This window comes from Microplitis mediator, chromosome 6 (genome assembly GCF_029852145.1).
Source record: "Microplitis mediator isolate UGA2020A chromosome 6, iyMicMedi2.1, whole genome shotgun sequence".
NCBI classification, from domain to species: domain Eukaryota; kingdom Metazoa; phylum Arthropoda; class Insecta; order Hymenoptera; family Braconidae; genus Microplitis; species Microplitis mediator.
Genome location: NC_079974.1, coordinates 23,117,992 through 23,406,349, shown reverse-complemented (window position 1 = coordinate 23,406,349; position 288,358 = coordinate 23,117,992). Strand labels below are relative to the sequence as shown.

Genomic DNA, 288,358 nt, shown 5'->3' with positions numbered 1-288,358 from the left:
CGTCACTTTGCTCCTGTTGGGAATAACTCATCACAATATTAACGTTTTTTGTTCATTATGATGTCCTCTAGTAGAAAACACCCAAAAAAGTCCAAAGAAAAATTTATATTTTGAGATAAGATCCATAGGAGGGTGGGTGGACATGGGTGGAGATGGGTGGAGATGGATATATGAGTCTCTATGGAGAGTGGCCCGTAACTTTGCTCCTGTTGAGAATAACTCATCACAATACTAACGTTTTTTGTTCATTATGATGTCCTCTAGTAGGAAACACCCGAAAAAGTCCAAAGAAAAATTTACTTTTTGAGATAAGATCCATAGGAGGGTGGGTGGACATGGGTGGAGATGGGTGGAGATGGATATATGAGTCTCTATGGAGAGTGGCCCGTAACTTTGCTCCTGTTGGGAATAACTCATCACAATATTAACGTTTTTTGTTCATTATGATGTCCTCTAGTAGGAAACACCCGAAAAAGTCCAAAGAAAAATTTATATTTTGAGATAAGATCCAAAGGAGGGTGGGTGGACATGGGTGGAGATGGGTGGAGATGGATATATGAGTCTCTATGGAGAGTGGCCCGTCACTTTGCTCCTGTTGGGAATAACTCATCACAATATTAACGTTTTTTGTTCATTATGATGTCCTCTAGTAGAAAACACCCAAAAAAGTCCAAAGAAAAATTTATATTTTGAGATAAGATCCATAGGAGGGTGGGTGGACATGGGTGGAGATGGGTGGAGATGGATATATGAGTCTCTATGGAGAGTGGCCCGTAACTTTGCTCCTGTTGAGAATAACTCATCACAATACTAACGTTTTTTGTTCATTATGATGTCCTCTAGTAGGAAACACCCGAAAAAGTCCAGAGAAAAATTTACTTTTTGAGATAAGATCCATAGGAGGGTGGGTGGACATGGGTGGAGATGGGTGGAGATGGATATATGAGTCTCTATGGAGAGTGGCCCGTAACTTTGCTCCTGTTGAGAATAACTCATCACAATACTAACGTTTTTTGTTCATTATGATGTCCTCTAGTAGGAAACACCCGAAAAAGTCCAGAGAAAAATTTACTTTTTGAGATAAGATCCATAGGAGGGTGGGTGGACATGGGTGGAGATGGGTGGAGATGGATATATGAGTCTCTATGGAGAGTGGCCCGTAACTTTGCTCCTGTTGAGAATGACTCATCATAATATTAACGTTATTTGTTCATTATAATGTCCTTTAGTAGGAGAAACCATAAAAAGTTCTAAGAAAAATTCATTTTTAGAGTTTAGATCCATATGATGATTGGGTGGACATAGGTGGACATGGGTGGACATGGGTGGAGATGATTATCTATGAAGAGTGGCCCGTAACTTTGCTCCTGTTGAGAATAACGCATCATAATATTAACGTTTTTTGTTCATTATGATGTCCTCTAGTAGGAAACACCCGAAAAAGTCCAGAGAAAAATTTACTTTTTGAGATAAGATCCATAGGAGGGTGGGTGGACATGGGTGGAGATGGGTGGAGATCATTATCTATGAAGAGTGGCCCGTAACTTTGCTCCTGTTGGGAATAACTCATCACAATATTAACGTTTTTTGTTCATTATGATGTCCTCTAGTAGGAAACACCCGAAAAAGTCCAAAGAAAAATTTATATTTTGAGATAAGATCCAAAGGAGGGTGGGTGGACATGGGTGGAGATGGGTGGAGATGGATATATGAGTCTCTATGGAGAGTGGCCCGTCACTTTGCTCCTGTTGGGAATAACTCATCACAATATTAACGTTTTTTGTTCATTATGATGTCCTCTAGTAGAAAACACCCAAAAAAGTCCAAAGAAAAATTTATATTTTGAGATAAGATCCATAGGAGGGTGGGTGGACATGGGTGGAGATGGGTGGAGATGGATATATGAGTCTCTATGGAGAGTGGCCCGTCACTTTGCTCCTGTTGGGAATAACTCATCACAATATTAACGTTTTTTGTTCATTATGATGTCCTCTAGTAGAAAACACCCAAAAAAGTCCAAAGAAAAATTTATATTTTGAGATAAGATCCATAGGAGGGTGGGTGGACATGGGTGGAGATGGGTGGAGATGGATATATGAGTCTCTATGGAGAGTGGCCCGTAACTTTGCTCCTGTTGAGAATAACTCATCACAATACTAACGTTTTTTGTTCATTATGATGTCCTCTAGTAGGAAACACCCGAAAAAGTCCAAAGAAAAATTTATATTTTGAGATAAGATCCAAAGGAGGGTGGGTGGACATGGGTGGAGATGGGTGGAGATGGATATATGAGTCTCTATGGAGAGTGGCCCGTCACTTTGCTCCTGTTGGGAATAACTCATCACAATATTAACGTTTTTTGTTCATTATGATGTCCTCTAGTAGGAAACACCCGAAAAAGTCCAAAGAAAAATTTACTTTTTGAGATAAGATCCATAGGAGGGTGGGTGGACATGGGTGGAGATGGGTGGAGATGGATATATGAGTCTCTATGGAGAGTGGCCCGTAACTTTGCTCCTGTTGAGAATAACTCATCACAATACTAACGTTTTTTGTTCATTATGATGTCCTCTAGTAGGAAACACCCGAAAAAGTCCAAAGAAAAATTTACTTTTTGAGATAAGATCCATAGGAGGGTGGGTGGACATGGGTGGAGATGGGTGGAGATGGATATATGAGTCTCTATGGAGAGTGGCCCGTAACTTTGCTCCTGTTGGGAATAACTCATCACAATATTAACGTTTTTTGTTCATTATGATGTCCTCTAGTAGGAAACACCCGAAAAAGTCCAAAGAAAAATTTATATTTTGAGATAAGATCCAAAGGAGGGTGGGTGGACATGGGTGGAGATGGGTGGAGATGGATATATGAGTCTCTATGGAGAGTGGCCCGTCACTTTGCTCCTGTTGGGAATAACTCATCACAATATTAACGTTTTTTGTTCATTATGATGTCCTCTAGTAGAAAACACCCAAAAAAGTCCAAAGAAAAATTTATATTTTGAGATAAGATCCATAGGAGGGTGGGTGGACATGGGTGGAGATGGGTGGAGATGGATATATGAGTCTCTATGGAGAGTGGCCCGTAACTTTGCTCCTGTTGAGAATAACTCATCACAATATTAACGTTTTTTGTTCATTATGATGTCCTCTAGTAGGAAACACCCGAAAAAGTCCAAAGAAAAATTTACTTTTTGAGATAAGATCCATAGGAGGGTGGGTGGACATGGGTGGAGATGGGTGGAGATGGATATATGAGTCTCTATGGAGAGTGGCCCGTCACTTTGCTCCTGTTGGGAATAACTCATCACAATATTAACGTTTTTTGTTCATTATGATGTCCTCTAGTAGAAAACACCCAAAAAAGTCCAAAGAAAAATTTATATTTTGAGATAAGATCCATAGGAGGGTGGGTGGACATGGGTGGAGATGGGTGGAGATGGATATATGAGTCTCTATGGAGAGTGGCCCGTAACTTTGCTCCTGTTGAGAATAACTCATCACAATACTAACGTTTTTTGTTCATTATGATGTCCTCTAGTAGGAAACACCCGAAAAAGTCCAGAGAAAAATTTACTTTTTGAGATAAGATCCATAGGAGGGTGGGTGGACATGGGTGGAGATGGGTGGAGATGGATATATGAGTCTCTATGGAGAGTGGCCCGTAACTTTGCTCCTGTTGAGAATAACTCATCACAATACTAACGTTTTTTGTTCATTATGATGTCCTCTAGTAGGAAACACCCGAAAAAGTCCAAAGAAAAATTTATATTTTGAGATAAGATCCATAGGAGGGTGGGTGGACATGGGTGGAGATGGGTGGAGATGGATATATGAGTCTCTATGGAGAGTGGCCCGTAACTTTGCTCCTGTTGAGAATAACTCATCACAATACTAACGTTTTTTGTTCATTATGATGTCCTCTAGTAGGAAACACCCGAAAAAGTCCAAAGAAAAATTTACTTTTTGAGATAAGATCCATAGGAGGGTGGGTGGACATGGGTGGAGATGGGTGGAGATGGATATATGAGTCTCTATGGAGAGTGGCCCGTAACTTTGCTCCTGTTGGGAATAACTCATCACAATATTAACGTTTTTTGTTCATTATGATGTCCTCTAGTAGGAAACACCCGAAAAAGTCCAAAGAAAAATTTATATTTTGAGATAAGATCCAAAGGAGGGTGGGTGGACATGGGTGGAGATGGGTGGAGATGGATATATGAGTCTCTATGGAGAGTGGCCCGTAACTTTGCTCCTGTTGGGAATAACTCATCACAATATTAACGTTTTTTGTTCATTATGATGTCCTCTAGTAGAAAACACCCAAAAAAGTCCAAAGAAAAATTTATATTTTGAGATAAGATCCATAGGAGGGTGGGTGGACATGGGTGGAGATGGGTGGAGATGGATATATGAGTCTCTATGGAGAGTGGCCCGTAACTTTGCTCCTGTTGAGAATAACTCATCACAATATTAACGTTTTTTGTTCATTATGATGTCCTCTAGTAGGAAACACCCGAAAAAGTCCAAAGAAAAATTTACTTTTTGAGATAAGATCCATAGGAGGGTGGGTGGACATGGGTGGAGATGGGTGGAGATGGATATATGAGTCTCTATGGAGAGTGGCCCGTAACTTTGCTCCTGTTGAGAATAACTCATCACAATACTAACGTTTTTTGTTCATTATGATGTCCTCTAGTAGGAAACACCCGAAAAAGTCCAGAGAAAAATTTACTTTTTGAGATAAGATCCATAGGAGGGTGGGTGGACATGGGTGGAGATGGGTAGAGATGGATATATGAGTCTCTATGGAGAGTGGCCCGTAACTTTGCTCCTGTTGAGAATGACTCATCATAATATTAACGTTATTTGTTCATTATAATGTCCTTTAGTAGGAGAAACCATAAAAAGTTCTAAGAAAAATTCATTTTTAGAGTTTAGATCCATATGATGATTGGGTGGACATAGGTGGACATGGGTGGACATGGGTGGAGATGATTATCTATGAAGAGTGGCCCGTAACTTTGCTCCTGTTGAGAATAACGCATCATAATATTAACGTTTTTTGTTCATTATGATGTCCTCTAGTAGGAAACACCCGAAAAAGTCCAGAGAAAAATTTACTTTTTGAGATAAGATCCATAGGAGGGTGGGTGGACATGGGTGGAGATGGGTGGAGATCATTATCTATGAAGAGTGGCCCGTAACTTTGCTCCTGTTGGGAATAACTCATCACAATATTAACGTTTTTTGTTCATTATGATGTCCTCTAGTAGGAAACACCCGAAAAAGTCCAAAGAAAAATTTATTTTTTGAGATAAGATCCATGGGAGGGTGGGTGGACATGGGTGGACATGGGTGGAGATGATTATCTATGAAGAGTAGCCCGTAACTTTGCTCCTGTTGGGAATAACATCACAATATGAACGTTTTTCGTTCATTATGATGTCCTCCAGTAGGAAAGACCCGAAAAAGTCCAAAGAAAAATTTATTTTTTGAGATAAGATCCATAGGAGGGTGGGTGGACATGGGTGGACATGGGTGGAGATGGGTGGAGATGAATCTATGAATCTCTATGTAGAGTAGCCCGTAACTTTGCTCCTGTTGGGAATAACCCATCATAATATAAATGTTTTTTGTTCATTATAATGTCCTCTAGTAGGAGAAACCATAAAAAGTCCTAAGAAAAATTTATTTTTCTTTATCCCTTAGTCGAAAGTACGCACTTCCCTCCCTAATTTTAAGGCCTAAAGTCTCATTTCCCTCTCCTGGTGGAGTTACACGCGCCCCACTTATATCGCCGGGAGCAAAAAATTTTTTCGTGCCTACGGAAACAGCCGGCTGCTGCCATCTACTGAACGTCTACCACTTTATCAATAAAATTTTTGACGATAACATCATAGATCGTTGCTTTATTTATATATATGTCAGTGTTTTTGTGTCTCGTTGTTTGTGATATTTTAAGTAAACAGTGTACTTGCAATAATAAAATGACTGAAAAAGTATCATCTGATGACTTTATGGACGAGGATGAGGTGATAAAAGATTTTGATGCAGAGGCGAGGTTAATTATTGAAAGTTTATGTATTCATTTATATATTTTTTATTGGCAGGGAAAAAAAACTTGTTCATAGGCATAAATTTATTTCTTTCGAAAAAAAATAATTTTTTTTTATTTTTTATTTTTTATAAGTATAATTATGTCTTTTTTTTTGTTTTGTTTTTGATGCCTGCCCCCGCCGACCAGACGCACTCGCTTCGCTCGTGCTTTCAAATGTCGCGGGGCAGGCATCAAAAACGCAACAAAAAAAAAAAGAGAGACGGAAAAAAATTAAAGTTTTATGTATGTCCGAAAGAGGCGCGTCAATAGGGAGCAAATAAAAAAAACATGGCCGACCTGTCAGCTGAAGGCAGAACGTGGTTGTATTGTTTATAGTATTCAAAAATGTAATTAATAAACGTACTTTCGACCAGGTATAAAGAAAAATCGTATACACCACACGGGAAGATAGTTGAAAGCCCTACCCTGTGTGTCATGATGCCCTCGGCTTCGCCTCGGGCATCTTATCACACAGGGCAGGAATTTCAACTTTCTTCCCTTGTAGTGTAATATACTATTTGGAGTCCAGATCCATATAATGATTGGGTGGAGATGGGTGGACATGGGTGGACATGATTATCTATGAAGAGTGGCCCGTAACTTTGCTCCTGTTGAGAATAACTCATCATAATATTAACGTTTTTCGTTCATTCTGATGTCCTCCAGTAGGAAAGACCCGAAAAAGTCCAAAGAAAAATTTATATTTTGAGATAAGATCCAAAGGAGGGTGGGTGGACATGGGTGGAGATGGGTGGAGATGAATCTATGAGTCTCTATGTAGAGTGGCCCGTAATTTTGCTCCTGTTGGGAATAACCCATCATAATATTAACGTTTTTTGTTCATTATAATGTCCTCTAGTAGGAGAAACCATAAAAAGTCCTAAGAAAAATTCATTTTTAGAGTTTAGATCCATATGATGATTGGGTGGACATGGGTGGACATGGGTGGAGATGATTATCTATGAAGAGTGGCCCGTAACTTTGCTCCTGTTGGGAATAACTCATCATAATATAAACGTTATTTGTTCATTATAATGTCCTCTAGTAGGAGAAACCATAAAAAGACCTAAGAAAAATTTATTTTTGGAGTCCAGATCCATATAAGGATTGGGTGGAGATGGGTGGACATGATTATCTATGAAACGGTTTAATTATATTATTTGATGAGTGTAACTCGTCAAATAAATATAATTGATATTTTGATCGAGGATAGTCGGATATTAATTCAGAGGTTCTCTGAATTAATATCTCTGAGATAGAGATTGACATTTTTGCACAAACCACTAGGTAGATTACACGTGGAATAGTTTTTACCTGTTTCGTGTACTCTAGGGGAAGGCACGACGGGTTCCTCAGGAGTAGCTTCTGGGCTGGTGTCTTTAAATTTTGCAGTAGGGCTTCTCCCCACTGATAGAGGGTCGGTGGTACCAGTTAGATACAACGTGGGGTAAGAAGGATCGAGTCTCCGCGGTCGCGACGCGAATCTCGGTTAGGAATAGTATTAAAATCTCGCGGCTTGTCACACTCAAAGGAAATATTGTAACGCTGTATCTTGGTTTATATTGTATATTTTCTTTTACAAATCTCATATGTTTATATTTCCATCATTTTTCATATCTTATTGAATAAAAAGCATTTCAAGTCGAAATAAACAAATTTAGTAATTATCTGTGTTACGAAATCCCCATCCTGACCCTGGGTTTCCGACGAGCTAAAGAGTAGGGGAAACGATAACTAAAAATATCGTGAGGACTTCAAAACCTTCCGTAACTTTACACCTTTTGTAGGAGAAACCATAATAAGTCTCAAGAAAAATTTATTTTTTGAGTTCAGACCTTTATCAGGATAAATGAAGATAAATTAGGATGGATGGGGATTACATACTGCCCATGTAATTTTTTTTTTAATTAGTGACTTTGAATTGCTTGAAAATTATTCGTTAGTTCGCGATTACACTCAATTATTGAACGTTATCCTCAAATTTTTGAGGAGTATTACATTGGAATCAAATAATGCCACAACTCACGGAACAAAAAAATTGACGAAAAATTTTAAAGTTCGAATTTATCGATTCGAATACTAGTTTTCCATTTCGTTCCAACACTATTTGCACATTTCTAGTAAAAAAGAATTAGTCAAAGCATTGATGTTGAAAAAGTAAAATGTTTTATTTTAAATTCGTGAAAAACATTTTAACACACGCATGCAAACATGAGTAAATACTGAGTTAGTTGAGAGGACTTTAATATAAAAAATATAAATGAAAAATTTAGCGATCGTATCGGGGGAGCATTGGATAAAGCTTGACAATGGAAAATACGTATTAATCTGGAATGTTACTATTGGGATTAACAATCGACGTGTATAGAAGCCAAAAAATAAAAAAACAAAAACAGTAATAGAGAGAAAAAAAATAGCACGCATTTTTTCTCGACTCCTGTACATTTCTATTCTTCGCTCGGAATTATTCCACTATCTATCCGTCTGTGTACTAAAGTGTAATCTAGAATCTAGACGTCGTTCTTGCAATAACCCCGAGGAATCGCAATTACATTGCGAATCGATATTGCGAAAGAAGTGAGGACCGGGAGCCCAGTTATCTGCGTCTAATCGAAATCATTAAGCTGTTTTACAAAAAAAGACGTTCGTTTGAGGGTAAAAAGAAAAGTAAATTAACGGAATGAAATAAAAATGTTTATTATCAAGTTAAATTGTTAAATTAAACATTATTCTTGCAAGTGGCGCTTGAGACATCGTTTAGTTTAATGCGAGACACGCAGTATAAGTGAGATCTCCGAGTTCTATAACCGTTTATACAGAAACGCCAACTTATTCGCTCGTTAAACTTTTTTATTTTTATTGTTATCACTCTATACGGAATATTCAATTATGTAAAAGCACGTTATCCGCGATCCATGAGATAGACGGTCTTTATGTATAAATGTAACGTAAAACCTTTTTTGTTATTTCTATTATTAAATATTTATAATACGGTATATGTTCCAGAGCTTCAAAGCGTTTTATTTATGGATTCTATGTTTTTATTTTCACGAAATTATGGGTTTTTATTATAAATAAAATGCCATTGGAGAGAGACATTAAATATGATCCGGTTGGGACCCAGCTTATCACCATAAGCCTCTCGAGATTAAATAATTTTGGAAAATTATTTTTTTTCGGGCAGTTAGAGGTAATCTGGGTAAAAATATTTTGCTGAAAAAGCTAACTCTGGCCGAAATCACGCTGAAAGCATACAATTTTATTCAAAGAGACATAAATTTGACCGAAAATAGGGGAGGGTGGGGCAGAGCGGCCCCCCTAAGCCAATTATTAGTTTTTGTGGCTTTCGACCTTAAGATCACTTTACTTTTGTCTTATTTCGAACAAATTTATGGACATATTTGCCAAAATTTTTAAAAAAAAAAATTTTTTGTGGGGCAGAGCGGCCCCCCTCCAAAAAATGATTAAAAAATTTTTTTTTTCGTTTTTTTTTTTTTAAATTGTTTTCATCATTAAGAATGTATTTCTTTCTCTTGACAACTATTTTTGGTTTTATATTACTCGAAAAAAATTTTTTAAGGTGTAATAAATCGTTCACTTTCGATTACCTTAATTACTAATTGTTATTTAATAAAAAAAAAAAAAAACAATTCTATAGTTTTACTTTATTTCAAAAATTTATCAACTAAAAAAAAAAAATTTTATTTTTATAAATTTTTAGTGACCAAATTCGCCTCTAACATAGAGAAACGGCCGAAAAATATGAAAAAATAATTTTTTCGGAAGTTCTGACTGGTCCATTTTGCCCCAGGTTTTATGCGTAGGGCTAGAAATGTGGAATTATAATAATTTTTTTTTAATTTGACGATAAAAATATGAAAAAATCACTTTTTCAAAATTTTGGGCTTGTTCATTTTACCCCAAATGTCATGCGTAGGGGTAAAAATGCGCAAACATATCGGATTTATAGTAATTAGTCGAAAAAAAAAAAATTTTTTTTTTTATCAAAATTTCAGGGGGGCTGCTCTGCCCGACCTCCCCTACACCAGAGGCCTAGAATTTTATTGGAAAAGGCCAAATATTGAGTCGTCAACTTTTCGGCCTAGAAAAAATTTCATTATTTATTAGGTTTGAAATTTGAATTTCGAAAAAAAAGTTTTGTACAATAGTTAGAGAATATTTTGAAGGGTAAAATTTATTTTAAATAATATTCTGATGCTAAAATTCATCTTTTGAAAGTTTCATTGTAATTTTGAGCCCCGGAAATGACCAACTCTTTTCAAAAATAATAGGGTACATATACATGTATATGTATGTGTATATGCGAAGGGATAAAAATAACAAATACGGAAACAACAAGTACATACATAAATAAAGCAGAGTGATAGTTTTGTAAAAGAAAATAAAATAGAGATAAAGAAGTCGATTTGCTCGGGTGAAGAAATAAATCGCCTTGAGAAGTTTGCACTTTTAAGAGCGTTTTCTATACAAAAATTTTGTCTCCGCTGCTGAATCCAGTAAACTACTTTTTATTCAACTCTATCAGGGTATGGAGCAGTGTAGCTGATGCAGTAGCCATCGCGATCTTTATTCTTACACTAGTATTACAAGAATACTCTCTATCCTGTCAAATAGAAGATGGGGTCGTGGACAAGAACTTGCCGTTTCCGCCCAGCAAGCTCAAACTTCCTTGACTGATTCTTTTTCCCTCTGCCATTGAGCTATTCAATTTCATCTGACTATGGTAAATTCCTTACTTCTACCATCGCTAAGAAATTATAAAGTGCACCAAGTGGAAATGCGCCCTCTCTTTTATTACTTTTTTGCCAAAGATTTTTTCAACGGTACTCGTCTCCAGGCATCTTCACTTTGTAACCAACTCGCGTCCGTTTGGAGAAAATAATTCAGTGGCTGCAACCCCAAGGGGACTTGGGGTGACCTATTTACTTAATTCCACACGAAATCCTAAATTTTATCTAAAAAATAATTCGAAAAAAACGTTATCGTGATTCCGATTAAATTTCGATTACCCTTAATTTTTTTTTTTAATAGGGGAGGGTGGGGCAGAGCGGCCCCCCTGAAATTTCGATCAAAAAAAAAATTTTTTTATTTTCGACTAATTACTATAAATCCGATATGTTTGCGCATTTTTACCCCTACGCATGACATTTGGGGCAAAATGGACAAGCCCAAAATTTTGAAAAAGTGATTTTTTCATATTTTTATCGTCAAATTAAAAAAAAATTATTATAATTCCACATTTCTAGCCCTACGCATAACACCTGGGGCAAAATGGACCAGCCGAAACTTCCGAAAAAATTATTTTTTCATATTTTTCGGCCGTTTCTCTATGTAAGAGGCAAATTTGGTCACTAAAAATTTATAAAAATTAAATTTTTTTTTTAGTTGATAAATTTTTGAAATAAAGTGAAATTATAGAATTGATTTTTTTTTTTATTAAATAACAATTAGTAATTAAGGTAATCGAGAATGAACGATTTTTTACGCTTTAAAAAATTTTTTTCGAGTAATATAAAACCAAAAATAGTTGTCAAGAGAAAGAAATACATTCTTAATGATGAAAACAATTTAAAAAAAAAAAAAAACGAAAAAAAAATTTTTTTTATCACTTTTTGAAGGGGGGCCGCTCTGCCCCACAAAAAAAAAAAAAATTTTTTCCGAATTTTGGCAAAACGTCCATAAATTTGTTCGAAATAGGACAAAAGCAAAGTGATCTTATGGTTGAAAGCCACAAAAAATAATAATTGGCTTAGGGGGGCCGCTCTGCCCCACCCTCCCCTATATATTCGAGTAAATCTACTCAAATATGAATGTAATAATTTCCTACAAGCATTTCAGCATGATAACTTTTTTTTTTTTTATATAAGTCGAAATTATTTATGACGAGGGCTGAAACGAATTAACGCGAACTAAAACAATGAAAAGGAAAAAATACGTTCAGCAGCCGACAGATTTTTCGGCTCACATTATGTACTGCGTTATAACATAAAAGAGTCTTAAGTGATTGTTTTTATATTTTATTTTACGATAACAGTAAAAAATTCGTTGGATCAACTGTAGCACGGGCTAATGGATTAACCGCGACCTAAATGTTTTCTCGTTAGCGTAATTATCAAAACGATCAAGAGTCAAAGAGTGGGAAGTAGATATAGATCGAAAAAGAGTAAGAGAGAGGGAAAAAAGGGAAAAGAGGGGGAAAAATGCCCGTTATTTAATAATCGATCATATACAACCGACAAGACAATGTGATCTGCTATCAAACCATGTCCGGAAATTTTTTGTGCCAATAATTTCCTGCTGACATGAAAACTCATTTTTCTGGCTGAATTTTATATTTTAAAAGTAAAAATGTTGATAAAAGTGAAAATGATTATAAGAGGACACTCTGTGACGGAATTCAAAGCACAGAGGCTTTGCCGCCGTTCTTTTTACAGTGGATCCTAGCTAATTACCTGAAAGCTTAATCGAAAAGGTTTTAAATGGACGTGGTCAAGAAGCTCTGTCATTCAATATTAAAAGTAGGCCTTTGAACTTTGTGCGAGGCTGGAATAATTCCACTGAAGCTATCAAATTAACTTTTACGGCGGAGAGATATTAGATTCCAACGATGTGTCTGTCACTGAAACCACTGGTCAGTGACACCAAAAACACTAAAAGATAAGTAAGCACTAGGGCTGATAGACTAGACAAAAGGGACAACAAACCGATAAAAGTGTCACATTGTTCTGACAAATAGAGATACTGAATGTTCAATCACCTCAAACAATGACTGACTTTTTATGTTAATTTCCGTTTCAAATCGTTTCCAAAAATAAAATCTCTACTATCCCGTGTAAAAAAAATTTGTTCCAAAAAGATTCCAAAAAAGTTCCGCATGTGGAACTTCTAAACATGAGACAGATTAGAACTTCGATTAGAACTTATTTGGAACGTTAGAAATTTTTTTGGTAAAACAAAAGTTTTTATGAACGAGTTTAGAATCGAAAAGGAGGTTCGTGGAAATTTTTTGGAATTTTATATGGACATTCCAAAAAAGTTACAGAATCACCTTTGACTTTTTTATGGACTGAAAAAGGCGTTCCAAAAACTTTCCAAAATAACTTCTTTTGCATCTTTTGTAGAATAAAGACGTTCTAGAAACATGCCAAAATAGTTCAAAAATCACTACTTTTGAATTTTTTATAGAACTAAAGAAAACTTCCATAAAAAATTCCAAAAAAGTTTCACGAACGTTCTTTTCGACTCTGAATTCGTTCATAAAAACTTTTGTTTTACCAAAAAAATTACTAACGTTCCAAAAAAGTTCTAATCGAAGTTCTAATCTGTCTCATGTTTAGAAGTTCCACATGCGGAACTTTTTTGGAATCTTTTTGGAACGAATTTTTTTTTACACGGGTATCTGTAATTTCCACAAACAAAATCGTTTGGACGAAACAAATAACCTGCATTGGAACAAAACAGTTTCTCACCGCAAACATGCACGCTCGTTATCCATCACGCAAAACTACCAATAGAATTGTTCAGATGATGAGCAGTGATGCGAAGCATATCATCAAAAACCCGTACATCACATTGATACTGATCGATAGAACATCATCGGCTTATTTTAACGCCACCAATCAACGCCTGACGTGAAATAATGAATCGATCTCCAGGCCATTCTTGATCCATGCAATATTGCATCCAATCAAAATTCTCCTACTAGATATACATATATATATACTAGCGTACACTCCTACTGCACTTTACTTACAACCTCTCGTAACAAACAGCATGCGACCCTCCTTCTTATAAATTTTATACAAAACAGGGAATCGGCTCACTCGACCACACTGTAAAGTATGTAGGTATTTATAAGCCCGTAACACACATCGAGCGAGTATTTGCTTGTGGGTTTGTTTACCAACTGATAACGTCCGTGAACATTACAGCCGAATGATGATGTTGCTGTTACTGATGCTCTCTATTCATCTAAAAGAGATACATACTCTTGAGTGAGAGATGTGATGTACATATATATACATACATTGTGTAAAAGCGGTTATACGACCGCAATCCAACGATCCTAGTTCAGATAAAAATGTCTACAGCTCACGATGAAAGACAAATTGACGCGTTGAGATTTAGGTCGACGATTTGGCCTTTACCCTTTTTATATTTATATAAATATACGCGTAATGAAAAAAAAATAAAAGAGAAAACATCCATAAAAAAGTTGAATCCAAACAAAAAAAATCGGTCTGTCAGTTGACCCTGCGGGCCAGCCCCAAAACTTCCCGCTGTTTTCGAGCTCGTTGAGCTCGAAAACATTATTGTGAATACATTTTCGAGCTCTTCGAGCTCACAAATACTTTTGTATGCCATTGTTTTGTAAAAAACCATTTTTTAGCATTTCCTTCTCCCACGATATCTCGCGAACGAATTAACCGATTTTGATGGTTGAGGTGGCAATCGACGCGTTTTATCAAGTTCTGAAGCTGATCAAATTTTGAAATTGATTTATTTAGCCGTTTTTGAGAAATTTCAAAAAAACCAAGGAAAAAATTTTTTTTGAATTCTTTCGTCAACGGTTTCTCTTGAACGAATGAACCGATTTTGATGGTTGAGGTGGCATTCGACGCGGCTTATAGAGTTTTAGAGCTGATTAGATTTTGGAATCAATCCATCGAGCAAATTAAAAGTTATCCAAATAAAACATTTTCGAAAAAATTTTATTTTTGAAATATCTCTGAACGCACCCTACCGATTAAGTTCAAATTTTTACGGCTTCAAGACATTAACAAGCCGCGTCGAATGACACCTCAACGATCAAAATCGGTTCATCCGTTCAAGAGTTATGAATATTTACATACATACATACGTACGTACACACATACATACACTCGGACATCATCGTGAAATTAGTCAGGATAGCTTCCTAGGACCTCGAAACGTCGACATCTGATGGAAATTCGATTTTCGTAAATCGGACCGAAACCAATAACTTCCCAAATTTTTGAAAATTTACAATTTTCTTAGCGGGAAGTTAAAAATTACATCTCCGAAAATAGAAACTTGTGCATAAAATCCGTTTTTTTTTCGTTTCATGAAAAGTAAAATAATATTTTGATGCTATTATGTTCTTCCCTCGAAAGGATCTGCATATAATTACACCGAGTGCTTAACTTGATTGTAACTTAAACAAGTTATTATGGAATCGGTTTTCAATATGACATGCTACCTATATTTTCAGCATTAATTTCGACTACGACGTACTTGGGAGTAATAGTAGCAAAATATATGCTGCCATGAAAATTACAAATTCCACGAACCATTTTGAAGGATATTCGAGGATGTACAATGAGACGAGTAATAAAATAACACTTTAACAGTGACGGCACATCAGAAATTCAATATCCTGCATCATTTCTACGCTTCATATCAAGCGCTTTGTGTCATTAACACCAATTCAGCGCAGGCTGTATCAACTTGTGAAATATGCGAAATTACCCCCTTACAGTATGGGGTAGAAAAAAAACTAAAAGGCGCAAATTATTAAAATGAGCGGGAATTATTGTTTGAAAAATGGAAATGTGTAAAAAATTTCGATTAGGAATCAGCCAACTGCAATTACAATTTTTTTTTACCCACGTAATCGGAGCTTCTCTCTCTTTATTCCAATATCAGGAAATCCAATCAGGTAATCCCTGTGGGAATCTCGACTCAAGGTTCACCGGGTACAGTAGCTAGGTTCTAAAATATAGTATAACATCTATGCGAATAAATATATATATATATATTCATATATAATCACTTGGCGCCATTACCCAAGTAAGTCTATTACGCTAAAATATGCATGTGAAATTTTGCGGATGGTGATTAAGACAAAGCGCTATGAAAGTTTAAATTAAAATTATAAAACACATTTATCGTGAATTTTCATTGGAAAATGAAAAGAAAAGAAAAAAAAAACTAGTTCACCAGGATTTTTCCGTTTGAGCTGATTTATTGAAACAAAGCAATCTGCGATAAATCGGGGCGTATTAAGAAGAAAAATGCCCGAGAAAGAAAATAAGAAATATGTTTATAGTTACGCAGCGAGACAGAAAGACTGAATTGTCTCGGGAGAACGGTAACGTAGATAAAACCGCGAGATAACTTGTTGACCATCAATTGTTGGGATTCGGGGTCTTTTTTCCGGCTAAAATCGTCAAATTTACTGAAATGAACTCAATTCTGTCTCATTCTCGTCCCTGCTTGCTAAGTCTTAAAATACTGCATTCAACTGAGCGATACACTGTTAAAAATAATTTGAAAATTACAATACAAAAAGAATTGAATTTTCATAACTAGATATTTGAATTGTATTTTCAATGAAAAAAGCTTTAAATTTAATATACGTAATTTAATAATCAAGGTGGTATTCAAAATTAAGAAAAAAAATATGAATTTTAATAAACGTACTGAAAATTTATACTTGATTTTTAAATTTTCAAAGCAAGTATTGAAAATTCTAAAACATATATTGAATTTTAAAAATTCTATTTGAAATTTCATAATACTTATTTGAAAATTCAAAAAAAAGTATTTGAAAATCCAAAGTGTTAATTTAAAAATTCAAAAACGTGTATTTTAAATTCTATATGAAATTAGTAATGAAATTTCAAGCACAAATGTATGTGTTTATTGCGTTATATACAATCTTTGAAAATTCAAACAATTTTTTTTACGGTGTAAGTTGTTTCGAAATTTTAATTAACAGCCGGTAGACTTTATTTAAAGAGTTTGATTTTGTTTGAAATTTAAAAAAAACAAACCAAAATGAGATGGAATAACGAGACGTATCCGGTCCGAGAAATCGATTCGCTGCATTATGCATTCAGTCGCGAAGTAAGAAATTTACGAGCTCTAAAGTTGGCTTGAATATTTTTTCTTCTTCTTCTTTTTCCGTATTTCGGGCGGGAAACTGAGTGGTGAATCAATTCGCCGAGTATATAAAACGTATGTTTATATATGTATGAAAGTGTTTGGGTATTGAATCAAGTACATATGAATGTGTATATAGGGATGAGTAAAGTCAGCTGGGGTGAACGGAAAAGAACGTCTCCTGGATCAACCAGCTGATACACGACTCGAATATCTGAAATCAAGCTTAAGACATGCAAAACACCGCAAGTGCATCGGATGTGCATGCAGTCTCTTGATAAATTACTACACCACTGTGTGCTTCGAAAACTCTTGTAAAATTTTTCCATTTATTTCCTTTTTATATTTTTCTGCAAGTCGTTGATAGACTATTTGTAATCGGATTTACGTGGGTTGTATAATAAAACGTACACTCTATGATTACGGTTTATATGCTCACGTTAATTTGATGTGCTTACTAATCCGCGGTTATAAATATCCGAAAGACCACCAAGCGGATTTATTTCCGAGCTATATCTTTGTGTGTACATTAAACCTCATTTATTGCGTATGGAACCAATTTCATAATTAATTACTCAACCATCAGCTAAAACCTACACAGAAAAAAAGGATTTCTTGGCGCAAAAAATTTTTTCTTGTTCTAAGAAAATTTTTACTTGACCCAAGATATTTTTTGTATTATAAAGTGAAAACAAAACTTTTCTTAGGGTAAAATAAAATTTTCTTGGAACAAGAAAAAAATTTTTTAGGCGAGAAAAAAATTCTTGAGCCAAGAAAAATTTTTGTCTTCAATTCATAATACAAAATATTTCTTGCACCAAGAAATTCTTTTTTTCTGTGTATGATAGCACACTCTCTATCTTACAGCTCATTCGGGTAAAAAAATTTCAAGAAAAAAAATAAAAAAAAATTTCTTGTCAGCCAAAAAGTGGGCGACAGAAGGCCCAGGAAAAATGACTGAGAACTTGGAATTTTTCCAATTTCTATAGTTTTATTTCAAAGAAAAAAAGACTATGGTCTAAAATAGGCCGATTCAATTTGTCGGCCAATTTTCAATCTTATCCAATAAAATTCTATGGCGTGATTTCGGTCGAATTTATGCCTCTTTCAATAGGATTCTAAGGTTACGAGGTGATTTCAACCAGATTTAGGTTTTTCGGCGTATTTTCGGCTAAATATTTCTACTTGAGCAGTAATAAATTTCAAACAATAATATATATAGGGGAAGGGGGGGCAAAACGGGACAGGCCGGCAAAATGGGATACCCTCAAAATTTCGTCAAAATTTTTTTTTCTCGAAAAACTTTGGAAAATGTTCAAAAATGACATCTAGTATCATTTTACACTATTAAAAGCTAAAAAAAAACATTTTTATATTTTTTGCGAAAAGTATAATATTGGCGCCAATTTCAAATTTTGAAAAGAAATAACAAGGAAAAACTTCTTTAAAAATATGTTGTGAGTAAATTTTATTACTTACATCAATTTAGATAGACATTATTACATCAATTTTATTCACTTAAAAAAAAAAAAAAAATTTACTTTTTTTGGGGTATCCCATTTTGCCCGCAGAAAATAAAAATTTTTTTTCTGATGGCAGTCTAAAATTCGTTATATTTATTTCAAATAGAATCAAAATGAAGCCAATTTACGATATTTATGTCCCTAAAAACTAAATTTTTCGTTAAGTATCCCGTTTTGCCCCCCCTTCCCCTATATATATATATATATATATGATGGACAAACTATGATAAATTTAGGGACATAAATTTATGGTAAATAATGACGATGAGCTATTAATGACATGGCTTTGCCTTAATTAAGAAATTTAGTAAAAGCGAGTTAATGCGTACGCTTATCAATGGATCACTTAGTTTTTTAAACTTTATAGTCCGCAGATAAACACGTAAAATTTTTTTTCCTTTCGAAATAAACATCAATATAGTGACTCACCAAAATGGGTTTATAATTATCATCAAGATAATTTTTATCTCCCTTACACAGGTAAAATTTATGACGCAAGCGGAAATTGTGGCAGGAAGGGAAAAATAATTTTCTAGTAAATAAAGGTATGAGGGGAAGTAAATTTTTGGGTTAGCTACGGTAACTTCAACGTTGACCATAGGCTGTTATTAGTTTACCGTGAGTGCTTCGAGCTACAAGTTTGCTTCGCACTCTGCTATTTACTTAGTTTTATCTAATAGTCTCATAAGTTATATATTTAAAAATATGTACGTTAAAGTATCTGCTACACTATGTACCATTATTCTCGTTATTGGTACTATTTCTGCACGAAACATCGGTACTAAGGTACGTAAGTTTTTTTTAATTTACGAAAAAAAGTTTTAATAAGTTCATTCTCCAAAATTAGATTCTTCAGTTTTTTCCGTTTGTGAAAAAAATATCAAATTTTCATGACCTTTTCATTATTAATCTGAACTTTCTGAAGTTTATGTAAAATTCAAAACACGGGTACAGAAAGTTTATCTCGAAGTTTGTTCTTAATTGTATTAAATTCAGAAGCTTACTGCGATGAAGGTTTTTGGAAAATTTTTCACGCAGTACTTTTTGTATTCTTGTGTTTTAAAATAATGAAAAAAATATTTTAACTTTACAGACAAAAGATGTCTTGTTCCGGAACCTGAACAAATCATAATAAAACGTGAAAATTGAAAACTGACAGTATTTAAGAAAATGGAATATATGCCATGTCCACAAGGACATACATGATAGTTATGGATACTACAGAATTTCTATGTCATATATAAATTAAATATGTGTATATATATTTGAACAAATTTTTTTGTCAATATTGTTATTGCTATTTAAATGAAATTTTGTGTACATTGCTAATAAAAACAAATGTTTCAATAGAACTAATCAGCAATTTTGTTATAAACAGTCAGTCGATCTCAATTTGTAGTGAAATTTCACTGAAACTTTACGTTTAAATAAAATGAAAAATTTTCAGGGAAAATTTGACTTCAAATTAACTTGACATCAATTTTTTGAATCTTTCTAACCCACATACAAAAAGTAGTGGTGACATTAGTTAATGAGGAAGACTAGAAAAAATTAATGTCAATTTATATTCCATTTCCCTGACAGCTAACTTAACGGTAAATTGACATTAATTTACTGCCACACCTTATCACCAAGTTGAATGCAATTAGTTGACGTCAACTTGCTAAGAAATTCGAAGCCATACTGAGTCTGGAATTACCATCAAATTGTTGTCAAGTCGACCAGAACTAATTGACGTCAACTTTCTAACAAAAAACTATTGCTATCAAGCTCAGATAAAAATATGTCTATTTCATTTTGACGTAAATTAGTTGCTACAGTTTGATGTCAAGTTTCTGTGCAATTTGACCTTCGAGACGAACTGGCTGCTGGATATATAGATTTCCAAAACCACCAATCGCTAAGACATTTTCCTACTTTCCCAAGTACTAGTACACATGCGCCCTTCCCTACCTCCATGCAACCACGTGGATCTCGGTTCCTAAAAATGACATCCAACTCGCACGATAGATGTCACCAGGCTGCAGACAGCCATATGATTATCTCACCCAACTCCCGTATAAAACTCAATTCATTCATACATTCACGCTCGCATTAGAATTATCTATTTATTTATTTATTTGCGTTTTATTAACATAATTCCAACAATTGAAGCAACGGGTAGGTCAGTTATCGACGTCGCGTTCAATAGACAATTTATAAAAAATAATTTAAAAAAAAATAATTTATAAATATACAATAATTTATGACTACGCCAATGCCGAGCACATACCAATAGACGTACACGAGTCCGGTTAAGACTGGTTTCCCTTGAATCGTGCGAAATATGGATGCACTAATGTATAACTATATACACATACACCCATACATGTGTACATGTACATGGTATGTTATGTATGTATCATAGGTACATATATTGTATTGGTGCGAAAAATGTATAGCACGGGAAATGTTTCTCGTTGGTCGTTGTCTCCGTCCTTGCGGAGAATCCAAGACGTCATCGAGGCCGCGCCTTCATCTTCATTAATAATATATGTATATGTAATACATTACACATTATATCGCAGATATTTATCTATATCACTAGCAGGCCACTGACTCTTAATTATCCCATCGACGTATTTTCTACTTTTTTATTCTCCCCGATAAACTCGAAATAAAAAAATTTTATATTATCTCACGCGTGACGTCATCTTATCTATTGTTAACTCCTATTCATGCCTTTTAAATTTACCTGTAAGATGTATGACACAAAGATATGTAACATGCAATTATTGCGGAATATTGTGTATAAATAGATTTGTAATTAATATTTTATCTATCTTGTTGTTGTTGTTGTTAATAATATATTATAATGACAGATAGGAAACTTGAGAGCGAAAGATGTCAAGGTCACGTTGACCCCCAGTTCATTGTTTCGAGTCGATAATTTTAATCGGATGTGCTCTAATAATAGTTTTATACTTGAATTTCATTATTTTTTATTGACTTAAGTTAAGTGAGAAAAATAATTAAATAAACAATAAGTAAAATGTCAAAGAGTTCATCGTCATAATGACCCAGTTGCGATATACGCCCGTTTTTTTACAGTTTCTAATATAAATAACACGCGATTTAAGTTAGTCTTTTCATAAGAAGTAAAATCAAGAAAAATTGAATTTTCCTTCGAGAAATTTCTCCATTCCTTTGGCAATAATAAAAAAAAACGTAATGATAAACCCGCGATGACGTACAGAGCAATAGTAGTAGTGGTAAGAGCAGTAATACAATTAACTGGCGCCAGAATATTGCAAAAGTTTATTTACATTACGCCTTACTTCCTGTCAACAAATGTCTTTATTTCATGTAATATTTTTTAAATATTTATATTTTTGTTATACATTTGTCATATGACCTCAATTGTGGTAATGCGGTTGAGTTGTTATTAAAAAAGATTAAAATGATTAAACTAAAACACACCACAACATATGTGATATAACTATCAGTTATTTTTGTAACATAAATATGGAAATATTTTTTACATATATTACGCATTTTAATATACATTTTTATTATCAATAATTCGAATAAGAAGTTAATAATAGAAAGAAAAATATACATATGCGCGGAAAAATTCTCGTTTGAAATTCAAATATGGTGTCGCAGTAAAACTGGACCATGTTGGCCATCTGACGGAATTTTAAATAAGCACTCGTCAAAATTACTATGGCCATAGTAAAATTGATGATTGCGTCACAAATTACTGTGACCTTTGTAAATTTTCCTATGGCTCCGAGTCAAAATATTAGACGTAAGTTGAACGTTCTTAACGTTTTAAACGTAAATTGAACATTCTTAACGTTTTAAACGTGAATTGAACGTTTTTAACGTAAATTGAACGTTCTTAACGTTTTAAACGTAAATTGAACATTCTTAACGTTTTAAACGTGAATTGAACGTTTTTAACGTTTTGAAAGTAAATTGAACGATTTTTTTGTATTTTGGTTCGTAAAAAATTGGTAATTTCATGAGTTATGATTTTAGTTTTTTGGAATGCTTATGTTTTCTTATTGCAAGTCTAAATAGGTTTTAGTTACGTTTTCGATTTATGATACTCCAATCGACGTTTTGAATAAGTTAAAAGCTGTCAAATTGAGTTTTTAATGTCCAAAACGTTCAATTTACGTTCAAAACGTTCAATTTACGTCTAATATTTCGACTCGGGGCTATAGTAATTTTCGCATGTGTTCATTTCAATTTCCGTTGGTGGCCAACACTGTCCGTTTTTACTATACGACACCATATCATTTCAAACAAGAATAATTTCTCCATGTATATATAGACATTATTGTCATCAAATGTATGTATAAATTAATAAAACATGATAGCTAATGAGTCATTGAAACGAAGGCATAAAAACACGCAAATCAAAATCGTACAAATGTATGATGATTATATCTGTATACATACATTTCAAGTATTAACGTCATGACGCACGTGCAAAATCTTTACAAGTAATCGTGACTCGAAACAAGTTAAATCCTCTTTAAATAAGCCAACATTTTTAGACATCAATGACATTTTTTCCTTATAACTCTTCAAAAACGTCATTCAATACGTAACAAGGAAGGCAATGCTAAAAATTATAAATACCACTTATTTCCGATAAGATAACAACAACTAACGATGTTACCGCGCGTAATAACGATATTTTGTTCGGTAAATTTATCGGAGGAATAAAAAAAAACATCGAAAGCCTTATCGGCGGTTCGATAACTCGGATGTACATTTCAATTTTTACTAATATTCTATAAATAATAAGCTGAATAATGCGCCAACGCATTTCACATCGACAATGACTGTCGTACAATCTGGGGATATGTATTGTGGGCATGAGACATTGTTGTATATTTATGATCCCTAATGGATTATTGCGAATCTAATCAATAACGTCATACTACTCATCTTGAAAACGCGTAGGAGAGTGTGGGCGTCACTTCCGTCTATACAAACTAGATTATTGTATAGCATTAACTTAGGACGTAGGTTTATGTATACATTTACATGTATATTTATATTGTATGTGGAGTTAAACTTGTTACATTTATCACCGAGCCGGAATCTAATAATTTCGCGAGAATTGTGTTTATATTTGTATTGCATATGATCTTATCTTGGCAAGTAGCCATAATATTAAAGTATGTAATTAATATAAGATTCTTCATTAGACATGGAACAAAGAAAACAGGAAAAATTACGGGTTTTGATATCAATTTTCGGATTTTATAAATTATCTTGTTTAGAAAATCTCATAGAATCCATTAAGTTCTCAAAAATTCCTATAGAAATTTTATAAGAATGAATTTCTATGAAAAATCTGCCCTGTTATGACAAAACGACGTATCTCGAGATACGCTGTTTTGTCGTAACAAAGCTAAAAAGGTTTGTTTGGTGTCACTTAATAATAGGGCATCATCAAAATTTTACTAATTTAATTAATTATGCCAATAATATTGACCAAATGTGCGTATAGTTTCGTCACGTTAAAATTTAGTTCTTCGAGTTACAGCGTTTTGTCATAACAATTTCATCTATTTCTCAAAATAAGCATTAGTTTCTTACGATACAAAAAACGTATCTCGAGATACGTCGTTTTGTCATCACAGAAATTAATTTTTCTGTTAAATTGTACTCAAATTCTGTTAAAACTTTAAACGCTACACTGAAAAAAAGAAATATTTGTCCCAAATAAATCAATTTAGTTGTGGCTTTTTTTTGAATATTTCTTAATGACAAATAAATATATATTTGGCACAACAAAATATGATAGTTGATTCAAATAATTTGATAATTGGCTCAAATAAATCTTTTTTTCAGTGTATTTTCTCGAAACTATAATTTTTGAGATACGTTTTGTCATAACAGGGCAGAAATGCTATAGCTACACACAAAAAAAAAATTCTCGACTGAAAGTAAATATTCTTGATTCAAGAAAATTTTTTTGGAGACCTAAATTTTCTCAGATAAAGTAGAAATCTTTTCCAACCAAGACGAATTCTCTTGGCTCAAGAAAATCTTGACTTCGTTCCCGAAAACATTTGTCTTCAAAAATATTTTCTTGACTCAAGATATCTGTTTTTTCTGTGTAAGTATAAGACCTTATACATACAGCTGTAAGAATCTATCGGATTTTTTAAGCAGGGTACTGAGCAAAAAATGAATTTTGAACAGCAAAATTTACTCCTGATAACTCTATTTGATAAAATTTTTATCCGAAAGTGTAATTTTGACAGAATTTCTTCTAATTTTGAATTCAAAGTTCCTCGGAATACTTGAAACTGTACTTTCTCGTTCCTAGAAGCGCGACTATAGATCTCGGGATATAGTAATAATTACTGTGTAGAAAATAAACTGAAATCAATATGAGAATACTGTAACTTTTTTTTTAACAGTAAAAATGACTATTCCATAATTAAAAATTACAAATGATTAGTACTTTTTACTGTCAAAAGTAAAAATTACTGTATTCTAGTAGATTGTAATTAATTACTTTCCGCGCAGTAATTTTGAAACTGCACGCCTTTGTTCCTAAAAACAACTTATATAATTAACTGTAAATAAAATATATTTTTTCCAAGAGTAACGCACTTGGCAACGTCAAAAAATGTTTAAGTACGAGTAGGCGTCGAGACATAAAACTATTCACCTTTAGTGCAACGCAACGTACTAAGCGCCACTGATTACGCGGCTGTGTCCAAAAATAACAACTAACGTGGACTGTCGCGACAAAGAATTAAATATATAACAAATAAAACTACTAGTACATAAGAAACTAGTAGTTGTAAACTAACTCTACAGGAACCTCACGTTCTCCCCACGTGTTAAAATTTTTAAAAAAATTTCGGCAGGTGTCCAATTACTCAGAGCCGCCAATCTCGTTATTCAGCTTAGCATCACTTATCTTTTTTAGTAATTATTCTTGATATGTTACTCAACATACCAAGAAAATATTCACACGACGTTAAATTATAAACAAAAATAAATTTCAAGGACTCGATCCTCACTTTGTATTAAAAATATATACATCTTTTTTTGAATCATTTCTAGTTCACAAATAAACAACTCAATTTTTTTTGTTGTTATTAAAAGATTGTTTTTAAAATTACAGGTAATAAATGTTTACTCATTTTTACTGACTCAAAAAAAAAAATTCTTTATCAAAGTCAGCGGCAAAAATAATAACACGCGGGCTCTATACTTTTCAATCTACTCTAGTATAATAATAATCCAAGAAATCCCAGATTTATAATACTAGTAATAACGAAATTGCCATCACATGCAGTAAGAACTAGAGTGTACTAGTTAAGTGCTTCAAGTGTATGTATTATTGTCTGTTATATATGATTAACTATTATAAACATAAATATAACATAGGAAATCCTTGATCAGTAAGGTCAAATTTCATTTAGCCTGGCTGGTAAAATAAATAAAATAAAAAATATATTGCGCCGCGGAAAAATACTCGCGATCGATGGATACATGTCACTTCTCGTTTGTGTCGTAGTCAAGTCATATTTCACACTGTCTGGGTTTTTTATTTTATTTACCAACTGACATATATATAGCCAGCACACATTTTGATGTTTATAGTATTTTCCAGTAATGGTCAGCTTTTATTACCAAAATAAAGTTTATCTCGAGTCGAAAAATAATTCCGGTTTTATAGCTCAAATACAAGATTTTGAAGTTTACCTCAATTTGCCCTTACCATTTAAAATTCATATATAAGAATTTCGCGTGCCAAATGCCAAAAGGGCGTATAAAAGTTATACGCCCTTTTGGCTTTGAAGAACTAAAAGGGCGTATAATTTTTTTGTTTTTGGTGCCAATCGTTTTGTAAACATGTTCTAAGCCTAAAAATAAAAAAAAAATTTCCAAAGCCAAAAGGGCGTATATCTTTAGATACAAAGATACAAAGATCTAAAGATATACGCCCTTTTGGCGATAGTACGTCAAAATTTTTTTTTCTGCAGATCTTTACGTTTAGAGCGATTCTAAAAAGAATGACAAAAAAAATTTTCTTATACGCCTTTTTGGCATGGAACCCTATCTAACTGCTGTAATACGCCCTTTTGGCATTTGGCACGCGATTTGGAAAAGTCTCAATTAGTGCGACTTTTGCCACTTTTAGGGCAAACGTTAAGGGCAAAATAAGACACCCTGATTAAAAACTCTGATTGAAACCAATGAATTCCGATTGAAACCCAGACAGCATTCAAGTCAGAATGACTGCTTTACGACGTATTTTTGAAGGAGTCTTCAAGAAGTCTTATGACCTTAAAGGTGTCATTTTTAAGAACTCTTAATTAAGAGTTCTTGAAGACTCCATAAATAAGACGTCAGTTTTGTGACGTCTTAATGTATTATTTTTTTAACTTTTTTGAAGTCAAAATGAAGTCAAAATTAGGAACTCCTTAAGGCGTCATGGTAAGTTCATTCTGAAGTCTTATTTGCGGAGTCAGAAAAAAGAACTCTTTTTAAAGACGTCTTACTGAGTTCGCTAGGTGGCGCATTCGACATCTTGAGAACTTCTTAAAGACTTCTTTAACATGTTTTTAAGACGTCCAAATCATAAATAGGAACTCATTCAGAACTCATCAAGACGTCATTTTGCTGTCTAGGAATCGGATTCAATCGGAATTCAGCGGTTTCAATCGGAGTTTTTAATCAGGGTACCCAATTAGTTAAACTATTGAAGCTTAATTGAGACTTATCCAACAAAAACTGCCGAATAAGACCTAAATCAGTCCAAAATCCTGATAAATCCTGATAAAAAATACGCTTAGGATTAGAAAAATTTTTTTTCTCGGCTAGTCATGCAGTAATTTTCTCAAACTTTTTGTTTGATCATAATGATGACGATAACAAGAATTATTTATTCTCATTGTACGATTTAATTGACACACTCTATTTAATTTATCTCAATCGATTAACAAATAATTTGTCCGTGACTCGAGTCTTCTGCTGACGTGGTCTTGAACTTTGCATTTAAATATTTAAAATTTAAAAAAAAATTCTAACATCTCGCGAAATGATTAACACGTTTTCGAGAAAAAATACATATCTATTTATATACTTCCAATAATAAATAATTATCGCGTTTATTTTTAAAAAATAACCGGCAAGATTAAAGATAAATAGCTTAAGATTAAAATACATGCATGCATATGCTAAGTATCAGGCGGAAAATATTTGCGGTATAAATTTAGTCATCTCCAGGATTAAATCGAGGTGTTAAAAGTGATAATACATAATTTTTAAAGTACGACGCACATGTTTATTGATTGTCTGGTGGTAGTGCCGTCCCTATTCCACACATCAGCTAGAGAATAAGTGCATCGACCTGAATTCCTGTGTCGCAAACTACTTGTACATATATGTCATATCAGTAGAGTGCACTTTGTACACAAATATTTTACCTTTACCCAAATTTTGTTATCAAATTAAATTAAAAATGTCCGCGGACTAGACGTAGTTCGAACAAACGAGTATTTGTAGTTGTAGTTGTAGCTGCGTAGTTGTAGTGAATAATGGGGTGTGTGTACGAGATTAGCAACAAAATTGCTACTGTCTAGACTATAAAAAGATAACGCTGTTATATGGGAGTACACGATTATACAGAGAGTTTATTAGAGGGAGTTATTAATTTACTTTACGAGGTCAAATTAAGTCAATAAATTATTTATTTTTTATTGAATTTATTTCACTGTAACATTCAACGGACTATTGATCCTGCGGCCTTGACATTCTTGATTCCTAATACGTAATACGGGGAACATATTCATGTTTCCTTAATTATGTTTGTGATAAGATTTTATTTCTTATCAAAAATACCTCTGATAAAAAAAAATTTGTGGATGATAACAATTAATGAGAATAGGAATTTTTTGGTAATTAAATTGTTATGATTTTTTTTTTTATGGAAAAGTTTTGGATGGAGATCCAGAACCGGTGAAATTAAAAGAAATTGAAAGGAATTTAATTTTTTTAGCAATGAGTCAAACTCTTGGGAACTTAATCTCACGGCGGGCTCTAACTCAGTAGTGGAAATTTCCATTCGTCGATCCCATTGGCGTAACTACTTATAAATATATAATTATTTTATTTTTAACGCCATCTATTGTTACTGTAAATTAAGTGGTATAGAAAATTTATTTAATTTTTTGAATATTTAAATTATTAATTGGGTGAATAATTCAAAAATGTCAGGATTCACGGATTGATATTGAATGCTGTGTAAAGACGCGGCTATTTATTCATAAAAATCTACAATCAATTGTAACATTTCACGTGTTATATATTTTTAAATTAACAATTGTCATTTTTATTTGAAATTTTTAAAAAATTGAGTCTGACTCCTATGTTACGAAATACTCGGCAAAAGTTATTTCAGTCAGGGGATGAAGACACATCGTCACAACGTAGATAAATTCATCATATACTTTCACACAGACATATACTACAGATGTATATATGTGTAAATGTAGATAGAAAAAGTACACGAATAGAATGTAATGACTTTCCTTAATAGTTTTAGACGCGACTTTTATTTAAGTAGTCAACGGTAGTTTACAATGACTGATATAAAATGTAAGCCACTCCTTTTTATAAAAATATATGTATGTATGCACTGTAAAAAATTGCGGAATGAATGAGGATTAAATGCGAAGTGAAATGAAGAGGAAAAAAAAATTTTAATCTTAAGAGATTTTCTTTAATAAAAGTAGATCGGAATGTTCCAAATTTTAGATCGATGATATCACTAGATATTTTTAGATCTACTCAAAAATATGTACACTGTAAAATTTTTTTTTTATGAATATAAATTTATTTGAATATTAAAACTCTTCTTCGTAAGCGGAGTTTTTTTTTTTACACGAGAATTCATATACCTGAAGAACGGAACGTTTTTGACGCAACGAAAATGAAAAATTTTTGTAATTTAACTGCTTAAGGGGTAGTTAGAAGTGATCTGCAATTTCCGACTGACATACTAGCGCATATGCTAGACATTTCAAAAATTTAGATCCAAGTTTTTAAAATTTTCGTTGTTTTTTATTGTCGTTTCACGAAAAACGATCCGATTTTCAGGTACATGAGAATTCAAGTGACGGAATTTAATTGGAGTAAAAATGAATTCACTTTCGATTTTTTACAGAGTACGCATATTAGAGACTGGAAAAAAAAAATTCTAATTATTTCGTGGGGACGCGCGTGAAAAATAATCTGCCGTAGGCGCGCGGGTTAAAGCTTGAGCTGCAATTCGAAGGTTCAGTGTTCGAATCCAGGACTCGGTTCCGAAATTAAAAATTTTTAAAAACTCGCGTAAGTAAATATTCGATAGTGTTTTAATTTTAATTGAATTTTAAAATATGAAATTAATGACACGAAATAATAAGTCAATTATTGATAAATTTTAATTATAAAAGATTAGTAGTGACCTTAAAAAATAATCTTAATGTTAATTATTAATTGGAATATAAGTAAAATAAAACTAAAAAGTAGGTATGTATTTTAAACTTTATTGAACATGACATAAAAATCGCGATACATTATAATTTAATAATTTATATTAATTTTATAATTTAAGCATTTAAAACAGATTTATTATGGTTTGTTTTAAAATAATATTTTCATTGCTTCAATTATTATATTTCGCCAATACAATTACAATTATTTCCCAACTATAATTTAATAATATACATATCAAATTGTTTAAATTATGAATTTATAATACGAATACACTGGAATGTGTAACTACCACCTCGCATTACCCTGAGTATGTTAAATTTAAATTAATTACAATAAATCGCACACTAATTAAATAATAAAATAACCATAACATTTAATGATACTCTGACGTTAAATAATTAAACAATAAAATCCAAGGTTGCGAGGGATGAAAAACGCTATACTATTAATAATAAATAATGATATATATTTTAAAAAAACACTGTATGAAATTACATAATAAAAATAATTGGCGCGAAGGTAAAAAAAATTTTTTTTTACATATATATAAAAAAATTTTTTCCACATCTTAAATTTATCTATTTAATAATTAACTGGGTTTTTTTGGCAGTGATGTTTAATCATGGATAAGGTAAAATATATAAACAGTAAAATTCATTTTGATAACAAAAAAAAATACGTCAGTAGAAGAATAATTTTTTGTGACGTCTAACAGCAATGAATTCAAATTTTGACGTCAGTCTCAAAAATATTAAAAATCATTTTTTAAAAGTTTAAATTATGATAAATAAATAAAACTGTTCTAATTTAATCTTATCCGTGTGTAAAAAAATCCGCTCCAAAAATCCCAAACTATTACTAATAATTACAATAATACAATATATATATGTTCATATATATATTGCGATCTCTGAATAAATTATTAATTTTTGTAACGTCGCGAACTTGTGCCGGGTAATAAATAATTAAATCAATTAAGAAAAAAAAAATTTGAAGCCAAGAAAAATAATTATAATTTGAAATAAAAAAAATGCATTATCTTATTACCAGGCTCAAGATCGCAGCAATAAATAGATCGTTATCTCACTACACCAATAATGTATAATTAACGCTTCCATATCCATGAATCAGTAATTAATATATTAAATATCTAATTCACAGTCTAATCAGTTCAGGTCATAAGGCATCCACGAATAAATAAATTAAACATCAAGTGAAAATAATAATATACTAATTACATAAAACTTAATGTTTAATCTAAACTATTTATCCGTAAAAACCAGCACCAGTAAATAACGATCTTAAATTATTGTAATCATCATCTCTCATTAAAGCAGTCTTACGTAAAGCGGCAACTCTTTACTTATTCACATTTTTTTATTACAGTATTAAATAATTATACATTGTACATGTATACTATATTATTTACCAATAAAAAATTTTATATTTTATATGTTTATTTTTATCACTCATTACATTACACACCCACGCATTCATTTACTCAGATTATTTATTTTTAAACTCGTACACCAAATGCAATTTGTATAGGCGACTTTTTGTGCACGGAAAAATTATTCATGTTTGAGATGCTGGGCCGGCCCATGTTGCCCATCTTACGGAAATTGAAATGAACGTATAGAAAAATTACTATGGCCATACACGGAAAGAAAATTATGGCAGCGGTTCCCATAATTTTGTGAAATTTTTTCCTATACCATCATAGGAATTACGACCATAAATTATGGGAGCGGTTCCTATAATTATAGGAATGTTTCCCATAATTATAGGAATAGTTCCTATAATTATGGGAATGATACCCATAACACTATAGGAATGATTCCTATAATTATAGGAATGGTTCCTATAATTTATAGGAATACTTTCTATAATATTATGGGAATCATTCCTATAATTTATGGAAATGGTTCCTATAATTTATACCTTTCCCATAAATTATAGGAACCATTCCCATAATATTATGGGAATCGTTCCTATAATAGTATGGGAACTATTTCCATAATATTATGGGAATGATTCCCATAATGCAATTGGAATGGTTCCTATACCATTATGGGAATCATTCCCATAATATTATGGGAATAGTTCCCATACTATTATAGGAACCATTCCTATAATATTATGGGAATGGTTCCCATATTATCATGAAAAAATTATTTTAAAGAAGTGTGGTAATAACTTCTACAATACACAGAAATATTATTAAACATAAAAACAAAAATTCAAACATTGAAAAAAAAATCGTATTTGGCAAAAAAACATTAAAATTTTTAACAAGAATTTTTTGTCAGCACAAAACATTCAAGAAAATTCAAATTTTGGGAAATTTCTACACTATTGTGCAAAAAAAAATTTTATGATATTATAGGGATGGTTCCCATAACATTATGGGAATAGTTCCCATAATATTATAGGAATAGTTCCTATACCAATATGGGAACCATTCCCATAATAATATGGGAATGATTCCCATATCATTATGGGAACCATTCCCATAATGGTATGGGAACTATTCTCATACTATTATGGGAATGGTTCCCATAATATATGGGAACCATCCCTATAGTAGTATAGGTACTATTCCCATACCATTATGGGAACCATTCCCATAATGCATAGCAAAACTTCCCATAATTTTCTTTCCGTGTAGTAAAATTGATGATTATGTCAGAAATTACTGTAGTCATGTGGGGAAAGTGTGCGCAAGCTCATGCATTTACTTCAAAATGAATGTACTTGCGCACACTTGCCCCATATGACTGACCTTTGTAAATTTTCCTCTGACCATAGTAATGTTCGCGTGTGTTTACTTCAATTTCCGTTGGTGGCCAACCATGTCCGTTTTTACTACGTCACTATATCATTTCAAACAAGAAAAATTTCTCCATGTGTATTTTTATTATTTACTCGCAGGCTAATATTTAATCATCTGATTACTAATGTAAGTTACAATTAATAGTCTTAGGGTTATTACGGCGTACAATAAACTCACGTTTTATTTTTCTTTCGAGACGACTTTATTATTATTAATTAGAACAATTAAGAAAACTAAATGAGAGATCGACTCTCACTATCGGGCTTGCCGATGAATAAAAAAAAATTTTTAAACTTTATTTTTATTTATTTGTTTATTTATTAAATATCAATTAATTTTACTTTCTCCCATCACTTTCATCTTTGCAAAATAAATCTATTCTTACAGCATACTGTATCACAGAGTTACATACGGTACATACAATATATATAGATCATACTTTTTAATTGTTCCCGGTCAAACCGTGATGAAAATAAATATTAAATTAACTGATTCAAATAATTTATTTTTTGTGTTTATTTACTTCAAGGCTGAGCCTGACGTTTCATTTTTACCATAAAAAATTAAAATTTAATACTATTATTGTTTAAATTATTTCATTTTTATCTGACCGGTGTAATTTTGATAAATTATTAATTTTCACTATCGATAATATTTTTGAATTTAATCAAATCGAATATTATTCGATTCAAAGTTCGAATAAAATGAAGCCGAAGTCCATTAACTCGGAACTTCCCCTCAATCTCGGCTCCCACTACGAGCTCCCACTTGATGCTATACATTTGTATGTGTCATACATTTATATTCGCATCAAACATGTAGATGTAAGAGCGCATGCGCCATAGTTAACTTTTTAAAAGAGAAAGGGGATCCGTTAACTAGGAAATTATAAGAAATCTCCATTCCTCTGTCGATTAACTGTCCGAGTTAATGAAATTCGACTGTAATTTTAATTTTTTAAAAACTCTAACTGTTTTTAAATTTTCAAATTATCCGATTCGGACCTAAGCAGTTTTTCGTGAAAAATTAATTATTTGAAACAGTTAATTTTTTAAATTAAAAAAAACTATTGGTACAATTAAATAACCATCGTTGTTAGTAATCGATAATTTACAAGCGATTAAATAATTTAGTGAAACGAAACACGGAATACCCGTTTATAATTTATTTAAAGAAAATAATTTATTTATAAACTTCAATATATCAAAATATAATTTTAATAACACGTTATTATTAATTATTATTTATATTCCGTTTTCTCTTATCGCGAAAGCCGTCTAAAAAATATTGATAATCAATATCGTATAACGATAAAATATAATACACAAAATGTATATTATTTTTTTATTTTTTTTATACTATTATATAAATCGCTCCCTTAAACCTTCCGTCATAAATTTCTTCATTACAATTAATAAATTTAATTTGTACAGATAATATAATTTTAATTTATTATATATATATAAATATATATTACCAACTAGGAAAAGACGTCATTGTAGAGTTATATAAAAAAATAAAAAAAAATTTATTAAATATATTACAGCCTGACAGTTCTATATTAAGAAACTTAAGTCGTGTATCTCTACTCAAAAATTTATTTTTTAAAATACTTTTTTATGCGTTTACATAAATTCCTTAGTATCACGTCATTGATTGTAATGATGTAAGTCATAATTTTTATTTTTACCCAAAGAAAAAAGTTGAGAGGTTGATCTATTTTTGGATAATATTTTCATTGTAAACTTTTTAAAATTTGAATAAATTTAAAAATTCATAAATTTTTGAATAGGATAACAATAAATTAATTTTGACTATAAAAACTCTTTAGTATTTAAAATAAAAATATTTCAATCCAAATTGACATTTTTTTTCTACTTCGGACTGGGGCGAGATGGAATAATTTTTTTAAACCGAGTATTGAAATTCCAAATTGGAGTTCTAGTTTTTTTTTATCAATATCAGAAGAGCGCAAAAGATATTAAAATAAAATCGGTTCTAATTTCGAATATTCGTCTAAAATTACCTCTAATTAATATTGATCCGCGTTAATTTCCTAACGAATTCACGTAATTGATACTAAATTAATTTCGGAGCTAATTTATTTAATTGCGAGCATTTCAATTAAACGCCAAAATTTTACGTTCAAGTTAATTATAATTAATTACGATGTATCGTTACTGTATTTATTGATAATCCAAATGAGATGACTAGTAAATTTCAAAATAAAATATCTACAGTTAGCAAAGTAAAGAAAATTCGGAAATTTAAATTCAAAAATGTAACTTTTAATTTTAAAAATTAAGAATAATAATTTATCTGTACTCCGTTTCACCCCAGTCTAAAAAAAAATCGATTGTCTTTTCCGCAGTGAGGAAAGTATTGGGAGCAGAAACCAATAAAGCATCAGAACTCTGTGATTGCTCGCGTGTGGAAGAAATATAAAAAAATTACAATAATAATAATAATAATAATAATAGTAATAATAATAATAATAATAATAATAATAATAATAATAATAATATCGCGACATTATTACAGATAACACTAACCTTGAATCGACTAGTCTCCACATGTTTGCGTCAATATTTTATTATAGTAACGTGAAAAACATGAGTTTTATAAATAAAAATAAAAGTAACTTCTACAACCCCGATATATATAGCCGTCATTATTGAAATAGTCGTTGCATTAAGTCGGTTGTTTTAAAAATACTACATGTACTTAATGTTACAAAAGATGTTTGTCAACAGAAAAAGGTAATTAAATTTATAATAAAGACTAAAAGTAAATGATAAACCATTGCCGATATCAAATGGTCATATAAACTTGGTAGTGGTCGTAGTCATAGTCGCCGTAGTCGTCTCGTAGCCTAGATCTGCGGCTATTTGAATTAACGATCGTGATTAACACAAAAGTACAGATAAGTAATGGCGGCGATGATCAAGGTGGCACTACTGTCGCCAATACTGTTGGCTGTACTTCCACGATCAATCTACCATCAGCATTACGATTACGTATGCGGCAGATGTTTAAACTATAGAGTGATAACATCGAGTGTACAGGAAGAGCCGGTTAGTGCTCAGATCAGACATTTTGTTGCTGTTGTGTACTAGTAGTACTAATGGTCGTGTATAATTAAATTCACCATGCCGCAGATCGATCGGGACATGACCGTACCACCTTATCGTCATCGACTACAAGGGAGTTCCTTGAAATCAGGGGTGTCGAAATGCGTCTCGTTGTTATCTCTATAGGGTTTGAGCTGCTGGCGCATAATGGCGGTCGGCCCAAAACCCCTTGGCTGTTTCACGACAAATTACGCTGGTCTTCGGAACTGTCGTCAGCTTTCTTCAGTGACCTTTTAAGCTTGTCGACCAGTCGATTGTGAAATTTGTTGAGCGAGTTTGAACTACCGGTTTTAGGCGGCGAGGACCCGGTACTTTTACATGGACTCTGCAGAGAACTCTGAGATGTTCGTGAGGATGTCCGTGAAAAATGACGCGACATTGCTACCGAACGGTGGGCTGGTGACGTCAGAAAGTCGGATCCAGGTGATGTAGAGAGCGATGGCCCTTCGGATTTTGAACATTCCGATACCTTTAGAATAACCAAAGTTCAATGATTACTATTATTATTTTTAATTCAATCATAATCTTTTATTTTCTCACTAATTTTTATAAGAATCCTCAAATTTCGCCAGAATATTCCTTTTGATAAATTAATCTCAAGTCAATGGAAAATTTCCACGCGATCATCAATTACGATATGTTTCGTAGATATGTAAATATACGTAAATTTATAATAGAAAGCCTATGAATGTTAAGGAGTTAAAAAATACTTAATCAGCGTGATATCTGTGTTCGCAGTTATTTAATCTAATCAGATTAGTTGCTTCAACATTGAATGGCTAATTTAATTGACTTTATTGAAATCTATATATATACGAATATATACGTCGTAAAGTATGATAAGTGAAAAATAAATCGAGTTAGTGTTGTTATACAAATCGCGAAAATTACTCAATTTAACTTTTAAACTTTTTCATTCATTGCTTCTATTCTCCAGCGCGATAACTGCACGCTGATTGTTTTTGAATGAAAATTACTCAAAAAATTTGATACTGTGCACTGAGAAAAAAAAATACACAGTAAAAAACGAATCGTCAAAATGTAAAAAAAACGTGTGTTAAAATTCTGAGTGTTGAATTTTTAACACTTTTGTGTGTCAATTTAACACACAGTATTTATCTTATTTGAACTGTCGCAATCGATTGATTTTTTAACACACGAAAATGTCATTTTATTCGAAAGTAACACTTTTTATATGTTACTGTCAAATCAACACACAAAATATGTTAAAAATAATGTCGATCATCACAAAAGAATTCTTGGAAAATTTTTATTTTTAACGTATACGTGTGTAACTTTTTTTAACACTCACAACATGTTAAAGTAACATATAAATAAGTGTAAAACGTTCGTTTTACACACGGTGTGTGTTGATTTTGACGAATCCTTTTTTACTGTGTACTATTTTCCAAACAAGAATTTCTTGGTCCAAGAAATCCGTTCAAAATATTTATTTTATTATTATTAATTATCAATTTCTTGAGAGAAGAGCATCAAATTTATTTTTGTTATTATATGAATTTGATATCATATTCTAAAAAAACAAAAGAATAGCTTTACTTGAATTAAATAAAAATTATTTCCTTCAATTCTACGAATTCTTGAGACAAAATTATATATTCTTGAAAATTATCAAGAATATACGTTCTTGTATCAAGTAAATGTTCTTGATAAAAGTATTTTTTTTTCTCAGTGTGAGGACATATAGTAAATATCTGAATTTTTTCCATGCACATTGCAAAATATAGTATTCGATAGCATGTATATTCCAGGTCCAAAAATTTGATGGTTTAAATCAAGGAAAAATTTCAAATTATTTTTAGTAAATTTTAGTTTTCATTTGTATTTAATTAACATGTAAAATTTAATTGAGTTTTGCGCGTACTCTTAATTATTTAGACAATTTACAGCCTTCCCATCAATAATTTTTAGACTCATTTTGATCGCCTCTAGATCAAAATCAGACTTTTTACTGCCAATTATTTTTATTAGCCTGTTTTTGATCGTCTTTAGATCAAAAACCGCTCAAATTTTCATATAAAAATTCAAAAACAGACCAATTAGTCCAAATACAATCTAGTTAGACTAAAGTCAGACCAAATTTTTCGACCCGGAAGTGCCATTTTTACAAACAGTAAAAATTTAGTCACTGACTAAATATCCTCAGTACCAAAATTTATAGGTAATTTTTACTCTAAAAAATTCTACTGTCTACTGCTCATCGCACATATATATCAAAGTTATTTTTGACCAGTACATATATTTTTTAAACATTAAAGATCAACTAGCGATTGCGTAATATCACAAAAGACACGAATTGGCGAGCGACACGCACTCCGTTAACGCGATTGTGATATCTCATTGCGTCTCAATCTTAGAAATATATACATGCAGATATATATGTATATGTTTTCGAATTTATTATCTATTTAAAGATCACCATTTTTTTTTATTATTATTAATTGATTAATTTAAGTAGTAATACTGAGCAGTAATAGTGTGATTGATTACTTAAGTGTGCGTGCACTTGGATTCAATTGACACTTGCTCGTTTGATATGACGATAAAATTTTCACACCATTATAAGACGATTTATATTTATTAATATCAATTATAAGCTTGACACTAAAAATTTATTTCAAATAAACAATATTTAATCACCAACACATCCGTTTATATTTTTCTAAGATTAAGACTGATTTTACAACCATCTGATGTAATGATTATAGCAAATAACAATTTTAAGTACGCACTGGCTTTATCATCCAGAAACTCAACAATATTTGCTCAAAGTATTTACTAATAAAGTAAGATTTGTTATTAACTTTTTTTTGTTGATGTTTTTGTTTGCGTACAACACGTGCGAGTTCAAATTCTTTTTGAAAAATAAGACTTCAAAGAATTTAAATGTCCAGGTATGAAATTTAACGGTTTATAAATAGACTATAGACTAAACCCGTACCTTTCCCTCTTTGAAAAGTTATCTATTCAAAAATAAGTTTGAATGATGAAATATCTTGAAAAATTTTATCACTTTCTTCAGTAAATTTCGTCATCTACATTAACTTGAGTTTTAACTTTTGAGTTCATTATATTAGTAGACGTCTAAGTTAAAGAAAAATGAAACGTAATAGATACTTCGTTATTGAGTAAATATATATATATATATATATATATATATATACATATACATAAATTTGGTTGAGGAATATGACTTGCGCAATAGTATACCGGCATAATTTATTTAAAAAAAATTAATACCTTTGAATAATGAATTAATAAAAGTTAAAAATAGACATAAGCGTTTTGTTTATTCAGAAGTCATAAATAAAAAAAATGAATGAATATATAATTTTAGGTGAAACGTGGCCACCCTCTTTGTCGCACTAGTGGAAATAAATGTCTCTATCTCTCTTACTTCCATGAGCAATTATTAAATATTAAATTACCGGCTTTTGAAAAATTCAAATTTCCCGCATTTTGGGTGATTGCTAATTTGAACAAATATTCAAAATGGTTAAAAAAATTAGCGCTAACGGTCTTTTGTGAAAATTTCGAATAAATTAAAACCGTTTCGCAGTAAAGGAAGATTCTAGAAAACGCTGACAATTCTTATGTTTCAAAATTTGGTCATCCACATGGGACGGAAGTAATTACCCGTTACTTTAAATATAAGTATAAGTATACAAAATGAATTTATAATTAGACTTACCTTCCGACTACGACATGCCTGAGGATTAGAACATTCAGAGGACCTTCTACTCCGGTTGGTCTTGTAAATATCCCACTCATTTTTGACAACGGGCATCATAAACGCCATCTCGATAATCCGTAATGCACTCAAGCCTTTTTTTGATACTTATTATAATTATTTGTATTCAAATTTCACAGGCACTCGGTTTTATTATTCACTAATTTTTGAATAATGTTACTGTTATTGCTATTGCTATTAAATATATAACAATAAACAATAAACAATTACCGATAAGTAAAACAGTTTATGGCAAAGAATAAATAAATAAATTAACGGGTCACAGTTGTGATAAACCGGAACGCGCACTATTTAAATTACAAAAGTATAAAATAAAAACGCGGGTTTATTTATTTGAAAAATTTTTGAATAGTGATTTTCAGGTTGATCGATCGAAGTACGTTAATATTGGTACTCTGCTTTTCCAACCCGTTTTTGATTTGTGTATTGTCGTAAATATAGTATTTTCGCGTACTTTGTGTATTCACCACGGGAGCCTGTTTCAGAATGAGTACGCTTGGCGGCAGCGGCGTACATCGATCCTAAGCCCACTACTCTCTAGGCACTCTGTTTTAATTTTAACCCAGGGTGGGGATCCCACTTGTCCTATTGGCCAAACCTAAGGCGGGACTCTTACGTCACTATATCACCATTGATTTTATTCTTACCGCGAGCCGCGAGTCGATGTCACGTTACACTCATACTATTTGCCCATCTCATGCTCATACATTATATATATATTATATTATTATTCCATATGGTTTTACATATTAGTCTTGCTTGGGTTATATAATCATAAAAAACGGCCTTCTTATTGACGAACCTCCAACTCATTTTGAAAAATTTTCTACTTACTGGAGCGACAGAAAACACGTGGCCGGAATTTACTACGCATTTATTTGTAACTGGAATTTTAATGATTTTTTACGATCTTGAAGTTAGCAGACAGTTACAAATTTTCGGACTTTTTTTTCAATAAATTAATTACAAAAAAAAAAAAAACTAAAAATATACACATGTAGAAAATTTAATAAACTACAGGTGCAATTTTTCAAAATATTTTTTTTTTATAGTTAATCGTTTTTAAAAAAAATCAAAAACTGTCGGACGTCTGCTAACTTCAGTATCATGATTTTTTTGCAGGGAATTTGCAAAATTTTGAAATTTAAAATGAGAAAAATTTTTTGGCGCATGGGTACACAGGAAATTTTTTTTTTAATTGATTACTAGGAATTGCGACTTTTTTTCGGGGTCAAGTGAAAATTTTATTCGGAAAAAAGTCGAGGTTTTTTTATTTTGAAAATTTTTTTTAATTTTCTACTTACTGGAGCGTCAGAAAACACGTGGCTGGAATTTACTACGCATTTATTTGTAACTGGAATTTTAATGACTTTTTTCACGGGAATTTGCAAAATTTTGAAATTTAAAATGAGAAAAAATTTTTTGGCGCATGGGTACACAGGGAATTTTTTTTTAATTGATTACTAGGAATTGCGACTTTTTTTCGGGGTCAAGTGAAAATTTTATTCGGTAAAAAGTCGACGTATTTTGGATTTTGAAATTTTTCGCGCGAAAAAAAAAAATATTTGGAAATTGAATTAATGGATTTTATTTGAAATTTATAAGTCAAGGTCACTTAAAATTTCTATTTATTTTATGGGTGTTTGTATGACTTCATTTCGCGGTTTTTATATATAGTAAATCTACTGCGTAGGCGTAATTGAAAAAAAAAAAAAATAATAATTAAAAATCCATTTTCTTTTAATTTACGATTTCCTGAATATTTATAAATTTTATTTAATTATTTATATTTTGTTTCAATTAAATAAAATTAATCGATGTCTATAAATAGATATTCATTATAAATGTCAACATAAATCAATGACGATAAGAACTTTGAAAAAAAAAATAAAAATTCATAATTTTGAAAAATTCAAATCGACATTTATTTTGTCGACTAACGATAAAACCGACAAAAAAAATTTCTCTCTTATCGATTTATCGATTAACGGTAAAGAAGAGTAGAAAATATTGACCGGATTTATTGCATTTAAATTCAAATTTAGGGCAGAGATAAGATCCACTAGATAATGAATTGAAATATTATCGCTATCATTTGAATAAAGAGTTGAAAAAATTTTTTTTTTTTTCTAAAGACTACGAAGGAGACTCGATCGAGGACATTCACCTTTTCCTTAAGATATCGATTTTCCTTGGAGTAACAACGCGATGTTTACGTGTTCCTAAGAAACTACGGTCACTTATTATCACATTTTTTTTTTTTTGGAGTAATCAAGCGTAGAGTGGAATCGAAGTATGTCTAATTACAATTGTTGACCAATGAGGATTCAAATTGTTTTATAAAAAAGCTTAAAAGTGAGGCGCGGTTTCCGTTGAATTTAGAGTGAGGTGGGGGTGCAGTTTTGTACACTTTGGTTCACTTTAGTACACTTTAGTAGAACGTCGGCTTGTGTACTATGTATTTTAAATGATAGTCATAGTCATAGTCAGACTTTATACGGTTCTGTTTCACTGAAGCGAGCGATAATTCATTGCCGACTCGTGTTCTACTCGCCTCGGCATTCGGCACAACGATTTTTAAAATTTATTATTTACTTTCGTCATTCAAAACTATACACAAGTACCGAAAATGTGAAACTTTGACACTAATGTTGTCATCAAAAATTTAAAAAAAAATTTCCAAATTTTCTTTACACTTTTTTTGGTAAAACTCAAAAAGTAAAAAATGGTTTTCGATCCAGTTACTAGTGAACAGAGAAAACAATTTTATAGACAAGGATATGGGGCACACGTACCTGGGTAAAATTATTTTAATTTATAATTATTTGGTAATTAAATATTTACTTTCATTATTTTTTTTTTCTTTTATAAAAAACTTAAAAAAAAAATGAAAAGTTATTTTTAAAAATTTTTTTTACTTTCCGTGTAATCTTACGACAAGTTAACGTTTGTTAATTCAATTCGTTCACTAGTTGCCGGTACTAATTCAATTAGTAACGTCATTATCGTTCACATCGAAAGTTTTGTATTCGCTCTAGAAAAAATAAACAAACCGTTTTTTTTTACTTCGTCGGTTCTTTTTTCAAACTAACTGCAGTTTAAAAGTTTTTTAAATTAATTTAATTTTTTAAAAATTTTCAGCCGCTTTTGAAAAAAATTTTGGGCCTTGTAGGAGATAACTTTACTGATGGCTCGTAAGTCTCAAAGAGTTATCTCTTGCACCCAAAATATTTTCCAAAAGTTGATGAAAATTTTTATTTCCCGTCTTCTGGCTGCTGTTTTTTTTTGGCCGCGAAATGTTTCCGATAAAGTTTAATTTTTGTATTGCATGTTTTGAAAAGTTGTATCTACGATTACCAAAGTCTAATTTACATTTTCGTACGTCGACTACGTCTAAAATACGTTTTTTCGGCTCGATGTTAATGAAAAATTTCTATTAATTTAAAAAAAATTTTTTTTTTCAAATTTGTACACGGAAAAAAATGAACTATATAAATTAAGAACGACAAGTAAAAAAATGATAAAGTGATCAGTAAATACTATTATTCTAAATAGTAATTTTTTTATTTATGATTAAAAAACGTAAATAATTACAGAATAAGTATGAAAATTTATTGTCTATGCAAGAAAAATTACTCTTTTTACTTTAAAAATCGTAACTGACACTTAGAAAATTGACGACACGTATGATAAAATTTATTATTTGGAATGTTAAAATTCCCCATATTGATACCCGGGTTCCGGGTTATAATTTCAAACACTAATTTTTAAAGTTAATTTTTTTTCGTGTAAAATAAACTCATAATTAAAAAAGAAATTTACGTTCAAATGGAATTTAAAATAAAATTGAAAGTACGATAACACAATTTTCGAAATTATTGATACTTGTACGATGCCTGGTACGAAATAACTCCATATATATATGAATATATGTATAAATAAGAGTGAACCGGCTACCACGCAAGCTCTTATCACGCACAAAACTACTACCCCAAAGAACTTTACCCTCCTCGATGCAATTTTCCTTGAATAAAAACTATTTAAAAGCTACCGCATACTATAAATGTAAATGTCGATCTTACAACCCCCAGTAATTCTTATCCGCAGCCTTTCCTCGCTCTTAATCAACACCCTATCGATTTTTATGACAGTGCTGTCATAAAAAATATTCCATCTGCAATGCAGAGCGAATCGATTGGAGGTGTTTGAAGAAAACGAGTTTATTTAATTATGAAAAAAAGGAAATTAATGAATGATAGACAAAAAAAAATAGAGAGTGTTCGAGATGATGTTTAAAAGTTATCAAGGTGAAGCGGTTCACTGGTGCGCGCTGGTTGCTGCTTATTCACGATGCATGCCATGTAAAATAATAATTTAATGGTTCATTACAATGAGCACATATATTTATATGTATAGGGGAGGGTGGGGCAGAGCGGCCCCCCTAAGCCAATTATTATTTTTTGTGGCTTTCAACTATAAGATCACTTTACTTTTGTCCTATTTCGAACAAATTTATGGAAATTTTGCCAAAATTCTGAAAATTTTTTTTTTTTTTTGTGGGGCAGAGCGGCCCCCTTTCAAAAAGTGATAAAAAAAATTTTTTTTTTCGTTTTTTTTTTTTTTAAATTGTTTTCATCATTAAGAATGTATTTCTTTCTCTTGACAACTATTTTTGGTTTTATATTACTCGAAAAAAAATTTTTAAAGCGTAAAAAATCGTTCACTCTCGATTACCTTAATTACTAATTGTTATTTAATAAAAAAAAACATCAATTGTATAATTTTACTTTATTTCAAAAATTTATCAACTAAAAAAAAAAAATTAATTTTTATAAATTTTTAGTGACCAAATTTGCCTCTTACATAAAGAAACGGCCGAAAAATATGAAAAAATAATTTTTTCGGAAGTTTCGGCTGGTCCATTTTGCCCCAGGTGTTATGCGTAGGGCTAGAAATGTGGAATTATAATAATTTTTTTTTAATTTGACGATAAAAATATGAAAAAATCACTTTTTCAAAATTTTGGGCTTGTCCATTTTGCCCCAAATGTCATGCGTAGGGGTAAAAATGCGCAAACATATCGGATTCATAGTAATTAGTCGAAAAAAAAAAAATTTTTTTTTTGGTCAAAATTTTAGGGGGGCCGCTCTGCCCCACCCTCCCCTATGTATTTATAAAGACATCTGGTCTTTATTTGTTGCTAATTAATTGCATCAATCTGATAAAACGATGTGACAAGGGCGATCGATTTTTATTTTATCAGTTGTCGAGGCTACTCTGTGACAGCAATTACTCATATTATGTCAGGTCATCAGAAATTACAATTTTTAATTTTTTTAATAAATATTTGATTGATGATTTACTTTCTTTTCAACTGATAAAATAATTCGAGGGTTTGTTGATTTTTTTAATTAATAAACGATAACATTTTCTAATTATTTAGATACACTGGACACTGTCCCACCTTGAAATTTCGAGTAGGAAAGCGATTCGGCGCTAGTACAGAGGAAATAATGAAGGTCAGTAGTCACTTTCGTTAAAAAAAAACATCCGATCAATTTACTAAAATAGATCAGTAGAAAAATAATAAAACGGGCCCGTGTTCTAAATAATTTCTATAAAATTTTGAATTGAACCCGCCCTCAATAAAAAAAATTTTAATTATTGATTGATTATTGTACATAAATTTAATTTGCAAGATGATTAAAAATAACGAGGAAGGCCGTCAAAAGAGACACGTGAGTCTTTATCGGGAGTATTTTCCTCACTAGTGCTTAGTGTTGCACTAAATCAATTGCTTATTATTTATTAATTAATTAATTAGAAGCAAGAACTTTTTTTTTTGTACAAGTACACTAAGAATAATAATTATTAATGATTAATTTGAATTAATTGACAGGAATTGTTGGATAAAAAAATTCTCAAGACTGGGCCATACAGACCCAATTCAGGCAAAGACATACTACTGCCAATAGCACGTGAACGTGACGTAAGAAGGGACTGGAAGAACAACGCGCAGATGTATAAAACACCCCCATTTATATTGGGCTACACGGGTTACATTCCAGGATTTAATAACATTTATGGTCTTCCATTCATGCAAGCTGTTGAAGAGGGTGGGAAAGATTGGCGGGAAATGCAAAATAAATTACGCGCTCGACGTGACGCAATGCGCGCTCATGTTGAGAGGACAAATCCACGTAATTTATTGTCACGAGCAAGAACTGATAATGTTGATGTTGAAATTGATCATGGGTTCGATCGTGATAAATCATATTTTGGTAATTTATTATTATTTTATGTATATATTTAAATATAGATAAATATAATAATCAATTTTTTTTTTAGACAATCAAGTGACAGCAGACAGGCCACCGATTGTCGGGTACACTGGACACATTCCCGGGGCTAAAAGTGAAATATCTTTGTCGAGAAGATACGCGCAGGCTGCGAGAAAAGGCCTGGAGTCGCTGCACGAGCAACGAAAAAATCGACTAGACTCAATCAATGACTCGGAAACTATCCAAAGAGTTTTAGACACAAACTATCTTGACGATACTGGTCACACTAGAGCATAAAAAAACTAATGATCCTGAAGTTAGCTGACAATCAATTAAAAAAAAAAAATATGCACATGTAGAAAATTAAAAAAACTACAGGTGCAATTTTTTAAAATATTTTTTTTTTATAATTTATCGTCTTAAAAAAAATCCTAAAATTATTAGATGTCGGCTGACTCCAGTATCTTAAAAACTAACACATGATATTTTTTTATCAACCAGTTTCTCAAATCCTATTTATATTTTATTTATTTAGTTAATTTTTTTACTCGAAACTCTCACTAAAAAAACCCTCCAAAGATTAGGGGGCGGGGGGCAAAATGGAATATCCCGAAAATTATAAAAAAAAATTATTTTTTAACAGGGGAAAAAAATTTTTTCAATTCACTTTGAATATCAGTACCCCCCCCCCCTACCCTATAAAAAAATTCCGTCCAAAATCTCAAAATATTTCTCCGGAAATATTTACGAGATAAAAAAAAATGAATTGCTATTTTCATTTCTTAATTAATAAAAGAAATGAAATTTAGCCCTGTAAAAATAACTGTAAATATGTAGTATGAATAAAAATTGTTATTAAAAAGTAAAAAATTAAATTTATTTGAATGATCAAAGACAAGAACAATTTTCGTAACCCTAAAGCACAATTTACACAGCTATTTCCGTTGGGAGAGACGGCCAAGTCTCTCGTTCTCGATTTCAAAGGTCTGCTTCCACCGGTCAAACGACAGAGAGTCTTCGCCGTAACTGAGAGACATCAACCTGGCGAAGACTATGAGCCCATGCAAGCTGTCGGCGTTGACCAGCTTGCTGTCAGTGCGTCTCAGAGCGACAAAGTCCTGCTGGATTACATCAGTAATGTCATCTCCCAGCTTGAACTCTTTTCCGCGCATCAGCTCTAGATACCCTCGGAAATTAGCCAGCCTCTGCTCGTCTTTGAGAAACATTTTCGCCGCTTGAACCACTTGGGGATAAGTTTTCTCGGTTTCCTCGTCAACTTTTATCGGCACTTGCATCACACAAGGAACGAAAGACTTAGCCTCCGACAGTATCAACACCGGGATGTCTGTTTCGTACTCCATGGTGTAGTATTTAAAGTCATAACTTATTTTTTGGAATTTAATTAAATCAGTTATCGCCTGGTAATTTTGTTTGCCGCTCGGCGAAATTTTACCGGCAATTAATTTCGTCTCATCGATTATCAAATGAGTGTTGTCACTCAGCTGCAAAATTCCACTGGTCAGTCTATTACAATCGTAGTCTTTGCGCGGCACTAAACTTAAACTATTCAAATTATCGAGTGTGCATTCGAACAAATGAGTTTTGCTGACGAATGAGCTCAAGATGTCGTAAAAATCCCTGGTAAAATTATTGAACTTATCGACAGAGAACCCAGTGATGTTCAGGGGAAAGTTTCCTAAGCACAGATAGTCTTTGCGGGTGTAAATTCGTGATATCAAGTGACAAATAACGTAATCAGCTGCCAGATTGTCTCCAAATAGAAGCTGATTGAGCACCAGATGCAAATCACTCCTTATGAGGCTGGCTTTTGATATTATTGATGGACCATTTGGTATTTTGGGGACTACTTTGCTTATTTTTACAGCATGGAGACGTGGAATCATTGACGCTGGTGGATTGTGGGTCTGAGCCTCAGCGACTTCTACCTCATCCATCGACTCATCGACTGTCAATGCACTTAGCATAGGATCCAAGGACACGAATCCAATTATATCCAAGACTTGATTGAGTTTGTAAGGATTATCATTGTAGAATTTGACAATACATGCTTTGCCATCGACTATCGGAACCGGAAAATTAAGCAAATGATCCTTGGAAACAATTACCTTGGGCCGGAGTTCATCAGCAGCATCACTGGTACCTGCTACTGGTCCTGAAGGCTCTGATGGCTTTTCTTTTTTCAAAACAGGCTCCGTTGTATCCATCGGCTCGTCCTCGCCTCTACCAACTCCGTCATCTAGGGCTCGTTTGTTCGTTGACGAGACGGGAGCAGCTTTAGCTGGCAAGGAACCGTCTCCAGTTGGTTCTAATTTAGGTCCCGACTTTCTCGCCCAATCGTTCAGACCAGGAATCGATATCATTACGCAGGTCTGACGTTCTGAGCTCGTATTTTTACTGGAATGCAAATCTACATCCTCGTTGGCCTGTGGAATAATTTATTTAAGAATAATTATTGATGAAATTTAATATTTTCAGAGTTTGTAAGCAGTAGCATACATGATAAAACAATTCTTTGAGCTTATCACACCTTGGACTGCTTGTAAATATTTTATTTAAGCCCCATATCGAGTCTGGATGTCATTGATCTGACATGGACTGTAATGATATTCCCTGTAAAGGCTTGAGAATTTTTTTTTTTTCAAAAGAAGCTAAGGGAGTTGTAAAAAAAAAAAAAATTTACTTACTAGGCACTTGACAGTGTCTCTGTACATCCCGGACCTCATGCTGGTGGTACCGGTGTCCAGATTTTTGACCTGGTAGCTCTCGAAATACAACTCCGGGTTATACATGTCCTGGATCATGCCGGAGAAACGCACCAGCTGACCATCTTGGAGACTGTGGACTGGTAAGTAGTTCAGAGAAGGAATTTCTCGAAGGACATCATCATTTGATTCCAGGATAGAGTCACATAACTCTTTACTCTGCACATAGTACTCTGCTGTCCAGTCTCTGATGTCTGGAAATTTAATTTATTATTTTATTTTCACAAGTGAATTACTTATAAGTTTGAGGTTAAAATAAATAAAATGTATTTCTTACTTGACATGTTGATTGATGATCTAGGATTTTTATTTTTCGAGTATCGATTTATTGCCTTGATTATAATTATTATTTTTTTACACTACTTTTTATTAAAACTGTTTTTTAGTTTGCGATACTTTTTTCCCGCTAATTTTATGTGATATATGATACAATAATAATAATAAATATGAGTGATATATTTAGTGGAGCCGAGAGAAACATTCGGGTATCGTCGGCTTCGTCTTACAGTTCTCCCAGCGAAAATTTGAAATTTCTCTCCCCCTGAAATGTCTTCGAACATCATTACAATATTCAAAAAAAGATGATCTGCGCATGCGCAACTCTAAATATTGTGGTGGTGGGGAGAAAATTGTAGTAGGAGCCAATTCCAGACTTTCGCTGGGACGATATCTCGACAGCGCCCCTGACGTTACGAAAGAAACTAATGGCGCGAAATTTAAAATTTAAAAAATTTAAAAATAACTGCTGTCAGTTGTACGTTTTCATCATCAGTTTAAATTATTTTGAGTGATTTTTTTGGTTTGAAATTTCAAAAAAAGTCAATTTCGCGCAATCACTTCAGACATTTCACGAAAAATTTTTTAGTTTGATTTTAAATTTTCGCGCCATGGAATTTCACTTGCGCAAGTTCCAGATTATTTATTTTACTGATTTAAAAATTATTGACGTAACAATGATACAAATTTGTACGTATTGATATAATATATATGAAAATATATTTACGAATTTTATTCCTGAGATTAAAAACAAAAATACCGTAAGTGTTTTCAATTATTTTCAAATACTTATTATTTGGTAATTTTTTTATTAAGCTGTCGTGTCATTATTTATTGAGGTATGGAATAAACATTACAAATGCCAGGTCCGGGAAAAAGTAAAAAAAGAAATGGCAGTAACAATGGCAGTACAACAGCTAAACCTGGGGCAGCAGCTACTACGGCAGCTAATAATAATGGAGGAAAAGGTTCGAAAAAAACTAAACGAAGTGGAGGTAAATCTAGATTTACAATGGACATTTTCAATGAAGAGGTGATGGAAAATGCGTACTATACTTGTCATAATATAATGGACGTTTTAAAATGTCGCGGATTCCCGTGGCCAGAAGCCCAAAAGAAGAAAAAGAAAAAGGGTAAAAAATAGTACCCAATTATCACTATTTATTTATTATTTTCATGATATCTAATTATCATGTACTAACTTATAATAATTACTGTGTAAAATGACTCATTAAAAAATAAAAAATGATTTAGTAAAATTTATTTATTTAAAATTTTACGATAATTTAAATTTTGCCGCCACTTATTTAAATTTACAAAAATCTTCATCAGTAATTAATTTATTAATTATTATTATTATTATATTCTCTTTTTATTCATAAGAAAAAAATTTTTTGGGAGAAAAGATAAATATGAAGGAGAGTAAGTTATGGTGCCAGGCAGCAGCAGCGGGAATAGTTCGGTGCTCGTCGTTCTAGATAAATTTATAAAAAAAACATACGGACTCCTTCGCAATATAGTTTTACAGTATCTTAATATTATAACAAAAAAACCATACAGTTTACACCGTTCTATGTCAGTTGGCATCATTATTGTGTTATCGCACCAATACTAAACTTATTTTGTTCGATTGTGCTACGTTTCAGTATGCTCGGGCAACTTTATGCGCGCGCAAATCCCAGGGGGTTTTTATCATCAGCCCCCCAATAACTAACTTTAAACAAATTCGCGTCTAGCTCATAGCAAATACAGAAAAATATCGGACATCAGTTGAATTTAACTATTATAATTATTATAATTAAAATGATGATAATAGAAATAATAATAATAATATATTTTTTTATGATCTTGAAGTTTGCAGACAATTAGTAATTTTCGAATTTTTTTTTTAGCAAATCAATTACAAAAAATCAAAAAGTAAAAATATGCACATGTAGAAAATTAAAAAAACTACAGGTGCAATTTTTTCAAATATTTTTCTTTTTATAATTTATTGTTTAAAAAAAAATCAAAAAATTATTAGATGTCGGCCAACTTCAGCATCATATTTTTTTAAATTGTTACAATCTTAACTGTATAACTTCCGTTTTCTACAGTGTTTTTTTATTTCCATAGTCTATATATTACAAGGTTACGCTTCTGTCCTTTTTTAAAATAAAAAACCAACAGGGCTTGCAGGCACACCGTCAAAAGTAAAAATTTCAGAAGTATACCAACTTCAGAAACTCACAGTTAGGAATGTAAAAAATAAAGATGGTTCATAATTCAGAATGACAAATTATCACCTTGTCAAAAACATCGAATCTCTAATCTTTATATCAACACATACTCAGAATTTACAATATTCATTCTTTCGTAATAAAGAATTAACAATATTTAGAATGACAATATTTCAGAAATCCAATACTTCCGAAATATTCAAACTACGAACGCCAATTCTTCAGAATTACATTTTATACGAATGACCATTTTAGTAAAATTTTCTAAGCTTTGCTGACAGTCGGTATTACAGACTTTCCCTATGAATTTACCATTATCATGTGAGTGCTTTGGCGGATTGATTGGGTTTAAAAAATTTGTATGACTCGTTATGTAATAATTATATATGAATTTTACGAGTTTAATTTGTATGAAACGATTATATTGAATGTACTGAATTAAGATAGAAGTGCTATTTGTGGCCAGTGTTTTATTTTTAGACCTTTAATATTTCATTTTAATTAATGGAGAAGTATAAAAAAAAAAAAAAATTCATTCTAATACAGTAAAAAAAATCGGTCTGTCAGTTGACTCTGCGGGCCAGCCCCCAAACTTCCCGCTGTTTTCGAGCTCGTTGAGCCAATTTTGTATACAATTACTATCACAATAATTATTAGTATAAATTTTATATATAATTTGTATACAATTACTATCACAATAATTATTAGTATAAATTTTATACATAATTTGTATACAATTACTATCACAATAATTATTAGTATAAATTTTATACATAATTTGTATACATTTACTATCACAATAATTATTAGTATAAATTTTATATATAATTTGTATACAATTACTATCACAATAATTATTTGTATTAATTTTATATATAATTTGTATACAATTGCTATCACAATAATTATTTGTATTAATTTTAGATATAATTTGTATACAATTACTATCAAAATTATTATTAGTATTAATTTTATATATAATTTGTATACAATTGCTATCACAATAATTACTGTCATAGAAAATCGATAGAAAATTGACAGAAAACAAAAACTTGTTGCTGTCATAGAAAATCGATAGAAAATCCATAGGAAATTGACAGAAAACAAAAACTTGTTGCTGTCAGAGAAAATCGATAGAAAATCCATAGGAAATTGACAGAAAACAAAAACTTGTTGCTGTCATAGAAAATCGATAGAAAATCCATAGAAAATTGACAGAAAACAAAAACTTGTTGCTGTCATAGAAAATCGATAGAAAATCAATAGAAAATCAGTCTGTCAGTTGACCCTGCGGGCCAGCCCCAAAACTTTCCGCTGTTTTCGAGCTCGCTGAGCTCGAAAACATTATTGTGATTACATTTTCGAGCTCTTCGAGCTCGCAAATACTTTTTTATGCCATTGTTTTGTAAAAAACCATTTTTTAGCATTTCCTTCTCCCACGATATCTCGCGAACGAATTAACCGATTTTGATGGTTGAGGTGGCAATCGACGCGTTTTATCAAGTTCTGAAGCTGATCAAATTTTGAAATTGATTTATTCAGCCGTTTTTGAGAAATTTCAATAAAACCAAGGAAAAAATTTTTTTTGAATTCTTTCGTTAACGGTTTCTCTTGAACGAATGAACCGATTTTGATGGTTGAGGTGGCATTCGACGCGGCTTATAGAGTTTCAGAGCTGATTAAATTTTGGAATCAATCTATCGATAAAATTAAAAGTTATCCAAATAAAACATTTTCGAAAAAATTTTATTTTTGAAATATCTCTGAACGCACCCTACCGATTAAGTTCAAATTTTCACGGCTTCAAGACATTAACAAGCCGCGTCGAATGACACCTCAACGATCAAAATCGGTTCATCCGTTCAAGAGTTATGAATATTTACATACATACATACGTACGTACGTACGTACGTACACACATACATACATACACTCGGACATCATCGTGAAATTAGTCAGAATAGCTTCCTAGGACCTCGAAACGTCGACATCTGATGGAAATTCAATTTTCGTAAATCGGACCGAAACCAATAACTTCCCGAATTTTTGAAAATTTACAATTTTCTTAGCGGGAAGTTAAAAATTCCCTTTAAATGAATTTAAAAAAATTCATCATATCATTACGTACTTTGCGTATTATTTTATTAAAATTTTTGAAGTAACCAAAACTGGTACTAAAGTGGCCAAAAATGGTACTTCTATCCTATATGAATTATAAAATAAAATTTAAATAAGATATTGAAAATAATACACGGATCAATGTCCAATAGATTGAATCAATTATTCTTGAATTATAATTATTATTTAAAATATTGGACCTAATAAAACATAAACATATATGTTAATTATAAATTTATAAATAAAAAATGCATCTGGATTTGATTTAGGCTGTATTTTTATTCATCACACAAGCATTAATAATAATTAAGTTACAATAATAATAATCCGAAAATTCCCATAGAATCCAATCACATGCGACAAAAACGGCATTGAAACCAATACAGTCTATAGGATTCTATGCGGTTTTTGTCGCAGTTACGTGGATTCTACAAGAATTTTTGGACAGGGTATATACTGATATACATCAAGATTAGTTTCGATTAAAATTTAGTTTAGTTAAATTGATAATATTTAAAATCTATAAACTATTTTTAAACAGATGAGATTATATTGTTTATTAGTATGTGTTAAAAAAATTATGTCACTAATTTTACGATTTTATGTTGAAGCTTAAATAATTATAACTCAACTATTCTTTCTAAACATGAATAAGTCAATATTCACTAATTCTGAGTGCCAACCGAACCACTTTTTGAAATTAGTGGTTCGGTTTGCACTTGGCATTAATAAATCTTCACTTATTTTCACTTATTCATGTTTAGAGAGTTATTAGAACTTAATTATTACTGGCCACAAATAGCACTTCTATCTTAATTCAGTACATTCAATATAATCGTTTCATACAAATTAAACTCGTAAAATTCATATATAATTATTACATAACGAGTCATACAAATTTTTTAAACCCAATCAATCCGCCAAAGCACTCACATGATAATGGTAAATTCATAGGGAAAGTCTGTAATACCGACTGTCAGCAAAGCTTAGAAAATTTTACTAAAATGGTCATTCGTATAAAATGTAATTCTGAAGAATTGGCGTTCGTAGTTTGAATATTTCGGAAGTATTGGATTTCTGAAATATTGTCATTCTAAATATTGTTAATTCTTTATTACGAAAGAATGAATATTGTAAATTCTGAGTATGTGTTGATATAAAGATTAGAGATTCGATGTTTTTGACAAGGTGATAATTTGTCATTCTGAATTATGAACCATCTTTATTTTTTACATTCCTAACTGTGAGTTTCTGAAGTTGGTATACTTCTGAAATTTTTACTTTTGACGGTGTGCCTGCAAGCCACCAACAGAAACCCGATCAGTCGCAAATAAAATTTTGGCGGTAAATTTGAATACCAACGAAAGTCTGACACGTTGATGGGAGGCATCGTGGCGCTGTGCGCGCTCGTCACGTCCGGGTTCGAGTTTGCGGGCCATGAATTTACTCATGTTGACCCCGTATATTTCCGTTATTACCATTGGGATTACATGGTGATGCGATAGCCATTTTGCATAAGCCTCGTTCATCATAATCAACTGTACTAATACGTGTCTTATAGCAATAATTACTTTGCTATTAATTATTATTGTTAAACTTTGTAACAATTTACTTTTACCGTCACTTAACAAGTATATTTTTTTTTTTTTTTGTTACTTAACTAAAAAAATTTGTTTTCGGCGTTTAAAGTTACAGAGACTGATCAATAAACAACCAGGTAAGCATTAATTATTTATTAATAATAATTTACCAAAAATAAAGATGAATAAATATATAAATAAATACCCGTGGCTAGCCAGCTAATTTTTGCTGTTAATTATCATTAAAATCATTAGCATCGAGTGAGTGTGCGTGCATTAGACATGAGACAATTTTTAAATTTTAAATAAATAAATTAATTGAAATAGTAAAATTTTAAATAATGCGCGTGCTGATTTTTAAATTATGCAAGTGCGCATTTTTCAATTTTTATTGTATTTGAATTTTATTTATTTATTCTGAAATTTAAAAAATTGCTAATTGTCATCCACACATTCATTAGCATCCATTATTTTTTTCAAGCGTCCAGTAACTTCTATCAGTTGATAATTTATTACGAAATCAAATTTCATTGATAAAGAAACAAATAAAAAAAATTTTTTGGAATCTCGTTATTAATGAAAATAGAAATTCAAAATTTTTTACTCGGTAATAATTATTATTTTATTAATTATTTCTCATCTTGTTTTTGTGGTAAATAATTTATGATCCTCGTCAGCAGACAGTTAAAAATTTTCGAATTTTTTTTTTTCAACTTGATTTAAAAAAAAAATAAAAATACAAAAATGCACATGGAGTAAATTTTAAAAATTTTATGTGCAATTTTTTCAAATATTTTTTTTTTTATAATTGACTATTTAAAAATGAATCCAAAAATTATTGGACGCCGGTTAATTTCAGTATAATAATTTACGATACTGAAATCATCCGACTAATAATTTTATTTAAAAAAAAAAATATTTCGAAAAAATGCACCTGTAGTTTTCAAAATTTTCTACACGTGCATTTTTTTCGATTTTTTTTTCTTTAAATTGAACTGTTAAAAAAATTCAAAAATAGTTAATTGTCTGCTGACTTGAGGATCATAAATAATTATGATCCTGAAGTTAGCAGACAATTAGTAATTTTCGAATTTTTTTTTTTCACCAAATCAATTACAAAAAAACAAAAACTAAAAATATGTAAGTGTAGAAAATTTAAAAATCTAAAGATGCAATTTTTTCAAATATTTTTTTTTTTCGGCTTATCGTCTAAAAAAAAAATAAAAAAATTATTAGACGTCTGCTAACTTCAGTATCATAAATAATTCATATTTACATTAAATAAATACAAGGTAATTATTATTCCACCGTGATAACAAATAATAACAATAGCCGTAGCGATAGCGCATTGAGTTGAGGATTTTCTTGAATAATTAATAAAGTAATTAAATTTTATTTTACAATTAAAGTCCCTGAGTACTAATGACACAATAGCTGTTAATAGCTCACGTGGTTAATTCAATAGAAAAAAAAAATTATCGTAATTATTTTCATTAGACTAAAGACCATTGATTGAAAGCTTTACCGTCAGATGTCTACAGGCATTAATTTAAATTTTTAAAATCACCAATAAATATTAATAGTATTTGAATTTAATCAAAGGAATCCAATAGCCTGATTTTGAAAATCAATAGATTCTCATCTGTGTAAAACCCAGAACATTGATTGTGATAAAAATAAACTGATAACGTAAAAGAATCTATTGGACGATTAGATAAAATTTTTGAAATCAGGGTAACGATAACTGTAAGCATCTGCCGGTACACAAATCAACTGGTACTGATTTGACATTAAATAGTATTAGTTTATAATTGATTACTGCACGGAAAAAAATTAATCGTGAATGCAACATGATGCAGTCTTGGTAAGTAAACATGATGAAATCATGTTGCATTCACATGATTTGTCATGTTTCGGTTACATGATAATCATGTTTCGGTTACATGATAATCATGTTTCGGTAACATGAGAAAATCATGTTGCATTCACATGATTTGTCATGTTTCGGTTACATGATAATCATGTTTCGGTAACATGAGAAAATCATGTTGCATTCACATGATTTGTCATATTTCGGTTACATGATAGTCATGTTTCGGTTACATGATAATCATGTTTCGGTAACATGAGAAAATCATGTTGCATTCACATGATTTGTCATGTTTCGGTTACATGATAATCATGTTTCGGTAACATAAGAAAATCATGTTGCATTCACATGATTTGTCATGTTTCGGTTACATGATAGTCATGTTGCGGTAACATGAGAAAATCATGTTGCATTCACATGATTTGTCATGTTTCGGTTACATAATAATCATGTTTCAGTAACATGAGAAAATCATGTGGCAGCAACATGATTTGTCATGTGAATGCAACATGATTTTCTCATGTTACCCTAACATGATTATCATGTAACCGAAACATGACAAATCATGTGAATGCAACATGATTTTCTCATGTTACCGAAACATGATTATCATGTAACCGAAACATGACTATCATGTAACCGAAATATGACAAATCATGTGAATGCAACATGATTTTCTCATGTTACCGAAACATGATTATCATGTAACCGAAACATGACAAATCATGTGAATGCAACATGATGTTCTCATGTTACCGCAACATGACTATCATGTAACCGAAACATGACAAATCATGTGAATGCAACATGATTTCATCATGTTTATTTACCAAGACTGCATCATGTTGCATTGACGATTAATTTTTTTCCGTGTGTTATCACAATGATGATAGTAATTGATATGATAAAATAAAAATAAACAAAGGGCAGGTTGTTAGGCCTGTTATGTAAGGTGTTTTTTATATTTTCCTTTAAGAATGAACACCCGAGTATTCGTTGGCGGCTTAACATACCGGGTGCGAGAGCGCGACCTTGAGAAGTTCTTCCGGAAATATGGTAGAATCAAGGAGGTCGCTATGAAGAATGGATATGCTTTTGTGGTAAGTTGTAAAATCGTTCAATCGTTTCTTTTTTTTTTACAGCATGGTAGGGACAAGGGTCTATGTCGGTGGTCTTCCATACGGGACAAGGGAAAGAGACCTTGAGAGATTTTTCAGAGGATACGGCCATTTCCGTGATGTTCTCATCAAGAACGGCTATGGCTTTGTCGTGAGTATTCGAAGTTAAAAACACAAATAATCAAACGAGAATTGGGGTCTGGTAAGAACGCGGGAAATTTAAATGCCACCGATAGCACCACTAATATATACATATATTTATATATTATATATTATAATTGTAAATTTAATTATTGTCTTAACGAGCCTGAATCACCTGGTTAATTTTTATTATTATTGTTACAGGAATTCGATGACTACAGAGATGCCGACGACGCAGTCTACGAGCTGAATGGTAAAGAATTACTAGGCGAGAGGTACGTGTACATACATTTTTGTTTCAATTAATAATATATATACATATGCTGTTTGTATCTATGTATTTATATTTATTAATTAGATACAAGTGTATTATTATTGTTATTATTATTGACATACGTGTATAACGTAGGCATGATTTTTTTTTTATAAATTAACGTGCTTGACGAGTATACAATATTTTTTGACATCCATAAACTTTACCGCCATTTTGAACGACTACCATCAATTCCCCGAATGTATTCGTGTTATTATTTATTTATTTACTTTTTTTTTTCATTAACTTTTTTTTTATTTTTAATTTATAAATAATACTCACGGATTTTATTTTTTATAATTAACACATTTTTTTTTTTAATTGTTACTTAAAATTTTAAATTTTAAATTTTAAATTTAAAAAAAAAAACGGATTTTGGGTATAATGTCGATAATAAAAATTAATAAAGAATTAAAAGTAAGCGTGTGAGGCGAGAGTGGAGAAATGGGAAAAAAAAAACAGATAAGAAAATATTTTAGTAAAAATAGTCGAGGACTTAGGCGGGGTTTTGTTGGGTGTGTTTCAGAGTGGCGGTCGAGATAGCACGGGGTGTTTCAGGGAGGCGAGGCGACCGTGGCTACGGACGCTCACGCTCCTGGAGAGACAAGTAAGCATATCCAATGTATCTTGTTACAGAATTACTGTAGAGAGGGCCCGGGGAACACCTAGGGGTAGTGACCAGTGGCGCTATGGTGACTCCCGTGGTGGTTATGGGGACTCGAGACGATCTGCGTAAGACAAGCAATTTTTTTTTTTTTTTTTTTTTTTTTTATATTTTTTTTTATTTATATATTTATTGATAGACATATCAGTATTTATTTAAGTATCTGATGATTATTGTGTGCTAATGACATAAATAACTGGAGCGACGATGTGCAAACCTTTGGCATTTATTATGGGTCTCAATCATTGAATAATTAGTAGAGTCAGGCTTGTAATTAAATTTTATATTTACATTTTTTTTTTATTTTTTTTTTTTTTAATGAACAAAATAAAATCAGTCTTGGTCTAGTCACTTTTATGAATGTGAATGTAGCAGACATCAGACAAATTTAAAATTACAAATAATCGGAGTAAATAATTAAAAAAAAAAAACTTATAAAAAATGCACTTGTTAATTTCAAAATTTTTTGAATGCGCATTTTTTCAAAATTTTTTTTCATCAATTATTTGCTCTATTTATTAATAATTTAAAATTTGTTTAATGTCTGCTACATTCACATTCATTCACTTTTACTTTATGATCCTGAAGTCAGCCGACGTCTAATAATTTTTGGAATTTTTTTTTAAGACGACAAATTGTAAAAAAAAAAATATTTAAAAAAATTGCACTTATATTTTTTTAAATTCTCTACATGTGGATTTTTAGTTTTTTTTTTTTTTGTCATTAATTTGTTGTAGAAAAAAAGAATCAAAAATTTTTTGTCTGTTAACTCCAGGAGTTCCCAGATAATTAACAATTTTCGGATTTTTTTTTACAACAAATTAATAACAAAAAAAAAAAAAAAAAAAAAATACACATGTAGAGAATTTAAAAAACTATAAGTGCAATTTTTAAAAATATTTTTTTTTTTAATTTATCGCTTAGAAAAAATTCAAAAAATTATTGGTCGGTTAACTTGAGTATCGCGTTACTTTTGCTGCAATTGAAATACAAAAAGAATTAGAGTCTGAAAGATTAGAAGCTAGGCAAGTAAAGATTTAAAAGTTTCTAATAGAAAAATTGGTCTTGTTTGTTGCAGCCGAGACGATATGCGGCACGACAGGTATGATCAATAGCTGGATTAATTAATTGATTGAGTAGATTTGATTTGATTGAACAGATGATTGATGATTGTGTGCTTGAGCAATGAGTGCTGGTCTGTAGTTATTTGCCGGAGGTTTAGCCATCTATCCGTTATTTCTGTTCACATAAAATCCCTTTTTGCAGAGATAGTGTGAACAGAAACACAAGGACTGCATCTAGCTACAAGCAATCATTGCCCAGGTATATAAATATTAATCAATATTATCTATTTCTCTCTACTGCTCATATTTTCTTTCATTTTCTTCTATCAATTTAAATTCACTATCAATTTTTTCAATCTCTAATTAAAATTTTTCTTCTTCACTTCACTAAAATCTATCAGCTTTTAAATTTTCTTACTTATCAAATAAATAAATTTAATTTCAATACTAATATTTATGATTTTTTGTACAGATATGGACCGCCGACCCGCACCGAGTACCGTCTGACAGTGGAAAATCTTTCGAGCCGCGTAAGCTGGCAGGTAAGTCACAGTCATAAATTTTTAATTTATATTCTTAAATACTTTTCATTTATTTATCTCTTATAAAGTCGTGTCGGGTACGAAACTAAAATTAAAAAAGAAAAAAAAAACAGCAATGCACGATGACGATAAAAAGTAAAAGAAATAAATTATTTATTTAATCGTGATTTGATAAATTGAATCATCATAAAAATTTTATTTTAAATTAAATAAATTGTTTTTTCCTCAGTTTATTTATAAGATTAGCTCCCTTATCACCGCAATGATAATCGATGTACATTTTGATCAAGTAAGATCCTGGAATCAAAAAAGTTGAATACATTTTTTTCTAGACCACTATTTTTAAGTAAATGAGATTGGATGAGACTTGAATAACATGAGAGTCTGTGTCAGAGTGCACAAGACCAGAGAAAATGAATTCGTTTAAAGAATGAACGATAACCTGAGCCATGCCAGGACTGAAACCGATAATCCATCGAAGAACTCGACACTGATTGAACAGTCGATGTATTGAATAGAGATAAAGATGTTGACAATTACCATCAGAGATGTGATCCAGATGAGTGGTGGAGATCCAAAAGCCATGGAGCCATGGAGATTGTGGGAAATACCAGGACGCAGCACTACGCCCGAGTTTCAATTAACGGAGTATTAAACTCAGGACACTGATTGGACAGGTCCCAGAATAAATAAACCCAAGAGTTCCATTGAGAGAAATGACCACTGGGAATAAATGTATTTGGTAGCCAAGTCTTACTTGATCAATTTACATTAAATGTATGTCGTTGCAGTTTTAAAATAAATTTTTTATCTCGCAATTTATTTGAAAATGATATAATTTGTTGAAACGTTAGTTAAATTTATCGTAGCAACCGTTATCTCTTTGTTTTAATAATTATTACTATTAACTTGTTTTAAATTTTATTTACGTTCGGTCAGCAGTTGGGAATTTGAAAAAAAAACAATAAAATTCATGTTCTTTCCGAAGAGCCATGTCCTCTTCGCCGTGGAGGTGTGACCGGGACGGTAGGGCCAATATACTGATGATGTTCGATTAAGAGATGACGAGATTCACGTGAGATGAGGCGGGCCCGAGCTTGTGATCAAGTGGTGCCAGAGTTAATATAAACAACCAGGGTACCGCATCACGAAGGATCAAAGATTATCAGAATATATATTTAAATATTAAATAAAGACCAAGGCATACTGGCACCAGGTATACCACCCGCACCGCAGCTTCGCCACCTGTCCCAGGGATAGAGACGATCATTATTGTCTCTCCATACGTTGACATCCTACTGGATGTCAATAACAGTCCACGAGTTCATTATTGTCAAACGCTGGTTCATTTAAATCCATCACAACAATATATTATTATTATTAATGTCATTATCATCTCATCACCTTGATAACTTTTTAAAATCCAACCATAACATCATCACTTCTCATTTTCCAATCACTCCTCACTAAATCATCTGCACCGTCACCTCATCAATAACACCGGCACACAAAAAAAAATAAGTTCTCTGTACTTTTGACGGGACCGATTTATTCCCATGTATTTTGACCCGCTGAATCCGAATCCGAGGTCCGTTTAACCCGTACACCCTCAGATTTTTAGAAAACTTTAAAAAACCTCAAAAATACACAAAAATCGACTGTTTTTCAAATTTATAAATTTTTTTAACCCTAACTAAGCATGATTTTTATGTACTTCGGTCCTCCACATACTAACCTGAAGTTTATTTAAAACATTAGCCATTTAAAGTCTGAGTAAATTCCAAAAAACCCCAAAAAATTGCAAAAAAGCAAAAAAATTCTTAGTGTTGTGATAAAAAAAATTTTTTGAAGCATATTAAAATTTTTTTATGTTTTAGGCCAAAATATTTTTTATATATATATCACAGATCGAACAATATGATTTCTTTTATTTATGTCGATTTAAAAAATGATTTTTGTTATATCAAATTTTATTTTTTTCGATTTTTTGGGAATTTTTGCCATTTATTTAAAATTTTAGAGATGTCTGAGCCATGGATGTTCGAGAATTATATGTGACAGATAAACATACATGAAAATAATTATTTATTTAGCCCTATAAAATTTTTTTCATCACAATACTAAGAATTTTTTTGCTTTTTTGCAATTTTTTGGGGTTTTTTGGAATTTACTCAGACTTTAAATGGCTAATGTTTTAAATAAACTTCAGGTTAGTATGTGGAGGACCGAAGTACATAAAAATCATGCTTAGTTAGGGTTAAAAAAATTTATAAATTTGAAAAACAGTCGATTTTTGTGTATTTTTGAGGTTTTTTAAAGTTTTCTAAAAATCTGAGGGTGTACGGGTTAAACGGACCTCGGATTCGGATTCAGCGGGTCAAAATACATGGGAATAAATCGGTCCCGTCAAAAGTACAGAGAACTTATTTTTTTTTGTGTGCCGGTGTAATTTTCCCTTGTAATTACCCATGTAATTAAACCAGTACCTTTATTAACGATAATATATACAAAATATATATATAAAAATATATCGTAATTGAAAGAAGAAAATAATAAAATATTGAACCGACATCGCAATTATTGTTGATGATGTTGTTGTTGTTGTTGTTGTAATTATTATCATTATCAACTACACGGCTGCTAGTGTGCGGTATCATCGTCTATTAAATGAAAGCAAACCAAACAGCGAGGCATCCCCGTGAGAAGGGAAACCGGTGGTGCAAAGTCTTGAGCATCCGCTTGAGGTGCCTCAGATCCGATCCGTTCGACCCCCACTGACCAAACGTCGTGTGTCTGGCCTTTCTCTCTGTGTCTGTAAACAAGGTGGTGCCTGGGCCTAAGGTAAATGCGTCACCTTAACCGAGTGTTCTTTTAGATATAGGTTTTAATCATCATTATTATTATTGTTATATCTATATCTTTAAACATATATATATAAATATAAGTATACATATAAAAACTATACTATTAACAATAATTATTACTGTGCACAATAATTTTTTAACAGGTATTTGTTTTTTATTGTTTAGCAATGGTGATTTATTATGGTGATTATCCTTATTATTAAATATTGACAACGATACACACATATGAAAATATTTAAATATTTAAATATACAATTAATCCACTTCTATCTGCGTAATACTTTTGTAGAAAACTAATATCTTATACATATATGTATATACTGTGCTCGAAATTAGGAGTTTTTTTTTATTGAGAGGAGTTTGCTCATGATTATTATTTTCTAACGGTTCGAAAATTTGTATTTAGTTATGATAAAAATTTTGACAAAGTCTCTATACTGTACGGAAGAAGACCCAGTATCCAATCAGGGAACTAGGACCCGATTAGAGAACTAAGATCCAATCAGGGAGAAAACTAGTACCCGATTAGGGACCTAGTATCTAATCAGGAAGCTGGTACTTGATCTAGGAACTAGTACTCGATCAGGGAACTGGTACCCAATCAGGGACCTAGAATCTAATCAGGAAGCTGGTACTTGATCTAGGAACTAGTACTCGATCAGGGAACTGGTACCCGATTAGAGAACTAGTATCCAATCAGGAAACTAGTATTTAATCAAGAAACTGGTACCCAACCAGGGAACTAACATCTAATTAGGGAACTAGTATCCGATCGAGGAACTAATACCTGATTTGGGAACTAGTATCCAATCAGGGAACTAGTACCCAATCAGGGACCTAGTATTTAATCAGGAAGCTGGTACTTGATCTAGGAATTGGTACTCAATCAGGGACCTAGAATCTAATCAGGAAGCTGGTACTTGATCTAGGAACTAGTACTCGATCAGGAAACTGGTACCCGATTAGAGAACTAGTATCCAATCAGGGAACTAGTATCCAATTAGGGACCTAGAATCTAATTAGGAAGCTAGTACTTGATCTAGGAACTAGTACTGGATCAGGAAACTGGTACCCGATTAGAGAACTAGTATCCAATCAGGGAACTAGTATTTAATCAGGAAGCTGGTACTTGATCTAGGAACTAGTACTCGATCAGGAAACTGGTACCCGATTAGAGAACTAGTATCCAATCAGGGAACTAGTACCCAATTAGGGACCTAGAATCTAATTAGGAAGCTAGTACTTGATCTAGGAACTAGTACTTGATCAGGAAACTGGTACCCGATTAGAGAACTAGTATCCAATCAGGGAACTAGTATTTAATCAAGAAACTGGTACCCCCAGGGAACTAACATCTAATTGGGGAACTAGTATCCAATCGAGGAACTGGTACCTGATTTGGGAACTAGTATCTAATCAGAGAACTGGTACCTGATCTGGTACTGGGTCTCCTACCTTACAAATGCTAATAAAGACAATTACATTCGTCCACTCGAGTGCAAAATATAAAAAAGTGCAAACTCTCCTCAACAATTTGTCTAATAATAATAATAGATTTGATTAATTTATATAATTCGCGATTAAAATCAACTTTTCTTGACAATGCAAGACCTTGAGCTACTTTACGCCTATACCGGGAAATGTTATTTTTCGACAGTGAACACTTGAGAAAATGAAACAACGAATGAATTTTAATTTTGAAACGACAAAGGATTCAATAAAACTGCAGTATTACAATCAGGACTTGATGTATCTATCGATGATGAAGATGAAAAATGAAGAAATTATTATTCAAACAACCAATTACAAGTGCTCTGGAATAAAGCCGTACCTGGTACCCACACATGACCCATAAATATCCAAGTCTGATTGATTGATAATACGACGGAGGATTAAAGGATAACGATAAAGGCCAAGAGGCGTTTCGGATATGAGAAAATAAATTTATCGAGGGATCAGATAATTATCGATAATTTTTACTGGACAACGCGGCTTATGGACATCGCTCTGGATTCATTACCAATCCACTGGCATTACATGGAATCACTTAATCTTTATCTCTACTCTTAAGTTCTTTCATTGCTGGGTTATTTATTATTTATTTGAAATATATTTTGTTAATTTTGTAATGTAGACTAAAGTTCTATTGCATGTTGAATATATTTATGAATTAATTATTTTTTTTTTATTTTAAAATCTGTTTACTTTTTCTACTGGATCGGGTTGCATTTAAAGAAAAGTTGAATTGCGTATTATAACTAAATTCGGGCACATTGCACGACATATTTTTATGTTTATTAAAAAATAATAATAATAATAATAATTAATATTAATATTAATGAGATAATTAAACTCAATATTAAATTGAAGAGTCAAGAGAGCCAAATATCTAAGTGCACATTCGTTATCAAATCCTCGGAACAAGTAGATTAGTACTACAAATTTATAGTCCAATATCAAATAATTATTTACTTATATTTTTATAATTACTTATGTTCATTACTGATTAATTATTATTTTTTTTTTACGTCATGCTCAGGATTTGAAAGATTATATGAGACAAGCTGGCGAAGTTACATACGCTGACGCCCACAAGCAACGTCGAAATGAAGGGTAATTATTTTTTTTTTTTTATTAATGAAAAAGAATTTGATCTTTTAAAAATCCTGTAATTTTCAAAATTATTTAGAAGCTTGAAAAAAAATTTTTGTAATTACCGCGATACTGAACAATGGAGTTGGTGTCAATTTTTGTACACAAATAGTATATTACATACCTAGGCCAGTAAAATAAGAAAAGTCTCAGAGCACATGTAATTGTTGGCCGAGGCGAAGCCGAGGCTGACAAACATGTGCTCTGAGGCTTTCTTTTTTACTGGCCAAGGTGCGTATACTATTTTTCTGCTCGACGAAGCCGGAAAGTTGCAACTTCGTTTAGGGCAGCGGCCCGAAAGTTGCCACTTTCCGGCCGGAGGGCAGAAAATATTTTTTTATTAAATTCGAAATTTGGGAAAAATTAAATTTGAGAAAAAAAAATTGCAGTCAGTTTTTTTTTTTAATTGAAGCTCCGTAAATTTTTTTAATTACCGCGATACTAAACAATGGAGTTGCTGCCATTTTTTGTACTCAAAATATATTTTTATTAAATTCGAAATTTGGGAAAAATTAAATTTGAGAAAAAAAAATTGTAGTCAGTTTTTTTTTTTTTAATTGAAGCTCCGTAAATTTTTTTAATTACCGCGATACTAAACAATGGAGTTGGTGCCATTTTTTGTACTCAAAATATATTTTTATTAAATTCGAAATTTGGGAAAAATTAAATTTGAGAAAAAAAAAATTGTAGTCAGTTTTTTTTTTTTAATTGAAGCTCCGTAAATTTTTTTAATTACCGCGATACTGAACAATGGAGTTGGTGCCATTTTTTGTACTCAAAATATTTTTTTATTAATATCGAAATTTGGGAAAAATTAAATTTGAGAAAAAAAAATTGTAGTCAGTTTTTTTTTTTTAATTGAAGCTCCGTAAATTTTTTTAATTACCGCGATACTAAACAATGGAATTGCTGCCATTTTTTGTACTCAAAATATATTTTTATTAAATTCGAAATTTGGGAAAAATAAAATTCGAGAAAAAAAAATTGTAGTCAGTTTTTTTTTTTTTTAATTGAAGCTCCGTAAATTTTTTTAATTACCGCGATACTAAACAATGGAGTTGCTGCCATTTTTTGTACTCAAAATATATTTTTATTAAATTCGAAATTTGGGAAAAATTAAATTCTCAAGAAAAAAAAAATTTTAGTCAGTTTTTTTTTAAATTGAAGCTCCGTAAATTTTTTTAATAATGGAATTGAAAGAATAATTTTTTTTATCTGCTCTAATAATCATAAATTGCAAATGTAAATTAAAATTTGAATTTATTACAGAGTTGTGGAATTCGCAACATACTCAGACCTAAAGAATGCCATCGACAAGCTGGATGACACTGAATTAAATGGCCGAAGAATTCATCTGATTGAAGATAAGAGGAGAGGACGTCGTTCCCGGTCGTCAAGCTCTAGATCCCGTTCTCGATCACGTTCTCGTTCACGTCGCCGTTCACGCTCTCGCTCACGGTAATTTATCTTCCCATTATTTCCACACACTACTTTTTTTCCAATTGTTAACATCAATAATAATTACAGAAGCCGTCGCAGCTCTCGCAGCCGCAGCCGTCGTAGCAGCCGTTCCAAGTCAAGAGCGCACTCTAAATCAAAATCAAAATCCAAGTCTAAATCTCCTGAACGCAGTCGCTCACATTCCAAGTCCAAGTGAGTATTAATTGCACTCTTTATTTTATACTTAATTATTTTTTCTTAACCAAATTTTTTTTTTCTAGATCAAGAGATCGTTCAAAGTCCAAGTCCAAGTCTAGATCACGCTCCAGATCTAAAACCGAAAGATCTAAATCACGATCACAGTCTAAATCAAAAGCCAAATCACCTTCCAAGTACGTTCACTTTTGACTATCATACTTTCTGCCTCTGGATATACATTTTACAAAAATATTTTTTTTCCAGGGAACGTTCAAGCCGCGAGCGTTCACGAGGTGACAGATCCAGATCCAGATCGGAAAGCAAACACAGCAAGAGTCACAGCCGCTCACGATCTCCAATGAACGGTGACAAGTCACCTCAAAGTAATAAAGACAAAGAAGATTGAACTTAAAATTTTTATATTCTGATAACTAAAAATAATTAAAGTCTAAACTAAAAACAGGTTGATTTAAATTACACACTAGAATTAAGCCTATTACAATATATTTTTGTTTATTAATAAGTAATTATTGTAACAGTAAAGAAATAATTGTTGTGATGAGTGTATTGATGTAATCTGGCTGACAGGAATTCATTAACTTGTAATTATTTATATCTACAAGTTTACTAAACGGCTATTACTTTTACTTATACATTTTTTTTTCTCAATCACTAAATTTTTTTTTTTCGACTAGAGTTCAATTTGACAAAGATTTATAATTAATTAAAATAATAATAATAATGATGATACAATAATTAAGTATTGTATAGGCATTTAAAAGTTTTATATTTGTCCGTTTTTTCATAACTTTAATTTGGGAGAAAAAACTTGATCATTAAACGACCAATTTTTTTGTATATACTCTTGATTAACATTAATTAAGTAATACGTAATATCTGTATTTAATTAAAAGTTGAATTTATCAATAAAAATCAATTGTATTTAATTTATTTTTTTTTTAATTTAAAGTTTATTACTCCCCGCTTTGAAAACAAGACGGACTGTAACAGTCATAAATATTTACATATTTATTATTTTAAATATTCATATTGCGCCGCAGGCATATAAATTTTTTTTTGCTAATCAATTTTTGTCTGAAAGTATAAAAATACAAATTCTACTAATTTTGAATTTTTTTTACGCTCTTGTGGCCTGAGGTTCGGACCGGAAGCCATGAGGGCACATAAAAAAATCCAAAACTGATTGAGTCAAAAAATATATGAATATAAGACCAAAATTTAGATGATCCTGAAGTTTGCAGACAATTCAAAATTTTTGGATTTTTTTTTGAACAATCAAATTTAAAGAAAAAAAAAACTAAAAATATGCACATGTAGAAAATTTAAAAAACTACAGGTGCAATTTTTTCAAATTTTTTTTTTTAAACTTATCGTCTAAAAAAAACTCAAAAAATTATTAGACGTCGGCTAACTTCAGTATCATAAATATGATCCTGAAGTTAACAGACAATTCAAAATTTTTGGATTTTTTTTTTATCAATTAAATTTGAAGAAAAAAAAAAACTAAAAATATGCACTTGTAGAAAATTTAAAAAACTACAGGTGCAATTTTTTCAAATATATTTTTTCTTGTGGTTTATCGTCTAAAAAAAAATCAAAAAATTATTAGACGCCGGCTAACTTCAGTATTATAAATTTAGGCAGCGCAATTATCAGTCTGATATATTTCGTAATAATTTTTGAACTTATTTTTAGACAACAAATTATAAAAAAAAAATATTTGAAAAAATTGCACCTGTAGTTTTTTAAATTTTCTACATGTGGATTTTTTTAGTTTCTGGTTTTTTTTTTAATTCATTTGTTGAAAAAAAAATCCGAAAATTTCTAATTGCCTGGTAACCAGGATTCAAATTTAAATCCGATGATTAAAAATTTTAATCATCACGTCAACGAGAGCTGAAGCCGATGAGTCATTGAATTATTTCCGTAAAATAAATAACACGATTATTATTTAAATATTTATTTTATCAGGAACATGCGTCCATTCTTATCTTAACATTTAAATATAATAGAGTATGAGTAATAAAAAAAGTATAAAAAATAATAATAATTTATCTGCGCAGGCGGTTGCCATACCGGGTGTCAGGCCTCGGGTAATTTAACAATTTGTATTTATAGAAGAGAATTTGCAAAAGCGAAAAAAAGGACGAGGGCAACTGCGCACAGGGCACAGGATATGACTAGGGTAGTGACACATCAGACATCGGTCTTTTTTTTATGGGGCAGAAGCGGAATAGCAAAGGAGGGATGTTTAATTTTAAAAAAATATATGAAATTTTGTGTGAGGTGGGGGCCAACTCGCACTCCAATTGGCAGCTGCACGATCGGAATTACGTGGGGGGAGGATGTACTGAAGTACCAAACCAAACCGTACTTCATATATGTGTGGCTCCATGGTATCCAAGTGAACTGAGCAAGACATAGACATTCACAGCAGACAAACATATATATATATATATAAATATATATAACATCACTGACACATCCATTGTACAGTAGAGAGTCGCCGAGTGTACCAAAGACCCCAAATACATTCAGTGTTTTCCCATCCTGTGTACAGCTCAGAGTTAAAAAGTGTTGATATAAATTTTATAAATTTATACTTTTATATAAAAAAAAAAATCGAAAATAAATTATCGAATTTTAAAATCGATACAAAAGTAAATTGTGATAAATTTTTGAATTGTTAATTTTTGACAGGTCAGTATTTTTTTTATTTTTTTGAAAATTTATAAATTTATTTACTTACAGAAAATTGTTAATTAATTTTAGTGGTAAAAATTTAAAATTTTGAATTTGAATTTGAATTTAAATTCAAATTTATTTAAACCAACAATTAATTGACATATGCAAGAGTTCAATGAATTGGAATAAAGTTATCAATTACATTTACAAGATTCAATTTGTCGTAATTTATTTATAAATTTATATAAAATATATATATGTATATATTTATGGCAGATGTTTGACTCGAGCTCCGTTTTGTCGAAAAAATATCGGTCTGGAGACAAGGGCGTGGTTGAAAACGATGCACTACCACAGGAAACTCAGTTACAAATATAATAAATATATAAATATATAAAAATATCATATTTTATTTGAACCAATAAAAAGAAAAACTTGCTCGGCATAAATTTCATTAGTTATATTTAATGAATTAAACAACAGCTCATATTTTTTATCGTTACGCTTTTATTCCTCGGGTAAAATTGTTGCCGCTGCAAATTTTTTCACGGTCTAAAAAAAAATTGCAAATAACTTCTATTTGTTTTTGAAATTTAAAATTGCGCGATGGCAAATTGTATGGGAATTATTTTATAACAGTAAAATATATAGGATATTGCGATGACGCATAGCTACAAGATGAACTGACTCGGAGTAATACGCATTACATTTACTGATACGTTATAATATATAATACAATACAATATATAACATATATATTCCCCTTGTATTGATATTTTAGGGTCAACTGACAATACTTACACATATTATTTAATTCACTTATCGGTAATTATTTTTATTACATAATTATAGTAAACATTTTAAATTAAAGAGCAAAAAACTTGAGTGTGAATGTAACAGACATCAGACAAATTTTAAATTATTAATTAATTTTATTAATTATTAAGTAGAGTAAATAATTAATAAAATTAAATTTTTAAAAAATGTGCATTTGAAAAATTTCAAAATTAATAAGAGCATTTTTTTATAACAATTTTTTAAACGGAGTTAAAATTCAAATTTTTTAAAATAACCATAAATATTTTATTAAATTTTATAAAGAACATATATATTTATATATATGTAGCCTTGAAAAAGTATCAACTTTATAATCAATTGCAATAAAAAATAAATAATGAGAAAATCAATGAACGATTTTCAAAGTTTTCATTTTAAATTTTCATTTTAAATTAAAGAGCAAAAAACTTTATGAGTGTGAGTGTAGCAGACATCAGAAAAATTTAAAATTATTAAGTAGACTAAATAATTAATAAAATTAAATTAAAAAAAAATGCGCATTTGAAAAATTTCAAAATTAATAAAAGCATTTTTTTATAAAAATTTTTTAAACGGAGTTGAAATTCAAATTTTTAAAAATAACCATAAATATTTTATTAAATTTTATAAAGAACATATATATATATATATATATATATATATATATATATATAACTTTATAATCAATTGCAATAAAAAATAAATAATGAGAAAATCAATGAACGATTTTCAAAGTTTTCATTTTAAATTAAAGAGCAAAAAACTTTATGAGTGTGAATGTAGCAGACATCAGAAAAATTTAAAATTGTTAATAAGTAGAGTAAAAAATTAATAAAATTAAATTTAAAAAAGTGCGCATTTGAAAAATTTCAAAATTAATAAGCGCATTTTTTTACAAAAATTTTTTAAACGGAGTTAAAATTCAAATTTTTAAAAATTACCATAAACATTTTATTAAATTTTATAAAGAACATATATATTTATATATATGTAGCCTTGAAAAAGTATCAACTTTATAATCAACTGCAATAAAAAAAAAATAATGAGAAAATCGATGAACGATTTTCAGTTTTCAATCCTTTATTCTCCATAATACAATACAATACTTAGTATATAAATTTATATACACATAGATGTTGATTCATCGAATCAGACAACAAATAAAAGTATCTACAAGCGTGTGTTGAATTAAATAAAACCGGTCGATTAAATTCTGTATAACAAAACAGAAAACTGGCGGATCTCTGCACACAAAAGTTCGTTAACCGTCATGGTCACACGCGTCGATAATAATATCCAAACTCCAAAGCTTGCTATACATGCTCTTATTTATTATACACATATATATATACACATATATATAAACAATTCATTTTATTAATGAAAATTTATCCCGTCTCGATCTTCGGTTCTGCTGCCGATTAAAAAAATCTTCTTTCTTACACTAGTTCAAGTACATTCATTATTTTATTGAAGCCTACTGTATTTACATTCAACAGTTACTGTATATATATATATATATATATATATATATATATATATATATATATATATATATACACGACGACCTCATTCGAATTGTCCATATAAAGGCATACAGTTTCAAACATATAAGGCGCGATGATAAATCCCCGCTCTATGTAATAAATATATGACTTATTATTTGATAGTATATTTATTAAATTATGATATAATATATATGAAATATAAATATATAAATAGGATGTTATTACAATTTTTAAAAGTCTATATAAAGTCTTAATAAATAAATTATGGCTCCATGCCCGTTACTTTGAAACGTGTGGAGGATAAATATGTATTTGTTCATATATATATATTAGGGTGGTCCTTATTTTGGACATTTTCGAATTTTTATGCTCCCAGAGGCTTATGTGGTTCGAAATAAATAAAAAAAAATATCCTCAAAGTTTCAGGTCTCTATCTCAATTTTAACCCGTGCCGCACAGCGATGTAAGTTTCCCATTTAAATAACACGGGGTTTCTGGCATTGAACGATTAAATTTTTATTCCGGCTAAAGTAATTGTTCGAAAAATTTGAAACTCTGTAGACTTTATCCTAATATAAGCAGTTACTCCTCAGAATTTTTACAGATTTTCAGCTACTATAATTTTGGGGGTACAGCATGATGAAAAGAAACAAAAAAAAAATTTTTTTATTTCTATCTAAAATTTTTTTTTAAAAACATATCAAATCACCCTGCATCCTTTTCAGAAGTTCTTCCTTTTTTTCATTCTCGCACCCAAGTGGGTGAACGGCATATCTTTGTTGCACTAATACAGTAATCACGAGCATTTTTTTTCAATTACAACAGAAAAAATTCCCTTGAAGTTTAAGCTCTTAATTCTAACGGGAAGAGTTACCGCTAAATTTTTTTTGTGATTTTTTCAAGAAATATTTTTGTTTATGTTATTTGACAATGTGTCTTTTTCAAAAGTACATAATGCATTCAATTGATATCTGAGATCGGTATATCAATGCCACTAATCATATTATGTCTCAGTTTAACAGTTGATAAATATTATCAATAAATTAAATTTCTTTCAATATTTGCTTAAATAAGTTGGTCACCTTTAAGTTTATTATTTGTTTTAAGCAATAAATAATAAACAAAAGGTTGATAGTTTTGTGCATTATAATATCGAAATAATTATTTGTTTACAATTTTCTAACTATAATAAATTATTAATAAAATAGATCTCTTTTATAAATAAATATAATAAACTTAAAAAATCACAAAAACAAAATTTGCGACACGTGGTTCCGTTGGAGTTAAGAGCTCAAACTTTGAGGAAATATTTCTGCCGTAATTGAAACCGTTTGTGAGGTAATCGTAATAAATTTAAAAAATCCTTTTAAGGAACCCTTTACTGCACACTAATGCAAAGTTCCTGATTACTGTATTAGTGCAACAAAGATATACCGTTCACCCACTTAGGTGCGAGAATGAAAAAATGTAAGAACTTCTGATAAGGATGCAGACTGATTTGATATATTATTTGAAAAAAATTTTAGCTAAAAATAAAAAAAATAATTTTTTTCTTTTTTTTCATCATGCTGTACCCCAAAAATTATAGTAGCTGAAAATCTGTAAAAATTCTGAGGAGTAGCTGCTAATATGAGGATAAAGTCTACAGAGTTTCAAATTTTTCGAACAAATACTTTAGCCGGAATAAAAATTTAATCGTTCAATGCCAAAAACCCCGTGTTATTTAAAGGGGAAACTTACATCGCTCTGCGGCACGGGTTAAAATTGAGATAGAGACCTGAAACTTTGAGGATATTTTTTTTTATTTATTTCGAACCACATAAGCCTCTGGGAACTTAAAAATTCAAAAATGTCAAAAATAAGGACCACCCTAATATATATATATATATATATATGTACAAATATAGGTATATAGTGTGTAGGATAGTGAAGGATAATGAGCAGGCGATCTGTAGAACGGAGCAAAATCTTGGACATGACATAGAATCGGAGTCTTTACGGAACCGTCTAGTGCTCCGTTATTTCCTCTCTATATTTTAAATTTATAATTTTGTAATTATAATTGCAGAGTAATTAAAAATGTCGAACGCAGTGAGCCCATCATTGAAAGACTTGCCGAAGGTCTCGGTGGATTTGAAGAGCGAGCTCGAAGGATTCAAACACGACTGCATGAAAAAAGCTGAGACTTTTATCAAAAACGTCTTACCCTCTGCTGAAGGTTTGTTGATTACTCACTTAAATTTAAATAATTATTACTGATGATGATCCTGGATATTTTAATTAAACGGCTAAACAAATATGACATGACTTAGATGTGAGACAAGAACGCCAGCATTCGGATTTAATCCACGGCGTGGAAAATTTTGAAACCAACAAACTCAAGCACGCTGATACTAAAGAAAAAATTATTTTGCCCAATGCTATAGGTACAGATTGTTAATCTAATGGTATTTAGTTCACTAGCTCGGTCCATGGTGATGGTTTTTACGGTGGCTTTGGTTAATCGGCAACTGGGCTTTGGGGTTTTAATTTTTGCTATTTAAGAAAAAACTTATCTAGTTTTTTTTAATCTAGATGTTGCTGCGGAGAAGAATCAGCAGACTCTAATCGCTGGTATTGAGAAATTCGATCCTACGAAGTTGAAGCATACTGAGACCAATGAAAAAAATCCACTTCCTGATAAAACTGGTAATTATTAATACAGACCACAGTAATGATATCGCGTTACAGGTGACAGTAGATAATTTTACGCTACACGGAAAGAAAATTATGGCAGCGGTTCCCATAATTCTGTGAAATTTTTTCCTATACCATCATAGGAATTACGACCATAAATTATGGGAGCGGTTCCTATAATTATAGAAATGTTTCCCATAATTATAGGAATAGTTCCTATAATTATGGGAATGATACCCATAACACTATAGGAATGGTTCCTATAATTATGGGAATGGTTCCTATAATTTATAGGAATACTTTCTATAATATTATGGGAATCATTCCTATAATTTATGGGAATGGTTCCTATAATTTATAGGAATGGTTCCTATAATTTATAGGAACCATTCCCATAAATTATAGGAACCATTCCCATAATAGTATGGGAACTATTCCCATAATATTATGGGAATGGTTCCCATATTATCATGAAAAAATTAATTTAAAGAAGTGTGGTAATCACTTCTACAATACACAGAAATATTATTAAACATAAAAACAAAAATTCAAACATTGAAAAAAAAATCGTATTTGGCAAAAAAACATTAAAATTTTTAACAAGAATTTTTTGTCAGCAGAAAACATTCAAGAAAATTCAAATTTTGGGAAATTTCTACACTATTGTGCAAAAAAAAAATTTTATGATATTATAGGGATGGTTCCCATAACATTATGGGAATAGTTCCCATAATATTATAGGAATAGTTCCTGTACCAATATAGGAACCATTCCCATAATAGTATAGGAATGATTCCCATACCATTATGGGAATGGTTCCCATAATGATATGGGAATGGTTTCCATAATATTGTGGGAACCATTCTCATAATGGTATGGGAACCATTCCCATATCATTATGGGAACCATTCCCATAATGGTATGGGAACTACTCTCATACTATTATGGGGATGGTTCCCATAATATATGGGAACCATTCCTATAGTAGTATAGGTACTATTCCCATACCATTATGGGAACTATTCCCATAATGCATAGGAAAACTTCCCATAATTTTCTTTCCGTGTAGGGAATTATAAGGGTGTAAAAAAGCGCCCTTATGGTTCCAGAGACGCGTACGGGAATCGAAGGACAAAAAATAAAAGTATCAAAATAAAAAAAAATTTGCGTCCTTATGATACTCGGTACCTACTCCACAAACCATAAGGGCGTAAAAAAATTTTTTTTTCAATGCACTCTTATGGTTACCGGAAGCCGAGGGCGTAACAAAAAATTCAAAATTAATTTCTTATTTTAAAATTTTTATATCGGCTGTAGTAAATTTTTTACGCTCTTATGAAGTCTGATTATTAATAATGAATTAATTTTTTTAAATAATTAGCAATCGAGCAGGAAAAAGGAAAGCAGCAATTTATTTCCGGAATCGAGAACTTTGACCCAACTAAATTGAAACACGCCGAAACTACGGAGAAAAACGTATTACCAACCAAAGAGAGTAAGTAAAGCAATTAAAAATCTAATTAAAATAAAAAAAAAACTAATTTTAAACTTAATTTATTGCAGCTATCGCCGCTGAAAAAGTTTCAGCCTAAATGATGCCCAAGTTCACCGGCATCGAATCGGCAAATCTCAACTATTCTTTTAAATTTATTATTAAATATTTCGTAATATAAATATTAATAATAACAGTAATAATAATAATAATATTAATAATACATGTGTTACTTTGCAATGAAGAAGTGTGTAATTTAAAAAAATGAAAACGTCTCTGCGAGAATTAAAATTTGCTTATAAATTAAAATTATAAATAATAATAATAATATAAACACACTCATATATAATGGGGTAGGCTTATTATATTACTGAGCTACCATTGGGCCAGTATTTATTCCAATGAGTTGGTGCAATTAAATCAGAAAAAAACTATCGTATATTTGCATGTGATAGCCGCGGAATTATTTTCATTACCAATATATATAGAGTCACATTAATTTAACAAAACTATAAAGCTGTCGAGGTTTATTACTTTAAAATATCATCATTTATTTCGTTTTTTATAACTTTTGTAAGCTAAAGTGACACGTAAATATTTTTTACTCATGTTGCAGACGTATACGATCTGTGTGGTATAGATTTAAAACCTCAAGATACTTTTGTAAGAATGATATTTTATAAATATATATAACAGGCTATTGTACTTTTTTATCAACATTTATATACACATGTCCTATGCTAAAGTAATTTCAGTAAATAAAAATCTCTTTATACTTAATCATTTTATTTCATTTTATTTGAATTCAAATTTCCCGCGAATTATGAATTATAAATATACGCAATAAGAATTCATATTTTTTAGTCTACCGAGGGTGTAACAACAAAAATATCACATATTTTTACTAATTATTTATAAATATATACAAGACAATTCTTAATTAATTTATTTAAATTCAAATTTCCCGCGGATTATAATTAATAAATATACGCAATAAAAATTCATATTTTATAGTCTACCGAGGGTGCGACAACAAAAATATCATATATTTTCACTAATTATTTATAAATATATAAGACAATACGTAATTATTTAATTTAAATTCAAATTTCCCGCGGATTAAAAATAATAAATATACGCAATAAAAATTCATATTTTATAGTCTACCGAGGGTGCGACAACAAAAATATCACTTATATTTTATAAAATTTATAAATATATACAAGACAATACTTAATTAATTTATTTAAATTCAAATTTCCCGCGGATTATAATTAATAAATATACGCAATAAAAATTTATATTTTTTAGTCTACTGGGAGTGCAGCAACAAAAATATCATATATTTTAACTAATTATTTATAAATATATACAAGACAATACGTAATTATTTAATTTAAATTCAAATTTCCCGCGGATTAAAAATAATAAATATACGCAATAAGAATTTATATTTTCTAGTCTACCGAGTGTGCAGCGCATCACATATATTTTCACCAATTATTTATAAACATATATATCAGACAATACTTAATTAGTTTAAGTCTAATTAATCACAAGTACTGTAATTAAAGGTAAGAAATTTAATTTAATTATTAAAATAGCAATTTTTTAAATTTTTATGTGAACACGGGGTATAAAAATTGACGGCATTGTGTGGTGACGTGATTTCACAGTATTATAGTGCATTCCATAAGTTATATATAGACTTGACGATATATATATACATATATGTCCACACACTATTGAAAAAAATAAAATAAACGAGCACGACACGTGCTGATGGTTGCCGGAGCGTGGAGTCTCAAGAACTCGAGATAAGAACAAAGGATTCGCAGTACTGAATATTAATAATTTATTTCTTCTTTATTTTTTTCTGTGTAAGTCGTAGTTTTTTTTTTGAATTATTATTTTATTCTGTCTGTATTTTAAATTAGGAATGGATAATTTATATCGCCGAAATATGAACAAAAAGAACGTGGAGCCTTTGGCAGTAGACGAGTGGCTAAAAAATGAAGGATATTTTCGTAAAGCTGCACCAAAAGATCCCGGTTGTTTATTCCGAGCAGTAAGTGAGCAAATTTATATGACTCAATTTTATCACACAAGAGTGAGGAAAGAATGCGTTGAGTTTATGAGAAAAAACAAGCATTTGTTAAAACACCACAAGGTAAATTATAAATTTTTATTCAAAAGTTTTCATTCACTCTGTAAAAAAAATATGATACTGAAGTTAGCAGACGTCTATTAATTTTTGGATTTCATTTTAGACAGTCAATTATAAAAAAAAAAAATTTTGACAAAATTGCACCTGTAGTTTTTTAAATTCTCTACATGTGCATATTTTTATTTTTGTTTTTTTTTCTGATTGATTTGTTGAAAAATAAATCCAAAAATTTTTAATTATCTGCTAACTTCAGGATCATAAAAAAATTACTGACAATTTTTTAATGAAAAAATTTTTTTTTACAAGTGGATGATAAATGACAATAAAGTTAGCGGACATTTAACAACATTTTGATTTTTTCTAACAAAAAAATAAATATTAAAAAAAATATTTTTAAAAATTGCACATATAGTTTATTAAATTTTCTACATGTGCATTTTTTTGAAAATATATTTTTAAAATTATTTATCTATTTAAAAAAATTTATTTAAATTTAAAATGTCTGCTAACTTTACTGTCATGGATGATAATTATAATTATTTATTTATTTATTTATTTAAAATGAACGCAGGGTATCGGGACGATAGACAATTACTTGGAACAAATGTCTAGTGTCAGTGAGTGGGGAGGAATGACTGAAATAGAAGCGATGTCTCTGTTGTACAAAAGAGAATTTGTTGTTTTCTATGCCGGGCAGAGTACGGCGCTGAAGAAGAAAGAAGTGACGAACAATGGGTTCGATAAAAATATTTATCTCTGCTTCACTCCACCGCGACACTACGAGACAGTTTACAAAAATCACATTATCGCCACCGCGGCATTTTGTCAGTCAATTGTCTACAAAATTCTTTATAAAAACGTCTTCAAGATGCCCGACGTCGACGCTATTGTAGAAAAAATGCTGCACGATGACGGCAATGGCCATGACAATCAGCAGTCGTCGGTGAGTTTGTTCAATAAAGCAGATGGTCAGTTGACCGCCACCCCGCCGTTTCCCTACAGGGTCGCGAAGGCTCTAGATCCGAACATTTATCGCAATACTGACTTTGATATCTGGTGGGAACTGAAACGTCAGGTTCGCTCTGCTGGGCTGCTGCGGTGGAATAATTACCGGCTGCAAGTTGGGGGCAAATGTCTCGTTAGAGTCAATGATGATGTTGACATTGCCCATGAGTACCTTAATAATAATAATTATAATAATAAATATAATAATAATGGTCATGTGAGAAAAAATTTGATGCTGATTGGTCACATCCAAGAGATGGCCCAAAACGAGGGCCCGGTTGTTGTGTTCATTGAAGAACTTGGTGAGAAAAAAACTGTACCATTCAAGGCACTTGTTCCATTACATTCACGTAATAATTATTTACCAGCATCCATGATGCTGTCGGCTGTCAGTCCAAAAAATAAATCAACTGATGATAGTACAAGTAATTTTTTTTTATCGGAATTTAAATTTTTATTGTAAATAAGTCTGCCACAAAAATTACAATTAAGTGTACGGAAGTATTTTTTTATTGGAATTGTGGGAGTTGTAATTTGTGTGGAGTTATTTATAAAAAATATGTAAATGAATTATTTGATTACTGATTATTTATTTTGTAGATAATAAATTTAAAAAACAACAATTTAATGGTTACCGCAAAGCCAAAGACTCCAGGAGTCCTGTGACAAGCCCGCGCTTTAATTCAAATGATGATGAGAATAATAATAATCGTAACTCGACTAATTACAAGACCTCGCCTAGCAAAATAAATTATTCTAATAATTTCAAGTAATTGTTATTATTATTTGTATATATATATATATATATATATATATATATATATATATATATATATATATATATATATATATATATATATATATATATATATATATATATATATTAGTGTCTCCAAAAATCGACTTTTTTTTTTTCTTGAAGAACATTGAAAAATCGACAGAGTATCTCTAGACAAAGACCCTGTTAAAATTTGAGACCTTAATATTAATATTTAAAGGTGGCGATTCACGATTTTCTATTTTCCATTTAAATAACATGGGAAAAAAAAAATTTTAATTTTGGAATTTTATATCTCGGCGATGGCTTATTGAACAGATAAGTTCAGGATATATTTTTGTAGGGAATTGAACGCTCTACAAAAAAAGTCTCTTATCATTTTTTGATAAATCCATCTGTTCAAAAGTTATTGGAACTCGAAGTCAAGTTAGAGTAAATTTCGAGATCTTTTTACTTTTCCGGCGAAACTATCGGACTTATCATAAAATGTCATGAGATCTTTTTTGTAGACAATTTTATTTCCTACAAATTATCATTGATAAATTTTTTTCAAATTCTGCATTTTTTTCTAGTTATTTCCATTTTAATGGCAAGCTCCTAAAAAAGTAGTGTTCTGATCGATTTTAAGAGCTTGGCATTAAAATGGAAACAACTAGAAAAAAATGCAGAATTTGAAAAAAATTTATCAATGATAATTTGTAGGAAATAAAATTGTCTACAAAAAAGATCTCACGACATTTTATGATAAGTCCGATAGTTTCGCCGGAAAAGTAAAAAGATCTCGAAATTTACTCTAACTTGACTTCGAGTTCCAATTACTTTTGAACAGATGGATTTATCAAAAAATGATAAGAGACTTTTTTTGTAGAGCGTTCAATTCCCTACAAAAATATATCCTGAACTTATCTGTTCAATAAGCCATCGCCGAGGTATAAAATTCCAAAATTAAAATTTTTTTTTTCCCATGTTATTTAAATGGAAAATAGAAAATCGTGAATCGCCACCTTTAAATATTAATATTAAGGTCTCATATTTTAACAGGGTCTTTGTCTAGAGATACTCTGTCGATTTTTCAATGTTCTTCAAGAAAAAAAAAAAAAGTCGATTTTTTGAGACACTCTAATATATATATTTATTTATTATTATTGTAATAATATATCATCAAAACTTTATATTTTTCAGCAATAAGACTAAAAGTGATTCATCTGCGAAAAATAATTCAAACGCGGATTACTCACACAAGAAAACATTCTCAGTAAGTAACTTTATATATTTATATATATATTTATTTGTCTTTATAATTAATTAATTATATATACTACTTCAGAATTCTCAGTCTCAGTCTCAGTCAATTTTACCAAAGCCGCCATTGCCCGAAAGCGCGAACCCAAATTCAAATTTGCCGCCAGATGTAAGAGATTTTGAAAGAAGAAATTCTTTTATTGAAGACAATAAATATATCACTGCAAGTAACATTCAAAATAATTTTCAAGCTCACGATGACAAGGACTCTAGTCCTCCTTGTAATTCAGTTCCTGAAACTTTTCCTATACCCGGTAATTATTTAAATAAAAATATTAAATGTAATTAATAATTAATTATCATATATATTTATAGTTTCAGGTGAATTTCATCCTTACAATGAAATCAATGTAGTAAATTCCATATGCATACCACACTCAGATGAAATGTATACAAACCAAAATCAAATTTACTGTGAAGATAAAAATTTCGGTGAATCCCAGAGTTTACCTCCCGGGGGTTTCATAAACTACTCGCATCAAGTCAACTTCCGGGTTTCGCCCAGTCTTGATATAAACGGCAATGACCTGCCATACTCTGGTAATAATTAACTACAAAATATCGCTAATTATTAATTTACCTCAATTAAAAATAAATTTAATTACAGACATCACTACCTTGAGATATTTCTTCAACTTGGGACTAGAAGTACGTCCGTTACTTTTAATTAACACGTCTGAGATCACGGACAGTTGATTAATTAATTAATTTTTTCTAGTATTTCCATGTGAATCAAATGTGGTGGCCACAGGGCGAGGTCCCGTATCCAGCAGCGCCGCCAAACACTCCGCTGTCACCACCACCGTCACCTCACGCTCACAATTTTACTCCAGAAAGCCCTCCAGGTCTTCCGGTTGAATCCGTCCAAGTGCAAACTGATAACATGGTACAGCAGTACGACAACGCAGCTGATGCTCAGATTAATTATTCCCAGCCACCAAATCCTCAGCAGCGCCGGTACATCAATCCCGTCTGCCCTAATGACAACCAGACTGGCGAAAATAATTCCGCGGCATTTAAGAACTTCAGAAAAAAGTCTCCGGTTAATTCTAATAATAATAATAAATATTTGATGAAATATAAAAATGAACCGGCAGACGCGTACAATTTTGGTAAACCCAAATATATACAAGGATACAATGAAAATATGAAAGAAAATGGAGGCAATAGCCCGCGGAAAAATCAGTTTGGAAAATTTAAAAAGACTAATCAAGGTACTGATTAATTATTTTATTAATGAAGGCTGCTGTTATTTTTAAATAAATAACACCGGTACAGAAAAAAAAAATAAGTTCTCTGTACTTTTGACGGGACCGATTTATTCCCATGTATTTTGACCCGCTGAATCCGAATCCGAGGTCCGTTTAATCCGTACACCCTCAGATTTTTAGAAAACTTTAAAAAACCTCAAAAATACACAAAAATCGACTGTTTTTCAAATTTATAAATTTTTTTAACCCTAACTAAGCATGATTTTTATGTACTTCGGTCCTCCACATACTAACCTGAAGTTTATTTAAAACATTAGCCATTTAAAGTCTGAGTAAATTCCAAAAAATCCCAAAAAATTGCAAAAAAGCAAAAAAATTCTTAGTATTGTGATGAAAAAAATTTTATAGGGCTAAATAAATAATTATTTTCATGTATGTTTATCTGTCACATATAATTCTCGAACATCCATGGCTCAGATATCTCTAAAATTTTAAATAAATGGCAAAAATTCCCAAAAAATCGAAAAAAATAAAATTTGGTATAACAAAAATCAATTTTTAAATCGAAATAAATAAAAGAAATCATATTGTTCGATCTGTAATATATATATAAAAAATATTTTGGCCTAAAACATAAAAAAATTTTAATATGCTTCAAAAAATTTTTTTCATCACAATACTAAGAATTTTTTTGCTTTTTTGCAATTTTTTGGGGTTTTTTGGAATTTACTCAGACTTTAAATGGCTAATGTTTTAAATAAACTTCAGGTTAGTATGTGGAGGACCGAAGTACATAAAAATCATGCTTAGTTAGGGTTAAAAAAATTTATAAATTTGAAAAACAGTCGATTTTTGTGTATTTTTGAGGTTTTTTAAAGTTTTCCAAAAATTTGAGGGTGTACGGGTTAAACGGACCTCGGATTCGGATTCAGCGGGTCAAAATACATGGGAATAAATCGGTCCCGTCAAAAGTACAGAGAACTTATTTTTTTTTGTGTGCCGGTGTTATAATTAATTAATTAATTAATTTTTTTCAGGATATCAAAATCGTACCTGCAGTAAAACGAATTATCAAAATGACTATCATCAGAAATCATACACCAGTTGCTCTCCAGACGATAATTATAAGAAGAAATTTGAAAAAAAAACTACTTATGATTACCAACAACAATCGGCAGCACAACAGCAGCAACAAAAGACCCAATTAGTGCCAACTGATGCTCCACAAAATCAGTCACCGCAAAACAACTGTACAATGTCACAGCAAATGACTTTTGCTAACGTTCCGTATTATCCTAACGAGCAAGAAAATAATAACGTCTATTCTCCGCCTCACACAAACATGTACCCGGTATCTTACGTCCCTCACACTTCCGAGTTACCGGAACCCAACAACTTTTCGGGAGCTGTCATGTACTCTTCGGGTAATTTTCCCCAGCAGATGCCGCCGATTTATTCTCAGATGATGTACCCTCCGGGTCCGCCTCTGCTGCCGCACTTGACCCCGATGTTCCCGGGGATGCCGGGCCAGAACTCGCAGCCAGACTGGTGCGTTCCAGGTCAACCCAATTGCGTTCCGTACCCGTATCCTGCATCACAGGCCAGCGAATCCTTGCCTCTGACTCAGTCTCAAGTTAAAAAGTAATTAGATCTTTAGATTAACGAAGGAAACACAAGGCTGGTCCTATTTATTTAACTTCTTCATAATATCACAACTAAAATACTCTTTTCTACTTTTTTATATCAGCTCATATTGACAAAATATATATGTATAAATTTTTATATGTATATTTTTTTTGTAAACATTTAAAAAATAATTAAAATAAATCATTTTTTCAAGTTATTTTAATTATACTTTTTTTGGCGCCTTATGAAAAAATTATGAGAGTGAATTTTTAAGATGCGCGCGCATGGAGTGACAGGAAAATTCACAGCGGGAATTCCTGCTACAAAATTCGTGCACAAGGAAACTGTGCCAATCTGTAAATAAAATTCCACTGACTTCAAGTTCATGGATGACTTCTGGATCATGAGCTCAGCCAGCAACCGGTGTAGGTTTAAATCATTCAGATGCAATAGTGTCCAGTATCGCTGATCATGCTGGTGATCAGAAGTTAAAAACTATTTTTTAAGATTTCCATCTTATTGTCAACGAGGCTAAAGTTTTTTCAGCTAAAAAATGGGGTTCAGATTGGGGCGTCAAAGTATCTTTGTATTCTAAGAGAGCTGTCCGGTCGCCTAGTAGTCCGAGTATCTAGAGAAAAATTATGAAAACTTAATTAATCTACTTCGCACACTTTTTAATAAATAATATTAAACTTACTTACTTCTACAACCGCTTTCGCGCATCCATAATTCTTAGCGAGCTGCAATCTGTTTCTCATATTATCAACATACTTTAGATACTTTTCAATGACACTCGTAGGTGCCTGGCCCAGATGTAAAATTTTTAAAATATCTTCTATTGGTAAATTCGATTGTAACTTTTCGCTTCCTAGCCATCCCTAGTTTAAATTTAATAATTAATTTAATTATCAAGAAAAAAAATTCCTAATAAGGTAAGAGACCCAGTACCCGTTCAAGGAACTAGTACCTGATCGACAAACTTTACTAAATATAAATATACAAGTACATTAGGGTGGTCGTTAAAAATTAAATTTTCTTAGGCGCCCCATAAAGAGCTTCTTTTTAGTAAAAAAATAAGTGGGGAATTTGGTTTTTTCTTTTTAAGTAAAAAGAACACGTGCCTCAGAACGATCAAAGTTCATTTTTCGATACAATCGCGGTTTTTTTCAAATATCTCATGAAATATGCAGATTAAAGGAAAAAATTATAGGAACAATTTTGTAGGAAATTCAATTTTTGACAAAAAAGGTCATGTTCATTTTTTCTATAAAATGTGTATTTACCAAGATATTTAAAAAAAAACTTTTTTACATCTTATCAATTGAGCATTTAAAGGATTACGAAAGTTAAAAATAAAGTTTTTTCTTAAATATAGACAACTTCGTAACTCGTAACATATCAATCATTAATGCTTGTTATAGTTTCTATATACTTAGAAAAATGTTATTTTCAACATTTGTAATCCTTAAAACGCTCAATTTATAGCTCTAAAAAACGTTTTTTTAAAATATCTTCGTAAATACACATTTTATAGAAAAAATGAACATGACCTTTTTTGTCAAAAATTGAATTTCCTACAAAATTGTTTCTATGATTTTTTTCTTTAATCTGCATATTTCATGAGATATTTGAAAAAAACCGCGATTGTATCGAAAAATGAACTTTGATCGTTCTGAGGCACGTGTTCTTTTTACTTAAAATGAAAAAACCAAATTCCCCGCTTATTATTTTACTAAAAAGAAAATTTTTATGGGGCGTCTGAGAAAATTTAATTTTTAAGGACCACTCTAAAGTACATGGAGTGATCAGGTACTAGTTCCCATATCGAGTACTAGTTCCCTGAGTGGATACTGGCTTCCTGATTGGATACTAGTTCCCTGATCGGGTGCTAGTTTCTTGATTAGGAACTGGATCTTTCGTGTTAATAATAGTAATAATAATAATAATAATAAACCTTTGATAAGAGTATATTATTAACATCATCCCAAGCTCCAACAGAAACACGAGTCTTCAGCACCGTCTTCTGGTACTGCCTTGGAGTGATGTCATGCTGGTTAGCAAAAATCTTAGCAGGCGAAACAGACGCATCTTGGGAACTATTCCAATTGTTTTCGCAAATATATTTCAAGCAATCAAGCACGCAGTTGTTTACTAAATTTTTATTGCCCCCACTATTCAAAGCTATTTTCCATTCCAACAATTTGATGTAATTATTGACAAATAAACTCTCCTTGTACTCAGTAAAATTAACGAATTGAGTTTTGTAGCATTTGATTAACTTCTGCAGCAGCCGACCGTCATCTCGAGTGTTTTTAATTGTTATCGCCAAGTTTTTAAACTGAAAACCGAAAAAAATGATAAAGTTCTTCCCGCGTTTGTTTTAAAAATACAAATACTCACCGCTGCGTCTACTAATCTACCCTGCATCCTAAAAAATATGATCTATATAATATATATACATATATATAGTTTATAAATAAAATAATAAATAATTTTTTACATTAAAAGATCCGTGACTTCATTGACTTGGAGTCTTGTCGACAAATAATGAACGTAAACATTAACGGCATCAGGTCTGTCCATAAAAATCTTTTGACTCAGTCCCGGTTTCAGAGTCTTGATAATAAATAATGTGACAATTAATATCACATTGCCGCTGCCACTTGCAATTGCAGCATCAAGTAGTGCCGTTTTATTACTCAGTGACTTGTAATTCTCCAGGGAATAATTTTGTCCCAACAAAATTCTTCTCACAGTAACTGAAGGACTGACATTTAATTTATTGTCCGGTATCAGATGTCTGTTGTCAGCATTCAGGACTAAAAAAATTCATTTATAGAAAATAAAATTCGATTCTCTGAAGTAAACGGCCCAATTACTGACACTAATTTATTTAATGACAATTAGTCCTGGTGTTGCTCATTGATGAAAAAAAAAAGATTTACTTCAGTGTCAATAATTGGGACTTTTACCTGATGATAAAAATTACTTGTCATCAAAACCGGCTCAGATATAATTGCCAGCAAGGGTTTGAAAGTTGAATCCGCACTTTCTGGAGTTAAAAAAGAACTTGGAGCCGGATCAGTCGGCGAACTGATGTTTGAAATTCCAGCTCTGAGCTGAGCGGTGCCATTTTTTGAAATTCCAAACAAGTTGTCCGGCTAAATGACATATCATATATACTATTATTATTGTTACTATTTAAATAATATATGAAATATTAACCTCATTATTCTGATCGAAGCTAAACGAGTGTCCTTCGCTGCTGTTCCAATAATCTTCATCATCTTTCAGTTCATACTTTGACATACTTAACAATTATCTATGATATTTACATTGGAAATTCACAAGACCTCAGACCTCTGATCACCAGCGAATCATTCTTGTTTATATGTCATATATTTATATATCCAGTTTAATTTACAATAATAATCTATAGTATGTGCTGGAGTTTTTAAAAAACTTCTGCAAAAAAATAATACTGAAAGTAGCAGTCAGAAAATTTTTTAATTTTAAAATGAAAAATAAAATTTTAAAAAGTGCGCGAAAATATTTAAAAATTTTTGCGCTCAATTTTAAAGTTTTTTTTTTTTAAAGAAATTTTTAGTGTCTGCTACTTTTAGAATCATAAAAAAAATATATATATGTATATATATAATTATCAAAACTACCTGCTATCACTCTGTTTCTCTTTCTCTTTTATATATTTACTTAAATATATACCTTTTTCATACATTTGTCCTCGCTTTCTGACGAAAACCAGATTTATATATATTTTATTTAAGAGAGAGTAGTAGAACTCATATTTGTAAACTTGTCCCAGAAAGAGAATGAACTTCGGAAATTACCCCCACTACTTTCTAGAATTATTTTTAATCTGCGCATGCGCAAGAAAAAGTAGGAAAATATATAAGTGTGAATGTGGCAGATATCAACTAATTTAAAGTTTTAAATAAATAGAGTAAATAATTAATAAAATAAAATTTGAAAAAAATGCGCATTTACAAAATTTGAAAATTAATAAGTGCATTTTTTTCAAATTTTATTTTTTCAAATATTTATAATTTTAAAGTTATCTGATGTCTGCTACATTTACGATACTGAAGTTAGCCGACGTCTAATAATTTTTCGACTTCTTTTTAAATAATAAATAATAAAAAAAAAAAGTATTTGAAAAAATTGCACCTGTAGTTTTTTAAATTTTCTACATGTGGATTTTTTTGGTTTTTGTTTTTTTGTATTTTATTTGTTGAAAAAAAAATCCGAAAGTTTCTGATTGAATTGTCTGCCAACTTCAGGATCATCCACATTCATGATCCTGAAGTTAGCAGACATTTAAAAATTTTTGAATTTTCGGATTTCAACAAATCAATTGCAAAAAAAAAAAATAAAAATATGCACATGTAGAAAATTTAAAAAACTACAGGTGCAATTTTTTCAAAAATTTTTTTTTTATGTTTTAACGTCTAAAAAAAGAAATCAAAAAATTATTAGACGTCTGCTAACTTCAGTATCATTCCACATTCACATAAAATATTTAGTCCATAGAATCCCAGAGTGGGGGTAAAAACCGAATACACCCGAGGTCCGCTGGTGGGACAATTTCACAAAACATATATATATATATATACATATAAATATATAGCTATAGTATATGTACTCCAACAGCAGAAGCCGATATTAAAAAAAAAATTCAACGTTTGGTTCTCTCCGCTTACACACTTCCTGAAATAATTCAATAAATAATAATATATTTATATATATGTTAGTATAAAATTACTAAATAAATTCAAAATATGACTTACTTTTTAGTGTAACGATAATAAATTTAATTATATGGCGGGAAAATCAGGTATCAGTAAAAAGTTAATAATCATAACCTACAATTTTTCTATTTTATAAAAAAAATGTATGTGGTGTTGAGTGAAAATAATTTCCAAAATAAAAAAAATTTTTTTGCTGATAATAAATATAATTTTTATGACTTTTTTTAGATTCTTCAGTTATGGCCAAAGGACGAGTGATAAATAGGTCGGTTTCAAAAACCAGACCCATTGACATGACACTAAATCTCGAGTGTTCAGAGGAGCCTCTGAGCGAGGCCCAGTTGACGATGAGGACTAAATTGAAAGAAAATTATGACCGAGTTGCTTCAACCCTTGACGAGATGATAAAAGAACACAGTGGCCAGCTGATAACTCAAGTTGGTAACGTGAGTGCTTATCAGTACAAACTACCAGGTCCAGGTAATTCCCAAGCCATTTTGAAAACCAATCAGCTGAATGTCGTCAATCAAAACAAGTCTATAAAACTAAATGTCGTGGACAATTCAAATTCTGGCGCGACTACGACGGCAGCTACAACTCAGGGTAACATGCAGCTGGTGGTTGATCCGAGAATGGGAGTGCTGCTGGGTACGGTCGTGTCGAGTCAGTCATCGTCTAACTCTGCCGTCACCACGACACTCACTGCCGCGGCTGCGGGAACCGCGGGCACGACTTTGTCGAGTGCGTCGCAAAAATCTCTCACGAGCACCAGCGAAAACAGTAATAATCTTAACAGGACGACCGTTGGAGCAGGATCAGGTTCCACGACAAATTCCACCACGTCGACGGCGCCGACGCAAATGAGGAGAGCCAAAGTTATCCCACTGCAGCAGCTGCAGGAAGAGCAGGAAACCCCAGCTCCTGTTTTAAGACTTCGTAACAAAGCGGCGACGACGGCAGCAACTCCGACGACGACAACGGCTACGCCTTCTCTGAATTCTCAGGTAACTAAATCCAAGATGACGACATCCAGCTCGATAACGGTCGTAAGACCAACCGAGCAGACGAGCATCGGTGGAATCCGCGTCGGAATTAAGAATGCAGCCAGTGATTCAATTGATGAGGCGAAGAAAAATTTACCTGACGGTAAAGAAATAGCCTTCAATAAAATAAACGGGACGAGAACATTCCCGTCGTTGGTTGTCATTGCGCGGCCCCATCTCAGTACTAAAAAAATAACGACGGCAACGGCGACCCAGGAGAGAAGTGAGTTGGACATCACCGTCAAGAGTGTCCTAGTCTACACGCCCACGAAATTCGCCGAGTGGTTGATACAGAAAGGGCTGATTCGCTCCGAACAGTTTTGCAACCGGCATACATCTGGAGTCGTCACAGTCTCGGGTAATTCTAATTGTAAAAAATTAAAACTCGGCATGTACAGTGACGCCGGAACGTTCCCGTACTCTGGTGGGTATGTCTGGATTGCCAACTGCTGCTCAAATCGTTTCGTCTCAGTCTTCTCGGGGTCTATATTCCAAGGAGCGCCGCACCCGCCATCGGTGTTACTTAAATTAATCTACCACTGGGCATGTCAGACAAACGTCCAGAACGTCGTGTCCTGGGTCAAAGTATCCAATGTCTATGTGAAGAATTTTTACACCAACTTGAGAAGCGTTTGCACTGCCGCGATATGGGACAAGAGTTCGCTGATGGGCGGCAAGAACATAAACATTCAGGTGGGCGTGATAAGTCTGGGGACGACGTCCCAAGACGGGAATATGCGTCAAGTAAAAGTCGAAGTCCTCGGGATCCTGGATGCCGAAACCGGGCAACTGAGACTGAGAGCTTGCGACCCTATTCATGATGCTGACCGTTCATTTAAACGGAGGTTCAACAACATTCTGCACCCACTTCAGGACTGGGTCCACAAAGAATCGAAAATCCTGACAGATTTTACTGTCGACAAATCAACTCTACAGGAAATGGGTTTCTCTCAGGTCCACCAGACGTCATTCAGTGACCAGAATCCCCGCAACATGCGCAGTAATTATCAAGTAATGGAGTATTTACGTAAAATAGTACCTAGAATGTTTCAGAATACCCTGAGTCTGCTCAGCAGACAGATGATACAGCAGTTCCTTGATGAACTTGTCTGGCGTGAAATGTTCGGGAGCACCGCAGCCCGGGCCTTCAACAACATCATCCAACATCTTGCTGAGCAAACGCGACTCTGCACCACGGAGTCGTTGCTAGACCGGCTGGCCAGGATCTCAGCGAACCCGTTTACCGACTGGTCTTATTCAAGCAACGTCGCACCTGTACAGAGTGTCGCGGCACCCTGTGACTCCTGCAAAGGAGGACTGACGAGCAATCATAAGAAAGAAAATAATAGTCGTGCCCAGCCGGTAGTCAATGACTTGCCGGTTCAATTGAAACCCGGACCCAAGCGAAAACGCAAAAGACAGCAGCCAGCTGCCGGTGCGTCGGACTTTGGGCCCGAATCCAAAAGACCTAATTTAGACTACAAAATAATTCAGTCAAAAGGAATCGAGAGTTTGAAAAACGACCAGATTCCACTGAGCGAATTTTACTACGCGACTGTTGACGGGAACCCTCTGCTGGTTGCTAAGGAAGACAAGCATGCGATAAACTTTAAGTGCTTCTTGTGCAATAGTATACTGAAATCAAATACTCAAGTGATGGAGCATATGATAAATCATGTGCCCCCGCGGGCTCCTGGACAGTTTGTCACTTCAAATGACACCTCCACTGACAATGACAATGATGACAACAGCGTCAATAATAACAAAAATCAAAGCAACCGCAACAATTACTCCGTTTGTCGTTACTGCTGCGCAGCTTTCTCGTCAAAGCACCAAATGACAACGCACATTGACGAAGCCCACAGCGCATTCGGTAAAAGCGACGACGGAGTTATGGTCGTATGTGGAATTTGCGAGCAGAAATTCGCCAACACTCAGCTTCTTATCAATCACATGTCTTGCATGCACTTGCCCTCGGAGATGCCCTACCGGTGCGAGAGTTGCCGGTACCGCACGTCCAGCCACAAAGACATCATCGACCACTACTACGACGTCCACGACATGGGCGAATCACTGCAGTGTCCTTACTGCCTTAAGCTGATGCGGCTGAATGTCGACGGAAAGACCAACACTTGCAATGTCTACGCCTACCTGGTCCACCTGCAGCGGCACGTGGTGAGACGGGAACAGGGACGAGGAAACAAGTGCAGCAGATGCTGCTTGTGGTTCAACCAAAAGAGTCTGCTGAAGAGACACCAGCGGTCTCTGCACCAGTCTTACTACTGCCCCAAGGACTCGAGCAATTTCCATCCTTTCAAGCATCCGCCTTCGGACTCGGACAAGAGCAACATCATCATAATTTCTAAATCTCAGCACCAGTTGAAACGTATTATTGTACGCAGTCCTTCTCCGGAGCTCCCGGAGGACGACAACATCAGGAAGTGGGCCACCGGCCCGATAAAACTTAATCTGTACAATCAAGTCCCTGCGCGGGCGATAGCGCCGATGTCCTGCAAGGAATGCGAGGAGGACATTGATGAGGAGGAACACTTCCCTGGGGAACAGAACTGCTTGCAGTGCCGCTATGTCACCTGCTGCTGGCGGGCTTTCAAAGAACATCAGCAGCAGATTCACAACGAACGGCCTATGACCAGTTTAATTGTTCCGTCACCTCTCATTGACATTCCTCTTGATAAAAAAATGACTTGTTCTTGCGGCTATGCGGCTATCGACGGAAATTTATTAGGTAAATATCTTATATTGATAAATATATATCCAAGGACTTGTACATTAGACTGATTAAAAAAAATTGACTAATTTTTTTTTTCTTCATTATATCGAAAATATTGTTGGAAATGACGAAAAAAAAATACTGTGAAAGTTTGAGCTCTTAATATTAATATTAACAACTGCCGCATCGCAATTTTCTATTTCCCGTTTAAATAACATGGGAAAATTTATTTTTTAAGGTTTGGAATTTTGTAACTCACAGTGGGGCCAATACTTTTGAATGTTCAAGACATATTCTTATGGGAAATTTGACGCTCTACAAAAAAGGTCTCTTATAATTTTTCGATATTTTTATTTCTTCAAAAGTTATTCAAAGTTAAAGTTAAATTGACGATAAATTTTTACATTTTTTAAATTTTTTGACGCAACCATCAACTTTATCCGAAAATTTTAGAGGACATTTTTTGTAGAGAATTTTATTTCCTACAACTTATCTCAGAGAAAATTTTCGATATTTCTCATAGGTCGTAAGTTATGCGCAATTAACTGAAAATTTTCTTAAATAATCTAAATTTTGTTGATTAAAATTAATTATATTAAATTTTCAGTTAATTGCGCATAACTTACGACCTATGAGAAATATCGAAAATTTTCTCTGAGATAAGTTGTAGGAAATAAAATTCTCTACAAAAAATGTCCTCTAAAATTTTCGGATAAAGTTGATGGTTGCGTCAAAAAATTTAAAAAATGTAAAAATTTATCGTCAATTTAACTTTAACTTTGAATAACTTTTGAAGAAATAAAAATATCGAAAAATTATAAGAGACCTTTTTTGTAGAGCGTCAAATTTCCCATAAGAATATGTCTTGAACATTCAAAAGTATTGGCCCCACTGTGAGTTACAAAATTCCAAACCTTAAAAAATAAATTTTCCCATGTTATTTAAACGGGAAATAGAAAATTGCGATGCGGCAGTTGTTAATATTCATATTAAGAGCTCAAACTTTCACAGTATTTTTTTTTCGTCATTTCCAACAATATTTTCGATATAATGAAGAAAAAAAAAATTAGTCGATTTTTTTGAATCAGTCTATTGTACATTACAGTCCAATCTCGTTATAAAAACTTCCGCTATCGCGCTTTTTTTTTTTTAAATTTTTGTAATTTCAAAATTAAAAATGAGTGTCAATGTAGCAGACGTCAAATTTAAAATTCGAAATAATTGTAGTAAATAATTAATAAAATAAAACTTAAAAAAAATGCACTTATTAATTTCAAAATTTTTTAAAAGTGCATTTTTTAAAAATTTAATTTTATTAATTATTTGTTCGGTTTATTAATAATTTTAAATTTGTCTGCTACATTCACACTCATAATTAAAATAAATTTTTTAAATTTTGATGGAATTTTTTTTTAATTAAAAAAAATTCCTAAGTCTTCATATTCGAAAAAAAAAATTCTAGTCTCCATAAAAAATAAAAATATAAATATTTCTAGCAACGCATCTCGTTAAATGTCGGAGATCCTCACCACAGTCAACAGTAACCGCAGTACCAGAAACAGCCGAAGCTAATAAAGAATCTCCAGTGATGCTGGACAGTCTGGGCCTCATACCCAAGTCCGCTCCCTAATTTAAAAAAAAAACTCCTAAAGGGATTTGTCGAGTTGACATTTAATAAATAGTGTCAATAAAAATAAATTTGTGTATCACTCATATTCACACGCACACTCCATTCAGTGCTTACTTTTTTCATAACAAATATTAATAATTACATTTAAATCGGATTTAATTAATTTTTTGTGTAACTATTGATAAATAACAAAAACATTTTAAAACTATTAAGTTTTTTTATTTAGCAATAATATATTCATTCCCTCATTACCTATAAATGATAGTCAATATAATGGGCGTACATTTTTATAGCCATTAATGATAATAATGATAATCGATAATTAATAATAAAGAATATAATAAGCATTTATCTTTATATATCTAAATTATTTATTATGATTGAATGTATAGTTATTACAAATTAAATTGGAACAGTAAAATAATGAGAAAAAAAAAATAATAATAATAATAATAAGTAAAACATACATGTAATTAGTGTTACATTAAACATTAATATTTAAATTGTTTATGCTGAATATTAAGCCAATTATTTAAATTGGATTCTAATTCTACACTAAAAATTCATAATCTACTAACACAAAATTTTTTTTTGTAATTTTTTTTTAGATTTTTTAAAATTTTTTATCATATATATATCATATTTTTTATCATTACTTCAAGTATCTGCATGAGTCAACACAGAAACCGCCTTTATTAATGCTAATTCTCAGTAATTAATTTATTGGGATTCACTAAAAGCAAGTAATTAATTAATTAATTTTAATTTTTATCTGGGGACAAAATATTCGCAACAAAATTACAGGAAACTGATATTTTAGACGTCGATATTAAATAGGGTAACATATATAATGTGTTACATATATAACATATTTCACATATAAAATTTATGCCACATACTAAACGAATGTCACATTAATAATATACGTCACATATTTAACATATGTAACATTTATAACATATGTTTCACACATATAACATATATGTCACATATATAAAATATTTCACACATAGAACATATATGTCACATACTCAACATACGTCAGATATGTCACATATGTAAAATATTTCACACATAGAACATATATGTCACATACATAAAATATTTCACACATAGAACATATATGTCACATACTAAACATATGTCAGATATGTCACATTTGTTATGTGTCACACATATAACATATATGTCACATACTCAACATGTCAGATATGTCACATTTGTTATATGTGTCACACATATATGCCACACATATAACATATATGTCACATATAAAATATTTCACACATAGAACATATATGTCACATACTCAACATATGTCAGATGTCACATTTGTTATGTGTCACACATATAACATATATGTCACATATATAAAATGTTTCACACATATAACATATATGTCACATACTCAACATGTCAGATATGTCACATTTGTTATATGTGTCACACATATAACATATATGTCACATATAAAATATTTCACACATAGAACATATATGTCACATATATAAAATGTTTCACACATATAACATATATGTCACATACTCAACATGTCAGATATGTCACATTTGTTATATGTGTCACACATATAACATATATGTCACATACTCAATATATGTCAGATATGTCACATTTGTTGTGTCACACATATATGCCACACATATAACATATATGTCACATATTTAAAATGTTTCACACATAAAACATATATGTCACATACTTAACATGTCAGACATGTCACATGTGATATATGCGTCACATATATGAAACACATGTAACATATATGCCATATATGTAACATATGTGTCACACATAAAAACTATATGTCACATATATAATAAAAAAAACTTGTGTCACATATATAACATTTATGTACGCGGTCGAATATATTACTGTGATATAAAATTATAATTTAAATCTGCCCGGAGATGAAAAAAATTTTGTGAGGTAAAATAAAAGTTATAAATAAATTGAAGGAGTGTCCCAATATGCCACGAAATTAATAATGAGATTTACCATTAATAAACAATAAATAAATAGCTGTAATTATTATTATTGGCGCGTGATATCTTGGCGTCGTGGTGGCGGATGATTAAGTAAGTCACAAGAGGCACCTTTGGAATCGCTTAAGCCATTTTAGTGTGAGATTTAATAATAATAATGATGTTTCTGTGAGCTTGATTTAACAAATCACATTTTTCATGTATCATCGAGAAGAATTGTTAAAACTTGTTATACTTATATAAGTTTTACTACATTTATAACTATAAACCCTTTACTTTAATTTACTTAATTAGTTGTCATTTGTTTACCAATTTTCTAATTTTTTTAATTAACACAAATGCTTGCTGACGAGAATAAATATTTTCTCAAGTTTATTGGTTGCAATTATCGACTAAAGTTTATATCTTGATTAGGAATATTGTAATTTTAAATTATGATTTAATGGTGACAATAAACTTGAGAAAGTACTTAAGGTAATTACTCGTCGACTGTGTAAAGCATGTAAAGATTACCCGGATCGCAATTTGGTGGTACTAGTGAATGGTTTGGTGGCAAAACTGTAAAGCCCAAGAACATGAAGGTACGAACCAGCATTGCTGCAAATTAAAATTATTATTATTACTAATATTATAATAATTAGAAATGATCCTGAAGTTAGCCGACGTTTAATAATTTTTGGATTTTAGACAGTAAATTATAAAAAAACAAAAATTTGAAAAAATTGCACCTGTAGTTTTTTGAATTTTCTACGTGTGCATTTTTTGATTTTTTTTTTTTTTTTTAAATTTAAATGTTCAAAATAAAATCCTAAAATTTTTAATTGTCTGCTAACTTCAGGATCGTAATTAGAAATACTGAGAAAAAATTATTTTCAAAAAAATGTTAGTAGAATTTTTTATTAATTGATTAATTAGAAGTAAAAAAAATGCACATGTAGAAAATTTAAAAAACTACAGGTGCAATTTCTTAAAAAATTTTTTTTCTGTAATGCCTCGTTTTTAAAAAAATTATTAGACGCCGGCTAATTTCAGTATCATATTTATGATCCTGAAGTTAACATGATACTGAAGTTAGCCGACGTCTAATAATTTTTAGATTTTTTTTAAGCGAGAAATTATAAAAAAAAAATATTTGAAAAAATTGCTCTTATAGTCTTTGAAATTTTCTACATGTGCATATTTTTAGTTTTTTCTTTTTCTCCAAATTTAATTGGTAAAAAAAAATCAAAAAATTTTTAATTGTCTGCTAACTTCAGGGTCGTAAGTTAACAGACAGTTAACAATTTTCGGATTTTTTTTTCAACAAATTGATTACAAAAAAATAAAAAAAAAAAATATGCACATGTAGAAAATTTTAAATTCTATAGGTGCAATTTTTTTAAATATTTTTTTTTTATAATTTATTATTTTTAAAAGTAATCCAAAAACTATAAGATGTCGGCTAACTTCAGTACCATATATTTTTTATTCTATTGAAATTAGCCGACGTCTAATAATTTTTTTTTTTTTTTACACAGTAAATTATAAAAAAAAAAAAAATATTTGAAAAAATTGCACCTGTAGTTTTTAAAATTTTCTACACATGCATATTTTCATTTCTTATTTTTTTGTGTGATACTGAAGTTAGCCGACCTCCAATAATTTTTGAGTTCTTTTTTAAACGATAAATTATGAAAAAAAAAATATTTGAAAAAATTGCACCCGTAGTTTTTAAAATTTTCTACATGTGCATTTTTTTATTTTTTTTATTTTTTGAAATTGAATCGGTAAAAAAAAATCCGAAAATTCCTAATTATCTATTAACTTCAGGATAATTTTTTTTGTAATTGATTTTTTAAAAAACGAATCCAAAATTTTTAATCGTCTGCTAACTTCACTATCATATCATATTTACTCAATAACATAAATATTTTTTTTCTGAGTAAACAATAAAATAAAAACAAAAAAATTACCTCGATCCGTACGATCTTTACGTAGACAAATGACAACATTTTTGCAATTTAGTGTTTCTTCAGCGTATTCAAGAAGAGAAACGAATCCCTCTTTCGAACCCTCTGGTAGAAGACAACTTGGAACCCGGATATAAAGTGTTCCACGCCAGATTATTGTTTCCCATTCTACAGAAGTTGTTTCTGTCAAATGTAGAGTAAAGGCGAGGCGAAGTGACTCGTTTCTTTTTACCGCTTTCAACAATTCTTCCTCCTACAACCAGAACATTGATGAGTAAAAATTAAACAATCAATAGCAATTACCGTTAATAATAATAATAATAGTAAGAACAACAACTGACTGATACAATGTGTGAGCTCACAGAGAGCTGACTCTGCTTAATCCCCACACCGCGGCTCTCTGTGTTGACTGCAGATACAGACAATGCGGCATGGGGCGCATCAGGACCACCACAGAGGCCCCACTCCCAGCGTTATGGAATAATATTGCTGCTGTCCATTGTTCTCTTCTAAACTATCCTCCATACTTTTAATCGAATCACTTATTGATGAAACAAAAAAAAAATTAATTAATCAGCTGATTTATTTTCGACAAGTCAACGAAAGCTCAGACCGTATCTTAAAATAGAGTCAATAGACAATTGACTACAAACACGAGTCTAGATCATCATCATCAACAACAATAAAGCCAATTTATTATGTCTCAATATCACGTTCATATTTTATTTATCATATATTTTAATAGCCGCTCAAATATTTTTATTTTTAATTTAAACTCCTATTTAATAAAACTTGTGACTAGTAGTTTTTTTTTTCTAATCTTATTGATGATAACGAGCTACTGATAACATTATCAGTTACCTTCAAGTATTTATATAAATAAGATTATTTTTCAGCTTTTCTTCATATATATTTTTGATGACGTTAATACTTATGAGTGAATGTAGCAGACATCAGACAAATTTAAAATTGTAAATAAGAGTAAATAATTTTTAAAAAGATGTTTATAAAAAATGCACTTATTAATTTTTAAATTTTGTAAATGCGCATTTTTTCAAATTTTATTTCATTAATTATTTACGATATTTATTTATAATTTTAAATTTGTCTGACGTCTACTTCTTCACACTGTGATACTGAAGTTAGCCGACGTCTAATAATTTTTGGATTTTTTTTTAGATGGCAAATTGTAAAAAAAAAAAATAAAAAACCTGCACCTGCAGTATTTTAAATTTTCTACATGAGCATATTTTTATTTTTTATTTTTTTGTAATTGATTTGTTGAAAAAAAAATCCGAAAATTTTAAATTGTCTGCTAACTTCAGGATCATATTCATGATCCTGAAGTTAGCAGACAATTCAAAATTTTTTGATTTTTTTTGAACAATTAAATTTGAAGAAAAAAAAAAAAACTAAAAATATGCACATGTAGAAAATTTAAAAAACTACAGGTGTAATTTTTTCAAATTTTTTTCTTTTCAAATTTACCGCCTCAAATAAAATCCAAAAATAATTGGATGTCTGCTAACTTCAGAATCATATCATATTCACACTCACTGAACGTAGCAAACATAAAAATTTTAAATTATAAATAAGTAGAGTAAATAATTTTTAAAAAAATATTTATAAAAAAATGCACATATTAATTTTTAAATTTTTGAAATGTCCATTTTTTTAAAATTTTATTCTTTCAATTATTTACTCCATTTAATAATAATTTAAAATTTGTAGGATCATAAAGTTAGCAGACATCTAATTATTTTTGGATTTTATTTGAGGCGGTAAATTTGAAAAGACAAAAATTTGAAAAAATTGCACCTGTAGTTTTTTAAATTTTCTACATGTGCATATTTTTAGTTTTTTTTTTTTTTTTTTTCAAATTTAATTGATAAAAAAAAAATCCAAAAATTTTGAATTGTCTGCTAACTTCAGAATCATAAAATTTGTCTGTCTGCTACAATTTCACTCATTAATACTTCTGTTATTTTAATAATAATAATAATAATAATAATAATAATAATAATAATAAATGTACTTTCAAATGCATTATATAATTTATTTAAATTTAATAAAAAATATGTCATATATTTCAAAATTTATGTATTGATTTAATGACTATAAATATGCATTGTATCAATATTTAATTTGTAAATTATTCTTTTTTAATTGACAGTTTATTTTGGGATATTGTTCATATATATTTATATATATATATAAATTTTAAAAACAAAATGGCGACGATTGATAAAAAAATAAAACGAAATATGGAGAAATAAAATAATAATATAAATAAAAAAAAGTAAAATAATAAAAAAACTTACCAATTATTATTTGAAATTAAACTAGGCATTATTTCGTCTTGATTACTTTCCCAATTAATTAACGAAAAATAAGAACTAAAATTCATACTTTTTTTTTCGTAAAATCTTGATTGTTTAAATGACTGGTAGGCGTGAATGGTGTCGTTCAGAAACGAACAATGGACACGTTTTATATATATTTTGTACGCAGTTAACGTTTTTTTAGCTAAATGGTGATACAAATAAATATGATCTTTAGTTGTTAAATAATTAAAATAACTGATAAGTTTAATAACACCTGTAATCAATTGTAAATACTCACGAGATAAACTACTCAACAGAGATATACATTAAATGATAATGCGTATTTTATTGAGGATGTGGGATGTCGCAGTTCCAACAATCAAAATGGTCGCTTTTAATCGTAGTTGCTGTTGCTGTTGCTCTGGTTCCTGGTAGTGGTGAAGTAACTAAAGATCTCGCTAGTGTGCTCGTGCTTCGTGGCCTCGTGGGTGGAAAGGGGGGCGCGTGTACGTATATCTGCTGCAGATCACGTGGTAGATCAATGTGAGTCACATCGTGCTCTAGGTATAGTGCTGACAGTACTGACACTGACTATTTTTTGCTACAGTTTGGTCTCAGCTGTGGATTAAACCGGGGCAAAATGGCCTGTGGTTTTTTTAAATACAAAGGAGCAACATGACATGGACGCAGAACACAAATTTATTTGAAAATTAATTTTTTTAGAAATTAATTCTGTCAAAAATTTCATAACTGGGTCATGTCATTAAATTTTTATGATACTGAAATTAGCCGACGTCTAATAATTTTTGGATTTTTTAAAAAACAATAAATTATAAAAACAAAAAATATTTTTAAAAATTACACTTGTAGTCTTTTAAATTTTCTACATGTGCATATTTTTAGTTATTTTTTTCTTCAAATTTAATTGTTCAAAAAAAAATCCAAAAGTTTTTAAATGTCTGCCAGCTTCAGGATCGTAAATTTTTTATGATAGTAAAGTTAGCAGACATTTGAAATTTAAAAAAATTTTTTTTGACAGATAAATAATGAAAAAAAAAAAAAAATTTTTTTAAAAATGCACATGTCGGAAATTTAATAAACTATACGTGCAATTTTTCAAAATATTTTTTTTTTATTTATTTTTTTGTTAAAAAAAATCAAAAAATTTTTAAATGTCTGCTAACTTTATGGTCATAAATTTTTTTAGTTGTGTCTATTTTGCCTTTTCCCTTCTTTCCCCGTAACAAGAAATTAATAATTTTACTTACTAGTCTTATTATTTTTACTCCAAATTTAATTTAAAAAATTTTTGCTACATTTCAGTCTCAGCTGTGGATAAAACCGAGGCAAAATGGGCCGTAATTTTGTTTTAAATACAAGAGCAACATGACATGGACATGAAACACAAATTTGTTGAAAATTCATTCTTTCAAAAATTTAATAACCGGATCGTCATCAAATTTTTTAGTGGTATCCATTTTACCCCTCCCATCTTTCCCCGTAACAAGAAATTAATAATTTTACTTACTAGTCATATTATTTTTGCTCCAGATTTAATTAAAATCGATCAGAACACTATTTTTATAGGAGCTTGGCATTAAAAAGGAAATAAATAGAAAACAATGCAGAATTTGAAAAAAATTCATTAATAATAATTTGTAGGAAATAAAATTGTCTACAAAAAAGTTTGAATGACATTTTATGATAAGTCCGATAGTTTCGCCGAAAAAGTAAAAAGATCTCGAAATTTATGCTAACTTGACTTCGAGCTCCAATAACTTTTGAACAGATAGATTTATCGAAAAATGATAAGAGACTTTTTTTGTAGAGCGTTAAATTTCCTACAAAAATTTATACTGGGCTCATTCGTACAACGAGCCATTGCCGAGGTAGAAAATTCCAAACTAAAAAAATTTTTTTTTTCCATGTTATTTAAATGGGAAATCAAAAATCACGAAGCGCCACCTTTTAATATTAATATTGAGAGCTCAAACTTTACCAGAATTTTTTTTTTATCATCCTTAACGATATTTTCACGGTAACTAAAGAAAAAAAAATTATTTCTTTTTTTTGGCGCACCCTAATGGACATAGAACACAAATTTATTTAAAAATTGTTTTAGAAGTTCATTCTGTTAAAGATTTCACAACTGGATCGTCATTAAATTTCTTGTGGTGTCCATTTTACCCCCTTTTTCAGTATCAAAAAATTAAAAATTTCACTTCCGAGTCTATTATATTATTTCTACTCCAGATTAAATTAAAAAAATTTTTTATTCTATTTAAATATTTCATGATTTCCTTAGATTTACTAATTACCCACTGGTATAAATTTCCTAATATTTTTATTTATACCCGATTAATTTATAAAAAAATTGACTGCGAACTTTTAATAGCAAGTAATTAAATATATTAATTAAAAGTGTAAATTATTTATAAAATGAATACATAGTAATAATAATAATATACTTTTATTAAATGATAAAATAAGAAAAAAAATGATTTAAATAAATGCATTAGGAATAATTGCTTAACTTTAAATTAATATATAAATTAGCCGCACATAATTTGACGAACGAACTCTTCGTAATTAATATTTCCCTGGGAATCTTCACTCCCAGCAAGCAGAGTTTCGACTTCTTCGTCGCTCAATTTTTCTCCTGTTAAACCAAAAGATAAAATAATTATTTATAAAATAAAAACGTGCATTCAACCAAAAAAAAAAATAAACAAGTGTACCGAGTGTAGTCAGCAGGTGTCTCAACTCAGCTGAGGAAATTATTCCATTTCCATCTTTATCAAAGTGACGTAATCCCTCGATGAAATCATCAGCAGTGTCAGAAGTACGTGATTTGCTAATGGCTTGATAGATTGGCAGAAATACTTCAAAACTTATGCGCTCATCTGGTTTGTGCTGGTGCGTAAATTTTTTGACGTCTGACTCCGTAGGGTTTTGTCCCAAAGCCCGCAGGGCATCGCCTATTTGAGAGACGTGGATTTTCCCATCTCCGCGGCTGTCAAATAACTGGAATGCTTCTTGGAATTCTAAACAAAAACAATAAATAAAATATAAAATATAATTTAAAAAAAAAAAAATTAGCAGTCAACTAATCAGACCCTCAATTGATGACAGCATTCTGTGAGTTAGCTCCTGATAACTAAACCCGTACATTTTAAAAATTTAAAAAAACGCAGACGACAGCAAGTTGACCGCTCACTTATTCGATGACGAATGATTAAAAAATGAAATATTTAACCGGTGCTACCACTACACCAGTTGAAAGCTTAAGTATACCAGAGTGTTGAGACAATATGACCACCTCCATACCCGCTTCTGCTAAATGTTTGTCTATAAAAGGTTATTTGCTCTCAATCTCAATAACGCATTTAAGGGATCGCCAGAGTAGGGGTTCGTTTAAAGACGCGGATTATTTACTCTTGACCCCATTTAAACATCATCGAAAGTGATCAACGTTAACCAGCTCATCAGCCATCGCCGCTCCATTCTCTTGTAATTTTTTTAACGTCTTAAATATTTAAAAAAAAAAAAAACACTAAACAAAACTGTCGCCATGAAATATTTTACCTGCGAGTTGATCCTCTGAGTAAGACGCCTGTAATTAAAAAAAATAAATGATTGATTTTATTATCTGTCCCTTAGGCAATAGAATTTATAATTGTACTTACCATTGTTTTTGTCAGACGATTTTAGTGAGTGAAAATAATAATAATAATTAGGATCCAATACTGAGCTCGAGCGAACCAACGAAATTTTTTAATGGAAATGCTTACATTTAATAAAGAAAAGAGCAATGCCACACACGGATGCAACGGGCGTGGTATATATATGTATATATATATGTAAATGTATGTTGGAAAAAAATGTATGTGTGTAGACACGTATGACTGCCGATAAAATATCCTGGGCAATAAAAAATGGGAATGAGTCAAGGTAGAAATAACTAGAGCCGCCATCTTTTGGAGTATCGGTAAATATATTTTTAAAATTTAGTGCTAAAAATAAATCATTGATTTAATATATATATAAATATGTGTAATACAATAAATTTATATAATTATCACAATATAAAAATGAATTCAAAAAATATGTGATAATAACAATAGTAGTATAGAAGTGCGCGAATTGTTTTAAAATTTGAATTTTTCGTATCGATCTACTCGATTTGAATTTGAATTTTTGAATTATTCGAAAAGTTTTGAATTTATCGAATAATTCGAATCGATTCGCACACCTCTATAGTAATTAAATACAAAAATAAATTAATCGTCGGAACGCTCGCCGTGAAGAAAAGTACAAATGGCATTTCTCAAAGCAATTGCTGGAGTAATTGACGTGTCATTCAGAGACTCGTTGGTCATGGGGCTGGTGTACTTGCCGCAGAGGAACCACTCGTTGATGGCCGCCTTCTCGTAAACAAAACCGTCGGAACATTTAACCGGTTCCCGCATTATTTCGTGAGTTATTGGGCACAAGTATTCATCAGGGACTTCGGTGTCCTCGTCAATGCCATTGGAGGTGTTGATGTCCTGCTGCTTCAGCCAGTACAGCTGGTTCCTAAATGATTTAATTACCTGGATAAAAGAGCGCAGGTTAAAATTTTTATTAGGGTTCAAAGATAAAGATTAGACTGGGCCAAAAAAATCGACTATTTTTTTTTTTTAACGATACTGTGGAAATATTATTTGGGATGACAAAAAAAATTATCGTGAAAATTTGAGCCCTTAATTTTGATATTAAGAGGTGTATCATCGCAATTTTCGATTTTTTTTAAATGAGCGGGTTTTTGTCTCATAACTCTCAATCCATCGAGATAAACGAAATCGACTCGGATACATTTTTTTAAGGAAATTTGATGCTCTACAAAAAAGGTCTGATTGAAATTTTTCGTCAGATGAACCGTTTCCTTATAATCGTGCTTTGAACGTTGGTATGATTTTAAAATTTGATTGTTCAACTTTGGAATTTTGTGATTCATGTAAAAATAAGTTTCCGGAAAAAGACAATGAATATTCTTGAAGGAAATTGAATGCTCTACAAAAAAAGACTCTTAACAATTTTCGCTAAATTCACTCCTTCAAAAGTTATTCAAGATTATTGAAGTCGTTTTACATAACTTCAACCTTGAATAACTTTTGAAGGAGTGAATTTAGCGAAAATTGTTAAGAGACTTTTTTTGTAGAGCATTCAATTTCCTTCAAGAATATTCATTGTCTTTTTCCGGAAACTTATTTTTACATGAATTACAAAATTCCAAAGTTGAACAATCAAATTTTGAAATCATACCAATGTTCAAAGCATGATTATAAGGAAACGGTTCATCTGACGAAAAATTTCAATCAGATCTTTTTTGTAGAGCATTAAATTTCCTTCAAAAAATGTATATGAGTCGATTTCGTTTATCTCGATGGTTTGAGAGTTATGAGACAAAAACCCGCTCATTAAAAAAAAATAAAAAATTGCGATGATACACCTCTTAATATCAAAATTAAGGGCTCAAATTTTCACAATAATTTTTTTTTGTCATCCCAAATAATATTTCCACAGTATCGTTAAAAAAAAAAAATAGTCGATTTTTTTGGCCCAGTCTAATAAAGATAAATTATAAATTATGAATTTAAATAGTAACATTCGGGTAGTCCATGAGCCCGAGCCGCGCGATTATAACTTCTTCGGGCAAAGTCAGCAGAAGTCTTCCATTTAGACGTGAGGCAGCGAAACGAGACTCCAATGCTCCCAAGTCAACTTCAATTAACCATTTTACGATATCCTCAGTTTTCCAATCAATTATATTCTTCCTATTGTTCCGTAATTGGTCTATTAGAATACTTTGGGATATAAGTTGCTGTGGAAGCCGCCATATTGCTACTGTTTTATCCAGAGCCCCTACAATTTATTTATTATTTAATACCAGGGGTAATTTAATATCATAACAGGTAAAATAAAAGTTTACCTGTAGCAAATAATGCTGTGTCACCGGAAAAGGCACAACAAGTAACTAAACTTTCGTGGTATTCCAGTACAAACAGACACATCCCTGAATTCTTTATGATAAATCCATTAAATAATTTACTAGGAAATTGTAATGTCAATAATAATAAATAGGAGGGTACTTACTACACTCCATATGCGGGCAGTTCGATCAGTAGCAACACTGCCAATAATTTCACCATGAAAAGGCGCAAACTTAACATCCATAACATTCCCACCGTGACCAGTAAGCACTCGCTTTTCTCTGAAAGTCACCAATGGATTGGCATTGGATCCTTCTTCATCTTCAGACTCATTATTGTCACTCTTGTCTTTCTTCAGGATTTTAATCTGCCACAATTTTACCAGCGAGTCATTTCCACAGCTGGCTAGAGTAAAGCTTTTGCAGCCTTCCTCATTCGTTGGCGGCTGGTGGGAACCTTTTAATAATTTTGTTATTAGTATGCTATGAATAATTTACTTGTAAGAAAATTGCATACCAACACCTGGTGTAAACGGTGAAGAAGTCGCTGGACTAAAGTCGCATCCCTGAACCCCAAGGTCGTGAGCGTCGCATACAGTCAGTGCGTTTGAATCCCCGAAGATCTCAAATATTCTCCATGTTCCTTCACTGCATGCCGTGATAATGTAATTTGAATCCGGAGTAAATGCTACCGCTGTCACAGCGTCCGCGTGGCCTTCCAAAATTCTGCATTCAAAATTCCTGATATTATTTATCATTAATATTTACTTTGTAGAATCACACGAAATCAACTAAACAAAGTGTACGTATATGCATATAGATTAGAGTGTTTCAAAAAATCGACTTTTTTTTTTTCTTGAAGAACATTGAGAAATCGACAGAGTATCTCTAGACAAAGACCCTGTTAAAATATGAGACCTTAATATTAATATTTAAAGGTGGCGATTCACGATTTTCTATTTTCCATTTAAATAACATGGGAAAAAAAAAATTTTAATTTTGGAATTTTATACCTCGGCGATGGCTTATTGAACAGACAAGTTCAGGATATATTTTCGTAGGGAATTGAACGCTCTACAAAAAAAGTCTCTTATCATTTTTTGATAAATTCATCTGTTCAAAAGTTATTGGAGCTCGAAGTCAAGTTAGAGTAAATTTCGAGATCTTTTTACTTTTCCGGCGAAACTATCGGACTTATCCTAAAATGTCGTGGAATCTTTTTTGTAGACAATTTTATTTCCTACAAATTATCATTGATAAATTTTTTTCAAATTCTGCATTGTTTTCTAGTTGTTTCCTTTTTAATGCCAAGCTCTTAAAATCGATCAGAACACTACTTTTTTAGGAACTCGGCATTAAAGTGGAAATAACTAGAAAAAAATGCAGAATTTGAAAAAAATTTATCAACAATAATTTGTAGGAAATAAAATTGTCTACAAAAAAGATCTCATGACATTTTATGATAAGTCCGATAATTTCGCCGGAAAAGTAAAAAGATTTCGAAATTTACTCTAACTTGACTTCGAGCTCCAATAACTTTTGAACAGATGGATTTATCAAAAAATGATAAGAGACTTTTTTTGTAGAGCGTTCAATTCCCTACAAAAATATATCATGAACTTATCTGTTCAATAAGCCATCGCCGAGGTATAAAATTCCAAAATTAAAATTTTTTTTTTCCCATGTTATTTAAATGGAAAATAGAAAATCGTGAATCGCCACCTTCAAATATTAATATTAAGGTCTCATATTTTAACAGGGTCTTTGTCTAGAGATACTCTGTCGATTTTTCAATGTTCTTCAAGAAAAAAAAAAAGTCGATTTTTTGAAACACTCTAATATAGATATTCAAATATATATATATTTATATTTATACTGTAATTCCTCCATAGTATTTATGTCCCAGATCGTTGTCTTTTCGTCGTCTCCAGCAGTCGCTATTTTGGTGCCGTCCGGAGACCAGCGACAGACACGAATCCCCGTGCCGGAGTTCACGAATGATCCTCGTGCTTCTTCGCCATTCTGTTGTGGTGTTCATTATAATTGTGAATAAGTAAATAATTATGATAAATTTATAGTTGATACCTCAGTGCACCAGATCATGGTGGTACCGTCCAAAGAGCAAGAGGCCAACATCGACCCGCAAGGACTGAACTCGACGTAATTTACGCTGTACTTGTGACCGTCGATTGGACTGAAACTCTTATCGACAAACTTTAATTCTACATGCGTTATCTGCTCCCCGTCTTCGGTGTCAATTATTTCTTCTTCTCTTTCTCCGGACCATAATCTCACGAGTTTGTCCCTGTGATAATTTTCGAATTATTAATGAATATAATTATTGTGTAGGGGAGGGTGGGGCAGAGCGGCCCCCCTAAGCCAATTATTATTTTTTGTGGCTTTCAACCATAAGATCACTTTACTTTTATCCTATTTCGAACAAATTTATGGACATTTTGCCAAAATTCTGAAAAAAAAATTTTTTTTTTTGTGGGGCAGAGCGGCCCCCCTCCAAAAAGTGATAAAAAAATTTTTTTTTTCGTTTTTTTTTTTTTTAAATTGTTTTCATCATTAAGAATGTATTTCTTTCTCTTGACAACTATTTTTGGTCTTATATTACTCGAAAAAAATTTTTTAAAGCGTAAAAAATCGTTCACTCTCGATTACCTTAATTACTAATTTTTATTTAATAAAAAAAAATATCAATTCTGTAATTTTACTTTATTTCAAAAATTTATCAACTAAAAAAAAAAAAATTTAATTTTTATAAATTTTTAGTGACCAAATTTGCCTCTTACATAGAGAAACGGCCGAAAAATATGAAAAAATAATTTTTTCGGAAGTTTCGGCTGGTCCATTTTGCCCCAGGTGTCATGCGTAGGGCTAGAAATGTGTAATTATAATAATTTTTTTTTAATTTGACGATAAAAATATGAAAAAATCACTTTTTCAAAATTTTGGGCTTGTCCATTTTGCCCCAAATGTCATGCATAGGGGTAAAAATGCGCAAACATATCGGATTTATAGTAATTAGTCGAAAAAAAAAATTTTTTTTTTGATCAAAATTTCAGGGGGGCCGCTCTGCCCCACCCTCTCCTATAGAAGATAAAAATAGTAAATTACCCAGATCCTGAGGCTAGTAAATTGTTACCGTAGAAAGCCACACTATTGACAGCACCGCCGTGATCATCTAGGGTCGCAATCAACGTGACGTCATTACCCGAACTTTCGGCGTAATTAACAAACTTTTGTTCCTGATTTGCTGGATCATTGTCTTGGTTATCGTTCGCTGATTGCGACAGAGCCGCGGGTTGACGAACTAACTTTGAGTCGAGGGTCAGATTGTTGCCCGTGAGGTCCCAGACGATGACACTGCGGTCGTTCGAACCGGTCGCCAGGACGTTGCCGTCCCTAGAGAATGCGCAGCATGCCAGGTAACGTTTGTGAGCTCTGAGTACTGATACTATTTTTCCTGTATTCTGTAAATTTATGAATAAATTTTCGTACTTTTATTTAAAAAAAAAATTAAATAATGATAAGAATTAAAATTTTTACTGTTTCCCATATCACAGCTATTTTGTCAAGACCACTGCTGACAATATAAGTTCCATTTGAACTGAATCTTACGCAAGTTAATGCGCTGCTATGCTTTTCAAATACTCTTACAAGACTAATGGACGCGGTTATTGGCTGAGTTTGAGTTTTTCCCTCGGCAACTCTGACGTCCCATAATTTAACGTCGTGATCGTTTCCACAAGTTACCAGTTGATAAGTTTTCTCAATTATTCTATCATCTGTATATATAAATATATATTATTTAAATTATTTATAGCGCGAATTAAATCCCGGAGCTGAAAAAAAAACTCCTTATTTACTCCGTATGCGGAGCGACTTTTTTTGAAACCCGGAACTTCAATGGAGCGAATTCGGATTTAAATAAAATTCATATTCACTCCTTATTTTTGACAGTACATTATTATTTACTTGTTATTGTTTGACAAGTCGAAAAATCACAGCAAACAACTCCAAGATCATGTGCGTCGTCAACAGTCGCGAATACATTTATAGACTGGTCAAAACTTTGACTGCCACTTGAATCGACTATTTCAAATGACGAAAATAATTTCAAAACACCCAGAGTGCACGTCGTTATAAGCCAGTTTGAATCCGGAGAAAAGGCGACACCCTGAACGGCTCCTTCGTGTGCTTGGAGAGACCTAACAAAAAAAATTGACAGCAATCACCCTCACGCTATTTATCGATAGTTAAAAATATTCATCGATACCTTATCAAATTTCTACGTATAAGATCCCAAAGACAAATTTGTCCATTATCGCCCGCGGTCACCAGCAAAGTTGAATCCGGAGCGAATCGGCAGACTCGGACAGCTTCGCCTCCGGTTTGAACTAACGTATGGATTTTTGAACCAGTCTATCAAATATCGTTATCATTACCATCCATATATATATGATTACATATTTAAAATAGTAGTATTATTAATTATACTCTTAGATTCCAAAGTTGCGTTGTCCCGTCGATGCTCGCGCTTGCCAACATCGTCGACTGCGGACTTACTTTAACGCAAGTAACTCCATATTTGTGACCCATCAATGGAGACCAGGACACTTGTTCGTACCCTGATCCTTGATGCCACTTCCATACCCTTACGCTTTTATCCCTATCATATATATTTTAAACAAATAAACAGAGAAATTTTTTCCCGCGCCAAAATTTTTTTTCAATTCATAATTCAAATTCAAAAAATTTTTAGCGCCAAGAAATAATTTTTTTATGTGTAAAATTAAATTCGTACCCTGAGCCAGTTACGAGGGTGCAATCAGCCGCAAAATCTACACTATTGACATCATTCCTGTGGACGGATAGTGTTTGTAAAATATGTGCATCCTCAATTGATGAATCCATTTATTAATACTGATTACTACTTGTCTAAAAAAACATATAGCTTGTACATAAAATTTTATTTGAATTCATGCATTACTTATGTTACATGTTATGAGTGATAATGGGCAGTTCTGATGCCGGACTAATAAAACTTTTACATGCTAAAGAAATGTATAGATATAGATATAGATACATGTCATACGAACATGCATCATATCATGTACTGTTATCATTATTATTGTTACTATGTTTATATTTATATTCATATTCTGTAGGCCAATGCTGCGCAAAGGCCACAAATTAATAAAATATACAATACTTATAAACTTAAAACTGACGTGTTATGTGACGACTACCACGCGAAAATATCGATCATATTTCATTGTAATGTATTAATAATTTTACTATTTTTTTTTTTATTAAGTACCTGTCATTCTAAAACTTTATAAAAATTTTTATGGCTGTTTTTTATTTTAAAAATTCAAATTTTGACTTTTAAAAAATATTAATAATAATTAACATAATTATTGTTAATATAAATACTAATGAATAAATATATGAGAATTAAATTATGTATATATTTATATATTAAATTTCAAATTTAATGTAATAACTGACATTTGGAAAAAACAATTTTTTAAAATTATTTTTAAAAGTGCAGATAATGAAGGGTATAAATGGATATATATTTGGATGATGATATAAATAATATTTACCTTATATTTATACAAAAATAAAAATATAATATAATAGATAACAATAAAATGAACGTTACTGTTACCGCGCGCGAAACTAAACTACTTGAGGATCGTCAACTTTAACTAGAGTCCTGCACATATATATGTATGTATGATGACAATATATAAAGGGAAGCGCGTGTCTAGTTAAATATATATGTCTGTTGTTATATATTTCGATCGATAATCTAACTGTGTGAGTCTTGTTATAAATTATTTTTAGTGATACATATATCGCCAAAAAATCAAATCGTTAATGCAATTATAATTGTATATAATTACTATACGTAGACAAAATATATCACGTCATATTTATTATTTATCTTAATGTCTTCTTGGATTGAAATGTCACGTCTGCTAATTAAATTTCATTATTAATAAATTTAAATTCCATCAATTAATAATTTATTTGAAATTTTAAAACTCACCTGTCAGATTTAAATTTCGCGCCATTTTAAATTTAAATAATTGAAGCATTTTGACATCGGGTATCTTCGATATTTGTATATATTCTGAAGGCAAGTTGACACCAAGTGATTTTGTAAATAAAAATATATCAAATATTAAATATAAAAATATCAAAATTCAAATTTGTGACAAATTTACAAAATATTTTTTACTGATTTAATTTTTTTTTGTTGATAAAATAAATATAAGAATTTGAATGAGGTTATGAGTGGTAAATATAAATATAATAAAATATATATATTTATATAAATAAGTATATAAATGTATATAGACAAAAATGCCACTAGGAGTTACAAAACCCGTGTGTATAAAATGCGAAGCAACAGAAACTCCTCTGTGGCATTCGACAGAACTTGGAAGTCTGTGTAACAAATGTCTGGAGGATGAGAGAAACGCATCGAATTTATCAAAAAAAAATGACGATGAAGATCAAGGATCCAAACCCTCACGTAAAAGCACCAGGATCACACGCTGGTGCAAACCCACCAAAACCAATGAGACGTCGTTGCCATCGACCCTCAGGACTGTCCCCAAGGGCAAAGGCCGCCGTCATATTTTTAAAAAACCCGTGAGTTAAAAATATTTATCTGCTTCTATTCAAATTAACAAAAATATTAATTGTACTTTTTTATTTTAAAAATAATTAGCCAACTAAAGCTCCTTCGTCGGTAGCGACCCCAGTCACCAGCAATTTCGTATTCTACAAGGGCTCGTATTTTCAAGTAGGCGACGTTGTCTCAGTCCAGGACATTGATGACGGGGGAATTTACTACGCTCAGATACGGGGATTCATTACTGATCAGTACTGCGAAAAAAGTGCCGCGATAACGTGGCTGCTGCCCACTGTCACCAGGTTCTTATAAAATTATTATCTAACAAACAATTATTTTTACAGTATGCAGATGACTTAGTAATATATATAAGTTCCAAGCTAGTGAATATTGTAGATTGTATAAAACGGTTAAATGAGGATATTGAGTGCATATTGAATTGGTGTAATCAAAATAATCTAAGATTAAATAAGTCCAAGACTAAGGCCATGTTTTTCGGAAGTCATATTAGTATTTCTAGAATAAATGAACTTATTGAGAATAAAGAAATTCAGATTATTGTTAACAATACGTTGATTGACATAGTCTTTTCATATAAATATTTAGGTATTACATTTGATAGTACTATGTCTTGGAATAAACATATATCTAGCATTAAAAAGCGCTCTGCATTTGCATTACATAAAATAAGAATGAATGATACAAATTTAAGCTTGCAATTAAAGCGTCAACTTGTTATAAGTCTTGTATTTCCTATTTATGATTATTGTGCATGTTTATTTACATATTTAAAAGCAGAACTAGGTAATTCTCTAACTATATCGCTAAACAATTGTGTGAGATTTGTGTTACGGATACGGCGAGATGTTCATATTTCAAGACATAGAAGGCATTTAGGATGGTTACGACCAGACAGTCGAAGAACGCAATTAATATTGTGCGAGTTTTATAAAATTTTATGTCTTATGAGACCTAGTTTGTTTTGTGCTGACTTAAAATTAAGGCCTAATATTCCGTCGCGACGAAACCCAAACAGAACGGATACATTGCAAGTTCCATTTGCACGCACAAATGCATATTTTAATTCTTTTATTGTAACAGGATGTAGACTTTGGAATGCGTTGCCGCCAAGTATAACATTATCAGAAACTTTAGTTGAATTTAGAGAAAAATGTTATTTATATTTGTTAGAAAGAGAGGAAAATGGGTTAGATATATTGAGTGATCTTAACTAATTAGAGTTGATGTCTGTGAGATTAAAACTAACCATAATTATAATTATATTATAAGTTAATTATTATTTCAAAAAACCATTATTATAATCTTAATTTTTATAAACTACATGTAACTTAATAATTGTAATGATTTATGGTCATATGGAGCAGCAGCTTCCTGATCGATAATTTAAATAAATAAATAAATAAATAATAAATAAATACAGTGATACTAATAATTAATTTTTTCAGTCCACCACCGGAAGAAGGTTTCAGTCCGGAAACTTATATAATTGGCCCTGAAGAAGATTTACCCCGAAGACTGGAGTGCATGGAATTTATAATGCACGCGCCCTCGGATTATTACAGACTAAAAAATACTCCATACCCGCCACCGCTTATTGAAAGTGCTACTGGTGGGTACATATGGACATCACTTGGAAATGAAACTACGACTATTTATAAAAAGTAATAGGTATTATTTGTTGTACATACATTATATATATTTATCTGACAAATATAAGGGTTTTAATAATAAAACATGAATTATATATTTTATTAATCTAAAAATAAATGCATACAATGATGGTGATAATTAATTAGTGATAACAGACGTCAAAATTTAAGATCTTTAATAGCTTGCGGTAGATCAGGAAGTTTCATATCTTTTATTTGCTGAGGAATGTTCATATTTTTTACGGCTGAAACAGCTCGTGCAGGTGCTGCTGTTATTCCCGCCTGATAATTCAAATTTAAATTCAAATTATAATTTTGAATATTGATGACAGTAATGATGATTGAATAATTTACCTCTTGTTTCTCGAGCTTGTTCTGGTCCTCGATTCTCGTGAGAATCTCAGTCATGTTGGTCTCCAGAACCATCCCGCCCATCACCAGCTCGTTGAGAATGTAATGGACTTTGTCGACATGAAATATCAGGTCTAGCTCACAGACATTTTCGAAGCACTTGTCCAGTGTCTCGACAAAGACCTGAATCAAATCAAGTATCCCCAGCTCGGACTCCGAACTGTCGACGCAAAATACAAAATAAAGAGTTGCATAGTGCCTGTAAATAAGTTTATAATCAGATCCACCAATCAAACTTCCACCTTCTAAAAAATTGCAGACATTGTCGTCTCTTTTAGACACCAGTTGAAACGTTTCTTTTATTATCTGCTGCTGCATGTCTTCATTCTGTCAAATTAATAAAAAAAACTTATTGGTTTTTATTTTACTGCCGTAACTGACCCCCGGCAACTGATTCTTTGATATATGCTAGTATATAACAATACAATAATAGGTACAAATAAATGATGTTTTTATCAGAGGGATCAGAGGTCATTGGAATTGCCGTGGGTTCAATTGTTGGGGAACAGTTTTTAAATACAGGATTATATTTCCCAATTTTTATTTAATTCTAAGTTTGAATTTAATCCCAGTTTTAAAAAAACTCGCTCTTAATTTTTTTTTTTTAATTCTAATACAGATTGAGGTCATTGAATATTTTTTTTAAAATTGAGGTCAGGGAATTAAAAGACATCAGACATCAGACGAATTTAAAATTATAAATAAGTAGAGTAAATAATTAAAAAAATAAAATTTATAAAAAATGCACTTATTGATTTCAAAATTTTGTAAGTGCGCATTTTTTAAAAATTTTATTTTATTAGTTACCCAAGTAGTACAGAGACAACTTTAATGTCTTTTAAAATTATAAGACAAATTTGCATGTCGTATGTAAATGTTGTTCCGGAGACATAGAAAATTTGTGTTGTTTTTCCTGTCTTATGTCAATCAAAAAGTCATTTAGAAGACTTATTTTACTACTATTTGCAATTTACTTTTTGTCGTCACTTGTGTCAAGTCTTTTAAGTTGATATTTTTTCGGTGACATTAATTTCTGATCGTCTTGTCAACATGGTGCCTTATCGATATGTCAAAAAGCAGCCAAAGACTGATATCTTATAGATGTCAAAGGCAAGTGTTCTACTTGGGTATTTACTCTATTTATTAATAATTTTAAATTTGTCTGGTGTCTGCTACGCTCACTCATTGAACGCAGCAGACATACAAATTTAAAATTATGAATAATTAAAGAAAAAATGTTTATAAAAAATGCACTTATTAATTTTTAAATTTTTTAAATGTGGATTTTTTTTAAATTTTAATTTCCTAATTATTAATAATTTTAAATTTGTCTGACGTCTACTTCATTTGCACTCATAAAGTTAGCGGACATCTGTCAATTTTAAAAACTTTGAATTAATAATTTAAAATGTTCATAAAATAAAAATAAAAAAATCATGACCTTAAATTGACAGACTATCAATAATTTTCGGATTTTTTTTTCAATAAATTAATTACAAAAAAAAAGAACTAAAAATATGCACATTCAGAAAATTAAAAAAACTATAGGTGCAATTTTCTCAAATATTTTTTTTTGTAATTTATCGTTTTGAAAATAATCCAAAAATAATTATGATCCTGAAGTTAACAGACTTAAAAAAATTTATGAATTTTTGTTTTTCAAAAAATCAATTGCAAAAAAATAAAATAAAAATATGGACATGTAGAAAATTTAAAAAACTACAGGTGCAATTTTTTCAAACATTTTTTTTTTACGTTTTATCGTCTAAAAAAAAAATCTAAAAATTATTAGATGTCTGCTAACTTAAGTATCGTAAATAATTAGACGTCTGCTAACTTCAGTATCATAAAAAATCCATGTTTGAAAAATTCAAAATTTAGAATATGCATTTTTTAAAATTTCATTATTTCAATTATTTAATTTTTTTATATGCAATTAAAAATTTTCGTATGTCTGCTAAATTTTCATATGACAGTTAAGTTAGCAGACATTTTAAATTAAAATAAATTTTTTTAAATAGATAAATAATAAAAAAAAATATATTTTTAAAAACATGCACGTGTAGAAAATTTAATAAACTATACGTGCAATTTTTCAAAATATTTTTTAAAATATTTATTCTTATGTTAAAAAAAATCAAAATGTTGTTAAATGTCTGCTAACTTTATTGTCATCATTTTCACTCATTAATTAAAATAATAATAATAATAAATAATTAACTCACTTACAAAATAATGATAAAATTTTGATAATCTCGGCTTGCCATGATTATTAAATACCAAAATAGCCTTAATCATTTTAATTACCACTACTTGCTCAAAATAAAATCTGTAATTAAAAATATCATTTGCAATTACAATTTTAATTATAATTATAATTACATTATAAAATATATGACATATAGAGAAATAGAAATTGATATTAATACTGTGCGCTGTCAGGTTAAATTCAAATACTCACATTTAATTACATAAAATATATTTATATATATATATATACATATATATAAAAATATAAGTGCAACTTAAAAATAATAAATCATATCAATACTTACAAATTTTTAATCTGATAGACTCATGATAAATAACTAAAAAAAACTTGTCAAGATAAATATGTTTTTATATATACATATATATATATATATATTTTATGACATAACTATAGTTTGCACATACTGTAGATTTAACAACAAAAATACTGATTACTTTAGAAATTGTGATTGGAGTTTTTAGTGAAGTTCAAAATTCTCAACTACACGGCAGTAAAATTTACGGGAAATTTTTTGAAAACAAAAAATTTAAATTTTTAAACTAAAGAAATTTTATTTAAAAATTTAAACTTAAAACAGTGGCTGCAATAATAATAATAAACGTAATCTATGTTTTGAAAACACACCCTTATGTAGTTTTTTTATTTGTTTTTTATCTGGCGATTGCTAAAAATGCACTCGCCTGTAACTTTAATTGTAACACATAACTGATATATTATAGGCTGTATAAATATTTGATCAAAGATAAAACTCTTCCACTGGGTATTTTTTAATATTTTATATTTATTGTATTTAAAAATCCATTCATAATTACCAGGTAATCTGATACATTTGAAAGCTAGTCTGCAGCAGAGGATTATCAAGATACTAGTGAGTATTTTATTGTTAAATAAATCATTTGTGATTAATGACGCTGACAGTAGATATGTAAAAATTTTATTGTTTTTAGTTATCAAGTTAATTGTCATTACAAAATTTTTAAAAAATTCGGAATAAAATTATGATACTGAAGTTAGCAGACGTCTAATAATTTTTTGATCTTTTTAAAAATGATAAATTAAAAAAAAAAATATTTGAAAAATCTGCACCTGTAGTTTTTTAAATTTTCTACATGAGCACATTTTAATTTTATTTTTTTTGCAATTGATTTGTTGAAAAATAAAAATTCAAAAATTTTTAAATGTCTGCTAACTTCAGGATCATAATAAAATTTCTGAGTAGACAAATTTAAAATTATTAATTAATTGAGTAAATAATTAGGAAATTAAAATTTTAAAAAATGCACTTTTTAAAAATTTCAAAATTAATAAGTGCATTTTTTAAAAATATTTTTTTTTAATTATTTATAATTTTAAATCTGTCTGATGTCTGCTGCATAAATTTCTTATAATTTTTTATGATACCGAAGTTAGCAAATGATCCGGAAGTTAGCAGACAATTTAAAATTTTTGGATTTTTTTTTTCAACGAATTAATGATAAAAAAAAAAACTAAAAAAATGCACATGTAGAAAATTGAAAAAACTATAAGTGCAATTTTTCAAAATATTTTTTTTTTCATAATTTATCGTTTAAAAAATAAACCAAAAATTACTAGACGTCGGCTAGCTTCAGTATCATAGTTAGCAAACGTCAAATAATTTTTGGGATTTAAAAAAAATGATGAATTATAAAAAAAAATATTTTGAAAAATTGCACTTGTAGATTTTTTTATTTTCTACATGTGCATTTTTTTAGTTTTTTTTTATTTGCAATTTGGTGAAAAAAAAATCCAAAAATTTTTGATTGTCTGCTATCTTCTGGATCATAATTTTTTTTTTATGGATTTTATAAATTTTAGTGTCAGTATTTACTCCGTTTACTGAAAATCAAAATTTTTTAAATGACTGCTACTTTCATTAATAATTTTAAATTTTTGTCACAAGTGATGTTCCTTCAATGACAGCAAGTAAATGGGGGTCGCTATCAAAGCCAATAGCTACAAAAGGTACAAATAAAAAATCCAAATCCATAAATAAAAAAAATAATTAATTAATACCGTAATTAGATGGACAAAGTACGATTGCTGCCGTCGTCTCCGCTGCAGCAGGTGTATATAAGTACCAACAATAATAGTAATGGAAGACGAATGTCATTCATTCGTCGACTTGGAGTCGGATGTATCATCCTAGCAGCCCTTGGTCTTCTATACGTTCCCGCTTATCACTCGGCACAAGGTCCGCTCTTTGGAATAGGTGAGGTTTCACCCCCTGCTGAATCATTAGGGGGAGGTTCAAACTACCTAGACTCTACTGTAGGTATGCATACAATAATGCTAACTAATATACTCCATAGTCTAATCAGCACTTGATGTTACCGCCGATAATTAATTTTAATTTAATTTAATTTATTTTTCTGTGACTTGAACACTCGCTTTACTTCTGCTGCTGCTACTGACCATTTTTTTTCGAGGCTTTAATCAACTGTATGTAGATTATTTTTTTTTTTAATACCTGGACTGCTGAGTATAGTAATGAGCATGAGGTCTGTGTATTGATTAGGACATTGATGATCATAGCAGGGGATAATGGAGATCGTTGTGATTTCAGTACAAATATCGGGATGGACGTTTAATACTTCTAGGGATGTAAATTTGTATATAAACCCAGACAACAATACGGCGATAACGAGTCCGGAGTTGGCCTGCGGGAGCTCGCCGCCGTATCTCCTGATAATCGTTTGCTCGGCGGTGGGCAACCAGAAGGCGAGAACGGCCATCAGGAGCACCTGGGGCAGCGAACAGAACTTGTATTACCTGTCGACGTCGTCTTCAGCGAACACGACTGTCAAAGTGGTTTTCCTCCTGGGGGAAAGCACCAACGACACCCTCAATGCCCAGATACTGGACGAAAATTACGAGTACGGAGACATAATTCAGGAAAAATTCATCGACACTTACAATAATTTGACTCTGAAGTCGGTGATGATGCTGAAGTGGGTCACCACGACCTGCCCACAGGCGACCTATCTCATGAAAACTGATGACGACATGTATGTTAATGTTCCGGGGTTAGTTAAAGTCATCAAGTCGAGGCCTACTAGCGCTGGGACGTTAATGGGGTCACTTATTTGCAATGCCCGTCCAATATCTGATCCTAAAAATAAGTGGTATGTATTTATTGTGAAATTTTATTTCTACGGGTTTGGTTTCATTTATTTTTTACGCGGCTAAATGGTTGATGATCAGTCGCTGATTTTTGTGAAAATAAATTTTTTTTTAAATTGAACTGAAACGGGAATTGGTTGATTTTAAATAAATTGCGGTTGCCGCGCTTATCAAAAACATATGATACTGAAGTTAGCAGACGTCTAATAATTTTTGGATTTTTTTTTAGACGATAAAAAATTTTAAAAAAAATATTTGAAAAAATTGCACCTGTAGTTTTTTAAATTTTCTACATGTGTATATTTTTATATTATTTTTTTGCAGTTGATGTATTGAAAAACGAAAATTCAAAAATTCAAAAATTCAAAAACATACTTTGAAAAAATTAAAATATTATTTTTCCCGCGGATATTTTTTTACGAAAATTAAATTGAAAATTTATTAAATAATTATTTAAAATTTTTTTTGTTAATAATTTTAAAAACAGGAATAATTATTTGCAATACCGTTTTATTTTTATCAACAATCCGCGGGAAATTTAAAAAAACAAAATATTAAGAAATTTGAATTTTCAAATTCTTATGGTAAAAAATAAGTGGAGCCAAACTTCGACAATTAAAAAATTTTTAATTATGCTAATAATTATTTTTTGTTAACAGGTACACTCCGAAGTACATGTTTTCAGAAAAAACATATCCAAATTATTTATCAGGTACCGGTTACGTTATGAGTTTAGACGTCGCATCAAAATTATACGCGACCGCGTTGAAAACTCCTCTGTTGCATTTAGAAGACGTTTATTTGACGGGTTTATGCGCGAAAAAGGCTAAACTGCGGCCCGTAAATAATCCTGGGTTCAGTTACATACCGCGTAAATTTGATTACTGTGTACTTAAAAATTCAATTACCGCGCACAAAGTCGACTCTTCCGGTATGTACGAAATTTGGAACAAGTTACAAAGTTCAAATGTCACCTGTCCTAGTTCCACCGCTACCAGTGATAATAGTAATAAAAAATCATCCTCGATATTGACCAGACATGGCAGACATATTAATTATTACTTAATGAAAAAACGTATCAACAACAGGTGCAGCTGAAAAACCAAATAAATTATTTTATAATTTTTTAATGTACATAACAATTCTCCGAACCGGCAGCTATTCTTTCGATTGGGTACAAATTAATATTTTTATCAATAAGTCTGTTACATAATTGTGTATATTATATATATTTATATATATATTAGACTGGGCCAAAAAAATCGACTATTTTTTTTTTTTTAACGATACTGTGGAAATATTATTTGGGATGACAAAAAAAAATTATTGTGAGAATTTGATCCCTTAATTTTGATATTAAGAGGTGTATCATCGCAATTTTTGATTTTTTTTTAATGAGCGGGTTTTTCGCTCGTAACTCTTAAACCATCGAGATAATCAAAATTGACTTGGATACATTTTTTGAAGGAAATTTGATGCTCTACAAAAAAGGTCTGATTGAAATTTTTCGTCAGATGAACCGTTTCTTTGTAATCACGCTTTGAACGTTGGTATGATTTTAAAATTTGATTGTTAAACTTTGGAATTTTGTCATTCATGTAAAAATAAGTTTCCGGAAAAAGATGATGAATATTCTTGAAGGAAATTGAATGCTCTACAAAAAAAGTCTCTTAACAATTTTCGCTAAATTCACTCCTTCAAAAGTTATTCAAGATTATTGAAGTCGTTTTACATAACTTCAACCTTGAATAACTTTTGAAGGAGTGAATTTAGCGAAAATTGTTAAGAGACTTTTTTTGTAGAGCATTCAATTTCCTTCAAGAATATTCATCATCTTTTTCCGGAAACTTATTTTTACATGAATGACAAAATTCCAAAGTTGAACAATCAAATTTTAAAATCATACCAACGTTCAAAGCACGATTATAAGGAAACGGTTCATCTGACGAAAAATTTCAATCAGACCTTTTTTGTAGAGCATCAAATTTCCTTCAAAAAATGTATCCGAGTCGATTTCGTTTATCTCGATGGTTTGAGAGTTATGAGACAAAAGCCCGCTCATTAAAAAAAAATCAAAAATTGCGATGATACACCTCTTAATATCAAAATTAAGGGCTCAAATTTTCACAATAATTTTTTTTTGTCATCCCAAATAATATTTACACAGTATCGTTAAAAAAAAAATAGTCGATTTTTTTGGCCCAGTCTAATATATATATAATATGCAAGGATGAGTATGAATAAAAATAATACAGTCAACTATCCGTCATAAGTCTCTCCCTCAATCGGCAGTTACTGTTCGGAAAACTTCTTCACTTAACGACGATCCCTTTATTAGCCTCCGTTAAAATTGTAAAAGAATAGGAAAATTAATGATGAAAATTTACTGTTTCGCGGAGATTTGAGTACTTCAAGCACTGAAAAAATCAGCTGATGGCGAGTGACAAGACGTAAAGTCTGCTAACTTTACAAGGTGATAAATTTACGGTAACGATTACAATTTTCTGGGAATGGTTCTGATGGAAATTTGTCTGATGTCTGCTACATTAACACTCGTGATATTTCCAAACGTCCTGGGGTTTTCCAGAATTTTCTCTCCTGTGCGTCTCCTAGACCGAACTTACGACGGGTAGTCGGCTGTAACTGATTAATTTCGTTAAATTTTAGCGTGCCAATGACTAAAAATAACAAATCCATTGAAATTAAAGTGATAGTAAGAAATATTTTTATCAGCTCAATTCTGACAATTATCATAATTTGAATATACGAAGCTGCGTATTTTAAATAAATATAGATAAGGTTATTAAAAGTAGATAGTTAATTACGCTTCCATCCAACGATACGCCGTTTGTTAAATTTATTTTATATTTTAATTATCATTAAAAATAAATATAAACTGTATAAATATATTGAGGTGTCTCTTGTACAATAATAATATTTGTTGTTAAATAAAAAATATCCTTTATTTATATTGACAAAAAGATTTTTCATTTATTTAATTATTAAATTTCCCAATTCGCTATTTCTTTGACTTTTTCTTCTTTTTCTTTGCCGATTTTACGAGACTCTTGGAAACGTCATCGGCCGTTTCCTCAAGACCGAGGTTCGTAAAATTATCCGAAATAAATTGCAGCTTAGCTTTCTCTTTTTTTTCATGTTTTTTTTTCTTCTTCTTATTTATTTTACAATTCAAAATATTGCTGTCCGTCGTTACTTTCTTGTGTTTTTTATTTTTACTCTTAACTTTACAGTCATCAGTATTCGGGTCAGCGATTTCTCCAGCGCAATCAGAATCCTTTTTCTTTTTCTTAACTTTTCTAGACTGCGTTGGTGATTCATCAGCTAGACTGAGCGAACTCGATAATATTTCCGTCAGCTCATCAAACTTGCGCTTCATTTTCCTCCGGGTTTTCCTCGAGCCAACTTTACGATCCGGATCCAGTTCCAGGTCCTGGTCCTGGTCCTCATTGTCCGCGTCGATCTGAGCTATAAGATCAGTCACGGTGCTTTCTACGACTGGTTCAACTCTAGACTTATCACCCAGATCTATTGACGTATCACAGTCTGCTTTCTCTTTATGGCACTTGAGTTTCTTGGACTTGGACTTGACTTTAGTCCAGTCGTCGCTCAAGTCTCCCAGCAAATTCATCTGCTCGACGAGTTCCTGCTCCTGCTGCTGGATCCTCGCGAGCTTACCGCTGAGCTTGAGCCCATGCCTGGCTCCCTTGTGAGCAGTTCTGCCTTTGCAAGCTTTGAAAAGTTTCTCGTCATCGACGATGAAGTTTTTAAACATCAGTTTGTCGTCGTCGAGGGTCCGCTTTTCCTGGGCGGCGCTTTTGGTTTCTTTGGCCCCTTGGAGGGTGCAGGTCTTTACGAAGTTACCGTAGATTAGACTGCTGTCTTTGCTTTTGACCTCGCCGATGTTTATGTTCAATTTGGCAGCAGCGATGTCCAGAGCGATGCTGCTGTTTACTTTGAAGACTGGTTTGCTGGAGGATGATGTGTCAACGGTGATGTTGCTGGCGGCTTTGTTGAAGACTGTGTTCCACCATTGATTTCCTGATGTGTCTCGGTGTCCGATACCGGTGGTGTCGAATTTTAATTTTGGTCTGAGGGCTTCTACGATTCCGTCCTCGTTTTTTCCTAGACCTTTGCCTGTCATAATGATCGTAAATATTAATATGGGTGTTATTTTTAAATACAGAATTTTAATTTACAGGGGACGGGATCAAATTAAACCGATTGCCAACAATATGAGGTCAACATCGAGTTTTTAAAATTTTTATTTTTTGATAAATCGGAAATCAAAACACTGGCAGGATTTTTGAGATAAAATTTGTTTTAGAAAAAAAAAAACGGAGTAGAAACTTTGCTCGGTTTAAATATTGAGGGAAAATAATTTAGGATAAATTTAATTGGATCAGGATCCTGTATCCTTGAAATTGTAATTTGATATGACTAGTAATTGATAATAAAAAATATATAAAAAAAAAAACTAACCTTCGCTCCAACCAAATTTTTCTAACTGTGACTTTGCAAAATCACCCATTGCTTTTATTATGATTTAATGTTCTATGTAAATAAATATGTTTATATGTTTATCATGATAACTTTATAAAAGACTATGTCATAGATTCACATGGTCCACATGGATATGGATGGTAAGTCTCGAGGTTATGTTTACATTAGGCAGTGATATGGTGGGTGATTTAATTTTGGTAATTTGGTATTGATACGCATGTGCGTATCGTCGCGGATGCGCGCGCTCACTTTTTGGCGCGAGATTTCCCGAATTCAAACTTACGTCAGTTTTAATAAATTCACAAAATTAGTTTGCTATCTACGAAAAGTGAAGGTAACTTTGCTCGTGCTCGGAATAAGTTCACACAACATAAACGTTTTTTGTTCATTATGATGTCCTCGAGTAGGGAGACCCCAAAAAAGTCCTGAGAAAAATTAACTTTTTGAGTTTAGGCCCATATGAGGATAAATGAAGATAAATGAGGATGACACTTTTCATGCCTTCCCATGAAGAGAAGCCCGTAACTTTGCTCCTGTTGGGAATAACTCATCACAATATAAATGTTTTTCGTTCATTATGATGTCCTCTGGTAGGAGAAACCATAAAAAGTCCTAAGAAAAATTTAGTTTTTGAGTTTAGACCCATATCAGGATAAATGAAGATAAATGAGGATGAGGCTGTTTATGATTTCCTATAAAGAATGGCCCGTAACTTTGCTCCTGTTGGGAATAACCCATCACAATATAAACGTTTTTTGTTCATTATGATGTCCTCGAGTAGGGAGACCCCAAATAAGTCCTGAGAAAAATTAACTTTTTGAGTTTAGACCCATATGAGGATAAATGAAGATAAATGAGGATGACACTTTTCATGCCTTCCTATAAAGAGAAGCCCGTAACTTTGCTCCTGTTGGGAATAACTCATCATAATATAAACGTTTTTTGTTCATTATGATGTCCTCTAGTAGGAGAAACCATAAAAAATCCCAAGAAAAATTTATTTTTTGAATTCAGACCCATATGAGGATAAATGAAAATAAATGAGGATGAGGCTGTTAATGATTTCCTATGAACAGTGGCCCGTAACTTTGCTCCAGTTGGAAATAACTCATCATAATATAAACATTTTTTGTTCATTATGATGTCCTCTAGTAGGAGAAACCTTAAAAAGTCCTAAGAAAAATTTATTTTTTGAGTTCAGACCCATATGAGGATAAATGAAGATAAATGAGGATGACACTTTTCATGCCTTTTTATAAAGAGTGGCCCGTAACTTTGCTCCTGTTGGGAATAACTCATCATAATATAAACGTTTTTTGTTCATTATGATGTCCTCTAGTAGGAGAAACCATAAAAAGTCCCAAGAAAAATTAATTTTTTGAGTTCAGATCGATATGAGGATTAGGTGGAGATGGGTGTTGAGACTGTCCATGTCTTCCTATGAACAGTGGCCTCTAACTTTGCTCCTGTTGGGAATAACTCATCACAATATAAACGTTTTTTGTTCATTATGATGTCCTTTAGTAGGAAAAACCATAAAAAGTCCTAAGAAAAATTTATTTTTTGAATTCAGACCCATATGAGGATAAATGAAAATAAATGAGGATGAGGCTTTCCATGCCTTCCCATGAAGAGAAGCCTGTAACTTTGCTCCTGTTGGGAATAACTCATCATAATATGAACATTTTTTGTTCATTATGATGCCCTCTAGTAGGAGAAACCATAAAAAGTCCTAAGAAAAATTTATTTTTTGAGTTCAGACCCATATGAGGATAAATGAAAATAAATGAGGATGAGGCTTTCCATGCCTTCCCATGAAGAGAAGCCTGTAACTTTGCTCCTGTTGGGAATAACTCATCATAATATAAACGTTTTTTGTTCATTATAATGTCCTCTAGTGGGAGAAACCATAAAAAGTCCCAAGAAAAATTTATTTTTTGAGTTCAGACCCATATGAGGATAAATGAGGATGAGGCTTTCCATGCCTTCCCATGAAGAGAAGCCCGTAACTTTGCTCCTGTTGGGAATAACTCATCACAATATAAACGTTTTTTGTTCATTATGATGTCCTTTAGTAGGAAAAACCATAAAAAGTCCTAAGAAAAATTTATTTTTTGAATTCAGACCCATATGAGGATAAATGAAAATAAATGAGGATGAGGCTTTCCATGCCTTCCCATGAAGAGAAGCCTGTAACTTTGCTCCTGTTGGGAATAACTCATCATAATATAAACATTTTTTGTTCATTATGATGCCCTCTAGTAGGAGAAACCATAAAAAGTCCTAAGAAAAATTTATTTTTTGAGTTCAGACCCATATGAGGATAAATGAAAATAAATGAGGATGAGGCTTTCCATGCCTTCCCATGAAGAGAAGCCTGTAACTTTGCTCCTGTTGGGAATAACTCATCATAATATAAACATTTTTTGTTCATTATGATGCCCTCTAGTAGGAGAAACCATAAAAAGTCCTAAGAAAAATTTATTTTTTGAGTTCAGACCCATATGAGGATAAATGAAAATAAATGAGGATGAGGCTTTCCATGCCTTCCCATGAAGAGAAGCCTGTAACTTTGCTCCTGTTGGGAATAACTCATCATAATATAAACGTTTTTTGTTCATTATAATGTCCTCTAGTGGGAGAAACCATAAAAAGTCCCAAAAAAAATTTATTTTTTGAGTTCAGACCCATATGAGGATAAATGAGGATGAGGCTTTCCATGCCTTCCCATGAAGAGAAGCCCGTAACTTTGCTCCTGTTGGGAATAACTCATCACAATATAAATGTTTTTCGTTCATTATGATATCCTCTAGTAGGAAAAAGCCCAGAAAGTTCTGGGAAAAATTTATTTTATGACTTCTGAAGCCGGGAAGGAGCATGAATTATATTTCCATTTATTACAAGTATCCAAAGTGTGCATAAATATAAATTCAATGATGCTTATACTTAGCGGTAATAATATTTACTTTTTAAGACCCGGCTCTCTCTTTCTCATTTTTTCTCCATCCTAATCGATAACAGAAATCAAATAAATAAAAGTTTATTGATAAAGTAATCGCCGATATTCCGTAGCCATAAACTCTTGATGTTGATTGTAAAACAATTAAAACACAAATGTATTTAAATTATTATTATAAATTTTTAATAGCGTTGATAAGTTCTGACATTTTTGCCGTGTCTGAGTGTCGAGGAAACAAAAGTTCAAATGCTTCGGTCCTAAAAAATAAAACTCTCCAAGTAAAAGTGGCTGGCAAATTATTTAGTATCTTATTCCTAAAAAAAAGTTGGGTCCAAGCGGTCGCGGAATGCGACATCAGAAATTCGGAGCTTGCCGAGATAAATTCTATACGCGAAGCCAGAGCTCTAGCCCGCGCTATGCTCAGACATCGACCAGGTACAGGTTTTATTTTATTGATTGTGATTATTGATTGTAAATACATAAATTATTTAATAGCCATCGAAAGTGCTTGGATCGCTGGGTATTTTAACGAGTCTACCGATGGAGTGTCTTGGAGATGGCTGTCAACTGGTAAAAAAATTCAATTGAGTGATTTTATGACTGATGCTCCTGATAAAAATGGAATCCAATTATTCTTATCATCATATAGGAGTGATAAGTTGACATCCGATGATTTTAAAAATATTTGTTTATTTTTTGACTGTCATATTGATCAAGTTGCTATTATGGAGTCTTTATGTCAACGAAGACGTCAAATAATATGTCAAAATAAATTTAATTTCTCTCAAGAATTTAATAATAATATCAGAGATAATTTTTCTTCTTCAATAATTAATAATAATAATAATAATAATAATAATAATAATAATAATAATAATCATAATAATGATAATAATAATAATAATGATGATGATGATGATGATAATAATAATAATAATAATAATAATAATAATAATAATAATAATAATAATAATAATAATGATAATAATAATAATAATGATGATAATAATAATAATAATAATAATAATAATAATAATAATAATAATAATAATAATAAAACATTCACTACTGCACCAGTTTCAGTAAATGAACTCAGTAATTATTCTCTTTTATTATCGGACTCAATACTTTCTCCATCAACAACAACAACAGGATCTTTAACATCAACTTCATTTCTAATTACACCTCAGTTTTTACCATCATCATTATCATTATCATTAACATCAACTTCAACAAAATCATCATTAGAAATCTCCGATTTAACTGAACCAAGAATGAAATCCGTGTCAACAATAAAAGCGAATAATTTATTTACAGAAAAAACCCAAGAACCAGAACAAAAAAAAATGACCCAAAAAAACACAAGTGATTTAAAGTATAAAAATATAAATACCGGGAGTAATTACAGAAAATATTTAAATTCCAGCAACGAAAGCGCGTATTCAAATTTACTAAAACTCTATTACGCATTCGAGGGCCCGTTAGTCGGGAAATTAGACGACAGCAATTCGTCCGATAAAAAAGTAAATACATACAAAAAATATATGAAAAAAGTATAAGTAAAATATGTTTTAATAATAATAATATTTATTTGGCTTCATACATTCTAAAATACGTAACGGAAACAAAAATTAGTCAATTTAATTGTGAAAAAAATTAACAAAAATTTTAATAAATAATATATATATATATAAATATATATAAAGTATGAAAAAGTGTACTTGGCATGTACACTGCATTATTTAAAATTATTTACAATATCAGTGCCAAGTATTACGTATAATTTGAAACATATTTATTGTCTACTAATACATTAATTATAAATTTTTGTATATATTTTAAATATACAATTTTTTATTATGCTGGCATATATATGTATGTATTATTGTATAATACATATTATACATTTATTATATTTAATATTTTAATATTTACTTTAATAGTACGTTCGTTTGAAAGCTTTGTTTTATTTTTGTTGACTAAGTACTTAATAGACAAAAAATAAATATATGTCTAACTAATAATAATTACAGTAAGCCAATATAATATATATGTATATAAATATTTATATTTAAATGGTTATAAATTTGTAATAATAATTTTTAACGTACAAAATTGCACGGGTGTTTGTTGTAATAAATGCTTTTAAATAATAACTGTCGGATATGTTTTTAAATTTGTGCTACCAACGAAAATGCAAAACGGTAACAAAGAAAAAAGTATTTGTGTAATTGAACTCAGTTTAAATTTTAGTAATTTAAAAATAAAGTATAATTTAAAACAATGAAATTTTGTGTTGATAATATAATTTTAAATTGCGCGCTTAGGAAATTTTTACCCGGTCGGCGTGAACTAGCGTTAGAGAGCCAACGAGTGAGACAAGAGTACGGTCGAGCCAAGTTATGGGATTTGGATACAGAAGTCCTCCTTCGTAGAACCCAAGATGACCACCGTGAGCTACTTCTATGTACAAAGTATTGTTATAACTTTCTGAAATAATAAAAACAATTTGAATTTAAATTTTACTGTAAAAAATTCCCGGGTTAAGGGGGTATTCTGGTTTAGAAATTCGAAAAAATCGATTTTTTTTTTTGCATATTTTCATAGTATAACCCTTCAAGAAAATGTCCCTAAAAGGATTTTTCGAAATTCGAATTATTTTCGGAGTTAAAGTTCATTTTATGACGCGCCGACAAAACCGTTTCGCAGCCGGGTCGAGCTTCCAAGGAAGCTAGAACTGCTAAATCATCTGAAAGAGCTTCACTAAACATGACATTTGAAGTCGAAGAAGGTACTTTGTACGGAGCAGGGATAGCTGATTAATAACAAGTGAGTATAAAACGTCAGTAAACGACTCCGACTTAGCCCTCAAACTTTAAACTCCTTTTTCTCGTAACTACTTTTCTGGAAACGGTGTGCATGATATCTTTAATTCTACTCAACCGATTCGCTTGAAATTTCACACAGAGCTTCTTTATACATTATACTATCGCACTACGAAGAGGTTTAAAAAAAAATTTTTTTTTTGTATTTTTAAAAAATTCCAAACGACAAAAAAACAGGGAAAATACGAAACTTTTTTTTCAAACCACCGTCATTTTGTGAAAAAAAAATTTCTTTTTCAAAAACGTTTCGTAGTGCGATAACTACACCCTTCCTCATTACGAATTATTCATGGATTCCCATTTCAGGTCATGGGATTTATATCCTGCACACCAGGACAAGCCATTTTTCCATCAGTCCCCACTGCGCCGACCTGCAGTTTTTTGAAATTTAATTTTTTTTCTTATATTATTAATGTTTTGTATTCTCAAAATATCAATAAAAAGCTTATAAAAAAATGTATAGTAAAAATAATTTTTGTTTTTTTTTATCGCGTCCGAAAAAATACCTAAAATTCGGGCTTCTAAACCAGAATACCCCCTTAAATCCAGAGTGCGGAGCAGATTATTTTTTATTTATTAAATTTCATCGAAATTAAATTCACTCTGGGAGAATTTATTTTTATGTTAAAATTCTGGATCTGAATGCGGATTAAAATTCACATCCGTCTCCTGAAAAAAAAAAAATTAACATTCGCTCCGTAGAGGAGTAATTTTTTTAAAGAGTGAATTTGAATTAAAATAAAATTCATATTTACTCCAAATTCATTCCCGATTTTTTACAGGATATTTTATCATTAACTAGGGTAAGAGCACCAGTACCCAGCATATATTTTAATATATGAAGGCTGGCTACTGGTTCTCTTACCCATGGAAAAGTCTATAAATTTATAAAAAAATTTTTTAGAAGACTAGGGTCTGGATAATTTATTTAAATTAAAAAATATAATAAATAAATTTACCAGCGTGTTGTTTTATCGGTACCAGTAACATCTCGGGAACGATTGGATCATCAAGAGCGTTTATAAATACCATTGGTGTTGTTATGTCTTTTAAATAATTAATACTACTACTCCATTTGTATAATTCAGAGACTGATCTAAAATTATGTATCTGAAATATAATAAAATAAAATAATTATCGAATTATTTATTTATTGAAGAAATAAAAAGCTGAACTAACTCGTTTCGTGTAGGCCTCATCGAGTTCCGGCAGTGTCGCGGCAGAAATAATTTCTCTCTCATTAAGATTGTGTCGTTTTTTAACTTCTTCCGACAATAAAACATTTTTGTGCTTCAAAATAATATTTTTAACGGACTCAGTCATTATGTAGAGGTAGAACCGACGGAAGTTCTGCCAGTTGAGTAAATAATTAGTGCCTCTGAAATAAAAAATATTTATTGTTGTTTATTAAATCACTTTTATTTGCTCAATGACAGCTGGTACTATTAGTCATCAGTCATTACGTACTCGATAGCATTGTAGCCTTGGCAAATTGAAATTCCGCCTATTATCTGAGGCGATTTAGTGGTCGCTCTCTCGCCCATGTACTTGGTAACGAGATTACCACCTAAACTAAATCCTACGCAGACTATTTTTGTGCTGGGGTGCTTATCAAGCAAACTTGATAGCATGACATGATAATCATCAGTGTGGCCTGTAATTAATTACATTTTTTTCATATTTTAAGTTCTGTCTTCTAGAGATTTTATTTTAAAATAATGATACTGAGTTTGGCTGACGTCTACTAATTTTTGTTTGAATTTTCAAAAAACGATAAATTATAAAAAAAAAAATTTTTTGAAATAATTGCACTTATAGTTTTTTTAATTTTCTACATGTGCATTTTTTTAGTTTTTTTTTTTTGGAATTAATTAGTAGAAAAAAAATTCGAAAATTATTAATTGTCTGCCAACTTCAGGATCATGGACAAAAATGATTTTTTTTTCGGTCCGACCGTTTTTTGAACTCAAAAGTTTATCAGCAGTATCGTTTTTGAGTTCTCTGAGCTCGAAAATAAGGGTAAGTTTTGGGGTTGGTCCCATTTTTTTGGTAATTGATTTGTTGAGAAAAAAATCGAAAAATTTTATGATCCTGAATTTAGCAGACAATTAGTAATTTTCAGATTTTTTTTTCAACAGATCAATTACAAAAAAATCAAAAACTAAAAATATGCACATGTAGAAAATTTTAAATACAGGTGCAATTTTTCTAAATATTTTTTTTTTATAATTCGTTTAAAAAAAAATCAAAAAATTATTAGACGTCGGCTAACTTCAGTATCATAAAATTTTATAAACTAATTAATGTAAAAAAATCATTTTTGATTTTTAAAATTTTCAAACCGCCATAACTAATAGAAATATTCTTTTTTTTTTCATCATCAATCCACCGAAGAGTCGAATAATTAAAAAATTCCTGATACAAATATTTTTATGGCCAAAAGAAGGTGGAGCCCCACCTCTAGACCATCACCAAAAATATTAAATTGTCCACTGACTTCAGGACCAGTAAAAAATAATAATTTTACCATAAGAAAATATTCTTGGTGCGGTGACCTTGACACTTGAAAGTGCTCCAACATGATTGAGCACCGCGCATCTGTACCCATGACACTGAGCAAAATGTACAAATGTCCTGATGTAGACACTCTCGGAAGTATTGCCAATTCCTGGAGCAATTGCTACTGTGATGTCATCTAGTTTATTTAAATTATTAAAGTAACAGATTTATTATTTATTTATTTAAAAATGAGCAATAAAACTTAGCGATAAATAGCTGACCTTCGTGACCGTTACTCAGCGGTTGATATAAATCGTAAGTTAAAGTAGTTCCATCAACAAGAATTATGTAAACTCGTTCGCCAATGGGCCACGGACATCGGACGCGACCAATGATACTGTGGACGATCGTCTGCACATGACCGCTAAATCCCCAGAGTCTCGTTGGCTTGTAGCTACAAAATTATCATCAATTATCAAGACGAATAAAACGATGGGCAGATAAAAAAATGAACTTACGGTTCCCCAATTACTGGAGCAATTTTAAGAATTGTAGACAAAAAAACGGTGTCTTGGCAAACAAGTACCGGTTTTTTTGGTGAACTGTTGACATTTAAAATTCTAAAAAGAATACACAGAATAACAGCAATGACAGCTAGCAATGCCGTTGACATTTTTTAATGAACTTTATTATTATTCCTCCACTTGTACTCAAATAATCAGCATATATATTTTTTATATAATAACAATAAAACTGTCGTTCTGTCAACGATTTCTCCGACTCGGTTATGCTATTGGACACACGAACACAACACGTATATTTATAAAAACTTGATCATTATAATAATAATTATTAAAGTAATAATCAATTATCATCATTTTTAAATCACTTTCATATCGTCCTCTTGTCTTATCAATTAATTACATCGTAGTAATTTTCGGCCTGACAACGCATGGAATATTTTTTACTATCGGTTAATCCAAATACTGTTTCACTGAAATTTAACACATTAATTAATCTATTAATTATTATACTTTACATTATTATATGTTTTGATTTTTAGTATACATATATACATATATATATACAGGTTTTAATTCGTTATGTATAATATTGATATGAGTCCTTTACTTCATGGCAATCAATTTATATACACACACCTATATTATATATATATATATATATATATATATATGTATATATTTCGTACACTATACGTAATACCAACCTCACTATTTCTTAGACGTCTTAGACATAGACAATTATGTTTTTAAATATGAAGATATATATATAAATATATATGTGTATGTATATATATATATATTGCAATTACATATTGGCAATTGGCCACACACAGACTTGAGGTTACTGATCGGTGTTACTTTTATTATTGTTATTATTATTAAATCGCACTCTTTTGGGTGAGTAATACTGGGTCGTATGATCGACTACTACCAGTTAATAATTTCTATGGGATGTATGTGAGTATGTATGTGTGTGTATACATGAAAAGGTTTAAGATGGCGTTAAGTAGGTGGTAGAATTGAACGGAATTTAAAAAGAGAAGGCGCCGCGTGAAAAGAGAGGGAAATATATTTGCGCGTGCGCGGGCGCCAATTTTAAAACGAATTAAAAACGTTTTTGGAAAATAAAGTTATCGAGATTTGGGGGTCGAGGTGAGGTCAAGTTGAAGTTTCTATTTGCGATTTATTTTTACTGTTACTTAAATCCTTCTGGAATGAGTGAAAGTCTTTCGACTAGTAGAAAATCTAATTCAAATTTTTTTAATTTTTTTAGAAGAGAGAAACTGATAAATTTTTTTTGAATGAAATAAATTACTAACATTTCTGTTGAGGGATAAAATTTTTTTTAAAAGAGTTTTCATATTTTTTTCTTGGAAAAATTACGATACTGGAGTTACCCATGATCCTGAAGTTAGCCGACAATTCAAAATTTTCTGATTTTTTTTTGCAACAAATAAATTACAAAAAAAAAAAATCTAAAAATATGCACATGTAGTAAATTTAAAAAACTCTAAGTGCAATTTTTTCAAATATTTTTTTTTTAAATATTTATCGTTTCAAATAAATTTCAAAAATTATTAGACATCGGCTAACTATGATCCTGAAGTTAGCAGACATTTAAAAATTTTTGAATTTTTGTTTCTCAACAAATCAATTGCAAAAAAAAAAAAAACTAAAAATATGCACATGTAGAAAATTTAAAAAACTACAGGTGCAATTTTTTCAAATATTTTATTTTTTATGGTTTATCGTCTAAAAAAAAAATCCCAAAATTATTAGACGTCTGCTAACTTCAGTATCATAGTTACCCGACGTTTGATAATTTTTGGATTTTTTTAAAAATGATAAATCATTGAAAAAAAAAAATGTTTGAAAAAATTCCAGCTAGAGTTTTTTCAATTTTCTACATGTGCATATTTTTGGTTTTTTTTTTCCTGTAAAGGGAAATTTCAGTCATGAAAAATGAATTTTTTTATTTTTTGCGGTGTCTTGTTTTTATTTTCCTTTAAAATTTTAAATGGACACGTGTCAAGTACCAGATAATATACCGTGAAAATTTCTAAAAAAAGATGTAAATAATAATTTCCTGAATGATATTTACTCTACTTCGTAAGAGTACTCTGTAATTATCCGTCTTTATTATCATTATTTATATAATTTGAATTCACCATAATTAGCCCGCGTTCGCGCGCCATCTTTTAGCAACCAAAAGAACCCTCACATCACAGAACACTTGAGTAATGTCACTCTTCTACCATCAGTTCTCGGGTTATCTCTTTCTCCTGATCTCCCTCATTCCAGTTGGCTTTGGCTTTTGGCTTCAGTTTTCAGTCAGATCCTGAACTCTCCAAAGTTGCCGCGTGTTTTGTCTTAAATAAAATTATCTAAATTAATTAATAATCGTATTTAAGTTAATAAATTAATCAAAATGTCTATTCAGCCGCATAGTAAAAAACGTGTTTGCTATTATTATGACAGTGAGTGTTTTTTTATTTAAATTTAATCTCTAAATCTTAACCCAACAACGTGACGCTTTACCCCGCAGTAGTTTTTTTACTCTTCGTATTTTTACTTTATTTATTATTTTAAATCATCCATAAGTTCACTACGTCATCAAATACTCATATTTTAAATAAAAATAGTATAAGAATTTATGTAAAATGATTTTTTTATCCAGTGATACTGTTTTGCTACCGTTAAGCCGAGAGATTCGTCGGTTTATTGAAAAGCGCGACCGTAGTTTGCAAAAGACGCCATGAGTACGTGACCGTAGTGATAAATTAAATCTCTCGCGTTAACTTTACAAAAACAATATATTTTATGATAAATCATGTTCATATTTTTTATTACTTGATCTTATTCTATTATTAAGATAAGATTCAATGTTTATTTATTATTATTTTTATTTTTTTTGTTTGCCGTCATTATTATTTATTTAAAAAAAAATCGCGTCCTCCCTCACATTATTCTATAAACTCTATCGAAATTAAAATAACCTCCAATTTTTTTTATTTTTATTATTTAGCAAATTTTTTTAGAGTTGATTTTAATTTTTTTTTTTTTTTTATTAATAATAAATTAATTTATGAGTCTGAGTGTAGCAGACGTCAGACAATTTTTAAATTATAAATAAATAGAGTAAATAATTTAATTAAAAAAAAATACTCATTTAGAGAATTCAAAAATTAATAAGTGCATTTTTTTAAAATATTTTTTTCAAATTATTTACTCCATTATAATTTTAAATTTGTTTGATGTCTGCTACATTCACACTCGTATTAATTTACTTTAAAAAATGGAGTAAATTTATTATACAAATTAATTACTAAATAATAATTTATAGCTGATAATTAATATTTTTAATTGATTAATTTGGAGTTATTTTAATTTATTAATTTGTAATTTAATATTTTCGCGCGTAAAATATTAAAAAAAAATTCAATCTAATTCTAGGTGACATTGGAAATTATTATTACGGGCAAGGTCACCCGATGAAGCCGCACAGAATACGCATGACCCACAACTTGCTGTTGAACTACGGGCTCTACAGGAAAATGGAGATCTACCGGCCGCACAAAGCGACAGCCGACGAGATGACCAAATTCCACAGCGACGAGTACATTCGATTTCTACGGTCGATTCGCCCCGACAATATGTCTGAGTACAACAAACAGATGCAGAGGTTCAATGTGGGGGAAGATTGTCCAGTCTTCGATGGTCTCTACGAGTTCTGCCAGTTGTCCGCCGGTGGGTCAGTGGCCGCGGCCGTCAAGTTGAACAAAATGGCTTCAGAAATTTGTATCAACTGGGGCGGAGGTCTCCATCACGCCAAGAAGAGCGAAGCTTCCGGGTTCTGTTACGTCAACGACATTGTCTTGGGTATCCTGGAGCTTCTTAAGTACCACCAGCGTGTTCTGTACATTGATATCGATGTCCATCACGGGGATGGAGTAGAAGAAGCTTTCTACACAACTGACCGAGTGATGACGGTGTCTTTCCACAAGTACGGCGAGTACTTCCCCGGCACTGGTGACCTGAGAGACATCGGAGCGGGTAAAGGGAAATATTACGCCGTCAATATTCCCCTTCGCGACGGCATGGATGACGACAGCTACGAGTCCATCTTCGTTCCAATAATTTCAAAAGTAATGGAAACCTTCCAACCTTCTGCGGTGGTCCTGCAATGCGGAGCCGACTCTTTAACCGGCGACCGGCTTGGATGCTTCAACCTCACAGTCCGCGGTCATGGTAAATGCGTTGAATTTGTAAAGAAATACAACCTCCCATTCTTGATGGTCGGCGGGGGCGGATACACCATCAGAAATGTGTCAAGATGTTGGACATACGAGACTTCGGTTGCTCTCGGATGCGAAATCGCAAATGAACTTCCTTACAACGACTACTTTGAATATTTTGGACCCGATTTTAAACTCCACATCAGTCCGTCCAATATGGGCAACCAAAATACAATTGAGTACTTGGAGAAAATAAAGACTCGTTTGTTTGAAAATCTTCGGATGCTTCCGCATGCTCCTGGTGTCCAAGTCCAGGCGATTCCCGAAGACGGCGCCAACATTGAAGACTCCGAAGCTGAAGAGAAGGTTAATCCTGATGAAAGACTGCCTCAGCGGGACATCGACAAGAGGATCCAGCATGATAACGAGTACAGTGATAGTGAAGACGAAGGAGAGGGCGGGCGCAGAGACAACAGATCTTTCAAGGGTGCGAGGAAGAGGCCAAGGCTCGAAAAAGGACAGGAGCCCATGGAGACTGATATCAAAAAAGAGGATGATATTAAGAATGAAGCTAAAGGTATAATTTATATTTAGTTAATTAAGTTTTTAATTGATTTAATTAATTAGTAGTTGGTCTAATAAATGAATAAAAATTTTTACAGATGAAAAGGATGAAAAAAACAACATATTGAACGAGGAGACGAAGAAGGAGTCAACTAATCCTTGATAGTAAAGCAGCTCCAAGGCTGGATAAATTCATAAAATTTAATTTATTAATTAATTAATTAATAAAAATAATACTATAAATTATTATATCAGTGATTTCTATTTATAATTAAGTAACATCTATACTTATGTCAGGTACTTTACTTGCTACTACGAACACTTGATTTTGTAAATCGAAATTAAGTAAACATATGTCGCGTTAATTAATTAATCAATCAATCAAATCACTCCACATATGTCTACTTGAATAAATAAATTGATTAATTATAGTAATTAATATTAATTAATAGTTGCAATAATGAAATGTTCGTGGCGAGCGATTAAGTCCGCTGACTACAATCTGATGATTAAATTTTAAAAGTTAATAATTAATATTACGATAAGTAAGTCGTCTAGTTAATTTAAAGAGTGACTAAGTATTTACCAATGGACTTGATAATTTTTATATTATTTCAATAAATTTTATACGCAGGTTATTTTTTGTAAATACATAATTGCTGATAGTTACTTTTGCCGATAGGTAATAATTCGATTACCGATTATGTCTAAGTAACTTTTTTTTATTCGTCATTTTTTTCCAGCTAAATTTGTTGTGTCTCCTAATTATTGTTTAGCTTATTGTGTAAATAAAGCGGTAAATGTATTTTATTTTTTTTTCATTATTAAGTTGCGAATTCAAAAGACTTGATCAAGTTTTAAGTTTATTGTAATTAAATTTATAACTCGAATTAATTTTTAAAAATTTATATAAATAAATGATAATACCATAAAATAATTTATTATTTTTATTTAATTATCTCTGATTGGTGGGTTTTAATATTTAAATAAAATTCATTTTAAATTATGGGCAAATTTTATATATTTTTATGAGTGTCAATGTAGCAGACATCAGACAAATTTAAAATTATGAAAAAATAGAGTAAATAATTTTAAAAATAATATTTATAAAAAATGCACATTAATTTTTTTAATGCGCATTTTTAAAAAATTTTATTTTATTAATTATTTACTATATTTATTTATAATTTTAAATATGTCTGATGACTGCTACATTCGCACTCATATATATATATTTTTATTACTGTCACATATGACTGAGTGTTACTTCATTTAATTAATTAATTGATTAAATTTTCTAAATTTAGTATTTGGGACTTGAGACGGAAAAGAGGCAGAGAAAATTTCCTCGGATTAAATAATTTCCGATAATCGAATTTTTTTGCGCATGTCTTGTAATTATCTTAGAAATTTTCGAATCATATTTAATTAATTGTCTCAAAATGTCGGGGATCAGGAATTCAAAATGATCCTGAAGTAAGCAAACAATTAACAATTTTTTGAATAAGAAAAAAAAATTTTAATTTGTATATTAAGAAAATAGAAAAAAACCATAGGTGACATTTTGTAAAACTTTTTTTTATAATTTATAATTTTGAAAAAAATCATTAAACATCGGCTGACTTCAGTATCGTTAATTAAAATTATTATAATTTATTTAATTTGAATTTTTTTTTCGCGGCAAGATGGCAGCACTGATACGTTTTGCTGGACGGCTGCAGTTCATTTCAGAAATTACTCGCAAACGGTCGGCTCGGCATCAGTGGAAGTTCAAATAGTTTTTGGTGTCGTTAAAAAAAGTTTTTAATTATAAATTATTATTTCAAGTGATTAATTATGTGATAAAAAAAGTGTGTGAGTGATAATAGTGATTAATTAAATGTGTAAAGTGATTATTTTATTTTTTTTCGTGATCAGTAAAAGTGTTGAGCAGCGGCCATTTTGAGCGGGAGCTTGAATTTTGAATTTCACCGGTCGGTAAGTCGGTTTTTAAAAATTTTATGTTAAGTCATACATTTTCGCGATCATAAATTTATAAATGATCTAGATTTATTAAAAAAATTTTATTCAATCTAACGTTAGTATTAAATTTAATGAGTGTCAATTTTAAAACGTCTGACATTTTTTTTAGTGTCAGTACTAATTAATTTTGATTAATATTAAATTTATAATCTTATAAATTAAATTAATTGTGGACTGAAGTTCAAATAATTGATGGCTCGAACCCAAAAAAAAATGACGATAAAGTTAGCAGACATTTAAAAATTTTTGGATTTTTTTTAACAAAAAATAAATATCAAAAAAAATATTTTGAAAAATTGCACGTATAGTTTATGAAATTTCTGACGTGTGCATTTTTTTAGAAATATTTTTTTTTCATTATTTATCTGTTAAAAAAAATTTTTTAAATTTCACATGTCTGCTAACTTTACTATCATTAAAATTTATGATACTGAAGTTAGCCGACGTCAAATAATTTTTGGTTTTTTTTTAAATATAAATAACAAAAAAAAAAAATTTTTGAAAAATTGCACATATAGTTTTTTGAATTTTCTACAAGTGCATTTTTTTATTTTTTTTTTTTCTCATAAATTTTTTGTGATAAAAAAATCCTAAAATTATAAACTGTCTGTTAACTTCAGGATCATTAAAATTTTATTATTTAAAAATACAGAATGAATTTTTATTTAAATGCATTACAAAAATATATATTTGATATAAAAATAATTATTCAGAGTAGGCAGGTAATAATTTTCCAGCGCATTCTCCAAATCCAACTTTGTAATCATCTCCAACGCAATATCCGCGAATTATAACTTCGTCATTGTCTTGAAGGAATTTTCTTGTACTTCCGTCTTGCATTGATACAGGCATGGTTCCTTTCCATGACAACTCCAGCATGGATCCGAATGAATCAGCAGTCTACAGTAATAATTAATAATTAATTACAGTCAATAATTGACAATTAGCATTCATATAAATTAATTATATGAACTTACTTCGCCGCTTATTGTACCGGATGCCATCAGATCTCCAGGGTTGATATTACATCCTGTTACCGTGTGATGGGCAAGTTGCTGCTGAGGTGTCCAGTACATGTATTTGTAGTTACTACGCGACACTGTGGTGACAACTCCTTTAGGTGCTGGAATTTAAGGCCATTGAGAAATTAATTAATTAATTAATTAATTAATTAATTAATTAATTAATTAATTAATTAGAATCGTTCGAATAATTTGAAATGAAAATACTTTTGATGTCGACTTCAAGTTTTATATCAAAGTTACAGAAATTACTGTGCTGGAGATATTCAAAAGGTTTTGGATCCTGGTCCATGTTAGGAACTTTGAAAGGTTCCAGAGCTTCCATAGTTACGACCCATGGTGAAATAGTTGTCCCGAAATTTTTTGCACCAAATGGACCCAAGGGCACGTACTCCCACTTCTGGATGTCTCTTGCTGGAATTTTTGAATAAATCATCTAAATTTTATGTAAGCGAGCAGTCAGTTGATTGGTTGAAAATTTACCGCTCCAGTCGTTCATCAAAACCATTCCAAAAATATGCTCGTAAGCTTTCGTAGCGGGGATTGAATCCCCGAGATTAGTCGGAGGTCCACCGACGAAAAACGCAACTTCTAGTTCGAAGTCCATCAGCTTCGAGGTTCCGTAGACTGGGGCTTGACCTTCCACGGGAGCAGTTTGTCCTCGAGGACGACGCAGTGGAGTTCCTGATACTACTACTGAACTTGCGCGACCGTGATAACCCACTGGCAAATATTTCCTACCAAAAAATCTGATTATCAGTAATTTATTAATTTAAAAAAAAATTGGTAATTTATTATTCGGGTACCAGTTTGGCATCAAAGCGTTTTCTTTCCCCCGGAACATGATTCCAACATTAGTAGCATGATGAATTGATGAATAAAAGTCCGTGTAATCTCCTATTTTTGCTGGCAAATGCATCGTCGCTGATTCTAGTTTGACAAAAGCTCTGAAATTAAATTTCAAGTTAGAACATAATTTTATTTCTTGTAATTACCGTTGGTTGAAACCAAATAATTGGCATTTTTTGAATCCCTGGGTCTAATTGAGGGTAATAATAAAATATGGAAGGCTTTGGATTATTAACTGTGAGGTAAAAATAAAATTTACTTGGATCTCAGAGGCTCTTCTTGAAGTTTCGTGTTTGAGGGAGACAACAAATTCTGAATAGTCGATCTTGCTTCGAGCCAAGCGGGTCTTCCGAGTGACATAAAGTCATTGAGACAATCCTGTCGAAAGACTTGTTGCTTCCCAGATAACAGAGGTCCGGTAAATAAGTGGGATATCGCAAACAAATCGAGTATTTGATCACCAATCGCCACTCCGACATGTTTCTGTGACTGAAATAAATTAAGAAAAAAAAATAATTTGAAAATCCCGCGGTTTAATTTTTACCGGCGAAAATATTTTTTACCATCACCCGGTTCCCAAATCCTTCATTATTAAGGACAGCTCAGCTGTTAGTTTTTTTTTATTTTCTTAATCAAAGGCAGTAATTTGATAAAAAAATTAATCAATTACGATTTGATTATTTTTTAAATAAAAAAATACTAGCATAGATGAATTTATAATTTAGCCATAACCTCTGCCTTCAATGATCCAAGGATATAAATTATCGGATAAATATAAATACACAATTATAAAAATATGTAATTTTTGAACGAGTAGTAAAATCGTTACCTGGTCAGACGTAGAAAAAACTCCGTACGGCAAATTTTCAATGGGAAACTCGCAGTCTCGTGAATAATTGATAAAAGACTTCATTATTTATTCTTGAGCAGTTGCAGCACCGTCGCGTACAATATCGCGGCGTAGATTAAAACGAATCCACGAACCGCTGAAAAGTTACTAGTGATCCCGGCGCTATCGAGGTCGACTAGCTCGTTGATTATTCACATGTTTATTAGTTTTAAAATTATCAAAACGTGTTTTACCGTAAAACTGGTTACTTTTAATATAAAAACAAAAATTACTATTTTATTTTAATTAATTGAAGTTTAAAATTTAAATAATTGTTTTTTCTTAGATGCAGATAAAATCCCTGATTAAACGACTGAATTCGACCGAATTAAACATTTTAATTCTGTTATATTCTGTCGAATTCTGCAAAACAGAATTCAACTGAATTGAAAATTTGAATTTGAATTAAACAAAATAAAACCGATTTAAAAATTTCAAATTCGTTTTAATTCAGTTTGATTCGGATTCAGAACCAGAAATTGGAGAATTATTTTCGAATTAAACCGAATCGAATTATTTAAATTCGTTTTAATTTGGACAAATTCTGGTTTTCCTGCCGAATTAGACAGAATTCATTTTTGAGTTAGGTACCGAATTAACAGAATTTATCTGAATTAAAAATTTAATTTTGTTTAATTCGATCGAATTCAGTTGTTTAATCAGGGAATCACATAAAGTACTGAAGTTAAAAAATATTTTGAGTGCCCTGATTAAACAACTGAATTCGACCGAATTAAAAATTTTAATTCTGTTATATTCTGTCGAATTCTGCAAAACAGAATTCAACTGAATTGAAAATTTGAATTTGAATTAAACAGAATAAAACCGATTTAAAATATTCAAATTCGTTTTAATTCAGTTTAATTCGGATTCAGAACCAGAAATTGGAGAATTAATCAGAATTAAACCGAATAGAATGATTTAAATTCGTTTTAATTTGGACAAATTCTGGTTTTCCTGCCGAATTATACAGGATTTATTTTTAAGTTAGGTACAGAATTAACAGAATTTATCTGAATTAAATAGAATTAAAAATTTAATTCTGTTTAATTCGATCGATTTCAGTTGATCAGGGTGTCTGAGCGTCTTCTCTATGGGTCGATCGGTTATTTATTTATTTTTTTTTCATTCTACCAATTGATTATCATCCCACATTATTTTTTAGGCTTTTTCGATGTCAATAATAGAAAATACTGAAAAGATTTTTACCAAAGTTTGGAAATTAATAAATAAAAAAATACAAGAGGAAATACTTTTTATTAGGATAACAGCATTTTATTTGAATATTCACATACAGGATAATATTTAGGCAATTTAAACGATTATAATTACTACAACAATAATAATAAATATATCAACTAAAATTAACAATCAATCAACAAAATTTAAAAAGTCCGTCTTATACATTTTATAATCTCGTTGCACTTGTGACGGAAACAAATTTAAAATTTCTAATCAATTAATCAAACGGCACTAACATTTAATTATCAGCGGGTGGAAGACGTATGATTTTGTCGTTTTATTTATTAACATTTTTGTTAAATTAAATTAGCAAGCTCACTAATATTATGCTCACCGCTTTGAATATTATATTTAAGTCCTACCATAAATTACAATGACAATGATTTAACGAAAGATGTTAGTGTATATACAAGATGAAATTTCAATTAAGGGCGTCCTCAGACAGTGCCTCCTACTTTTTGAAAATATTCAATGACTTCCAAGTGTCATGACCGTAATTTAATTTTATTAATTAATTGAAAAAAGTCAAATTATTAATTGAAAAAGATGACATAGTTAGGGGAGGGTGGGGCAAAGTGGGCCCCGTAAGCTAGAAATGGGATTATCTTTACTTTTTTTTACTCGTTACACTACTTTATATGCCCTTGTTTGTTATTTAACATTGATAAGCTGTGTCCATTAAAATTGAAAAATCGAAAATTAGGGGCAAAGTGGGCCCCCATCTAAAAAAATTGTGTGAGACAAATTTATTGCTCGTTTTACTTTTTTTAAATTCTTCACTTTGAAAATGTTATGAATAAGCTGTGTTCATAATAAATTACGAATTTTAAAATATGGGGCAAAGTGGGCAAAAATGGGTAAGCCATAAATAAGCTAATAAGTAATAAATGAATAGTCGTAAAAAAATAAAGGTGACTTATTATGAGCCTCGTTCATAAAAAATTTCAGTGTGCTCACTTTGCTCTCAAATTTTAGGGGGGCCCACTTTGCCCAAAAATATTGGAAGCTTTCCGAATTTTAGGGGGGCCTACTTTGCCCTAAGGGGCCCACTTTGCCCCACCCTCCCCTACAATTTTTCCGAGATATAGAGTAGAGGTACCGTTTTTGGCCACTTTAGGGCCAGTAAAAATTTAAATAAAATAGTTTGTAAAAGACCAAATAACATAATCAATTTTTTAAAATATCTTTGAAGATATTTCGATCCCGCTATTAAAATGAAAATTTTATTTTACACTTTTTTATTAATTAAAATAAAGGATTAAATGTCGAAAAGTGGAGCAGTGGCCACAAATGGTACCTCTACCCTAGATTTAAAAAAATAATTTACTGCTGTTACCAGTTGGGAGTAATAATGAAAGGCAGATATGATCTGACTGAACATAAAATTAAATAAAAATGATGACCATTTTGCATCACTAGCGGGAAGTTAATCGAAATTCAAATAAATGTCAGACTAAAAAATTCGAAATTTTAAATTATGACAAGAAAATTTTATTAAAATTTCGTTTTACCCCTAACTGATAAAAGCAGTAAATATTTTTTTTTAAATCTATACCTCTGAAAGTGTCCGTTGTCCTTTTTTTAATTAATGCTCTAGTTCTTTTTTAATTAATTAATAAAATTCAAATACGGCCATGACAGTTCAAGATCGTTGAATATTTTTGAAAAGTAGGGGACATTGTTTGAGAAAGCTCTTAAATAAAATAATAATTTTTAATTGGAAATAATAATATAAATATTTTTAAAATATATTCTCAATAACAGTAACTTTATACAGATTTATTTTAAGTTGATAGACATAAACTAGTTTGGGAAAAATAGTAACGCTTCTGACTAATGAATCGATCATTAGTCAATAAAATAGTTTTCACAATTCAACGGGAGATATTATTTTGTTTGTCATTAATATTATACCTTTTGTCGGTTAATTTAATTAATTGTCAATCTAAAAATACACCACGTTCATTTTAATAAATAATATTTTTAAATATATACTTTTTTATATTATTTAAATAATGCGTTGCATTTTCTACACTGGACGTACATTTTCTCAACTTTAAATACTGCATAGTTTTTTTTTATTCTCGTATTTATTTTAATTATTTATCAGATCTGAATTGACGCCGATATTTTTATTGCCCTTCTACACATGCGCGTTTTTTAAAATTATTTATTTATTTTTTTCTAAAGGGTATATATTGTTTATACGCAAACGTATAATACATAAATACATATTCATTTGTATTTATAATTTATATTAATATATATATATATATATTTTTTTTTTTCATTACATCTATAAATAATTTTTATTGAACTTAGTCATTATTTGCTGATGGTCATTAAATAATGTCGAGTAAAATCTATATATTTTCGAATTTATTATTTTTAAATCTTTTTTCCATAATTCTCGAAAAAAAAAGAAAATTTGTTTTTATTAAAATATTGACTGTTTTTTTTGCTAATTATTATTAATTAAATTAAATAATATAAATAAGTCATTTAAATTTAAAAAGCATGTACTTTCATGGTTTTGTATATTTTTTTTTTAATTTTATAATTTTCATGCTAAATATACTTTTCGTTAGTTATTAATTTTTTTTTTCTTTTAATATTTCACTTTAGCAGATCCGAATTACGGTAAACTAGCGCAATTTACCGTAAATTACCGCAAAATACGGGATTTTACCGCAAAAGAGACAAATTACGATAATTTAGGTAAAATCCCGCTTTTTACGGCGAATTTATCTTAAAATTGCGGCAACTCATCGTAAAATTTGCGGCAATACTGCGATATTTACCGTAAAATGCCGTAATTTACTGTATTCAGATGAATTGCCGTAATTTACCGAAACATGCGGCAATTTTTCGTAAAATTGCGCCAACTCAACGTAAAATTTGCGGCAATAGTGCGATATTTACCGTAAAATGCCGTAATTTACCGTAAAATGCGGCAATTTATCGTAAAATTTGCGGCAATATTGCGATATTTACCGTAAAATGCCGTAATTTACCGTATTCAGATGAACTGCAGTAATTTACCGTAAAATGCGGCAATTTTTTGAAAAACTGCGGCAACTCAACGTAAAATTTGCGGCAATACTGCGATATTCACCGTAAAATGCCGTAATTTACCGTAAAATGCGGCAATTTATCGTAAAATTTGCGGCAATACTGCGATATTTACCGTAAAATGCCGTAATTTCCTGTATTCAGATGAATTGCCGTAATTTACCGTAAAATGCGGCAATTTTTCGTAAAATTGCGGCAACTCAACGTAAAATTTGCGGCAATACTGCGATATTTACCGTAAAAATACCGTAATTTACCGCATTCAGATGAATTGACGTAAATTTCCGTAAAGTTTAGTAATTAACGGCAAATTCGAAGTAAATTACGGCATTTTGCGGTAAAATACGGGAATTTACCGTAATTCGGATCCGCTCGGGCGTCAAATTAATAATATTAATTTTAAAAATAAAATATGGCTCCAAACTATTTGCGTTATTTCTAAAAAAAAGAAAAGGAAAAAAAAATTAAACGAAGAGTAATGAAACCCACGATTCTTACAGTCCCTTCTAATATTCTTTTAACACTTATCCCCTTTATCTTTAAAATATTTATCTCGATATTTATCTGCCATAAAATATTTATTTTCCGAGCCAGCTCGCGTACAATTCCTTGCATTATTTCAATTCATAAACAATTCCGTCGTGATTTATAATTAAATAGTTAAATACTTTGCATTAATCTCCATATATTTTAATATATATTTATAATATTTTATTTATTTATTTATATTTGGATATGCTGAGTCGCTTAAAAATCTAGTCATGTCCACTTTCAATTAAGACCAACGTTTGTCAATAAATTATATATTTTTATATGATTTGGTTATAATTTAACAGTTTCTTTTAAGTATTTACTAAATTTGGTAAAGTGACAAGTGCATTGACAGTCTTTGGCAAAGCAGTTTAAGTTTATAAGACCGTCGGTACACTTGGACACCTTACGAGAGATTCATATGTCTTGATTCAATATTCATGGTTGCCTCGTGGTATCAATAGTCAGATTGTAATTTAAAATTATAAGCGTGATTTTAAATGATAGTAATAATAAAACAATAACTTCTGAGGTGACAGCTTAGAGATCGTGGCCAAGTCGATCCATTTCAGCGAGTAGGAAATCGATGTCAGCTTCCGTTACTGCAGCACTCGATATTATGTTACGGAAGAAATTTGGTCTGCGGTCGTCTGGCTGGTAGCCAACCATCAATGTACCGGATTCCATCATTCTGTTCTTTAGAATGGGACAGATCTGCAGAAAAATAATAAATTTCCCAGTTAAATTTTTTTTGTTGTCACTCGAAGTGATCGGAGACTGAAAAAATAAATTCTGACCTCGCCGAGAATTTTTTCCCTCTCAGGACTGTGTGGCATGTTTCGTACCCGTGTTGGCAAGTACCAGAAACAGACATTGACCAGTTCTGGTTCTAGGATCAGGTAGAATCTATCAGACATTTGCTTAATGCGCTTGACCATATATTCACTCAGTTCCATCAGTTTGTCGATCAGTTTTTCGAAGCCCTCGGTACCCTAAAATATTATTTGTTATTATCAAAATTTCGGTTTGTTGTTTGCTGGGCTTGGATTTAGAACTGAAGGTACCTTGGCACGCCATTGCAACCACAATTTAAAAATGTCATTGTGACGACCACATTGGATTACTTTGTCACCAGTGTCGTATCTAACATCGTAGAGTTTGTCTGTCATGAATAAATATTCAGCAGACATTTGGTTACAGCTGATCAAAAGACCCTTTAATGAGATAATTATTGCCATCATTTAGTAAATTAACAGCAAAGTTGTGTAAAAAGAACGTAAATTTAATTAAAACCTATAATTTTTCACTGCATTGATTTCGAGATACAGAACAGTTACAAAATCGCGAATAAGGATGTTATTGATATGAGTTTCGAATTTATCTGCTACTATTTTGTGAAGGAGGGGTAAAATTGACCGAAACTAGTCTATTTGAGCGATTAGATTGAAACCAAGGTGCCTTGCAACCACAATTTAAAAATGTCATTGTGACGACCACATTGGATTACTTTGTCACCAGTGTCGTATCTAACATCGTAGAGTTTGTCTGTCATGAATAAATATTCAGCAGACATTTGGTTACAGCTGATCAAAAGACCCTTTAATGAGATAATTATTGCCATCATTTAGTAAATTAACAGCAAAGTTGTGTGAAAAGAACGTAAATTTAATTAAAACCTATAATTTTTCACTGCATTGATTTCGAGATACAGAACAGTTACAAAATCGCGAATAAGGATGTTATTGATATGAGTTTAGAATTTATCTGCTAATATTTTGTGAAGGAGGGGTAAAATTGACCGAAACTAGTCTATTTGAGCGATTAGATTGAAACCAAGGTGTCTAAAATATAAGATAAATGGGAGAATAAAAAATGATCAGGCGGTGATAGAGCTCGGTATCATCCGTTGATAGTCCAGTCTGAAATAGATAGGTGTTATATATGGATCCGGACATGATTGAATGGCTAAAAGGGTGGGCCGTGTGTCAAAGTGATATATAATAGGCTAAAGTGAAGTTCTGCGATTCGCTTGCGCATCGCGGAAATGTTGTCTGAGTTCCGGTCGATATCGCACGTCCTCGTGTTTAGTTATCCCAACTCTGACACATGCGCACCGGAAATAGAACCAAAGACAAATATCTATATATATATGCATAAATACATGCACACCCACGGAGGGTTCTCCTCACTAACTACTTTCACTGTATATATATTTATACAAGTTTATTATTATCAGTTTTCATAATGGCGGGTTTTGTTTATCGAATTTCCGCCATTTCGGGACACCTACACTCGCAATCTATTAATCAATAAATTATTCGCTGAATTAATTGTTAATATTTAACATATATATATATATATATATATATATTAGAGTGTCTCAAAAAATCGACTTTTTTTTTTTTCTTGAAGAACATTGAAAAATCGACAGAGTATCTCTAGACAAAGACCCTGTTAAAATATGAGACCTTAGTATTAATATTTAAAGGTGGCGATTCACGATTTTCTATTTTCCATTTAAATAACATGGGAAAAAAAAATTTTAATTTTGGAATTTTATACCTCGGCGATGGCTTATTGAACAGATAAGTTCAGGATATGTTTTTGTAGGAAATTGAACGCTCTACAAAAAAAGTCTCTTATCATTTTTTGATAAATCCATCTGTTCAAAAGTTATTGGAGCTCGAAGTCAAGTTAGAGTAAATTTCGAGATCTTTTTACTTTTCCGGCGAAACTATCGGACTTATCATAAAATGTCATGAGATCTTTTTTGTAGACAATTTTATTTCCTACAAATTATCATTGATAAATTTTTTTCAAATTCTGCATTGTTTTCTAGTTATTTTCATTTTAATGCCAAGCTCTTAAAATCGATCAGAACACTACTTTTTTAGGAGCTTGGCATTAAAATGGAAATAACTAGAAAAAAATGCAGAATTTGAAAAAAATTTATCAACAATAATTTGTAGGAAATAAAATTGTCTACAAAAAAGATCTCATGACATTTTATGATAAGTCCGATAATTTCGCCGGAAAAGTAAAAAGATCTCGAAATTTACTCTAACTTGACTTCGAGCTCCAATAACTTTTGAACAGATGGATTTATCAAAAAATGATAAGAGACTTTTTTTGTAGAGCGTTCAATTCCCTACAAAAATATATCCTGAACTTATCTGTTCAATAAGCCATCGCCGAGGTATAAAATTCCAAAATTAAAATTTTTTTTTTCCCATGTTATTTAAATGGAAAATAGAAAATCGTGAATCGCCACCTTTAAATATTAATATTAAGGTCTCATATTTTAACAGGGTCTTTGTCTAGAGATACTCTGTCGATTTTCTAATGTTCTTCAAGAAAAAATAAAAAGTCGATTTTTTGAGACACTCTAATATATATATATACTAGATATTTATTATTATTATTTCTCTTGTTATTGATGACTTGCCTTTTTTTCATGACAATGATGCGAAAAATAGTGTAGTGTAAAAAATTGCGTATCGCAATAAACGACTCGCCCCCGTAATTTCTTGTGAAAGAAAAAAATATTTTTTGGGGTTTGTGTAACAGCCGGCGAGTGGAATTTTAATATCTTCGGGGCGCGTAGGTGAGTGTGTGTGTGTGTGTGTGCGAGTCTGCTGGGGGTGAGTTAGCAATAACTACGACGTGCCGTAGCATAGGGTCGAATGTAACCCTCTAAAGCATCCATAGCTCCAGTCAGTCAGTATTCTCGGTAACATATGTTATCTCTTAGTTTAATTAAATTCCACTGTAGTGTCCCGTACCCTGTGTAGTTTACGACCTTCCTTCGCGATACTTGAAGTCCATCGTGTTTACGTCATCAACCCCTTGCCGCAAAATAGATTTATCAAGATATTTCAATAATATTTGTTATTTATGAACGTCATTTAGTTTTCATCCATCAAAATTTGCTGCGGTAGTCTACTCAGTACCCGACCGGTTAGCGGAAGGTCAGCGGTTCGATTCCCGGTCAGGGTTTTTTATTTTTATAAAATGAAAAATCATTAGTCTCAGAAATAAAAAAAAATCTTGATAATGTTTTTAAATAATTATGGACTTACATCTTCTTTGAAGTGGATTGTTGAGCATTGCAGTAGAGCACCCATCAATTTATGAGGATTCCAGGTTACGGAGTCAGCTCTGGAATAGAAAAAAAAAATTAGTGATTTGAATAGGGGAAGGGGGGGGGCAAAATGGGCCCCTTAAGAAAAAAATTTTCAAATCCTCAGTTTTTTTTACTTGTATTACTTTTTTTTACTCCCTCGCTAAGTATTTGACGTTAATTTGTTCTGTCCATTAAAAATAAAAAATTAAAAAATGTGGGGCAAAATGGGCCCCCCTCAAAAAATTTTTATAATGCGAGTTTTTCAGCTTGTTTCACTTTTTTTTCCTTCTGCTGAGTTTTTGGTGTTAATTTGCTGTGTCTATGAAAATTAAAAAATCCTGAAAAGTTGGGAAAACGGGCCCCCAACAAAACTCAATGTATGTTTGTCGCTTGTTTTGTGTTTTGAAACTTTTTGCTGTGTGTTTAGTATAAAAAAGAGTTGATAGTGAAAATTTGGACCTAAAAATAACTTAATTTCATTACTTGATTGCTTATATTTTAATTATTTTCGATTTTATAGAATAAATTGTTTTTGAAAAAAATAATAGTTAGTAATGCTGTTGAACTCGTGACCTAGTTTGCCTCTTATCATAATTCTTTAATCATATCTGTTAAAAAAATTTTAGGAACCCGTTTGGCTAAAAAATGTTCGTAGGTTTTCAAAGTCTAGACAGCCCATTTTACCCCCTCCCCCCAACACTTTTCATGTTAAAAATTTTGAGGGGACCATTTTGCCTCAGTGGCCCATTTTGCCTCAATGTCCCATTTTGCCCCTTCCCCGCCCCAAACACTTTTCATGTTAAAAACTTTGGGGGCCCGTTTTGCCCCGCCCCCTTTCCCTATGGCCATTATTGAATTATTGAATCAATTAGCGATAGGTAATTAGCGTCCGTGGGTGTGGGTGATATATATCAGCAGTGTGGCCTTTGGGGTTGACACCTATATTCGATTCTGAATGCCACGGCTGCATGAGGTAATAGGGCCGAGGTCGAGGGTAAGAACAACTAAATGCGTCAGATTCAGCTCTACGTATAACATTAATCATTTCTCCCGCTCGGCTGTTATATTAAATGACGTTTAAATTTATTCGAGCGTTTAAAATTTTTCGCTTGAGGCTCCGATTTATGGCGCCACGTGATTCCGAGGGATAGTTATTAAAAGTAACTATGATTTATTTTAATTAAAAATTGTTAAATTTTAATCAGACGAAAATGGGCCAGTGGATTCGGGATTAGAGATAGAGATGGGATGAACACGGAGTGTCTGTGACATTAATAGTTGGTTTTTTTAAATGAGGATGCCGAAGAGTAACTAATGGTATGTGACTGGAAATGACGTGAAAGTTGAACGAGCCACTTCAAGTCTCGTGCAGTTGTGTGTACTCTGCTCTGCTATATTCTAGATACTGATGTTATATCTGCCAGTGAACGAGCGTTAAAGGGCCAGCGATTGGACATCCTTGTCACTTGCCGTAAATCAATTACACTTATCATCATTCATGATATCAAATATTATTATCGTAACAATAAACGTCCGTAAATAATTTCGACTTTTTTTCTTTCGAGTCATGGTTGGGAAAATTTATAGAAATTGAAAAAAAGTATAGACTATTATTCGGAAAATTTTGTAAAAAAAACTTGGGGGATTTTTAAAAAGCTGCGACAGCTTCAAAAATTTTCCCAGACTTCGCTACTAAAAAAAACTTGGAATAATTAATAAAATTGATTTTCTATTTGAAATTACATAAAAAATTTAGATTAGAGAGAATTTGAAATTTTTCGTCATAGAACCGATAAATAAAAAAAGTATAGACTATTATTCGGAAAATTTCGTAAAAAAAATTTGGGAGATTTTTAAAAAGCTGCGACAGCTTCAAAAATTTTCCCAGACTTCGCTACTAAAAAAAACTTGGAATCAATTAATAAAATTGATTTTCTAATTTGAAATTACAAAAAAAATTTATATTAGAGAGAATTTGTAATTTTTCGTCATAAAACTGATAAATTGTTCGACATTTTTTTTCTAATTCAATTTTCTCCATAATTCAAAAAGCGAAAAAATATTGAAAAGTAGCAAAAACGAACGGGTGAAGTCTTGACTCGGTTCTACTTTGATTGAATATGCATACATTTTTTTTTTTTTTTAAATAATAATAGAGAATATAGAAATTATTGTTGTAAAAAAAAATAATTAATGTTTGTTTTAAAAAAGTTTTTATTTGTGACATGGTTTTCTTAGACAATAAAAGAGTTTGTAAAGAAAAGTACACAGAGTAGTACGGAGGAATGAAGATAATAGAGAATGAGCTCTATTATTTTGAGGACAATTGGTGCAGTAAGAGGAAGGATAAAATAAATGATAATAAAAGAAAGCGAACCTTGAACTTTTAGATTTATAAAAAAATTTTCTTTGCTCTTTTAACTGGCGTCTCGTGTAATAATCATCGCTCGACTTTATCGCGAGCATGCAGAGTACAGAGTACAGAGTATGAGCGTAAAATAAAAAACATAATGAAAAATAAGAGCATAAAAGCTGCTTGTGTGTGTGTGTGTGATGTCTGTAAATATATCTGTGGGAGAAAGAGAGCAGGAAGAAGGAAATAGGAAGGAGAGCTTGACGTGTCCTTTGTCGGAGTTTAATCCAGCGTTGTCGGGGACCAGGGCTTTATTTCAGGCTCACTACTCACTACTCGGTACTTCACCGGCTCCACAGGACGGCCAGAGCGTCAATAAGAGGAGATTCCTGTTCTGCAAATGCGCTTCGGGGAACCGATCCAGCTGTTGCTCCTGCCCGCGGATATTTCAACTTTATCTTTATCCGACTCCCCTGCTGTCTCTCACTTTACATTTTTTCACTCATTCTTATCGCGCTGTTTCCTCGGGTTCCCATTTTAATCAAAATTCACAGAAAGTTTCACGTTTTTTATGTACAAAACTCGTCGATATTTTATTATAAATTTATAAAGTTTTTTATTTATTTGCAATTCGAGTTAAAATTATTTTTTTACAAAAACAATTAATGAGGAAAATTTGAATTACTTTTAAATAACTACCCCTTTAAGGGGGATGGTCACTGTGAAATTTCAAAAAAAAAATTTTTTTTTTTTTTTTATTAAATCAAAGTGTAGATGTTTAAAAATATGTATCTAAAGTTTTATATGAAAATTCCGAATATTTTTCGAGTTATAGTCATTTTTGTGACAGCGCGTCAACTGACCGCTGCATCGACTAAAAACTTTAAACGCATTTTTCTCGAAACTACTTTTTTTGAACTGGTGGCATCTGTAATTTGCATAAATATCAACCGATTCGCAACTTTTTTTTTTGCCGTATTCGTCTATTCAGTAGCTAAAGTTGCACTTAGGGGATTTTGAAAATTTTGATTTTTAAGATTTTTTAGGGCTGTTTGAATCCAAAAAAATGAGAAAAAATAACGAAAAAATTTTTAATATGTCGCCATTTTTTTTCAAATCCAAATTTTCAAAATCCCCTATGTGCAACGATAACCACATGCATACAGATTACAACGCCGTTTGGTTTTTTTGTTTCTGATAATCCGTTTTTGAGTTAGAGATGACACCGTGGTGGGGGAAATTTTTTTGTTGCTCCACAAAAATGCTTATAACTTTGTAACAACATGATATTTTTTAATGAAAATTTAGGAGAATTATCTTCAATGTATACTTTAGAAAACAAAAAAACCCGATCCCCAAATTCCATTATTATTCCAGTCAAAAAAATTCCTGAAAATCACCTATTTTTTCGATCCTCACAGTGGCTATCCCCCTTAATTGTGCAAAAACAATTTGAGTAAAATTTTAAATTATGATTTCATAAATCGCAGGCTAAAAACAATTCTTATTAAAAAAAAAATAAAAAAATCTCAGCATAGTCTAGTCGAAATAGTTCTCGTGGGAGTAATCATACACTTTTCTTTACCAAGTGTCTGTGTGCGTAGAATTCCATGTAAGGCCAGAGAACAGATGCGCTTGGATGCAAATCGTGGATTAATCTCCGCAGTCCCCGGGAAGCAGACGAGACAAACCACCCCCGTGTGTCTAAACATCTACATTCTGCACCCTACATTAAGGTCCACAATGCACAATGTACAGCTAACATGTTGTAGTACCGTAAGATAGTAAATGTGACCCCCAAGTGATATGTGCTCAAGGGTTGCCAGTGTCGGCACTCGCCTGCCAACAGTCACTCATTTTTATTTTACTCTTTACACTGTACTCTGTATTCTGTACTTGTACTCCTACATAAAAATTACAATACTCATTTTCTTTCACTTCTTCCAATTACTTTAGCAAAACATTTTCACAAAATCCCTTAATTTTATTCTTAAAAAAAGTAACATAGGGGAGATCGGGGCAAGACGGCCCACCTAAGCCGGTTATTATTATTTGTGGCTTTTAACCATCAAGTCGATTTACTCTTGTCCAACTTGAACTCAATTCATCAAAATTTTGGTGAAGCTCCTGAAAAAAAATTTTTTTTTTTGGGACAAGACGGCCCCCTCCGAAAAAAAAATGAAAAAAAAAATTTTTTTTTTTTAATTGTAAAAAAATTTCCCGCGTAACAAATGTTTATATTTTCCTCTTTAACAACTGTATTTACTTTAATATTACTCGAAATAACCTTTTTTGATATAATACGAGTCATTTTTTCACTTCTGTAGAAAATTGATTATTGGTTTTTTTAACTTTTTCAAATGCTCTATTTTAATCCAAATCCATATAATTAACCAAAAAATGATATTTCTATTAAATTAATCATGACTAGGTTATAATACTATGAAATACATTTTCTTTTAGAATTTTTGAGTGGTTCATTTTGCTCCAAGTTTCACGTATCGGGCTAAAAATGAGTAAATAATCTAAATTTGTGATAATCAAAAGAAAACAAGAAAAAAAAATTTTTGGTTAATTTTTGAGGTGGGCCTTCTTGCCCCAGGTGGGCCGTCTTGCCCCGGTCTCCCCTACCAACTTTCTGAGTAATTTAGACTTCGACTTTAAAAAATATTGTTTTTATGGTTTAAAGTGATTGTATTAAGGATTATGTTGAAAGTGAATAGTAATGCTAAGTAATTTTTATACGAAAATACATTTAAGTACTAAAACGCGTCAATTTATCGATTTCGGTGGCGATAAGCCCAGTAAAAGCTGCTGCCTCGACTAGGGAATAGTGTGTGTGTGTGTGTGTTTTTTCTGAAGGACTCCATCAAACTAAGCCCCAATAAACTATAAAACTTGAGGATTAACTCTCCCTGGGTGTGGGATCCCCAGTCTATAGTCTATAGTCTAGAGTCTGTGTCTATAGTCCAGAGTCGATAGTCTATTTCCCAAGTCCCGGTGGAGAATCCCGAGCTCGTGCATCATCTGGAGCCGTTACTTTGGCTCATGTGTGCTCGTATGCAAGAGCTTTTACGGCAAATCCTTGTGTCAAATCGCAGGTTCTCCCGATATTGAATGCCCGAATTTTCTCAGTACTCATACCCACGGGTTATAAAAATAAATGAGTTAATTTTTAAAATTTATCGACTTACCGCTCGATTCCAGTCAGTCGGGGATGACGGTATTTTCGTGACAGCAACAGTCCACCTCCCCAGGCAGCCTTAAAAAAAAAGTTTATTTTATACTTTTATTGTTTCATCTAATTGAGGGCTAATTCATTTTAATTGGAGTCGATAGTCGGGTTTTCTCAAAATTTCCCGGCAGTTTGTCGTGATACAGCAGTTAAAGCTATTTGAAAGCTCCCACATTTATTATTTAAGATAAGACTGCTTAGGCACTTGGCATTTGCGCCGTAAATCCCTTCGGCGGATTTACTTCACGTAAACCTGAGGTATTTGAATAATTTTAAATCACTATTCAATGACGGTATAGTTCTTCATGTATTTTCTGGATTTTATAGACTATTTAGAAGCTACGCCTCCATGAATAAAAATTATCAGCTGCTGTAAAAAAATTCAACGTAACCAACCCTCTACACGGAAAGAAAATTATGGCAGCGGTTCCCATAATTTTGTGAAATTTTTTCCTATACCATCATAGGAATTACGACCATAAATTATGGGAGCGGTTCCTATAATTATAGGAATGATTCCCATAATTATAGGAATAGTTCCTATAATTATGGGAATGATACCCATAACACTATAGGAATGGTTCCTATAATTATAGGAATCGTTCCTATAATTTATAGGAATACTTTCTATAATATTATAGGAACCATTAACATAATATTATGGGAATGGTTCCTATAATACTATGAGAACTATTCCCATAATATTATGGAAATGATTCCCATAATGCAATTGGAATGGTTCGTATACCATTATGGGAATCATTCCTATAATATTATAGGAATAGTTCCCATACTATTATAGGAACCATTCCTATAATATTATGGGAATGGTTCCCATATTATCATGAAAAAATTAATTTAAAGAAATATGGTAATCACTTCTACAATACACAGAAATATTATTAAACATAAAAACAAAAATTCAAACATTGAAAAAAAAAATCGTATTTGGCAAAAAAACATTAAAATTTTTAATAAGAATTTTTTGTCAGCACAAAACATTCAAGAAAATTTAAATTTTGGAAAATTTCTACACTATTGTGCAAAAAAAAAATTTTATGATATTATAGGGATGGTTCCCATAACATTATGGGAATAGTTCCCATAATATTATAGGAATAGTTCCTATACCACTATGGGAACCATCCCCATAATAGTATGAGAATAGTTCCCATAACATTATGGGAATAGTTCCCATAATATTATAGGAATAGTTCCTATACCACTATGGGAACCATTCCCATAATGGTATGGGAACTATTCTCATACTATTATGCGGATGGTTCCCATAATATATGGGAACCATCTCTACAGTAGTATAGGTACTATTCCCATACCATTATGGGAACCATTCCCATAATGCATAGGAAAACTTCCCATAATTTTCTTTCCGTGCAGAGGGTTTACGGCTAGAACGTTCCGTGAATTTTTTTTACGGTCAAGAATTTTCGTAAATGGGCTTTCAGCTTCTAGATGATTTTTACCAGCAATAAAATACTCTTTAAATAATTTTATCTGGGTCCCAATACAATTTGAATGCAAATTCGGGTGTTGCTTTAAAGAAAATTTATAAATAAATATGTGACTTACGTCAACATGAAGCCAGAGTTTGTACTTTTCACAAATATCAGCAATTTGTGATATCGGATCAAACGCCCCGATCACAGTTGTACCGGCGGTCGCGTTAACAAAGAATGGAATGTGACCTCGGGCTTTGCGTTCCAGGATCAATTCTTCTAGCTTTGATGGTATTATGCGTCCACGTTCATCACTTGGTACCATAACACAGTTGTCAGTACCCAGACCACAGACCGATGCACACGATTTGACTGAATAGTGACACTTGATTCGAAAAATAAAAAAATAGTTACCACCAACTGCGCGTTGGTTATTGATACAAAACTAATTAATTGAAAATACCTGATCAGAAGTAAACATGACAAGCTGACCACCAACGGCAGCCAACCCGCGTTCCTTGTACTGCGGGAACATTTTGTGTCGAGCTGCCAGAAATGCGTATAAATTACTAATTGACCCACCGGGTGCTAAAATTGAATCCCCGGTGTTCCATCCGATGAGTTCCCGCATTTTTTTCAACACCACATGCTCCATCAGAATGAACACGGGAGCTATCTCGTAGGTAAACATGTTGGTATTTGCTGTCGCCGTTAGCCACTCGCCCGCCATCGACACCACGTCCAGACCACATGACAATTGGTTGAAAAAATGCGGGTGGCCTAGTTAGCAAAAAAATATTTTCACTGTTTTTATTTGCACCCGGGTCAAAAAATTAGATCTGTTTTAAAATAAATGATAAATTCAAATATTTTTTATTGAGTTTAAGTTTATAAATCGTATTTAGACTAAAAACAGACTTTTTTATTATAATTATTGGTCTATGTTCAATTGTTTTTAAGGACAAAAACAGACTTTATTTTCTACAATATTTAGTCTGTGTTCAATTGTTTTTAAGAACAAATACAGGACTTTTTATAAATATAAATAATAATAATAATCTAGATTTATTAATTTATTTTAATTTTCTTGGTATTTAAAACATGCTAATGCGCTTCCATAATAAGATGTCACACAGAGAAAATGTTGGCTCGAAACCTACCAATTTTTACAATACTGTCGACTAAACTTGAAACAGGGAGTAAAGCATCCAAAAAATTATCGTGCTCTTACATAAAATGATTATACTGCATCACATTACTTATTACGCGCGAGAAACTTATCGATGAGCTTCAATATCAATTACTTCCATACATTATAATAATTTTGATGCAGCATAATAATTTTTTATAAGAGCATAGTAATTTTTTGGATACTTTACGTTCTGTTTCAAGTTTGGTCGACAGCATAATAAAAATTGGTAGATTTCGAGCCAACATTTTTCTCCGTAGCACAAGAATTTTGATGTTTTCTTATGCCAAAATATTTTCAATTTTATCCAGTAAATAAGAGAAAATTCTTGATATTTTAAGATCTGTTTTATCACTTTTATTCAATGATATAAATATTCAATGAAGACAACTAAAAAATCAAGCTGTCAAATTTTCATTAACTGCCGACATTTTTAAACAAAAGATAGTAAATAAATAGTAAATAAAACATAATCAATTCTGCAACTTAATATTTTTTCATAAATATTGCCCATAAATAAAAATTTTATAAGTCCATGATTTAATCTAGTTTTGTCCTTGTAAATTTTCAGAACTAAAATTTTTTAAAGTTCACGAATTAATCTAATTTAGTCTGCTCGTAACGCGTTTGTTTTTTAAAGTAGCAGGTCGAAAACAGCTTAAAATTTTCATAAAAGATCAAAATCAGATCAAATAGTCCAATCAGACTAAACTCAGGTCAAATTTTTCAGTCCGGGTAGATCAAAAACAGATTAAAATTTTTATCGAAGTTCAATAACAGACCAAGTAGTCCAAATACAGTCCAGTTAGACTAAAATCAGATCAAATTTTTCGACCCGCGCAGTCTATGCAGACAGAGCTTTAACTTTAAATACCACGAGAATTAAATCGTCAATTGAAAAAATAATTCCATTAATCAGTTTCACATAAACTGAGATTCGTGACACGGAATGAGAGATTAATTAACATGACAATTAATCACTTGCACGCGCGAGAATAATTTACATCATGACGTCGTCTTTGCAAGTGACTTGTGACGTCGAGTGCTGGAGAATAGTACTCACATAAATATATATATATCTATGAGTAGTGTAGGGTACGGGCGAGCTTTAAAAGTTTAGTTTTAGCACTTGCTACTGCTACTACTGCTGATGATGGGAAACATGAAGGAAAAAGATGGAGTAACAGCAGGAGCTTAAAGCTTCCTCTCTGAGTATGTTGTCATCCAGTTGGCTGAACATCGCGCTCGGATCAAACCTAATGCTTTTGTTTGATGGATCCCACCCTCCTTTTAGGTCATACGAACACTCGGAAGGCTTATGTCACTATATTTCTATACCCTGTATATATATTTCTTAGGTATTAAAATATCACTTTTTCCTCAATCTTTTTTATAAAATTTTATAGTGATAATTTTTTTTTTAAACTAAAAACTGATGGATTTTTTTAAAATTTTAATTTTGACTTTTCTGAGTAGAAAATTGAAATAAATTTTTTTTTGGTCGTTTGTATAAAATTTGATAGCAAGTTTTTTTTTTTTTTAAAGTTGATAGGTTCGTTTTTTTTGGAGTTAAAATTTTTATGATGGAATTTTTCTTAGAATTCTGCTCGCGTTTGAAAAAAAAATTTTGGGAACTGAAAATTTTATTTGGAGTTCGCGTGAGGTGGCATTGAGGTTGTAGAGCATGAGAGTCTGAGGTTGAGAATCATTAAAGGCATTAATATATTTTTTATGTAATAAATGTTGAAAGTGAGAAACAAGCAGCTGACTATCGAGTAGAGAGCGGCATTAAATGAAAATCGCAATACAGATGGACGGAGCCAGACGAGCCAGAGAGTGAATGTTCGTATAAGTACAAAGCGTTTTAATCTCCCGGAATTACTGGGCTGATTGACGTGTGACGCTAGTAGTCTTTAGGGTTCTCGTGTATTTTCCCCTAGATATTGCCGGACCGAATGTGGGATTTGTTCGGGAGTATGCAGCAGGCACACCCACTGAACCGCGTGATTTTAGATCATCTTTAGATTGCTCCAGATCAATATAATCGGACTCACGTATTTATTGCTACATTAGTAATGTTAATTCCCTAGTTTGGACGTAATTGGGGACATAAATATCATTTTTGCTTCCATTTGTCATTATTAGGTCCCCGATTCATTCATTTGGAATTCAAACATTGGAGATTCGAGTGGAATTCCTTCTTTTGTATCTCAAGTATTTTTACACTTGAATTATTTTTTAAAATTTCTCAATTATTTTACATAAGGGAGGGTGGGGCAGAGCGGCCCCCCTGAAATTTTTACCCCTACGCATGACATTTGGAGCAAAATGAACAAGCCCAAAATTTCGAAAAAGTGATTTTTTCATATTTTTGTCGCCAAATTAAAAAAAAATTATTATAATTCCACATTTCTAGCCCTACGCATAACACCTGGGGCAAAATGGACCAGCCGAAACTTCCGAAAAAATTATTTTTTCATATTTTTCGGCCGTTCTCTATGTAAGAGGCAAATTTGGTCACTAAAAATTTATAAAAATTAAATTTTTTTTTTTAGTTGATAAATTTTTGAAATAAAGTAAAACTGTAGAATTGTTTTTTCTTTTTATTAAATAACAATTAGTAATTAAGGTAATCGAGAGTGAACGATTTATTACACCTTAAAAAATTTTTTTCGAGTAATATAAAACCAAAAATAGTTGTCAAGAGAAAGAAATACATTCTTAATAATGAAAACAATTTAAAAAAAAAAAACGAAAAAAAAAAATTTTTTATCATTTTTTGGAGGGGGGCCGCTCTGCCCCACAAAAAAAAAATTTCTTTTTCAGAATTTTGGCAAAATGTCCATAAATTTGTTCGAAATAGGACAAAAGTAAAACGATCTTATGGTTGAAAGCCACAAAAAGTAATAATTGGCTTAGGGGGGCCGCTCTGCCCCACCCTCCCCTAAATTTACAATTCTCTGATCCTTCTTATTATTATTTTTATAAATTTTATATTTTTTAAAAATAATTACCCAGTTGATGATAAAAAATTTTTTTTTTAAAACGAGTATTTATTTTTATTAAAAGTCTTTTAATAAAAATTGATTTGTTGTCAGAAGTAATAGAACTTAATCTCTAAAAAATAAATATCTAAAAATAATAACAATCTATATTTTTAATAAAAAAAAAGCGGTGTAGAATTTAATAAAGAACAAATATATCAATAAATGTCGGAAATGGTCCGTTCAAAAGAACGTATCTCCAAGTCGTTTGTCGTGTACAGTTATATCCGCAATTACAGTGGTTTGTGAGTCGAGGCATGCGTCCGGTGGAGGACTAGACCCAGTCTGTAAGAATGTATCCGAGGGGTTCTTGTATCTACCTCAGATCATGCTGTCTCTATGCAATTTTTCTTATATTTTTTCTTTTGCGTTTTTCTCTCATTCTGTCTTTCGATAGACGAGAGACATCTGTATATATATATTTACAAGGGGGTAGATGCAAAGAGAAGGGTGGTTAGTTGGTTGAGGGTCGATGATCCGAAGAGCCCGCATTTTGCGCGTCATACGCGTCGCTGCCCGACTAGATTGTTTGCAGAGGCTCTCAAATCCAACACTTGCACATGACGAATCGTTAAAATATTTTATATATTTATTTACACTGAGAAATTAGGAGTGAATGGATTTTATTTCAATCCGTACTCACTCCGTCACTTGGAGTTCGGGAGTTAAAAAAAAATCACTCGCGAGCCTCCGCAAATTTGAATTCAAAATTTTTCCCGCGAATTTTTGCCACGACTTCACTCTACGGAATTTTTTTACAATCAACATTTTTCAAAACTCACCTCTGTCTGTACTTATTATTTATATTTTATAAAATTCTTAAATTAATTACGAAAAATATCGACTTGATTTTTATTTAGAGAGAGATAAATTCAGCGGCTGGACTCAGTGATTTAATGTCGGGTTTTGTTGCTCCGGACTTGTGTTTAAAGTCTCTAGGCTGGTAAATAAGAGCGATTATTTATAATTTATAAGAGACTAATTTTGGGGAAAATAAGTTAGTGAGTAGTTGAGGCGGAATTAAAAGTATAGAAATGTAAATAAAATAAAAGAGAGGGCATAAGAAAGAATGGCAAGTAGTAAAGTGTAGGACTTGGGGAGACCTGTCGCGAGCAGACCCCGCATGCTGTGATAAATTAGGGGACTCTGGATTTAGTATCAAGAGAAGTGTGTAACCCAGGCTTAATGTTAATACTTGGTCATCAATCATATCAAGTAAAGAGGAATTTATTTCACACAAATTTCAAAAGCCAATTGGTTTATAAATGAATTCTTTCCTTTCGGTTATTTCTGCACCCAGAGCTCTGATGGTTTTATTTTCGGTTTGGAAAGACCGTAATTACTGCGATTAGATCATTGTAGTGTAAGTGATAAATAAAAATTAATCGAGCTCTTGATTTGAGCTCTCGAGTCAATAGGAGGGTTGGGGAAAAATGGGCCGCTGGAGAAAAAAATTACGAGTTACTTTTTTTGACTGTTTAGAATTTTTGTTACCAAGTACAAAAAATCTCGGGGTAAAACGGGTTGTCTTAAAAAAAATACTAAATTAGAAAAATAATTTTTGTGAAGTTTTTTAAGTAGGGGAGGGTGGGGCAGAGCGGCCCCCCTAAGCCAATTATTATTTTTTGTGGCTTTCAACCATAAGATCACTTTACTTTTGTCCTATTTCGAACAAATTTATGGACATTTTGCCAAAATTCTGAAAAATTTTTTTTTCTTTTGTGGGGCAGAGCGGCCCCCCTTCAAAAAGTGATAAAAAAAATTTTTTTTTTCGTTTTTTTTTTTTTATATTGTTTTCATCATTAAGAATGTATTTCTTTCTCTTGACAACTATTTTTGGTTTTATATTACTCGAAAAAAATTTTTTAAAGCGTAAAAAATCGTTCACTCTCGATTACCTTAATTACTAATTGTTATTTAATAAAAAAAAAAAATCAATTCTATAATTTTACTTTATTTCAAAAATTTATCAACTAAAAAAAAAAAATTTAATTTTTATAAATTTTTAGTGACCAAATTTGCCTCTTACATAAAGAACCGGCCGAAAAATATGAAAAAATAATTTTTTCGGAAGTTTCGGCTGGTCCATTTTGCCCCAGGTGTTATGCGTAGGGCTAGAAATGTGGAATTATAATAATTTTTTTTTAATTTGACGATAAAAATATGAAAAAATCACTTTTTCAAAATTTTGGGCTTGTTCATTTTACCCCAAATGTCATGCGTAGGAGTAAAAATGCGCAAACATATCGGATTTATAGTAATTAGTCGAAAAACAAAAAAATTTTTTTTTGGTCAAAATTTCAGGGGGGCCGCTCTGCCCCACCCTCCCCTATTTGAGTAAAAAAAAAAATGAGATGAATTTTTTTTTGGCTGAAAGCGATTCTATAAAAAATGTTGGTGAATATTTTCGCTTGTCATTTTGCTTCGGGGTGTAGAACAATAAAAAAGGCAGTTAAATACGTGAAATTCTTCGGGTCGCTACTGAGTAAAAATTAGTTGGCTCTGGAATTCGAAAGTGAGGGTCCTCGGAGACGGTGGTATATAATCGGAGTCGTGACACGTCAAAATATCGAAGGATTCCAGAAACAAGTGGACGCGAAACTCGGCTGGCAATTTAAATTCCGGGCTATCTCATTCGTCTCGGTTCCATTCGTGAGCTATGCAGTATTTTACAACGGAGCAGAATTCAATAGGACAGAAAATAGAGAATAGAACGTAGAAAAAGACGGGCGAGTACGGCAACTTTAACTACCCCATATTCTACAGCCCCTATTTACTGTTTCGTCGACCTCACCCTCTCGCTCTCCAGCTCTCTCGGTTACTGGGGTTACAAAATCGTGTAGAAATGGCTCTTAATTACACCGATCCCATTCAATTGGCTGTCCCCCATCATTTTGCTTCCACGAGTGTCCCAAAGTGTTTTTTCATTTTTTTTATTTGTAATTCACACTACTAATTTTTATTCTTAATTTTAATTAATTTAAATATTTCTTTTATTACTCCCAATTTTTCAAAAAAATATCAGCTCAAAAATTCCCACACTAATTTTTTCTAAAAGTATCCAGTTAAAAATTCTCAAAAAATTTTTTTCAAAAGTTCAATTTCATGCTTTCTTGTGAGAGTATGACCGGAAATTATTTTCAAAATCTTTCTAAAAAAAATTCTAGATCCGCCGGAAACTCAAAAAATTAAAAAAAAAATCCATCACCCGGCGGATCGAAGAATTGATAGAAAATAATTTCAAAAAAAATAATAATAATAAAAAATTGACTAAACATTATCTACCCCAAAAATTTTTTGTGTCAAGATAAACTGTCAATCATCTTTTTATCACTCCCCCAATAGTCTCATTGTCCCTACCGCAATCTCCGGTCATCGTGGGTTCGTGTGGGCGCACAAAACAGTACCCTTGCACATAAAAAAAAAAAAAAGTCGTTGAAATAATTTAAGATTCTCCCCGTACACAAAATAGTCCGTACACATAACCAGGGATTGTATCTCAAGATCGATACGTCTGCTCTGAATAGAACACCAAAGGGGGTTCAGTGCCGAAATTCTCGGGGTACATAATCTAATAACGAGTTTTTGTTGGCGTATACTCGCGAGGGTAGTCTTTTCGTATCATTCAATTTCACATATACATATGCATTGTTGTCATCTCGCTGTCTCTTCACTTTTATGATACAGTATCGAGTGCTCTTATACTCTTACTCAGTAGTATGTTTGCCCCATGACTCGGTGTGACGCTATTGTGCATTAGCATCCATTCAGGCTGGTAATCGAATCGACGATATACCGGCTACCCACCGTTGGGGGATTTGTGGTTGACTTCCGGCCGTACTTATACCTCGAAAATCACTACAACGCTACTCAAAACTTAATTAAACGATAACTAACAAAATATTACGTTAACTTTAACCATCTTCGACTAAATTTTGTGGCGAATTATTGGCTAGTGAACATACTTAGATACAGGGTCGATAAAAAAAATTGAACCTACAAAACGTAGGGGAGGGTGGGGCAGAGCGGCCCCCCTGAAATTTTGACCAAAAAAAAAATTTTTTTTTTTTCGACTAATTACTATAAATCCGATATGTTTGCGCATTTTTACCCCTACGCATGACATTTGGGGCAAAATGGACAAGCCCAAAATTTTGAAAAAGTGATTTTTTCGTATTTTTATCGTCAAATTAAAAAAAAATTGTTATAATTCCACATTTCTAGCCCTACGCATAACACCTGGGGCAAAATGGACCAGCCGAAACTTCCGAAAAAATTATTTTTTCATATTTTTTGGCCGTTTCTCTATGTAAGAGGCAAATTTGGTCACTAAAAATTTATGAAAATTAAATTTTTATTTTTTGCTGATAAATTTTTGAAATAAAGTAAAATTATAGAATTTATTTTTTTTTTTATTAAATAACAATTAGTAATTAAGGTAATCGAGAGTGAACGATTTTTTACGCTTTGAAAAATTTTTTTCGAGTAATATAAAACCAAAAATAGTTGTCAAGAGTAAGAAATACATTCTTAATGATGAAAACAATTTAAAAAAAAAAAACGAAAAAAAAAATTTTTTTTATCACTTTTTGAAGGGGGGCCGCTCTGCCCCACAAAAAAAAAAAAATTTTTTTCAGAATTTTGGCAAAATGTCCATAAATTTGTTCGAAATAGGACAAAAGTAAAGTGATCATATGGTTGCAAGCCACAAAAAATAATAATTGGCTTAGGGGGGCCGCTCTGCCCCACCCTCCCCTATATTTATTTTTATAAATTAAGGAAAAATATTCCTTGGAAATTTCAAAGTTCCAAAAAAGTGTGATTGGTTTTTTGCAAATATCTCCGTAAATATTGAGTTATCAGAAAAATGATAAGAGACCTTTTTTGTAGAGCGTTAAATTTCCTATAAAAAGTATTCCGTATAAATTTTCCAGAAAATGAATAGCTATTGAAATATTTCAAGTTTAAAATTTCAATGATTGAAAAATTTTGAATTTGGGGTCTTGTGGATTCGAGGAGGCTGACAAGGGTTAAAATAATTTTTTTTTTTTAAGTATTGAATAGTTATCTGTGTCCCAGGAGTATTATGAAGTGTCTGAAACCGGATGTGTAACAAGAATCTATATATTTATTTTTTGCTTGTGTCTTTTATTATTTATTTGACTCCTCTAATCCCGTATGGACTATTTATCACACCCATAACGCGTGTGTATATAGCTTGAGGGGGTTGAAGAGACTGGGGTGGGACGTTCGAGTGGGATGGGAAACTAGTCCAGTTATCTCGAGCTGCTGTACCTTATCTCCGGCGAAACTCTGTGCGGGCGTATGCTAAATTGAATATGAAATTATGCGGCTTATCGTCGGCTCACCCTCGCTACATCTGAGTTTACAGAAATTATTTTCGCCACATCAGCAATTAATTTTTCGACGAAAAAAAATTCAACCATAATAATTATCGCCTCATTACTTTAAATAATTACAAGAAGAATATTTTACTGAATAAATTTTTGGGGCAGAAACTCACCAGTTTTGACCTGGTACTTGAGAGTAGTAGAGCAATCGATAAGAAGCTGCTGGAGTGTCAGCCCGTTGTCCGGTATCTCGAGGTCCAGGATCCGCATCAGGTCAGCTGGATGATGGAACTCAAGGACTTTTGAATTACGGTCATTTTGCGTTTTAACGTAGTCCAGTAGAATGTCTACCACTTTCGTCAAAAATTCCTTCGTTGCCGGATAGCCCTCAGCATTGATAGGAATTATGTCTGCAATTTAAATCCAATTTTTTTTTTTTCAATCTTTTCCTTCTCCATTTGACATAAAAATTTTCCTTCATATATTTCATATATATTTTAATTAAAAAAAAAAAAAAAATTGAAAAGTTTCAAAAATGCGGCCGTCCGGATTCGAACCGCGTTCTTTAGACACGACTGATTTTTTAATCAATTAAGAATTTATTCATTGAATTCATTTTATTTTCATAATTTCGATAGGTAATTAAAATAATTAAGGGGGATAGCCACTGAAATTTAAAAAAAAAAAATTTTTTTTTTTTATTAAATCAAAGTGTATATGTTCAAAAATATGTATCTAAAGTTTTATGAGAAAATTCCGAATATTTTTCAAGTTATAGTCATTTTTGTGACAGCGCGTCAACTGACCGCTGCATCGACTAAAAACTTTAAATGCGTTTTTCTCGAAACTACTTTTTTTGAACTGGTGGCATCTGTAATTTGCATAAATATCAACCGATTCGCAACTTTTTTTTTGCCGTATTCGTCTATTCAGTAGCTAAAGTTGCACGTAGGGGATTTTGAAAATTTTGATTTTTAAGATTTTTTAGGGCTGTTTGAATCCAAAAAAATGAGAAAAAATAACGAAAAAATTTTTAATATGTCGCCATTTTTTTTCAAATCAAAATTTTCAAAATCCCCTATGTGCAACGATAACCACATGCATACAGATTACAACGCCGTTTGGTTTTTTTGTTTCTGATAATCCGTTTTTGAGTTAGAGATGACACCGTGGTGGGGGAAATTTTTTTGTTGCTCCACAAAAATGCTTATAACTTTGTAACAACATGATATTTTTTAATGAAAATTTAGGAGAATTATTTTCAATGTATACTTTAGAAAACAAAAAAAACCCGATCCCCAAATTCCTTTATTATTCCAGTCAAAAAAAATCCCGAAAATCACCTATTTTTTCGATTCTCACAGTGGCTATCCCCCTTAATGACTAATTTAATCAATTGGTAATTGGATTAATTATAAATTCAAAATTTGAATTTTTTAATTGTGATTTTTGGGGAAAATTAAATTCGTAGGGGCAATTATTGATTTTTTTTCATACTTAGCTTATCGTTGATGAAGTTTGTAGGAGAAAAAATCCAGTAGATTACAGAGAAATAATTAGAATGATTTCACCTCATCAAACAATTGAAAGTATAGACCTAAATTGACACACTCTCACTTGTTTGGTGGGGCGACACCATCAACTTGCTGAAGACGTTCCTGGTCTTTCACTCCGTCAATGTCGATTAGATAAACGATAGATAAAATAATGTGAAGAAAAAAAAGTAGTAATGCCAGATGGAAATAATAAAGATGATTGAGTGGGAAGATAAGATGAAGACAAAATATCTAAGAACCCGCTCGGCTGTGTCTTGATCCAGATTCTGGTAAATCCACCGTAGATTAAGTTGTCCCTTTTTCACAGCCCAACTATAAAGTACCTCGTGAGCTGGCAGCACCCTCAGCTCGACTTCCTTTCCATTACCGCGATCCCATGGATAAGCAACCACGCAGCGACCGCGTTGTCTAGGGATTTTCTGATGCTCCAGCTCTTGTTTTTTTTTTGCGTTTTTCAATCCTCGGGGAATCCAAATAGTAAATTATCTTTATCATCCATAAACTTCTTATAGTCAAATAAACTCTCAACATTTTTTTTTAAATTAAATTTTTTTTATTAAAAAAAAAAAATTTAATGTCAGATCGTACACGGAAAGAAAATTATGGGAACTTTTCCTATGCATTATGGGAATGGTTCCCATAATGTTATGGGAACCATCCCTATAATATCATAAAATTTTTTTTTGCACAATAGTGTAGAAATTTCCCAAAATTTAAATTTTCTTGAATGTTTTGTGCTGACAAAAAATTCTTATTAAAAATTTTAATGTTTTTTTGCCAAATACGATTTTTTTTTTTCAATGTTTGAATTTTTGTTTTTATGTTTAATAATATTTCTGTGTATTGTAGAAGTGATTACCGCACTTCTTTAAATTAATTTTTTCGTGATAATATGGGAACCATTCCCATAATATTATGGGAATGGTTCCTATAATAGTATGGGAACTATTCCCATAATATTATGGGAATGATTCCCATAATGGTATACGAACCATTCCAATTGCATTATGGGAATCATTCCCATAATATTATGGGAATAGTTCCCATACTATTATAAGAACCATTCCCATAATATTATGGGAATGGTTCCTATAATTTATGGGAATGGTTCCTATAAATTATAGGAACCATTCCTATAAATTATAGGAATGATTCCCATAATATTATAGAAAGTATTCCTATAAATTATAGGAGCCATTCCTATAGTGTTATGGGTATCATTCCCATAATTATTGGAACTATTCCTATAATTATAGGAACCGCTCCCATAATTTATGGTCGTAATTCCTATGATGGTATAGGAAAAAATTTCACAAAATTATGGGAACCGCTGCCATAATTTTCTTTCCGTGTAATTGAAAATACTAGAGTTGCTGGACATCCGTCAGTCAATTTTATAAATCGGCCCATGTAAACGCCAGCTGCGTCTCAAGCTCTACTCAGTCTAATAAAAAACTGCTCTAGGATTTTATGGTAAAAAAAATACCACCGACTCTAATAAAATTTTTTTTATCAGACAAAATTATGGAAAATTTCTGTCGGCATTTTTATAAAATGAACGGAAAACAAAATATTTATTTTTCCGCAAGTGAGTGATTGATTTCAGTTGATTTGAATAGCAAAGAGAGTAAATGGAAGCGACGGTGGGCTTCGACGGTGCGCGGGCCGTTATCAGCGGGCTGACACTTGTGAAAAAGCAAATAACACTGAAGCAAGGGCCCAGGACACCAAGAGCTGCTCTGTGTATACTATAGTATAAAATAAAACCCTTCCAACTGGCGTTACAAAGTCCCCTGCGGCGTGTAATCTGTCCTGAGCCACTCGTCGGGTACTCGGTCGCGACGTGCCTCGAGCTAACCCAAAATCCTCTATTATTATGCACCCCTATGACAACCTCGTCCTCATCCCGCCCGGTATTCATTTCTCTAGTGTTAAATCACGACAATATTGTGGCTTCAAGATTCACAGATTGAAAATAACAAAAAAAAAATAATAGTAATTATGCACCTGCCCCAGTCACAAATTAAAAATTTTTGGCTTCAATTTTTATTACTCACCAGAGTACTTTAGATTAGCAGTCTCCTTACTGAGGGCGTATGCGTTTTCGGAACCCATTAGTCTTGTCGGTGAATGCGTTCGGGCAAAATTCTGCAATTTAAATTTTTAAAAAATTTTTACTTGTAGATTTTTTTTTTGGAAATCAGTTTATATTTTTTTTGATAATGATACGGGAAAATAATTTTTGTATGAATATTGACATGTCATTTATTTTAAAAATTACTCTAAATCGTGTAATCTTGGGCCATTACGACTTATTATTTTTGAGTTTCAAAATTTTCCTCACAATTACGAGTAAAAATTACACCTAGCGGCTGTTTAAATAAATTCTCTCTTCAGTTTTTACTCATAGGTTTAAAAATAAATATTAAGTTATAGAGATATAAAGAAATCGTCTTTTTTCCAAGCCTATGTTTGTGCGCGTAACATGTAAGTCGTCGCGAGCAAAATAAAAAACATTTAATCGAAGCCGATATTAACCGAAGATTAACGAAGACTACTGAATTACTCTGCAATTTAGAGTAAAAAATACTTGAATAGATTTGAAATTTTATTCCAAGTACTAGGAATTTTTCATCATAACATCAATCGGTTTAAAGAAATGCTGCACAGAAGAAAAGGATTTCTTGGCGCAAAAAATTTTTTCTTGTTCTAAGAAAATTTTTACTTGACCCAAGAAATTTTTTGTATTATAAAATGAAAACAAAACTTTTCTTGGGGTAAGAAAAAATTTTCTCGGAACAAGAAAAAAATTTTTTAGGCGAGAAAAAAATTCTTGAGCCAAGAAAAATTTTTGTCTTCAATTCATCATACAAAATATTTCTTGCGCCAAGAAATTCTTTTTTTCTGTGTGTATTGGGAAATAAAAATTAATACGTAGGATAAAAATTTGTAGATTCAGAAAAAATATTCACAAAAACCGATTAAATATGAAATCCCAACAAAGTATAAAATCATGGAATTATACCATCTGCTGTCAAAAAATTACTCAATAGTAGAGTAAAATTAATATTTCAACGAAATAAAAAATACAAATTTTGGAACGGCCCAGGATTACTCGAAATTCCCGAGTAATTTTCATAAAAAAATTATTTCCGTGTAGTGATGGTCATGATGGGAAAATGATGATGACAATTCTTACATATAAGTAATCCTTGAGGGCAGTGATTTTAGTGCCGATCATTTGCACATTGTCCATGTCTCTGTCGTAGTGCCCCTCGCTTTGAGTCCCTACAACAATCAACAATAACAATGTGCTCAGTTATTCTCGGTGTTGGCCTCAAATTCACCAGCAAGAGTGCACGGTCAAAGAAACATGGACATTGTTTTTTTATTTTACGTTTTCCCTCAACAATTTAAATTATCGCACAATTTAAATACTCGTTATTGATACACTGCATATATTCATTTCATGAAAAAGTGGAAATGGTTTATGAAAATTTAATGACATAAAATAATTTATTTTTAAAATTATTGCCATGGAACTATTTTTTCATAAGTAAATAAAATTTTTGGAGTAAAAATTCAATTTGAAATTTTTGTGTAATCGAATTTTTCAAAAAAATTATTTACTTTATTTGGCAATAATTTTTTTTACTCCAAGTAGTACAAGTCGATATAAGTCTGTGTTTGTCTGACCATGTGATGATTTTTCTACTAAAATAAATAATTCTAGAACTTCTAGTCTACTAAAAAAAACTAAATAACGATTGTAATAATTTTAGAAATTAATAAATTGTCAAAGGACTTACCCAAAGTAATTCGGTAACAGTCGCGGCGACGGTCCAATGAAAAGTGTCGGCAGCAACGTTTGTTAAATATTAAATGGCAAGTTTAAAAGTACCAAGTGAGCAGTAAGCAGCTTTGGCAAATATTGCGTGGGTGACGACGGACGGGCTTTGGGGGTGTTTTCGACGGGACTGCGAGCAGCGACTCAAGCCTCGGCGATCTCGAGTCTCGGGTTGACTCGGCGGCCGGGATACACTCGCATTGACCCAGTTTCCGTTTCCCGTCCCAGCAGCGGGGGTGGTTTTACCCCGTGGGCGTGGCCTACTAGCTTACACTCTCAGGGTGGGAAACCACGTGGGCGAGCAACGGGCGTGTTCCTCTCAGACCAATCAGAATTAGTTTACCCAAGGGTTTGTATCAAAATTGTATTTTCCTCTCCGTCTTTATCTTATTCTTTTCCTTCATTTCTTCCTCTTCTTCCTCACCCTCAATCCCTCGCTGTTTCTTCTTTTGATATTTATCTTAGTTGCAATGCCACTGAGAATGTGGTTGCCCCTCGACGAATTTTGCTAACCAAATGCTTCAAATCTCACGATTATCATCACTATTTTGCTTTCCTGACATTTACATGCTTTATTACATTTCAAAATAATATTATTCGACTTAAATATTTCTCTCACGATTTTATTTCATTTGCATTTACATTTTCCGAGAATAAAAAATTTAATTTCAACCAGATCTGATTTAGATAAACGTTTAGATCATTTTTTAAAATTATAGATCTTTACTTTCATATTCCGAGATCTCAAATTTTTTTTCCAATACCGGGAAAAAAATAGATCTCACAAAAAATCTGATCAGATCGACGTAGATCTGATTTTTTTTCTTCAGATCTCCATAGATCTCTTAAGATTTTTAATTAAAAAATTTTTTTCTTTTACTGAGTTCTGAAATTTTTTCAAAACCTGAAATTTTGAATTTTTACCCTTCGATAATTTACTTCTTTTTTCCCAGACGCATCTAGACCTAAATAAAAAAATCCGATCCACGTAAATCTGAACTATTTTTTCCCACGTCAATTTTTTCCCAGAATTATTAAATTTTTTTTACAAAAAAAACTCCCAATCTTTTTGCTGGATATTTATTTTTTCTCAAATTTTTTACGCTCGATTATCGGTTTTCTATCAGTTCCGCCTAAACAAAAATAAATCAACCGAATGTCTGCATGTGACGTACTTCGATATAAACTTTTTTATTTACTTACTTCACTTATTATTAATAAATCCCACCTCGCTTCTCATACTTTTTTTAATTATCGGAGTTTTCGGCCGACATTCAAGACACTATTGAAATAAATGTCAAGGCTAAGATTTTTCTATTAATATTTTTCTCCCCCTCCTATTTTTTCAAATTAAAAAAATCCGTGTAAAGCCTCCAAGAATTTTAAATATCGAGTGTTATTAATAGTGACGTAGCCTGGTTTTAATAAAAAATTTTTTCTTTCCGCGTTCCGCTCGCGAGTTATCGGAAAATTTAAATGTTTAATTAAATTTCGTTAAAAAAATTTTGAAATTAAAAAAAAACTTTCTATTATATGTGTATCTGAAAATATTAAAAACTGCTGACATTAACGTGGGTAGAAAAAAAGTTTAATGATATTCTGTCAACATGAAATAAAGAGGGAAAAAAAAAATGTAATGTACCCGCGATAACCAAAAGTGAGGCGTGTTTATACCGTATCCTCATTGTTATTTACTCGGATAGAAAGTATGAGAGTACTCAGGCTGAGGTATATATTTATATATATATGAGAAACATAAAAAAAAGGTAACGTATATAAACATGCCAGGAATGAGAAACGGAAGAAACTCGAGGACTTTAAATACATCGACGAGACGACGTGTAACGTCGCAGTCGCGGGCAATATTAATGCGAGGGAGTTTTAAATTCAATTGTACGTTTATGTTTCTCTTGTACTCTACCTTATACCCAACTCGTTTGAGTAAAAAATTCTCGAAAAAAAAAGTTAATAATAAAAAAAAATTCGACGCTTGCGCGAGCGTATCATCACGCGGACCGAGAAGAATTTCCGAGTTTAATAACGAGTAAGAGAGTTGGCGAACTCCCGTTATGTGCACAAGAGAGTGAGAGGAGAGATGGATGCGGAGGAAGAGGTTCGAAAGTTTATTCGAGAGGGTGAGGACAAAATGGACGGCGGCCAATAGGATGCTGGGGCAAAATGGCCGACTGGGAATTTAATCAATACCGTATGCGGCCTCCGGAATCGCGGAGGGCTGAGGTCGAGGTTTATGAATCCACGCCAGGAACGTAACTAGTTGCTGCTATTTCCTCTTGCTTAAATATTTATTTTTTATCACTTTCTACGTCCTCGTCTGATATTAGTCACTTCCGAGCGGGAAAGGGGAAGGATATTTTAAAAGTGTGACCAAGTGTTGGTTCTGCTTTTGTCCCCTCATCTGAGGACATCGTAGATTTTTTTTATATTATCGCGTCTTCAAATCATATTTATCTCCTTTTCACCTTCGGTTTGACAATAACGCGCTATTTTTTATTTCAAGTACTTCTATATAAATATGAGCCATTACATACTTTTATTCAATAGTATCGATCGTTAATTTTATCAATGGGCGAATAAATTATTTACATAAAAATTTAATTGTATTTACAAAATAAAAATATTTTTATCTGTAAGCAAAAAAATTTTTTTGTAACGGTAAAAATTTATTTGCTCTACTTCGTACCACTAGGTCAGACAATTTATGATTTGGTTTAAAACGACATAAATTTTTACCAAATGTTGTTTTGTTTATAATTTATTAGAGTTCGATAAATATTTTTATTTTAAAAAATTTTTCAAAAAATTTTTTCCCACAATTTTACGGATCGCAAGAATTTATTTTCAAAAGTGGGACAAAGTGGTCACTCTTTGACTCAAATTTTTTTTTTCAACTTCCGCTGGGTGAAAAATTTTTGACTAAACATGGGGGTGTCCAATTTACCCCCAAACTGAGTTAAAATTTTTTTTACTAAAAATTCATCCCTTATCTTTCATTTAATTTCAAGAAGTGAAGAAATAATTCGACAGTGAAAAGTTGTAATAATATATTTACATAATTAAATTAATTAAAACTTTTGACTCTGAACATAATTTTGAAAAAGAAACTTTTGAATTTAACTGAGTTCCAAAAGTTTCAATTTAGCAATTCAATGAATTATTTAAAAGTGAAAAATTTTTAATAATTAAATAAAAACTAAATTTCGCATGAACTAATTTCGCGAATACATGAGAATTCAGTCAGGTTTCAACGCCCAAGTTTAATGGATCGATTGTACCAACGCTGTAACGTCTCTTCAAAATGCAAGACCTAAATATGAACCAACAGAACCAGCATCGGCTACTACCAGAAAATTTTTACTCGCCCCAATAATTTTTTGCATAATGAATTAGAACCAAAAATTTTCTTGGAGCCAAAAAATTTCTAGCCTTTTTTAAAACAGGATTTTTTGGCGCAAAAAATTTTTAGCCCCCTCAAGAAAATTTTTACTGGCCCTGAGAAATTTTTTGCATCATGAATCGGAAATAAAAATTTTCTTGGAGCAAAAAAAAATTTCTAGGCTTTTTTAAAACAGGATTTTTTGGCGCAAAAAATTTTTACTTCCCTCAAGAAAATTTTTACTGGCCCTGAGAAATTTTTTGCATCATGAATTGGAATCAAAAATTTTCTTGGAGCCAAAAAGTTTCTAGTCTTTTTTAAAACAGGATTTTTTGGCGCAAAAATTTTTACTTCCCTCAAGAAAATTTTTACTGGCCCTGAGAAATTTTTTGCATCATGAATTGGAACCAAAAATTTTCTTGGAGTCAAAAAATTTCTAGTCTTTTTTAATACAGGATTTTTTGGCGCAAAAAATTTTTACTTCCCTCAAGAAAATTTTTACTGGCCCTGAGAAATTTTTTGCATCATGAATTGGAACCAAAAATTTTCTTGGAGTCAAAAAATTTCTAGTCTTTTTTAATACAGGATTTTTTGGCGCAAAAAATTTTTACTTCCCCCAAGAAAATTTTTATTGGCCCTGAAAAATTTTTCGCATCATGAATCGGAAATAAAAATTTTCTCGAGGCGGGAAAATTTTATTGGGCAAAAAAAAAAATTCTTCAGGGCTAGAAAAAATTTTTTGCGCCAAGAAATTTTTTTTTCTGTGTACTACTTCTTCTGCAGTAGTTACTCTAGTATAAGAAGTACAAAGTAACCTGAAAGATAATGCAAAAGTTTGGACTAAAAAACTCATTTCTCATACTTATGAAATAAACTTTTAACAAGAGCACTCAGAATCTCAATATAATCTTTTGTCGAACCTGGAGCAGAAACAAAAAGTACCAAAGATAAAATATCAAAAGTATATAACTCCATCCTTGATGTTTTCTGCCGGCCCGCAAGCTGTTGTTCTAAAAAAGTATAACTTTTCACATTTCCTCAGGATACTCTCTCTGAAATTATTAATAAAACTTAAAACTTTACTCAAATTAAATTTCCCTTGATCGCTTTCATGTTTCTTTAATTAAAAAAAATTATCCATCCGTCTCTTATCTGATAAGGGAAAAATTGATAGCAGGCTCTGTAAAAAAAAAAAAAAAAACCGATACTCTGAACCGAACAAGATAACATAGATAGCGATTGTTAACTTGATTGACGATAATAATTTGATGGCTATCTTTTAAATGAAAAATAAATTTTGTTACCGACTTTTCTTAAATTTTCTGAGGTATTGATTTCCCATCGCTCTCAGATGGCGCCTTTTGATAGCGAAATACCTTTACACATATTTATATATCCATATATAGTTAGTGATATATATATATATATATATATATATACAAGGGTTGCCAGTGGTGGTGGTAAAATAGAAATGGTGGTAAATATAAGGGTAGAATCAAACTACTGGTTGCTAACCATTTTACGACAGCGAATCACCATCAATATTCTGCGCATGCGTATTAATATATATACGATTTTACATATACGTTAAATTTCTAAGGGTTGATGCTTTTGGTTATGGATCAGTTGGGCTTCGGCCCTTGCGCGGGCCTACGGGCTCCGCAGGCTAATTTTCAAAATCGTCAAAAAATTTTTTTGAAAAACTATAATCCCATTTTGAGTAAATTTGAAATTTTGAAATTGCATTGTGAATTTTCTGTGACAGTGAGTAAAAATAACGACAATGGATTAGAAGCAGACAGGTAATTAAATACAGTAATTTTGATTAAAAATTTTTGACTTTTGACAGTTAAAATAAATAATTTTTTTGAAGCTGGTTTCTTTGAGAAACTGAAGAATCTCCGGCTGTGAAAAGGGAAGCAGGTCAACGGAATGAAGAAAAGATAATTATTAATAACTTTTACTAATAATTAATTAAGAAAATGGAACATTTTGAGAGGACATAAAATTGGTTATCGTTAGAAAAATGTAAAATGACCGTAAATTTGAAAAATTTTCGGCATTGAATTGACATATCCCTTAGAATAATTAGCCAACATGTAACCTACACTTAAAATAATCAATTAATATTCTGCTTAATAATATATAAGTAACATATATAAACATATATATCAAACAATGTTCTTAATCTAAGATTTATCACCACTAGTTATACACGGCATATACTTTTAAGGATTAAAAAACTATAAATTAAAGTTTAAAATTTTGAATCTTAATTTCATTATTTTGATTCCACGACCGTGTAACGAAAATAGTCGTGAGGCGGGTGTATTATGCAATAAAAATTATTTATAATTCTACACGCAATGTGTAATTAATTATAAAATAATTAATTAATTTAGTTAATTTAAACCATCGATTAAAAAATAAATTAATTTTTTGATTTTGATCTCATATTTAAATATGAATGATGATAACAAAATCTACGTCTTCCATGAATTTATATGACTATGCTTTTAGATAAATATATATACATATATGTACGATTAATGTTTAGAAATATATGTCAGTAGATATAAGTGTATGTGAGCTATTGTAAAACTGCATTGGGGACTTGAGAATCGCAAAAACCACCATCATATATATAACAATAAGATGCTATACTATATTATATATTATTATATTATACAATACTATGCTATGAATATATAGATAAAAATATATACTATTGTTACAGTTATTATTGACAGCTATTGAAGCCGAGCTAAATAAATAAATAAAAAATTTCACGCAGTGTGGCTTTAAGAAATAAGAATACGTTCAACAGGAACGGGCGGACTGGATGAAACCGTTTGTAAAAAAAGGGTTCATGTTGTTACGCCGTTCACAAAAGTTGTGACGCGACAATAAAAAAGTAGAATAGTTGATGATAAAATATATAATTGGGATAATTAATAGCTATGTGTGCTTAAAATATTTAATGTATTAATGGATCGAACAATTCCTGTCCGGCGTTTATGCTTATAATGGCTTTTAATTTGTCAGTGTATGCTTACTTAGATAAACGACAATGTTATTGTACTGTTAGCTGTTGACATCATGTAATAATAATTAAATGTATTGGAAAATAATAATGGTTGAAATGAAAACTCGTTTATTTATTGACCCGAATTTATGTTGAGATTTTTTTGGTTTGAACGGAGGTGGGGAATTAGAATAAGAGAAATTAGAGAAGGGGAGAAGATGAATGGGTTTGAATCTGAGGACGGGGGGTGGGAAAACAATTATGGGAATTTAGGGTGACGGTTTGTTGGATGGTTTGAAAGAAATAGGGAAAGAAAACAGAGCTGATGATAGTGGAACAGTTGCTGATAAGGAAGGGAGTTTTTTAGTTTTTTAGGGCGGGGAGGGGAGGAAATTGTGCCGTAATTTCGTGATTCGGCAGTAGAAATATCAGGAAATAGACCCAGGCAAGACTTTATGATCAGACGGTTGGTGTACATTAGTTGTGAGCAACTTAACGACAAGTTGTCGGGAACTTCCAGCTTTTGTGACTGCTGAGAAAGCAGTCCTGGAAAGCTTTCTTGGAAAGTTGGCAACAATCTACTGCCACAATCTGTGGCCAACTTTCTGAGAAAATTGAAAAATGTTTCTGTCAACTGATAGAATGTCAAATTTCACCACAAACTTTCTCAGAAAGTTGCCATAAACTCGAGGATATTCCAATTTTTGGGGTGAACTTGGCGACATATTGCGGCAAAAAGTGTCGCCAGCCTGCTGCCAAATTGGCTGTAGAAAAAGATGGTAAAGGGTGAGTGGAAGATGAGGAAAAAATCACAGCGATGGATAGATTGATGAAAGAAGGTAATGGAGATTTGATTCTACTGTTGGTAACATCACTACTGGGACTATCTATAGTGCAAAAGGTAAATTCTCGCGCAGAATCGACATTTGAGGTAGAAGTACAAAAGACCTGTGCGAATTTAGCGCCTCATCTAATGACTTGCGAAATCCAAATGACCTTAATCGAAAAGTCTTCGTTAGGTCTGTATAGGTACACTATAATTTTCGTTAGGTCCCCTATAATTTTTTTTATAAATAATTTTTAAAATTTTGCAATAAAAAAAATTTCATTTTAGCACCTCATTCAGAAAGAAAATAATAAATTTGATCATTTTTGCATTCCCTATCGTTAGGTCCGTATTGGTCTCTAGTTTTCGCATTGATATTATTCATGATATTTGTTTTATTAACAATTATAAATAATTTATCATCCGCGCATGCGCTCAACACTGTCGACCCAGCAGCAAATTTTTTTTTTCGGGGATCAATTGACTTGAAATCAATTCTGTACCATTTTGTGGTGAAAAAAAATTTTAGGAAGCCTCAGACTCACTACAGCATCTCACAGCAGCTCACAACACAAAAGTGGCCCACTGAGGGGTCGACCCAACAACAAATTTTTTTTTTGGGGATCAATTGATTTGAAATCAATTCTCTTCCATCCGCGGGCACGGAAATTAGTAAAATAAATTCATTTTGTGGTGAAAAAAAATTTTTAGGAAGCCTCAGACCCACTACAGCATCTCACAGCAGCTCACAACCCAAAAGTGGCCCTCTGAGGGGTCGACCCAACAACAAATTTTTTTTTCGGGGATCAATTGACTCGAATTCAATTCTCTTCCATCCGTGGGCACGGAAATTAGTAAAATAAATTTATTTTGTGGTGAAAAAAAATTTTTAGGAAGCCTCAGATCCACTACAGTATCTCACAGCAGCTCACAACACAAAAGTGGCCCTCTGAGGGGTCGACCCAGCAGCAAATTTTTTTTTTGGGGATCAATCGACTTGAAATCAATTCTCTTCCATCTGTGGGCACGAAAATAAGTAAAATAAATTCAATTCGTGACCAAAAAAAATTTTTAGCAGGCCCGAGAAGAGTTACATCCTCAAAAGTTTCTATCTGAAAGGCGGTTTTGTAATGTTTTAAATTTTTCTAAACAAGTAGACTCTGAAACTCCCTTATCGTCGTTCCTTCTAAAATGTATACTTCATCAAATTTTCTTTTCGGAGTTTCATAAAATTCGTCTATTTTTCCCTTTTTTATTATCACTCTGCTACACGGAAAAAAATAAACTATATAATTTAAGAAGGACAAGTAAAAAAATGATAAAGTGATCAGTAAATACTATCATTCTAAATAGTAATTTTTTTATTTATGATTAAAAAACGTGAATGATTACAGGATAAGTATGAGAATTTATTGCCTATGCAAGGAAAATTACTCTTTGTACTTTAAAAATCGTAACTGATACTTAGAAAATTGACGACACGTATGATAAAATTTATTATTTGGAATGTTAAAATTCCCCATATTGATACCCGGGTTCCGGGTTATAATTTCAAACACTAATTTTTAAAGTTAATTTTTTTCCGTGTACTGACTCTGTATATCAAAACTTTCATTTCCGTCTTATGAAGTAATTTCAACCAATCGATAATTCTTTTTCTAACGGCAAATTTCACGCATCCACATATTAATTTAAGTCTGCTCTCATTATAACACAGATAATTAAATTTATCCATAGAAGAGTAAATAAATTTCCCCAGCGTAAACTTCTATTCGAACCGCATCATAACTTAATTACTTTCCCTCAGGGGCATCACCCTGCCGTCTCTCATTTAGCCGGCAAATTATATTTATCCTCCGTCGCGAAAATTTTTGTATAAAAGCTCCGTGCTTTCATGATCTGACCACAGTGAGCTTGCATCTCCAACAACATCAACACCTCTCAGAACAAGCACGTAAGTACAAAAATTAATTTTTACAATTAATCCTCCTTATCTTTATCTTTAAAAATTCCACCCATCCCCCATCACTTTAAATTGTGACCGCAGGATCTAGTTTTCATAAGCAATCAGTTTTCCTTTCTCTCATTCATTCAATTTTTGTCTCTTGACAAATGTCCCAATGATTAGCTGTCATCTGCAACTAATGACCAATTACTTGTTTTGACATTTACATTTTTCTTTAAATCTCAAGCCCTATAAAAGCTCAAAAATTCGCTCACTTCTTATCAGTCTTCTGTTAACTTTCAACTCATATACTTCTTACATCTTTCCGGTAAGTTTCTCTTACTTTTAACTCTAACAACTATTTGAAGTGCATTCTCTCTCACGAGTCTCCAATTCCATTTTCGTTTATTTATTAAGTCGACGGTTTTTTTGAATTAATCGATCAGTTATTTTACTCCGTTAGTTATCAATTAATTATTTCAGATTTAAATCCAAAAACCAAAAACTCAAAATGATGTCACTCAGAGTAATTATCGTCCTTGCCATCATTGCTTTCATTGCAACAGTCAACGTAGAAGGTGCCTACAAAAAGCCACCATTCAATGGAAGCATTTTTGGTAAACGATCAAACTCAGCAGCTGGTAATTATTTTCAAAATTTACTTCATATATTTTTCTGATAGCAAAACTTTATGGTCAGAAAGTTGATGTCAATTAGTTGCGATCAAGTTGATGACAACTTTTACCAAAAGTGAAGGCAACTATTTGTCCACTAACGGATGCCAACTTTTGCCATCAACTTTCTCAGTAAATTGACGTTTAGTTATCATCAAGAAGATGACAATTTTTTAATTTAACGGCGACAAGCTGCAGCAGTAAGTCGTCGTTAGCTGGCTGTCAGTTTGGCTATCAGGGATTTATTCACTGAAATTAAGTCGTAGAATTAGACTTTAGACTTGATTGATAAATTGAAATAATGATTTTCTTTTTATTTGTGCAGACTTCGAAGCCCTCAGCCGCGCACTTGGTAACATGTGCGAAATCGCCAGCGAAACTTGCAACGCATGGTTGATGCCCCAGGACTCCAACTGAAGATAATTAGCCGACTAATTTACGTACTTTTGAGCTACTGACGAAATAGTAAATACTTATAATTATTTTGCTACAACGCCAATTTCCTATATATTTAAATGAAGATCACACCCAGCTTTCAAAATTTTTTAATATTTTTTTTACTGTTTGTATCAAAAAAATTACGATCATTGAGTGTATAAATGCAGAGTTCGATAATTAACTTTTTTTTTACTATTCAGTTTATTATGATAATTATTATTTATTGTATTTAATGTAAAATTTTATTTTGAAGAATAAAAAAATTGTATGAAAAAATTTATTTGTTATATTTGTCTACTATAAGTTTAGTGATAAGATACCATATTTTGTACCTGATCAAAAATATGAAAAAATTATCTTTTCAATTTTTGGAGCTATACCCCATTGTGCCCAAAAATGAAAAATTTTTTTTCAATAGCAATTTTATATTTTCCGATTTTCTCGAACTACTTCTTCATTTTAACGAGTCCTGTCTTCAAAAGTAAGAGTATGCAAAATAATTTTTGTTTCTTCTATTTTTTTTAAACAAAAATTTCTTGCGTCAAAATTTTCTAGTCCTAAAAAAATTTTTGTCTTCAATTTCTAATGCAAAATATTTCCTGCGCCGAAAAATCTTTTTTCTCTCATTTAAAAATTTTCTCTTATACGGAAAAAATATATATCTAGGAAAAATGAAATATATGATACATATATTTATATATACCTCGCATATCAAAAAATTTAGATCCTAATCTCGAAATTTTGATCAAAATTTTTGAACTGTAACTTTAGTTATTTGAGCCGCGATTTTCGCTCCTTAATTTGAATTTGACACTTACGTGCACTAACTGATTTACCTCGACATCAAATGTGTGTTCAATTAATCTGTAGGTTGAGCTCAAAATTTTATCTAAGATATTTTTCATTTCAAAAATAACTGGAAGCTTCTTAGCATATTTTCCAAAAATGATTTTTCCAATTTCGCTAATTTTTGAATTTCTTCAAAAGATTGAAATCAAATAAAATTTAAATCTCACCGAGTCTACATAAATTAATTAACCGAATCACGTCCTACCAGCATGAATCTGAAAACCAGCATCGAAAAGCCACAAAAAATCTAATTCGACCTATTTGACGTTTTTTACGAACAAATCGGGAGACTTGTTAACTAAATTTATAGCGAGTACTCGCGTCAAATATTTAATTAAGCAATTTCGCCAGTATAAAAGCGCGAATAAAAATAAATCCGCACAGTCAATTCAAATTATCAAGCACTCAAGGTAAGTAAAATTCAAATTTATATTTAAATTTATAAATAGTAAATATTATTTGTCCACTTTATTTTATTTTTCTAAATTTGTTTGTTGTCTTAAAATAATATATCGCTTATGAGTTTACTCAACTTGTCATCGATTTATCAGAATAGTTTGAATAAACTGATGCAGTATAGACAAATACTCAACACTCGATACTCGATAATCCCGACATTTATTTTTTGTGCACTTGAAAAATATCATCCGCTCAGTTCTATATAAAATTCGTGTCATTCGATTTTAATATTTAGTATTCAGTAAACCCTGGACATCTAACGTTATATTTTTTACTTGTCCAATCTCTTTTGATATAATGATAATCTCCAAAAAAAATTTATTACGCATTTTTTTGCTCTCGATTAATTTTTAAAAAATAAATTCTGTAGTTTGTTTTATCAAATAATTTTTTTTTTATTTTTTAGATTTAAAAATCATTGACTAAAAAAAATGTTGAAACAAAATAAAATGTACAAAATGTTTGTTGGTGAGTTTTTTCATTTATTTATTTATTAAATATTTTTTTTTTTTACTGATTACGCTGTACAAAATTTCGGAGTAAGACTGAAGTAAATGCGGAGTGTGTGATTTTTTATTGTTAACAACCGCAGTGAAATTCTCTTTAGAAAATTATTTCAAAATCAAAATTCCAGAGATTTAAATAAAGTCTACATTACTCCGAAATTACGTGATCCGAAAGTTAACAAGCAATTAAAAATTTTTGGATTTTTTTTCTTAACGAATCAAGTACAAAAAAAATCCACATGTGGAATATTAAAAAAAATATGAGTGCAATTTTTGAAAATATTTTTTTTTTTAATAATTTTTCGATTTAAAAAAAATACGGAAATTATTAGACGTTGGCTTACTTCAGTATCATGAAATTACTCCGCTAAAAAAAATTCCATATTTACTCCATACGTGAAAAAAAAAAAAATATTCACATGTAGAAAATTAAAAAAGCTATAGGTGCATTTTTTTAAAATATTTTTTTTTTAATAATTTTTTGATTTAGAAGAATTCCGAAAATTATTAGACGTTGGCTTACTTCAGTATCATGAAATTACTCGGCTAAAAAAAATTCCATATTTACTCCATACGTGAAAAAAAAAAAAAAAAAATCCACATGTAGAAAATTAAAAAAGCTACAGGTGCATTTTTTTTAAATATTTTTTTTTAAATAATTTTTCGATTTAAAAGAATTCCGAAAGTTATAAGACGTTCGCTTACTTCAGTATCATGAAATTACTCCGCTAAAAAAAATCCCATATTTACTCCATACGTGAAAAAAAAAAAATAAAAATATGCACATGTAGAAAATTAAAAAAGCTACAAGTGCATTTTTTTTAAATATTTTTTTTTTTAATAATTTTTTGATTTTAAAGAATTCAAAAATTATTAGACGTTGGTTTACTTCAGTATCATGAAATTACTTCGTTAAAAAAAATTCCATATTGACTCCATACGTGAAAAAAAAAATATGCACATGTAGAAAATTAAAAAAGCTACAAGTGCATTTTTTTTAAATATTTTTTTTTTTTAAATTTAACATTTTTAAAAAAATTCAAAAATTATTAGATGCCGGCTAACTTCAGTATCATGATTTTTTACAGTGTAAATTTATTATTATCATTATTATTATTATTATTATTATTATTATTATTATTATTATTATTTTTATTATTATTTAAGTGATTTGTGTAACTGGTATGGTACTTTCAATAAACTGGACCACCGTCGAAGCTGACGAAGTACCAGCATTTTTTCTTAAAATAGCAAAAAATATTCCTCGAGTCGGACGGAGCGGTAGGATCGACGATTATTTATTTAACAAGCAATCGAACAATTATCCGCGGGCTAATAAAGTTGCTGAATATACTCCGGTACTTATTTGTCAATAAAATAAATTATTTATAATTAAATTACATCTTTCAAAAAAATTTCGTTTTTTAGTCTAATGAATATTTGCCTTACACTGGAGGAAATGATCCGGAAATACACAAAAGGATGGTGAATTATCCTGCACCAGGAAGTAAATTAAACATTCATATCCATGTACTTTAGTTTTAATAATTTTAAATCATTTTTTCTAGATTTCGAATCAGTATCGTGGGAACATTTCCCTCTAGCTATCGAAGGACCTCCAGAGCTTTGGCGTACACTCGCGTCATATACCAACGATAAATATGGAACTTCTTCTGACGAGTCCGTCCTCTATTTTATTTAAAAAATGAATACTAATTTCCTTAATTAATTTTATAAATACATCTATAATTACTTTTATTTTTTTCAGTATCGACAACGAAGTATGGCAACGAAATAAACGCAAAAATGGTGACGCAGCCTAACGGAATGGAAAAAAAATCTGAAGTATCGGGAAATTTTTTAAAATAAAAAAAATTAATTAAGGAAACGATTTTTTGTTAAAGGTGATGGGAAATAAATGTAACAAAAAATATATTGTAGTTGAAAAATAAAAGAATTTGATTTGAATTTATATTTTTATTTTTATTTAAGGGGGATAGCCACTGTGAGGATCGAAAAAATAGGTGATTTTCGGGAATTTTTTTGAGTGGAATAATAAAGGAATTTGGGGATCGGTTTTTTTTTGTTTTCTAAAGTATACATTGAAGATAATTCTCCTAAATTTTCATTAAAAAATATCATGTTGTTACAAAGTTATAAGCATTTTTGTGGAGCAACAAAAAAATTTCCCCCACCACGGTGTCATCTCTAACTCAAAAACGGATTATCAGAAACAAAAAAACCAAACGGTGTTGTAATTTGTATGCATGTGGTTATCGTTGCACATAGGGGATTTTGAAAATTTGGATTTGAAAAAAAATGGCGACATATTAAAAATTTTTTCGTTATTTTTTCTCATTTTTTTGGATTCAAACAGCCCTAAAAAATCTTAAAAATCAAAATTTTCAAAATCCCCTACGTGCAACTTTAGCTACTGAATAGACGAATACGGCAAAAAAAAAAAGTTGCGAATCGGTTGATATTTATGCAAATTACAGATGCCACCAGTTCAAAAAAAGTTGTTTCGAGAAAAACGCGTTTAAAGTTTTTAGTCGATGCAGCGGTCAGTTGACGCGCTGTCACAAAAATTACTATAACTTGAAAAATATTCGGAATTTTCATATAAAACTTTAGATACATATTTTTGAACATACACACTTTGATTTAATAAAAAAAAAAAATTTTTTTTTGAAATTTCAGTGGCTTTCCCCTTAAAACCGAATCAATGGGTTACGTAATGAAATTGCAAAAAAAGGGAAATGGGAATAAAAAATGTGAAATAGTGGAGTTGAAAGGTGTAATTTGTACAGTAAATTTATGATGGCTGGTAACAAGATCGGGCTGTTGGATGTTGGTGAGATAGGCGTGTATCGAATGGATCTGTCGATTATTGTCGAATGGTTTTCACGATGATGATAAGTTAGTAGCGAGGAATAGGAAGGCTAGGATACAGCGAGCGGTGGTACGGTGAGCAAAATACGAGGATAAGGATAAGGATAAGGACGAAGATAAAGAATTCGCTGGTAGTGGTGTTGCTGAGAGCAGATAGACTCGATCAATTGACGTGCCGCGGCTCCTGATACTCTGTAGTTATCTAGAGAGCGGCTTATGATCGAATTGAAAAGTTTAAGTTTCTAGGTGTGAAACTCGGAGCGGTTCGCACGAAACCCTATTCGAAATATGAATTTTATTTGACTTTAGAGGAGAACTTAATGTCGGTCCCTCGGGTCATCACGGATATGATATATTTATACATGTGGGATTAGATGAATGCAGGGTTGATATGCCAATTGATACTCACTCCCAGGGGATACAGAGAAATTTTATAACTTTTTCATAAATCAGCGGGCACTTATTTCTAAGTGCTGCGAATTCCTTTTGATGTAAACCTCGAGAGCGCCGTTTTATTTTCGTTTTAAGTTGTCGCGTTTTATGATTCAATTGTTCACGAGTTTATTATTTGAGTCCTTCCTGCATCAGTATGTGCAGATAGTTTTCGAGTAATTTCACACCTGTCTTCAGTTGATTTATGACCGATGATTTTTTTGCTTTCCCAGAGTTTGCTGGTAAGATATCGGTGACATTTCTGATAAGATGACATTTATTGATTGGTTTCAACTCTCATTTAAGGAAATTTAAAATTTTTAAAAACGAGAAGTTGCTCATTGGTCTGATACTCAAAATTTTGATTCCAATACTTTTTATTTTTTTTTTCAAATTATTCCAAAATTTATTACGAATGTGAACTCTAGTACGTTCGTTTACTCAAAAATTCATACAAAAGAAATCAAATTTAATTTTTCTAAAAAAAAAAATTAATTAATTTTTTTAAAGAATTTGAAAAAATCATAATTTCGATTTTTCGAATAAATTTTCCAAAAATAAAAACAAAATGATATCTAGCTAACCGGTGGTCAGTAACTTTTTCTAACCACTAGTTTGCGCGCTCACTGACAAGATGGCGCCAGTGAGGTGTTTAAAAAAAGGGCGGCAAGCATGCGCTCGTATCGTTATTTTTTCCCGTTCGTTATTTTCTCTCCGTAACAATAAATTGTCGTAATTACAATAATTCCGAGTCTCGAAGCGGTACTTTGTGTTTACCCGTCGTCTCGCTGCCGCCGACCGGTAATTTCAATTCATCCTTGTGGTTAAGTGACAACAGCCACGATTTACTCTTCGTCTTTCTCTCTCCCTCTATCTCAATCTCTTTATCCCTCAATCCCTATCTTTTCCCTTTTCGCCAGTGATTGCTGGCACACTACTGACCCAAATTCTCTAATCAACCCATAGTCCTATCGGCAGTCGCACTGTCTGCCTCCGAAATTTTTTTCTTCGCACCCCTCTCTTCCCTCTCTACTTAAGAATTTACAATACAAAAATAACAATAAATAAATAAATATATAAATAAATAAATATTATTATTGTTGTTATCAACAATTGAGAAAGTGAAAGGGCTAAACTCGGAAGCGGAAGTTAAAACGCATAACGAACGAACAATAGACTTAGAGGTTGTATAGTCACTTAATACCCCTGATTAGCCGCTTACACGGGAAGAGTTGACTCAAAGAGACTGCGTGATATGTCCGGAAATAAGACGGCACTTTGCATTAGTGTAGATTGTAAATAGTCTGGATGGTGTGTGGGTGTGTGCACTCGGTGGCCGCGGAGTATGACAGCGAGGGCTGCCAGGGTGGTTTCGGATAGGACGGAACGGTGGATCGCACGGGCAACGAGCGTCCATAATCACGTAATGTGGTTATCATGCCAATTGCGTAAATATTTGAGGCAATTTGCGGCATGCAACTCTGATGCGAGGATGTGCAGCTCTACTTGAACAACCGAGCGAGCGCACGAGGATCTGAGTGCGACGGTCTATGATCGACTGAGCATTACTGCTATCAACTTGTTGGCGTATTTGCCTGAGTCATTAGCACCTATATAATTCACATCAATCTCTTAATCCTTTTAAATATTCACTTTACCCATTTTTCCTTTTCTTAATACTGGATTTTTTTTTTTTTAATTACAGGATTTATTATTTGAGGGATTTTTTGAAAAATAGAAAAGTTGCCGCGGTTTTTTTAAATTGATATTCAGTAATTGCTAAATAATTTTTTTATAAGGCGATAAAATAAAAAATTTGTAGAAATTTGAATTTAAATTCGCGCGGGAAAATTCAAAATTAACAAAAGGACAATTATCACTTTTTTTAAAATTTATTTTTGAAATAATGATTGAATTTTTTGTACAGAGCAGTGGATGACTAGAATTTTCAAAATAAAAACTGAATTTTGAATGAGAAAATTAAAAAAAAAAGGAGGGAGCCAACTAAAATATTTGAATCTTTTTCTATAATTTGGGGGATAACTTTTTTAAAAATATATTTTATAATAAAATTTAAAAAATGGGGCAAAGTGGACAGTAAGTTTTTATGAAAAAAATTCATACATTAGACTTTTTTATCAGAATCAAAGTCCCGAAATTTGAATTAAAAATTTAAAGTTGACCATTTTGCCCATTCTTGTGATAACTCTCTTCTCACGGCAAAAATAAAAACTACTGACTTAATTACAAACTGATGGATTAAAAAATAAATTTTAATCTCAGGTGTAAATTTAATTAGAAAATAAAATAATTTTTGACAATCATACTAGAGGGTATAATTCGTGAATAAAATTGACTAGTGAGACATGAATGAAATGATGAGACGTGGAATTGAAATGTTGAGCTGGTGGTCGATCGGACGGTCATCATGAGTCGCTAAGTCGCTACAACAGTACATATAAATATAAAAATGATTTTATTATAGCGTGTGAATGGTAGAGTAAAAATAAGAGGGCGTAAAAAGTAAAAAAATATTATTAAGTACAAAGATAAAGCGTAAAAAAAGGAAGCGGTTGAAGATGACCCAACGGAGAAGTCATATATAGCGCAAAGTCATGGCTAGTAATGACGCAGAACGCCTCTCACAGACGCCTCGTCTTATTTTTTACTTCTTGTCTACTTCTTACTCCGCTACTACTAAATAATAAATAAAATAAAATAAAATAATATTAAAACTCTATCTCATGAGACATCACATAATGTACTGAACACTTTTTCGGGCGCCAACATCCGCTACCGTGACTCTCCAGTACCCAATGACTTCATTAATGACCACTAATTTATTTTTTAAAACTTATTTTTTTATTTTCACTCAATACCAGACATTAACTACTAGACTTTTTAATTCCTCTTAATATTCTTGTACTAAATTTATTGAGCAACAAAAAGAGGAAGGAAATCTTTAAGTGTTAAATAAATTGTTGGGGCTAAAAAATTTTAAATTATCAGAAACCCAAGCGATTAAGGCGGACGCTAATGTGTCACAAATTTATTTTGATTGCAATGTTTTTTTTTTTTAGTTTTATTTAACGTAAGACACTAAAGGCTATTTTATATTTCATCTTTAATGGAAACTAGTCCCGCCCGAAACAAATAAGCCGTCACTTTTATCACAATTTAATTTTTGATCGTATGCCAAATTTTTTTGAGACCTAGGAAATTTTTTTATTTTTTACGCCAGAAAATTAAATAATCGATAAGTAGACCAACGAATTTTTTTTTTTTAATATTCGAAAAATTCTAATTTTTTAAAAATATAGGGGAAGGGGGGGGGCAAAACGGGATACTTAACGAAAAATTTAGTTTTTAGGGACATAAATATCGTAAATTGGCTTCATTTTGATTCTATTTGAAATAAATATAACGAATTTTAGACTGCCATCAGAAAAAAATTTTTTATTTTCTGCGGGCAAAATGGGATACCCCAAAAAAAAGTCAATTTTTTTTTTTTTTTTTTCAAGTGAATAAAATTGATGTAATAATGTCTTTTTAAATTGATGTAAGTAATAAAATTTACTCTCAACATATTTTTAAAGAAGTTTTTCCTTGTTATTTCTTTTCAAAATTTGAAATTGCCGCCAATATTATACTTTTCGCAAAAAATATAAAAATGTTGTTTTTTTAGCTTTTAATAGTGTAAAATGATACTAGATGTCATTTTTGACCATTTTCGAAAGTTTTTCGAGAAAAAAAAATTTGACGAAATTTTGAGGGTATCCCATTTTGCCGGCCTATCCCGTTTTGCCCCCCTTCCCCTAACAGGGGTAAAATAGCCCAAAAAAATTTCAATGTGGAGTAATATGAATTTTCTAAAAATTTTCACGTGACCTATTTTGCCCACCGTTTTCAAAATTATTGAAAAAAAAATTTATTAATTTATTCAAAAATTCGTTATTTGGAGTAAATAAATTTGATTTATTTTTTCGTAAATAAAACGAATATTTTTTTTAAAAGCAGTTTCAAAAACTAAAAAAAAAATAAATTACCACAATAAGAATTTATTTGGGAGTAATTTGTAAAAGGTTAAGTTACAACTTTAGTTGGCAGAGTGTTAAATCGGGCTGCTATTGTAAGTTAAAAGGGTATATCATGTATATATATAATGGTCTGCAGTTGGGTTACAAGTTACAGAGTGTAAACTACAAAAAACAACCCCCCACGATGCGGCCTGCGAGGACAGACACCACAGGGTGCTAAATGAAATTAGCGTGGCGTTTAGTCTATTTAGTCATGGCACTTTGAGTGGTCCACAACAGCTACTCTTTCACGATTATAAATTATTTAACGATGACTTGCGATACTCGACACACTCCGTTTAACATACAATAGCAGCGAAAGAAAAAAAAAACCAAAATAAAGAGCTACTTAAATTATTACATCGGAAATAAAAATCGGATCCTTGTTCTTCAGCAAATTCAGCCGACCACTGAAATCGTCTATTTATTGGGAAAAAGATAATTAGCTTGCGTATTAATTTTTATTATAAATGGATAAAAAAATTATTTATATATATTCTTCATATATTTTTATGGGCAAAGGGGAGTGGCAAAGTCGGATTCGAAGACTTTGTATGGGGCCTGACAGGGAGACGGGATGGGATGAGGGTGAAGATGCTCGACGGTGGACTGAAGTATCAGGAAGAAGAGGGCATGATAAAAAAAAAATGTAAAAAGGGTCGAGAGGCGTGAAACTGTGGCGCCCGGCGCTGTACCTCGGATAAAGGGTACCCGTGATTTTTGGAAAAGGAGCAAGGATAAATTGTTACTCGGTATAGGTATAGATCTATAGGTAAATTTAGGTGTGTGTGTGTGTTTTGGGAGTCGGGTACCTTGAAAAACGTAACACGCCTGGGGATAGACACAAGACTCTTTCTCAATGACTCCGGCGTCAAGCCAACAAGAGGTCGACCGAAAAATTTCTCATTTCTTTACTCTACTGAGAAGACTTTGTAGGTTTTGCTTTAGATTTAATACTTTTGTTGGATTGTATGTTGACCTCGCTGCAGGATACTCTTTCGATATCCGTTTATAATTATGAGTGACGTATATTTCTTTTTTATTTATTATTATAACCGTAGCATATTGTTAACATTTATTTTAAAATTTGTTTCGTGCACTACTTTGTTTTTGCTGCTCAATTCGTAATCGCCTTTTAAAGTTAATGGGGTAAGGAGAGGCTTAGGGTGATCATTGAAAGGGAAATTTAATCTTCTGTGACTTTGGTTTGGGTAAGGAATCACGTGGGGCTAGAGGTTTAAAAGTTGGAGTGTTTTGAACAAGTTGGCAATTTTTGGAAGAATATATAATTATTTTTTTAAAACTTAAAATGGCTGTATCTGGTGAAATATTGAATTTACGATATTTTTTATGAGGAGTAAAGTTGTAGGAAATTTAATTTCCTGCGATTTTTGATTCTTTAAAAAATCGCGTAGAGTCAATAGTTTGAAAGTTATAGCGCTTCAATGAATTTGGAAATTTTTTGGAAAATATATAATTATTTTTTTAAAACTTAAAATGGCTGTATCTGATAAAATATTGAATTTAGGATATTTTTTATAAGGACTAAAGTTGTAGGAAATTTAATTTCCTGCGATTTTTGATTCTTTAAAAAATCGCGTAGAGTCAATAGTTTGAAAGTTATAGCGCTTCAATGAATTTGGAAATTTTTTGGAAAATATATAATTATTTTTTTAAAACTTAAAATGGCTGTATCTGATAAAATATTGAATTTAGGATATTTTTTATAAGGACTAAAGTTGTAGGAAATTTAATTTCCTGCGATTTTTGATTCTTTAAAAAATCGCGTAGGGTCAATAGTTTGAAAGTTATAGCGCTTCAATGAATTTGGAAATTTTTTGGAAAATATATAAATTTCTTCTAAGGCTTCATACAGTTATATCTTTAAAAATATTGATACTAGGACATTATTTATGAGGACTTAAGTTGTAGGAAATCAAATTTCCTTTCCAACGACCTCCTCAAACTTCTGCTTATTCCAAATAGTCACTAAGAAATTTCGAATAAAAAAAAGTTTTCTCCATCTTCGAATTTGGAAACTAAAAAAAAGTTACGATTTCATTATTTAAAATAAATAACAAAAAATTTTCGAATACAAGGAATATTTGTCAGTCTACATAATGACCGGAAGAAGAATATTACAAGCACATATTGAGTGAAGTTCATCAAGAGGAAGGAATAGAAGAAAAGAATAAAAAAAGTCTATATGACTAGTCGGGGGGTCCGTTGGTCCTTTTCTTTGAGCATCTCCTCATCTCGTTCTTGTTCTCGTTCGTTGAGTATCATCGGCTCCAAAGCCTCGGAAGCAATTATAACCGACCCGCGGCGCGCGGTCTTTGTCTCGCGGTACCTGTCGGCTTGTTTCACAAACGAGGTTAGACGCGGGCCACTACAAAGGATCATCTTCCCCCGCCGACCTTCTTCCTTCCCTTGCCCTAGTCTCAGTGATACCTCTCCTACACCTATCTACCCATTTATATACACAAATATACGTCTATATATATTTTTCGTCATTTTATTTTCATTTAAAAATCTTATTCACTCGCCTCAATAACACACTTCTTAACTCGTGTGGTCCATGAGCTAGTCCTCAAGCTTTGAGTCCTCACTTAGACTCACTCTCTCTCACCCATTCACTGACTCAATTTTTTGCATCAAATATTTACACATTTTTATTGGGTGCTAAAGCCATTCGTAGCGCCATCGGTCTTTTTGAATCGGTCATTTGTGTGTTGGTTGATGCGCTCGTTAGTACGGTTTATTCTAAATAATAAACATCAAATTTATCATTATTATTATTATTAAATTTAAAAAAAAAAAAATTTTTCCATCAAGAATTTTTTACTTTTTTTTTACGGACAAAAAATATAAAACGTATTAATTATTGCAAAGAATAATAATGTATTTAAAGTGAGCTAATAAAAAAAATTTATTTAACTTGGAAATCTTCCAAGAGATCTCATGCCCAAGTACACAGGTGAGTTACGTGCACCGAGAAAATATCGCGTGAGCGGTGTGCCAGTGAGAGAGATCCTAGTGATGTAGTCGCAGGAGTACTCGCTGTGAGTAAACCAGTAGAGTACCGAGAGAGTAAGAGTCAATCTGTTCTGTTAAAAAATAAGACAAGAGACTTTGGTTGGGTACGAGAAGTAAAAAAGGAGGCACTGAGTCCCAGGTTCAACGAGGAGCGAGAGGGATCACTAGATACCGAGGGTAAATGAGCTGGAGGGGGCTTTCGAGAATAAGGTAGACGTACTATGAGAAATGAAGGAGAGAATGCCCGAGGTGAGGTGTAGCCATCGAAATCCGGGACACGCGAGCCTAAAGGGAAATTATTGTTGACTACCACCAGTCTATACTTCTCTGTCTTTCTTTGCTTTAAGAAGCTATATTATATATCAAATCTACTCTACACTACTCTGCTCTACTCTAAATTTATGCAGTCTTGTGTTATACACTAGTCATTTTTATTTTTAGGTTTTCATTTTTACAAATTTTAATTAAATCATTAATTTATTTATTTTTTATCTATAACTCAGTAAAAAAAAAAAAGTTATTGGTACAGGTTCAAATCAGGGACAAAATATTTAGACTAACACATGACTACTTTGGAGTGGGGTTGAAATGGACCAGCAAAAAACTTTAACCCAAAATTTCAGCCGGTTCATTTCACCCTTCCTCCAAAAAATTTTGTGATCCTGAAGTTGGCAGACAATTAAAAATTTAAGGATTTTATTTTGAACAATTAAATTTGGAGAAAAAAATAAACTGAAAAAATGCACATGTAGAAAATTTAAAAAACTATATGTGCAATTTTTTTAAATATTTTTTTTTGATATAATTTACTGTCTGAAATAAAATCAAAAAATTATTAGATGTCGGCTAAATTTAGTATCAAAAAATTTTCCTCAAACTCAGAATCGAAAAAAAATTTTTCTGATATCAAGCGACTCTCAATCCTGGACATCGACATCAGACTAAATCCCAAGTCAGCTTTAGTCTCAGTGGCTAAGAAGACGGTGAGGTAAAATATAAGAAGAGGAGCAGAGTCAGAGGAAACTGGCGCCGCACGCGGCAGCCTCAAAGGAATCCTCCACACGCCCATCTGTCTCCGCCCCGCCTCCATACCCGCACACTGTATACATCATATATGCATGCTATATATATATATATATATATATAGACACCCAGTATGAGTGAAGACAGAGTACCACCGGCTGAAAGAGGGACAGAGACAGCTTTGCAAACTGAGTCCTATACTCACAGCCCTGAAGCTGCTGCCATCCAGCAACTACACACACACACACACACACACACACACACACACACACACACACACACACACACACATTGTGTGCACGCACACACTCACACATATTAGTGCTTTTGTACGTTCGATATCACGTCAGCTCACGTCACGTTACACCCTAGTCATATATATATATACATATATATCGGTGGTGTGGTGGTGGGTCCGGGGGATGTCTATAGGGCTGCGGTATACTACCGCTGCAGGTGAACGACTACACCACCTCACTTTACTCTGTCCCTATACTACACACTATCACTAGTTTCTATACAACTGTGATGAGGTCACTGTAACTTCAACTAGAGCGAATATTTTTATTTGATTGCACCTTTCGTCTATACAGTTTTATTGTTTAGATTTTTTTTCCACTCATACGTCTGTCTATTATATTCACATATATTAATATTTGTATATATGACAATACACATGTGGATTATTGTATTATTTGCTTCAACAAATATTATATTTTTTAACTCTATATACTTAGTCCCGAGCATTATCTCATTAGTAAATATTTTATTAAATTGTTATTCAACTATTTTATTATCGCTAAATATATATAAATTAAATTCTATCGTTCCTTGATAGTATATCATTTACAAATCAAAATTAATGCATGGCTATTATTTTTTTTACTCGTGACATTTTATCGAAATTTGTGATAAATTTAGTTTTGGAATTTGAGTACTGGATTTTTTGTAGAAATTTTTTTTCAAAGTTTCTCAATGCCCACTTTGCCCCGATAATTTGTATCACTGAAATTCATAAAAATTCGACGGCAAATTTTTATTATTTTTTTTACTCGTGACATTTTATCGAAATTTGTGATAAATTTATTTTTGAAATTTGAGTTCTGGATTTTTCGTAGAATTTTTTTTTCAAAGTTTCTCAGTGCCCCACTTTGCCCCGATACTTCGTATCACTAAAATTTTTAAAAATTCGACGGCAAATTTTTATTATTTTTTTTACTCGTGACATTTTATCGAAATTTGTGATAAATTTATTTTTGAAATTTGAGTTCGGGATTTTTCGTAGAAATTTTTTTTCAAAGTTTCTCAGTGCCCACTTTGCCCCGATACTTTGTATCACTAAAATTTATAAAAATTCGACGGCAAATTTTTATTTTTTTTTTTACTCGTGACATTTTATCGATATTTGTGATAAATTTAATTTTGAAATTTGAGTACTGGATTTTTCGTATAGAAATTTTTTTGAGTTTCTCAGTGCCCCACTTTGCCCCGATATTTTGTATCACTAAAATTTATAAAAATTCGACGGCAAATTTTTATTTTTTTTTTTACTCGTGACATTTTATCGATATTTGTGATAAATTTATTTTTTAAATTTGAGTACTGGATTTTTCGTAGAAATTTTTTTTCAAAGTTTCTCAGTGCCCACTTTGCCCCGATACTTTGTATCACTAAAATTTATAAAAATTCGACGGCAAATTTTTATTATTTTTTTTACTCGTGACATTTTATCGAAATTTGTGATAGATTTATTTTTTAAATTTGACTACTGGATTTTTTGTGGAAATTTTTTTTCAGTTTCTCAGTGCCCCACTTTGCCCCGATACTTTGTATCACTAAAATTTATAAAAATTCGATGGCAAATTTTTATTATTTTTTCTGCCCTCCGGCCGGAAAGTGGCAACTTTCGGGCCGCTGCCCTAAACGAAGTTGCAACTTTCCGGCTTCGTCGAGCAGAAAAATAGTATACGCACCTTGGCCAGTAAAAAAGAAAGCCTCAGACCACATGTTTGTCAGCCTCGGCTTCGCCTCGGCCAACAATTACATGTGCTCTGAGACTTTTCTTATTTTACTGGCCTAGGTATGTAATATACTATTTTAACTTCCCGCTAAAAAAATTGTAAATTTTCAAAAATTAGGGAAGTTATTGTTTTCACACCGATTTTCGAAAATCGATTTTTCATCAGATGTTGAGTTTTGAGGTCCTAGGAAGCTATTCTGATTATTTTCAGAATATGTCCGAGTGTATCACCCGTGGGTTAGAGTTCTGTAAAAAACAATAAAATCACCTGTGTGTTAGAATACTGCACAGAAAAAAAAAAATTCTTGACTGAAGGTAAATATTCTTGATTCAAGAAATTTTTTTTGGAGACCTAAATTTTCTCAGATAAAGTAGAAATCTTTTCCGACCAAGACAAATTCTCTTGGATCAAGAAAATCTTGACTTGGTTCCCGAAAACGTTTGTCTTCAAAAATATTTTCTTGACTCAAGATAACTTTTTTTTCTGTGTGTAAAAATGACTAAAATCACCCGTGTGTTAGAATACTGTAAAAATTACTAAAATCACCCGTGTGTTAGAATACTGTAAAAAAAAACTAAAATCACCCATGGGTTAGAATACTGTAAAAAAGACTAAAATCACATTTGTGTTTTTTTGAAAGATTCCGTCAAATTTCTACTCTCTACTTTTTTTTTTATTTTCACCGAAATTTCTAAGTATCGCCATCTGGCCTTTTTGAATTAACAAAATTTAAAGGTCACCCAAAATTACGACATAAAATACGGGATTACATAAAAATTAAATCTGAACTAAAAATGAAATTTAAAATTTAAAATCACCTGAAAGATTAATCGATTTTTAAGTGACCAATTGCCACCGTTGGTCCTTGAACGAAATAAAGCCAACTCATGCCTGGTGTTATATGACTTGCTAAAATAAATCCAACTATTTTCACTTTACCATTACATTGTAATAGACTTTTAATCCCAGTTATACCCAGTAGTGCCTAGACCCCAGCTTTTCTCTCAGTATCTCTCTCTCTCTCTTTCTCTATCTCTATCCACATATATATAGATATACCCAAGTGTTGCATCTCAAGTCTCGTTTTTTTTGACTCCCAAGATCTTTCTCGTTTCACGACTCACTTATACTCATAGCCGGCAAGAAAATCACCGGTACCGGTCTCTTTAGTCGGTTGACTAATGAACCTGCAGACGAGGATCCCGATCATCATCCACTAGATTACCTTCTCTTCATTCTCGTTTAAACTTCGTCGAAAGGGTCAACTGCGTAATGTCAAAAAAAATAAATTTTTTAAAAAATATACATTAAATATTTAATTAACAATAATAATAACAATTTATTTATTTATTTATTTATTTATTTGAGTAAAAAAATAAAAGGTGAAAAAAAAAAATTATTTGGGTGGCTTGACTGATTGGGCAGGTAACTAATGAGCTTCAGGTCAGTGCTAATTGCCTCGCGAGTAATATTCCCCAGCAAAAACCAGGTAAAACACACAAGTCGGGCTTGCCTCCAGACTCGAGACCGCGATGATGATCAAAGAGACGGACGAACCGCTTCCTGGGCACGACCTTCTGTCCGACCTTCCCGATTTATTTTATCCACATGCCCCTTTACGTTTCAATACCACCGAATATACCTCATCTCTGTCTGTATTTTCGAGCCTCTTGTTTTTTATCATCCACTCAACTCCCAGTCGTGTCTTGCGTACAGACGGAGCCCAGGTCCAGTGGTTTCCTCACTCTCTAAAACTAAATTAGTGAAAAACCACTAATTACTTGTGAATATTCACTAATTTAAACTGTCCAAAGTATACGACTATGAATTAGTGACTATTCACTTTTTGAATTAGTAAAAAAAACAACATATAGAATTAGTGAAAATTTCACTGATTGAATTAGTCAAAAATTTACTAATTCACTTGTTGACGAGGATTTATTTGGAAAAATATTGTATCGTTGCTAATAATAGTGTATCAAAATATTATTATTATTATGATTATTATTTGTAATTGATTATAAAATTTTTTTAGCAACTTGATCGACTAAATTAACAATTAAAATTACTTTTATATGGTAAATATTTATATCATAATTACAACTCATAACCTGAATCTATTGTCAATGATGGCTTTGATTCAGGTTCGGTAAAAAAAGTTGGAGTAAAAATATAAAGCTATTAAAAAATAACAAGATGTATTATTTAGCAACTAAATTAGGTTTTATTTAATTAACTTACTTGAATTAATACTGTTCAGTTGTATTTAAAAATTATCGTAATTAATTTTGCCCTGAATTTGATAATTCAATGATAGAATAAAAAGTCCTTACTCTCTAAAACTAAATAAGTGAAAATTTCACTAATTGAAATAGTGATCTTAAAATTCACTACAAAATTAGTGATTTTGAATTAGATTCACTAATTCATTAGTGATTCCGCAGATTCTACAATGATTACTAGTGGCGCCTCGCTTCAGGACTTTTTATTCTATCGTTGAATTATCAAATTCAGGGCAAAATTAATTACGATAATTTTTAAATACAACTGAACAGTATTAATTCAAGTAAGTTAATTAAATAAAACCTAATTTAGTTGTTAAATAATACATCTTGTTATTTTTTAATAGCTTTATATTTTTACTCCAACTTTTTTTACCGAACCTGAATCAAAGCCATCATTGACAATAGATTCAGGTTATGAGTTATAATTATGATATAAATATTTACCGTATGAAAGTAATTTTAATTGTTAATTTAGTCGATCAAGTTGCTAAAAAAATTTTATAATCAATTACAAATAATAATCATAATAATAATAATATTTTGATACAATATTATTAACAACGATACAATATTTTTCCAAATAAATCCTCGTCAACAAGTGAATTAGTACATTTTTGACTAATTCAATCAGTGAAATTTTCACTAATTCTATATGTTGTTTTTTTTACTAATTCAAAAAGTGAATAGTCACTTATTCATAGTCGTATACTTTGGACAATTTAGATTAGTGAATATTCACAAGTAATTAGTGGTTTTTCACTAATTTAGTTTTAGAGAGTAAGCGAGGCGCCACTAGTAATCATTGTAGAATCCGGGGAATCACTAATGAATTAGTGAATCTAATTCAAAATCACTAATTTTGTAGTGAATTTTAAGATCACTATTTCAATTAGTGAAATTTTCACTTATTTAGTTTTAGAGAGCAGAGACCTCACGGACCTTTACACTCTGACTTGAGGAGAGACTCGACTTGGTCCCTTTGTTCATCATCAAGCTGCCCGGGGGGCTGGCTCTTCTCACGAAAGCCTTCTTCTTATTCTTCTTCTTCTCTTTGCTTCTTCAGCTTTGCTGGTCTTTCTCATTTGCCCGCGTGTTCCAACCCCAGCACGTATTCTCAAACTTTTTTATCATTTATTACATTTTCTTTCTCTTTGATCATCATCTCCATAAAATATATATACAATACACACGTCCATCGGTTCCCCATCGATCAAAGCTCCTAATTTCGACACCAACTGGTCTTTTGTTCAGTTCCGAAAATAAAATAAAATTTTACTTTCACTTTTCTTATCTCAAATTTTAATTAACAGCCAACTTTTCAAGCTTTTAATTAAATTAAACTTTGATTCCTAAATTTGTTAATTCCTCATTTGATTAATTGTCATTTTTTGATTCAATTAAGACTTTTTTTATCAAAAAATTTTTTATTATTATTAGCTACGGTACCTATTGTTATTACGGGTATCGAAGTATATTTTTTCGGTTTAAAAAAAAAAGTTTACATTGGAAATGTCTTACACGGAGTGTGGATGTATAATTTAGCAGGAATAAAAAATAAATAAATTTTATAGCCGTGTGTTTGCATCTGCATCTTTGTGGTTTTACAACGTCCAAGAAACAGGACCCAAGTTGGAGAGAGAGTACTGTATCAGCAATAAATGCTGCCCCGGGCTGTCTTGATCGCTAAGGAGTAGTAGTTTATATGTACACTCTTCATAAAAGGAGACTGCGGTGGTCAAATGAGAGCGAGCAAGAGGCCCAGGGTGTGTTTATATACATATTTATTTATATGTATGTACATGTGTGGGCATGTGTTGCATAGGTGTAAGAGTAGAGCAGAATAGTGCGGGCCGAAAGCGCCGCGGGGCAAAACTGGATTCGCCGGTTGAGTCCCAAACTCCTAGAAATCCCTTCTGGCGTCGTGCCATCAGAGACCACAAGGGCCAATTACGCTATAGTTGACTATCCCGGTCGGACAAAAAGTTTAAAATTTTAAAAATACATGGACAAAAAATGAGTAAAAAAAATTATAAACTTCAGCAACACGAACGCAGATCATCAGTTAAGATGATGCATTCTTTCGTGCATCGCACGAGATGTCAAAAATATTTTTAAAATGAGTTTTTTTAAAAAACCGCAAAAAATTATTTTTTTATTGTTTGTTAAAACGTTTAACTTATTTTTCTTTAACAAGGGAATTCAATGAAAGTAAAGTTTCATTTTTTTTATGAATTTATTTTATTGGAAAGTAAAGGTTTCATTTTTTAAGAATTTATGATGGAAATTTATTTCCTGCAGATTTAATGAGCAGTATCTCAGAAAATTATTAAGATAAATAGACGTTTAGGGTTACTTTTGAAAAGGGAATTTGATTTCCTACAATTTTTGATTCTTCACAAAATTTCGTGAGATCAATAATTAAAAAGTTACAGCCTTTTATAGATTTTGGGAATTTTTTAATGACTGGCTCTGCAAAAATTTTGATCCTGGGAAATTTTTTAACGCGAAATTATAGGAAATTAAATTTCCTTTTAATGACCTCCTCAACTGTCTAATTATCTCACATAATAAAATATCAAAATAATAAAAATGAAAAATTTCTTAAACGAGGTCACAAAAAATAAATTATTTGCCAAAGAAAAAAAATCAAAAACCGATCATTTTTGATTTCGTAAAAATGTAGGAAAAATATATATTATTACATAAATATTGATTACATACATAGTAGTAAATAATAATAAAAGAGAAGCTTGTTTCTTCCGCCGAAAAGTTAAGAGTTGGCGTGACAGCCGAAGGCTGACAGGCAGATGCATACCAACTCGAGTTGACATTGCACGCTGCGGGCTAGCGTGGGTCGTACATACATACATATATATATATATATCCTACAACTATAACTTCTTTCTCTCTTTCATCTATACACCCCACACCTCTATATACATATATATCCATATTCCATACATATATATAAAGTCCTCACACAACCTCTACCGCACACGAATCTCGCGGACTCATATCACGCACGTCCTATTTCATATCGATGCTTATTCTCTTCTGCACGCACATTATTCTAATACATGTCCATACATTTGTACCAATATCCATATATATATATATATATATATATACATGCGTTTTGTTTCACTTGAGTGAGGACTAAACGTATCGTGAGTCTGTAGGACATGGACATGAGCGCGTGGACACACCCGGCGGCTCAAACTCGCGCGTTTGTCGTCATATATATATATAATATATCTACATATATATGATTTCCACTGTCCATTTATATTAATACATATATACGTATGCATTTGACGACATGGAATAGTAATGAGGGACAGAGATACAAGGCGGGTCTTCTACAACACCGGGAACGTCGAGGACGTCGGTGCGTCGTCACGCGAGAACGCCGCCAGCTGACGTTCTCACTCTTTTTACATTTTTTTTTTTTTTTTTTTTTCATTTTTTTATTTTGTTTCCATGGACAGAGGCTCGGACTCGATGGACGAGGATTCCTGTCTATAGACAATACATGTATCTCTGATATATTTAATTTTATATGACATTGTTTAACTGTATAATTATAGATAGCGAAAGGGGTTGGTGTACGTACGGTAATAGGGGTTTAAATTCTTAGGAACGGTGTTTAATTAAATAGAGGAATTTTTTAAACTTTATCATATAAAATGATAATTACTTCATTTACTTAGTTCTCTTTTTTTTTTTTTTTTTTTTTAACTATTGTATATAATTTTCCCTTTTTTTTTTATTTTACAGAATTGTCTTTAAGGAACTAAACGGATCGGAACGAAATTAAAGTGACGGGAGAGCAAACGACGCGTGGGAAAAAGCAAAGGTTATATCCAGGGTGGAAGGGAAAGTCTAGGTCTAGTTTCAGGTGGTCACGGGTAGCAACTAAAAAACAAAGAGACCGAACAAGTTGTGGAGTGACGAACGTCAAAAGTGATGCATCGGGGGCGGAAGGATGCAACTGTAAAGGGTGTGGCAGCTTCCCTGCATAGAACGAGCCTTCGCCCAAAAAACCGATTCCGGTAGCATTTTTTCTCAGAACAAAAAAATACTGAGGTAAGAATTTTTTAAAGGCCCTAAATTAATTGTATAGTCGTTCCGACTAGACATGAGAACTCGAAACAATGTCATTTTTTTTTTTCTACTAGAACTTTATTTCGATCACGACTGGATAAAGTTTAATTTTAGTGTAACAGGTCGTAGTTGGGAAAAATTTTTTATTTGAATTTCGACACGAATTAAAAAGTCATTCCAATGTCGCATGAGGATCAAACTCACATGCACGCTTTTAATAAAATAAATAGGGGAATCCCCTATTAATTTTTTATTACAACGTCCCGTTTTACCTCAGTCAATTTTTCCCGTGTAAAAAAAATTTGTTCCAAAAAGATTCCAAAAAAATTCCGCATGTGGAACTTCTAAAAATGAGACAGATTAGAACTTCGAATGGAAATTTTTTGGAACGTTAGTAATTTTTATGGTAAAAATAAAGTTTTTATGAGCAAATTTAGAGTCAAAAATGGACGTTCTTGGAACTTTTTTTGAATTTTTTATGGACGTTTTTTTTTGTTTTATAAAAAATTTTAAGTAGTGATTTTTGAACTATTTTGGGATGTTCCTGGAACGTCTTTAGTCTACAAAAGTGCAAAAGTAGTGATTTTGGAACGCCTTTTTGAGTCCATAAAAAAGTCAAAAGTGGTGATTCTGGAACTTTTTTGGAATTTCCATATAAAATTTCAAAAAAGTTCCAAAAACGTCCTTTTTTGACGCTAAATTTTCTTATTATAAATTTTTTTTACCATAAAAATTACTAATGTTCCAAAAAAGTTCCATTCGAAGTTCTAATCTGTCTCATGTTTAGAAGTTCCACATGCAGAACTTTTTTGGAATCTTTTGGGAACGAATTTTTTTTACACGGGTTTCCAAATCAAAAAAATAATTCAGATAAAAATTTTTTTACCGAAAATTTTGAACTTGACCTGGTCAACTTGCCCCAGCCCTCTTACAAATTGTAGTTAAGGATTTTTGAACAAAAAGTATATAGTGTGTCTTATTCTGCCCTGGACATTCACCAAAAATATGATGTCTCATTTTACCCCAGTCTCCTCTACAAATATATATAGACATCGATGAGTACAAAAGGGAGAAGTTGATAGCCAGCTAAATATAGGAAAGCTCTGACTGATGCAAAAGCACCAACACCGAAGAAAGTCTACATATATGTATACATAAGGGGAGAAACATATATATAATATAACGTGGTCAAACGAATCGTTTGCGGGCGACGCCCACCCATATTCGCCCTGGCTTTTACTGCCAGGTAATAAACTACGAAAATTATTATTCGACGGGTTGTCACAGCTCCAGGCGATACTTAAAACTTAAATTTCAAGCCTCAGTACTTTGGCATTCTTCCAAACCCTTCTCAAAAGCTCCTCCACGGCTAGACTGAATTCTCCCCAAATTCAAAACTCCAATAGATCTTCTTCAAAATATCAAATTTAGGGGCAGGAGGGGGGGAGGGGGGTCATATTATCATTAAAAAAAAAAAGATTTCACATATTTGAGTTTCCAAAAACAGTAGGGGAGGGTGGGGCAGAGCGGCCCCCCTAAGCCAATTATTATTTTTTGTGGCTTTCAACCATAAGATCACTTTACTTTTGTCCTATTTCGAACAAATTTATGGACATTTTGCCAAAATTCTGAAAATTTTTTTTTTTTTTTGTGGGGCAGAGCGGCCCCCCTTCAAAAAGTGATAAAAAAATTTTTTTTTTCGTTTTTTTTTTTTTTAAATTGTTTTCATCATTAAGAATGTATTTCTTTCTCTTGACAACTATTTTTGGTTTTATATTACTCGAAAAAAATTTTTTAAAGCGTAAAAAATCGTTCACTCTCGATTACCTTAATTACTAATTGTTATTTAATAAAAAAAAAAATCAATTCTATAATTTTACTTTATTTCAAAAATTTATCAACTAAAAAAAAAAATTTAATTTTTATAAATTTTTAGTGACCAAATTTGCCTCTTACATAGAGAAACGGCCGAAAAATATGAAAAAATAATTTTTTCGGAAGTTTCGGCTGGTCCATTTTGCCCCAGGTGTTATGCGTAGGGCTAGAAATGTGGAATTATAATAATTTTTTTTTAATTTGACGATAAAAATATGAAAAAATCACTTTTTCAAAATTTTGGGCTTGTCCATTTTGCCCCAAATGTCATGCGTAGGGATAAAAATGCGCAAACATATCGGATTTATAGTAATTAGTCGAAAAAAAAAAAATTTTTTTTTTGGTCAAAATTTCAGGGGGGCCGCTCTGCCCCACCCTCCCCTATTTCCATTCCCCCCCCTCTCTCCCTTATATTTATTAAAAAACAATAGAAAGTGGTTCTTGATGAATCGATAGGCTCCCTATTAGCCAACTATCAGCTCCGACTTTGGTAGTAAACTCGAACAAAACATCAGCAATTCTCGTTGCCGGTTCCGTGTCTAATTGAATGGCATTTTATTTAGCACACTTCCATGCACTCAGATTGCGGCTATTTACCAAGCTCAATTATGTAATTCACCGTACACAAACCTCAGTGGTTGATGGTTGGAGCAAATAATAAGTATACCACACGTACATACATATATTTACATCAGTCATATATATTTTAGTGCTCATAATGAAATGAACAAAAGATTCTTTTGGTCATTCCCAAAACGGTTTTGCCCGAAAATGAAGAAAAAAATTATAATTATACTCAAACTTTTGCTTTATTATTAATAGACTTATTATCTACAATCGATATTTATTACTCGTGTTAAAATATTTACTGACGGACACGTGTCATTTTGACTTTCCCTACTAATAAAGTTATGGTTATATATATAATATTTAGAATTAAGTTTTATGATTTAAAGATAAACATCAATGAAACTCAGGAGTCATTTGATATTTACTCGTTTGATAGTAGAGCCAAAAATATATAAGAAATAACGAGACTATTTTCCAGATTGTGGTACTCGATGGAGTTTTCACCGGTAGTTGGAAGTGTTAATTTATATATAATTACATATTTGGGATAGCAAGGAGCTTAACTCTAATTGAATGAAATTGGGATGAGCCCAAAAGGCAATTAGCCTAGAAAAATAACGGAAAACAATGGGCCGATAATCTAGTGGGGGAGAGAAAGCCGACACGACCTGGAAAAGACTTTGGACATCAGATAGTGTCACAGAGTGAGGAGGAAGAGAAAATTTTCCTTGCCTAGGGTACTCTGGTTAGGAGGAAAGGTTGAGGATGACTAGGACATTGTGGTCCGTTGCTCGATCGAATGTCGCCGTGGCAAGGATGCGTGAGTGCTTGGAGGCTAATGCGGGTCTAGCCGGGACTTCCGGTTCTCACGAGAAGTCCCGGGTGCCTGTAGCTACGAGCTAAGAGTCGAGTGAAGGTACACGCTCGTGTACAACTAATAATAGCGAGTGTGTCGACGGTGAAGGTGGATCATGCATGAGTTGGAAGGTAGCTGTTGAGGTTAAACCAGAAGCAGAGAGAGGATAGAGGAACTGATGTTCCTGGTTGTGCTGTGAGTCTTGTGCCAGCAACACATGCAAGAGCTAGGAAAAGGCCAGTAGAAAATATCCGAGGATGAGGAGAATGTCAAGCAGTTGGTGCTGCCAGTAGAGAGTGTAAATTGCCTAGCGGGTCTGATCAGACCATTAGATAAGACTAGAGTCAACAAGTTGTCTCTTCCACTCTCTCTGTCTTTCCTTCGTCATCAGCAAACTTGGACACAGCTAAAGACAGTGACTGCTCTGGTCTGGTCCCAGTCCATGGGACTTGTCCTCGACTAATTGTCGGAGCCAAGCTGCGTAAACACTGGCGAGAAAAAATAATTTTTAAAAGGACAGATAATAAGCCGAGGCTTGCCCTAGAAGGCTGCGGGTGTGGATAAGAAAACACTTGGCAAAGGTGTCAAGGTCAATAGTCGAGGGTCGCACCAGCCGTGGGCTATATATTCATAAAATAATGCGGATCTAGTTCACTACTATCGGACTTTGTGACTATGACTGGCACAGGTGACTCGGATGGACGAGGATTTGCTTGGGAGCTGAAAGTCAGGCAAGGTGATATGCAGATTTGCATGACTAGGATGGTGTGCCAATAGCTAAACTCTTGACATATTACCAAGAACAAGTCTGGTCTAATACTTGTGATGTGGATTACGCTCGGAGCACTCTGAGAAAAATAGTTCTCAAGCAAAATCCTTGTTGATCTGTGTAAACACGTAAGCCAAGAAAGTAAAGTGGAAAAAGGTCGAGAGACCTTCAACCTCCATGGGCGTGTCTGCTCTCGGACTCTCTCACGTAAAAGTAGATCCATCATTACTTTCTTTCTCTAGCCTTTTTCCACTGGCCCTAAATGATGATAACAACACATCAAAAAATATATGTACATATACATATATATATACATATTATTATTATATAATATAAAAATTCAATACTCCATCGAGCGTATTCTTAACCGATGGGCTTTAGTTTTAGCAGACCGCAATCATCTAAAGAGTTTGATAAATCTCTGGTTGTATAACCACAGGTTCCTCATCGAGCCAGCTTCCGGAATGAAATTTTGAGAGTATACTCTACCGCATATAACGGAAAAGTTTTATATACTGTTCAGACTGTTAGTTTATGATGATGCTGAGCAAAGTGAGTTAAAGTGAAACAAGGCATATATCTGTTGGGATAAAGATAACAACAACTGGTAGATGTTGTTAAGTGTATAGGGTGCGAGTTTTGAATTTCCCAGTTTCTCACTCAGAACCACTCCGTGGGTACCCCCGGCAATGCGTGAGGACGCGTGTGACGTTAACTTGTACATTGCGGCTGTCCAGGTAGGCGAGAACGGTTTCGCCGTCTTGGGCTATAACGTGGGCGTGGCCACTTTCGGCCCCGCCCAAGGGACACCATAATGGCTTCCACGCGGCGAATCACCTGACAAGACGTCACTGTCCCCGTGGTGGGGGTGACCAATCCGCGGGACGGACTGTTTGCCTGTGGGAGGAGTTTGCGCGCACCGCCACCGCACGGAGAACCGGGGAACCAGCGAAGCTGACTCTGGGAGAGGCTCGAGCTTCATTATGTATCATTATACCGGTCCGCGCCGCGCGGTGTGCACTGCAGTTACTGGTCTAGACGCGCGTGTGTGGTTCCGTGTCCAGGCCTTCCCTCTAAACGTTACGACGTGCTCAACCGAAACCGCGAACACGCCGTTTATAGTTTTCCTTCCGTCTTGTTCTTATTGTTGGTTAAACTTGTTCTCATTATTGTCCCTTGGTACCGATCCATCAGCAGCAAAAGTCTTGCTGGGTGCTTACAGTTTGGTATTTAACCAAAACGCGGATCACGGAACCCTTGTCAAACGACAGTGCAAGAGTGTTGGTGATTTATGGTGGTTTAACAAGACTAGTGATAGGAAAAAGTTTGAACTGGATTTATTGGATCGTATGATGTCTGAGTTATCAGCAACTAGCTGATAATAATAGAAGCAATAGATTAAATTGAATGAGGATTGTTTTCGAAATAAGTCATCAAACTTGGTGGTTAGCCGACGGGCAATTATCGCTAATGATTCGAGTCTTAATGATAGTTATTTATAACATCTGTGCCGTTGTTCATCACGGATTTTATTAATTTTTTGGAGCTTGTTAGCTCATCAGTGTTTTTTTACATCAAGTGTTTTTGAAATAGTGTTTTATTAGCGTTCATTTTATCAGCATACGGATTTCAACAATAAATATTTTTTTTATAATTAACATGAAGATTATTTATTATTTAGTGTCTGGTAGCATGACAAGCTGACGCTAGTGTACCGAGTGTCCGATTAATAGGATCGGTGAGTTATATTTAAAGATAACTCAGGTGTGTAGTGGACGTGTTGGCACATTTAAATATTCATTTGTGCGGATGGTGTCGCGAGTGTCTAGTGACATTAACGTCAAGTGGTTGGCTATCCAGGAATAAAGCATCAGCAACACGAAACGAAAGCGTATTATTTTTACTAGATAGTATTATAAAGTGCTCGAGATCACAACAAGGGCACTAGTGTCGTAATGTCATAATCTGGTCAGGATTGATCAGCAAAAATAAATAGTTTGGTAAATTATCCCCGAGTTGAGCCGACGCGAAAGCATCGGCAAGCTCCAAGATTCGGGCTCCGTGCGGCTTTCGAGTCGCCGCGACGTCGGCTGGAGCCGCGTACGGCCTCGACGTTGCTATTAAGGTGGATCGTCCGGGCAGCACGACGACGCTCAACTTTACGGACCTGGGGAGCCCATTCGGGGCGGGCGACCCCTGTCCGTCGAGCACCCCGACCCCGAACAGTATGTCGGGCGGACCCACGTCGGGTGCTGGCGCTGGTGGAGGATCCGCCGGTGCTGGAGGCAACTCCGACATGGACCAGCATCTCCACCACGGCGGCTTGGGCTCCGTGACCCCTGGACCACCTGGTAACGGTGGTGACAGTGCCTCAAGCACTCCGGTATCACAGTCCGGCAAGAGTGCGTTCATCGAGCTCCAGCACAACAATTTATACAACCCCGCGAGCCTCAGGGGTGGCTACCCCGGTGGGCACAATGTCTCTTCAGGCCACCAGTTCTCACACCAAGTCGGCTCACTGGGCCACCAGAGTTCGGGCCCCGGTAGTGGGAATCAGCAGCACTCCGACGCGGGTTTTCCCAGTCCCAGATCTGCGTTAGCTGGTTATCCTTTTGCTCCAATGCATCAGCACAATGCCTATGGATATCACTTGAGTTCTTACGCACCACAATGTCCCTCACCGCCCAAGGACGGTGAGTACCCAAACTGTACGTATTCAATCAATTTTTATTACTAGTAGTTTTGAGTTACTCTTACTTAAGAACAACCCGTCGGAAAAATAAAGACTTCCGCTCCTTAGTCTGAATTTCCCGCTAAAGTCCAAACTCACGCCTCAATTTATAGGTTTCGGGCTCGAATTCCAGTTAGCGTAGGGCTTGACTCGAGCCGAGACAAGACAAGATTGGGAAAGTCTTGTCTTGATCTCGAAAGCTTTGATCTCGTCGATCTTGACTTGAAAATGTAAGTCTTGCATCGATTTCGAAAAATAAGTTATTAATAATATTGTCTTGTATTGTCTCGTCAAGATCTCGTCTTGGTCTTGAATAACCTGAAATTTTCTTAATATCAGTCATAATACAACACACAGTTGAGAATTTTTTTTTCAATAAAGGAAAAATTTATTATTTTTTAAATCTTATATAAATATACTTGATCGCTTCAAGTACTTCTAAAATGTTTTAACTTTTTAACCCAATAAACATTATTATAATTAATTAATAATCTTTCTGAAAGCATGGAGTCTTATTACGAGTAAATCTCATATACTTATACTTATTTTTTTATGTCTTGTCAAGACTTAGCGAGATGTTTTTAATGATATTGGTCTTGGTTTTGAATTGTGATCTATAATATCGTCTTGGTCTTGTCTTGACAAATCGAGACGAGGTCAAGACAAGACCAATACAATCTCGATCTTGAGTGAAGCCCTACTCTCTAAAACTAAATTAGTGAAAAACCACTAATTACTTGTGAATATTCACTAATCTAAATTGTCCAAAGTATACGACTATGAATTAGTGACTATTCACTTTTTGAATTAGTAAAAAAAAAAAACATATAGAATTAGTGAAAATTTCACTGATTGAATTAGTCAAAAATGTACTAATTCATTTGTTGACGAGGATTTATTTGGAAAAATATTGTATCGTTGCTAATAATAGTGTATCAAAATATTATTATTATTATGATTATTATTTGTAATTGATTATAAAATTTTTGTTAGCAACTTGATCGACTAAATTAACAATTAAAATTACTTTTATATGGTAAATATTTATATCATAATTATAACTCATAACCTGAATCTATTGTCAATGATGGCTTTGATTAAGGTTCGGTAAAAAAAGTTGGAGTAAAAATATAAAGCTATTAAAAAATAACAAGATGTATTATTTAACAACTAAATTAGGTTTTATTTAATTAACTTACTTGAATTAATACTGTTCAGTTGTATTTAAAAATTATCGTAATTAATTTTGCCCTGAATTTGATAATTCAACGATAGAATAAAAAGTCCTTAAGCGAGGCGCCACTAGTAATCATTGTAGAATCCGGGGAATCACTAATGAATTAGTGAATCTAATTCAAAATCACTAATTTTTTAGTGAATTTTAAGATCACTATTTCAATTAGTGAAATTTTCACTTATTTAGTTTTAGAGAGTAAGTTAGCGCCTAGCTAGCAATCAGTAATCCAACAAACTCCAATTAACAACTTAAAATCATCAATTTCTCTCTATTACTTTAGTCCTGATGGATTTGATAACTCAAATATTGTGGTTCTGCACAACATGAGTTTATAACTCCGAGTTTGAGTTGGCTTGGAAATAAAGTAGTTGCCAAGATATATCATAGCTAGGGGCTGCCTGCTGACTCTATAAGTATCCATATATACAATATATGTATTTATATTGAACAGGCATAGCCACCGGAATCGATATCTGAATAGAGCAGTCTGTTGTCCAGTCAACCGACCTTTCAGTCTCGATACCGCGATTAAATATAATACCGAGTAAAAATACCATATTCTGCTGCTTATTATTTACCTGTGTCGCGGTCTTAAACTTGATAGCCAAGGGGTTCATCCTGTGTTAAAAACAAGGGTTCGTATTTTTCACCAGACGTCGCGGGGAGTCCGAAGCGCTTATTGGGCGCCAGTTTGTCTGCCCGGTTGTCGTTTCGCCCGATCGTTTTCCGATGACAGACCAACTGTTTGATGATGTTGCGAGTTATGTTCGACGGTATTGTTAAAAAACGGGCTTTTAAAAAAATATATTCAGACATATTGAGTTTTTTTTAATGAAAAATTCAAACGAACCGGAAAAATGTCTATAGTGTTAAAATAGTAGCAGAACATTATAAAAGTTGCCTAAAATATTTCTTTTTCTCGTCCTCGTTCTCATTCTTTTCAAGTTTTTTTTTTATTTGATTTTTTTTTTGTGTTCAGTGTATAGTCTTTGAAGAGAACACGAAGAATAGAATGTGGATAGAGAAATAATAAAGAAAGGTGGACTGGAATAAAAAATAAAATTGTAAGAATCTGTAGCAGGTAGTGCGGCCGCCGGTCGACGCCCGATTTTGTTCGCTGCTCCCGGGTAGATTAACGCACAAGAGAAATGCCAGGAAGATATACGACTTGATACCGACGTTGCCACTAGAGTCCTTCAAAAACAAACACAAACTTTGAATTTAATATTATTTGTTTTTTACTGTCACTTTAATTTGACTCATTAATTAACGCCATTTATTGAACTCGGCTAAACTGGATTGCCAGATATTTTTTAATGCTCGGTAAACAAAACAGTACATACATTTAATATATTATCTGTAATTACAGTTATAACTTATCAAACGTTACGAAACAATATTTTTTTTTAAATACTTATTTTTCTAATTGTTATGTTATAAGTTTTAATTACTCTACTTCAGTGCTAATTATATTTTCAATTATTGTTTTTATTGCTTACAGTAACTTAATATAATATATGACATCACATTTTTTTATTGTTTGCATAATTTTGTTTTTTAATGCACTTGGATTATTTTCGGCGTAAAAAAAAAAATCATAGTGCTAATTTATAAAAATAAATATATTTGGTCATCATTCAAAAAAATATAATAGGGAGTGAAATATATATGACATTTTTTAAATTATCACCACGTGGAAAAAAATAACTAGGTGCAACATAAAAAATCATGTTGGAACAACATGATTTTTCATGATGTAACATTAGATTCATGTTGCAGAGACATGAAAAAAACATGCAATGTTACTACAACATAAAATTTTTTGTTGGTTCAACATGATTTTTCATGTCGCTGCAACAGAAATGTCATGTTATCACAACATGAAAAATCATGTTGGCCTAACATTATTTCATGTTGCAGTGACATGAAAAATCATGTAATGTTACTACAACATGAAAATTTATGTTGTTTCAACATGATTTTGCATGTTACCGCAACATGAAAAATCATGTTGGCCCAGCATGATTTTATGTTGCAGTGACATGAAAAATCATGTAATGTTACTACACTATAACAATTTATGTTAGTTTAACATGATTTTTCATGTTGGCTTAACATGATATCATGTTGCAGTGACATGAAAAATCATGTAATGTTACAATATGAAAATTCATGTTGTTTCAACATGATTTTTTCATGGTGACTCACCTAGACTTGTTCATGTTGCACCACCTAGTTATTTGTTACCGTGCATAATTTTGAAATGAACTTTAACTTCTCTAAAAAATCAGGAGTTAATTCATAGTTTCAATGAACTGACGTTTAATAAATTTTTTTTTATTCACAACTATAAATATCTATAATACTTCTACTCGTATTTTATCCCAAGGAGATTAAATGAATAAAAAATCACCCGGTCTGTACTTCGCGTCGAGTCCGCACATTCTTACAAGTCTTCTACAAAAATTTTTTCTTATCCTAAAAATCTTGAAACTAAAAAACGATTACAGTAAAAAACCATCAGTAGACTGACTGCTGACTAAAGAAAATCTACAAAAATGTTGTAAAAATTTATCTATCATTGAAAAAAAAGCACAATATTGAGAGTCAGGTGGCAATGCAGTCATTGTCTTCTCGTAACAATATAAATTCGTCCGTGAACATCATCATCATCATCATTATCATTACCATTATGATCATTATTATCATTACCAGCCTTCATTTAAAGTGCAGTAGCGTACAACATACGTACAATGTACAATACACATCAAAGTACTATAAAATTCACATCATCAATTTAACGATCATCTTATTATATTATGCACGCGTTAAATGTCAGTGACGCTTGCCAGTAATCCTTTATAGCAGTTACAGCCAGTACTTAAAATTATAACGGCAAAGCTCGTAGGGGAAAAAATACACCCGGTTCTAAAGGAAAAAAGGGTTCAAGTTCAAGTTTGCTCAGTTTTTTTTTCAATACCATGGGGCGGCTCGAACCCGAGTCCGAGGGACCTAAGTAAGGAGCGCTGTCAATTTTTTCATACAATATGGATATAAGTCCGTCAAAGTCCGTATAGAGTCCGATGGGCATCGATGAGTCGCGAACCGCGACCCTGATTATCGCTGGTTACCCCGATGATCGTCGGTGGGGTTGAAAAAATTCAAGAACTCACCCTTGTGCATAAACTTATAATCGGTAATAAATATACTCGCTTTGAACGGTTTTTCTATCATTTTTCCAACCCTTTAAGGATGATTGCTACTTTATATTTTCATACAAACTTTTCTTACGAGACTTAACCGGTCAATTGAAAGCAATTGAACACTAAAATAATACCGTGTTTTCATTTAATATTTATTAACTAAAGGGTTTTTTATCTTGTTTGATAACTCTAATGACAGTTATCATTTTCCGATAACTTTTTTTATATTAAATATTCTTGCCAACCCTATCGTTCAAAGTTTCAGTTAAAGCGAAACCTAATGACGGATTATTTAAGCAATCATTGGAAATGTATTAAAACTTTTTTTAAACTTAAACTTGGACTTGTTTCGTCAACTTTTAATTTCAGAATTGATTAATTTTTAACTCTTTCTGAGAAATAAATTTTTTACAAAAGACTCAAGGGTTGAATTTAAATTTTAATTTAATTCGGATGTAAAACAAAGAAAAATTTTATGTTCAGTGAATTTTTAAATTTGAAGTTCGCGCGAATTGTAAGCAAACTATTGGCCGTTAACTAGGCTTCAAAATGCTCGAAAACTAAAAAATTTTGAATAAAACCGAAAATACTATGGCCGAAAATCAGCCAATTTTCGGCTTTTTCATGAAAAAAAATAAAATTTCGCCGTGTTTTTGATAAAACAAAGAAAAGTTTAATGTTCGGTGAATTTTTAAATTTGAAGTTCGCGCGATTAATTGTAAGCAAACTATTGGCCGTTAACTAGGCTTCAAAATGCCCGAAAACTTGAAAATTTTAAATAAAACCAAAAATACTATGGCCGAAAATCAGCCAATTTTCGGCTTTTTCATGAAAAAAAATAAAATTTCGCCGTGTTTTTGATAAAACAAAGAAAAGTTTAATGTTCGGTGAATTTTTAAATTTGAAGTTCGCGCGATTAATTGTAAGCAAACTATTGGCCGTTAACTAGGCTTCAAAATGCCCGAAAACTTGAAAATTTTAAATAAAACCAAAAATACTATGGCCGAAAATCAGTCAATTTTCGGTTTTTTCATGAAGAAAAATAAAATTTCGCCGTGTTTTTGATAAAACAAAGAAAAATTTAATGTTCAGTGAATTTTTAAATTTGAAGTTCGCGCGGTTAATTGTAAGCAAACTATTGGCCGATAACTAGGCTTCAAAATGCCCGAAAACTAAAAATTTTAAATAAAACCAAAAATACTATGGCCGAAAATCAGCCAATTTTTGTTTTTTTCATGAAGAAAAATAAAATTTCACCGCGTTTTCGATCAGTTTTCGGTTTTTCCCAATAAAACTTTATGACCGACGTGATTTCAGCCAAATTTAAACCCCTGTGAATAAAATTGTACGATTTCGGGCAAATATTTTTACCCTCTGTAGAGACAAAAGTAGTAAATGGAAATAAAATAATAACGCGAATTAGTGATGACTCGAATGACTAACGAGCATTTAACATCGACGGTAACAATACGCAAATAAATATATCGCATTGTTAGAGGGGGTGTCACTGCTCGGCATACCAGCTCCTGATTCAACAGAACAATAACAGATTCACGGGGTGCTTACGGGCCGATACACTCGCGGCGTCGTTTGATTAATTAAATAATAAATATCGCATCGCAATCGCGATTCGGTTAATTGCCACCGGGCACGCTATTGTTTGCTGCGCTACTGCCTCCTTTTTTAGTGATGTGCACGCGCCATTTGCTACTTCTATATGTACCGACTACCCATGACCCATCGACAATTAACTTTTCAACCGTTAAAATTAACTTTAATTATATATATTTTATGTTAAATATTAATATTTAGTACCCATGCCCTTCTCTCCCTCGAAAATATTCAGGGCGATTAATACCTGCGTCCAAGTAATCTAGAAAAATTAATGTCTTTATAAATATAAGCGGTTAAGTTTGAATAAAAAAATATTATATATGCATAGTGATGAAAAGGATAATAATTAATATATATATGAGATTGCGTGAAAATATATCGTCTATTATAGTTGAGTATTTATACAAAAATGATAATCTCCCCTTATAAAACTTATCTCGAGATTTATTTTACGGTGAATATATTTATATATATTTTTTTATTATAAAAGTAAACAGGCAAAGTAAATAAATTTTTAACTTGCGTTAAAAACGGACATTAAATTAACTCACGCTTTGAAAGTTCAAATTTTTCAGTCCGTTTTCAGTTTTTTCGACAGAAAAAGCAGATTTTTCACAGGAAATATAAAATATGAATATCACAAGTATAAGATTTAGACCGGTTGTTATTTCTCATATTTATGACTGAAAATTTCTTTTTGTTTTGTAATGAAAAAATTTTCAAATAGAGCAGACCAAAAACAGATCAAATTTTTCGCGCGCATGCCCTATATCGTTTCAAAATTTTTAAAAAGTCAATTATTGAAAATTAGGGGAAGGGGGGGCAAAAGGGGATAGGGTAGGCAAAACGGGGTACCCCCAAAATTTGATAAAAAAAAATTTTCTATTTTAAATGGTTTTTAAACATTCCAAAATCACTTCTGTAAATATAATTAAGCGTTACTTTGAATTTTTTTATGATACTGAAGTTGGCAGACAATTAACAATTTCCGGATTTTTTTTTCAACAAATCAATTACAAAAAAATAAAAAATAAAAAAATGCACATGTAGAAAATTGAAAAAACTATAAGTGCAATTTTTTTAAATATTTTTTTTTAACAATTTATCGTTTAAAAAAAATCAAAAAATTATTAGACATCGGCTAACTTTAGAATCATAATTTTTTTTGGTAAACTTTTTCAAAAATCAATTGTCAGTTGAAAAACATTAATGACGTTTGTGTTATGATAAAAACTATTAAAAATTTTTTTTCTTCTTTTGTATCCAATAGACATGTAAAATATAATTTTTCTTCATGTAAATTACTTACAAAAAAATCAAACTTAATCAAATTCGTTTAAAATCCAGAAATTTTTTTTTTGTTACCTTTTTTAGGGGGTACCCCAATTTGCCCGCAGAAGTGAAAAATTTTTTTTTTCAACGGTAACTGAAAATTTCTTCTATTTACTTTGAATATCATTAAAAAAAAAAGATTTAGCGTATTTGAGTCCTCGAATGGTATTTCCTTAAGTACCCCCTTTTGCCCCTCCCTCCCAAATATTCAGATCAAAAATATAAGCAAGTGCCAATTTTCAGTGTATTTTCAAAAAATTACTCAAAAATTCACTTACTGTGGGATAATTTTGATAAAAAATATTGTTTTTATGGAATTCAAGGTAAATATGCTTCCGATAGAATTGAATTCTTCATAAAATATTACGAATATATGTGCGAGTGGTGTGCAGATATAGAGATCAAGGGGATAAGAAAGATATCGGCGGCAAGCCGTGGAGAAGAAACTTCTTGTGAGATGGTTGCTGTGCAAGTTAAGGAAGATCGGGTAGCGATCGCGTGATCCAACCTGGTGTACACGAGCGGTTAAACTCGGCGCCGGGCAAACATCGCGGACGCGCGTTAAGACACTAGATATAATCTCTCGGTGCACCTTCTCGTTATTATAAAAAATCCTTCCGTTCCATGCTTCTTATTATGCGATCACGACTCAAACTTTTTCAATTTTTCCCGAAAATCACAAAGGGCCAAAAGTATAAATCAATTAGTCAAATTTTTCGGACAAAAAACTGACTGATCACCGCCGAGGTCAACCGAAATTCGGCGGTCGTAAAATGGATTTTACCCGACTTTTAGTGCAGACTAAGCCGTAGATCCAATTAGTAGGGACAGGCAGTGGGAAAAATTGTCCCAGTCACCAGCCGGTTAACCTGCTACGCAAATTTACCCACAACTCAAGACAATGCTTAGAACTAAGACTAGAACCCGGGCTGGTGTTCAGAGGCTCTTATTTGATGGAGGTATTAAATGCTTGTTTTTACAAGGATTAAATTCCCTTAATAATTCTTTATAATCCTCAAAAAAAAGAAAAAAAATTATGCTGAGAAGGTGCGAGCGAACATTAAAACAATCAACTTCGGAAATCCGTAAACTAAAAAAAAATGCAGGGGAAGGGGGGGGGCAAAACGGGATACTTAACGAAAAATTTAGTTTTTAGGGACATAAATATCGTAAATAGGCTTCATTTTAATTCTATTTGAAATAAATATAACGAATTTTAGACTGCCATCAGAAAAAAAATTATTATTTTCTGCGGGCAAAATGGGATACCCCAAAAAAAAGTAAATTTTTTTTTTTTTTTTCAAGTGAATAAAATTGATGTAATAATGTCTTTTTAAATTGATGTACACTGTAAAAAATTCGCGGAGTGAATGAATTTTTAATTATTTACTCCCCTCGGAGTGAAAGTCACTCCGCAGGGGAGTTTTCGCGGAGTAGATAATTTTTTATTAATTTAATCCTTCCGAAGTGAAATTCACTCCGGAGCGGAGTTTTATAAGTTTATTAAAAAAAATAACTCCACTCAATAAAATCGAAGTAAAAACTCGTGTATTACATAATTGATCAGCTGATACGCACACACATACGCACACACATATTTAGACACACACGCGCACTCGCACACACACGCACGCACACATTTGCACACACACGCCCACATTTTCACAAACGCACACACTTGTACACACGCACGCACTCGCACACGCACACATTTGCACACACACACACATTTGCACACACACACATTTGCACACATGCACACACACACACACACACACACACACACACACACACACACACACACACACACACATTGTTTAGCAGTTTAATATAAATTTATTTAAGTATTAAAACTCCGGACCGGAGTGAATTTGGAGTGAAATCAAATCCGCGTCACTCCGAGATCACTCCGCTAAAAAAAAACTCCCAATTCACTCCGCATGCAGAGTGATTTTTTTAAAACTCCGGAACTCCGAGTGGCGGAGTGAATGCGGAGTGAATTCGGATTTAATTTCACTCCAAATTCACTCCGGATTTTTTACAGTGTAATTTTTAAAGAAGTTTTTCCTTGTTATTTCTTTTCAAAATTTGAAATTGGCGCCAATATTATACTTTTCGCAAAAAATATAAAAATGTTTTTTTTTAGCTTTTAATAGTGTAAAATGATACTAGATGTCATTTTGGACCATTTTCGAAAGTTTTTCGAGAAAAAAAAATTTTGACGAAATTTTGAGGGTATCCCATTTTGCCTGCCTATCCCGTTTTGCCCCCCCCCCCTTCCCCTATTTATAATTATTATTATCAAATAACAAGTGTGACATCTGACATACATATTTAAACTTTTTCTAGCGTGCGCATTGTGAAAACAGTTTGGTGTATACATTATTATATTTTTTAATATAAGATTATACGTCGAGGTAATTAACTGTACTAATTTCGTGATGAGTGATCATTAATTAACGGCGGGTTATTAAATCGTACGGACAAAACCCACGTGAGTTTAGTTGAGAGCAGTCAGGAGAGCTCTAGGCTAAGGAGAACTATCTGAGGTGTAGCACAATAGCCTGTACCCCATGTGCTTCATGTACGTACACATGCACCGATGAATAGCTGCATAATGTTTCAAAGTGTGAGCCTCGGTAATGACTAATGATAATGAGTAGCAAAGATAAAATAATATAATATAGAAAAAAAAAAAATTATGATGGTAATATGTGTGCATATGATGTATTAAGAAAAGGATTATTAAATATGAAACGTATAAATTATTGACGGGTATCACATGCTCTCATCAATATATGATGTGCATATACGAGTAACTCAAGAGTTTTATTCTTCTTTTGCTTATAAGAATTTTAAATACACCGCTCCCATCATCAACTATTCTTATATTATTTTTATTCATTCATTCATATATATCTATATATATATTGATTCTTACTATTCTCTTTGTCTTCATTCACACGCCCTCGCGATGCATTTTTTTATTAATTAATTTTTCAATTTTTTTATTCAATAATTGACTTTAAAATTTTAATTAAAAAAAAAACAAATTATTGATAAATTTGAAAATTATAAAAATTTGATTTGAAAAAATGGGGGAAGTTGACCACTTCCAGTACTGGAGTAAATTTTTTTTTTAAATGCCCGTGTCCAATTTAACTCAGATGGTTACGGATCCTGAGTCAAAATATTTTTTTACCCGGGATATTATAAAGTCCCATTTTGCCCCAGGTTCCATTATTTTGATTATTAAAAAAATTATTAGAATTCCGGCAAAGTAAATCTCAAATTAAGACTTTAATAATTTTTTTTATTTATATTTTTAATTTGTTATTTTTAATTTGAATTTTTCATGATACTGAAGTTAACCGACGTCAAATAATTTTTTGATTTTTAAAAAGACGATAAATTATACAAAAAAAAAAAATTTTTTAAAATTGCACTTATAGTCTTCCTTCTAAACATGAATTAGTGAAAATAAGTGGATATTCATTGATTCCAAGTGCAAACCGAACCACTAATTTCAAAAAGTGGTTCGGTTGGCACTCAAAATTAGTGAATATTCACTTGTTTCATTTATTCATGTTTAGAGAGTTTTCAATTTTCTACATGTGCATTTTTTCAATTTTTTTTTCATCTTCAAATTTGAATATTCAAAATAAAATCCTAAAATTTTTAATTATCTGCTGACTTCAGGATCATAATTTATCATACTGAAGTTAGCCGACGTCTAATAATTTTTTGATTTTTTTTTAAACCATAAATTCTGAAAAAAAAAATATTTTAAAAAATTGCACCTGTGGTTTTTTGAATTTTCTACACATGCATTTTTTTAGTTTTCGTTTTTTTGGACTTGATTTGCTGAAAAAAAAATCTGAAAATTACTAATTGTCTGCTAACTTCAAGATCATTCATAATTTTTCATTAATTTAATTTAATTATTATTTTATGTTTTATTTTCATTACGTTTATTTGGCGATTAAATTTTTAGTTTTTTTATGTTAATTTTTACGCCTAAATGGACCAGGATTCTGAAGGTTGATATCAGGGTGGTGTATGTTCACAGACCTCTCGCCATTGGGTGACAAGGGCGGCAGCCTAGTAGACGAACTGGGCGGAGGTGGCGGCGGATCCCTCAGAAATGGCAAGGGCAAGAAAATGCGAAAGCCGAGGACCATTTACAGCAGCCTGCAGCTCCAGCAGCTGAACAGGCGGTTCCAGAGGACGCAGTACCTCGCGTTACCTGAGCGAGCCGAATTAGCCGCCAGTTTGGGGTTGACGCAGACACAGGTGAGTCTTGTGTGCTTCTACCTAATTTATTACCAATCATTAAATCGTCTGCGCAGACCAAGCCCTAGTTTGGTCTCCAAACATCAATTATTAGCTCGGTCCGTTCGCTAGTTCCCCAAATAGTTCCCAATTCTCTCGGAAAAAGTTCTCTCTTGCAAATAAAATATTTAGTGAAAACAGTGAAAATGAAACTTTGAGAGCAGTCTCCTGTTTCAAACTATCCTCGATAGTTCTGAGCAAAGAGAGAGTTATAGTCGAGAGAGTTTATTTTTCGCGGTATACTTGGAATATGATCCTACAAACGGCAGCATCTGTCAGCGTTATCGGGACAAATGACTCCGCTAAATCACCGATCCGGCACGCCCTGGACATCGAGGATAGAGTTGCCAAGAGTGTCCGGTGTTAGTTCAAGCCACTAACGAGCGAGCTATAAATTTTCCCGGTCATCTGAAGCCGTCTGGCAGCTTGTCTTTCACGCTCCCATTTTACTTTCACATAAATTCCTGACAAAATCTCCACACAAAATAATTATATAAAATACTATTGATTATTCGCAAAGCTAAACCTGTCTACTCAAATTTAATTTAATTTAACTACCATAACGTATACATGTATATATTTATATACCGGTCAATTGGATATGCTAAGGGATTGATAACCGTAAGCCAGGGCCTATATGCGAAGGGCAGACCGGATAATTTCATTAGTTCCCCTGGACATCGAGTTGGCTCCCCAGTCGGTCGTTCAATTCCTAACCCCGGTAATGTTATTGAGCAGCAATCACTAGAATCCCCATAACACTTGTGTGTTATCTTTTATCTCCTATATGGAAAAAAATTAATCGTGAATGCAACATGATGCAGTCTTGGTAAATAAACATGATGAAATCATGTTGCATTCGCATGATTTGTCATGTTTCGGTTACATGATAGTCATGTTGCGGTAACATGAGAAAATCATGTTGCATTCACATGACAAATCATGTGAATGCAACATGATTATCATGTAGCCGAAACATGACAAATCATGTGAATGCAACATGATTTTTCTCATGTTACCGCAACATGATTATCATGTAGCCGAAACATGACAAATCATGTAGCCGAAACATGACAAATCATGTGAATGCAACATGATTTTTCTCATGTTACCGCAACATGATTATCATGTAGCCGAAACATGACAAATCATGTAGCCGAAACATGACAAATCATGTGAATGCAACATGATTATCATGTAGCTGAAACATGACAAATCATGTGAATGTAACATGATTATCATGTGGCCGAAACATGACAAATCATGTGAATGCAACATGATTTTTCTCATGTTACCGCAACATGATTATCATGTAGCCGAAACATGACAAATCATGTGAATGCAACATGATTATCATGTAGCCGAAACATGACAAATCATGTGAATGCAACATGATTTTTCTCATGTTACCGCAACATGATTATCATGTAGCCGAAACATGACAAATCATGTGAATGCAACATGATTATCATGTAGCCGAAACATGACAAATCATGTGAATGCAACATGATTTTTCTCATGTTACCGCAACATGATTATCATGTAGCTGAAACATGACAAATCATGTGAATGTAACATGATTATCATGTGGCCGAAACATGACAAATCATGTGAATGCAACATGATTTTTCTCATGTTACCGCAACATGATTATCATGTAGCCGAAACATGACAAATCATGTAGCCGAAACATGACAAATCATGTAGCCGAAACATGACAAATCATGTAGCCGAAACATGACAAATCATGTGAATGCATCATGATTATCATGTAGCCGAAACATGACAAATCATGTGAATGCAACATGATTATCATGTAGCCGAAACGTGACAAATCATGTGAATGCAACATGATTTCATCATGTTTATTTACCAAGACTGCATCATGTTGCATTCACGATTAATTTTTTTCCGTGTATCTGCTCTTATTAGATTTTTCTCATTACGAATTTTCAAATATCCCGCCAATTTTCCCTGAACTAAACAGAGAGCGACATCTAGGCAGCTGCTTCTTACTACTTCTAAGCAACATGGCGCCTGCATTTGCTGCCATATGATTCCGCAGAACAATTTTTTATGGTGAAATAGAGTAGAGTCTTCAGACAACGAATTATTTTATTTCCTGAAATAAATAACCGACTGTAGTAAATTTTTGAGGTTTTTAAAGATATTCTATGATTAAAGAATTATTGCGTGTTTCTAAAGAAGAATCAAGAGACTTGTACACAAGTTCTTTGTGTTGATGGCTGATGCGGTTGGCGTGCTTCTGCAACCTCTTTTGTTTCCCCTTTTTGCTGTACACCCGAGGGCATCAATTCGAGGACGGCATCAGTAGCGGCCGTTGCACTTTTTTAGCCCCGGCTTATTTGTTTTTTCTTACCTTTATTTCTTCATTATTGTCCTTTTTTGTAAAAAACAATACCTCAGTTTTTGCAAAACTTCTTCTCCTTTTCGACTTTTACTTGAAATTTTAATTATCGAAGCTGGAAATTCGCTATTTTTCTCCGCCGGTATCAATAATCATCAAGACATTACGTGATAATTACGTGGAATCGGTCGCCTGATATATTATTTTCATCGTAATTGTCTATTATTAAGTACACCCGGTAATCAAAGTATGTAATTAATATATTCTACTCGATTCAAGGAAATTTTTAATTTTGTCAGTATGCATGCTAACAATTTTCCATCTCTGAGTTCGTATTTTCTTACCGACTGCAGGTGGACAAAATTTTGAAAAAAATTATAAATGGACACAAATCCAATTTATTTGTTTACGATAACGATTTCTCGGATTATAAACTAGGAAATGAGAATCATGCGTGCGTAGAGAAAATATCACTTTTATATAAAATTTTGTCATCAAGAATCATTCGAGTGAATCGCGAAACATATCGACGTTATGCATGAGACAATAGTGAAATTGCAAGGCATTTACATGTCTATCTTCACGTATATATTTTATATAGTCTTGGAGTAAGTTGTATATTTCAGCTACTTTGTATACAATATTTCGAGTAAATGGCGCACGGAATATTCGCACGAGATTGCACGCGACCCTCATGTGCAACTATTTGAAACGTATACTAGAAAAGACAATTTTAAGGAATTTCCTTACTCGGCTCTACATTCTTATGATAATAAAAATAATAATGGAGGAGAAAAATTCAAACGTTTTGTCTTTTTTGCGGCTGATGTTTGCGACTAAAAGTTTGTTGTATATATTTATATATATCTATAGCTGATATTAATGAGTATAAATACAAACTGTTACGTGATTGCGAGACTTCGTGTCTGTTGATGTGATACTTTGGCTAATAATTTATTCAAAAAACAAAAAATTAAGTTTTATTTGGCGCAGTATGTTCCCAACTATTTCTATTGAATTTATTATTAGGATTTTTTGCTCATTATTAAATTACTGTAGTAGAAATTCATTTGGTTGGCTTGTGATATTTTGGGAATAAGGAGATAACGAGACATTGGAGGTAATCAGTGGGTTCTATTAAGAGTTTGGGTCGATAGCAAAAAATTTGGGGTTTTGGAAAAATATTTCTGGTGTTTCGGACTTCAAATGGCTGTATCTTTTAAAATATTGATCCTACGATTTTTTTTATAGTTAGTAAAATTGTAGGAAATTTAATTTCCTACAATTTCGGTTTCCACAAAAAATTGCGTGCGATCGATCGTTCAAAAGTTACAGCCGTTCAAAGAATTTGGAAATTTTTGGAAATGGAAAAATATATGATTTTTTTCTAATACTTCAAACGGATATATTTTCTAAAATATTGAGTATAGCAAATTTTTTATAAATATTGAAATTTCAGAAAATTAAATTTCCTACAATTTTAATTTCTGTAAAAAATTACGTGCGGCCAATTGTTTAAAAGTTACAGCCGTTCAAAGAATTTGGAAATTTTTGGAAATGGAAAAATATGATTTTTTCAAATATTTCAAACGGATATATTTTCTAAAATATTGAGTATAGCAAATTTTTTATAGATATCAAAATTTTAGAAAATTAAATTTCCTATAATTTTTGTCTGATTATAAAATAGCCTAGGATCGATAGGTCAAAAGTTACAGCCCAGTTTAGATTTTTTTTGAAAAATTTCAAATATTTTTTCTACTTCCAATCGCAATGTCAGCAAAAATATCTACATTAGAACACTTTTCATAATGAATAGTAATAAGTTTTAATAAAATTCGGTCACGTATAAATTTTTTCGATTTAAAATAAAATATGTGAATTGAATTATGTATTAAAATTTTATTAGGGTGCATTTTATTCCGTAAAAAAAAAAAATTCCCACGATTGCAATAATAATGAATATGTATGAAGTGGCTGTCGAGAATTTGATGCACGTAAAGAATTTCCGGCAAGTATCGATTGAGAGGGCAATCGATTCGGCATTTATTTAAATTCTACGGTCCAATTCTGACGTGTAATCGACCGTCACGCGGAAAGACTAATTACCGATCGTCGATCTGAACGAATTAATAAATATACATATATATCTTTATATAATCAAGTATAAATACATATATATATATATACACTCAGTACTCTCAAGCAAGCTGAGAATGAGATTTTGGCCGTGAGACACTCACATTAAATCAAGTAAACGAATCAGAACAAGCTCAGACCTCAGCTTACACACTTGCACTCACGTACTCAAAGAATTCGCGCAAAACACATCCGATCATCTGGACCCTGCTCCAAGGACCTTTTAAAGTCCTACTGTTTTTTTTTTATTTTTAATCTCCTTGTTCACTCTCTTTGATTAATTTTTATGTCAGTCTTTGACTTGGAAAATAATTTTTAATTAATAACTTTTATTATCAAAAAAAATTTCTACACAGAAAAAAAGGATTTCTTGGCGCAAAAAATTTTTTCTTGTTCTAACAAAATTTTTACTTGACCCAAGAAATTTTTTGTATTATAAAGTGAAAACAAAACTTTTCTTGGGGTAAGAAAAAATTTTCTCGGACCAAGAAAAAAATTTTTTAGGCGAGAAAAAAATTCTTGAGCCAAGAAAAATTTTTGTCTTCAATTCATAATACAAAATATTTCTTGCGCCAAAAAATTCTTTTTTTCTGTGTAAGTCCTAATTTCGATAGCTCAAAAAAAAATCAAAAATTAAAATAAAAATGGCATTTTGTCATTTATTTTTGACTGTGACACGAGGGACTGAGGTGTGGACTTTTGATTTTTTTTTCTTATAAATAAAAAAAGGCCGATAGGGACAAAGGATCTAGTGATTTCATAAAAAAGAGGGTTTGAAGAAGAGTCAGAAGACTTGCGATGGCAAAGTCTTTGAGATTGAGGGAGAAAGCAGCAGGGGTACACACATTATTTCAATGTTGGCAGTAATGCCTGTTATTAAGTGATGATAATGATTGGTATTATCGCGGGTAGGGAGCAGGACTGGTAGCAGCGGATATAAATCATCCGTTACTTCCTTCTCTACTCGTCTCTGCTCTCAAGGCGTACACACCACCTTTGTACATTAAACCCATCGCTGTATCTACAACTATATACATCCTACTATCTCATACATATCAACTCGACTGAGACTTATATACACGTATTTTAACATGCCAAGAAGCTGTAAATAACCTCCAAGTCGCCGTGAATTTGCCCTGGGCTTAGAACGAGTCCATGCTTCCCTTTGCTTTGCTCCCAGACTTGAACCTTTTCCTTACTACCTTCCTTTTCCTTTCCTTTACTTTACTTTGCTTTACTTTGGTTACATACACAGCGCACACCTTTTTTACCCCTAAGCAACAACATGCCACTTTTTACTTCAACTTCATTCGCGTGTTGAGCGAGTCTATGGAAAAAAATTAAAAAACAACTCGATCTCATCCCCTTCGGGCAAAAGAAGAATTTTTATTTTAAATAAATTATTTTATTTTGTGGGGTGGATTGTCTTGTTGACTTTTTGACACTTACTAGACACGCACAATTTATTTTATTTAAAAAAAAAATTTTACTCGAACTTTCGGAATAAATTCATTTACTAAATGGACTGAAAAATTTTTAGACCCCTCCGAGTCGAAATATTAGACGTAAATTGAACGTTTTGAACGTAGATTGGAGTACCATAAATTGAAAACATATTTATCATAAAACTAAAACCTAATTATACTTCCAAAGAAAACATAAGCATACCAAAAAATTTTTTTCATCGATTTTGTACTCGGGATTATAATGACGTCAATTCCGTAAAATTTTGTCGTCCGCTTTTCTGGCTCTTAAATAAAGAATTCGTATTTTGAAAAAAATTTTTTTTCAGTTTTATACTTCTATCTTTAACACTATATCTGTACACAGAAAAAAATAATTTCTTGGCGCAAGAAATTTTTTGTATTATAAATTGAAAACAAAAATTTTCTTGAGACAAGAAAAAATTTATCGGTTCAAAAAATTTTTTCTTGCTCTAAAAAAATTTACTCTCGTTCCAAAAAATTTTAAGTTTTCAATTTATAATTCAAAAAATTTCTTGAAGCAAGTAAAAATTTTTTTGGAACAAATAAAAATTTTTTGCACTAAGAAATCCTTTTTTTCTGTGCATATCTGTTCATATATTATGATATCAAGGTGATGAAAATTGTGATTACAAATTTTGAAATAAATTAATTAATGTTATGATTAAACTAAAATCATAACTCATTAAATTACCAATTTTTTATGAACCAAAGTACAAAAAAATCGTTCAATTTACTTTCAAAACGTTCAACTTTGTCTAATATTTCGACTCGGGCCAGTTTGATAAAAACGTTGAATTAAAATTTTTTTTTACGGCTCAAAAAAAAAAATTGACAAGAAATGAAATTAAAATTTTGAAGGAATTTTTATTAAAAAGATTGATAAGAAATAGAGTTAAAATTTCAAAAAATAATTATTTGATAAATTTTTATTCATCTTTTTTATTTGAGGTGGAACGTCTGACGAATTAATGTAATAAATCAACCGAGTCCGATGATCGTCTCGATATAAGTCCTTCCGATTCCTAGAACGATTCAAAAGGGCTCTCGGGGCAGAGTCTCTACTCTTTGGTGGATATCGTTTCGAAACGCGAGTGTTCCATGTTATATTATACACCATACACACATATATACATATATACATATACATATACATAGATATGAAGGAGGCTCATATGAAGGGAAAGAGAGCGAGATGGAGAAAGGGGGTTGGGCGCGGCCGAGGATAGAGAGCCTCTTCAGCGTATGTATAACGGTATCGCGTTTTACATGTATTAACGTATTTTATCAAGTGGACGTGTATGTGTAAACTGTAAAGAGGGTTGGGAAGCAGGGCTGAGGGTGAGAGCGAGCCTGTAACGCCCACGCCTATCTCGATCTAATAAATTCAACATTTCGCCGGTAAATCCGAGCCTCCTTGAAAAAGACCAAGATAGAAAATTACCACTTTTTATTTATTTTTCATACTTTTTATTTACTCCATTTACTCAATTTTCCATTATTTTTATTATTTTTAATTGCAAAAAAATTAATAAATTTATTTTTATAAATACTAATTAAAAAATTCTTGAGATATTTATCCTGGTGAATTTTTTGCGGGCGTAACAAATAAAAATAAACTTTCACCTCCTTCTCCGTACACATTTCTTGCATACGAAAATCATCAAACGGTTATTGCATACCGTCCTATAGGCACGTGTCATCTATCGAGATAAAAAGACGCTTGGGACCTCCGGAAAAAAAAAATATTTTAAATAAAATCTCGTGGCTTCCCATACAGGAGCTGCCAGAGTTGAACAACGGGCCCCTACTTGGCCCAGCACTGGGGAACCTAGCTTTGGCACACCTATATTGGCCCAAGCTTGGGCCAGGACTGGGTAACCTAGCCTTGGCCGTCCAATGGCAAGCCAGACTTGGGCCAAGACTGGGTAACATAACCTTGGCCGTTACAATGATTACCCGGGCTTGGGCCAAGACTGGGTAACCTAGCCTTGGCTATCCAATGGCAAGCCAGGCTTGGGCCAGGATTGGGTAACCTAGCCTTGGCCGTTACAATGATTTACCTCCGTTAGATAATTAAAACGTTAATGATCATGAATTCTACGAGGTTAATAATAATACATTTTTTTTAATTAAATTCATTCGTTTCCTGGAAGCCTGGGCCAGGTCTGGCAACCAAGCATGGGCCAGGTCTGGTAACCAAGCATGGGCCAGGTCTGGCAACCAGGCTTGGCCTGAGATTATCATTCCAGGCTTCTACCAAGACTGGGCCAAGGCTGGTTTACAAGCCTGGCCCAAGGTTCTACAAAGTTGGGCCAAGTCTGGGCCAAGCCTGGGCCCGTGGTACTTTCCTCTCTGGGTTCTTGGTACAGAAAGCAGGAGAGGGAGAGTGAAAAAGAGTGAAAGAGAAGGACAAGTCAAGTTATTTGGCATCGGTATCAGCAGTTGATGGTGGTGGTGATGATGGTGAGACGTAAGAATAAGAAATGATTCGATCTGGTAGGTCCGAAGCATAAAGGTGGTATCCGCGTGTTCCAAGACACTAGTTGGTTCATGGGTCCACTAGGTTCATTTAGACCCTGTCGGGGTTACCGAACTCTCGGGAAATAATGATAAAACTAGTCAGCAGTATCCAGTCTCATGCGTACCGTCAGGGTCCCAAGTGTAAGCCATAAAAACGCGGGAATTCTTATAAATGAACAATTATAGGAATCCGTGGCCACGAGCTGTTCAAAGTCTCGAGGGAGAGTTTCTTCATTGGGGGGTGGTGTATAACTGGAGAACTGTCTTCCGAGCTGTCGTAGAGTTTGTGGAGCAGCGGGCCGCGGAGAGACCCAACGCGGATCGTTTGAAGTCAGGCGTTCGTTTTCTTGCCTACAGAAGAGAAACAGACAAACAGAGAATTTAAATCCGTCTCTGTCCGACTCACGTTTCATCGGTTCTTCGGCTTACCTTTAGGTATTTCGTTTGTTGCAGCGGCATTGGCTCTCTGTTTCCTTCTCCCTCTCATTCTCCTTTATTGTCTTATTCTCGTTTAATCTCCCGATGTCTTTTTCTCTCTCAGACACTGGCATCCCTATCCAACCTGGATTGTTGCTGCATCGCTGCGCCCTTTATACAATACCAACACAACATTGTTTCGCTCGAAGAAGCTCTCGATCCGCGACTTTTCCCCTCGGAATATTCGCGGTACTTTTTTCACCTCCGCACTCTTATGGATGCATTACAACTTTTTAAATTACTGCCCCCCTTTTTTTTATTTTTTATTATAACTCACTTCCCAATGCTTCTCACACTTGAGTGACCGTTTGTTTGAACCGTCTGAATTATTGCGATACCGGTTCTCTAAGGGCTTAATAAAAATATTTAAATTCCCTCGTTTATTTATTTATTTATTTATTTATCTGAGCTCGTTATAAGACGGTAAGATTTTTATTTAAAACAACGGATCAAGTCTGCGCACAAAGATTTTCAGGGCCCGGTTAATTTAGTATTCAGCCGACGCATGCGCCAGTTGTCAACGCTGACACATCGTTCGTCAACCGATTCTACACAACTACACATATATTTATATAGATATAAGTGTGTGTCTGGTGGATATACTAGTGGCAGCAAAAAGTATCTCCTCTGGTTGACAAAAAACCGGATAAAAGAAACGATACATGTCGATGGGGACGTGAAGGATAAGATGCCATCGGTTTTCTCCCGAGTCATGGAAAGAACGTCTCAATTGCTGCCTCCAGCAACGTCTTATTTCAATTGCATTTATTTCAACATTGGTTGTTTTATTTTTCGACAGACCGCTGTTTTGTCGGATTATTTTTATTATTTTTTACCTCCACCTCAAAGGCTTTTTTGCGGCCGCTGGTTACTCTCTTCTTCACTGGGGTGTTTTTAATGAATTTCTGCGGTGGTTAGAAAGATTTGTACTGGTTCGTTGAAAGCAATGTAAGTGTTGATGCTTACCTACTATCCGTCTAAAAGAAGGTGGAGGTTTTTCGAGTGGATCGCCTTGGAGCGGAGGCGCCCCGCCCACCGTCTCGTCCACTCTCTTTTTCGTTTCTCTTTACATTACTTATTCTTATTCTCATTCTCATTCTTACTTACATACTTATTTCTCTTATTCTCAAGCCCTTTGCTTCGCCCGTCTCCTTTAAAAAATATATAAACCTAAAAATCCCCGAGTCGAAATTTAGAGCCTATATAGGTCCCTCTAGTCCTGAATAGATCCGATTTAGAGCCCTGTAGTCCTGTAGCTCCGACTTTGAACCCGGAGGTCCTAACATTCACTGAGAGGTCCGATTTTGAGCCTTCAAGTCCGACAATATTAGTCCCGTAATAAAAATAGGCCCTAAATCGGACCTAATTTTAATTTTCATCAGGTACTAGATTGAGCCCGCAAGTGCCGAAAACGGAAATTTGAAGCACCTCAGGGACAAAAATCGGACCTAATTTAACATAGAAACAGACTCTATTTAGAGCCTCCAAGTCCGAAATAGGTCCGACTTTAGAAGGCTCTAAATGGGCTCTAAATTTCGACTCGGGTCCATTTTCGCTTTCCCGAAAATCTATTCCCGTCGACCCCGAATTCGCTGACAACTTCACAGATACCTCAGTCATAAAAACTAATAAAACCGCGAATAATCTATTCACCGTACCCACAGACCTGATCCTCATATATTATATATATACATATCAGATGCCCTTTAAAGAATTCTCAACCGCGATCCCTTCCTCCCTATTCACTAATTTTTTTCATTTCATTATAAATTTAACAACTGAATCTCGGTGGATCTGGATCTAGATCTGGATCTGGATCATGTTACCATCTCGTCCCTTATCCTTCTTATTATCCCTTGTCTTTTGACACACAGCTAGACCAATAGACAGAACACTAAAACTATTATTCAATCTATACTAAATAGCCTTCATTATATTTACGCTGAAAGAGCCAACAACCCGTCCAAATAATAAATTAAACTATTACCGGGTGACGAAATCCCACTCAATCATATCCTCAAAAAATCCACCGAAATTAAGGGGGATAGCCACTGTGAAATTTCAAAAAAAAAATTTTTTTTTTTTTTCATTAAATCAAAGTGTATATGTTCAAAAATATGTATCTAAAGTTGTATATGAAAATTCCGAATATTTTTAAAGTTATAGTCATTTTTGTGACAGCGCATCAACTGACCGCTGCATCGACTAAAAACTTTGAACGCATTTTTCTCGAAACTACTTTTTTTGAACTGGTGGCATCTGTAATTTGCATAAATATCAACCGATTCGCAACTTTTTTTTTTGCCGTATTCGTTTATTCAGTAGCTAAAGTTGCACGTAGGGGATTTTGAAAATTTTGATTTTTAAGATTTTTTAGGGCTGTTTGAATCCAAAAAAATGAGAAAAAATAACGAAAAAATTTTTAATATGTCGGCATTTTTTTTCAAATCCAAATTTTCAAAATCCCCTATGTGCAACGATAACCACATGCATACAGATTACAACGCCGTTTGGTTTTTTTGTTTCTGATAATCCGTTTTTGAGTTAGAGATGACACCGTGGTGGGGGAAATTTTTTTGTTGCTCCACAAAAATGCTTATAACTTTGTAACAACATGATATTTTTTAATGAAAATTTAGGAGAATTATCTTCAATGTATACTTTAGAAAACAAAAAAAAACCCGATCCCCAAATTCCTTTATTATTCCAGTCAAAAAAATTCCCAAAAATCACCTATTTTTTCGATCCTCACAGTGGCTATCCCCCTTAACCTCTTATATATTTTTTTTTCTAATACAATCTTACAAGTCAAATATTTATCGCGGATCGCTGGGTCGAGCCGAAATAAAGTGACCGGTAGCAGTCCAGAAATAATTAAAATTGTGTCAAGTAAATGAGAGCGATAATATTTTATTTGAATGTGTGCTTTCACGAGTCACTTGTGGCTAAACACAATAAATAAAATAGAATAAACTAAAAAAAAACAACAAAAAAAAATTTTTCGAAAATTCCATCATGAGGACAAATACAATAGTTAGATTTTTATGAAATCTACTAATAAAAACATTTGTGAACACAAAAGAACAGCAAACGGAAAAAGGAGTGGTGATAAATCCTGTGCGTTTGTATGTCGGTGTGTGTGTATGTGTGTATGTGTGCGTGTGTGTGTGTAATAGTAGTTTAAATGATCGTTTGTCGTCTTGGGTGGAGAGCTTGAAGAAAAATACCAATTGATATATTTAATGTATTTATAATAGTAAATTGAATGTACGTGAGAAGGGGGTGGGGGGCGAGGACCGAAAGTACATATCGAGTTGGATCGTATGTCGTTATTACTTGGATAAATAAATAAGTGAATGGGGTATATATTTATATGTGGATGTATTTGTAAGAATGTGGGGAATTTTATGTGGAATGTTTCGCACGATAGAAAGAAAAATATCACGGCTACGAAAACGGGTACAAGAGAGTCTCGTAAACTCGGTGAGAAGATACTTTCCCATCGATCCGACGAGTTACCGTCTTAGGTGCACTGTTTGGTATATATTCGTAAGCTGGTGTGCGTGTGTGTGTGTGTGTGTGTGTGTGTGAGGTATCTATATAAAAGACGAGAAATGCAACTGCAGATCTCGCGAGACTGACAACACATGGATTATGGAGTGTCGAGAGATGTTTTCATGTGTTTTAAAATACTGAGGCTCTGGATAGCTATGAAATGTTATGATGTACAAGAACTTTTGATCTCAAGAATGGAGTAGGGATATGGGGGATTAAAAAAGGTGTGTGTGCTCGAGTGGGTAAGTGTCTGTGCAGAGTAGACTTAAAACTCGCGAACTTTCGCGAGCTCACACTTTCATATCATCCGCCCTCGAATCATTTTTTTTTTCACCGCCATCTTTTCCGTTGATCTAATAAGTCTATGGTCGGTTAAATTGGAGGTTAGTTCCGTAGGCTCCGCTAGGTGGCTCTAGATAGAAAATTTCTCGCAGACAGAGCGCGACTTCACTCCATATATTTCTACTTCTCAATTTCGCCCCTCCTCTACCCAGAATATTTCACCCGCAGAAAACTAAAACGGTTATAAATAGAAATTAATTGGGATTTAAGTAAACAAAAAGAAAACTAGCGGACGTTGAACAATAAATGGCTACAAAATAAACAAAACTTTATTATAATCATCATTTGCAATTCATATTTATATAAAAAGCCGGTAAATTAACTATTTATTCTTCAGCCCCGAGCATTAAATTCGAAAAAAAACAAATAAATGAAAATAAACAATGAGAAAAAAAGAAGTTTTAAATAAAAGAAGCAACAAGAAAGAGAGCAGTAGCAAAAGACATACGGCGGCTGTAAGAAATAATGACAGGCCCGGTATATATCGGGCCCCTCTTCACTTGCCAACATAACAACTTAGCCGTCTGTCTGTCGTCAACGTGAGCTTGATCCGGAAGCGACCACGAAAACATTTTCCACGATAGTATACCATACCAACGATCTATAATACCGTGATGTACCTACCCACACACACACATATATATATATATATATATATATATATATACATACAGCAGCAGTCTAGCGCACCGCAACCACCCACCCTCTTTCCTGCGTTTACTCATCGATGCGTAGCGAGCAAATAACTTTTACCTTGAACCCCAAAAGTTGGTGTTGTAGCGACGTCGAGCATATGGCCCTTCTCGAAACCGACATCAGGCTTCGGGTTTTACTTGCAAAAATACTATTTATAATCACTGGTACTTGCGAGTGCTCTGGTCAATACTACGGCCATCTATACACATACGACATTTATATGAAACTTTTATTGCTGTCAACTTTTTACTTTTCAAGTATAATAACAGCTCTGTACTTTCGTGTCTTTTAGGGTACTCGCGTGGTTAAGCATTACCGTTCTTAGCAAAACTTTTTCAAAAAAAAAAAAAACTACAAAGATAAGTTAACTTTGTTATAATTTACTCCGCCCCGTGACAATTTTGATTTATCATGCAATCAGAGTTTAAAAGGGACTTTTTATTATTTTTTTTTTAATTTTTACACAGAAAAAAATTATTTTTTGGCGAAAGAAATGTTTTGCATTTTGAGTTGAAGACAAAAGTTTTTTTAGGACTACACGGAAAAAAAAAATTTTTTGGCGCAAGAAATATTTTGTATTATGAATTGAAGATAAAAATTTTTCTTGGCTCAAGAATTTTTTTCTCGCCTAAAAAATTTTATTCTTGTTCCAAAAAAATTTTTTCTTACCCCAAGAAAAGTTTTATTTTCACTTTATAATACAAAAAATTTCTTAGGTCAAGTAAAAATTTTGGTAGAACAAGAAAAAATTTTTTTGCGCCAAAAAATCCTTTTTTTCTGTGTAGAAAAAATTTCTTGGCTCAAGAATTTTTTTCTCGCCTAAAAAAATTTTTTCTTGCTCCAAGATAATTTTTGTTTTCAATTTATAACGGAAAAAATTTCTTGGGTCAAGTAAAAATTTTGTTAGAACAAGAAAAAATTTTTTTGCCAAAAAATCCTTTTTTTCTGTGTAGAAAAAATTTCTTGGCTCAAGAATTTTTTTCTCGCCTAAAAAAATTTTTTCTTGCTCCAAGATAATTTTTGTTTTCAATTTATAACGCAAAAAATTTCTTGGGTCAAGTAAAAATTTTCTTGGAACGAGTAAAAATTTTTTACCTCAAGGAATCCTTTTTTTTTGTGTATAAGCGGATGTGAATGTTGATATTGATTTTTGGGTAATTGATTGATTGATTGGTTGGTTGGTGGATTTATTTTAGAGAAATAAAAAGTTTGAGGTGGAGGAAACAAAAGGATGGAAAGAGGGAAAAAGAGGTAAAAGTATTGGATTGGCGCATGTAATAAATATTCATGGTTACCCGGCGGGTTATGAGGTGTGGGTGAAACACGCGGCAGACAAGAGGGAAGATTGTGTTTGCGTGAACCACCTCGCGAGCAGTATCATGTAAGAGTTTTAAATGAGAATAAATAAAGACGGAGTTGCCGTGGCGGGCAAGAAGGACGGAGGGCAGAATTAACGGCGTCTCGCTCTCGCTCCCAGCGATAGTGTCTCGTGGACGTGCGCCGGGTCAGTCGGGCCCCCGAGGTCAATTAGCGCTGCTCAACACTATCCACTCGCGGTCTGCTCTTCAGCTTGATGGGAATAGTCAACTCATCTCTTCTTCCCGCTCTTTGCTTTTTAAAACACTCGCGTCCACCCACGACTTCGGTTCTAGTCTTGTAGTGGCGCCAATTTTTCTTCGAGTTTCATTTAAAATTTTTTTTAATTGTCAATTAAAAATTAATATTTTATTTTTGCAGAAATTAAAAATTTTTTCTAAAAGTTTCGAATTTCAAAAAATTATAAAGTCAATTAAAAATTAATATTTTATTTTTGCAGAAATTAAAATTTTTTCTAAAAGTTTCGAATTTCAAAAAATTATAAAGTCAATTAAAAATTAATATTTTATTTTTGCAGAAATTAAAAATTTTTTCTAAAAGTTTCGAATTTCAAAAAATTATAGTCAATTAAAAATTAATATTTTATTTTTGCAGAAATTAAAAATGTTTTCTAAAAGTTTCGAATTTCAAAAAATTATAGTCAATTAAAAATTAATATTTTATTTTTGCAGAAATTAAAAATTTTTTCTAAAAGTTTCGAATTTCAAAAAATTATAAAGTCAATTAAAAATTAATATTTTATTTTTGCAGAAATTAAAAATTTTTTCTAAAAATTAAAATTTCAAAAAATTATAAAGTCAATTAAAAATTAATTTTAATATTTTTTTTACATTTATGATAAAGCGCTTAAGACGAGAAGCATCGACCTGATAACCTATTAGCATAAATTAATTGCTTTGCGCACCCTATCACTCACCCTATACATCAAGTGCGGAATATTGTGCGTCAGTCGAGTGTCTCACGTACACAGCAACGAATAACCGCACACTCTAAAATATCCTCACTGCATCCAGACCATACCCACTCGTTTATATCAGCGGTTATGTAAAAGTTATTAAGTTCTCGACATGAAGAAGAAATTAAAAGGGTTACACGCATATTGTACCCTGTCAACGTCCACATGATCAATTAATACTTGATATATATATGTTATTACTTTAACCGGTAAAATGTAAAACAAAACATTAAACGTCAACCTCCAGTGGAATAAAACCCAGCGCTTAATTTGACATTATTGATGCCTATAAGTGTCAGTTAAAATATCAATAGCCATAGCTCTGTTCATTATTCACCTTCATGCTAATCGTAAATTCCGTTTTACTCAATACTGCTGTTGAATGACACGTCGAACATTTTTCTTTTTTTTATACTAAATCTTAAGCGGCATTGCATTGATTATTTTTTTAAAATGACTTTTAAATGAATCACGTGTCGACGTAATAATGAATTTTATTTTTTTATGTCATCGTTATTTAATTTGCGAAGAAAAAAAAAGATTTCTTGGCACGAAAAATTTTATGATACTAAAGTTAGCAGACGTCTAATAATTTTTGGATTTTCTTTTAGGCCGTAAATTTGCAAAAAAAAAAAAATTTGGAAAAATTGCACTTTTAGTTATTTTAATTTTCTACATGTGCATTTTTTTAGTTTTTTTTTTTATTCAAATTTGAATGTTAAAAAAAATTCCAAAAATTTTTGATTGTCTGCTAACTTGAGGAATGAAAAATTTTTACTCACGACGAGAATATTTTGATTTGCCCTAAAAATTTTTTGCATCAGGAATTTAAAAAAATTGGCGCCAGAAATTTTTTCCGTCTCAGAAAAATTTTTTCTTGACTAGAAAATTTTGGTTTTTAATTTTTATGCGAAAAAATTCTGAGGACAGGTAAAAATTTTTTGCACCAATAAATCCTTTTTTTTTTTTTTTAATGTCTATTTTATTTATGACTGCAATTTACTGCCTCTCATTTAAAAAAAAAAAAAAAGTCGACTGGCTTTAGTCTGATAGGAATAAAAATAGTTGAGGTAAAAGTAATTAAAAGATCATAGCGATGTTCCGGGTAATACAGAAGTTAATTTTATTGTAACGAGATTAAGCGATAAAAATGAATTTTGTTTAAAAAATATTAAATTAGTAATTAAAGTTTGAGTTATAACTTGTACGCAGCTCCAGCTCGCGGTTATAAAAGTGGATGCAACGTCAGGTTCACGCGCGAGCGAATCCACTCTCTGTATAATGTATATAATACATATATGTATATAATAATACTGCGGACTTGATACACTCGCGGTAAGCTGTGTGCTATAGATGTACGATATATACGATATATTACTACTATATATACAATGAATGACGTCCCGAAGGCCACGGCGTGATGCCGCAATAATTCTTCATTCCTCAGTAGTCTCACAGTTTAAGTATTCGGAAAAAAAATATTTAAAAAAAAAAAATTACCATCTTTACATTTTACATTTATTTATTTCTTCATTTATTTACAATGTTTACATATTATTATTTATTTTATTTACACGTTATCGACTTTACTGTTTGACGTTTACTGCTTTATTAGCTATCGGGGCAAAATGGGACTCAAAAAAATTACCAATTTCAATTTTTTTTTTTTTTTAAGTTCTTAACTCCCCCTAGGATTAATTAAAAAAATTAATTGCGGAGTAAAATCAGTCGCTTATTTTTTTTCCAATGCCCAAAATATCAAATAATTTTTCAAAAAAAATTTTTACAATTTTTGAATTAATTGAAATTTTTTTTTAAATTAACTCCCACTAGAATCAATTAAAAAAATTTATTACGGAGAAATTCAGTCGCTAATTTTTTTCTAATGCCCAAAATATCAAATTTTTCAATAAAAATTTTGAGTTTTTGAATAAATTGAAATTTTTTTTAAAATTCTTAACTCCCACTAGAATCAATTAAAAAAATTTATTACGGAGTAAAATCAGTCGCTAATTTTTTTCAGATGCCCAAAATATCAAATAATTTATGATCCTGAAATTAACAGACAATTAACAGTTTTCGATTTTTTTTTTTTAACAAATCAACGAAAAAAAAGAAAAACTAAAAATATGCACATGTAGAAAATTTAAAAAGCCACAAGTGCAATTTTTTCAAATATTTTTTTTTTATAATTTATCGTTTGAAAAAAAATCAAAAAACTATTAGACGTCCGCTAACTTCAGTGTCACAATAATTTTTCATGATACTGAAGTTATCCCACGTCTAATAACTTTTGGATTTTCTTTTAGACGGTAAATTATAAAAAAAAAAAATTGAAAAAATTGCACCTGTAGTTTTTAAAATTTTCTACATGTGCATATTTTTTATTTTTTTTTTTTTTGTTATTGATTTATTGAAAAAAAAATCCGAAAATTTTTAATTGTCTGCTAACTTCATCATAATTTTTCAATAAAAATTTTTCCATTTTTTCAATAAATTAAAATTTTTCTAAATTTTTTGGCCCAACCTACCCCTGGTAATTCAAAGAAAAATTCTCCCGTTTATTCTGCATCTCTTTACTTTAATTTATTTAAAAGTTTGTTGAAGAAAATAAAAAATAAATAAATGTAAAAAAAAGAAAGTGAAAAAAAAAAAAACTAAAAAGATCACGTGGTAGCCACTGCCCACCTGACGTCATGCACCTGTTTCTCATGTCTTGGGTTATAAAAATCTACTATAGAGTTCCGAGTACATACATTACATACAGTCTCCGCAACAAGGGGCCCCATAGAGACTGCAAGCATCACAAAAGCTTTTCTCTTGATGATTATGATTTTGTTATTAAGTAAAATATAATAAAATGTACATTGTGACGGTGAATCGTCCATCATACACCGAACAGTACACCGTGGAATAATATTTCATTTGTTGTTTATTATTTTTTATTACTTAGTAGGTACAGAATAAATAATAATGTGCGAGTAAGGTACATTGTTGGTTTTAAAAATATTTAACCGGAAGCAGGCTAGATAATTACGAACCCTCGGTCGCATGTGGAGACCGAGTTGAAAGATGACCACAAGTTTCTATGAGTAATGGGAATCGCAACTGTTATGCTCTGGGGTGAAATAGAAAAATAAAGGAGTGAGTGCGGTTTCGCCATGGGGTGAGGGCTGGTATAGACACAGAGGACCGAGGAATACAAGGATTACAAATATTGGATACAAAGGGTGGGGGAGGGGAGAATTAAAATTAAAACGAGACATGAGAAATGAAACGTCGATGGAGTGACGAGCCGCGAGACCCGAGACAAAACGGGTATAGATGTAAGAGCTGAATAAGAAAACCACCTGTAGCTATGCTATAACGACCGATGAGTCTTGTAATGCAGTCACGCAACGAGATATTTTTTAAATATTTATTCATCTAATCTATTTTAAATCTCATTACTACTTTTTTTTAAATCAATTTTAATTTTTTTCATTCAATAAATTATTGATAGAAATTTCACATTAAATATTTACGCCAATAATTAAATTTTTTTTTTAAATTATCAATTTATTATAAAAAAATTTTAAACTGATTTATTATTCAAATTTATTAATGAAGCTTTTGATTTAAAAAAAAAATAAATATGGACATTCAAGACTCCGCCTTACGCAATCGCAATCCCCATGTGCGCGCGACTCACTCCGTAGATTCGCGGAGCAAACGTAAAAGCTATACCGCAACGAGCTATACACTTGCACACACACACATATGACATATATATATGGATATAATATAATGTAAGAGGACAGGACAGAAAGGATAGATCAAGAGGCGGAGTAAGTCCATGAGCAAAACTCCATACCAGCAATAACCTAGTAGATGTAGATGTTGTAGATGCGCTTACGTAATTCCCTTCCCGGACTTAACTTGCGGTACTCAGTACAGGGTAACAGGCCGTGTACTTGCACGTGACTACTGTCATACACCACCTCCACTTGCATACTTAACTCATACTTACTCATACCCGACTCTACTTTATACTTTACCAACTAAAACTTCAATACCCTTTACTTCCACGTTATATCATAAAAAGTAGGGGAGACCGGGGCAAGACGGCCCACCTGGGGCAAGAAGGCCCACCTCAAAAATTAACCAAAAATTTTTTTTTCTTGTTTTCTTTTGATTATCACAAATTTAAATTATTTACTCATTTTTAGCCCGATACGTGAAACTTGGGGCAAAATGAACCACTCAAAAATTCTAAAAGAAAATGTATTTCATAGTATTATAACCTAGTCATGATTAATTTAATAGAAATATCATTTTTTGGTTAATTATATGGATTTGGATTAAAATAGAGCATTTGAAAAAGTTAAAAAAACCAATAATCAATTTTCTACAGAAGTGAAAAAATGACTCGTATTATATCAAAAAAGGTTATTTCGAGTAATATTAAAGTAAATACAGTTGTTAAAGAGAAAAATATAAACATTTGTTACGCAGGAAATTTTTTTACAATTAAAAAAAAAAAATTTTTTTCTTTTTATTTTTTTTCGGAGGGGGCCGTCTTGCCCCAAAAAAAAAAAATTTTTTTTCAGGAGCTTCACCAAAATTTTGGTGAATTGAGTTCAAGTTGGACAAGAGTAAATCGACTTGATGGTTAAAAGCCACAAATAATAATAACCGGCTTAGGTGGGCCGTCTTGCCCCGGTCTCCCCTACAATAAATTTATTGTAACTCTTCAGATATAAAAAGTCCCAGTTTATTTATTTACGAGACATTTTTTTTATTGTAATTAATTTAATGTCAAGGAAGTTAAAACTTGTCGATCAACGAGAAATCAATCTAGTAATTACATTCTATGCATTGCATAATTTAATGTAATCCGTCAGCATGACTCTTTTCTCCGTCAATCTTGACGTGATAATTTATGAGAAATTACTCTTGTTTAATACGTAATTTATAAACTAACAAAAATGGGTACTTTTATATATATATATATATTTTTTGTTGTTGTTATTATTTATATACGCGTTACCATGATTGCGGTAAATGTATGATTTATTCTTACGTCAATTATTATTTATCTTTGGTTATTTATCATTTATTTGAACGCGAGAAAATAATCGACTGGGGGGTGGTATTGAGCCGCCAGCATTCGCGGTAGTATATATGTGTATATATATATATATATATGTATATAAGTAAAAGCATTGGCGGAGGAAGAATAAGTATGAGTATACAAGAGCAAGAAGAAATTTTCGTGGCGGCATTCTACATTCTGGCTGCATAAATCGCTCCGGGCTAATTAAACCGTGCTCTATCGCGACGATTAATCGATCGACGCTTCTTCACTCGGCGGACGGGTTCAATTTTTTTTTTTTCAAGACTTAACTTTACTTATTATTATTTTATTTATTTATTTGAGTTTTGTTTTTTCAAAACCAGATTTTACGGTTTTGCTATTTTATTTTTTTTTAAATTATTTAATGTGAATAAATTTTTTTGAATTAATGGCTTGTATGACGAGTGCAAATTAATTTATTAATGAGAATTAATTATTTAAAGAGAAAAGAGATTTTTAATTGAAGCTTTAAGTTGATGCGGTGTAAATCGATCGTAAATAAAGAAAAAACAATTACCGTTTTAAAAGCATCAGATAAAGTTTTAACTACACTTTAAAAATCCGTAAATCCAATAAAAAGTATGTATCTTGATCGGGTAATAAAAAAATAATAAATAGACAATCAAAAGATACGAATTGAAATAAAGTAATAAAACTAAATCGATTTTTGGCAGATGTAATTTTTTGAGTTTTAAATTATTTGATCAGGTTTAGTGGTTTTTGAGATAAATCAAAGAACAAGGAGCTTTTTGGAAAGGAAATTTAATTTCCCAGATTTTTGGTATCAGTAAAAAAAATCGTAGGACCCATAGTTTCAGAGATATCGCGGTTTTAAGTCTTAGAAATATAATTAGACGGTTTTTCAGTTTCCAAAATCTTTTGGCGGCTATAACTTTTCAAAAACTCATCCCACGTTATTTTACAATCAGACAAAAGTTTTAGGAAATTTAATTTCCTACAACTTTGGTGCTCATAAAAAACGACCTAGAATCAATACTTCAAAAGATATCGCGGTTTTAAGCCTTAGAAATAAGATTATACATTTTTCCAAAATTCCCAAAATCTTCTGACGGCTGTAACTTTTCAAAAACTCATCCTACGTTATTTTACAAACAAACAAAAGTTATAGGACATGTAATTTTCTACAATTTTTGTCCCCATAAAAAACGGCCTAGAATCAATATTTTAAAAGATATCATCAAAAAAACAAAATTACTCCAATATCACTAAAAAAATAAAACTAAATCTCCACCTCAACCGATTAATTTTCCATAATTCACAAAAAATGAAACCATTTTACACACATATTTAAATTAGGCCTCATGTAATAGATAACCGAACATCTCCACGAGCTCCCTTTTAATTCTGAAAGCCAACTTGTCTACTTTGACTCTCTTGCAGCAGCTTAACAATCTTGCCTGCTATTCCGTAACATGTACATTTTAACTCCATGAATACTTGTCTACTAGTATACATACCCCTCCCCCTCTCCCCCAGCCCTCTCTCATAGATCGACGTGTTGTGACCGACACCGACATCGACATCGACATCGACACCGATACCGAGTAGAGACCGAACGGATACATGTGTAGTTTAACTTGTCGCTTGAATATTTATGTCCCGACCTCCGTCGACTCCATACCAACGACGCGGTTTCAGTAGAGAAACCGGCAACCGGGGTCTCGAAAAAAAATACTCCGCAAACTGATTTATAAGATCGGATCGGCAATCCTGTTCAAATGCGGCACCTTCTTTCTCCACTACTATTATCATTATTTTTTTTTAATTATTTTTCAACACATGTGATTTTAATCATCTATTTATTTATAAATAAATAAATAAATAATTTAAGATTTAACATCAAGGTGATGAATTATTTTGCTTAGATCTTAATGACAGGATCACGTGCTCGGCTCTGGGTTATACAATTATCGTTAACCATGTGCACATTCATATGTACATATATATATATATATATATATATATATATATATATATATATATATATTAGACTGGGCCAAAAAAATCGACTATTTTTTTTTTTTAACGATACTGTATAAATATTATTTGGGATGACAAAAAAAAATTATTGTGAAAATTTGAGCCCTTAATTTTGATATTAAGAGGTGTATCATCGCAATTTTTTATTTTTTTTTAATGAGCGGGTTTTTGTCTCATAACTCTCAAACCATCGAGATAAACGAAATCAACTCAGATACATTTTTTGAAGGAAATTTAATGCTCTACAAAAACGATTCGATTGAAATTTTTCGTCAGATGAACCGTTTCCTTATAATCATGTTTTGAACATTGGTATGATTTTAAAATTTGATTGTTTAACTTTGGAATTTTGTAATTCATGTAAAAATAAGTTTCCGGAAAAAGACAATGAATATTCTTGAAGGAAATTGAATGCTCTACAAAAAAAGTCTCTTAACAATTTTCGCTAAATTCACTCCTTCAAAAGTTATTCAAGGTTGAAGTTATGTAAAACGACTTCAATAATCTTGAATAACTTTTGAAGGAGTGAATTTAGCGAAAATTGTTAAGAGACTTTTTTTGTAGAGCATTCAATTTCCTTCAAGAATATTCATTGTCTTTTCCAAGAAACTTATTTTTACATGAATTACAAAATTCCAAAGTTGAACAATCAAATTTTAAAATCATACCAATGTTCAAAGCATGATTATAAGGAAACGGTTCATCTGACGAAAAATTTCAATCGAATCGTTTTTGTAGAGCATTAAATTTCCTTCAAAAAATGTATCTGAGTTGATTTCGTTTATCTCGATGGTTTGAGAGTTATGAGACAAAAACCCGCTCATTAAAAAAAAATAAAAAATTGCGATGATACACCTCTTAATATCAAAATTAAGGGCTCAAATTTTCACAATAATTTTTTTTTGTCATCCCAAATAATATTTATACAGTATCGTTAAAAAAAAAAAATAGTCGATTTTTTTGGCCCAGTCTAATATATATATATATATATATATATGTACACTGCCTTTGTTTCCACAATAAAGAGAATAAGAAAGCGGCGGGTCAGGGATGAAAAATAAGAGCGCAAATTTTATTTCGGGACTGACGACTCAACTATTGGCCCGGTCGCTAATTTTAATTGTATTTTTATTATCATCAAGACAACCATCGGTCCCAAATAAAACAATTCTTTCTTATTCTCTCTCAGAGTTTCACAAACCAGTTATACGATTACCTTTTTTCGCTGGACTCGTTCGCCAGGTCGAGGTGCCCGTATCGATTATTTTACTTGCAATCGCTCTAAACGCGCTTACTAGTAATTCAAATTATTTTACCTCAGGTTTTAAATCTAAATATCTAATCCATCGGCTTAAAAAAAAAGAAATCAACATAAAAAAAAAAAAAAAAATAACAAATTTACAATAAAATAGAAATTTTTGAGACACGTGAAATTTTTTCCTTCAATTAGGGGAAGGGGGGGGGGGGGGCAAAACGGGATAGGCCGGCAAAATGGGATACCTTCAAAATTTCGTCAAAATTTTTTTTTCTCGAAAAACTTTCGAAAATGGTCAAAAATGACATCTAGTATAATTTTACACTATTAAAAGCTAAAAAAAAACATTTTTATATTTTTTGCGAAAAGTATAATATTGGCGGCAATTTCAAATTTTGAAAAGAAATAACAAGGAAAAACTTCTTTAAAAATATGTTGAGAGTAAATTTTATTACTTACATCAATTTAGAAAGACATTATTACATCAATTTTATTCACTTGAAAAAAAAAAAAAAAAATTTACTTTTTTTTGGGGTATCCCATTTTGCCCGCAGAAAATAAAAATTTTTTTTCTGATGGCAGTCTAAAATTCGTTATATTTATTTCAAATAGAATCAAAATGAAGCCAATTTATATTTATGTCCCTAAAAACTAAATTTTTCGTTAAGTATCCCGTTTTGCCCCCCTTCCCCTAAATTTTAAAATTTTTTTATAAAAAATTTATTTAATAGAAAATTAGTATCGTCTTACAAGGAAAGTCCGCGTGCCAACATCTCATCTAAAGAAAGGAATAAAAAAAAAAATATGTACATATATATTTTTCTCATATATATAAGCTTGTCTTTTTCTTTCACGAGTGTTCCTAAACATGAAATGTGAATAGCAGTATATAATGCTCATAGGTATATGGGATGTACCGCGAAACGCCCACTGCGCTTCATCCTGCAGTGGTTCTCAAAATATTAAACAAAAATTATAAAATAAATATTACTGTTATTTATATGAGTGGGTATCCTCGCGGTACTGGTACTGGTACGTAAAATATTTTAGCCGAGTTAAATTTATGTGGGACAGTAAGTGAAGTCAATGTGATGTATTGAGTCACGTGGAAGCGGAATGTTTTTATAATAGATCGCAGTAGATCATTGTTAGACGTGTGGATCGTGAATCATCGGCAATGCAAGTTTATATATTTATATGTACATATTTATATAAATGTGGATGTATGGAGATAGAGTGTATGCAATGTAGGTAAAGTCAAAGTCTCGTGGACGTGCAATGCGTGCACGTCCTCTACTTTAGTGACACGCAACCGACATTATTTCTTTTTATACTGACTTTTTATTATTCTTGTTATTATTATTTTTTGATGCCCGAAGCCATTCTTATGACAGTCGTTGGCGAAATGTGCGGGCACCTGCAGTCGAAAAGAAACAAAAATAAGGAAATGGAAAGAAATATATTTATATATGGGAAAAAAAACATTTATGTTGTAAGGAGAGAAAATAATGTTGTCTAGTGCAATGTCATGACAATGAGAGCATACTTTTTTTTTTATGAGCTATCAGTGTGCTGACAATAATTATATTTTGATAGAAAACATTTTTTTTGACTTTGAATTATTTTTGATAATTGAGTTTCATAACTTTTTGAGTAACGGCTTGAAAAAATTGGATATCTAGACATTGTGGGTGGTCGTTGGAAAGGAAATTTGATTTCCTATCATTTTTGTCTGATTGAAAAATTTCGTGGGATCAATAATTTGAAAGTTAGAGCGCTTTAAATGAGTTGGTAAATTTTTGGAAAAATATAATCATCATTATGAATCTTCAAACGGCTGTATCTTCTAAACTATTGATCCTAGAATATTTTTTATGAGAACCGAAGTTGTAGAAAATTTAATTTCCTACAATTTTTGTCTGATTGAAAAATAGTGTGGGATCAATAATTTGAATGTTAGAGCGCTTTAAATGAGTTGGTAAATTTTTGGAAAAATATAATCATCATTATGAATCTTCAAACGGCTGTATCTTCTAAACTATTGATCCTAGAATATTTTTTATGAGAACCAAAGTTGTAGGAAATTAAATTTCCTACAATTTTTGTCTGATAAAAAAATAACCTAAGACCCTTAGTTCAAAAGTTACAGCCGTTTAAGCAGTTTGAAAATTTTTGGCATAATATATATACTTTTCACAGACTTCAAACCGCGATATTTTTAAAAATATCACTCCTAGAATATTTTTTCTCATGACAAAAGTTGCAGAGAATCGAATTTCCATTCCAACGACCTCCTCAAACGTCTATTTATCCTAAATGATCACTGCGATATCATCAATAATAAAAAATACTCAATCCTCTATTAAATTTCTACTTCACAAATGAATAATTCATGAGTAAAAAAAAACCTGTCATCGAGTAATTGTACAACAAACTATTAAAAACAAACTTAATATCCTCCGTATCCGTATATATAAATATAAATACAAACATAAACATATATATCTATTATGTCGGGACATAATAGCACTAAGTCAAGTGGCTCACGTAAATTATGCTAATGGGTGATTTCGTTAAATGCCGGCAGTCGTTTATACGGCGCCTTTGGGATTGGGACTACCCTAAATACCGGTCTCAAATGACTCAAGTGAATAAGATACCACACACTGATAGCACCACACACCATATATATACATATATATATTATTTATCAACCTGTTTGAGTATCATTCCAGCGTATCAGGAAGTAAACTTACAAACCTACCAATCATTTGTACATCACACACTAAAAAATAAATAAATCGCATCAAATAAACAGGAATCGGGCCCAAACAAACAAGACCTAGACCATCTCCAAAAAAATAAAATAATTTTAGTCTTCAAGACCCGAAGCAAAAAGTTTATTACAAACTATAAACAGATCCGCGACTCGGCTCGCGGCTCGCGTGACTTCTCGTGTCGTGTCGATACTCAGTTTATTAGCATACACACTTTTAAATTTCTCTTTATTTCTCTCATTGTCAATAAAATTACTCCAATCATAATAATATAAATAATAAATATATATTAAAAAAAAAAAAAAAAAAAAAATTGAAATTAAATTACACGATCCAGAGCGACTTTACATCCCGTAATTTTTTTCTTGATTTAAAAAAAAGTGTAAGTAGTGCGTAGGCATCCCTCAAGTGCAGCATGTAGTTGAAGAAGTAAACAAGTTTCCATCCATCCGCAAGTCCAGGGAAAATAAATAAATGCCGGCTCCATATCAGCGGCACAGGAGAGTCCGCCCGTACTCGATCGGCATTAGCTTCCTCCCGCGGTTGCATACCGGGTGTTCACATCCGTGAAAACAGGCTTAGTAAATATGCACGTTTTATGCATCAATACCAGGCTTATTTTCTCTTCTCCTCTTCATCTTCATCCACCACAACCTCATCATTTTTATCCCACTGAGAGTACTTGCAGACAGGAAAACATGAATCGCTTGCTCCCAGCTACCATTCATCACTTGCTAAAAAATTATTTTAATTACTGTGCTAATAATCATTTTTTTTTGCATTAAAAAAATTTTTGATGATTAAGGGGGATAGCCACTGTGAGGATCGAAAAAATAGGTGATTTTCGGGAATTTTTTTGACTGGAATAATAAAGGAATTTGGGGATCGGGTTTTTTTTGTTTTCTAAAGTATACATTGAAGATAATTCTCCTAAATTTTCATTAAAAAATATCATGTTGTTACAAAGTTATAAGCATTTTTGTGGAGCAACAAAAAAATTTCCCCCACCACGGTGTCATCTCTAACTCAAAAACGGATTATCAGAAACAAAAAAACCAAACGGCGTTGTAATCTGTATGCATGTGGTTATCGTTGCACATAGGGGATTTTGAAAATTTGGATTTGAAAAAAAATGGCGACATATTAAAAATTTTTTCGTTATTTTTTATCATTTTTTTGGATTCAAACAGCCCTAAAAAATCTTAAAAATCAAAATTTTCAAAATCCCCTATGTGCAACTTTAGCTACTGAATAGACGAATACGGCAAAAAAAAAAGTTGCGAATCGGTTGATATTTATGCAAATTACAGATGCCACCAGTTCAAAAAAAGTAGTTTCGAGAAAAATGCGTTTAAAGTTTTTAGTCGATGCAGCGGTCAGTTGACGCGCTGTCACAAAAATGACTATAACTTTAAAAATATTCGAAATTTTCATACAAAACTTTAGATACATATTTTTGAACATATACACTTTCATTTAATAAAAAAAAAAAAATTTTTTTTTTTTCAAATTTCACAGTGGCTATCCCTCGTAATAAGCGGAAGTTTATGAAATTATTTGGGTCACTTGCTGATTGATGGATCAGTTTATTTTATTTGCTTTGAAAAAACTTGAAAAAACACTCGAGTGTTGGTTGAGTTTTTTTAGAAAAAAACTAAGAGAGGAAAAAATTTGCGAAGAAGTGAAAGAAGAAAATTGTGCAATTTGTGGAGTAAAAAAGCGAAGACGGGAATGGAAGCTGGGAGCAAGAAAAGGGGAAAAAGTGTAAAAAATATCTGAGGAATCGAGTATCGAGCAAGTGGAAACGGCTTTAACGGTCGGGCAGTAGAAAAATACCCGAGCGAAATCGCGGCTGTTTCCTCGGTTTCAGAAGACGAGTTATGGGCAAGGATGAGTTTTAACGCGGGAATATAACACAGCTCGGGATCCTCAAAGTCATTCGTATGAAAATTTCTGTTGACGTTTACAGTCCCGCGGTTGAGTTATGAGGGAAATTTTATGGTTCTAAAGAATATGAGCGCGCTTTTATATTTTAGAGTTGAGTCTAGCAAATTATTGTATTGCGGAAGAATTTTTATCACGCAGTTAAAATTTTTTTTAAATAAAAAGGATATAAAGTTTTTAATAAAAATATTCTGTTGAATTTTATGTTTAGAAAAAAAAAGCAAAAAAATTTTTTTATCTGAATTTTTAAGTCGCGTTCGATATTTTTTATCGTTCGGTTCAGCCGGAATCGATATATGACTTTTGACTTTATTGTTTAGCCATCGAGCCTTCGAAAAAAATATTAAATAAGTTATCAACATATATATAAATCGATAAAAAAAAAAAATATGGCCGATAGTAAAAATGAATGATAAAAAAAAATAATAGTACTGAGGGAACTTTGTCATCGAGGACACTATCAATTGTTATCGCGAGCTCGTCGAAAAAAGTTAGCGATTCCGGTCTTACCTGTTTGCCGGCTAATTATATCGATATTGACAAGTGCACTCAATTTCGCTTGACTGATATGTTATATATTTTATTTCTACTTCTATTATTATTATTATTATTATAATTATAATATTTTAAATATTTATTGATATTGGGATGTCTTATAAATGCCGTGGAATTAAATATTTATGAGGACGGACATAATTTCGGGCGAGGAATCGACGGTTCGGGTAAAACGACAGCCGTTGAGCGTACGTGTACCCGGTACGCAGAAAGACGCGTCGATGCGTATTAAAAAGCGCGCGCATGTCCGGGTTTCGGGGGCTCGGCATTAGGGAAATATTCAAATGGGGGTCCCCAGAGTGCGCCGACGCGTTGCCCCATTATTATTCTACCGTGAAAACGGCTGACGTTGTTACCTTTTATTAGTGTAATTCGTCCTATTAACTGTTTCCCAGGAGCGCCCAAAGACCGTTGATCTACGCTACTTTTTTTTTTTTTTTTATTCAACTCAATAAATTATCGTTTTTAATTTATATACCAAATAGACTTTTTTTCATATGTAATAAATTAAATTATTGGTGATTTAAACGGTGGGCATAAAATTGTGTAATTATTAAATATATTACATATAACATTAATATTAGACTGATTCAAAAAAATCGATTATTTTTTTTTTCTTGAATCCTGCATTGAAATATCTTCGGAGTACCGAAAAAAGAAGTCTGTGAAAACCAGAGCTCGTAATTTTAATATTTAGAGGTCGCGCATCGCTAATTATTATTTTCCATTTAAATAACGCGGGAAAAAAAATTTTTTATTTTTATAATTTTTTAGCTTACAAACAAATTAACGGATTTTTATGAGCGATAAATATTTTTGTAGGGAATCGAAGGCTCTACAAAAAATGTCTTATCGTTTTTTGATAAATCCATCTGTTCAAATGTTATTTGAGCTTCAAGTCAAATTTATAGTAAATTTTGAGATCTTTTTACTTTTCTGGCAAAACTATCAGACTTATCACAAAATGTCATGGAAAATTTTTTGTAGGTAATTTTATTCCTGAAAAATTATAATGAATAAAATTTTGAGCTAAAAAATTATAAAAATGAAAAATTTTTTTTCCCGCGTTGTTAAAATGGAAAATAGTAATCTGCGAAAAAAAAAATAATCGATTTTTTTGAATCAGTCTAATTAATATGTACATAGTAAAATTTAAATTTCCGTGGAATTTTTTTTACACCAAATTAACACCGCGCGGTGTTATATTGAGTGAATTTTTACCACCGCTCTTTTTACAGTGTAGTAAATAATTTAAAAAAAACTAAAGTCTTGACAATAAACATTAAAACACGGTTGTATAGCAAATACAAAGGCTTTACATGACGACGATCTTAACTCGTGATACAATCTACTCCTCATTACATAATTTCACCTTGCCGCTAAACACGAAACAATGCAATACAATAGCCTATAGCCTCTTCACTCGGTCTCTATTCCACATCATAAGTAAACTCAGACACACACACACACACACACACACACACACACACACACACACACACACACACACACACACACACACAGATCACAGCCCAATGTTTCAAGCGAATCTAAAATACGATCATATATACGATACTATTCAGTAGCATAAACCAATAACGCAACTATTTTTTACTCATCACCCAGATCTCAATTCAAATTTCACCTCCTTCGCCAAAACAAAGATACAGTCGAAGCTCTCTAAAGTTGCCCTACCTAAAGTTAACAAGATATGCTCTCTAAAGTTGCTCGGATTTTCACCCACTCTTCTTTTTACTAAACGAATCAGAATTCAAAATTCTGGCGCGCGATTTAAACTTTTATGATTGATTAAATACATATTCTGTTATGCGATATAGTTAACCTAGAAATAAAATTTTTTTATCATTAATAAAACCATCTGAGAAACTTATAATCAATGAACAAAAGTATCCCGAGTCGAAATTTAGAGCCCACTTAGAGCCTTCTAAAGTCGGACCTATTTCGGACTTGGAGGCTCTAAATAGAGTCTGTTTCTATGTAAAATTAGGTCCGATTTAGGGCCTATTATTATTACGGGACTAATATTGTCGGACTTGAAGGCTCAAAATCGGACCTCTCAGTGAATGTTAGGACCTCCGGGTTCAAAGTCGGAGCTACAGGACTACAGGGCTCTAAATCGGATCTATTCAGGGCTATAGGGACCTATATAGGCTCTAAATTTCGACTCGGGATATTTTCGAGACGTAATAAATTTTATTAGTTTATTTTTTAAATTTCCGGTCGACAAATAATAGTTCAGTCAATGCTTCAAATTAGTGATTATTTTATAAACTCTAAGTATTTTCCATTTTATTTCTTTATTATTTATTTATTAATATTAAAATATCAAAAATAAATTAAAAATCACGATTTGAGGTTAGCCTTAACGCATATGTATAACACAGTTTGTTTTGATTTTGTGACGCATCGAAACGCGCACAGGGGAATCAATTATCCTAGCGAGAATGCAGAGTAGGGAGAAGGGGAAAAATCAACTTTAGAGAATGGTCCTGTACGAAGAGAGCAACTTTAGGGAGCTTCGACTATACTGATAAAGGATTTGACCTCTACAAAAAAAAAAAAAAAAAAGATTTAAAAAATGCAAATAAATTTACTGACTTTCACAGTACGCGTTAATTTATTTAAATTGATATCTAAACATGGCACTTGATTACATTTTAATTACATACAAAATGACATTTTGTCACTACAAATATCTTTATTTCAATTAACATTATAATTCTAATCAAATATATATATATATATTTAATGAATACCGATGGAATGTCATGATTACTTTATAAATAATGATTGACGTTTTATTTATAATTTTTAATTGATCATTGATTTTAATCTGTAATTGTAATTATTTTTTTTTATTACTATTAGAGTGTTGTTATTATGATGAAATAATTTTTATTGCATGATGATAGATAAAATAGTAACATCAGCTAAAATATTCAAATGAACAGTTTCAATTTTTTTTTCCTGTACAAAAAAAATTTATTTGAATTATTTAAAATCCCGCGATAAACATTAAGATGTTTTGAACCCGGTATCATAGTAGTGCGTTACAAGTTCCGGAGCGGTAATTTATAAGCATGCGTGCGTAAAGCTGCGTTTAAACAAGTGCACTGTTAGTGATACTGCGTCGATTGCGAAAAGTTGTAAAAAATAAAAAAAAAACCGGAAAATTTATATAAAGTTTACTCATTTAATTGCATTCTATCACGATAAATAATTAGTATGCTTTGAATTATTTATTGAAAAAAAGGTGGCTTTGGGTTTTAAATCAGACAGTAATGAGACATCTATTTTATTATATATTTTTTGTCGCAAAAAAGTCGACGCCATGCATCGCGAAGCGGGACTAAATCCTAGTATTCGAGTGTTAATTTACTAACTTACATGTTTATTATTTTTCTCGCACATTCAACACATTTACTTACTATATATTCCTATATATATGTATATATGTATGGAAAAGAGTTGGAAGATGTTTGAAATAGATAAGACATAACATTGTCGCTCATAAGTCCGTAACTATCTTCTAGTCACGCATTTTTTTTTTAAATTTTAGGGCTACCCTATTTTTTACCCCCTCCCCTCCCCTCCCATACTGCACACAAAAAAAAATTCTCGACTGAAGGTAAATATTCTTGATTCAAGAAAATTTTTTTGGAGACCTAAATTTTCTCAGATAAAGTAGAAATCTTCTCTTGGCTCAAGAAAATCTTGACTTAGTTCCCGAAAACGTTTGTCTTCAAAAATATTTTCTTGACTCAAGATATCTGTTTTTTCTGTGTGTAGAATAGACGAAATAAAAAATGATACTGAAGTTAGCCGACGTCCAATAATTTTTGGATTTTTTTTTAAACAATAGATTATAAAAAAAAAAATATTTGAAAAAATTGCACCTATAGTTTATTAAATTTTCTACATGAGCATATTTTTTATTTTTATTTTTTTTTTAAATTAAGTCGTTAAAAAAAAAAATTCAAAAATTTCTAACTGTCTGCTAACTTCAGGATCATAATAAAAATAGGAAGGGGGATTAGATCTAAATTGTCAATAAAAAATGAATATGACCGCAATTATTTACCGGCAATTAAATGTCTAATATTTCGATGTAACAATTTATCGGCTATTGAATAGTGGTAAAGTAAAAGCGTAAAATTACCCAGTAATTTATCGAGCCAAGTACCCTGAACTGTGGTTAGTATGGAAATAAAAGTAAATTTACTGTTACTTAAAAAATATTTATCTAATGTAGAAAAAAATAAAATAAAAAAGCGAAATAAACAAAAGAAGAATAGAAATTCTTCGGGACATTCCGAGCGAGAGAAGGTGGCGATGTCGGGGTGCAGGAGTTGGATGCATTTCCTGGACGAAATCACGTGGTCGTGAGACTGCCAGGATCACAGGACCGTAACGTTTAAATTCGTCGGGAGAAAGAACGTCCGTTCCGGTGACCGAACCTGCCCTGCCCTCTCTTATATATACGTTACATTATATATATATATATATATATATATACATATATATATACACTGCCTTTGCTTACATTACAGTACTATCTTCATGAATTCATGTATTATATCTTAAACATTTTATTTTTTTTTTTTCTTGTACTGCACTCATACGTCAACTCTCCCGCGTTAATTTTATCCTTTATCCTGGCGAAAATGCGAAGGACGAAGGCAACGTAACGGTGGACGAGTGTAATAGTTACAAGACCGTGGCCGTGAATTTACTTATCATCTAAATTATTCATTACTCTTTTGCATAAGGACTTTTTGTTTTTTTATTTTTTTTTTTCTTACTCATTTGCATACATAAATATTTCTACAAATTAGTTCACTGTATAGTTTATTTAACAGGTGAATAAATAGCTAAGTATTCATAAATTACTTTTTTATTTTCATGCTGATTTTTTCATTTTCGTGGTAATTTTTTTTTTCAATGCCTGTGTTAACTCGAGCTACAATTTTTGAGGCAAAATGAACAAATCTTTTGTTAGAGGTTCGAGTCTGTAGTTTAACATGCGCTCAATAATTTTTTTTAAGAAAAAAATTAAAAAATTAATGGGGAGAAAAATTTGAAAATTTTTGGACGGCTGGAAAAACAGGAAGGAATTGACGTAAAAAAATTTAAAAAACAGGAAATTTGAGCTGAAAGTATGAGTTTGTGGAAAAAGGTATGGAAAATGGGGTAGAAAATTTTTTTTTCATACATTTTGGGCATTGAAGGAAATTTTGAATTTTTGGTAATTGAGCCTGAGCTCAAATTTAAAAAAAAAAAATTCCTAGGAATTATTTATGAGTTTCATTGCCACGGGAGTGAAAAAAAGATACTTTGAGCTCGGTAATAAATTTTTTTTAGTTTTTCTACGGCTGTTTGTCGGAGAGATTAAAATCTGACGCATCTAAATATCTCGACACCTAATAAATAATAATAACGATAATAATAATAGTAAAAATAAAAATTGCCTATCTTTATGTCAACTATTATTTCATAATTATATCACCGAGGTCATTTTAAATATCACAACAATAAAAAAAAAATATAATAAAAATAATATTTCTCATATCGGCACCAACGATTTTAATGTCAAGTTGCTTTTACAATGTGAGAATTTCCGTCATGCTTGGAGTCTCTGAAAAATGTTCTTTTGTCTCAACACGTGTGTACAAGTCTACATAAACATTGCACATATTTATATAAAAAAAATATGTATATAAATAATAAAATAAAAATCTTAGAAAAATAAAACCTCGGTTACAACTCCCAGGTTCTCAATTTCCGTAAAAGTCTCTTTATAAATATATATATAAATGTTACTGCCATGCGTTAGTGCACATGTCGAATGAAAACTCAGATCTTCACTCGACATTTCGTGATAAATGTGAGATTGAAGTAACAGCAAGTCGCGGAATTTAAAGACTAAAGCACGTGGGTTTTTTTTTTATTTTTTGCAAAAGGGCTATCGACATTTATCGCAGGGTAAAGTAAGTGGATGACGTAGCACTAGTTACATCTTAATCTTATTGTATTTGATCTTTATCGTCTAATATAATAGAATACAATACAATAAGACGATAATAATAATAACGAAAGAAATATTAATTTAAATGTAGCATTTGTTTGCGGGCAATTGAGCTAAATTGAATTTTACAATCGATTAAATAGTCGGATGACTGATACTTTAATAAGGTGATATATATATGTCATAACCTTAACCCACTTAACTACTATGCAGTGTACCAGCATACAGCCGGTTGATTCCCAGTGACCCCAGGAGGTTCACGCCTTATTAACGCGCGAATAAAAACACTGACGTGACGAGTCTGTAGGTTAAGTTTTTAATCGTGTTTAGATTTGTTCAATGAGATAATGCTATCAATTATTTTATTATGAGTTGAAACAAATTTAAAATGAGTCATAATGATTTGGGAAAGAAAACTTCATTATTAACATAAAAGCTGCGTTATCTTGTAAAATATCAGACTTGGGATATTTTTTATCAGGACCAAAGTTGTAGGAAATTTAATTTCCTATAACTTTTGTCTCATTCAAAAATCACGTGGGATCAGTTCTTTAGGAGTTACAGCGCTTTAAAAAATTTGGGAATTTTTGGAAAAAAATATATATACTTTTTACAAGATTTCAAATGGCTGTATCTTCTAAAATATCGATCCTAACAAATTTTTTATCAGAATCAAAATTATAGGGAAGATAATTTCCTACAAATTTTCTCTGATTATAAAATGCCGTACGACCAATCCTTAAAAAGTTACAGCGCTCAGTTTATAATTTTCCAAAAGCCCAAAATTTTTTCCGCCGCAATTTTCATTATAAATAAATAACTGTTGAAAAAAAGCTAAATAATTTCGAAAAATAAAAAATAAATTGCAGCAACTTTCAAGTATATAAAAAAACCCAACTCACGTCACGGGAAGTGGACGAGAAATGAGAGCGGATGTGCCGGAAAACGCGAACGTCACGTCTATCTATCTAAAACTCCAGTACGTCGTGCCGGTGTAACGTCATTACACGTCGTATTTTTCACGAGGATGAAGGATGAGTTCGAGACGGTAGTATAGTCATAGAAATGTCCAACGACAACCACAACGTAACGTCTCCGCCTCGGTGGAGGCGCAATTTACCGGCGAATAACGCAAGCGTGGTTTACATTTGTGGGACATTGCTGACCACGCTGCAGCTCACCAATACCGAACCTCTATATATATATGCTACACAAGTATACATACATAAGCTACATAAGTTCTATCCAGGGGACGAGGAACTACACCTCGATGAACACGCTACGACATTCTCTCTGCCCCGCTCGTACCTCTATTCCGCGGAGCGGCCTGGCACTGTCGCGTTCTCTTCTACTCGTTGTTATGCTGCTTCATACAACTACACACACATATATACATTTATACATTTGTATATATGTATGAGGACGTTCCTTACTCTCTTGCTGCTGCATTTGTCCTCTACTTGTGCAGTATAGATATAGATATATATTAAAATAGCTGAGGTGAGTTTTAAGCCCGTATATGTGTGTGTGGACTGTCGTACCAAGAAATAAACCCCCACTCTACTGTTTACTCTTCCCTGTCTCCGCTTGCTCTTCAAGTCCTGTCCACCGTAGATTGTCCGACAAACCATCGTGATGATGATGATGCTTGCTAACCGTGACTAAGGTACCCACCTTCCAATTGCTACAAGTTTGTCTTTCCTTATGTGTATGCTACTTTGTAAGACAAATTACTATTTTGCTAGTTTTTTTTTTTTAATTAAGTTCCGATGATTAAGTACGGTGGCCTAAAAATGATTCACTGAAGCGCAGCTGCGATGTCAAATTTTTTAGAGCCGCGATTTGGAAGTTTTGGGTGGAGAATTGGCGGTAGTTTTATTAGTAACAGTTGATATTAACTGCAGAAGTATAATTTTATGCTGTAAATCCGAATATTTTCATGCCCTGGTCGGGTGATGAAATTAATATCCAACAAAATCAATTCTGTTGTCGATATTTATAGCCAAATTTGAGTGAGACTTCTCAAAATGACTTCTTATATAAATTTTCATAAATTTAGTAGATCAAAATTATCTCATCAATTTTTGATGAAATTAATATCCAACAAATTCGATTATATTATTGATAATTACTTTCAAATTTGAGTGGGAGATCTCAAAATAACTTCTTATAAAAATTTTCGTGGTTTTGAGGGTCAAAATTATCTCATATAAATTTTTGATGACATTAATATCCAAAAAATTAGATTCTATCGTCAATATTTATTTCCAAATTTGGGTGCGAGTTCTCAAAATGATTTCTTATATAAATTTTCATAAATTTAGTAGATCAAAATTATCTCATTAATTTTTGATGAAATTAATATCCAACAAATGCGATTCTATCGTCTATATTTATTTCCAAATTTGAGTGCGAGTTCTCAAAATGACTTCTTCTAAAAATTTTCATGATTTTGTAGCTCAAAATTATCTCATATAAATTTGTGATGAAATTAATATCCAACAAATGCGATTCTATCGTCTATATTTATTTCCAAATTTGAGTGGGAGATCTCAAAATGACTTCTTATAAAAATTTTCATGATTTTGTAGGTCAAAATTATCTCATATAAATTTTTGATGACATTAATATCTAACAAATTCGATTCTATCGTCAATATTTATTTCCAAATTTTAATAGTAGCTGTCAAAATGTTTTTTAACATAAATTCTCATAAATTTAGTAGATCAAAATGATCTCATATCAATTTTCGATGATATTAATATCAACCAGATTCAATTTTTACGTCGATATTTAATTCTAAATTTGAATGGTAGCTGTCAAAATGTCTTCTTACATAAATTCTCATAAATTTAGTAGATCAAAATTATCTCATATCAATATTTGATGATATTAATATCAAACAGATTCAATTCTTACGTCGATATTTATTTCCAAATTTGAATGGTAGCTGTCAAAATGTCTTCTAACATAAATTCTCATAAATTTAGTGGATCAAAATTATCCCACAAATTTTCGATGAAATTAATATCCAAAAAATTTCACTCTTTTGTCGATATTTATTTTCCATTTTGAATTATAACTGACAAAATTATTATTTCTGTACATTCTCTTAACTTTTCCCGCTCAAAATTATTCACAAGACAGCCTCCGATCAAAAGCGGGTAAAATGGACGATCTTGAGAGATAATTTTCGTAATTAAATTTTCTTTGTCCGCAGAAAATGTTTTTTTTTTCCTACCAGAATAATGTTTCAATTAAAATTGAAAAAAAAACGTGATTAAAATATCTCAATTAATAATTTATGAGCGCGGGATAACCAGGTGGATCATAAAAATATTTGACATGAAAATTGAAGGTTTTAAAATGAAATGTGGATATAAAATAATGATAATAATAATTTATTGATGAATATTAAGTTAATTATCTCAGGATTAACACAGATGACAACCACTGGGTTGACATACTCGACAGTATACAGAAATATAACAAATATATACTCATAATATGTAGGTATAAAAAACAAAATAATATGACGGAGTAGAGTGAAAAAACAAAATAAAATTACGAGAAGGTTGACGAGACATGGGAGTGACGTTAGGGGTGTTACGCAACTCTCCTCCATGTCGTGCGTTATGAATATGGACAAAAAAAAATATAAAATAAAATAACGAATGCCAATGTTGGACACAAAAGAAATACTCCGAGTGTTACAGCGCCTATACCATTATATTGTTATTTTTTTTTTATTTTTAAACTTATTTTTTTTTAAGTTTACGTGAGTTGCGTGTAATTAAAAACAGCGGATTCCTACGCAAAGTTTTTTTGAAAAAAAAAAAAAAAAAAAAAAAAAAATTAAATAAATAAATATATGGAGGTAAATAAAAATGACTAATAACAAAATTATAATAAATTAAAAATTTATAAATAAGTAGGAAAAATACGAGATATTTTTTTTTTTTTTTTATCAAACCACCATCAACATAATGTTACGTCTAGTCACTGTGACATCACAAAATGACGCGTTTTTATTACTCAGCATCTGATAATAATAAAAATAAAGAAAATTTTTATTGACAGCAAAAAAAAATTTTTTTTGATCTGAAAAATTAATTTGAATTTAAAAAAAAATGATTTAGACAGAAGTAAGAAATGTCAAAACACTCAGCGGGTGTCGGATAGTTTACTGAGCGTAGAAAAAAATCCCCTAGTACAAACCCACAGTAAATATTTGTTTACAGTACTCACCCTTTCTATTTTAATTTTTATATTTTCCACCCTCGTATACCTTACAAAAATAAATATAATAACCGTCATATATAATTATATCTATAGAAATATTTTTTTTTCTAAAAAAATATAAAGTAGTTCTACGTCAGGTAAAATGGACAGTAAAATAAAATGACAGTTATGTTTAAGTGGGAAAAATTAGACATTCGTTCAATTTCAAGTAAAAATATCAGCAATGAAATTTTATTACAATTGAAGGCATCTCAACTACATACTAGTAATTATTTAACATATAGAGAATTTTCTGGGATCACAAGTGTCGATACCACATATTTTTTTACTCCAGATTGGTTTTACTCTAGACAATGTAGTTCGATTTATCCTAGTTTACTAGAGCAACTGCGTCTCCACTAATTTTCTACGCGTACAATTAGATAGAGACGTGACTCAATGAATCTGAAAAATTATCAGGGGCATTTACTGCTTTTTCTCTCGCATCCAAGGGGTTAATGTCAAAGAACAGTATTATCTTCGTTGCACTAATACAGTAGGTTTGCATGTTTAGGTTTCCACTATATAAAATGGTGTATTACCGTACGAAGGACGGTGTGGCTCAATAAGTTAAAGATCAAATTGAACGGAATGTAGTATAGTGCCGGATAGCTCAACTGGTAGAGCACTCGGCGCGATACCGAATTGGTCTGGGTTCGATTCCCAGTTCCGGGCTATCTATATTTTTCTCAATTTATCTATAAATTGTCTTATTGAGAGGTTTGCATGTTTAGGTTTCCACTATATAAAATCTCAATAATACAGTAATCAGGAACTTTGGCCGAGTTTTTCTCTTAAACAAACGAATATTATCAAAAATTTAAAATGCTTTTCGCTAGACTAGACACGCAGAAAAAAAAAATTCTCGACTGAAGGTAAATATTCTTGACTCAAGAAAATTTTTTTGGAGACCTAAATTTTCTCAGATAAAGTAGAAATTTTCTCCGACTAAGACGAATTTTTTTTAACCAAGACAAATTCTCTTGGCTCAAGAAAATCTTGACTTGGTTCCCAAAAACGTTTGTCTTCAAAAATATTTTCTTGACTCAAAATTTTTTTTCTGTGCAGTAGATCATCAATCTGCAGTCTGTAGTTTACTTAAAATTTTTTCTTTCCGAGAAAAACTCAGCCTGTACCCATACGAAAAAAATATATATCCGGATATATCCGGGCAAATCTGCATATATGAGACATACATATATATGTTGCATATATGCGACTTATTCCAGATTTGCCCGAATGTATCCGGATATATATTTTTTTCGTATGGGTAATATCTGATAACCCCTTTTATAACAGGATTCGGCATAGACTCCGTTGGCTCAACTGTCAAAGCGCTCGGCGCGTAACCAAATGGCTCTGGGTTCGATTCCCAGTCCCGGCTCTAGAGCTCCGATTATTTTTCTCAATTTTCTTCGCAGCCATAAATTTCTTCAATAAAAAAGTATAGAAAATTTTACGTAAAATTTCTATGATTTCCTGCGTCCACATACTTTTCTGCTTGATCATATTTATGATAAGATAATTTATCGATTGAAGTAGAATTTGAAGCCAGTAGACAGACAACTCGGGTATATTTAAATCCTTCACACAGACGGTAGTCTGCTGCTGAGATTTTTTAGCTGACATGTGGACATGAATTGACTTAACCACCAGCTCGTGCTCTTGATGTACTATTACACGATGCAATTGCATTATTAATAAATCCCTGCTATTATAGTCATTAGATACATTATATCAAGTTGTTAAAGCGACACATAATTCCGCTGAAATTGGTGGCTTTATAATCCTTATCATCGTCATTATTATCATTATATATATAATATTATTATTTACTTCCACTTTCATTACTTTCCAGTATCTTATTATTATCCTGATAAATTATTGTTGTCCTCTTAATTTATGTTCCGACAAAACCCATTTTATAATAAATAACAACTTAATCGACTGCTGATTCTTGAATTATGTTTAATTATTATCATCAAGATAACTAATTGACTAGATTGCTTGTTATATATTATATATATAATATATTATGTTTTAATTTGATACACAAGTGTCGCATAATTTTTTAATGTCTACAATTATTTTTAATTTCTCACTAATTTCATATTTTCAAAGGTCAGCTTTTATTTAATTCATGGTAATTTTAAATTATTTAATGATCATTAATTAGATTTTTTTTTATTCATTATTCTGTTGGATATTTTACTTGTAAATTTATATATTTTACTTATAATTAGATCACAAAGACTAGTCTTGTAATAATTAAATCAAAAATCGATAATTGAGGACTGAATTAATTAAAATTATTGATGATACTGAAGTGAGCCGGCGTCTAATAATTTTTGGACTTTTTTTTAAACACTAAATTATTAAAAAAAAAATATTTTAAAAAATTGCACTTGGAGTTTTTTGAATTTTCTACACTGATAGAAGGATTTGTTTGTATTTAATAAATCAATTTATTAAAATCTTTTTCAGATATTTTTTTGGGTGGAAAAAATATTTTTTTACTATTAACAATATTCGTTAGTATTAACAAAATCTATTTTTTATGAGAACAAAATTTTTGTAACTATTAAGAAGCTTTAATATATTGAAAAAAATATTTATTTCCACCAAATAAGATTTGTTAATAGTTAAAAAATATTTTGTTGGTTGTCGGTGTTGATAGATGGCTATACTTAACGCGTAGTTGTAAAAAAATATATATGCATATACATGATTTTCATACGATAAGGTGCTTATTATTTTATACTTTGTAGAAAACAATTAATAAAATGGAAGCTTTGCTACAATCGTGGGATTTAAGTGAGTTATACTCGATTTTTTGTAATAAGTTGACAGTTATATATAAGGTATATTCAGTAGCATCAGTACTTAACCTATTCATTGTCTTGTCATCCTATTTTATTTTTTATATTCCGTTTCTAAAATTAACACTAAATTTATGAATTTACTTTTGTATTCCCACTCTAGTAAACCATATAACTGACTTTGAAATCCTTGGTGAATTCCTTACTAAAACTCGAGAAGAGGCCCAAAAAGAAATAATCCCTAGTGTTGGTTTACGACTTCGTTTAAATAAAAAATATAATGAATATGTAGGTTTCTTTTTTATTTTACAACTATTTATTTTTTTAAATTCAATTCATTATTCTCAAAAAATTATTTCAAATAATTTTATTATTGATAAATAATTTTATTTTATTTACAGATTTCCCATCACGAAAAGATTAATGTAAAACTTTTCTAAAAATAATAAGAGGAATTTTTTAAATATTAATAATCCAGTGTGTAAATACTAATAAATGATTTATTAAATATTAATAAATCATTTTTTATATGTTAATAAATCATTTGTTAAATAGTAATAAATATTTGGTTAGCACAAAAAAATCGCTGCTAATAAATGATTTATTAACTGTTAATAAATATTTGTTAAGGACCTATCCTCTAATAAATTATTTATTAAATATTAACAAATCTTTTTAAATACAAAAAAATCCTTCTATCAGTGTACACATGCATTTTTTTAGTTTTTTTTTTTTTAATTTATTTATTGAAAAAAGAAATTCGAAAATTGATAATTGTCTGCTAACGGCAGGATCATAATTATTGTAGGGAACAGACGCGGTAGAGTTGAATTTTTTCTTCATTTTATTTAAAATTATACATTTTTGAGTTTTAATTTTTCTTGAATTTATTTTTCAAAATTTATTAAGATTTAATAAAAAAAAAAATATAGGAAATTATGATACTGAAGTTAGCCGACGTCTAATAATTTTTGAAATTTATGCAAAACGATAAATTACAAAAAAAAAAAATATTCAAAAAAATGCACTTATATTTTTTAATTTTCTACATATGCATTTTTTAATATTTTTTTTTTTTGTAATTGATTCGCTGGAAAATAAATTCAAAAATTTTTAATTGTCAGTTAACTTCAGAATCATAGGAAATTTTGATAAAATCTGTCTGTGTAAATTTTTTTTTCTTCATCTAAAAATTTTGAAAAAATCCAAAATTTGAATATTAAAATTTGTGATAAAATTTCCATATCCAAAAAAATGAAAAAATTTTTATCTAGTGATTTGATTTGTTCAGTTGAAATTTTTCTATTAATTTGAGTTAAAGAAAACAAATCTTCTGTTGAATTATTAAATTCAAAATTCTTTATAAAGTTCTTGTAAATCTTGTACTTGAATATTTACTTTTATTTTATTATCATAGATAAAAGTATACATATAAATATAAATGTCTTGATATTAGCACACACAAGTGCCAGTCTTTGATATTTTCGATTAATCGGCGAACAAATGTCACTGTGTTATAAATGTCTTTGAGTTGAGAGAATAAAGAAAGGGTTGAAGGTGCTTGTAGTTCATGCCATATAATATTCTCGACTGCTTAGTTAGCTCAAGCATCAACCACCGGTACGGCTGTTGAATGTCGATAAAACCCTCTTATAGCCTCGAGACTTGCTAGTCTACTATGCACTCAACACACAGCCAGCACACATGTAAAAACTAAAAATACACGTGACAGGTCAAGTGGCTGTAAAAAACGCGAATCAAAAACAAAAGTTTATAACTGAAAAAAAAATTACAGGTACTAGGTATTAGGAATTCCTCAGTAGCCAGTAGCGAGCAGGTTAATTTTTAAACGTCCCATCAATTTTGTTAAATTATATTTATTACTTCACTTTAATGTCTGTTCTAGACATTTTTATAGCTATCAAATTTTTTTTATCACTAAAGAAATATCATAACTACAAAACTACTTCGCTACTTTATATTTATATATTTTAATGATTAATAATTAAACTTTAAAAACTTTTTTTTAGTTTGTGCATGTGGTTTTTTATTTTCGGATACTTTAGATGGATATATTTTCTAAAGTAATGATCCTAGGATATTTTGCTACAGGACCAATATTGTAGGAAATTTAATTTCCTACAACTTTTGTCTGATTATAAAACCTCGTGAGATTGATTTTTAAAAAGTTACAGCCGTTTGAATAATTTGGAAATTTTTGAAACATATAATTATTTTTTCTAAAGCTTAAAACTTGAATATCTTTTCAAATATTGATCCTAGGATATTTTGTAAGAGGACCAATATTGTAGGAAATTTAATTTCCTACAACTTTTGTCTGATTATAAAATCTCGTGGGATTGATTTTAAAAAAGTTACAGCCGTTTGAATAATTTGGAAATTTTTGAAAACATATAATTATTTTTTCTAAAGCTTAAAACTTTAATATCTTTTCAAATATTGATCCTAGGATATTTTGTGAGAGGACTCATATTGTAGGAAATTCAATTTCCTACAACTTTTGTATCTTTACAAAATGTCGTAGGACCGATTTTTAAAAAGTTACAGCCGTTTAAATAATTTGAAAATTTTTGGAAATATATATAATTATTTTTTCAAAAACTTAAGACGTCAATATCTTTTAAAATATCAATCCTACGAAATTTTTTATTCTCGTAAAAAGTGTAGGCCATCAAATTTCCTTTCCAATGACCCCCTCAAAGTCTCATTATCTCAAATAATCTCTAAGATATCAATAAATCTCACAACTCCAATATTCAATTTCCGAATTTAAAAAAATAATAATGATAATAATTCGTAGTTTATTGGAAGAAAAAGCGAATAAAACCAGTAAAATAATTCTTGAAATGTATTTTTATCCCAATAAATCTAAACTCGACGGCTCAACTGGTTAATACGTTTTAAAATACTTATTAGACATAAAAATATGAGACAGAGCCATAAATCGGTGAATAAAAAATGAGTAAACCAGTATAAAAGTAAATAAGTTAAGTATTATAAAATAAAATGTACTGGTTAGTTTGAGCGTCCTTTGTCGGGCGCCATCCACCGTGCAACCTCGCGCTTTTTCATCCAGCAATTAGAAAGAGATTTATTCGCGCCGGCACGCCGCGCGTGGATTCCCTTCCCCTTTTCCTTTTTATCCATTCTCACTCTCTCTCTTTCAACCTCATGTCCACTTGACTAAAATATATACATACATATTATTGCTCTAAATAAATAAAAAATATATTAGAAAAAAAAAATAAAAAAAAAACTAGTAAAAGACATCAGCGGAACAAACGATTTTTTATCTTTATGGTATTAATGAACTCGATTTAATTTAGAGACCGCGGGCAATCAGATATGATTTTAGTTAATTGAAATTACGACAACAGTCGTAATGTTAAAATATAAAATTAAGATTACTGTCAAGAGAATTTAATTCACTGAAAAAATTATAAAACTTTGAATTATGTAATTTTATTTTATGAAATTAAATCTTGAGAGGAATTTTATGAATTTTTTTTTCTTTCGATGATAATGATGGCGATGATGATGATGATGATGATGATGAGGATCATCTCGAAGTACGTGTACCTATGAGTTATGTAAGCAAGGAAATGCTAGTAACATATTTAAAAAAAAATAATAGTAATGTGCAATACGCGCAGATAATTCGTGTGATCACGTTCCGTAGTGATACGTGACTATTGAAGATTGTCCTGGTTGCGAAATGAAAATATTTAAATTTGTTTTATGGGAGAGATTTTATGGGTATGGAGGGAGAGGTTTTAAGTGAAGTCGGTGACTGATGAAAGTTATTTTTGATGTTGCAGGTGAAAATCTGGTTCCAAAACAGGAGGAGTAAGTACAAGAAGATGATGAAGGCTGCGCAGCAGGGCGGCGGCGGGCCTGGACAGCATGGCAATCTCTTGGCTGGTGGTCCATCACCTCAACCTGGACAACCTGGGGGTCTTATGCAAGGCGGTGAGTTTTATTAGCAAATGGAAATTCATTCATCACGAGTACCGTTAGGGGAAGGGGGGCAAAACGGGATAGGCCGGCAAAATGGGATACCCTCAAAATTTTGTCAAAATTTTTTTTTCTCGAAAAACTTTGGAAAATGTTCAAAAATGACATCTAGTATCATTTTACACTATTAAAAGCTAAAAAAAAACATTTTTATATTTTTTGCGAAAAGTATAATATTGGCGGCAATTTCAAATTTTGAAAAGAAATAACAAGGAAAAACTTCTTTAAAAATATGTTGAGAGTAAATTTTATTACTTACATCAATTTAGAAAGACTTTATTACATCAATTTTATTCACTTGAAAAAAAAAAAAAAAAATTTACTTTTTTTTGGGATATCCCATTTTGCCCGCAGAAAATAAAAATTTTTTTCTGATGGCAGTCTAAAATTCGTTATATTTATTTCAAATAGAATCAAAATGAAGCCAATTTACGATATTTATGTCCCTAAAAACTAAATTTTTCGTTAAGTATCCCGTTTTGCCCCCCCTTCCCCTAATGAGAAATTTTAAAAACTCAATTCCTAACTAATTTTTTAAAAATAATTTTAGTCAATTTTTATGATACTGAAGTTAGCCGACGTCTAATAATTTTTGGACTTTTTTTTAAACAATAAATTGTAAAAAAAAAAATTTTTTGAAAAAATTGCACCTGTAGTTTTTTTAATTTTCTACATGTGCATATTTTTATTTTATTTTTTCGCGATTTATTTGTTGAAATACGAAAATTCAAAAATTTTTAAATGTCTGCTAACTTCAGGATCATCAATTTTTCTTCTGCAAAATCACTAAAAAAATTTTGAAATCTGAATTTTTGTGAAAACTGACATTTTCTATAAAAAAAAAAATTTTAATGTTTCAGGTGGAGGTAGTTCAGTATCCGGAAGTCCAACGACAGGTTACCTGGGCGGAATAGGACCAGGGGGAGGCGAGAACACCCCGGGGAGTTCATCCCCCGGAAGCGAAATGTCGCCTCAGCACAACGAGAGCCCGCCAGCGTCAGCCTGGGCCACAGAGATGAAACACCATCCGCACTCCCACGCTCCGCCACACACTCACCATCACCCTCACACGCCTGGGCACCATCCACCCCCGCCTCCGCCCCCACCTCATCACGGAGGATACATGCCTCAGTATTCGTGGTACCAAACGGACCCCAACCCTGCTGCATTACTCACGTGAGTACGGTAAATTTGCCATTTTTTTTCTCAGCACCCACCCCCTCCCCACCTGAAATTCGATAAAATTTTAAATTTTTTTCCCCTTCAACCCACCCCCTAATCAATAAAAAAAATGAAGTCTAATTAATAAATATTTTTTTTGATTCCAGGGTCTGGCCCGCAGTGTAACGAAGACGATGGGAACTCTAGAGTCCAAATAATTAATCAAGGACTTGGACATCCAGCCCGTGAGACCTGAGGTCCTTGCAGATCCCGCTGCCCTAAAGAAAAAAATTACAAAAGGTGCGAAACGTTTGGAAACACGTAAGCCGTCGACGAAATGGTGCCCGAGCGCTCGACCATCTTCACATGTAAATAAATAAATAAATAAATAAATTAATTTATTGATTGACATGTCAACGCGGAAATAAAAATAACTAGACAGTAATTTATAAATTTAATTATAAACAAAAAAAAAAAAAAAAATAAATCCACTAATGTAAAGTTGGGCAATTTGACCTACTCGACATCTTCCGAGTCTCTCGCAACAATACTCCAGGGTATTAATCCAATCTACTCCCCAGCAGATTACGGTCTCGCGCTTTCATCTAGTGGCTAGACCCGGAGTAACCAACGACGACAATGTTTTTAATTTTTACACAACAATATTTACATCGGGACTCACTCGCGACTCTCCTCTATTTTACTCAGCTCAGTTTAGTTTTTATTTCGTAAAAAGTTTAGAATTTAAACGAACTATTGCACAAAGTGAGTCGCGGAAACTCGCGATGACGGCATCAGTATTTCGTAAAATTTAAATTTAAACCGCTTGAGGCGACACTTGAATTAATTATTTTTGAGGTAATGAGTAATTGCAATTTAAAAAAAAAAGTTATGAACAATCGTGATATATATATTTAATTATTGCCATTGGTCTGTCGTCTTTCCGCGTTATGAAATAAAAAAAAATTGTTGGGAAAAAAATGAACTTTTTTAGAGAAAAAAATAAAATGTTGAGTTCTTTTTTTTACGGTACTTTCTTTTGGTTATTCCTTGATACAAGTGTCCTGTACTGGGGTAATGAGTAAAAAAAATAACGAGGAAATTGACTAAGTCGCGGGTTTGGACGACAACGAACCGTGGAATCGTGAATTGCGGTCAAGTTGTCGTAAAAGTTTGTCCCTCGGTGCAATTTAGAGTTTTTTCTTGTGTATCATAACCAACTAACGATAACCGCAAGGAGCGCGTGGCCTACGATTTGCGGTACTCGTGGTACCGTAGTTACAAGTTACAAGTAACGAGTCACGGTACGAAAATTCATCAAAATTTTAAACAAATTTTTTTTCCGACATCTAAATTGACAGTTTTAAATTCAAATTCAAAAATTAGACATTGAAAAATTTTTCGAAAATTTCGAGTTCTGATAAATGCAAAAAATATCAAAATTTCCCGCACAGAAAAAAAAAATTTCTTGGTACGAGAAAAAATTTATTGACTCAAAAAATTTTTTCTTGCTCTGAGAAAATTCATTCTTGGGTTGGAAAAAAATTTTCTTGGGGCGAGTAAAAAATTTTTGTGCCAAAAAATTCTTTTTTTTCTGTGTGGTTGTTTCAGAATTTCCGATAAAAATAAAGTAAGCATTAAAAAAAAAATTAATTAACCTGCCGCTTAACGAGTCTTGAAAAAAAAAAAAAAAACCGGATATTAATTCTGAACATTAACCCAAAATATTTCCTCATTGATACAAAGACAATACAAAATACACTTTTTTATCTTATCCAAGCCAAGTCAAGCCATTCAACTATAATTATTATTATTATTATTATTATTATTATTATTATTATTATTATCATTTTGGCTCTTATCGATAAGCAAAGCTATAGTTCCATGAAAATATTACTCCGAATACAGAGAAACAAATATAATAATAATAATAATAATAATAATAATAATAATAATAATAATAATGATGATAAAGGTTTGAAAAAAATTGGAAGCACGAATTCGATTGCGCAAAATATCAATTCGAACATAAGAAAAAAAAAAAAAAAAGAAAAATACGTGTAACAATAAAGCCGGTTGTAACATTGTAACAATAAGTATAAACTATAGACGTATTAAAAGAAGGCATACATTATAATATGTAACAAGGGCGTATATATATATTATATTTTGCGCCGCTTATTTCCTTGCGCCCTTTAACAATCACGTTTACGCCTTCTGTTCCCTTGTAAACGTTTCCCCTTTCTTAGTCAGCGGACTGTCGATAATATATATACATATATATTAGCCAAGGATCCTCATACATTTATGAAAATATGAATAAAGAAAAAAAATTCGCGTGGTAAAGAATAAAAAATAATTAAGATCTAAGGAGATCTATGTAAATCTGAATAGATCTATTGATATCAAGATTGAGTTAAGAAATACATGGAATTTTTAAGATCTGATCAGATCTCAGATCTAAATTATTTTCTCCCGGTTGTAAAAAAAAATTCAAGATTTAAGATCTTTATAAGTTTGACTAGATCTATTGATATCAGTTAAGATTTGCAGTTTGAAAAAAATTAAATTTTATCAGATCTTAATTATTTTTTCTGAATACAGAAAACAAATTAAAAAATTTGAGATCTACGCAAATTTTCATAGATCTATAAACATCAATGAATAAAAAAAAAGATCGGTAAATTTGATAAGATCTCATTAGATCTAAATTATTATTTCCCGGTTGTCAAAAAAAATTCAAGGTCTAAGATCTGCATAAATTTGACTAGATCTATTGATATCAGTTCAGATTGACAGTTTGAAAAAATTAGATCTCATCAGATCTTAATTATTTTTTCTGAATACAGAAAACAAATTAAAAAATTTGCGATCTACGAAAATTTCTATAGATCTATAAATATCAATGAATAAAAAAAATCTGTAAATTTGATAAGATCTCATTAGATCTAAATTATTATTTCCCGGTTGTCAAAAAAATTCAAGATCTAAGATCTACATAAATTTGACTAGATCTATTGATATCAGTCAAGATTTACAGTTTGAAAAAAATTAGATCTCATCAGATCTGAATTATTTTTTCTGAATACAGAAAACAAATTAAAAAATTTGAGATCTACGTAAATTTTCATAGATCTATAAATATCAATGAATAAAAAAAAAGATCTGTAAATTTGATGAGATCTCATTAGATCTAAATTATTTTCTCCCGGTTGTCAAAAAAATTCAAGATCTAAGATCTATATAAATTTGACTAGATCTATTGATATCAGTTAAGATTGACAGTTTGAAATAAATCAGATCTCATCAGATCTTAATTGTTTTTTTGGGTACAGAAAAAAAAATTTGAGATCTACGTAAATTTCCATAGATCTATAAATATCAGTAAAAAAAATAGATCTACGTAAATTTGATAAGATCTCAGATCTGGAAAATTCATTCCCCGATTATAAAAAAAAAAAGATCTTGCAAGATCAGCACGTAGAAATTTATTTCTAGAATAACTTGCGTCGATCCCATGAATAAAAAATATGAACATTGAATTTGAATACTAATTAAAAAGAAAAAAAAAAAAATTGTAAATAAGGTTGCGGGTGATTTGGATCCGACCCTCCCCCACCTCGATCCCTGATACCTTTGTCCCAGTTTATTTTGTTATCTGTCGTAAGTGAATCTGTGTAAAATATAAAAATTTATTAATATAAATAATTAAAAAATAAAAAAAAATTTTGTGATGTAAGATTGTAAAGAAATAAAATTATAAAATAACATTATGGATTTATATAACAGCTAAGTGGTTACAGTTAAGTTATTATTGATTAATTAATTATATAGATATAAATATGAATATAAATATAAATATAAATAAAGGTAAAGATACTGTGTGCTTGCGAAGCGATGGTTATTTATATAAACCGAGTTAAGTGTATACATATAAGAAGAGTTGTCTATTATATGTAAAACTAAATTAGAGTCATGTCCTCGTCCCTCAAATAAATTCCCGTCCTCGTCCTTAATCCTCTCGAAGTCCTGTAGCTAATAAATATATTATAAATTATAAATTTAAAATGAAAAATGATAAAAACTAAATACCTTAATTATAATTACTATTGTATAAAAAAAAAAACAAATAATATGAATAATAACTAATTAATTCAATTTAATTATCTGACTTTTTTTTAACATCCTAGTCGTTTATTTTTTTTTATCTAGGGGCAGAAAAAAAATTTTAGAAGGGGAAGTTCTTCAGCTGAAATATTTAATAAATTTTTTTTTATGGCTCATTTTACCCCGTGTTGACTTCTGCTTCCGAATTAAAAAAAATTAAAATTAAACTAAAAGAATAAAAAATTTTGAGCCGGACACGTGGGTGGCCCATTTTACCTCAGACTTGAAAATTTTAAATTCTTCAGCTGGAGCTGCGTTAAAATTTTAAGTAAATTTTTTTTTTAACTTGAGTCAAAAAAAAATTTTTGGTGGCTCATTTTACCCCGAGTGTTGACTTCCGGTTCCTTATTAAAAAAAAAATATTGAAATTGAAATAATGGAATCAAAAATTTTGAGCCGTACGCTGGGTGGTCAATTTGCCCCCAGTAGACACGTGGGTGGCCCATTTTACCTCAGGCTTGAAAATTTAAAATTCATCAGCTGGAGCCGCGTCAAAATTTTAAATGAATTTTTTTTTTAACTTGAGTCAAAAAAAAATTTTTTGATGGCTCATTTTACCCCGAGTGTTGACTTCCGGTTCCTTATTAAAAAAAAAATATTGAAATTGAAATAATGGAATCAAAAATTTTGAGCCGTACGCTGGGTGGTCAATTTGCCGCCAGTAGACACGTGGGTGGCCCATTTTACCTCAGATTTCAAAACTCAAAATTCTTCAGCTGGAGCTGCCCTAAAATTTTCATCAATTTTTTTTTTAAACATGGGGATAAAAAAAAATTTTTTTTATGGCTCATTTTACCCCGAGTGCTGACTTCCGGTTCCTTATTAGAAAAAATTGAAGTTAAAATAATAGAATAAAAAATTTTGAACCATACGCTGGGTGGCCCATTTTACCCCAGATTTGAAAACTTGAAATTCTTCAGCTGGAGCTGCCCTAAAATTTTAAATAAATTTTTTTTTAAACATGGGGATAAAAAACATTTTTTATTTATGGCTCATTTTACCCCGAGTGCTGACTTCCGGTTCCTTATTAGAAAAAATTTGAAATTAAAATAATAGAATAAAAAATTTTGAACCATACGCTGGGTGGCCCATTTTACCCCAGATTTGAAAACTTGAAATTCTTCAGCTGGAGCTGCCCTAAAATTTTAAATAAATTTTTTTTTAAACATGGGGATAAAAAACATTTTTTATTTATGGTTCATTTTACCCCGAGTGCTGACTTCCGGTTCCTTATTAGAAAAAAATTGAAATTAAAATAACAGAATAAAAAATTTTGAACCATACGCTGGGTGATCAATTCATCTCCTGGCTGACACGTGTTTGGTCCATTTTACCTCGACTCAAAAATTGAAATTCTCCATAACGATATTTTTATTTACTGGTTTAAAATGACGCAGTAAAAAATATTTCGCAGTTATTAGTAAAAATAAATTTCTTATCGTAATAACGATAAAAAAAATTGTATTTTATTGATAAGAAAAAAAAATATATAGGATTTAAAAAACATTAAGAGCTTGTTACTCAACTCTAATAAAGGAATTAAGAACATTACCACATTTTTTAACGATTTTATTGTTCGAATGTTATAATAATTTTTTAGCTACAATCTAATCGTGCATTTTTGGGCAATAAAAATTTTTTTTATCACTTTTAATTACCGGGCATTCGGTCAAAAATATATATATTTAATCTACGTCATATATAAATTTGCCGTTAACTTTAATAGTTTTTAAAATTCAATCGAACCGATCAAAATAAATAAATTTGAGCGATTAAATTTAGACGTAAATTTTCCATTAAAAAAAAAAATAATAATAATAAAATAAAGTTACAAAGTAGGGAATAAAAAATATAAAAAAGACCTTGAGTGCACGCGTGCTTTTACAATGCGTGAATAGCATGAGGTTACTGGTCGGACTGAAAAAAATAGACTACTTAGATTAGCTACACTGGTTCTTGTGTACAAACTCCAATACATTGTAGAGAATAGACTTATGGGGCTTATGACCCAGCAACTTTTACAATAGACACAATACACTCGTTGAAGGAAAGGCCCTTTCCCTTGTAGAGACAAGACCCTTTACATTACGTTTCATTCCGAACAAAAAATACTACATATATTATATATATTTATAAAGTCTATTAATCTTCTTAAGAGGCTGCATCGACTTTCCTCTTCACTGTAATAATTTATTCATTTCTTACGACAGAAATTTTAATCAAATGTCAAATATTCAAAATCGACCACTGGAATTTTTTTATTTAAATTTTAAAAAAACCGCCTTTGTAAAAAATTTCATTTCAATTCTAATTGAATTTTTTTCCAAATTTTGGATTGGAAAATACCCGGCTTCATATGACCAACTTGCCCACTTTTTCTGATCAGCAAATAAATGTTTTTACCAAAAAAATTTTTTGAACTCGTCATTTTACTCTAGTCCTCATATATATGATACTGAAATGAATGATCCTGAAGTTAGCAGACATCTAATTATTTTTGGATTTTATTTGAGGCGGTAAATTTGAAAAGAAAAAAATTTGAAAAAATTGCACCTGTAGTTTTTTAAATTTTCTACATGTGCATATTTTTATTTTTTATTTTTTTGTAATTGATTTGTTGAAAAAAAAATCCGAAAATTTTGAATTGTCTGCTAACTTCAGGATCATCTGAAATGATACTGAAGTTAGCAGACGTCTAATAATTTTTGGATTTTTTTTTAGACGATAAACCATAAAAATAAAAAATATTTGAAAAAATTGCACCTGTAGTTTTTAAAATTTTCTACATGTGCATATTTTTATTTTATTTTTTTACAATTGATTTGTTGAAATACGAAAATTCAAAAATGTCTGCTAACTTCAGGATCATGATACTGAAGTAAGCAGACAATTAAAAATTTTCGAATTTTTTTTCCAACAGTTTAATTTAGAAAAAAAAAAAACTGAAAAAATGCACATGTAGAAAATTAAAAAAACTAGAGGTGCAATTTTTTTAAATATTTTTTTTTTCATAATTTATAGTTTTTCTAAAAATCCAAAAATTATTAGATGTCGGCTAATTTCAGTATCATCTCATATATTTATATATAGTCTTGAAAAAAATATAAAAAAATTTATACCAAATGATCTTGGCCCAAAAAAATGTCTATGAAAAAAAAAAAAATTAAATTCCATATATTTTGTAAAAAAACTAAAATTCTTAACCCAGAGAAGCCGAGTATTTTTGTATTCATATTTAAAAAACCAAAGTGAAATTATATGAGAGGTGGTAAAAAATAAAAGATATAAATTTGACCTAGATAACGGTGATTACTGTCTCTGTTGTCTGAAAGCACTTCCGAAGCCATTACATCTGAGGATTGATGGCGTATAGTAAATGCTCAGTAGCGACTATTCCGGTCAACTCAACACTGACTGGACACTGGACCGGATGAAGAAATTCCTCGGCCTTCCTTTTATGCTCATCTTCATCATCAGATCATCAGATCGTCACATTTAGACGATATCATGCTTACTTTCAGATTACACTTTCCAGCACCTACTCTATACTACTCCACACTCTAGCTTAAGCTGCTCAACAATACCATATATATATATATATATATATATATACACTAGACTTTTATCTTTAACCAGCAAGTGAGTGGATGAGACTTTCCTTTACTTTGGGGTCAAGAGGTCCAGTTAAATAATAAATACGTAAATAATATCAATGAACCCAACTAAATAAATATAAATAGAAGAGAAAGGGTCCGTTAGCTACCACACATATATTTATATATATATATATATATGTATGTATATATTGACTCACTTACATGTTGTATATTTTTACTGAGTGGTCTCAAAGTCAAAGGAAGTAGATGATAAAAATTCGTCTTAAATAATCACTTGTTATATATATGTATATATATATATATATTCATATTGTCTTAAAGTGACTCATAAATCTGTATTAAATATTTTTGTGACCCTTTTTCATGAATTGTTCATTGAAGCGATTGTAAAAAATTTGCGGTAAATAAAATCGGAGTTACTCCGAATTGACTCCTGATTTTTTGTGCATTAAAAAAAAATTAATTAAGTAGGGACGTAAAACTTTCCCTCTACTTGCTGGTCAATTTAAAATGGCGACGGGTTTTGCAGAGAATGAGACTAGAATTTATAATTTATAAGAGTGAGTCTCAGTTTTGGTTGTGGGTTAAATTTTGAATCGGGAAATTATCAAAGGAGAAGTTGATTTTTAGCAAGACGACTGAGAGGTCAGGCGGTAATTTTGAATTCCGCGCACAACTAAGGGCGTGGCGGTCTGACTCGCGCATGGGGTGGCTCGCTCGTTTGGGCGACATTGTCGGCAACCCTCTCGCCGGCTACGTCTGCATGCGTTTCATCTTCGATGTACTCCTACTACTCCTAATTATGGGCAGAGGGAAAGTAAGGGAGGGGGTAGTATTTGAAGTGAGATCGAGTATGAATAATTTTTTGGGCGATGGTATTTTTTTTAGACGGCGAGGCGGGAAAAATTGAATTTTTTAGGACATTGTCGTACTAAGAATAATGGGAACGAAAAAGTCGAGCTCGAATTGCAATCTGGACTTCCAGGTGGTCTACATTGGACTGGATTTCGTGGATGTAAAGGTTTTTTAATGTGCACAAAGGTTGCAGCAAGAACGGATGTTGAGGGCTCCGCCCAAGAGATCGTATGCCACGTAAGGGTTGCAAACACGTGACAACATCATAAATATACACTCGTAATTTTTAACAATAAATATATTTTTTTATTATTTATTTACTTGTAACAAAATTTTTAACTTCCCGCTAAGAAAATTGTAAATTTTCAAAAATTCGGGAAGTTATTGGTTTCGGTCCGATTTACGAAAATCGAATTTTCATCAGATGTCGACGTTTTGAGGTCCTAGGAAGCTATCCTGACTAATTTCACGATGATGTCCGAGTGTATGTATGTGTGTACGTACGTACGTATGTATGTATGTAAATATTCATAACTCCTGAACGGATGAACCGATTTTGATCGTTGAGGTGTCATTCGACGCGGCTTGTTAATGTCTTGAAGCCGTAAAAATTTGAACTTAATCGGTAGGGTGCGTTCAGAGATATTTCAAAAATAAAATTTTTTCGAAAATGTTTTATTTGGATAACTTTTAATTTGCTCGATGGATTGATTCCAAAATCTAATCAGCTCTAAAACTCTATAAGCCGCGTCGAATGCCACCTCAACCATCAAAATTGGTTCATTCGTTCAAGAGAAACCGTTGACGAAAGAATTCAAAAAAAATTTTTTCCTTGGTTTTTTTGAAATTTCTCAAAAACGGCTATATAAATCAATTTCAAAATTTGACCAGCTTTAGAACTTGATAAAACGCGTCGATTGCCACCTCAACCATCAAAATCGGTTAATTCGTTCGCGAGATATCGTGGGAGAAAGAAATGCTAAAAAATGGTTTTTTACAAAACCATGGCATACAAAAGTATTTACGAGCTCGTTGAGCTCGAAAATATATTCACAATAATGTTTTCGAGCTCAACGAGCTCGAAAACAGCGGGAAGTTTTGGGGCTGGCCCGCAGGGTCAACTGACAGACCGATTTTTTTATTTGAACCCAAACTTAAAAAAATTGATTTTGATTATTAAATTAATTAATCAAAAATAAAAAATTAATGAAATTAAAGCCGAGTAAAAATTTGCTAGATTAAAAAAAAAAATTCCTATTCATGTCTATTAACTATTGACTGTAATTCAAAATAATAAATAAATAAACGCTGGGTTTTTCCCAAGATTTTTATCAATTTCAAAAATTAATTCCATCAGATAAAACTTATCCCCGCAATCTAAATTCCTAAATAAACAAGATTACTTAGAGAAAAGTTAACTTGGCAAAAAGTTTTACCTGCCCCAACTTATATCAAGTAAACCAGCAAAATCTACTAGATCCTCATGGGCTCTAGACTCGAACCCGAGCCTTCAGACGTAAAACGGTGGCAGTACGAGTGCGCACTACGACAAGAAAAGAATTCTTACGAAAATTTGAAGGCTGGTCAGTTTTGGGCATCAAAGACAGACTTTTGGGTAAGCCCATGGTCCATAGGGCACCGAGACAAGTGGATTTAACTCAGATTTCGGTGATGTAAAAAGGGCTGACACTAATCCCTCAGCAATCACCGCAACATTCGGAGGACGGGTCTTTGATTTTATCTGACGATTCTGGTCCTGTCTGGTGAAAACTAAATAGAAACAATAACAAAAAATACTGCAACCATCAAACCCGGAATTTTTTCAGTTAAGTTTTAAGTTAAAAAATGTGGTATGGATTCTTGTGGATTTGAGTCAAGGCCAGGTGAGCTCGGTGCAAGGGAATTTATGAATTGTCGGTTGACACGAAACTTTATTTAGTAACTCATATATATAAGATATCTTATAAATGTGGAGTAAATACGGTCTTAGACACACGGTCGTTACCATATCTCTCGGTATAATAGACGAGAAATTCTAGAGAAATGTATACTGGTATATATGTGAGCCAGAAATAGTCGAGTTAATTTTATGCACACGTCATGTCAAGTTTTTATCGATTTCAATTATTATTTTTAATAGTATTTATTTTTTATTATCTTATATAGGAGAAGGGGGGGGGGCAAAACGGGATAGGCCGCAAAATGGGATACCCTCAAAATTTCGTCAAAATTTTTTTTTCTCGAAAAACTTTCGAAAATGGTCAAAAATGACATCTAGTATCATTTTACACTATTAAAAGCTAAAAAAAAAACATTTTTATATTTTTTGCGAAAAGTATAATATTGGCGCCAATTTCAAATTTTGAAAAGAAATAACAAGGAAAAACTTCTTTAAAAATATGTTGAGAGTAAATTTTATTACTTACATCAATTTAGAAAGACATTATTACATCAATTTTATTCACTTGAAAAAAAAAAAAAAAAATTTACTTTTTTTTTGGGGTATCCCATTTTGCCCGCAAAAAATAAAAATTTTTTTTCTGATGGCAGTCTAAAATTCGTTATATTTATTTCAAATAGAATCAAAATGAAGCTAATTTACGATATGTATGTCCCTAAAAACTAAATTTTTCGTTAAGTATCCCGTTTTGCCCCCCCCCCCTTCCCCTATTTACTTGGATTTAATCATTTCAGTTAACGAAGAGTCGGGCAAAGTGGAAATTTTTTTTTCAAAATAATTTCAAGTACTGATTGTTGGAGAAAATTTTTTTCTTCGGCTAAAAAATATAATTTATGAGCAGAATTTTTTGATGAAGTAAAGAAGTGATTTGTGAGAATAAAAAAATTTCGTACTATTTTTTAAAAATAACGGAAGTCACGCCCATATCCTCGAAAGTCAGTCGTAGAGAATTTTTATATTTATGTATAGATATATGTGTGTGTGTGATGTGTGATGTAGAATGTATGTGTAGATATATAATAATGAATCAAAGAATAAATTTTTTCCCGTTTTATTTTTTATTTTCAATCCTCAATTGAATTTTTTTATTCATTCATTTAGCTGACGTTGTGACACGCGTGTGCACGCCCATTGTCGTGCACTTCCGGTAACCGGATATCGCGGGACGCATTGACATTAATTTATAAAATATTCGCGACTATACACGCATACTCTCGTCAATCTTATATATATATACTCTAACTCTAAATCTATATCCATCTACATACATTCATATATATTTATATATTTACCTTAAAAAATTAAATACTTCATTTTTATGATTTTTCTTTGATTGTAAGTTCGATCAATCGAAATTTTTTTAAATAATTTCAAACAGGGGAAAATGAATGATACTGAAGTTAGCAGACGTCTAATAATTTTTTGATTTTTTATTAGACGATAGACCAGAAGAAAAAAAATATTTTAAAAAATTGTACCTGTAGTTTTTTAAATTTTCTACATGTGCATATTTTTAGTTTTTTTTTTTCTTCAAATTTAATTGTTCAAAAAAAAATCCAAAAATTTTGAATTGTCTGCTAACTTCAGAATCATGGAAAATTAACCCTTTAAAAAAAGTCACGGGCCCATTTTCCGCGAAATTCAAATTTTTTTTTGATAATCGAAATTAATGAAAAATGAAAAAAAAAAAATTTCTCGATGACAAAATCATCCCTCGCCTGTTTCTGATAAATCAAATAAAGTTATAATCCTAAGTATATAAACGATATATAATATAAAATAAATATTATTTATTAAATCATCTTTTGATGTTATTACCAAAGTACTAGTTACAAGATTGCGATACGGATCGAAATCCGTTGGACAAAAAGAACGTGCCGCGCGTGCGTACCCCCCATCGAGAATTACTATTGCCAGTAAACCTACACTGCAATACAATTCTACACCTCTACACCTCTACACCTACACTAATATACTCTGTAGAGTATACTCTGTTCCACACTACTCCACTCCACTCCATCCACTCCACTGTATTAACTATATACATATGTAACCCAAGTACATACATCAGTAAAAAAAGACAATAGGAAAGGGAAAGGGAAAGGGGTTCTCGCCCCAATGTAACTTACATATGTAACATGTATACAACTTGTACTCCATACTCTATATATATATATATATGTGTAGTGGAAAGTACGATAACATAACGAAAAAATTTTTTTTTCTCTGTCACGCCTAGGATCACCGTTTCACTCTGTCATCGCCTGTAATTTTAGGGTTTACGCCACGCGTGCACCAAAGGTGTCATATGTACTTTTGTTGTAATGTCATAAATCTATATATATATATTTATATATATATATGTGTGTGTATTGTACGTTAAGCCAAAATGTCAAGGACCAAAAATTTTTCAGCTCAATATAGAGCTGGTTGGGGTAAAATGGGATACTTAAGAATTAAAAAAATTTTAATTGGCATGACGGACTGATCAACTTGCCCTGTTATTTTCTACAAATCAATTTTCAACAAAAAATAAATTTTATTTTAACGAAAAAATGGAATCCATTTTACCCCGCCTCCCATATTTATACTCTCTAAAAGTAAATTAGTGAAAAACCACTAATTACTTGTGAATATTCACTAATCTAAATTGTCCAAAGTATACGACTATGAATTAGTGACTATTCACTTTTTGAATTAGTAAAAAAAACAACATATAGAATTAGTGAAAATTTCACTGATTGAATTAGTCAAAAATTTACTAATTCACTTGTTGACGAGGATTTATTTGGAAAAATATTGTATCGTTGCTAATAATAGTGTATCAAAATATTATTATTATTATGATTATTATTTGTAATTGATTATAAAATTTTTTTAGCAACTTGATCGACTAAATTAACAATTAAAATTACTTTCATACGGTAAATATTTATATCATAATTATAACTCATAACCTGAATCTATTGTCAATGATGGTTTTGATTCAGGTTCGGTAAAAAAAGTTGGAGTAAAAATATAAAGCTATTAAAAAATAACAAGATGTATTATTTAACAACTAAATTAGGTTTTATTTAATTAACTTACTTGAATTAATACTGTTCAGTTGTATTTAAAAATTATCGTAATTAATTTTGCCCTGAATTTGATAATTCAATGATAGAATAAAAAGTCCTTAAGCGAGGCGCCACTAGTAATTATTGTAGAATCCGGGGAATCACTAATGAATTAGTGAATCTAATTCAAAATCACTAATTTTGTAGTGAATTTTAAGATCACTATTTCAATTAGTGAAATTTTCACTTATTTAGTTTTAGAGACTAAGAAAAATATAATTTTCTTTTTGGAAAACAGAGAAATTAAAAAGCAAATAATTGGGGGTTTAAAATGCTGATTTTGTCGATCATTTATTCAGCGACACAGCGATACTTAAATTTAATGAGGCCTCATTAATTACGCTAATGAGTCCCAGTGGATCGGGCGCATCCATTGCAGTTAATTCAATTAACTTTTTAGCTGGTTTCGTTTTTTGCTATGGGCTGATTTAGTTGTCAATCGCTTTTTCGGAGGAATTATAAATTTTTGTGACTCGGTCCTCAATTCTGT

At 31.7% G+C, this 288,358-nt stretch overlaps 21 protein-coding genes and 1 long non-coding RNA gene across 59 annotated transcripts; 11 read left to right on the top strand and 11 right to left on the bottom strand.

Annotated features, from left to right (window-relative positions):
- Positions 1-30,089: 30,089 nt before the first annotated feature.
- Positions 30,090-40,298, bottom strand: LOC130670202 (uncharacterized). Its single transcript, XM_057473480.1, has 2 exons — positions 39,736-40,298; positions 30,090-36,492 (listed from the first exon to the last, which is right to left on the bottom strand). The coding sequence occupies exons 1-2, from the start codon at positions 39,841-39,843 to the stop codon at positions 36,202-36,204; spliced, it is 399 nt and encodes a 132-aa protein (XP_057329463.1). The 5' UTR covers positions 39,844-40,298; the 3' UTR covers positions 30,090-36,201.
- LOC130670201 (protein FAM166B-like) lies at positions 38,568-46,942 on the top strand. Of its 8 annotated transcripts, none has more exons than XM_057473475.1 (5): positions 38,568-38,938; positions 45,239-45,314; positions 45,495-45,533; positions 45,695-46,076; positions 46,144-46,942. In XM_057473475.1, exons 1-5 carry the CDS (start codon positions 38,931-38,933, stop codon positions 46,371-46,373), a joined length of 735 nt encoding a protein of 244 aa, XP_057329458.1. In that variant the 5' UTR covers positions 38,568-38,930; the 3' UTR covers positions 46,374-46,942. The 8 variants fall into 8 exon arrangements, with proteins under 8 accessions (XP_057329458.1, XP_057329460.1, XP_057329455.1 ...); XM_057473472.1 differs by lacking the exon at positions 38,568-38,938 and adding an exon at positions 42,229-42,594 and having other exon boundaries at positions 46,144-46,941; XM_057473478.1 differs by lacking the exon at positions 38,568-38,938 and adding an exon at positions 42,508-42,623 and having other exon boundaries at positions 46,144-46,941.
- On the bottom strand, positions 46,942-49,373 carry LOC130670199 (mini-chromosome maintenance complex-binding protein). Its single transcript, XM_057473455.1, has 3 exons — positions 49,137-49,373; positions 48,782-49,053; positions 46,942-48,520 (listed from the first exon to the last, which is right to left on the bottom strand). The coding sequence occupies exons 1-3, from the start codon at positions 49,141-49,143 to the stop codon at positions 47,012-47,014; spliced, it is 1,788 nt and encodes a 595-aa protein (XP_057329438.1). The 5' UTR covers positions 49,144-49,373; the 3' UTR covers positions 46,942-47,011.
- Positions 49,374-54,937: 5,564 nt separating this feature from the next.
- On the top strand, positions 54,938-68,359 carry LOC130670200 (serine-arginine protein 55). 14 transcript variants are annotated; one of them, XM_057473459.1, is made up of 12 exons: positions 54,938-55,189; positions 58,065-58,191; positions 58,386-58,456; positions 59,021-59,101; positions 60,237-60,260; positions 60,425-60,481; positions 60,695-60,764; positions 66,168-66,241; positions 67,550-67,738; positions 67,808-67,933; positions 68,002-68,112; positions 68,183-68,359. In XM_057473459.1, exons 2-12 carry the CDS (start codon positions 58,066-58,068, stop codon positions 68,322-68,324), a joined length of 1,071 nt encoding a protein of 356 aa, XP_057329442.1. In that variant the 5' UTR covers positions 54,938-55,189; position 58,065; the 3' UTR covers positions 68,325-68,359. The 14 variants fall into 14 exon arrangements, with proteins under 14 accessions (XP_057329442.1, XP_057329446.1, XP_057329439.1 ...); XM_057473456.1 differs by lacking the exon at positions 59,021-59,101 and adding an exon at positions 59,131-59,226 and having other exon boundaries at positions 54,939-55,189; XM_057473457.1 differs by lacking the exons at positions 58,065-58,191; positions 59,021-59,101 and adding exons at positions 57,899-58,022; positions 59,131-59,226 and having other exon boundaries at positions 54,939-55,189.
- A 2,063-nt stretch (positions 68,360-70,422) lies between these two features.
- LOC130669755 (thymosin beta) lies at positions 70,423-77,896 on the top strand. 2 transcript variants are annotated; one of them, XM_057472802.1, is made up of 6 exons: positions 70,423-70,639; positions 75,017-75,166; positions 75,261-75,374; positions 75,523-75,636; positions 77,006-77,119; positions 77,188-77,896. In XM_057472802.1, the coding sequence occupies exons 2-6, from the start codon at positions 75,028-75,030 to the stop codon at positions 77,214-77,216; spliced, it is 510 nt and encodes a 169-aa protein (XP_057328785.1). In that variant the 5' UTR covers positions 70,423-70,639; positions 75,017-75,027; the 3' UTR covers positions 77,217-77,896. The 2 variants fall into 2 exon arrangements, with proteins under 2 accessions (XP_057328785.1, XP_057328786.1); XM_057472803.1 differs by lacking the exon at positions 75,261-75,374 and having other exon boundaries at positions 70,426-70,639.
- A 646-nt stretch (positions 77,897-78,542) lies between these two features.
- On the top strand, positions 78,543-85,422 carry LOC130669571 (GATA zinc finger domain-containing protein 14-like). 4 transcript variants are annotated; one of them, XM_057472542.1, is made up of 10 exons: positions 78,543-78,690; positions 79,054-79,286; positions 79,855-80,713; positions 80,889-81,057; positions 82,249-82,321; positions 82,394-82,622; positions 82,684-82,908; positions 82,976-83,016; positions 83,087-83,582; positions 84,617-85,422. In XM_057472542.1, exons 2-10 carry the CDS (start codon positions 79,056-79,058, stop codon positions 85,222-85,224), a joined length of 2,931 nt encoding a protein of 976 aa, XP_057328525.1. In that variant the 5' UTR covers positions 78,543-78,690; positions 79,054-79,055; the 3' UTR covers positions 85,225-85,422. The 4 variants fall into 4 exon arrangements, with proteins under 4 accessions (XP_057328525.1, XP_057328528.1, XP_057328527.1 ...); XM_057472545.1 differs by lacking the exon at positions 78,543-78,690 and adding an exon at positions 78,767-78,996 and having other exon boundaries at positions 82,690-82,908; XM_057472544.1 differs by lacking the exon at positions 78,543-78,690 and adding an exon at positions 78,769-78,953.
- Positions 85,407-89,031, bottom strand: LOC130669573 (spermatogenesis-defective protein 39 homolog). 3 transcript variants are annotated; one of them, XM_057472546.1, is made up of 8 exons: positions 88,877-89,031; positions 88,431-88,670; positions 88,195-88,366; positions 87,706-88,024; positions 87,606-87,633; positions 87,160-87,543; positions 85,907-86,083; positions 85,407-85,833 (listed from the first exon to the last, which is right to left on the bottom strand). In XM_057472546.1, the coding sequence occupies exons 2-8, from the start codon at positions 88,512-88,514 to the stop codon at positions 85,708-85,710; spliced, it is 1,290 nt and encodes a 429-aa protein (XP_057328529.1). In that variant the 5' UTR covers positions 88,515-88,670; positions 88,877-89,031; the 3' UTR covers positions 85,407-85,707. The 3 variants fall into 3 exon arrangements, with proteins under 3 accessions (XP_057328529.1, XP_057328531.1, XP_057328532.1); XM_057472548.1 differs by having other exon boundaries at positions 88,431-88,619; positions 88,929-89,019; XM_057472549.1 differs by having other exon boundaries at positions 88,929-89,009.
- An 839-nt stretch (positions 89,032-89,870) lies between these two features.
- Positions 89,871-95,583, top strand: LOC130669267 (uncharacterized). 2 transcript variants are annotated; one of them, XM_057472043.1, is made up of 3 exons: positions 89,871-89,969; positions 90,200-93,760; positions 95,242-95,583. In XM_057472043.1, the coding sequence occupies exons 2-3, from the start codon at positions 90,211-90,213 to the stop codon at positions 95,373-95,375; spliced, it is 3,684 nt and encodes a 1,227-aa protein (XP_057328026.1). In that variant the 5' UTR covers positions 89,871-89,969; positions 90,200-90,210; the 3' UTR covers positions 95,376-95,583. The 2 variants fall into 2 exon arrangements, with proteins under 2 accessions (XP_057328026.1, XP_057328025.1); XM_057472042.1 differs by having other exon boundaries at positions 89,871-90,057.
- Positions 95,584-95,957: 374 nt separating this feature from the next.
- On the bottom strand, positions 95,958-99,867 carry LOC130669279 (ornithine decarboxylase antizyme 1). The gene is given in 4 exon segments (XM_057472061.1): positions 95,958-97,975; positions 99,331-99,580; positions 99,669-99,770; positions 99,772-99,867. Coding segments are annotated over 4 exon segments (552 nt in total). The 5' UTR covers positions 99,853-99,867; the 3' UTR covers positions 95,958-97,856.
- Positions 99,868-104,105: 4,238 nt separating this feature from the next.
- On the bottom strand, positions 104,106-241,655 carry LOC130669281 (myosin-2 essential light chain). 4 transcript variants are annotated; one of them, XM_057472065.1, is made up of 4 exons: positions 241,647-241,655; positions 104,768-104,825; positions 104,390-104,695; positions 104,106-104,310 (listed from the first exon to the last, which is right to left on the bottom strand). In XM_057472065.1, the coding sequence occupies exons 2-4, from the start codon at positions 104,820-104,822 to the stop codon at positions 104,204-104,206; spliced, it is 468 nt and encodes a 155-aa protein (XP_057328048.1). In that variant the 5' UTR covers positions 104,823-104,825; positions 241,647-241,655; the 3' UTR covers positions 104,106-104,203. The 4 variants fall into 4 exon arrangements, with proteins under 4 accessions (XP_057328048.1, XP_057328049.1, XP_057328050.1 ...); XM_057472066.1 differs by lacking the exon at positions 241,647-241,655 and adding an exon at positions 119,892-119,899; XM_057472067.1 differs by lacking the exons at positions 104,768-104,825; positions 241,647-241,655 and adding exons at positions 105,237-105,264; positions 105,338-105,491.
- Positions 105,619-113,370, bottom strand: LOC130669268 (WD repeat, SAM and U-box domain-containing protein 1-like). Of its 3 annotated transcripts, none has more exons than XM_057472044.1 (14): positions 113,241-113,370; positions 112,436-112,569; positions 112,129-112,300; positions 111,908-112,053; positions 111,607-111,839; positions 111,178-111,416; positions 110,746-111,101; positions 109,708-109,927; positions 109,499-109,644; positions 108,140-108,363; positions 107,787-108,079; positions 107,623-107,713; positions 107,299-107,555; positions 105,619-106,243 (listed from the first exon to the last, which is right to left on the bottom strand). In XM_057472044.1, exons 2-14 carry the CDS (start codon positions 112,543-112,545, stop codon positions 105,932-105,934), a joined length of 2,799 nt encoding a protein of 932 aa, XP_057328027.1. In that variant the 5' UTR covers positions 112,546-112,569; positions 113,241-113,370; the 3' UTR covers positions 105,619-105,931. The 3 variants fall into 3 exon arrangements, with proteins under 3 accessions (XP_057328027.1, XP_057328028.1, XP_057328029.1); XM_057472045.1 differs by having other exon boundaries at positions 108,146-108,363; XM_057472046.1 differs by having other exon boundaries at positions 108,140-108,348; positions 113,241-113,369.
- LOC130669277 (GATA zinc finger domain-containing protein 1) lies at positions 113,755-115,966 on the top strand. The gene is made up of 4 exons (XM_057472059.1): positions 113,755-113,940; positions 114,001-114,297; positions 114,377-114,582; positions 115,747-115,966. Exons 2-4 carry the CDS (start codon positions 114,007-114,009, stop codon positions 115,964-115,966), a joined length of 717 nt encoding a protein of 238 aa, XP_057328042.1. The 5' UTR covers positions 113,755-113,940; positions 114,001-114,006.
- LOC130669278 (AP-3 complex subunit sigma-2) lies at positions 115,717-119,050 on the bottom strand. Its single transcript, XM_057472060.1, has 4 exons — positions 118,917-119,050; positions 118,591-118,690; positions 116,305-116,688; positions 115,717-116,232 (listed from the first exon to the last, which is right to left on the bottom strand). Exons 2-4 carry the CDS (start codon positions 118,657-118,659, stop codon positions 116,110-116,112), a joined length of 576 nt encoding a protein of 191 aa, XP_057328043.1. The 5' UTR covers positions 118,660-118,690; positions 118,917-119,050; the 3' UTR covers positions 115,717-116,109.
- Positions 119,093-123,796, top strand: LOC130669272 (beta-1,3-galactosyltransferase 1-like). 2 transcript variants are annotated; one of them, XM_057472050.1, is made up of 6 exons: positions 119,093-119,233; positions 119,449-119,501; positions 120,555-120,616; positions 120,677-120,926; positions 121,218-121,776; positions 122,434-123,796. In XM_057472050.1, exons 4-6 carry the CDS (start codon positions 120,677-120,679, stop codon positions 122,870-122,872), a joined length of 1,248 nt encoding a protein of 415 aa, XP_057328033.1. In that variant the 5' UTR covers positions 119,093-119,233; positions 119,449-119,501; positions 120,555-120,616; the 3' UTR covers positions 122,873-123,796. The 2 variants fall into 2 exon arrangements, with proteins under 2 accessions (XP_057328033.1, XP_057328034.1); XM_057472051.1 differs by having other exon boundaries at positions 119,104-119,501; positions 120,677-120,863.
- Positions 124,540-126,464, bottom strand: LOC130669275 (G patch domain-containing protein 4). The gene is made up of 2 exons (XM_057472058.1): positions 126,275-126,464; positions 124,540-125,929 (listed from the first exon to the last, which is right to left on the bottom strand). Exons 1-2 carry the CDS (start codon positions 126,321-126,323, stop codon positions 124,794-124,796), a joined length of 1,185 nt encoding a protein of 394 aa, XP_057328041.1. The 5' UTR covers positions 126,324-126,464; the 3' UTR covers positions 124,540-124,793.
- LOC130669274 (abhydrolase domain-containing protein 2) lies at positions 131,298-136,108 on the bottom strand. Its single transcript, XM_057472057.1, has 8 exons — positions 135,867-136,108; positions 135,157-135,632; positions 134,920-135,092; positions 134,667-134,834; positions 133,607-133,793; positions 133,319-133,517; positions 133,099-133,249; positions 131,298-131,744 (listed from the first exon to the last, which is right to left on the bottom strand). The coding sequence occupies exons 2-8, from the start codon at positions 135,309-135,311 to the stop codon at positions 131,578-131,580; spliced, it is 1,200 nt and encodes a 399-aa protein (XP_057328040.1). The 5' UTR covers positions 135,312-135,632; positions 135,867-136,108; the 3' UTR covers positions 131,298-131,577.
- On the top strand, positions 137,448-140,210 carry LOC130669270 (histone deacetylase HDAC1). Its single transcript, XM_057472047.1, has 3 exons — positions 137,448-137,639; positions 138,616-139,974; positions 140,060-140,210. Exons 1-3 carry the CDS (start codon positions 137,591-137,593, stop codon positions 140,122-140,124), a joined length of 1,473 nt encoding a protein of 490 aa, XP_057328030.1. The 5' UTR covers positions 137,448-137,590; the 3' UTR covers positions 140,125-140,210.
- On the bottom strand, positions 142,569-144,839 carry LOC130669271 (fumarylacetoacetase). Its single transcript, XM_057472048.1, has 7 exons — positions 144,684-144,839; positions 144,114-144,343; positions 143,812-143,952; positions 143,489-143,742; positions 143,213-143,419; positions 142,961-143,106; positions 142,569-142,883 (listed from the first exon to the last, which is right to left on the bottom strand). The coding sequence occupies exons 1-7, from the start codon at positions 144,765-144,767 to the stop codon at positions 142,689-142,691; spliced, it is 1,257 nt and encodes a 418-aa protein (XP_057328031.1). The 5' UTR covers positions 144,768-144,839; the 3' UTR covers positions 142,569-142,688.
- On the bottom strand, positions 145,997-175,930 carry LOC130669282 (glutamate decarboxylase). The gene is made up of 11 exons (XM_057472068.1): positions 175,706-175,930; positions 175,096-175,184; positions 173,954-174,044; positions 170,514-170,750; positions 161,220-161,536; positions 160,890-161,141; positions 159,259-159,326; positions 153,668-153,746; positions 150,653-150,802; positions 150,386-150,580; positions 145,997-150,302 (listed from the first exon to the last, which is right to left on the bottom strand). The coding sequence occupies exons 2-11, from the start codon at positions 175,150-175,152 to the stop codon at positions 150,129-150,131; spliced, it is 1,620 nt and encodes a 539-aa protein (XP_057328051.1). The 5' UTR covers positions 175,153-175,184; positions 175,706-175,930; the 3' UTR covers positions 145,997-150,128.
- Positions 180,698-182,286, top strand: LOC130669283 (uncharacterized). Its single transcript, XR_008990144.1, has 2 exons — positions 180,698-180,939; positions 181,011-182,286. It is a non-coding gene; the product is annotated as an uncharacterized LOC130669283 (long non-coding RNA).
- On the top strand, positions 187,285-189,809 carry LOC130669280 (uncharacterized). The gene is made up of 6 exons (XM_057472063.1): positions 187,285-187,304; positions 187,760-187,821; positions 189,027-189,217; positions 189,288-189,366; positions 189,428-189,539; positions 189,628-189,809. Exons 2-6 carry the CDS (start codon positions 187,785-187,787, stop codon positions 189,680-189,682), a joined length of 474 nt encoding a protein of 157 aa, XP_057328046.1. The 5' UTR covers positions 187,285-187,304; positions 187,760-187,784; the 3' UTR covers positions 189,683-189,809.
- Positions 212,783-276,056, top strand: LOC130669273 (homeotic protein distal-less). 5 transcript variants are annotated; one of them, XM_057472054.1, is made up of 5 exons: positions 212,783-214,506; positions 225,967-226,208; positions 272,797-272,947; positions 273,853-274,177; positions 274,321-276,056. In XM_057472054.1, exons 1-4 carry the CDS (start codon positions 214,026-214,028, stop codon positions 274,170-274,172), a joined length of 1,194 nt encoding a protein of 397 aa, XP_057328037.1. In that variant the 5' UTR covers positions 212,783-214,025; the 3' UTR covers positions 274,173-274,177; positions 274,321-276,056. The 5 variants fall into 5 exon arrangements, with proteins under 5 accessions (XP_057328037.1, XP_057328039.1, XP_057328036.1 ...); XM_057472056.1 differs by having other exon boundaries at positions 212,784-214,491; positions 225,985-226,208; positions 273,853-274,168; XM_057472053.1 differs by having other exon boundaries at positions 212,784-214,491; positions 273,853-274,168.
- The last annotated feature ends 12,302 nt before the right edge of the window (positions 276,057-288,358 follow it).

What these genes read in the sequence shown, in the direction of transcription:
- LOC130670202 (XM_057473480.1), bottom strand. Translation starts at nt 39,843, where the DNA reads ATGGCGTTTATGATGCCCGTTGTCAAAAATGAGTGGGATATTTACAAG. An exon ending in AGGCATGTCGTAGTCGGAAG is followed by an intron (nt 36,493 to 39,735) that starts GTAAGTCTAATT and finishes GTTATTCTAAAG; the next exon opens with GTATCGGAATGTTCAAAATC.
- LOC130669272 (XM_057472050.1), top strand. Translation starts at nt 120,677, where the DNA reads ATGGACAAAGTACGATTGCTGCCGTCGTCTCCGCTGCAGCAGGTGTAT. An exon ending in CTACCTAGACTCTACTGTAG is followed by an intron (nt 120,927 to 121,217) that starts GTATGCATACAA and finishes TTGTGATTTCAG; the next exon opens with TACAAATATCGGGATGGACG. An exon ending in TCTGATCCTAAAAATAAGTG is followed by an intron (nt 121,777 to 122,433) that starts GTATGTATTTAT and finishes TTTTGTTAACAG; the next exon opens with GTACACTCCGAAGTACATGT.
- LOC130670201 (XM_057473472.1), top strand. Translation starts at nt 42,521, where the DNA reads ATGGTTTTCGATCCAGTTACTAGTGAACAGAGAAAACAATTTTATAGA. An exon ending in TATGGGGCACACGTACCTGG is followed by an intron (nt 42,595 to 45,238) that starts GTAAAATTATTT and finishes CTAATTATTTAG; the next exon opens with ATACACTGGACACTGTCCCA. An exon ending in GTACAGAGGAAATAATGAAG is followed by an intron (nt 45,315 to 45,494) that starts GTCAGTAGTCAC and finishes TTAATTTGCAAG; the next exon opens with ATGATTAAAAATAACGAGGA.
- LOC130669271 (XM_057472048.1), bottom strand. Translation starts at nt 144,767, where the DNA reads ATGAAGTCTTTTATCAATTATTCACGAGACTGCGAGTTTCCCATTGAA. An exon ending in AACGCTTTGATGCCAAACTG is followed by an intron (nt 143,743 to 143,811) that starts GTACCCGAATAA and finishes ATTTTTTGGTAG; the next exon opens with GAAATATTTGCCAGTGGGTT. An exon ending in ACTTGAAGTCGACATCAAAA is followed by an intron (nt 143,107 to 143,212) that starts GTATTTTCATTT and finishes CTTAAATTCCAG; the next exon opens with CACCTAAAGGAGTTGTCACC.
- LOC130669274 (XM_057472057.1), bottom strand. Translation starts at nt 135,311, where the DNA reads ATGTCAACGGCATTGCTAGCTGTCATTGCTGTTATTCTGTGTATTCTT. An exon ending in ACCAAGAATATTTTCTTATG is followed by an intron (nt 133,794 to 134,666) that starts GTAAAATTATTA and finishes AATTAATTACAG; the next exon opens with GCCACACTGATGATTATCAT. An exon ending in CAAGGCTACAATGCTATCGA is followed by an intron (nt 133,518 to 133,606) that starts GTACGTAATGAC and finishes TTTTTATTTCAG; the next exon opens with AGGCACTAATTATTTACTCA.
- LOC130669571 (XM_057472542.1), top strand. Translation starts at nt 79,056, where the DNA reads ATGGATAATTTATATCGCCGAAATATGAACAAAAAGAACGTGGAGCCT. An exon ending in ATCAACTGATGATAGTACAA is followed by an intron (nt 80,714 to 80,888) that starts GTAATTTTTTTT and finishes TTTATTTTGTAG; the next exon opens with ATAATAAATTTAAAAAACAA. An exon ending in AATTATTCTAATAATTTCAA is followed by an intron (nt 81,058 to 82,248) that starts GTAATTGTTATT and finishes TATATTTTTCAG; the next exon opens with CAATAAGACTAAAAGTGATT.
- LOC130669275 (XM_057472058.1), bottom strand. Translation starts at nt 126,323, where the DNA reads ATGGGTGATTTTGCAAAGTCACAGTTAGAAAAATTTGGTTGGAGCGAA. An exon ending in AAAATTTGGTTGGAGCGAAG is followed by an intron (nt 125,930 to 126,274) that starts GTTAGTTTTTTT and finishes TCATTATGACAG; the next exon opens with GCAAAGGTCTAGGAAAAAAC.
- LOC130669281 (XM_057472065.1), bottom strand. Translation starts at nt 104,822, where the DNA reads ATGTACGGGTTTAGTTATCAGGAGCTAACTCACAGAATGCTGTCATCA. An exon ending in AATGCTGTCATCAATTGAGG is followed by an intron (nt 104,696 to 104,767) that starts GTCTGATTAGTT and finishes GTTTTTGTTTAG; the next exon opens with AATTCCAAGAAGCATTCCAG. An exon ending in ACACCTGCTGACTACACTCG is followed by an intron (nt 104,311 to 104,389) that starts GTACACTTGTTT and finishes TTGGTTTAACAG; the next exon opens with GAGAAAAATTGAGCGACGAA.
- LOC130669273 (XM_057472052.1), top strand. Translation starts at nt 214,026, where the DNA reads ATGTCGGGCGGACCCACGTCGGGTGCTGGCGCTGGTGGAGGATCCGCC. An exon ending in GGACGGTGAGTACCCAAACT is followed by an intron (nt 214,507 to 225,966) that starts GTACGTATTCAA and finishes GGTTGATATCAG; the next exon opens with GGTGGTGTATGTTCACAGAC. An exon ending in TGGGGGTCTTATGCAAGGCG is followed by an intron (nt 272,948 to 273,852) that starts GTGAGTTTTATT and finishes TTAATGTTTCAG; the next exon opens with GTGGAGGTAGTTCAGTATCC.
- LOC130669268 (XM_057472044.1), bottom strand. Translation starts at nt 112,545, where the DNA reads ATGGATTCATCAATTGAGGATGCACATATTTTACAAACACTATCCGTC. An exon ending in CCATGATCTGGTGCACTGAG is followed by an intron (nt 109,645 to 109,707) that starts GTATCAACTATA and finishes ACACCACAACAG; the next exon opens with AATGGCGAAGAAGCACGAGG. An exon ending in ACCGTTTACACCAGGTGTTG is followed by an intron (nt 108,080 to 108,139) that starts GTATGCAATTTT and finishes AATTATTAAAAG; the next exon opens with GTTCCCACCAGCCGCCAACG.
- LOC130669270 (XM_057472047.1), top strand. Translation starts at nt 137,591, where the DNA reads ATGTCTATTCAGCCGCATAGTAAAAAACGTGTTTGCTATTATTATGAC. An exon ending in TGTTTGCTATTATTATGACA is followed by an intron (nt 137,640 to 138,615) that starts GTGAGTGTTTTT and finishes ATCTAATTCTAG; the next exon opens with GTGACATTGGAAATTATTAT. An exon ending in TATTAAGAATGAAGCTAAAG is followed by an intron (nt 139,975 to 140,059) that starts GTATAATTTATA and finishes AAATTTTTACAG; the next exon opens with ATGAAAAGGATGAAAAAAAC.
- LOC130669573 (XM_057472546.1), bottom strand. Translation starts at nt 88,514, where the DNA reads ATGTCAAAGTATGAACTGAAAGATGATGAAGATTATTGGAACAGCAGC. An exon ending in GCTTCGATCAGAATAATGAG is followed by an intron (nt 88,367 to 88,430) that starts GTTAATATTTCA and finishes TATGTCATTTAG; the next exon opens with CCGGACAACTTGTTTGGAAT. An exon ending in TGAGCCGGTTTTGATGACAA is followed by an intron (nt 88,025 to 88,194) that starts GTAATTTTTATC and finishes GAATTTTTTTAG; the next exon opens with TCCTGAATGCTGACAACAGA.
- LOC130670200 (XM_057473456.1), top strand. Translation starts at nt 58,066, where the DNA reads ATGGTAGGGACAAGGGTCTATGTCGGTGGTCTTCCATACGGGACAAGG. An exon ending in AGAACGGCTATGGCTTTGTC is followed by an intron (nt 58,192 to 58,385) that starts GTGAGTATTCGA and finishes TTATTGTTACAG; the next exon opens with GAATTCGATGACTACAGAGA. An exon ending in AAAGAATTACTAGGCGAGAG is followed by an intron (nt 58,457 to 59,130) that starts GTACGTGTACAT and finishes ATCTTGTTACAG; the next exon opens with AATTACTGTAGAGAGGGCCC.
- LOC130669282 (XM_057472068.1), bottom strand. Translation starts at nt 175,152, where the DNA reads ATGGACAATGTGCAAATGATCGGCACTAAAATCACTGCCCTCAAGGAT. An exon ending in TGCTAATCTAAAGTACTCTG is followed by an intron (nt 170,751 to 173,953) that starts GTGAGTAATAAA and finishes TTTAAATTGCAG; the next exon opens with ACATAATTCCTATCAATGCT. An exon ending in GGTTGCAATGGCGTGCCAAG is followed by an intron (nt 150,581 to 150,652) that starts GTACCTTCAGTT and finishes ATAATATTTTAG; the next exon opens with GGTACCGAGGGCTTCGAAAA.
- LOC130670199 (XM_057473455.1), bottom strand. An exon ending in GAGACACTGTCAAGTGCCTA is followed by an intron (nt 48,521 to 48,781) that starts GTAAGTAAATTT and finishes ATTATTCCACAG; the next exon opens with GCCAACGAGGATGTAGATTT.
- LOC130669280 (XM_057472063.1), top strand. Translation starts at nt 187,785, where the DNA reads ATGTTGAAACAAAATAAAATGTACAAAATGTTTGTTG. An exon ending in AATGTACAAAATGTTTGTTG is followed by an intron (nt 187,822 to 189,026) that starts GTGAGTTTTTTC and finishes TTATTATTTAAG; the next exon opens with TGATTTGTGTAACTGGTATG. An exon ending in TATGGAACTTCTTCTGACGA is followed by an intron (nt 189,540 to 189,627) that starts GTCCGTCCTCTA and finishes TATTTTTTTCAG; the next exon opens with TATCGACAACGAAGTATGGC.
- LOC130669278 (XM_057472060.1), bottom strand. Translation starts at nt 118,659, where the DNA reads ATGATTAAGGCTATTTTGGTATTTAATAATCATGGCAAGCCGAGATTA. An exon ending in CAAAATTTTATCATTATTTT is followed by an intron (nt 116,689 to 118,590) that starts GTAAGTGAGTTA and finishes TTAATTTGACAG; the next exon opens with AATGAAGACATGCAGCAGCA. An exon ending in ACAAGCTCGAGAAACAAGAG is followed by an intron (nt 116,233 to 116,304) that starts GTAAATTATTCA and finishes TTGAATTATCAG; the next exon opens with GCGGGAATAACAGCAGCACC.
- LOC130669277 (XM_057472059.1), top strand. Translation starts at nt 114,007, where the DNA reads ATGCCACTAGGAGTTACAAAACCCGTGTGTATAAAATGCGAAGCAACA. An exon ending in GTCATATTTTTAAAAAACCC is followed by an intron (nt 114,298 to 114,376) that starts GTGAGTTAAAAA and finishes AAAAATAATTAG; the next exon opens with CCAACTAAAGCTCCTTCGTC. An exon ending in CTGCTGCCCACTGTCACCAG is followed by an intron (nt 114,583 to 115,746) that starts GTTCTTATAAAA and finishes TAATTTTTTCAG; the next exon opens with TCCACCACCGGAAGAAGGTT.
- LOC130669755 (XM_057472802.1), top strand. Translation starts at nt 75,028, where the DNA reads ATGTCGAACGCAGTGAGCCCATCATTGAAAGACTTGCCGAAGGTCTCG. An exon ending in CGTCTTACCCTCTGCTGAAG is followed by an intron (nt 75,167 to 75,260) that starts GTTTGTTGATTA and finishes GACATGACTTAG; the next exon opens with ATGTGAGACAAGAACGCCAG. An exon ending in CGTATTACCAACCAAAGAGA is followed by an intron (nt 77,120 to 77,187) that starts GTAAGTAAAGCA and finishes AATTTATTGCAG; the next exon opens with CTATCGCCGCTGAAAAAGTT.
- LOC130669267 (XM_057472042.1), top strand. An exon ending in TATCGACGGAAATTTATTAG is followed by an intron (nt 93,761 to 95,241) that starts GTAAATATCTTA and finishes AAATATTTCTAG; the next exon opens with CAACGCATCTCGTTAAATGT.